We start from the raw sequence: 288,358 nt of genomic DNA, 5'->3' as shown, positions 1-288,358 counted from the left end.
ACATCTGCATTCTTTATATGAAGCATCGTCACAGTTAAAAAAAGAATGAAGATGACCCAGGGAGATCTTCAGCTGGAAGAATAGAGACAGCAACAAAGACAGCTACTGTGTAGTTTTGAAATTAAGTTGATGTAATTTTAGTAAGTGTTTACTGCAACAGTATATTGTCATAGAGTTGAAGGCAGGTTGCTAGCAGTTAAGAGAAAGGGGGATTAACATTGTAAATAGTTGTTGTTTAATGTTCACTTTTAATATTAAAGAATAAATTGATATCATTTTCTTTAAATTGTGAAAGTTGGGAGTTCCCTGTCACTAATACTTCAACAGATTATCAGTTAAGACAATCTTTTCTGGGTGTTTGACTTAATTGATTAACAGAAGGGTTCACCACCGTGTCATAACAGTTTGGGGGCTTGGGTGCATGATTTAGACCGGTTTAGACAGATCCGGTCTGAGACTTGAATAGATTTGTGGGTCAGAAGATCCCAGCAGATTTAAACACTTGCCGATTCGTGTCCTCATATTTAGCTAAAACGTAGTTGAGACAAGTTGTTTAATTTTGGTTACTTGTTGTTCGTTAAATTAAGAGTAAGAAAAATGACTATTAAGATTGCTGAAGAGTTTCTGCGGTTTGAAGATGATTTCCACGTTTTCTTAGAAGGTTTAGAAAGACAGAAAAAGCCATATGTCAAAAATTGAAACAGAGGTTTTAATGGGATCTGACCAAGGACAAAAGTAAACATGAAATTGTATGGGAGTTAGTCAAGTATGTCACGTGTCAGAGAAAGAAAAGAGTGCAGTGGATTTAGAAAAACTTAAATTTCTGTTGAGGATAATGGAGCTAGAAGGTAAATAAATGGAAATAAGAACCATGAGAGAAGAAAACAAGAAAGAGAAAGAGAGAGGGAGAAACAAAAAACGAGAGAAAGAGAGAGTGAAAGAGAAAAAGAAAGGGAAAGAGAGAAAGAGAGAATTTGAACATCAGAATTTGCGAGTTAGTCAGGAAAGTCAAATTAACAGGATGTAGATGAAGAGAGAAGGTAGTAATATATGCAAATATTTTGAAGCACTGCCACATTTTGATGCGAAAGGTGTCAAGCCTTGTGTATGTCATTTGAAAAATTCGTTAGGCAGATGGAGTGGTCAGAGAACTTGCGGGCAATGTGAGTTCAGATTAAACTGAAAAGTAGAGAGAGTGAGGTATTTGGAGCGCTGTCAGATGAGGGGTCAAGAGATCGTCAAACAGACTATTTTGAGTGCTTATAAATTGATACAAGGAGCGGATAGACAGTGGTTCAGAAACGTAAAGAAGAACCAGGTCAGACTTATGTTGAGTTCAAAAGAATTAAACATCGTAATTTTGGTAGATGGGTGTGGGCCTTCAAAGTACATCAGACCTATGAGGCTCTAAGAGAGATTATTCTGCTGGAGGAGTTTAAAAACTCACTTCCAGAAATGAAAAGAATCCACACGGATGAACAGAAAGTTCAAGAAGAGAAGGGTGGCAGAAACGGCAGATGACTATGCAATGGTACATAGGGCAAAATTTAGGTTCTCCAAGAATTTCATCCTGGGAGTGGTGGAAATTGGGTGAAGGGGAAATCCTACGCTGCAAAATAAAAAGTAGAGAACATTTGTAATTGCTTACCTCACGTTAAAAAAGAAGCTCAAGAGGCTGAAAGGAAGTGAAAGGCGTCAGGTGTTTCCACTGTGGTACAGCGGGACATGTAAAGGCACAATGCTGGCCGTTAAAGAAAAGCACTGTGCAAGAAGATGTCAAGAAGAGGCTAAACCAGTGGCATTAGTGAAAGTAGTAAAGGAAACTTGAAGAACAGTTGAGGAATTTCAGGAGAGTGCACAGCCAAGGTAGGGCTGGGTATGGAGTTAGCACCTGATCATTACGAAGACTTTGCCTCTGTGGGTAAAGTTTACTCAGAAAGAAGAGAGGGAGAAGGGAAAGAAATTATAAATTTGAGAGATACGGGATCTGATCAGTGTCTAATGATAAGACATGAACGTATTTGCACTCTTTCTGACTGTTACCCGAGAAAGTGCTAATGTGTCGGCTGGAGACAGAAACTTAGCATTGCCCTCTGTAAGATCAAGTTAGAGTGTCAACTCAAGACTGAGGAAATAACTGTGGGAGTGATTGACAGAGTGGGAGAAATAAGCATTGCAGATGAGGCTTTGAATTTGTTATAGATACTGGTTGTCCTGTTCAGGTCCAAATCGTGATGGTCTGAATGTAGTCTGGACTAATCCTGTGGGATCAGTCGGTTCCAAAGGCAGGTGCTGAGGAAAGAGATGTGGCTGTAGCAGCGAGTCTGCTTCAGGACATAGCTGACGAGGTGACCTGGAGGGTGCAGTGAGAGAGACACTCACTGAGATCCCTGTCGAGAGAGGAGGGGAACATCATCAAGGTATTTATCCTTGGGATTGGCTTTGGATTTGTTGTAGGTACTGGTTGTCCTGTTCAGATTGACAAAGTGTCAGTTTCAGGAATGCAGTTTGTTCTTGGCAACGATTTAGCAGGATCCAAGGTGGAAGTGATACACCTTGTTGTGGAGAAGCCAAAGGAAAACATGGGAACTGAAGAATGAAAAGAAAAATACCCTAGAAATTTTTCAGATTGTGTAGTAACAAGATCCCACTATCATATGTCACAGTACGAATCAAAAACTAAAGCGAAAGATGAAGAAGTTGAGGGTCGATTAGCAGACACCCTGTTTGACATAATGGTGCAGGAAAAACCCAAATAGATAGAGGGTCAGGCCGAAGTGGTTAGTCCTGAAAGGCTAATGGACTTGCAACAGAAAGGTGAGACAATGAAAGATAATATATTTATGCGTACTCAGCTAAGGAGTGATAATGTATTCCTGAGGGTTATTATCTTAAAGATGGAATCCTAAGATGGAAATGAAGACTACGGCAGGTTGATGCAGAGGAGAAATGAATGGAAGTGCACCAGTTTGTGTTGCCAGTAGCATTTTATGGATAGCGCATGAACTATTAGTAGGAGGTCACCTAAGGGTACAGGAAACTCAAGCGAAGTTAAAAAAAAACACTTCTCCTAGTCTGGGCTGCACAAGGATGTGTTTAACTTTTGCCATACATGTCATACATGAGAAATCACAGGTAAGCCGCAGGTAGTAATAAAAATCACACCTTTGTTTCCAATTCCCACATTTGAAGAACCTTTCACACGGGTTATAATTGATTGTGTAGATCCCCTTCCTAAAATTAAATGGATGTGTCTACGAGATTTCCAGAGATGATACCTTTACAGAGTATTAAGGCCAAAAAGGGAGGTAGAGGAATTATTAGCTTTCTTCACACAGTATGGGCTACCCAGAGAGATTAATTCAGAACCAGGGTCTAATTTTTCTACGAGGCTGTTGAAGGATGTTATGGATAGCTTAAGCATACAGCACTTTAAATCAAGTGTGCGCAATCCTGAATCCCAGGGAGCTTTGGAAAGGTGGTATCAGACCTCGAAGACTATGTTGAGAGCATACTGTTAGGATTACACGAATGATCAGAATAAAGGTATCCCATTTGTATTGTTTGTCATTAGTGATGCCCCAAATGAATCTACTCAGTTTACTGCCTTTGAATTCATTTTTGGACACGAAGAGTTCGTTTATCACAATGTGATGGAGGAGGGCACTGTGGAGGACTCAAGCAGCGAGGCAGTGTGGGCAGAGCTCAGAAATAGGAAGATTGTGGTAACAATGTTGGGGCTGTACTATAGGCCTCCCAACAGCGTGTGTGAGGTAGAGGTACAAATGTGCAAACAGGTTATGGAAAGATATAGACAAAGTCTCTTCCCTTGGGGGGAGGAGGGGAGGAGGGGGGGTCGAATCCAGAACTAGGTAGCATGGGTTTAGGGCGAGATGGGAAAGCTATAAAAGAGACCTAAGGGACGACTTTTCCATGCAGAAGGTGATACATGTATGGAATAAGCTGCCAGAAGAAGCGGTGGATCCTCGTACAATTGCAACATTTAAAAGGCATCTGGATGGGTATATGAATAGAAAGAGTTTGGAAGGTTTTGTGCCGGGTGCTGGCAAGTGGGACTAGACTGGGTTGGGACATCTGGTCAGCATGAACGAGTTGAGCTGAAGGGTCTGTTTCCATGCTGCACATCTCTATAACTCTATGGCTCTATAGGAGCAATGAAATGATGGTGATTGGAGATCTTAATTTTCCCAGCATTGACTGGGATTCATTTCGTGTTAGAGGTCTAGATAGAACAGAATTTATAAGGTGTATGCAGGAGGTTTTTCTCGAGCAGAATGTGAATAGTCCAACTCAGGAAGGGGCCATACTAGACCTAGTGCTGGGCAATGAGCCCGGCCATGTGGTTGAAATTTCAATAGGGGATTACTTTGGTAATAGTGATCACAATTTCGTAATTTTAGAATACTCATGGACAAAGATGACAGTGGTCTGAAAGGAAGATTGCGTAACTAGGGAAGGCCAACTATAGCAAAATTCAGTTGGAGCTGGGCAGTGTAGATTGAGAGCAGCTGTTTGAAGTAAATCCACATTTGATATGTTGGGAGGCTTTTAAAGAGGGATTGATTCGACATGTTCCTGTGAAAATGAGGATAGAAATTGCAAGATTAGGGAACCATGAATGGCAGGTGAAATTGTGAAACTAGCTAAGAGGAAAAAAGGAAGGTCTAGGCCGACTGTAAATAAAGCTTTGGAAGAATATTGGGAAAGTAGGACCAATCTGAAATGAGGAGTAAAGAGGGCTAAAAGGGGTCATGAAATATCTTCAGCAAACAGGGTTAAGGAAAATCCCAATGGCTTTAATTTACATATAAGGAGTAAGAAATAACTAGAGAAAGGGTTGGACCATCAAGGACAAAGGATGAATGGTATGCGTTTTTGATTTGGAGATGGCAGTGTTAGACTGGGGTGTACAAAGTTAAAAATCATACAACACCAGATTATAGTTCAACAGGTTGAATTGGAAATGCTAGCTTTAAGAGCACTGCTCCTCAACCACATGATTATGGAGCAGCGCTTTGAAAGCTAATGCTTCCACTAAACCTGCTGGACTATAACCTGGTGTTATGTGATTTTTAATGTTATGCATAGAGTCAGAGAAAATGGATGAGATTCTTAATGAGTACTTTGTATTGGCATTCACCCTGAAGAGGGGCATGATGAATGTTAAGTTTAGGGATAAATGCTTGCTTTCTCTTGGTCAAGTCAGTGTAAGGAGAGAGGAGTTGTTGGGTATTCTAAAAGGCAATAAGGTGGTCAAGTCCCCATGTCCAGATGGGATCTGTCCCAATTTCCTGAGGGAAATGAGAGAGGAAATAGCGGGGGTCTTAGCAATTATCTTTGCAGCAAACTTGAAGACAAATGGGGTCAATAAGGGTTGGGGAATTGCTAATGTTGTCCCCTTGTTTAGGAAAGGCAGCAGGGATGGTTCAGGTAATTATAGACCCCCGGTGAGCCTGATGTTAGTTGTAGGGAAGCTGCTGGAGAAGATATTGAGGGATTGGATCTACTTATATTTGAAAGAAAATAGGCTTATCAGTCATAAGCAATGTGTTTTCGTGCAGGGAAGGTCATGTCTTACAAACCTAATAGAGTTCTTTGACTAAGTGACAAAGTTGATTGATGAGGGGAGGGCTATAGATGCCATGTATATGGACTTTAGTAATGCGTTTGATAAGGTTCCTCATGGTAGGCCGATGGAGAAAGTAAAGTTGCATTGGGTCCAGGGTGTACTAGCTAGCTGGATAGAGAACTGGCTGTGCAGCAGGAGACAGAGAGTAGTAGTGAAAGGGAGTTTCCCAAAATGGGGAACTGCGACCAGTAGTATTCCACAGGGATCCATGTTGGGACCACTATTGTTTGTGACATATCTAAATGATCGAGAGGAATGTTTGGTGGTCTGATTAGCAAGTTTGCAGATGACATTAAGATTAGTGGAGTAACAGATAGTGAAGGAGACTGTCAGAGAATGCAGCAGAATGCAGATAGATTGGAGATTTGGGCAGAGAAATGGTAGATGGAGTTCAATCCAGACAAATGAGAGGTGATGCATTTTGTAAGATCCAATTCAAAAGCGAACTATACAGTAAATAGAAAAGCCCAGGACAAAATTGATGTACGGAGAGATCTGGGTATTCAGGTCCATTGTTCCCCGAAGGCATCAACCCAAGGTCGGTTGAGTGGTCAAAAAGGCATATGGCATGCTTTTCTTCATCCGACGAGTTATTGAGTACAAGAGTTGGCAGGTCATGTTATAGTTGCTTAGGACTTTGATTTTGCCATGTTTGGAAAACTGCGTACAATTCTGGTCACCACATTAGCAACAAGATTTGGATGATTTGGAAAGGGTGCAGAAGGTATTCACCAGGATGTTGCCTGTATGGACGGTGCTAGCAATGAAGAGAGGTTGAGTAAATCCAGATTATTTTCATTAGAAAGACATAGGTTGAGGGAGGACCTGATTGGGATCTGCAAAATCATAAGAGGTCTCGACAGAATGGATAACAAGAAGCTTTTTCCCAGAGTAGGGGACTCAACTACTAGGGGTCACGAGTTCAAGGTGAGAGGGGAAAAGTTTAGAGGAGATATGCGTAGGAAGTTCTTTACGCAGAGGGTTGTTGGTATTTGGAATGTGTTACCATGGAGATGGTTGAGGTGGCAGGTTAGCGTCTTTTAAGATGTATCTAGACAGATACAAGAATGGGCAGAGGGATACAGATCCTTAGAAAATAGGCGACTTGTTCAGATTTCGGATCTGGGTCAGCGCAGGCTTGGTGGGCCGAAGGGCCTGTTCCTGTGCTGCAATTTTCTTTGCTGCATGTTCTTTGATATTATTAAACAAAAGAGGGTTCCCAAAAGATTTATCAGGATATTATTGTGATATAAACGTAGGTTGGACAGGCTGGGGCATCTTTTGGTCGACAGGTTGAGGGATGACCATATAGAGCTTTGTAAGATCATGAGGGGTATAGATAAGGTGAATAGCAACGGTCTTTTCCCTTAAGTAGAGGAGTCCAAATTTGTATTTTTCAGGTGAGGGAGAAAAAGATTTAAAAGGGACATGAGAGGCAATCTAGTAAGTGAAAGTACAATGGCGAGTATGAGTCGGAATGTGAAATGGAAAACCTACCTACTCCACACTCTTCGTGAGTGTGGAAATTACTGGAAGCGGTACTAAAGTGGAAATAATAAAGCGAAATGTGTTTGTATTTTCAAAAGATTTACAAGGTCATGTCGAGTTGAGAAGAACTCACAGGTTCAGGGATTTGGGTGACACACAAAGTAATGGATAGAAATGTAAAAATAAGACATGGTGAAAGTCACATTATTGTGGTCCAGCCTTGCTGATAGACTCAGGACAAATCTGTGCTTTGGCCCCCTTTATGTATAATTAGTTGAACTTGGATTTGGTATTTAATATTATTTCTGAAGTCACTGAAACTGAGCTGTAAAAACACAGATCATAGTCGTAAAATTATAAAAGTGTAGAATCTGGCTGGTCCTTTGAGACTTCTGTCGAAGCATTATACCAAGTGGAATCTCTCACCTCCTCTGCATTGACCTACAGCTCTCCCGTTTCAGATTGCAGCTTTCAAAATTGAGTCAATATAATATCGATGTGCAATGATATGAAATGATTCTGCACTGAACTCTCCAACGAAAAGGCAAGGGAGGACCAGGGGTTAACAGGGTCAGAAAGAGGTGTGAACCAGACATACAACAGACATCTCAATGGGTTCTCAGTGAAAAGCAGAAAAGTTTCGAGCAAGTCAAGTTCAGTTTGGTTAATAAGGAGAGCAGGTGCTGGCCGAGTGGTATCATTAAAAAAGTATGAGACCAGAGACCCAAGTCATGTTCTGGGTTTAAACACAATAAAAGTAGATAGTTGGATGAAGTGTCTAGTGTTGACCATGAAGCAGTTTTCAGGTCCTGTAATTTAGGGATGGAAACTGCTCTCTTTACCTGGTCTGACCTACAGGTGGTCCTAGACCCTCTGTGCAGCTAGGGATGGGCAGTAAATACTGGCCTGATCAGTGACAAGCATCCCTCTCATGTCCTGTGAGTGAGTCAAGCTTTACATGTCCGAGTACTGACCATTAATTGTGAGGCACACCCTCCGTTCTGACTCCTTTGCAGCGAGGCATTCAATAAGGACAGACCCTCGAACATTGAGGCTCTCCCTCAGAACTGACTCTCAAAGAACAGAGTCCTGCCTCAGGACAGAGCCTCTGGCTATCAGCTCCTGCCTCGGAATTGACCCTATGCTAGTGCCGCACTTCCTCAGTACTACTCTTTTAATTGTGGAGCACTCCTTCATTTTTGACCCCACTGCAGTGAGGCACTGCCTCAGAACAGATTCTCTGACAATAAGGCACACTCTTCGGAATGAATGTCTGTTAATAAGGTGCTCCCACAGTATTGAGCATAAGGGCTCCTGCAGTAGTGACTCTCTCACTGTGCTCCACTGTCAGTACTGACTCTATAAATGTGTTACCCACCCTCAATTCTGATCTCCTTGCAATGAGGCACCACCTCAGACTGGACCTTCTGACAATAAGACAATCCCTCAGGACTGACTCCTTGCAATGAGGCACTACCTCAGTATTGTCCCTCAGGCAAATGGGCACTGCCTCAGAACTGACTGTCTGAAATGAATCTCTCCCTCAGGCAGAAACTTCTGAAAATGCAGCACCTGCTCAGCACTGGCCCCCTCACAGGGCTGCACTACCTCAGGAAAATGAGGCACTGTCTCAGTATTGCCTATCTGGCAATGGGGCACTCTCTCAGTTTAACACTCTCACACTACTGCTATACCTGATTTCTGAAATTGTAATCATGTGTCACTCCCTCAATTCTAGTCAATTCTAATCCCTTTATAATGAGTCACTTCATGAGTATTGCCACTCCTAATAATGATATCCCACAGTTCTGACCATCTAACAATGTTGCAAAACCTCAGTTCTGACCTTATCCTGACCACACTGAACAAACCCCCACCCCCACTCCTAATGCGGCACTGGCTCTGTATTGACCCTCTCTGAGGAGGAGAAAGTGAGGACTGCAGATGCTGGAGATCAGAGTTGAAAATGTGCTGCTGGAAAAGCACAGCAGATCAGGCAGCATCCAAGGAGCAGGAGAATCAAACTTTCGGGCATCAGCCCTTCTTCAGGAATGAGGAAAGTGTGTCCAGCAGGCTAAGATAAAAGGTAGGGAGGAGGGACTTGGGGGAGGGGCGTTGAAAATGCGATAGGTGGAAGGTGGTTAAGGTTGAGGGTGATAGGCTGGAGTGGGGTGGGGGCGGAGAGGTCAGGAAGAAGATTGCAGGTTAGGAAGGCGGTGCTGAGTAAAAGGGATTTGACTGAGACAAGGTGGGGTGAGGGGAAATGAGGAAACTGGAGAAATCTGGGTTCATCCCTTGTGGTTGGAGGGTTCCCAGGCAGAAGATGAGGATCTGTTCCTCCAACCGTCGTGTTGCCATGGTCTGGCGATGGAGGAGTCCTAGGACCTGCATGTCCTTGGTGGAGTGGGAGGGGGAGTTGAAGTGTTGAGCCACGGGGTGGTTGGGTTGGTTGGTCTGGGTGTCCCAGAGGTGCTCTCTGAAACGTTCCGCAAGTAGGCGGCCTGTCTCCCCAATATAGAGGAGGCCACATCGGGTGCAGCGGATGCAACAGATGATGTGTGTGGAGGTGCAGGTGAATTTGTGGTGGATATGGAAGTGTACCTTGGGGCCTTGGAGGGAAGTAAGGGGGGAGGTGTGGGCTCAAGTTTTGGGCGCAGGTTGCAGGGGTATTTAAATAAACTGCAGAATTGGGCGGAGATGTGGAAAATGGAGTTCAATGCAGCTAAATGTGAGGTGATGCACTTTGGGAAGAATAACAGCATGGCAGAGTACTTGGTCAATGGAAAGATTCTTGGCAGTGCAGATGTGCAGAGGTATTTTGGAGTCCGTGTCCATAGATCCCTGAAAGTTGCCACTCAGATAGATATTGCTGTTAAGAAGGCAAACAGTGTGTTAGGTTTCATTGGTAAAGGGATTGATTTGCGGAACTGCAATGTCATGCTGCAACTATACAAAACGCTGGTATGGCCACACTTGGAATATTGTGTACAGTTCTGGTCGCCACATTTCGGGAAGGATGTGGAAGCATTGGAAAAGGTGCAGAGGACATTTATCAGGATGTTGCCTGGTCTGGAGGGAAGGTCTTATGAGGAAAGGCTGAGAGACTAGGATCTTTTCTCATTGGAATGAAGGCGGCTAAGGGGTAATTTGATACAGACATACAAGATGATCAGAGGATTAGATAGGGTAGACAGAGAAAGACCTTTTCCAAGGATGATGACGTCAGCTTGTATGAGAGGGCATAAGTACAAATTGAGGGGTGATAGATTTAAGACTCCTTTCAGAGGCAAACTCTTTATGCAGAGAGTTGTAAGGGCGTGGAATGCCCTCCCTGCTAAGGCAGTCAACTTGGCCACATTAGGGAGATTTAAACAATCTTTAGATTAGCACATGGATGATTTTGGGATAGTGGAGGGGGACGAGCTGAGAATAGTTCACAGGTTGGCGCAACATCGAGCGCCGAAGGGCCTGTTCTGTGCTGTGTCTGTCTGTCTGTCTGTCTGTCATGAGGCACATTCTCAGGACTGCCATTTCAGCAATGACTACTGCCTCAGAACTAAACCTCTTGCAATGTGGCACTTCCTCAGTTCTGATCCTCTGACAGCACTGCAATACCCTCAATTCTGACTCCATTACACTGGAGGCAGTGCCTCACAATGGACCCTCTGATAATCAGGCCCTCCCTCAGAATTCATTCCCTCACAATGAATGACTCCCTCAAGACTGACTATCCAGAAATAAGGTACTCCCTCAGTACATGCGGTCTGATAGATCTGCAGTACCTCAGTACTGATCCCATAATTGTGTAATACCCTCTCAGTAATGACTCAGCTACAAGAGGCACTGCCTCAGTATTGGTGCTCTGTCACTAATACACTCTGAACTTACAATGATGGGCTGCCTCAGGACTGCCCATTGACAATGTGGCACTTGCTCAACCCTAACTGGATTAAGATGTGCATTGTCTCTGTATTGACCAGCTGACAATGCTGCAGTGACTCAGTACTGACCCTCCAACAAAGAGGCACTACCTCAGGACTGACCCTCTGACAATATGGTATTGGCTCTGAAATGACTCATTGACAGTGGTTCACAATCTGAGGACTGAATGTCCAGATGTGTGGCACACACTCAATTCTGACTGCCTTACAATGAGACACTCCCACAGTTCTGACCCTCTGACAATGTGGCACTCCCTCAGTATGTACCGTCTGATAGAGATGCAATACCTCAGGACACTGTTAGAGGGACACTCTTAGAAATGATTCTCTGACAATAAGGCACAGTCTTGATCCTCTGATTATGAGGCTCTTCTTCAGGAGTGACAGTGCTACTCTCCCTCAGTACTGATGCTCTGAACATGTGACACACGCTTAGTTCTGATCCCCTTACAATGAGGCATTGCCTCAGTATTGACTCTCTGACAAAGAAGCACTGCCTCATTACTGACTCTCTGACTATATGGTAGTGCCCCATAATTGACCTGCGGACAGTGCTGTGACATCCCAGTACTGACCCTGTCGTAGCATGGCACTTAGCCAATGCTGACTCCCTCAAAATAAGGCATTGCCTCAGTGTTTACCCTCTGACGGTGCTGCAATGTCTGAGGACTGGTGCTCTGACAGTGCTTCAAGAACTCTATGCTCACCCGCTTACAATGAGGCACTCCTTCAGTACTGACCCTCTGATACAACTGCAATGCAGCAGCATCTCAGTACTGACTCTCCAATTGTGTGGCACACCCTCAAATAACACTATTACAGGATTGCCATCAGACAACGAGGCATTTCCTTTGTGCTTACCTTGATAATTTTTTTCAGCATTCTTCCATTCTGACCCTATTAGAATGAGGCACTGTCTCAATATTGACCATCTCTGACGAATACATTCCCTCAAAATTGACACTCTGACAAAGAGTTACTACCTCAGAACTGACCCTTTTACAATGAGGCATTTCTTCAGTACTGATCATGTTTAAATAATGCTCTACTATATTTCTATTAGTCTGCCAGTGGCAAACTGTCTGGTGTCAGCACTGAGGGACGCTGCATTTTCAGGGACTCAGTACTGAGGGAATGCTACACTCTTGGAGAGTCAGGGCTAACGGAGGGCACACTGTCAGAGAGTTAGTTCTGAGGGAGTGCTGCCCTGTCGGAGGGTCAGTAATGAGAGAGCACTGCACTGTCGGAGGGTCACAACAGAGGAGGGAGTGCTGCACTGTCGGAGATACAGTAATGAAGGCGTGCTGCACTGTTGGAGGGTCAGTACTGAGGGAGCACCGCACTGTCGGAGGGTCAGTAATGAGAGAGCACTGCACTGTCGGAGGGTCACAACAGAGGAGGGAGTGCTGCACTGTCGGAGATACAGTAATGAAGGCGTGCTGCACTGTTGGAGGGTCAGTACTGAGGGAGCACCGCACTGTCGGAGAGTCAGTACTGAGGAGGGAGTGCTGCATTGTCGGAGAGTCAGTACTGAGAGAGTGCTGCACTCACACAGGGTCAGTACTGAGGGAAGGCTATACTGTCGGAGGATCAGTACTGAGGGAGTGCTAAGTGTCAGAAGGTCAGTACAGAGGTAATGCTACACTGTCAGAGAGTCAGTACTGAGGACCTGCTGCAATGTCGGAAGGTCAGTAGTGCGAGAGTGCATTACTGTTAGAGAGTCAGTATTGAGGGAGTGCCACATTATCATAGAGTTAGTATTGCGGATAAGCTGCCCTGTCAGAGAGTCAGTCGTGAGGTAGTGCCACACTGTTGGAGGTTTATTACTGACGGAGTGCCACACAGTTGGAAGGTCAGTACTGAGAGAGAGCTACACTGTTGGAGGGTCAGTACTGAGAGAGAGTTGCACTCTCAGAGGATCAATATTAAGACAGAGCATACAGACGGTCAATGATGAAAGGATTCGGAAGTGTCACAGAGTAAGTACTGAGCAAATATTGCATTTTCACAGAGTCATCACTGAAGGAACTCCGCACTATAGAAGGGTCAATATTAAGGGAGTGCTGCACCATCTGTGGGTCAACATTAAGGGTGCTCTACCAAAGAGGCACTGCCTATAAGACCATAAGACATAGGAGTGGAAGTAAGGCCATTCGGCCCATCGAGTCCACTCCACCATTCAATCATGGCTGATGCGCATTTCAGCTCCACTTACCAGCATTCTCCCCGTAGCCCTTAATTCCTCTAGACAACAAGAACCTATCAATCTCGGCCTTGAAGACATTTAGCGTCCCGGCTTCCACTGCACTCCGTGGCAATGAATTCCACAGGCCCACCACTCTCTGGCTGAAGAAATGTCTCCGCATTTCTGTTCTGAAATGACCCCCTCTAATTCTAAGGCTGTGTCCACGGGTCCTAGTCTCCTCGCCTAACAGAAACAATTTCCTAGCATCCACCTTTTCAGAACCATGTATTATTTTGTACGTCTATAATAGATCTCCTCTTAATCTTCTAAACTCCAACGAATACAATCCCAGTATCCTCAGCCGTTCCTCATATGCTAGACCTGTCATTCCAGGGATCATCCGTGTGAATCTCCGCTGGACACGTTCCAGTGCCAGTATGCCCTTCCTGAGGTGTGGGGACCAAAACTGGACACAGTACTCCAAATGGGGCCTAACCAGAGCTTTATAAAGTCTTAGTAGTACATCTCTGCTTTTATATTCCAACCCTCTTGAGATAAGAGACAACATTGCATTCGCTTTCTTAATCACAGACTCAACCTGCATGTTTACCTTTAGAGAATCCTCGACTAGCACTCCCAGATCCCTTTGTGCTTTGGCTTTATTAATTTTCTCAACATTTAGAAAGTATCCATGCTTTTATTCTTTTTGCCAAAGTGCAAGACCTCGCACTTGCTCATGTTAAATTCCATCAGCCATTTCCTGGACCACTCTCCCAACCTGTCTAGATCCTTCTGTAGCCTCCCCACTTCCTCAGTACTAACTGCCTGTCCCCCTAACTTCGTATCATCGGCAAGCTTCGCTAGAATGCCCCCGGTTCCCTCATCCAAATCATTAATATATAATGCGAACAGCTGTGGCCCCAGCACCGAACCCTGCGGGACACCGCTCGTCACCGGCTGCCATTCTGAAAAAGAACCTTTTATCCCAACTCTCTGCCTTCTGTTAGACAGCCAATCCTCAATCCATCCCAGCAGCTCACCTCGAACACCATGGGCCCTCACCTTGCTCAGCAGCCTCCCGTGTGGCACCTTATCAAAGGCCTTTTGAAAGTCTAGATAGACCACATTCACTGGGTTTCCCTGGTCTAACCTACTTGTTACCTCTTCAAAAAATTCCAACAGGTTTGTCAGGCATGACCTCCCTTTACTAAATCCATGTTGACTTGTTCTAATCAGACTCTGCTCTTCCAAGAATTTAGAAACCTCATCCTTAATGATGGATTCTAGAATTTTACCAACAACTGAGTTTAAGCTGATTGGCCTATAATTTTCCATCTTTTGCCTTGATCCTTTCTTGAACAAGGGGGTTACTACAGCCATCTTCCAATCATCTGGGACCTTTCCTGACTCCAGTGACTCTTGAAAGATCTCAACCAATGCCTCTGCTATTTCCTCAGCAACCTCTCTCAGAACTCTAGGGTGTATCCCATCGGGGCCAGGAGATTTATCAATTTTAAGACTTTTTAACTTTTCTAGCACTATCTGTTTCGTAATGGCAAAATACTCAACTCAGCCCCGTGACACCCTTTAATTTTTGGGATATTACTCATGTCTTCCACTGTGAAAACTGACACAAAGTACTTGTTAAGTTCTCCTGCTATTTCCTTATCTCCCATCACTAGGCTCCCTGCATCAGTTTGAAGTGGCTCAATGTCTACTTTTGCCTGTCGTTTGTTTCTTATGTACTGAAAGAAACGTTTACTATTATTTCTAATATTACTGGCTAGCCTACCTTCATATTTGATCCTCTCATTTCTTATTACACTCTTTGTTATCCTCTGTTTGCTTTTGTATCCTTCCCAATCTTCTGATTTCCCACTGTTCTTAGCCACTTTATCGGATCTCTCTTTTTCTTTAATACATTTCCTGACTTCCTTTGTCAGCCAAGGTTGTCTAATCCCTCCCCGGTTAATCTTTCTTTTCTTGGGAATGAACCTCTGTACAGTGTCCTCAATTATACCTACAAACTCCTGCCATTTTTGCTCTAGTGTCTTCCTGGTTAGCCTCTGCTTCCAGTCTATTTTAGTCAGTTCCTCTCTCATGCCTTCATAATTACCTTTAGTCAACTGTAACACCATTACATCAGATTTTGCCTTCTCCCTTTCAAACTCCAGACTGAACTCTACCATATTATGGTCGCTACTTCCTAAGGGTTCCCTTACTTTAAGATCTTTTATAGAGTCTGGTTCATTGCAAAGCACTAGGTCCAGAATAGCCTGCTCTCTTGTGGGCTCCATGACAAGCTGTTCAAAAAGCCATCCTGTAAGCATTCCGTGAATTCCCTTTCTTTAGATCCACTAGCAACATTATTTACCCAGTCCACCTGCATATTGAAGTCACCCATGATCAATGTAACCTTGCCTTTCTGACATGCCTTCTCTATTTCCCAGTACATGTTGCGTCCCTGGTCCTGACCACTGTTAGGAGGTCTGTACACAAATCCAATTATGGTTTTTTGCCTTTGTGGTTCCTCAATTCCACCCACACAGACTCCACATCATCCGACGCTATGTCATTCAATACCATAGATTTAATTTTGTTCTTAACTAACAAGGCAACCCCACCCCCTCTGCCCACCTCTCTGTCTTTTCGATAAGTTGAAAAACCATGGAGGTTTAACTGCCAGTCCTGACCCCCCTGTAACCAAGTCTCTGTGATGCCTACTACATCATAATCATTCACTATTATCTGTGCCATTAGTTCATCGGCTTTGTTATGAATGCTACAAGCATTCAGGTAAAGTGCCTTAATGCTAACTTCCTTATCATTGGAGATGTTGGAAGTCATATGTCCTAAGTTATCCTTGCTTTTTTCTGCATTCTCAGTCTGCCTCAATTTTAAATCCGCCTGGAAACATGCTATCCTGCTGCTTATCTTTCCATTTACCTCCATACTCCCTGTCGCTTTCACTTTCCCTTCCCCCCAACTCAGAAGTTTAAAGTCCTACTGACCACCCTATTTATCCTCTTCGCTAGAACATTGGTACCTGATCGGTTCAGGTGGAGACCGTCCCAACGGTACAGATCCCCCCTGTTCCAAAACTGATGCCAATGCCCCATGAAGTGGAATCCCTCTTTCCCACACCAATCCCTTAGCCACGTGTTTACTTGCCTAATTTTCTTGTCCCTATGTCAATTGGCACGTGGCTTGGGCAGTAATCCGGAGATTATGACCCTTGAGGACCTGTGCTTCAATTTTCTGCCTAGTGCTTCGTAATGCCCAAACAGGTCCTCCACCCTAGTCTTGCCTATGTTGTTGGTACCAACGTGGACCACAACAACTGGATCCTCCCCCTCCCGCTCCAATATCCTTTCAAGCCGGTCAGAGATGTCTCACACCCTGGCACCGGGCAGGCAACACACCATGCGAGACTCCCGATCCGGCTTGCAAAGGATACTATCTGTCCCCCTAATTATAGAATCCCCTATAACCACTACTTGTCTATTAGCTCTCCCCTCTTGAATGGCCTTCTGCACCATGGTGCCTTGGTCAGTTGGCTCATCCTGTCCAGAGCCCTTTTCCTCATCCGAACAGGGAGCAAGAATCTCGTACCTGTTGGACAAGGTTAAGGGCTGAGGCTCCTTCACTCCTGAGCTCTGGTTCCCCCTACCTGCCTCACTTACAGTCACACTCTTTTGTGCCTGATCACTAGCTGAGTGTGAATTAATTAATCTCCCAGGTGTGACTGCCTCCTGAAACAAAGCATCCAGGTAACTCTCCCCCTCCCGGATATGCCGCAGTGTTTGAAGCTCAGATTCCAGATCATCAACTCTGATCCGGAGTTCTTCCAGCAACCAACACTTGCTGCAGATGTGGTCACTGCCGTTCACAATGGGATCAGCCAGCTCCCACATCATACAGCAACAGCACATCACCTGCCCTGCCATCTCTGCTTAGTTAGTTAATTACTTACTTCGGACAAGTATGAGTTAGAATACCTTCTGATACCTCTCTGCTATAGTTTTTTTTTACCCTAAGGACTTGATGTATACACACACAAAAAAAACACGAAGTAATTTTTTAACTAGTCCCCAGTAAAGAAATAAAAATTCTTACCTTAAAAGAAAAAACAGAGTAGTTAAGAAGGTTAGAGGAGGAGGGTGGGTGGGAGCCGCCTTCCTGACTTATATACTCACTTTTCCTTCCCGGCTGCCCCTCTGCTCGTCGTCACTTCATCTGCAGCTCCCGCTCTTTCTGTGGAGAGAGAGAGAAAAAAAACACACCGCTACCCGCTACAGGTAAGCAATTTTAAAACAAACTGTCTTACCTTTGCTGTAGTCTCCCGGGTTCTCTTTTACTTCGACGCTGCTCCCACTCAAACCGACCTTCTGACAATGAGCTATTGCCTCAGGACTGACTGTCTGTCAGTGCTGCACTACCTCAGTACAGGTGCTAGAAATATGTGGCACTCTCTCAATTCTGACCCAATTCAAATGAGGCACTTGCTTAACTTGATCCTCTGACAATGAGGCATTCCTTCAGTACTGACTCTCTGACAGAGCTACAATACTTCAGTACTGACTCTAATCATAAGGCACAACATCAATTCTAACCCCATTGCAACATGGCATTGCTCCAGTATTGATCATCTGACTCCCTCCCCCAACACTGTCATGTTGAAACTGAGGCCCGACCTGAAAACTGACATTCTACTGAAGAGTCAGTCTTTCAGCACTGACCCCCTGATACAACTGCAGTTACCAAGTACTGACCATAAAATCATGAGGCAACGGTCATTTCTGACTTCTTGATAATGATGCACTTCCTCAGGACTGACATTCTGATAATAAGTTCCTCCCTCAGAGCTGATCCTTCGACAGTGCTGCAATACATCAAAGTTCAACCCTCTCATCATATAACACTCCCTCCATTCTGATCCCATTACATTGAGGCACTGCCTCAGAGCAGACCCTCTGACAATGAGGAACTCCCTCAAGACCAACCTTTTGATGAAGCTGAGGATATCCGTCAGTACTGACACTATAAGCATGTGTTAGTTCTTTACCACTGACCCTCTAAGAATGAGGTGCTCCCTTAGTACTGACACGCTGACAATGAGGCCCTCCCTCATACCCTGGCTGATTATTGACTCTCTGTTATTAACGCAATCCCTTTGTTCTGACCCCCTATGACATTGAAAAACTGCATAAGTACTGACCCTCTGACAATGAGGCACTCCTTCAGTACTGACCCTCTAACAAATAGCCTCGGGCAACTGTCTGTGTGAGGTTTGCATGTTCTCCCCGTGTCTGCGCGTGTTTCCCTCAAGTATGAACTCATTACACTGAGGCACTGAACCAATGTATTAGTGATGGAGGGACAATACTTAAACAGTGCTTTTTTGTGAAGGGATCAAAACTGAGAGAGTGCTACAAAATTAGTGGGTCAGCACTGAGGTACTGAAGCACTTGTCAGAAGCTTAGTACTGACGGAGTGCTTCTTTGTTAGAGAGTCAGAAGTGGGTAATCAGAGGATTAGACAGGGTGGATAAGGAGAGCCTTATTCCAAGTATGCTGACGGTGATCACCTAGGGGCATAGCTTTTAATTGGTCGATATAGGACAGATGTCAGAGGTAATTTCTTTACTCAGAGAGTAGTAAGGGTATGGAATGCTTTGCCTGCAACGGTAGTAAATTCGCCAACTTAAATGCATTTAAGTCGTCATTGGACAAGCATATGGAATAGTGTAGGTTAGATGCGCTTCAGATTGGTATGACTGGTCGGCGCAACATCGAGGGCTGAAGGGCCTGTTCTGCTCTGTAATGTTCTATGTTCTATGTCTTATTGTTGGAGGTTCTGTCCTGAGGCAGTAACTTGTCATAGAGTTAGTGTTGCAAAGTTGTCTAAGGATTGACAGTGCCTGAGCCCAAATCTGCCATTTAAGGGTGCCCTGCTCAAATATGCACATGAAGTTTGAGGTGAGGACCGCCACTAGTGTCCCATCCAAGTACATCTGCAGGAAGTGCACCCAACTCTCGCTCCTCCAAGACTGTGTTAGGGAACTGGAGCGGGAGCTGGATGAACTTCGGATCATTTGGGAGGCAGAGGCTGTGATAGATAGGAGTTACAGGGAAGTAGTTACTCCTAGGCAAAAGGAAAGCTGGGTGACTGTTCGAAGGGGGAAAATCAGTCATTGGAGGGATCCCATGTGGTCGTTCTCCTGAAAAAAACATATACCATTTTGGATACTGTTGAGGGGGATGACTTACCAGGGGTATGCAGTGGGGCCCAGGTCTCTGGCACAGAGCCTGTCCCTGTTGCACAGAAGGGAAGGAGGGAAAGGAGGAGAGTGTTAGTCATTGGGGACTCAATAGTTAGAGGCTGAAATAGAATGTTTGTTGGGAAAGAATGAGACTCGCGGTTGATGTGTTGCCTCCCAGGTGCCAAGGTCCATGATGTCTCAGATCGTATCTTTGGGGTCCTGAAGGGAGAGACGGTGACCAGCCTCAGTCGTTGTCTGTGTAGGTACCAACGACAGGTAGGCAGGATTTCAGGGAGCTAGGGTGGAAGCTGAGAGCTAGGGAAAACAGAGTTATTATCTCTGGTTTGTTGCCCGTGCCACGTTATAGCGAGACAAGGAACAGGGAGAGATATCACCTGAAGACGTGGCTGCAAGGATGGTGCAGGAGGGAGCTTTCAGTTTCTTGGATAATTGGGGCTCATTCTGGGGAAGGTGGGACTTGTACAAACAGGACGATCTTCACTTGAATCAGAGGGTTACTAATATCCTGGGTGGGAAATTTGCTGGTGCTATTCGTGATGGGTTGAAACGAGTTCAGAAGGGGCATAGGAACCGGAGGTGTAGTTGCAGTGCACAGGAGGATGAGAATAGGAAGGACAGGGACAGGATTTCAGGGTCTCAGGAATGTGCTGGCAGCCAGTGAACTGGTTTGAAGTGTGTCTACTTCAACACCAGAAGTATCCGAAATAAGGTAGGTGAGCTTGCAGCATGGATAGGTACCTGGGACTTCGATGTTATGGCCATTTCGGAGACATGGTTAGAGCAGGGTGAGGAATGGATGTTGCAGGTTCCAGGGTTTAGATCGTTCATTAAGAACAGGCAAGGCGCTAAAAGAGGGGGAGACATGGCCTTGTTAGTTAAGGATAGTATAACGGTGGTTGAGAGAACGTTTGATGAGGACTCGTCTACTGAGGTAGTGTGGGCTGAGGTTAGAAACATGAGAGAAGAGATCACACTGTCCAAAGTTTTTTATAGGCCTCCGCAGAGTTCCAAGGAGGTGGAAGAGAGGATTAGCAAACGAATTCTGGGTAGGAGTGAAAGGAACAGGGTGGTCATTATGGGGGACTTTAACTTCCCCAACATTGACTGGAAATGCTATAATTCTATGGAATGGGGCTATTTGGCGCCGCCCTTTTGGCGCCGATCATTTGGCCCCGCCGTCTTGGCTATAAACTGTTTTCACCCGATGTAATTTCCTCAAATAGCAAGTGTTGATAGTCAAAGCTGTAATGATCCGTTGTAGATTCAAATCTCGTTTTGTAACCCTTCTTAAGCCCTTCTGTCTTCACATTGGAAAGCTGTAATGCAATTTTCTTTCTATTCTCTTGTAGAGCCCATACCAGGAATGGCTGAAAACATTCTAAGCAAGAGAGACAAACCAAAATTTTCACACGATGGTTATCTATATGTGTTTGATAAATGTAGCAAAAGGGACCCACCTCTAATTTGGAGATGTGAATTAAAGAACGAGTGCAAAGGTGGCATTCACACTAAAAACCATAGAGTAATAAAAGAAGTGAACGAGCATTCTCATTGTGCTTCAGCAGTAAGTGTGGAAGTTGCTACCATCAAAACAAGTGTAAAACGTAAAGCTGAGGAAACTTTTGAAGTGCCGTCATCAGTTAGAAATGTTTGCACTGAAAATTGTTCTCAAGCTGCTCAGGCAGTAAGTATCATCAAGACAGTAGATGACTATTAACAATTGTTAAATAAAAAAAATGATTACAAAACGAAATTTGAATCTACAGCGGGTCATTACAGCTTTGACTATCAACTCTTGCTAGTTGAGAAAATTAAATCGGGTCGTTAGTCATCCTCTCTTCTTTAACCACACAAGACTTTTTTTAAAAATTCTGGATTGGCGCCAAAACAGCGCAGCGCCAAAGTAATGAGCGCCAAAATGGTGGGTTCAAATGATCGGCTCCCAAAGGGCGGTGCCAAAACGTACCCGACCCATAACTCTAGTAAGTTGGATGGATCCGTTTTTGTGCAATGTGTGCAGGAGGGTTTCCTGACACAGTATGTTGAAGGGCGGACAAGAGGGGAGGCCACATTGGATCTGGTGCTTGGTAATGAACCAGGCCAGGTGTTTGGTTTAGTTGTAGGTGAGCACTTTGGAGAGAGTGACCATAATTCAGTTCCGTTTAGTTTAGCGATGGAAAGGGATCGATACATGCCACAGGTCAAGAGTTATCGATGTGGAAAGGGCAATTACAATGCGGTTAGGCAGGAATTAGGATGGGATAGAAAAATGGGATAGAAAAATGCAGAGGGGGCGCAGACAATCGAAATGTGGAGCTGGTTTAAGGAACAGATATTGTGTGTCCTTGATAGGTATGTCCCTGTCAGGCAGGGAGGAAGTGATAAGGTAAGGGAACCATGGTTTACTACAGAAATTGAATATCTTGTTACGAAGAAGAAGGAGACTTACGTGTTGGCAAGGCAAAATGGTTCAGGTGAGGCGATGGAGAGTTACAGATCAGCAAGGAATTATTTAAAGAGTTAAGAAGCGCAAAGAGAGGACACGAGCAGTCTTTAGCAAATAGAATAAAGGAGAACTCTAAAGATTTCTATTGGTATGTGAGGAATAAAAGGATGATTAGGGTAGGAATCGGGCCAATCTAAGACAGAAGTAGGAAGTTGAGTGTCGACCCTGTGGAAATCGGAGAGGTGCTATACAAACACCTCTCAGACTGCAGTTAGATCACACTTGCAGAGTGTGTTCAGTTCTGAGCTGCAATGCTGTGCATGATTTAATCTGATTATTACTGTCATATACCAACATAAAATGAAAAGTAATGGCCCGGTGCTAAGCAGACAAATCACGCATTACATAATTACTTCAGGCTCACAGAGGTGATGCAGACTATACTGTTACAGCTACAGAGAGGGAGCAGCGAAAGATCAACTCTAAAATATGAGAAGTTCGTTAATACGTCTGATTACAGCGGAAAAGAAGGTGTTCTTAAATATGTGGTATGGGTTTTCAAAGTTTTGTATCTTCTGTCTGATCGAAGAGGGTGGGAGAGACTATAAATGGGGTGGGAGGGGTCTCTGATTAAGTTGGCTGCTTTACCGAGGCAGCCGCATTGTCGACAGTATCAAAGTCCGTTTTCAAAATGGACTGGGCTGATTTGACAGTTCTCTGTAATTTCTTGCGACCTTGGGCAGAGCAGTTATCAAACCAGACTCTGATGCACCTGATAGGATACTTCCTATGGTGCAACCATTAAAATAGTTGTTAAGCGCCATTGTGTTCATGCAGTATTTCCTGAGCCTTCTGAGGAAGTAGAGTCATTGGTGTACTTTCTTGATTGTAGTGTTGACGTGGATGGATCAGGATAGATTTTTTGCCAATATTTACCGCAAGAAAATTGAACGTCTTGAAAATCCTTGCATCAGCATCATTGATACAGACAGAGGAGCAGAAGGTACACATGAATCATTGATTATTTCATCTTTCAAAAACTTGAGGATAGCTTGAGTAAAACTAGGTTTTTTGCAGGTTAGGTTACAAATTGCAGCAAACTAGTTGTCAAAATATTACATCCTATATCATCCATAGGTAAAATATGCTTCAACTCTCCAAACGAAGTTACGTAGCAATTTCTGATCCCACGGGTTACTCAGCAGGTTGAATGATAAACTAAATGTCTGATGACCTCTCTCCAGCATGAAGCTGTTTCTGCGATTCCTGGGAGTGATGGTTTTCCCATGTACCAGTCGCAATTGCCTTCCTCATTCCTGTGTTTCGAGAAACCTGTTAGTTTTCTGGTCACATTACAGAACACTAAAGCCTGTTTCCTTTCCTCCTCTCCTGTCTTTCTCTGCTCTCCCATCGAGGTTAGAGTTTTGTGTCGATCCAGATTGGGCGACAGGTTCTGTCGACTTCCTGAACCAATTGCGTGCTGCTGGCAATTCAGCAGCTTTCATGATCATGTTTATGGTCATTTAAGCGGGCATTGGACAAGCATATGGAGGTTATTGGGCTAGTGTAGGTTAGGTAGGCCTCGGTCGGCGCAACATCGAGGGGCGAAGGACCTGTACTGCGCTGTAGTTTTCTATGTTCTATGTTCTATGATCACCTTTTCCTCTTGTAGGCTCCATAAATGATCAAAATAATTATTCATGCTCACCTTCTGCCTTTGGTTTTCTGAGTTCTCAGCCACAGTTTCTTCGTTCTGTTTTAAAATCATTTTGCAGGGATAACATTTACAGACTGGAAGTTCAAGCTAAATATTACAACATATCGTGACAGAGATATGCAATGCATCAGAACATGAGCGTCAGGCATTGATCATGGAACAAAATTTAGCATTTGCACTGCAGAACCTGGAAAACTAAGGAATGTGGGAAGGGACTCACATGTCCATTACATCTGACAGAAGATGGGAATGGGGTGAAGAATATATTAATTTCCACCAAATATTAGTTAACATGAACAAAAACAGAAATTGCTGGAAATCATCTGTGGATAGAAATCAGAGGTAATGTTTTGGTGAAAAGTTTTTGGTGACCTGACAGAGTTAACTTTGATACTTCTCCACAGATGGTGCCAGAGGTGCCGAGCTCTTCCAGCAATTTCTATTTTTTTTGATTTAGAGCATCTGCATTCTTTCAGCTTTTAAGTAGTTAACATTAACTTTGGGAGATACTAACGCCGTAAGTGTTGAAAGCCATTTGCTGAGGCAAACGTTTTGGTCCAGATAAGTAACCTGTTGAACAAAGGACTGTCCAATTCCGCTCTTTGCACTGCAAACGGCGAGGTCTCTATGCCCATGACTGACAGGAACTATGATGGGGAGGAGCCTTACATGGGAAACCAATGTTGCTGTCCACCGCTCCCACTCCTGACCCAGTTGAAGATAGCCTGGAGAAAAGCGAGTTAGCAATGGAGACCGTGTGACTGGAAAGGGCCCTTTATGGCAGTGACAACACAAAATCTCAAGTCAATATCTTATAATGCCTGACACTGTAACCGGACATCCCCGGGGTGTGGGGTGGGGGGTGGGGTTGGGTGGATGGATGCGATGGCAGAGATAATGGAGCCAGTCTTTTTCTCCACTATGAATTTTTCAATGAGAGCGTCCCTTACAGTCGCCTGAAATCAATACTAAGACAGAGAGTGATCCGAAAGCATCATTAGATCAAGACTTGCAGACTTTTCTGTCATATAAAACTGTTAAAGCTATTTTATTAACTACTGTATAGATAATGTTGTGAGAAAATTGTGTGACTTCTCAACGCATTGATGAACTCCATTTCGGAAGAAATCCAATTCGAACTGATCATTTAAAATGAGAAAAGCTTTGCCTGTATTCCAGTATTGCTTTTTGTTTTAAAGATGGTGTTCAGCGATGATTAGATAGTTTCAGTGGTGACTTAATTGATAATATCTTAAGACCATAGTCGTTTTTGTAAAGGAAGATTCAAATTATCAGATGGTTTGAACAGAATGTAAGCAGTTTAATGAAATCTGTCAGCCTGACAATATAAATAAACCATCAAGTCAACTCCTCCTCTGTTTTTTGCTGGCACTTCAGCCCCACGCTCCTGATCTTGGTACCCGGTGTGCAGAGGGGAGGGTAGGTCAGAGGATCTCGTCGTGGGTCTTTTCCTGCATCTGCCCAAACTGGCTATCACCAGGTCCAGGCAGCGGGCCACGGAGGGGTTCATTAGGCCAATTGTCTGCCCCTCTTCCACGGTTATGTCAGAGCCAGGGCGTCCCTGCAGAAGAAACATGCACCAACAACCTCGAGATTTCCACGGAGAGGTGGGCACCGCCGGGAGTCGAGTGTTTTATTCCCCCGTCCAACTCTATTTTTGAGTTAATCCCCGCCCTTCCCATCATTTTCTTGATCCTGCAGCATTGCCCTTTGTCGAGAAGGGCGGTGCTTGTCACTGGCTACTCGGGTGTTTCCTTTCTTCCTGGTGTTTGAATATAAAAAAAAGGTTTACGAAGAAAGACACCAAGTCTATCCAGCCTCTTTTGATCGAAGAATAATTTTAAAATAGGAAGTCGGATACAATCTAAGAAATTACTGATGTGACAATTGCATGTCTTTCTTGCAACAAGGAACAAACACGCATAAGCTGGCCATAGTTGAAACAGCATAGTAATATTTGGTTGCAATAAAGATCAAGATGGAATCAATATGCATTTTTCTTTTTACACGGGCAGTAAAGTGCGTCCAGAGCTTTCCATCAGCCAAAATGGTAACTAATGGGATACCCACATTGAATTGGATAAAACGAGAAGGAAGTGGCAAAATGCGAATGGAATTGATTCATGCAAAGTATATTTAAAAGGGAATACATAAAGTAAAAGGGAATCATAAATGAATTTTTTTTTAAAATGACCAAAGCTTTGTCTTGTGGAAATTCTGTGTCCTTACGTGTGAACTATTTTCAGGGAGTTGAACTGGATCATTGAGGGAGCACCCAACCCTGTGGAACCAATCAGAGAGGATTCAAATGTCGCTCCCCGCCTTTGGAAATGCCGCAACAAATAACATTCATCATTATAATGTGTTAGAATACTTGAATAATACTGTTTTATATTGTCAATCCGTATGTTTTATCCTGATGAAGGCAAGAGAAAAGGTTGCAACCAAATAGACCTTATTCCGCAAAACTATAATGAAGCTATTGTGAATTACAGCAGTTTGAATTGAATTTACAGGTAGTGTTCAGGACAACTTGTGTGCAAAATGTATATGTGTTAAACAAATATATCCACAGTGAATACACTGGTTGCATGTTGCACCTGTGCGCAGTTAACTGGATCAACACCCCCAATAAATAAATGGGAAAGGGGTGGCACGTAGACACATTGGTTATCACTGCCTCCTCAGAGTGCTGGAGTGCTTGATTGACAGTCTGCGTGGAGTTTACACTGGTATAAACCCGCCCAGACTAGACACCATCAACTAACACCACGAAAATGGTTGTAATTAAACAAAATGCAATCTTCTGACACAGTTAAAATCAAAAAAAGGGCCGAACTTTAAGTCTATTGAAGCACTTAATGCATTATTTAACCACTAACCATCGACTGTTCCATTGTAGGCATTACCCATAAACACTCCCAACGAGGACATTTAGGAAAACAGTTTATTCTCATGTGATGTCTTCTCAAAACCCCAGAAGAAATAAAAAAAATCCTCTTGAATTTTATGAAGAAACCTTACTATCTAAGACTTAACTCCAGCAGTGAACTCAAACTTCTAGCTCAGCGACAATCTCAGAGACTGAAAACAAAACTAAAGATCAACTGATTCTGTGTGAGTTCTGACACCGACCACTCATTCTTCTTTTTTCTAAAAAAAAACAGACCCCCAGGGGTAACTCCAAGCTGCTTGCTACTGTCTGCAGCAAACATACACTCACCATTGGGACAACGCAATTTAGCGACAGAAACATGACAGAACAGGTCTTTCTAAAGGCACAGTTGCAGTCACAGCACGTGCTCTCCATGTCTCCGTCTGTTTCCAACAGGTACTCTGGTTCCCACCTACATCAAAAATGTACAGATTAGGTGAATTAGCAATGCTACAATTACTCTCCGTGGCAATAGCCTTCTCTTTTTATCGAGTGACTGTTAATCCCAAAACTCAGCTAATGATCAGGAATCCAGGAGAAAACCCCACATTGACAGATGGTGAAATGTGAATTCAGTAATGCCTCTGCACTTGCGCATCTACTGACAATCATGAAACCATGGTCAACTGTTGGGGTGGGAAAAAAAAATCTAGGTCACGACGAGCCTTTAGAGAAAGAAACAGCCATTTTCTTTTGACCTTGTGTGGCTTATATGTCACTCCAGACCCAAGCAACGTGGTTGACTGTTAACACCCCCCCCCCTCCCCCGCAGCAATTAGGCATGGGCAATAAACGCTGGCCTATCTGGCGATGCTTGAATGAAGTTTTTTTTTAAAAAAAGGATGTCCAGGCTTTTGCTCGATTAGTCATGTTGTAAGCGGGATTCAAATATCAGAGAAGGACGCTGTTCAAAGTTTGGTGCATCATTGACGTGCTGAAAGCCCTCCATCTGCGCGAACGGAAGTCGAGGATTCTTGTCAAGAATAGGCCAAGGTAGTGCTGAGTGGGATAATGATGAGCTGGCCTTCTGCACCAAGTCATTGTTCTCGAATCCGCTTGTGAAGAATGTGATATTGTCACGATAAACGTCGTGTCCAGCTTGGGAGTGATTTAAAATAGCAATGAATTAATGACTGGAAAGATAAGCAAGTGAGGCAAAAACAAATCATTGGCGAATGCTGGAAACCTGAAAGAAAACTCAACAGATCTGGCAGGAGTTTGGAACAGAGAAACGATATTAATTGTTTTGGATTAAATGTGATTCTTCTTCTTCCTCCTCCCCTTGGGGAAAAAAAATCTAGGTTTTCTTTTCTTTAATATATGGTGGAATAAATAATTCTGTTGTCTCTAAGTATTTTATGCTTGAATTGTGCAAAATAGTCCCTTTTCATGAATGCATTCTATGCAAGCAGCACCTGCACTAACCCCTTTGTGAAAATATACGTGGGAAATGTAAAGTTCCAGTCGAATAGTTGTCTCCCTGAAGCCTGCGATCTCTTACCAATATGCTCCACTCTCAGTGTTCAGCGCGCTCATAGCTTCATTTAAAAATACACGAAATTTAAACCGGTCTGCTGCTTTCCATTTACCATCCAATAATTCCACCGATTGATGTTCCACGCAAGACATTTTCATAATTTGATAGGAGCCTGATTCAGTGGTTAGATGTATAAATTCGCCCAGTTTACACTTTTCCACGTTGAATAAAAATCGGTTACCATCTTAAAGGGATATAGTGACACCTGTCTGCCATTGTGCAGTGTGTTAAACTGGAAGACTTCCTTTTTTTCCATTTTAACTGCTTTTTTTTTTACAACATATTGCTTTTTCATGTGTTAGCAACACAGCTGATCCCTTTAAGTTTTATCAATTCATTCCTTCACTCGTACAATTTATTCACAACATGTGTAAAATTTATCGCTTCAGCCACATCCTGTGACCTTTCATGGCTTTAATTACCGATTTTGTCATATGTGCTACTGCCATCTCACAATGTGAATCTCGTCATAGTAAGCTCTGAGGAATGTCAATTTTTTGTACGTTTTCAACAAAGACGTAAAATTCATTTCGTTCAGTGTGAGCATTCAAATCATTAACTTGACATAACCCAATTATGTCTTGTTGGAGCACTGTATCTGTGGGGAACTTGTCAAATTGTAATAATGGTTTAAATATCCTTCTAATGTGCCATGATTTTGGCAGGTATGCAAAGATTTCGACATTTATTTCATTGATTGCGTGTGGATATTGCAACACTAATGACTAATTGTGATTAATACAATCATTGGCACATTAAATTTAGGACTGAGATTTTGAAACCATATAAGAAAGTTTAAGATGTCTGGGAATGCATGTTTACTTTTGACTTTAAGGTGGAGCGCAGTGTTTACATTCCTCAATCTATACCACTCACTGTTTCAGCCGGACTCTACCATTTCCTATTCCTGTGGATAGTTCTGAAGTGACGTCTGCTGAGAATAGATTTTGTTCGTGATCGTAAGACTGCAAATACCCCTCGCAGTTTCCATCTCCATCACCCGTCATGCTGGAAGAAGGCTCCACACATATTTGCCTAGCTCATATGCAAGAGACAAGGTTTTTATCTGAAGTCGTCATAGCAAGTACAAGTTGATGATTTATCAAGGCATCACAGCAAGGCTCAGAGGAAGTATTATTTCCTTTCAACTTCTTCCACCGTGTGACTTGGAAGATCCTGTAATCGTCACTCAATTCTACGCACAGGACGTTCTCAAGTAGCAGAAAGGTCTGCTGTCCAGTCATTCCAGTCTGTACACAGATTTTGTTAAGAAGTTGATTGCAATTTTAAGTTAATGACATGCTTTAATGAGAAGAAGTCATCTTTAATCTACAATAAGATATACTTCATTATCTCATTCGATATCACACTTTGTGACGAGTTAGTTGCTTAATTTCCCCATTTTAATGTTTACCCTATGTTCCGGCTGATTTTCTTTCTCCACCATCAATGTGTTATCATCTCACAATACTTTCAATAGATTAGTTAACATTTCATGCCTAACTTGCAATTCAGTCGACTATTTTAGAGATGGATGTGATCTTGCCAAGTCAAGTGTATGCTTACAAACTTATAACGAAAACGAAACTTGACGTCTTGTATTTCACATAGAATGGGCGGGTCTATTTCTGTCCCATGGACCGAGGTGTTTCCTTTCAGCTTGATACTGTGCAATCAACTTTGTTTGCCTTTGGCCCTTTGACACTGTTTCTGTAAAGTCCCACATCAGCCTGACGAAATTGTTCCTATGATCCAATCCTCGACTTGTGGTGAATCTGTAAGGGAGACCCATTGTGGGAACTTTTGGATTACTGTCTTCTGATGAGGCTGGTTGCATCTGACTCCCATCTGAATTGGCCGGTGATTTTTCTCCAGCATCAATCACTTTCGCTCCATCACCATATGCCCCCACTGCTCCTGGTGTCCCCTCTCACTTCTCTGTGGGCACTCCATAAAAATCATGTGCTTTCTCCTCTGTGTTGCTGTCCGCCCTGGTGTGGTCATCCCTAGCATCACCGAGTTTTGAGAAGAATTGCGGTTCAGGTTGAGGTTTTGGATGTAGAATTGCTCGCTGAGCAGGAAGGTTCACTTTCAGACGTTTCGTCACCAGCCTAGGTAACATCATCTGATAATATTACCCTGTATGGTGACAAAATCTCTGAAAACAAATGTTCCAGCACCGAGAGCAAACCTACATCCATAGACTGTCACCTGATGTGGAAATAGGCATTCAGCCTGTTATTGGCGCTCTGCTCATGGAGATGGGTGTTGTGTCTGACTCGAATTCCCTGTAATACTCCCATTTTACCTGTTCCTAACCCAGACAGGAACAATGAGTGGCGATTTGTACGGGATTTTCATGCTGCAAGTCAGATTGTTATCCCTATGGTGCTAATCATCCCTGATACCCACACCATCAAAATGAACGCTCCCTGCCTAGATTTATCTTCCACACCTGTTGACAATTTGACCTTTTCCTATCAACGGATGGCACATCCATGCACCCCTCTGATGATCATTGACTTTCAAGTTACACTGTCTTTACTCCCTTCAAAACACTGGAGTCACATGCTCTATTGTCCGGGACTTCAGCACAGTTGCTGAACCCTTTGCCCTTCCCTGTGCATGTATCCTTGCCATGGGAAAATCCGTTAACATTTATACGATTCCCAGTATGACTTTGGGGTGGACCATGACGCCGATACACCCTAGAAAAATCGTGGGTTTAGTCAATCATCTGGTTAACCCATGCAGCACGCGACTCGTATCAACAACCTATTGGAGGCATTGCTTTACCCTGCATGTGTAGTGGTTACCAAGTTGGAGGCTGATATAACCCAAAAGATAAGGTGTCCCATGGCAATGCTGCAGCAGGTGCTGCCACACGTGAGGCCCCTTGGATGTGATTGGCCATGGTCCCCTCCTTGGTTAGGATACAAGTCCCTTCCACCATTCTACTTACAGCAGCTCTCCAGGCGCCGGAAGTGGCTGCAGAGGCGGAGCATGATTTCTGGGCTCGTGCTGGAAAGTACCCTGATGTTTCTCATCTTTGGCGGCATCCTGATTGTCGGATGGTCTGTCCGCGCACTCTTCTCCATGTGCTTGCCCGACAAGGACATGTAGGAAAAGGAGGATACTACATCAAGCTGCCCAACAATGGTTTGCACCTGCATATCTACTATGTTAAATTAAATAGCCAAAACCTACGTAATTTGCCAACAGTAAAATAGAGAGATACCAACTGCACATTTTCAACATCTATTTCGACCTGAGACGCCATTTGGGAACTTGAGGATTGATTTTGTCCATATGACTCCTTCGGGATGGTTTAATTATATAGTGGTCATAGTAGACTAGGTCTCCAGATGGATAGAGGCATTTTCCACCAGAAGGGATGATGCCCAAACAAGTAGTAAACTGTGTTATTAAAGATATAATACCCTGATTTGGAATGCCAGGGTAAATCAATAATGACAGGAGTACTCAATTTACTGGGAAATTCGTAACAACACTGTGCAGTATTGGGATTTGTGTGGAAGGTTCATATCCCCTATCAATCCCAGATCTCAGGAATAGTGGAATGAAATAATGGGATGCAAAAAAAATACTTTTGCAAAGACTTGTCAGGAAAGGGGACTGAAGTGGCCTGATCCTTGCCACTCTCCGAAACCAGGTTAATAGAACCACTGGTCTCACCCCATTTGAAACTCTGATGGGAAGACCTAAGACTCCTGGTACATGGCCTGTCGACATGGGAACATAAGCCATAGAATAATGCAGTGTATAACTGGCCCTTCAGTCCTTGCGGTTGCACCGACCTGTGGAGCAATCTAAGCCGATCCCCCTACAATATCCCATCATCATTCATATGCTTATCAAAGGACTGTTTAAATGCCCCTAATGTGGCTGAGTTAACTGCACTGGCAGGTGGGGCATTCCACGCTCTTACCACTTTCTGAGAAAAGAACCTGCCTCTGACAGCTGTTTTAAATCTATCACCCCTCAATTTGCAGCTATGCCCCCTCGTACAAACGATGTCATCATCCGAGGAAAAAGACTCTCACTGTCCACCCTATCTAATGGTCTGATTATCGTGTATGTCTCTGTTAAATCCCGTCTTCGCCTTCTTCTCTCCAATGAGTACAAAACCAATCCCTCAGCCTTTCCTCATAAGACTTCAGCCTATCCTCCAGACCAGGCAACATCTAGGTAAACCTCCTCTGCACATTTTCAATTTTTCCACATCCTTCCTGTAATGGGGCGACCAGAATTGTACGCAATTAGTAGAAATAGCCCTGATTGAGGATAGATGGGAAAACCCTCCAGTGTGCCCAGGCGCTCTGTATCTGAGATGGAAAGGACTGTATCAAGTGTTACTGAGAAACTAAACGGCAGTTAATTTGGAAGGACATAGGAGTGGGTGCACGCGACCAGCTATAAAACACATACACTCACCAACTCGCTAACTACTAAAGCGAAGCAAGAGAACCCTGTGGATGCAATTCCTTGGCCTCCTCAGCTTGCAAACGACTGAAACTACATATGCATGGCCTTTTTATGGGCATGCCAAAAGTGGCCCTTGGTTGTGTAATGATAACATAATACAATGTGGATCATATTGTATGCTGTTTTTAGTCAGATATGCAAAGAATGGGTCAGGTTCTGGGGAGAGGGAGCCATCATTCCTCTACTGCAGTGAGAGGTCAAAAAGGGTATCATATACTTGGCAATGTTGTTTCTTGTAAGGTAAGCCTCTGCTGTCTGGAGGACTTTCCAGATCCCCTTGTGGCACTTCTTGGTGACGTGAGGGTGGCTCACATCCCGTAAGTAATCTGTAGCAGAGGAAGATATGGAAACTAAAAGGATTTTCTAGCAAGTGCATAAAGGGAGGAGGCAGGTCATGGGCATATGTCAGATGGAGATGCGATTTGAATTGATCCCAATTCCATACCAAGATCAGCTCCAACCCTCGTGTGACACACCAGGTTTGTCAAAGCAAGTATTGTGAGGCGGAGTGTATTTTTTCCTGTGTGGAATCCCTGGACAGAACCTTTGCAGTGGTGCCTGGAGTCTGGGTTTTGGCATTTAGAAAGCCCTTTTCTGCCTGACAGTATAGCTCAGAAAAATTGTTTCCCCTCTGTTATGGGAATATAGTGACTAAAATGATCAATACACCACAAAATGTTTCTGCATCTGGCCTAACAAAGCACACGTAAGGCGGGAAAATGAACTGCCTATTGGATGTATGCACATATGCCGACCTATTTACAGTGGGATATCCCCATGTGGCCAGTATCCTTTTGCTGGCCTGTATTTGCCAAACAGCTAATATACCAAACCTCTTCAGGCAGATCTGATAACTCTGAGAATGTGCAGGAGTGGAAGTCAGCACGGTATAATCTGGCCCATTCTGAGATTGGCACCAACCCGACTATAACAAATTCCATATGCCCCCTTTCCTTGTTTTCCTCAACAACACTGTCAGTGCTATCATTTTATTCACGCGAGACGAAACTGACTTACCTGGGATGTAGTGAATGTTCATTCATTGGTCTAGCGTACTTCATAAGGCTCCCTGTGGGCAGATCCTGGGACCAGGTTGTGGAGGGGCAGACATTCAACCTTGGATGCGCTACATTCATACTGAAGCTCAAGTGATTCCTCACCAGTTTCCTCACCTAGGTAGGGACGCCTTCTTCTCCCATTGAAATCTATCTGCATTCTAAACAATTGGGCAAATTAAAACTGTATTGGACACTATCCCCAATGATACTGCTGAGACCCTGACTGAGATCAAAGCTGAGTTAGTCACAGTTAGAACAGAGGCCCTTCAGGACTGCCTTGTCTTGCATCTTCTATTATCCACAGAAGGTCGTACTTGTGTTGTTATTGGGCGGGAATACTTTACCGAAATACCTGACATTTTGAAAAATATCTGATTTGGTGACGCACATTCTCAAGAAAGTCAAGAAATTAAACTCCCCTTCTGTTTCCAGGTGCTCTTTGAACTCGCCTGACTGGGTAGTGGGGATCCTCCTTAGTCATTAGCTCATCATCTTTACTATCACACTCCCGATACTTTGTATCATATGGTGAACAACATGCTGTTGCTGTGCACAGTTTGTTCTTATTACATTTTCTGCTCCAAAGCCGGTAAGCAACTATCACATCATTCCCAATAGCGACCCCTCCAATGAGTGAGCATGTGTGTGTATACGTTCTTTTCCAAAAGGGTATGCACCTGTTTTGGATGACCCGATATCCTAGACGTAGGTGATGAACTGGAAGACCAACAAGGAGGGAATTGTGGAAGGTAGTAATAAGTTGACATACTGATGCATGATGGGATGCTTGATCAAGGTAAAAGGTGACTTTGCTGTCAGGCTTTCAGCTGCAGTGGATAAATACTGCTGCAGATCAAGACTGCGGTTATATAATTAGTTAAAAATCACACACCAGGTTATAGTCCAACAGGTTTAATTGGAATTATTAGAGTTTGATGAAATACAGAGAGTGTATCTTAAGTGTATCGTTGGTGTCTGTTCCTGAGCAACATCAGGACTAAAGGGAATGGCTGCACGTTGCTTTTCCTGATTTATTGTTTTCAACATTGCGTTAGTGCTGCATGAAATGTAAGTAAAACAAGCGACTTATTTGTATTATTGTGTAGACATGCTCTGACTGTTCAGCTTGGGAGACAGAGAAGACTTGAAGCCTCTCCGTGAATTCACAAAAAAATAAAGCGGTTCAAACAAGTCTTGACGTCTCAGACGAAGTAATTTCTTCGATGCTACCGCTCACTAATGAAGAAATTTTAACTTTCCTTCTAGTGTTTTCTTTTCTCTTTGTTCGTGAGTAGAATGAGACATTCGATAGTTTCACATTCCAGAACCAGCAGTTATATAATACATAGTCACAATCAGAGAGTTTACTTCCATAAATCTCAGTTGTGACATATGGCTGTTATCCAAATCCACTCTATTTAAATTCTACATGAGTTCGATGTGCTAATAAAAAGCGTCTCTATCTTATTTGTTTCTAGGTTCCTTTTCCCACTCTCTTTGCAAACTACGTGGCTTTATAGGATTGCAGTTAGCTTTAAGCATTTGGTCCATTTGTTCAATAAAACTTGACTCTGCTAGGGTAAAGGGTTCTAGGCTAATTTTCTTCCTGTCCTGTCAATTCTACTGTCTATCTCTTTAATATTTTAATTATAGCCCACGGACGAGCTATAGACATGGCTCATTTTGATTTATAGAGTGGTAGGTCATCTACACATGAATGTCCCATTCTCGATATAGAACAAAGAATAACGAACATTTACAGCCCAGGAACAGGCCCTTTGGCCTTTCAAGCCTGAGCTGATCTAAATCCACTGTCTAAACCTATCACCCAATTCCTAAGGATCTGTATCCCTCTGCACCCCACCTACTCATGCATCTGTCCTGACGCACCTTAAATGAATCTACCATGTCTGCCTCTACTTCCTCTGCTGACAATGCGTTCCAGGCACCTCACACTCTCCGTGTCCTTGCTGGGTGTATCCGCCTTACACTTTTCACGTCTCACCTTGAAAGCATGACCTCTCGTTATTGAATCCCTCACCCTGGGAAAAAGTTTATCTCTATCCACCCTGTCTATACCCTTCACGATTTTGTAGACCTCAATCAGGTCCCCTATCAATCTCCTTTTTTCTAATGAAAACAATCCTAACCTACTCAACCTCTCTTCATAGCTAGCATCTGCCATACCAGGCAACATCCTCGTAAGGAGAAAGTGAGGACTGCAGATGCTGGAGGTCCGAGCTGAAAAATGTGTTGCTGGAAAAGCGCAGCAGGTCAGGAGCATTCAAGGAGCAGGTGAATTGACGTTTCAGGAAGAAGGGCTTACGCCCGAAACGTCGAATTGCCGGCTCCTTGGATGCTGCGTGACCTGCTGCGTTTTTCCAGCAACACATTTTTCAGCAACATCCTCGTAAACCTTCTCTGCACCCTCTCCAAAGCGTCCACATCCTTTTGGTAACGTGGTGACCAGAGCTGTACGCAGTATTCTAAACATGTTAGGCTTTGTCCTGTAATCCAGTCCTGTATATATCATTATTCTCGCCATCCCCTGGGAAGAGCAGGGCACTGTGCACCTCCTGTATTGTGACCACTGTCCGGTCTTTTAGCTATAAACTCTCGTGTCTGAGAGCTGCCACCCTTCATGTTTCCATCTCTTCCTGGCCATATTTCTGACGAAGGCCTGTCAGAACTACAACCACTTTCTTGCATTTATCTTCCTTTTGTCCCTTCCATCAACCTCTTTGCTCTGTCATCAGAGCATATTGGTCATAGCCATTCTTGCTCATGTTCATGACCAGCTTCTGATTGCATTCCAGTACACACTATACTAATGACCTTGCTGAACCTTGTAGTATTTTGCCGTTAGACACAATCCCTTCTAGACATTTTCCAGTTGCCACGGTCTTACGCCTCCCTTCGAGTAGTTCACCACCTGGGGCGTCCAGCTATGGGGTTCAAAACTCCTTGAGTACACTTCTTGTACCCAAGCATCCCACTGTGGGGCACAAGTCTCCACTGTGAAGACTAAGTCTTCTTCATCCAAAGATTCCAACAATGAGTTTCAAAACTTCCGTTGAGATCTCTCATCAGATCCATCCATCCCACTGTGGGGTACAAAACTCCTCATTAAGCATTCGTCATTCTGTTTATCCTAAATAAATCTGCCTTCTCCATCTTCTTTTTTTGTATTCCTTCAGACTTTTCCCAGACTTAGTTACCTCTAAGGAATGCCAAATTCTGTTAAGCATTTTAATCAATGCTATCTCTGGCACGTTCTGTTACTCGTCCTATAATTCTCACTGCCCTTATCACAGGAGATACAAAATAATGTTAATTCTTATTATAAATTTAGTGAAAAGTAAAGCTTTATGTGTACACCAACTGTTAGAATTCTTTTGCTAATGAATTTTGAGCAGTTTCTGTCCGACCTGACCTTGAAGGCTCCATTCAATACTTCCCCTCTATCTTGCAGTAGCATTTTCATTCATTCTTGTTATACTCGCTCTTCTGGTCTGAAATTTACTGCCGCTATTCTGACTAACTCTTTCACTGAATAAGACAACACCTTTGTTGTTGATAAGCTTAAAACTCAAACTCTTTCATTCACAGCTCCATGAACTTGTCTGATAATGGGTTTTATGAGCCAGATTCCCACTGTTGTCATCATTCTGTCTTTTTGTAGGATCCTCCTTTAATGCTTGCTACAAACTTCAGTCTGTCTGTGCTCAGACATTTCTTATCAAATTGATTCCTACATTCAGCTGCAGCTGCTGTTTGTGCAGAACTCACGATGTACTAATTTTTAAGGTTCTTTCTTCCAAGTAGACACCATTACCTTGAGAAACTCCTTCTCAAAGCTACCAATGTGGATACTTATGGCCTCACTTTAATGCTGGAGCAGCCAACCTAATTCTGTTGCTACAGCAACATCTGTGCGAACGGCAGGCAATACTGCTGATCATGGACTACATCAACACGTACACTTTAAGAGCAAAAGCTTGAATGTTGTCCAGCTCTTGCTGCACGTGGATGCAGACTGATACAGCAGCTCAAATTTGACAAATTGTTCTGAACATTGCGTCATCTTCATTGAACATCCCCACTTCTGATCATTGTGGACCCAATGGCATGAATGGCCTACTTCCACGCTGTTGGGATTGTGTGATCGAGATACTGGAGATGTCTGGCCCAAGGAAGCTCTCCTGGTGATCTCCTGCAGTAACGTCTCATGGCTAATATAATTGACGTCTATCGATGATAAACAGCATCTTTTGAATGATGAAAGACTCCACCCATTAGGAAGATTGCAACTGATTCCCATTAAGCGCAATTTTCTTCAGTTCTGATAACATATTTAGTCAAACACTGCCTAGACCTCGGAGTTAATCCATCTTACCAGCGCTTTGTTTTCACCTATTTTCTTCATACGAACATGTCTTAATGTGTTTTATACTCGCAGAGATGAGCAAATGTCAGGAATTCTTTATTCCAGATGTTTGGGGAGTTATTACAATGAAAGTATTTAAAGGGGAGGTAGAAGCATGTTGAACTGTCCGAGAGTTGAGGGCTATGAAGAATTGAATATTAAAGAGAATTTGAGACGTCGAGCAGTTCAGCCATAATGTTATTGAAGGGCAAGGCAGTTTTGATGTACAAACAATCTGCTCTACTTAAGAATGTTCTCATATTCCGTTGTTGGAAATTTAATGATAGTTATTTTGAAGGAAGTTATGTTATTGAATGTTGGAATTGAGGTGACCAGAGGTGTGGAGTAAGGTGTGGAGGCTGTCTTCACTCTGAACCTGGGTCTACAACATGACACGACAAACAAAGCACAAATTGCAAAGAGGGGAAGCCCGCTAAACAGAGATGAGGGTCCTCTTCCATATCCAGCTTAGGTTTTCCAATTACATTTTCGAAATCACCCCAAACAGTGTGCAACACTCTTGAGGGCCAGATGATCTCCTCATTTTCTGTGCTGCAAGTTATAGGAAGAAGTGTCCTCCAACTGCTCCTCTGTTGCAGATTTGAGGGGCTGAATGGAATGAAAGGGCATTGGACTGAGAAACAGGGGTTGGTCCTTAGACACTTTGAACCTGCCTTACCAGGCATCAAGATCAGAGCTGATCTGGTTCTAAACCGTATAGTCCTAACTGAAGTTCATTATCCGTGACTCTTCAATATCTATTTAATTCAGCTTTGAGTAAACACAACCACGCAGGTACCACAAACTTCTGGACAAAATAATTTCAATTCAAACGCCCCCTTTGAGAATTTCTCCTGATGACTTTTTTGACTGAGGTCGGAGGATCACTGCTTCTGTTTCGAGACCCATTGCTCCACGGATCACAACACAATTTAAACAAAACCGGTTTGGGGGATACGGTATGGTATGCAGGTCTCAGGATATGCCAAATTCAGTGCTGGGAACAAGTGGTGTAGGTGTCTTTAATTTGCAAAAAATAGCATGTTTATTTCCAAACCAAATTTATTCAAACTATTATGGATAAATGAACGACAAGCAGTTTGCATATTCTAAACACCTACAAATAGGTTTACTTTTCCAAAAGTACTGAGATACGCGTAAACACTTGCTCACAGAGATACATTTGGAACACACATGCATCTGAAGAGAGATAGGTGCGCACAACAAGGAAGTTTTTACAATTGGGGGAAGGGAAATTACGATGCTGTAAGACAGGATTTGAGGAGCATACGTTGGGAGCATAGGCTGTCAGGGAAGGATGTGGTGGAAATGTGGAACTTTTTCAAGGAGCAGATACGACGTGTCCTTGATATGTATGTACCTGTCAGGCAGGAAAGAAATGGTCGTGTGAGGGAGCCTTGGTTGACGAGGGAGGTTGAATGTCTAGTAAAGAGGAAGAAGGAGGCTTACATAAGGTTGAGGAAACAAGGTTCAGACAGAGCAGTGGAGGGATACAGGATAGCCAGAAGGGACCTGAAGAAAGGGATTAGGAGAGCTAAGAGAGGGCATGAAAACTTCTTGGCGGATAGGATCAAGGATAACCCCAAGGCATTCTATGCGTATGTGAGAAACCTGAGAATGACGAGAACGAGGGTAGGTCCGATCAAGGACAGTGGTGGGAGACTGTGTATTGAGTCGGAAGAGATAGGAGAGGTCTTGAACACGTACTTCTCTTCAGTATTTACGAACGAGAGGGACCGTATTGTTGAAGAGGAGAGTGTGAAACGGACTGATAAGCTAGAAGAGATACCTGTTAGGAAGGAAGATGTGTTGGACATTTTGAACAACTTGAGGATAGACAAGTCCCCCGGGCCTGACGGGATATATCCTAGGATTATGTGGGAAGCAAGAGAGGAAATTGCAGTACCGTTGGCAATGATCTTCTCGTCTTCACTGGCAACGGGGGTGGTACCAGGGGACTGGAGAGTAGCAAATGTTGTGCCCCTGTTCAAAAAAGGGAATAGGGATAACCCCGGGAATTACAGGCCAGTTAGTCTTACTTCTGTGGTAGGCAAAGTAATGGAAAGGGTACTGAGGGATAGGATTTACGAGTATCTGGAAAGACACTGCTTGATTAGGAACAGCCAGCACGGATTTGTGAAGGGTAGGTCTTGCCTTACAAGTCTTATTGAATTCTTCGAGGAGGTGACCAAGCATGTGGATGAGGGTAGAGCAGTGGATGTAGTGTACATGGATTTTAGTAAGGCATTTGATAAGGTTCCCCATGGTAGGCTTATGCGGAAAGTCAGGAGGCATGGGATAGAGGGAAATTTGGCCAATTGGATAGAAAACTGGCTAACCTGTCGAAGGCAGAGAGTGGTGGTAGATGGTAAATATTCAGCATGGAGTCCAGTTACAAGTGGAGTTCCGCAGGGATCAGTTCTGGGTCCTCTGCTGTTTGTAATTTTTATTAATGACTTAGATGAGGGAGTCGAAGGGTGGGTCAGTAAATTTGCAGATGATACAAAGATAGGTGGAGTTGTGGACAGTGAGGAGGGCTGTTGTCGGCTGCAGAGGGACTTAGATATGATGCAGAGCTGGGCTGAGGAGTGGCAGATGGAGTTCAACCCTGCCAAGTGTGAGGTTGTCCATTTTGGAAGAACAAATAAGAATGCGGAATACAGGGTTAATGGTAGGGTTCTTGGTCAGTTGGAGGAACAGAGGGATCTTGGGGTCTATGTACATAGATCTTTGAAGGTTGCCACTCAGGTGGATAGAGTTTGTAAGAAGGCCTATGGAGTATTATCGTTCATTAGCAGAGGGATTGAATTCAAGAGTCGTGAAGTGATGTTGCAGCTGTACAGGACATTGGTTAGGCCACAGTTGGAGTACTGTGTGCAGTTCTGGTCGCCTCACTTTAGGAAAGATGTGGAAGCTTTGGAGAGGGTGCAGAGAAGATTTACCAGGATGTTGCCTGGAATGGAGAATAGGTCGTACGAGGATAGGTTGAGAGTTCTCGGCCTTTTCTCGTTGGAACGGCGAAGGATGAGGGGTGACTTGATAGAGGTTTATAAGATGATCAGAGGAATAGATAGAGTAGACAGTCAGAAACTTTTTCCCCGGGTACAACAGAGTGTTACACGGGGACATAAATTTAAGGTGAAGGGTGGAAGGTATAGGGGAGATGTCAGGGGTGGGTTCTTTACCCAGAGAGTGGTGGGGGCAGGGAATGCGCTGCCCGTGGGAGTGGTAGAGTCAGAATCATTGGCAACCTTTAAGCGGCATTTGGATAGGTACATGGATGGGTGCTTAATCTAGGATAGAAGTTCGGCACAACATCGTGGGCCGAAGGGCCTGTTCTGTGCTGTATTGTTCTATGTTCTATGTTCTATGTTCTATGAAGACAAACAAAATAGCATGAAGTTTCTGCAGATTGTCAATTAAAAAGCAGTTAACTAAGTAACAGTTAAGTGCATGACATAATTGTAATTGATGGATTGTCCCAAACCTTATTCTGCCTCTGATGTTATTCTGCTCACACATGCTTGGGACTTCTTCCTGGGACAGTTCCGGTTTGGCTGACTTCACTTTGCTTTCGGCAGTGGGGAACTTCGAAAGAATCCCCAATTGGGATCCTCCACGAGTGATTGGGATCCTCCAGAAGGGTTTTCAGCTCATGTGCATTGCTGTGATGAGAAAAAAATGGGGTGGAGACAATAAGTCGTTGCTTCTCGGGAATGTTATAATTTTATCCCTCTGAGTTACATCATACAGTAATATTACCCGAGCCCCAAATCTGATCCCGTGAATCTCCTTGAGCATTCTCCGGAGTGGATGACTCCAATCTAGCTCCCTAATGCATCGAGGTGCTTCATTATTGCTGTTGTACCAGTGTTGTACCAGTTAAACAAAAAAACCCACTTTATAATTTGGAGATGGTCAGTTCTGCTAAAACACACGTTAATTCGTCGCAGCTTGGCTGTGATGTGGTTGGGAAACTTGAACCGTTATTTGCAGAACGCAAACTCCTTTAGTTTCTATATGGCGATTCCCGTCCCATTAGCAAGAATGGCGTGGCTATTGCGCAATTTTTGTACAATGCTGGATGGCAGAAGAAGACAAACATCGTATATTTTAGAGCCGACTTGATGCTTAGATGTGTCGGCGCAATTTTTAAGCATAGAATCCCTACATTATGGAAACAGACCATTTGGTCCAACAAATCCAACGAATTCTTGTTCTTTCTTTATTCAAATTGTTTTCTGTTGTTCTATCCTTGAGCAAAAACAGAAAATTCCCTTAATCCACATTATACTGTTTCTGCGGTAGGTTTGCTCACGAACCTCCCTTGTCTATGTCCCAATGTAGATGCTCTACCTCCACTTAATAACTTATTAAATTACTATCTTGATTTCTTAGCTAACTGAGCTCAAAGAAATTCAGTCCCCTGAACCAAATCATTGGTATAAATTTTAAATTATTGATGACTCCTCACGGATCCCTGAGGCACTTCATAATTTACATTTGCTCAATTTGAAAAGAAGCATTGATCACTCCTACCCACTTCCGACGGTTAATTAGGGCTCAACTGTTCTATGGACCTGCATTGAAATGTTGAATGGCACGCGCTGCCCTGTGCAATGTTCTCAAAAAGCTGAATACTTCATTCTATTCATGTCTTACATCATATCTTGCTTTGCTTCAGTATTCAAAAGTGAGAGCGACTTTGTCGTTTGTGAGGACAGTGTGAAACAAGCTGGTATTCTCCAACAGGTTGAAGTTACGTAAAAGGGTGTTCTGGAAACTTTGAAAACATGAGGGTAGTTAAATCCCCTAGGCCAGACAGGGTGCACCCAAGCTTATTACACGAAGTGTGGGAAGAGATTGCTGAGCCTTTGGCAACGATCTTTACTTCCTCATTCTTCACTATAACACCAGATGATTGGAAGGTGGCAAGTGTTATTCCCTTGCTAAAGAAAGGGAATAAGGATAACCCTGAGAATGACAGACCAGTCAGTCGTCAGTGTTAGGAAAATTATTGGAGAGGATTTTGAGAGAGAGGAGTTATGATTATTTGGAAAAGCATAATTTGGTTAAAGACAGTCAGCATAGCTTTGTGAGGGGTAGGTCATGCCTCACAAGCCTGATTGAATTCTTTGAGGTTGAGACAAAGCCAATTGATGAAGGTAGAGCAGTAGATGGATTTTAACAAGGCGTTTGATAAGGTTCCCTATCGTAGGCTAATTCAAAAAGCAAGAAGGCATGGGATAAAGGGAAACATGGCTGCCCAGATACAGAATTATCAGGCCCCTGGAAAACAGAGGATGGTATTAGGTGGAAAGTATTCACCTGGTGCTCGATGACCAGTGGTGTTTAGAAGGGAACTGTTCAGCAACCTCTGCCCTTGGTGATTTTTATAAATGACTTGGATGAGGAAGTGGAAGGGTGGGTTGTTAAGTGTGTCGAGGACACAAAGTTTGATGGCGTTGTGGATAATAACGAGGGCTTGTTGTTTATTGTAATATGCTATTGACAGGATGCAGACCTGAGCTGAGAAATGGCTAATGGAGTTTAACCTGGAAGAATGTGAAGTGATTCATTTTGAAAGATCGAATTTGAATGCAGAATGCAGGGTCAAATGACAAAAAGAACAAAAAAATTTACAGCATGGAAACAGGCCCTTTGGCCCTCGAAGCCTTCTCTGAGTCAGATCCTCTATCTAAACCTGTCGCCAATTTTTGAAGAATCTGCATCCCTATTCTCCCTGCCCGCACTGTATCTGTCCAAATATATCTGAAATGATGCTCTCATGCCCGCCTCTACCACCTCCCCTAGCGAACCATTCCAGGTACCCACCACCTTCTGCACGAAGAGCCTTCTATGTATTTATCCCATAAGAGTTTCCTCTCATTTTGAACACATGACCCCGTCGAACTGAGTCGCCCAATCTGGCAAAAAAAAAGCTTCTTGCTATCCACCCTGTCTCTACCTCTCATGATTTTGAAGACCTTAATCAGGTCCCCTCTCAACCTCCATCTTTCTAATGAAAACAATCCTGATCCATTCAACCTCTCTTCATAATTAGCACCCTCCGTCCCAGGCACAATCGTGTTGAACCTCCTCTGCACCCTCTTCAAAGGATCCACATTCTTTTGTTAATGCCGACCAGAACTGTACTCAGTATTCCAAATGTGGCTGAACCAAAGTCCTATATAATTGTATCACGACCTGCTAACTCTTGAACTCAATAACCCATCGGATGAAAGAATGCATACCATGTGCCTCCTTGACCACTGTATCGACCTTTGTTGCCACTTTTAGGTTACAGTGGACTTGAACACCCAGATCTCTCTGCCCGTCAATTTCCCCCCAGAATTTTCCATTTACTGTACTTTTCACTTTTGAATTGAATCTTTCAAAATACATCACCTCGCATTGGCTCGGATTGAGCTCCATCTGCCATTTTTGTGCTCAACTCTCCTGTTTATCGATATTCTGCTGAATTCACTGATAGTCCCCTTTACCATCCTGCGGACTACGTCTGTAGATCCTTTAAAGTTGCCACCCAAGTTGATAAGGTTGTTCAAAAAGGCGTATGGGGATTGAGTTTATTAACAGTGAGGTTATTCTGAGGCTTTGTAGAGCCCTGGTTAGACCACACTTAGAATACTGTGTTCAGCTCTGGGTGACTCATTACAAGAACGGTATGAAAACTTTAGAGGGGTGCTGAGGAGATTTACGAGGATGCTGCCCGGACTGGAGTGCATCTCCTATGAAGAAAGGTTAAGGGAGATAGGGCTTTTCTTATTGGAGAGAAGTAGAATGAGAGGTGACTTGATGGAGATGTGCAAGATTATGAGAGGCGTAGATCAAGTGACCTTTTTCCCAGGGTGGAAATGGCTATCAAGGGGGGAATGATTTTACGATGGTTAGAGGAAGGTTTAGGGGAGATGACAAAATTAGGTTCTTTACACAGAGAGTGGTGAGTTCGTGTAATGCACTTCCAGCAATGTTAGTAGAATCAGAAACATTAGGGGCATTTAAGCGACTCTTGATAGGCACATGGATGGTAGTAAAATGAAGGGCATTCTGGTTAGTTTGACATTAGTATCAGATGAAAGAGTGGCACAACATCGAGCGTCAAAAGGTCTATACTGTTCTATGTTCTCTCACTCTAAGGAACTTAATGTTCTCAACTATCTCCATCTTAACTCCAGTAATGTAGATATAGGCATGACCGTCACCCCACCTTCATTCATTAAATAATGATTAGATCTTTCTTTTTGTTGAAGTTCAGGGAGGGATTGGTATATTGACATCACACCGACAAGCATTTCATCTCCTGTGAATACTGAAAGTAAGCATGCTTAGTTAAACAGCTTCACTCATATTCTAATCATATTTCCATAGGCAACTATGTATTAATAAATAAACTCAATGTTAATGGGTTTAACAGGAACAGTCTGCATTGAAACTAACAATAAGCATTTGTTCAGGAATCTTCTGAAAAAATGAATGAACTGGGTAGCTCGTGTTCACAGTGAGCATTACCGTACTGATCAGTGCGAGTTGACTCCAATATTAAAGAGCTCCATGAAATTCCTTCTAACAGTGTAACCTCAACAATAGTTAACAAGCCCAACTCGGGTCTGTCTATGAACATTCAATATGTCTGTTCTTAAATGGGCCTGTGTTGCTTAATTCGATTGTAAGCAGTCATCTGCAAATCATGTCGTCTAAGTACAGCTGCGATCATGGGCATGTTGTCACATTTTGTATTCTTCTATAGTTGACCATAAAATATTTAACGGAACAATATGCAATTACATTTGTCAACATTAAATCTTTTTGATCTGGGAGAAAGTGAGGACTGCAGAGGTGGGAGACCAGATTTGAAAAGTGTGGTGCTGGAAAAACACAGCAGGCCAGGCAGCATCCAAGGAGCAGGAGAATCAATGTTTCGGGCATAAGCCCTTCTTCAGGAATGAGACTGGTGTGCAAATCGGGCTGAAATAAAGTAGCGGGGGGGGGGGGAGGGAATTTGGGGGAGGGGCGTTGGGAATACGATAAGTGGAAGGAGGTGACTGTGAGGATGATAAGCCGGAGAGGGGGTGGGGGCGGAGAGGTTGGAAAGAAGGTTGCAGGTCAAGAGGGCGGTGCTGAATCTGGTAGTTGGGACTGAGATAAGGTGGGGGAGGGGAAATGAGGAGAAATCTTCCTTCATCCCGTGTGGGTGGAGGGTTCCGAAGCAGAAGATGAGGCACCCCTCCTCCAGGCGTCATGTGGCCAATGTCTGGTGATGGAGGAGGCCAAGGACCTGCATGTCCTTGGCGGAGTGGTAGGGGAGTTAAAGTGTTAAGCCATGGGGCGGTTGGGTTGGTTGATGCGGGTGTCCAAGAGGTGTTCCCTGAAACATTCACAAGTAGGCAGCCTGTCTCCCCAATGTAGAGGAGACCACATCGGGTGCAGTGGATACAGTAAATGATGTGTGTGGAGGTGCAGGTGAAGTTGCGATGGATTTGGAAGGATTTGGAAGGATCCATTGGGGCCTTGGAGGAGGTGGGAGGGGAGGTGTGGGCGTATGTTTTGCATATCTTGCAGTTGTACCTGATGAGGGAGTCGCGGAGGGACTGGTCTCTCTGGAATTCTGATGGGGTGGGGAGGGAAATATATCCCTGGTGGTGGGGTCTGTTTGGAGGTGGCAGAAATGACAATGTATCTGGAGGTTGGTGGGGTGGAAGGTGAGGACCAGTGGATTTCTGTCCTGGTGGCGATTGGAGGGGTGGGGTTCAAGGGCGGAGGTGCGGGAAGTGAAGGATATATGGTGGAGGGCATCGTCGAACACATCGGAGGGGAAATTATGGTCTTTGAAGAAGGAGGCCATTTAGGCTGTTCAGTCGTGGAATTGGTCCTCCTGGGAGCAGATGCAGTGGAAGCAAAGAAATTGGGAATATGGAATGGCGATTTTACAGGGGGCATAGTGGGAGGATGTGTAGTCTAGGTAGCTGTGGGAGTCGGTCAGTTTGTAGTAAATCTTGGTGTTGAGTCAGTCGCCCGAGATAGAAATGGAGAGGTCTAGGAAGAGGAGTGAGGAGTCTGAGATGGTCCAAGTAAATTTGAGATTTGGGTGGAAGGTGTTAGTGAAGTGGATGAACTGTTCAACCTCCTCGTGGGAGCACGAGGTAGCGCTAATACAGTCATTGATGTAGTGGAGGAAAAGGTGATGGGTGGTGCCAGAGCAACGAAGAGTCAGGCATAGCTGTGGCCCATGCGAGTGCCCATGGCTACGCCTTTGGTTTGAAGGAAGAGGGAGGATTGGAAGGAGAAGTTGTTAAGAGTGAGGAAGAGTTCAGTGAGTCGAAGGAGAGTGTCAGTGGAAGGGTATTGGTTGGGTCGGCAGGAGATGAAGAAATGGAGGGCTTGGAGGCCTTCGTGATGGCGGATGGTAGTGTATAGGGACTGGATGTCCATCATGAAGATAAGGCATTGGGGCCCAGGGAAGCGGAAATCATGGAGGAGGTGAAGGGCGTGGGTGGTGTCTCGAATGTAGGTGGGAAGTTCTTGGACTAAGGGGGACAGGAATGTGTCGAGGTTTGCAGAGATAAGTACGGGTGGGGCAGGAGCAGGCGGAGACAATGGGTCGGCCGGGGCAGTCGGTTTTGTGGATTTTGGGCAGGAGGTAGAAACGGGCGGTGCAGGGTTGTGGGATTATGAGGTTGGAGGCGGTTGATGGGAGGTCTTCTGAAGTTCTGAGGTTATGGATAGTCTGGGAGATGATGGTGCAAATTGGGGTCATGGTCAAGTGGGCCGTAAAGAGGAGGTGTCTGCTGGTTGGCATCCAGCTTCTGTGGTGTATATATTGGTGCACCAAACTACCACTGCACCTCCCTTGTTTGCTGGTTTGTTGGTGAGGTTGGGGTTGGAGTGGGTGAGAGGGGTTGAAAGGTTGAGGTGGTCAACTTCGTGGCAGCAGTTGGATATGAAGAGAGCGAGGGTGGGTAAGAGGCCAGCACACGGTGTCCAGGTGGATGGGGTGTGTTGGAGCCAGGAGAAGGGATCGTCAGAGGGTGGGCGGGAGTCCTGGTTGAAGAAGTAGATGCGGAGGCGAAGGCGGTGGAAGAAGTGCACGATATGGAGCCGCATTCAAACTCATTAATCCCGGAGCGTAGGGGGGATGACCTGTACAACTATGCACTGCATAGAAGCACATCAACCAAATCAGATTCAATGAATATCATGGTGTTAAACTGGACGTGTCAAAATTACATTAAGCTGTACTGAACTTTAACAGTCCATACTAAATGGGACAATGTAGCAGAGGTTAAAGTGAACAACTTTGTGTTCTGTGTTTAACAAATGGTAAGTCTTAACACAGACAAGCAGAAAACAGCCCTGCTCAATTGCGCCATGCCATTCTGAAGGTAAATTTGCTTTTCTGATGTTTAACAAAATAATTTGAATGATTCTGGAAGGAACGGGTCTCCGCAGAACATAGCAGTATATCGTTGGTTCTGTGCAAATGAACTATAACCCCTTGGAACATCGCATCTAGAAGCTAGTTTAGTGAACTTATCATAGAATCATGGATTCATCGAGATGAACAGCACAGAAAGAGACCTTTCTGTCCAACTGGTCCATGCCACCCAGATATCATAACCGAGTCTAATCCCATTTGCCTGCACTTGGCCCATATGCCTCCAAACCTTTCCTAATCATCCATCCATCCAGATGCCTTTCAAATGCCATAACTGCACCAGTCTCCACCACTTTCTCTGGCAGCTCATCCCATACATGCAGCACCGTCTATGTGAAAAATGTTGCCCCTGAGGCACCTTTTGTATCTTTCCTCTCTCACCATAAACCTAAGCCCTCTACTTCTAGATTCCCCCACACTTGGAAAAGACTGTCTTTTTATCATAAAAAAACCCTTCAAGATTTTATAAACCTCAGTAAGGTCACCCTTCAGCCGCTGAAGCTCCAGGGAAAACAGCCCCAGCCTATTCCACCTCGCCCTATAGCCATGTTCACACAACATTATGTGGACCATTGCATACTGACAGCAACCATGGTGATTGTATACTGACTGCACACTCATTGTAAACGTGATCCATTTGACCATATCAATTTCTATTCTAAGCTCGATGAAGTGGGTTTCCCGACTTTTGAATGGAATTGCACATAAACCAGCATGCTCTTGCTTTTTGTGACGAAGAAAGAAAACATCTAACACACAAATTTGCATTAACGCAGAACTTGACTGAATGGAATCTCTGGATACAGATACTTATTTGCGTGACTGATCCCGTCTACACCAAAAATATAAAAACTGATGTAGACCCATGGCATTGACTACTTTAAAACTGAACTGAAGCTTCCTTGAGCAAATGCAGTTCTGAAAAGCTGGCCCAGTGAACGATACTGATTGCCCAACTACCTGCAGACTCAGACTGTGACTGTAATAGACTGCAGCAACCAACTGTTCTGAATTAAACCTCTCTATAGAGTCCTGAAACTACATGCTGACTCTAACTGGTTTAAAACTGGATGGAATTGTGATAACCAACAACAATCCAAATTGAAAATACTCAAATTGAATCACACCTTTCTACAATAAATTAAGACAAGTGATCGATTTTTATTTAGGTGGCATCACTTCAGATACCTGAGAGCATTCTTTAACGAAAACACTCATATTCATTAAAGCACGAATAGTGTAACAGTAGAACTAATGCCTATATGTTTGTTTCTTTTCCTGTTAATTAATATAATCACCTGATTCTGGCCCTGGGGCCTGACACCATATAAAGCTGACGATGACTGTGTAAAGGACGTGTTCGGTGTTTGTTACAAAATGCATGGATTACCAAAAGGTCTGGTGTTTGCCATTTATTACCCCGTTATTGCAGCAATTGGGGTTCCAGGTAAAGCATTATAATGACAAGGGACATTTATTTATATATTGGAATAAATGTGTAGCGTTGATGTACAGCGGGTAATACACCCAAAGTTTATTCTCACAGATGTGACTGATATAAATATCTTCCTACGTCCATCTACATAGGTAAGAGTAAAGACATGAATAGTCTGGTGTATTGATTGATGCTGCAAGTAAAAATGAAGTCTCGGGCATATCATTGTTATTGCACAACTGTCAGCAGCAAAAAGAATTGAAGAAAGAAATCCTATTGAACCAACGACGGAGATCATATTTGAGCATATTTATTAAAAGTGTTTCACGATGCCCTTTCGCCCAGAACTGACCAGAATTTTTTTTCGGAATTAATGGAATGATTTGATCCTTACTATTGCTTTGGTGTCCTCATGATACGTTCTCAATATGATTTGCACTTTGCTGTTCGCTTAACAATATTATTTTGGGTGAAATTTCGCAATATTGTCAATAAAAAACCTTTTTCCGAGCTCATTGTCATCCAACTTCATCCTTTCTAGTGGATGGATATGACAGTGTTACCAAATCAATTGTAATCGTGTCAGTGTTGCTCTACAACTGTACGATGATGTAGTTTAATTGTTTTATTAATACCGTCACTGCAGCTGGATTCTCAAACATTAAATAAAGTTCTATTGCACTATTCATTCTGTCATTGCAGGTAAATATTGCACTGTTAGCATGTTATAAGTATATTTGGTTATGAAGTTGTTATGCTAAAGTAGATCAATGATCACACTTTAATCACAGGACATAAGTAACTGGTGTTATTAACGTTGCTTGCTATGGATAGATCTTCTGTCTAGAATCAATGTTTTGGTTGCTGTAGCTCTCTTATGTTGGTAATACTGCAACTTCAGATGAGTCATTAGGTTGGCACGAAGGATTAGATGCTGTTTTCTGATACTTTAACCTTTATTACAGTGGTGAATTAGAAAACTGACTGTGTACATGTATCTGTTATGTCTTGTTGAGTATGAATAATTTCACAGACGATTCACAGATTTTGATAATTTGATAAATCAACTGTTAGCTGCAACGAGAGAATTTTAAAAAGGGCCAATATGAGGTAATTAGGAATTCGTTTCCTGTACTTAATGCTCATTCTGTGAATGGATTGGTGTTCAGTTTGGACGCTCAGAATCTCAGGTCTAACTCAATTCAGTAAGATAACTGTCTTCCACCTTTGTTGCTGATGCTGGTTTTGAATGATGATGACATTATCTATGATTTTCTTTCCACTTCTAGCAAAATAAATATCAATGGTTGGTACATTCTTTACCCTCAATTCTCTTCTAAGCTGAGCTCGGAAAACAATCTGTAAATCTCTTATGCGAGAAATAACTTTTAGATTTAATGCAAACTTTGTCATGGAGCACACATATCGCCCAACATCACAAAGCAGACCCAAGTGAATTGTTGTGAATTGCAATAACTGCAGAACCTGTGCCTTGTAGCTGGAAGATGGTAGAAGAAATTTATCGAAGTAACAACAATCATTTGGTCAATTGAGCAAAACAATAGATCGCAGGCAATTAACAGGTAAATTTGAAACGTCTATTGTATGGTCATCAAAGCTTCTCCACAAATTCACAAAGGACAAAATTTCATTTGAATCTAACTGTTCTGAGAGAAGAATTTCAACATTTTGTAAAAGATTATATTCACAGCAATTCAATATATGGTTGTTTCTAATTGTTCTCAGTAGCATTTTGTTGGTTGGAAATGGAAGTTTAGATCCCAATTTCTTTGAGTTTCCATTCTTATTTTTCTTTCTTAAATATCATTTGCAGTTTCTGCACAGGTGCTCCTAAATTGCTTCCAAGGTGCTTCTGATTTACTACATAATCAATTTCAACATTTTTATGATAATCCACATTCAAAGCTCAGTATTATTCCCTATTGATAATCAGTGTAATTATTAGAAACATCGAACCGTTTACCCATGAGTCCATTGATACTCTCCAACTCAACTTTAGAATCAATAAATGACTCACTCATTCAACCAAACTACACTGCACTGCTTTCGTTAGATTGAAGCTGATCAAACAGGTCTCTGACGCAATGACATTTTCTTTTTCATATTCTATCAATTTCTCATACATGCTTCTCATAGTATCTGTCTCTCTCTGTGTTTGTATGTTGCAGCTAACATTTCAGTGATTTTAATCCTTTCACGAGGAAAATGCGGTCTCTCAAGATGCATCACTAAATACCTGGTGTCCATGGCAGTGGCGGATTTTTTGGTTATTCTCCTAGCTGTGATACTAAACAGGATTGCTGGTATTTATTTCATAAACAGTTTTCTGTCCATCACACCAGTATGTAGTCTCCGTTCCACTTTGATTTATGCCTCCATCGACATTTCTGTCTGGTTAACAGTTGCATTCACATTCGATCGATTTGTTGCCATTTGCTGCCAGAAGCTAAAAATAAAATACTGCACTGTGAAAAGGGCAAGGCTGATAATAGGAATGATTTCAACATTGAGTTGCTTAAAAATTTCTCTGTTGTATTTTGTATATGAACCTTTGTACATAATTGACAATGTACCATGGTTCTGTAAAGCGAAATCAATATTTTATACATCATGGGCCTGGGTCACATATGATTGGTTTCATCGCATTTTAACCCCTTGCCTCCCATTTATTCTAATTTTGTTACTAAATGTTTTGACTGTCAGGTGTATTCTTGTATCCAGTAGAGCCCGGAGGAGACTCCGGCTCCAGAACAATGAAAATACTCATATTGACCCAGAAATGGACAGTCGAAAAAGGTCCATAGTATTGCTCTTTGCCATCTCGGGAAGTTTCATTTTGTTCTATTCTCTGTATTTTGTCACATTTCTTTATGTTAGAATTGCCAGACTAACTTATTTCTCAGGTTCAAATTATACTGATTCAAACTTTATTCTGGAGGAAACAGGGTTCATGCTTCAGCTTTTGAGTTCCTGTATTAATCCATTTATTTATGCAGGAACCCAGAGTAAATTCAGAGCAGAGTTAAAAAACGGAATAAAATTCCCTGCAATTATTATTGTTAAGTTATACAAACGAAAACATTACAAAATTTAACGTGATGTTTCCTCAATGTACCATTCACCATTCTTCTCGAGCTGACACGTTTTCTCTCATGTACATCGCTGGTCCCTTTGGGATTCATACCTTTTTATAAATGCAAAGTTTATAAAGAACACTACATCAACTCAAAATACAATGAATAAATATTTCCGTATAACATGTCCATTTGTGTTGACTCATGACTGGCTACATTCTCATCATCTTCCAGAAAAAAAGAGTGAACTAATCTTCGAATCATAGAGAGACACTAACTGTCTTGTATTTACATTTCACAGTTTAATGAAGAAACCTGAATAATTATTATACATATGATTTGAATGCGAATAGTACTATCGACTCTTTGGTGGAAATGTGTAAATTTATACATTCTTCTCCTCTAATTATCCATCTAATTCTGCCACATTCCTTTGTTCATATTCAAACAAACAGAACGACTGCTGGAATTAAATATAAACTACCATCTAGTATCTTCTCCAAATTGCAAATTGATCAATTATAAAAATCGCCAACCCTTGTGTAAACGAAGTAAGAGATACAACCAATAAGCATCCAGTAAAAGCACAAATTACAGGAGAATATTATCTTCATTATGCATTATGAGCCATTGCATCATCTTTTTACCTGGGTGGCTTTAAACTGTGAGATATGTAATTGCTTTTGTTTTGACGAATCACTGCAATTATCTTCTACTAGTTAAGTCATAAATATCCAGCGATGAAAGAAGAAAGTTATCACAAAAGTAGTGTTCTTAAAGTCATGAACTGAATTCACTTGTTTCTCTGATGCAGTGTTGCAAATATCCATTGCATGCATAATACGTTTTAAACTGCTGCTCCATGGATTCGTCTAGCATGCATTGTTGAATAGTCATTACTGAGATAAGACAGCGACATGGTTAACTGTGAAGGCAGTCAGCGTCACAGAGGGGACCGGGCAAATTGATGAAACTGTGGCAAGCAGATACCAATATTGAGAGGGGCGTGTTAAGTGATAACTTCAGTCAGTATCACTGAGTCAACCGGGTATACAAAATGATATACAGATAGCAAACTAACTGAAGACCTGCGTGGTATTAATTGTATAAACCTGAAAAGAAAACATTTCCTACTTATGCTTAGGTAAGAATAAATTAAAAACAAAGATTAATGTCTCTTTAATTGATGCATTTCTGGCGAAACTCGTGCAAGTTATTTGCACATCTTGCACAATGTTGGAAATTCTAGGTGCTCCTGTAACCAGGGTAACCATGCGTGTAGGAGATGCTTTTATGTTGAGTGCTCGGGTATTTAGCTTGAGAGGTAGCTGGGGCACAGATCCAAGAAATCAGTAAAAACTACGTATCAAATGTACCTTTCCATATGAAACGCATTCACAGTAAAAAGAAGGAAGACGTCCCAGGGTGATCTTTAGCCAGCAGAAGACAGACAACAAAGATGACAGCTACTGTGTGGTTTTGAAATGAAGTCGATGTAACTTTAGGAAGTGTCTTATTTGAACAGTATATTGTTACCGAGTTGGAGGTAGGCCATAAGCAGAAAAGAGAAAGGGTGGCTTGGAGTTCTGAACAGTTGTTGTATAATCCTCATTTTTACAATTTAAGAATAAATTGAAATTTTTTGGGAGTTCTCAGTGACTTAAATTTTAACAGATTACAAGGCGAGTTGAGGTTTTCTGGGTGTTTGGTATAATTAGCAGAACAGTTCACTGCTGCGTTGTAACAACAGTTGGAAAAAGAGAATGGAAGAACAGGAAACTCAAAAAATCTTGGGTATAATTGTGTTAGAATCAGATTAAAAAATGCTGACGCACAGATGCAGCATGTAATCAGGAAGGCTAGCAAAATGTTGATGCTCATTTCGACGTTTCGTGCCTCAGAATCAAGATTTACTGCAACTATGCAGGCTTCTGGAGAACTGAACGATTATGATCTCCTTATTTAAAAAAAAATAATTTCATTGTGGACAGTTCTGTGAAGCTTCATGAGGATGAGCGCCAGTGTTGGACAGCAAATCTGCTCTGCCATTCGATCATGACCTGTATGTTTCTTACTGTCATTGATCTGCCTTCTCCTGTAAACCTTGATTACTCTCTTATCAAGCTTTGTCTTCAAAAAAACTGAAAGACCTGATCCACAACCACTTGCAGCAATAACTTCCACAAATTCACCATCCTCTGACTGAAGAGATTCCTAAATTATCGTTCATTTGGAGTAACCCTTCAGTCTGACGCTATGCCCTTAGTTCCATTCTCTCCTATGATTGGGAACATCTTCTCATTCCTAATTTATCCAGACATGTCAGTAATCTCTAAGGGTCAATGAGAACCTACTTCATTCTCCTCAACTCCAGCAAATACAGACCCAGAATTTTCTCTGCACCTTATTTGACAAGCACTTCATTATAAGGATTGTACTTGTGAAACTACTCTGGAACACAATTAAGGCAAAAGCATGCTTCCTTTGATGCGGGCTTGGGGGGGCGGGTGGGGTGGCAAAACTCTCAAAACATTCTAAAAACAGTCTGCCCGAAGCTTTTGACAGCCCCAATAGTACATTCCTGCTCTTGTCAAGGAATCATAGAATCATACAGCACTGCAACAGACCATTTGGTCAAACCCCTTCCATGGCGAATGTGAACATTCCATTTACCTTCTGACTGCCTACTAAACCTGCACTTTGACCTGCACTTTAACCGGAAGAGAATTCTAAACTATGCACATTTATTCTTCAGATTTCCGAAGCCTTTCTCCATTCAGAAAAGAGTCTACACCTCTAGTCTTCCTACCAAAGAGCATAACCTCACACTTTCTCACGTTTTGTTCCATCTGCCACTTTTTCCCCACGCTATTGGCTTGTCCATTTCCTTCTGCAGCCTTCACACAGACTCAATATTACGTGTCCTTCTTCAAATCGTTGTGTCCTCTACAAACCTAATAATAGGTTCTGCATTTCAGTTGTTCAGATTGTTAACGGGTAACACGAATAGAATATTTGTTGTGTCAACACTCACCCCTGTGAAACTCCACTAGTCGCTGCTACCATGCAGAAAATATGCATTTTTTTCCACTCTGTGTCTTTTGCTACTCAGCTAACCCTCCACCCATGTCAGCACCTTGCCCAAGTGCCATGGGCTCTTCCATGATTTAACAATATGCGATAACTCATTAAAGGCTTTCTGGAAGTATAAGTAAATCACAATCATTGGCTCTCCTTTGTTACCTTTGCTCGTTACCTACTCGAATTGTTCTAACATGTTTGTCAGGCAAGACCTTGCTTGAAGAAGCGATGCTGACTCAGCCTATTTTAACATGTACTGCAAGGACCCCAGAAGCTCATCATTAATAATGCATTCTAAAATCTTTCCAACGCCCGACGTCAGGCTGATCAGTCTATAATTTTCCGTTTTCTACCCCTCTCTCTTCTCAAACACTGACATTATATGAGTCATTTCCAGCACGACTCCAGCCATTTCTCTTAAATCAACATTTTATGTATTATGGCATGTGGCTGTAATAGGGAACTGTTTAATGAGAATAAAAATAGTTTGGTACTCTACTCATTGGCGTTGAGAAGCACGAGAGATCATCTCTTTGACATAAAGGAGATTTTTAAGCAGCTTGACAGTGTCAATGCTGAGAGGTGATGAGAGAGTCTAAGCCCAGATGGCGTGATCTCATTGACAAAGGACATCAATTTTAGACTGAGATGCAGAGGAATTTTCTCTCTGTAACAATTGTGAGTCTTTGAAACTCTTAGCTCCACATCAGTGAATTGGCTGAGTCCTTGTGTATATTTAAGGCTGAGATCGATATTTCAGTGACAAGTAGGGCAATCAAAGGTTGTGGAGAAAGGATACCAAAGTCGAAGTGAGCATTGTCAAGGAAACTACAACAACAGTGGAATGGTGGAGCCCACCTGGGAGGCCAACCGTTCGACAGCTGCTTCTACTTCTTACGATCTTATACTCTTAATGGTGCACAGGGGTTTTACCATGATGTGGCCTGGATTGGAGAATTTGTTCATGAAGAGAGACTGGGTAGCCAGGAGTTGTTTTCCTTCATCGAAGTAGACTTGATCGATATATATAAAATTATCAGGGTCGAGGACAAAGTAGACAGGAAGAAACTATTCCCTTTGATAGAGGATCAATGACAAGAAGACAGATTTAAGGAAAGCCGCATGAGCTTTAGATGGAATGTAGGGAAATTATTTTCCACCAAGAGCGGTGAAAATCCGGATATCATTGCCAATGAAGGTGTTCAGGGCATAAACCCTGGGAATATTCAAGATGCACCGAGACCTGATATGCAATAAGGCATGCAAACTGCTGGGCAAGTGTTGTAAAAGGGGATGAGAATATTTAAATGATTGATTTGGACTGGAACAGCCTCGAGAGTTCACTTTCTCTGCGGTAGAACCCTATGAGTGTGAATACAAGAAGAAATTGACATAAAAAGAGAGCGGGCACTGAAGGGCTTTGAAGACTTAAAATGAACAACTGTATGATGGCCCTCTGTGCCGTAAATGTCCATGGGTCCATGAAAATACTGTCATCGAATATTTTGCTGTTGTGGCCACAGCATATCTGTAATGTGTTCAGGAGGCGAGAGAGAGGCGGGGAAAACTGTCGCAACTCCAGGAAAGTAGGCAGAACCATCTCCCGCTGCAGACGATGGGGTCGATATCATGGAGGACCTCCAGGGGGTGAAGGGCCAGCAAGCCTCGCTCTTTGCCTCAGAGGCCTCCAAGATAATCTTCCGGTCCTGGACGAGACGTGCTCACGTTTCTTCTTCCAGAAGGTGCACAAACAGAGCTCCGTGCTCAGCAGCCTGAAGGAAGAAGATGGCTCGATAATGTCATCTCAGGCTGACATCATGAGGATCAGCAAATCCTTCTATGCCAGTCTGTACAACTCGAAGCCAACCAATAGTACGGTCTCCCAGTTGTTCCTGTCGTCTATCACAGAGATCTTAGAGGACAGAACATGGGAGAGGCTGGACCAGCCGCTATCTAGGGATGACCTGACCGAGGCTCTCGAGTCCTTCAAAAAGAATAAAATTCCCAGAAGCAATTTCTTACTGGTCGAGCTCTATTCTGCTCTGTGGGACTTGATTGGCCAGGAGTGCATCCATGAGGAAAGGCATCATTACCCTTACCTACAAGCAAAAGGGGGAGAGGGAGGAAATCAAAAATTGGAGACCAATCTCACGATTTAAACTTGTCAAAGGTTACCGCCAACTGGGTCAGGTCTGCTCTGGGGTCGGTGATTCACACTGATTAAACCTGTGCTGTACCGTTCAGGAAGATTGCTGACAGTCTCACACTCCTCAGGGATACGATCGCCTTCGTGCAGGACAGAGGGAGGGACACCTGCCTCATCAGCCTGGACCAGGAGAAAGCCTTTGACAGGATATTGCATACGCATATGAGAGATGTTCTCTCCAAAATGGGCTTTGGGGAGGGAATCTGCAATTCGATCAGACTGCTCTACACCAACATTGTCAGTGCAGTCTCAATCAATGGGTGGGAATCAGATAGCTTCCCAGTCAGATCTGGAGTCAGGCAGGGCTGCCCTCTCTCTCCTGCCTTGCTTGAGTGCTGCAGAAAGCCAACTTGCTGAGTCCATCAGGAAGGATGCGAGCCTGAGAGGGGTGACTATTCCTGGCAGTGGGGGCCTGCAGGTTAAGGTCTCCCTGTACATGGATGGCGTTACTGTTTTCTGCTTGGATCCGCTGTCTGTACACAGACCCATGTGCATATGTGGCCACTAAACCGAGGCAAGAGTGAGGCCATGCTCTTCAGGAACTGGGAAAACCAATCCTTCACCGTCAGAACTGACCACCTGGTTCGGCGGGGCTGGAGCTTGTGCCAAGTTTTGGGAGGAGCATGTCAGGAATGTGAGGCAGAAACTTGGCAGATGGAAGCGACGGTCGCTCTCCATCACGGGTAAAAACCTGCTCATCAGGTGTGACACACTGTCAGTACTGTTATACGTGGCACAGGTCTGGCCTAGTCCCAGAACCTGTGCCGCTGCAGTCACCCTGGCCAGCTTCCAGTTTATATGCAGGTCAAAGATGGACCGGGTCCGAAGGGACTCGCTGTACTAAGATCTGGGCAATGGGGGAAAAACACACCCAATGCCAGCCTCACCTGATGGCCACCTTTGTTTGTGGCTGCATCAAGCTGTGCGTGGATCCCTGGTACACAAACACCAAGTGTCACTACGTACTGAGGTTCTACCTGTCCCCGGTGTTGCCAAGGATGGGCCTGGCCTCGCTGCCGTGGAACACTTCAAGTAGTTGGACTGTTCCGTACCACCTGACCTGCGTGGAGACATTTATGAAGAAAAACATCTTTGATCACAAGTCCATCAGGAAGTGTTCAGCACGTAGTGTCGTTGATTCCCTTCAGGAAAAGGACAGGGCGGATCTTGTCAAGTGGTTTCCTGAGCAGACTGTCAAAGTCATTTGGCAGAATGCCTCATCGCCAGAACTTTCCAACAAGCATCAAGTCATGGATTGGCTGGTGATGACGAGGTCTCTGCCTGTGAGATCCTTTATGCATGCCCGGACTCTCTGCCGCACTGCATGCTGCCCTTGAAGTGGCTGAGAAGGGGAGGAGACTGTCACACACCTCCTTCTGGAATGTGCCTATGCAACGGAAGTCTCGAGAGGAATGCAGTGGTGTTTGTCGAGGTTCATCCCGAGCAGCTCCATTACATGGGAGTACGTTATCTGGGATGCACACCGAGATGAACGTCAACTGTGCCTGGAGGACCATCAACTCGGTCAAAGATGCTCTTTGGTCTGTCCAGAACCAGTTAATTTTCCAGCTGAAGGAGCTGTCCCCAACTGAGTGTTGCAGACTGGCACATTTCAAGGTCCAGAACTATGTGTTAAGGGACGCACTGAAGCTTGGGACAGCTGCCGCCAAGTCACAGTTGGGAAAGACCACTGTGTAATGTCTTTCTGTCAACGAAGAACAGGGGGCCCACTCAGTAAGTGGGCTGCACTGAAGCCTCAGCTCAATATATGGGTGGTAAACGTACAGACCTGTATATATGAATGATTCATTCTGGTCTCTGTATGTAAAGAAGTGCAAGGTGCGCCTATGAATGGCACCACCAATTGTACAGATCATCAAAATATTTTATGAATAAAGTATATTTTTGAAATTAAAAAAAGTTATGCAGCATTCAAATATCATAGCTGAAATCTTGTCCTATGGCATTACAGCAGTCCATCCATTGTATTGCAGTGGATTCTCTAACCCACTTTCCACCTGAAAACCTGGAGAATAAAGTCATCTCTAAGTTTACTGGTGAGAATTAAAGAGATGTTTATTTGCGACAGAGTGTGATATGTTCCAACGTCTTTCAAGTTCCAGAACATTGACAGGTCGCGTCAGTGATAATTGGATCACTGCAACACATATTTATATTTTCTTTAAACTCAACATCATTGACATTTTCAGAGAAAATTAAATTGTGACACTCAGTTATTAAATCAAGTACCTTTCTCCCAAGAAACGGTATCTTTTTTTTAACAGTAGACTTATTTTTGTATTCTTGGAGTTACATGAAATCAGCTCATATGCTAGTTTGCTTACAATAAAAGACATCTTAACATTTTTTTTCCAAATTTGATTAATTCCAAGCTATGATCTACGAACATTATTGTTATGTTGTCCTTTTGCTGTGATGGCAGATAAAATACTGTTTCTGGCCTCATATTTCTATATCCACAATTTTGTTCTGTAAACAATCAATATTTGCTTTCGAATGTTCCCTTTCATTTTAGTATGCTTATGTATGTTTTTATACCGAGCTGTCCCCTTTCTAGTACAATGTTCGCATCATTTAGTTTGTTCTCCATCAATTGGTTGCTATTTTGCTGGGATGAGTTCCACACCTACCCCATTTTCTGGTTCAGCACGCCTTTTTCATACAATACACTTTCACCGAAACTACTCCATTCACAGTCGGCTGGCAGTGTATTTTTAACGGAATGACCAATCAATTTATTTCAGAACATAAATAAACAAATGATGTTACAACAGGCAAGAAAGTCAGAAAAGTGGTTTATTTCTGACCCAGTCGTACCTTTACAGTACAGCTTGAGAAAAAAAAATCCCTAACTTTACACAAAAAAGCTTGCTTGCTTGTTGTGTCAGCATAAGGTTCCTTTCAGAAAATTTCTGCGCATTCTCTTAGTGTTGTTTCCACCCCGTTACGGAGTCTCTTTCTTGCCAAGTCTCTGATTCACGCCAGTTTCAATTTTATTTCGATTCTTGACACCACAATTGGTAAATGACACCTTGGTAGCAACGGTGACAACTTTTCTTTTTGACTGCATCGTCAGATTTAGTTTCATTTTATGACAACGAACCATTTCCTGAATATCCTGAGGAGACTCGTTTCACTGATAAAGGTTTGAATTAGAATTAGCTGCACGTTATTTTGGGCTAAGATGACGGTACTTCCCAACAATTTCCTCATGACTGATGTCATAAATACTGCGTGTGAATTGGGCTGAATTGGAAAGTCGCATTTCTTCTGGGGAACTAACCTCGGCATTTTTTTTCCATTGAAAAATGATGTTGTACAGGGCGTTCTGGCATAACGGGACAACTACATTCTGCTGCAACCTCGTGCTATTGAAAATCACCCTCTGAAAATCATTATCGCTGAGCGAAAGGTTTGTGTTATCCGAACAACACCCACAATTCGTCAGTCCTGTTCAAGCCAATTCGTGTTGAAGAGAAGTGCCTCATAACAGAACGACCTATATTAGTACTATCAGGGTTTGAATTTGTTCCTGGCACACAAGCTTTCATTACTGCTAAACAAACATAAGAGTCGATCTTTTTAAAAAATTATTATATTTGCTGTTTTTTTAAATAAGTGGATTGATTGGACTTGGTTAATGATTGTAATCTGTGATGTCATAGCCCTCAAAAGCAAGCAGACGAATATAATATGATAGTTTGACATGAGCACAGCTAATCTATTATTTCACCTCGAATGGTTGTAAAAGAGTATTGGATGGTGATAAGCGAGAACAGAAGCGGATAGTTAATGCATTTCTTCCATTTTCAATCGAATGCATTCTTCGACTTGCCCAAAGTGATTGTCAGACAGTGAATTAGCAGGAACAGAAAATCCCTGCTTAATTCTGAATTGACAGGAGACAAAAGTATTGATTGTGGAAATCTGTTCGTATAATATACATTTACATGTACGACTGTCAGTAATATTACAGCTTTTTATAAATTCTGATGGGTGGTGGGCAGAGACAATGAGAAATATATTTTGTTTCAGGAAAAGTAAAAGACCAAAGCAGGACAGCAAGAATACAAAGTCACATGACTGACCAGTTTCATTCCAGAGGAGGTAGACATTCTTGACTGAGGTATTCAAATACTTTTGAAAGTTCTACAATGAGACGTTCGAAGTTCTTAAGAAGATTGGTAGAGCAGGTTGTGGATGACGTTGTTGCCTCTGTCACTAAGCTGATAATTTTGTTTGCAGACGTTTCATCACCATACTAGGTAGCATCATCAGTGCACCTATCGTGAAGAATTGGTATGCTGCACTGCTTGCTATTTATATGTCCTGGTTTGCTGAGGTGGGTGGTATCATTTGCGGTTTTCATTCTTAGTGATTGGTATATGAGTCTAGCTCTACATGTTTATTAGTGGAGTCTTCCTGTTGTGGTCTGTTGTTTAGATACTGGCAGAGTATGCATTTTGGATAATGTTGTTTTAGAAGAAGTCATATGCTGTTCTTCAACTTTGCACATCTCTGGGGTGCTGCATTATGTCACAGCTTGCGTAAGCAATGTATCTGGTACAGCTCAGTGTGTTGGTGTTGAGATGGTTGCTGATGTAGTTGGGCATATAAGCTGTATAGGTGGCCTTCCCGTATACTCTAGTCTGGAGCTTACCGTTGATCTTGGATTTGACCATTACGTCCAGGAAGGGAAGTCCATCCATGTTCTTTCTTCCTTAGTGAATCGTACGTTGGTCAGGTTTTGTTTATGAGTTGATGGTATCTCTTTCCCAGTTGAGCACGTTTAGTATTGATGAAAGAGTCATCCACATAGTGATCCAAAGTTTAGGCTGGATAGTGAGAAGGGCTGTCCTTTCTGGACTTCACATTACAGTTTCCACTATTAATCCTGATTTCCATAATTCCATGCATATTAATTTGATTTGTCTGTGAATCTGGCCATTGAAGATGAAATGGGTTGTGAAGGACAGATTCAAGCAGTTTCAGGGTGCTGTTCTGACTGATGGTTTTATTATGTCGGTTGAGGAAAGCCCACACTCCCCACCTCATCTTCGCCACATTCTACAGAGTGTTCATTGAGAGTGCACTGAGCTGCTGCATCACTGAATGGTTCAGAAATTGCACTAGAACACATAGTGAGGATGGCTGAGAAAATTATTCAAACCTCTCTTCCCTCCATTACAGATAATTACACCACACGCTGCATCTGCAAATTTACAAGCATTGTGGAAGACCCTACACTTTCCTCACTCAAACCCTTCTCCTTCCTGCCATCTGGCATAAGATACCAGCGCATTCGGTCTCTCATGGCCAAACTGTGCAACTGTTTCTTCCGCCAAGCCATCAGGCTCCTTAACGTTGTATGATCACATTCTATTCCATCTGAAATTCTTTGCACGACTTTGAATCCTGCTAGAAAAGTATTTTATAAATAATAATTCTTTTATTACGCTGTAATTTGTGCACCACTGTGCCTATTGTCTTGACATGTGAGGAATTACTCTGCTACCTTTCATATTTTGCACTTGTTGTGCTCTTTCTGCCGCACTGTATGTGATTGTGCAGTTTGTGCTGTCCATGTAACACCGTGGTCCTGGAAGAATGCTATTTTACTATATCAGTTATATATTGTAGAAACGACAAATAAAGCTAGTCTTGACTCTTGACTCTTCGTCTTGTGTTGCAAGGTGTCTGTATCACTAATCCATCCAGCAGCGACGCTAACATTGCCTTGGTTACGGAGATGTCTTTGGATGTAATTATAGTACAGTCACATCAAAGGAGGTCATAATTCTCATTTATTCTGGTGTTCTTAATGATGTTGATGAATTCTTGAATGGAGTGGATAGAATGATTAAGCTGCTTGCCACGTGTTTCCGTCTCCATTGCAGTTCTTTTTCTCGTCTTCTGTGTCGTTGAACTCAGAAGTGAAACTCTGGGTCTGAGGGAGACCTCTGGTTTCTGTGCCTTGTGGAATCAATAGAAGTAGGGTATTCTGGATCCCTCTCCATTCATGATTTGGTAATCAAACCTGCTAATTTCACCTGTCTTGTGTAGATATTTCATAACTGAGACACACACAGAAAACACAACACGTCTGGGTACACTGGTTACTCTGCATCAACAACATATCAGAAATGACCAACAGACTCCTCCAACCCCTTGGTATCATGATAGCTCACAAACCAATATCTACGTTACGACAGCTACTGACGAGCATAAAGGATCTAATTCCCCCTACTAACAGAACCAATATATACAAAATCCATAGGACCATAAGACATAGGAGTAGAAGTAAGGCCATTCGGCCCATCGAGTCCACTCCACCATTCAATCATGGCTGATGCACATTTCAGCTGCACTTACCAGCGTTCTCCCCATAGCCCTTAATTCCTCTAGACAACAAGAATCTATCAATCTCGGCCTTGAAGACGTTTAGCGTCCCGGCTTCCACTGCACTCCGTGGCAATGAATTCCACAGGCCCACCACTCTCTGGCTGAAGAAATGTCTCCGCATTTCTGTTCTGAAATGACCCCCTCTAATTCTAAGGCTGTGTCCACGGGTCCTAGTCTCCTCGTCTAACGGAAACAATTTCCTAGCATCCACCTTTTCCAAGTCATGTATTATTTTGTACATCTCTATTAAGTCTCCCCTTAATCTTTTAAACTCCAACGAATACAATCCCAGTATCCTCAGCCGTTCCTCATATGCTAGACCTGTCATTCCAGGGATCATCCGTGTGAATCTCCGCTGGACACATTCCAGTGCCAGTATGTCCTTCCTGTGGTGTGGGGACCAAAACTGGACACAGTACTCCAAATGGGGCCTAACCAGAGCTTTATAAAGTCTTAGTAGTACATCTCTGCTTTTATATTTCCAACCCTCTTGAGATAAGAGACGACATTGCATTCGCTTTCTTAATCACGGACTCAACCTGCATGTTTACCTTTAGAGAATCCTCGACGAGCACTCCCAGATCCCTTTGTGCTTTGGCTTTATTAATTTTCTCAACATTTAGAAAGTAGTCCATTCCTATATTCTTTTTGCCAAAGTGCAAGACCTCGCACTTGCTCACGTTAAATTCCATCAGCCATTTCCTGGACCACTCTCCCAACCTGTCTAGATCCTTCTGTAGCCTCCCCACTTCCTCAGAACTACCTGCCTGTCCACCTAACTTCGTATCATCGGCAAACTTCGCTAGAATGCCCCCGGTTCCCTCATCCAAATCATTAATATATAATGCGAACAGCTGTGGCCCCAGCACCGAACCCTGCGGGACACCACTCATCACCGGCTGCCATTCTGAAAAAGAACCTTTTATCCCAACTCTCCGCCTTCTGTTAGACAGCCAATCCTCAATCCATCCCAGCAGCTCACCTCGAACACCATGGGCCCTCACCTTGCTCAGCAGCCTCCCGTGTGGCACCTTATCAAAGGCCTTTTGAAAGTCTAGATAGACCACATCCACTGGGTTTCCCTGGTCTAACCTACATGTTACCTCTTCAAAAAATTCCAACAGGTTTGTCAGGCATGACCTCCCTTTACTAAATCCATGTTGACTTGTTCTAATCAGACTCTGCTCTTCCAAGAATTTAGAAACCTCATCCTTAATGATGGATTCTAGAATTTTACCAACAACTGAGGTTAAGCTGATTGGCCTATAATTTTCCATCTTTTGCCTTGATCCTTTCTTGAACAAGAGGGTTACAACAGCCATCTTACAATCATCCGGGACCTTTCCTGACTCCAGTGACTCTTGAAAGATCTCAACCAATGCCTCTGCTATTTCCTCAGCCACCTCTCTCAGAACTCGAGGGTGTATCCCATCGGGACCAGGAGATTTATCAATTTTAAGACTTTTTAACTTTTCTAGCATTATCTCTTTCGTAATGGCAACCATACTCAACTCAGCCCCGTGACACCCTTTAATTTTTGGGATATTACTCATGTATTCCACTGTGAAAACTGACGCAAAGTACTTGTTAAGTTCTCCTGCTATTACCTTATCTCCCATCACGAGGCTTCCTGCATCAGTTTGAAGTGGCTCAATGTCTACTTTTGCCTGTCGTTTGTTTCTTATGTACTGAAACAAACTTTTACTATTATTTCTAATATTACTGGCTAGCCTACCTTCATATTTGATCCTCTCATTTCTTATTACACTCTTTGTGTAGACTGCCATGTGAAGACTGTACCATGTGAAGACTGCCAGAAATATTACACAGGGCAAACCAGAAGAAAACTAGCCATCAGGGTATATGAAGAACTAGCCAAAAAAAGCCATGATCAACTATCACTTGTGTCCATACACACAGCCAAAGAAGGGCACTAATTCGACTGGGTCAATGTATCCATCCTTTGGACAAGTGAAATAAAGCCATACACGGGAATTCCAGGAGGCCCCGCAATCAACCCCGAACTCAGTTAACAATGTGTAGAGGTAGGACCCACATGCCAACGAGGAAGAAACAATGTCGAAAATGCTGGCCAATCAGCAAACTGGAACACATAAATAGCAAGCAGCACAGAACACCAGTGCTTCACCGGACGTGCACTGATGTTATCCAGTATGGTGATAAAATATCTGCAAACAAACCTACCAGCTCAACAAACAAGTCAGCGGCCTCAGTACGAAAGTTGTTTATGAAGAGCAATGTTGTGATAAGTGGAGACAAACTGCAAAATATTCATCCAGATTATGTTTGCTTTTGGCAATGTAAAGCATCCTTATCAATATCGCACATTTATTCTCAAACTTACATTCCTGTCCTGGGCCTGCTGCAATACTTCAATAAAGCACACTGGAAGTTTAAAGAACAACATCTGACATTCCATTTAAGCCTTTCACATACTTGAAATATTAACAGTGAATTAAAAAAAACGTCAAAAAAGTCGCATCATGTCTGTTCTCCATTTTTAATAAATTTTATGTCCTCTTCCACCCCAAGGAACTTTGAGACATTTGCAACATTAAAAAAAACTGATGTTGATGAAAAAAGCTCAGCAGGTGTGGCAGCATCTATTGAGAGAAATAACAGTTGGCGTTTTGGGTCCATTGCCCCTTCTTCAAAACAGATGTTAGCCGAGAAAATGATCGCTTGAATGCAAAGTTAGCGAGGTGGAAGAGTAAACAGTCGGTGGAAATTATTTCCAAAGACAGTGAAGAAAAACAAAATGGACCAACAAAGAAGAAGATAAGGGGCCACTTAAGAGAATGAATGGCTGCTAAGCGAGGCTATTGCTTGCTTACAAAGAATTGTGTGTGGTCACATCCCATGTGATGATAAGACCTCGTGTATCAGGGTGGGAAAAAGACTTGGGGGAACTATACTCAAGTCTTAAAATTATTGAACTCGATAAGAAGTCCAGAAGACTGCAGAGTTCCTTCGTGGGAAATGAAGTGCTGCATTCCAGCTTGCACTGAACTTCGCTGGAACACTGCATTCATCCTCAGACAGAGATGTTGGCGAGGGGACAGGGTGATATGTTCAAGTGTCAGGCGGGTGGACAGAACGTAAGTGTTCTGCAAAGTGGTCACAGTATGTTTCCCAATGTAGAGGAAACAATATTGAGCAGTGAACACAGTAGCGTGGAATTTCAGAAAAAATGTTTTTTTTTCATCTCGAATATGTGTTTTGGGGATTGGATATTGAGGAGGGAGGATGTAAAAGGGCAGTCATTACAACTTCTGTAGTTGCAATGGAAGGTGCCGTATGGTTGTTGGGACTTGTCGGAAGTGAAGGAGTAGTGGATCTAAATATCCCAGAGGAACAGTGTTTGGTAGTGGAATACCGCTGGACGTAGTCGCAGCTAAAGATCTCATTGATATGAATGCTTGGGGGGAGATGTTTGTAAGATTTGTTTCTTGCTTATCTTGCTTGAGAACCCATCCTCCCTTTTCACATTTTAATTTACACTCATTTTACATTTTTTTTCTTTTGCCAATTGTGAAGTTGAAAGCATGTACTGTACCTTGAAGAGACAGCAAATGCTATTTTACACAGAGAACTTACACGAACCTGTCATATGATGAGCTAGCAGTCTCAGAGTATACTGGAAAATCGAAAGTATAACTTTTCGCTGTGCAACAGATCCCTGCGTTTTGGTTGCAATTTTGACAGGTGAAATTGTGAGATATACTAAGAGGAAAAACGAAGGATACATCAGTTGTAGGTGACTGAAGGCAGACGAAGTTTTAGAATAATATCGGGAATGTTTGGATCAATATGAAACGTGGAATTAAGAGGGCTAAAAGGGCTAATTAAATACCTTTAGCAAAAATGGTTAGGGAAAATCCCAAAGCCTGTTATTCATACATAAGAAGCAAGTGGGTAACTAGAGAAAAGAATAGCCCTCTCAAGAACAAAGGAGGAAAGTTCTGCATGGTGTCAAATAAAATGAGTGAGATCCTTAATGAACACTTTGCATTGGTATTCACCAAGAAGAGGGACATGAGAGATGTTGAAGCTAGTGATAGATATTTGATTACTTTGGGACAAATCAGCATAAGGAGGGAGGAAGTGTAGGGTATTTTAAAGGGCAGTAAGGGAAACACGTCCTCAGGTCTGGAAGTGATGTATCTCAGGTTAACGAGAGAAGAAAGAAAGGAAATAGCTGGAGACTTAACAGGTATCTTTGCAGCATCCAAAAACATGGTTGAAGTCCCGGAGGACTGGACAATCGCTAATGTTGTTCCCTTGTTTAAGAAGGGAAGCAGGAATAATCCAGGTAATTATAGACCGGTGAGCCTGCAATCAGTCGTAGAGGAGCTGGAGAAGATACTAAGGGAAATGGTCTATTCCCATTTGGAAGAAATTGGGCTAATCAGTGATAGGAAACTTGGTTTTGTGCAAGGAAGGTCATATCTTGCCAACTAAATAGAATTTTTTGAGGCAGTGACAAAGATGAGGGAAGGGTGATAGATGTCATATACATGGACATCAATAAGGCATTTGATAAGTTTCCTCATAGTAGGTTGACGGAGAAAGTGAATTTGCATGGGGTCCATATAGCCCTTCAGCCCTCAATGTTGAGCCGACATGTGGAACCAATCTGAAGCCCATCTATCCAACACTATTCCATTTTCACACATACGGTTATCCAATGACCATTGAAGTGCCCTTAAATTTGACGAAACAGTTCATGTTGCAGGTAGTGCGTTCCAAGCCCCTACGACTCTCTGAGTAAAGAAACTACTTCTAACATCTGCCCTGTATCGATCCCCTTCAATGCAATCATCCGAAATATTACTTTACTTACTCAGCAGTCCCGTGGCCGCTCCTGCTCAGCATGCACTCTGTCTATTCATGAGGTATGTTTTAAAATCAGTGACTCACCTTCCCGTCAATCCCCTCCAGCTCTTACTGCTGTTAAGACACAAAATGGAGAGCCCTAATATCCCCGGGGAGGCGGGGAGGCGGGGGTGGGAGTTGGAGAGCCAGGAGGATTTCACTTTTTGTATTATAGAATAAGTTGATACTTTTTCTTTAAGTAGTGGAACGTCTGAGTTCACTGCCATTCAGATATGAACAGATTGCGAGTCAAGGTGAACTTCTCAGGATGTTTGGTTTAATTAGTAGAAGGTTTCACTGCTGTGTTGTAGCACGCCACATTGAGGGACAGATTTATCTTTTTAACTGGCTCTATGCAGTGATACCATCTGCCCTCATGCTGTTCACTCTGCCTCTCAAAAAAACCCCAGCATTTTCCATGAACTCCCATTAACTTTGAATTCCGAAAAACAGTCAAATCAAAGTCCATTTCTTTTTCTACAGGTGCAGTCAGACCGGTTAATGTTCTCCTGCTGCCTCTGATGGTGTTCGATCATTATTCTGGAGTAATGGATTTGGATCCACATGTGTCAGAACTCTAAATTCAAGAAAATATGTGGAAAGAAAATCTGGACAAATTGCGACCATTTAATCATTGCCAATTGTCACGAAAGAAGCGGATCTGCTCCAATAAAATTATTTTAGGAGGCAACACTGTTGTCGTTATTGCAGAGATCAGGCAGCATGTGTAGAGAGAAAGCAGAGTTAATTGACTTATGCAGAGGGATCATTGGACGAGAAAAAAAAACTCCTGTTTCTCTCTACAGTTGCTGGCTGACCTGTTGAGATTTTCCACCAATTTCTGATTTTTGGTATACACAGCTAAGTTTGCTTTGTTTTGCCTTCCGTACAGTTGTCTGGTCTACGTGTGACTCCAAATTCTGAGTGATTTGCTGATTTATAAATCCGAGATGAAGGTGCTCTTTTCTCTGCAGTTGACAAAAATATGCACAACCTAATGAAAGGTAGTTACTTGTAGTTATGATGTTGTGCCGTTACAGATTCTTGCATATCACAGGGACTGGAACTCTCCAGTGTTTAGATGTTTCAAAAGGAATGGTGGAGGGGGAGAGGTAAAAGAGATGGGGAGTGGTGTTGCTATTCAGGGATAGTGTCACAGCTACAGAAAGGGAGGTCATCGAGGAGTGTTTGTCTACAGAGTCAATATGGATGGAATTCAGAAATGAGAAAGGAGCAGTCACTGATATAGAAGTTCTCTACAGACGCCCCCCTCCATAGCAACAGAGACACGGAGGTGCAGATTGGGACGAAGATTTTGGAAAGGTGCTGAAGTAATAGGTTTGTTATCATGGGCGACTTCAACTTTCCTCATATTGATTGAAAGCTACTCAGTTCAAATAGGTGAGATGAAGCAGGTTTTTGTCAGAGTTGTGTCCAGGAAAGATTCCTGATGCAATATGTAGGTAGGCCGACTCAAAGAGAGCCCATGTTGATTTTGGTGCTTGACAGCAAAGAATGGCAGGTCTTCGATCTCTCAGTTGGAGAACATTTCGGTGATAGTGAACTCAACTCCCTGACATTTACTATACTCATGGAGAGTGATAGGAGCAGGAGGTATGGGAAAGTATTTCATTGGGAGGGGAGGAATTGCAATGCTATTAGGCAGGAAGTGGGCAGCTGAAGTTGGGAAGAGTTGCAATCAAAGAAATGCACAACAGAAATGTGGTGGTTGTTTCGGAAGTACTTGCTGAGAGTGCTGGATAGGTTTGTCCCAATGAGGCAAGGAAAGGATGGCAGGTTGAAGAACATTGAGTGACAAGGGATGTGGAGCATTTAATCAAGAGAGAGAAGGAAGCTTATTTAAGGTTGTGGGGTCTGGGGTCAGACAGGGTTTGAGAGGGTTACAAGGCTGCCAGGAAGGACCTGAAGAATGAACTTCAGAGATCTGGAAGGGGGCATGACAAGGACTTTAGTGGTCAGACTAAGGAAAACCCTAAGGCACTCTACACTTACGTGAGGAACAATAGAATGACCAGACCGAGCATCGGGCTGATCAAGAATTGTGGAGGGGACTTGCGTCTGGAGTCTGGGGAAGTAGGGGTGGTTCTCAATGAATACTTTGTTTCAGTATTCACTACTGAGAGGGATCTTGATGTTTCTAAGGACATCGTGAAATAGAATGACATGCTAGAATAAGTTAATATTTGGAAGAAGGACATGTGGAAAATTGTGAAAAACATAAGGACAGATAAATCCCCTGTGCCAGATGGGTTATACACTATGACACTACAGGATCTGAGGGAAGAGATTCCTGCAACTTTGGCGATGATCTTTCAATCGTCACTGTCCACTGGAGTAGTGCCAGATGATTAGAGGGTGGCAAATGTTATTCCCTTGTTCAAAAAAGGGAATAGGGATATTCTTGAGAATTACAGAATAGGCAGTCGTACATCAGTGGTGGGCAAAGTATTAGAGAGGATCCTGAGGGTCAGTATTTATGATTATTTGGAAGACCATAGATTGATTAGAGGTAGACAGCATAGCTTTGTGTGGGGCAGGTCATGCCTCACAAATCGTAGTGATTTATTTGAAGTTGTGATGAAGGTAGAGCAGTGGATGTGGTTTACATGGTTTTTAGCAAGCTGTTTGATGTGGTTCCCCATGCTAGGCTAGTTCAGAAAGTAAGGAGACATGGGATACAGTGAAATCTGGCTGTCTGGAAAAAGAATTGACGAGCCTCTGGGATACAGAGGGTGGTATTAAATAGAAATGAATCGGCCTGGTGATCAGTGATTAGTAGTATTCCACTGGGATCGGTTCTGGGACATCTGCCCCTTGAGACTTGGATAAGGAAGTGGATAGTTCCGTTTGTATGATTGCCGATGACCCGAAGTTTGGTGGAGCTGTGGATAGTGTGCAGGGCTATTGTAGGTTGCAACAGGACATTGACAGCATGCAGAACTGGGCTGCTAAGTGGGAGATGAATTTTAAACTGTAAAAATGTGAAGTCGGTCACTTTAGAAAGTCAAAGTTGAATGTCGAATACAGGCTTAAAAGCAAGATTCTTGGTAGTGTCAAGGTACATAGGAGTCTTGAGGTTCACGTTCATAGATCCCTCAAAGTTGACAACAAAGTTGGTAGGATTGATAAGAAGGCATGTTAGTGTTGGCTTTGATCAGCAGGTGGATTAAGTTTGAGAGCCACAGGATATGCTACAGTTCTGTAGAGTCCTTTTTAAGACCATACGTGGAATATTGTGTACAGTTCTGGTCACATCATTACAGGAAAGATATGGAAACATTGGGCAGAGTGCAGAGGAGATTTACTAGGAAGCTGCCTGGACTGAAGAGCATGTTTTATGAAGAAAGTTTGAGGAAGCAAGAAATTATCTCACTGTAGTGAAGAAGGAAGAGAGGTGACTTGATAGAGGTGTAAAAGGTGTTGACAGGCATAAATAGAATGGATAGACCCGAGCCCAATGTAGAAATTTCTATCACGAGAGGGCATACGTTTAAGGTAATGGAAGGAATGATTGGGGAGATGTCAAAAGCAGGTTCTTTGCACAGAAAATAGAGGGTGTTTGGAATGCAGTGCCAGCATTGGTAGCAGGGTCAGTTACATTAGGGACATTTAAGTGACTCCTGGATCGGCACATGGAAAATAGTACAATTAAGTGTATGGAGGTTAGTCTGATCTTAGAGGAGGATAAAAGGCCAGCACAACATCAAGGGCTGAAGGGCCTGTACTCTTCCATACTGTTCTATGTTCTATGAAAATCTTTTATTTACACTCAATTGCTCTTACATGCTCTCATTTTAGAGACTTTATCAGAGTTAATTCTTGTTTTGCTGTGTCTCCCACCTCCAAGTTACACACCAACCTCATTTGAAATGAGAACACAGTCTCCTCACTTCGATTTAACTATGTCAAAACAGAATTCCATATCGCTTGAGCACCCCACGAACCGCAGTCATTCAAGATGACAGCTCACCAAAACCTTCCCCAGGAAAATTAAGGTTGGGTGATAAATGCTGAACCAGCCAGCGACGCCGATATCCCATGATATGATTCCAGGAACGTCCCGAGTTCATGTTAACTCGCTCTGCATTTGTGACCTCATAATTGTCCTTACATAAGTTTAAAATTCTGGTCTTGGACCCATTCTTCGCTCCCTCTCAATTTGAGTTCAAAGTTCAATCATATTATGATCACTGTTAGGGACACTATCACTATAACTGTATTCATTAATCATATCTCTTTGCACGATATCATGTCCAGTGCAGCATTTTCTCTTGCTGTTCCAGAAGATGCTGTTGTGAGAGTAAAATTCCATGAATTTTAACTTTGGCCACTTTTACTCATCTTCAATTCGAACACATTAAAGTATCCTATGATTAATAATCGCTGCATCTTTGTGACAAGTTCCTGTTATTGCTTACTTTGTACAATATCATCTCCTATTGTACTGATGAATGAATCTGTGCACCATTCCCAGAAGCAACAATTTGCCTTCATTATTTCTCAACTTTGTTCAAATTGCTTCCAAATTCTTGACTTGTGAACTCATATGGTGCTCATATTTCCATTTAATAACAGAAGCACTCATTGACATTCCCTGGGCTTACTGATGGCCCTGATAACTCAAATTCAGGTCATTTATCAGCCAGAATCTGTCATCATGAATCATGTTTTATCCTATTATTGAACAAAATCTATTTTCCTGAGCAAATCCATGGTTACCCTGAATCTGTCCAGATAATAGTTAAAGATAATTGAGTACTTGTATTTTTAACAAGAGTGTAACTTGTGAGATTAACCAGTTCACTTAAACAGCCCACGTTTCTCAGAAGGATGAGGGAAGAATGGCAGGGGCATTTCCAATCGAGGCCCTTACTCCTCCTGAATCTAAAGATACATCTCCTCTATTGCTATCCATTCTATATGGGAAATAGCTTCTCCAGTTGCAGCGTGGTAGCATTCCTCACATTCCCAATATTCCAATTGCCTCATCTTTCACTGTGACAGGTCAGCTTCTAATCCTTGATTAAATATATCTTCAGTAAATAGCAATTAATACTCTCTTCCTGCCCGTTAAAATGCTAATGTTGACTCTTATTCTGCTCAGCACCTCCTTTCTCCACACTTCAATTAATTGCGATCATTTCCAAGGCTTTTGGGTGACCTTTTTATGTCAGTAGTCTCTGCCCTCTATCTCTCTCTCTCTGTCTGTTTCTCTCTTGATCTCCCTCTATTTCTCACTATCCACAATGCTCTGTCTTCTTCTGCATTCCCCAACATTGTGGCATGTTCTTTGTGTTCTCCTTTATGAAGATCCTATGCGGAATGTGACCTGGCCTCAGAACTATCATCCATGGCCCCTGCCACACCCTATATCTCCAATGCACCCTAATCTACTCCACACACTTACTTGACCCTCATTACTTTTATATCAGACATTCATAATCCCCCACAACAGTTGGCAGAGTACCCCACTGGCATCCTGCTCACATGCCAGCTGAAATTCTGATGCCATCCCAACTGGGACCCTACCCACATCTCAGTTAATATTCTAACTCCTCCCCAATTTCCAACCTACATACCTGGCACCTTGCCACCCTAACCACTTTTTACCCTATTAACGAGGTGCCCTACATCACGACCCACCTGGCACCAGACCTTACAGCACTGTCACATCACAGCTACTTTGCGCATTATAGTACTGTTCTCGCCAGGAAAGATCTGCCAGGATAGAAGTATGGTTCCACATTCCAGAGGGTAACCCTGATGGAATCTCTTCTCAGAAATGCAGAGCTGCGTTCTTTCATCAGAAAGACAAGGGCCCCCGTAGCAATTCAGGTGAGATTCTCACTCACTGGAAAACCCGTCCCAGTATTTTGTTGATTTAAAAGGTGACAATGAAGGAAAAGCGACAGCTTAGTCTGGTTCAGAATAGCTTCATTGCAAATGGTAATGCAGTGTTCTGACTTTCGAAAATCTTTCAAAATTAATCTTTTAACTTTAACTTTATTTGATTATCTTTCTTCGTAATGGTAAGAAGGACAGTAATGTATTTAACTATTAACTTTATTTTGCTACTTTGTACATAAGACTTTGTACTTTTGTATCTAAGATATCCCTGGGAATCGCAAATTTGTACAATTTTCACTGTACCCATGTACTTCTGTACTTGAGTGCACATGGCAATAAAATCTAACTTGAATTCTCAAGAAATCACTGAAACTTTGTTTTTCAAAATAGATTTCCACTGTGTAATAACTCTCAGAGGAAAGTGGTTAATTTGCTGCTTGTTCAGATTACTGCAACCAGCGTGATTAGTGATTCAACCAGATTAATTGTCTCACTGAACATTTAGCTTCCAAATAAAATGAGACAATGCTGACAACATTGTCATATTTCAGTGAACAGATTTGTTGACTTCACAGAAACAGACCTGGCTGGACAAAATGAAATACTCAGCAATCTTACTGATAGCACGTATTTACTACCCGATACTCGCAGCCGTTGGCATTATTGGTAAGTTCTTAAATCCAGTTATGTTTTTGTAAGTCCTATTTAACTTGATTGCTTTTTTTTTGATGAAATTTGATATACTTTCCCTGGCTTTGGTTATTTTCAACCTGTGCATTCCTAATGGCTCCACTATTCATTCACTTTTGCTGTTGCTCTCTTCTGTCTGTGGAAGCAGGTTTAATTATACATGTGCTACAGGGAACTTAGTTCCAATACAGGGCAGGCTGAGTCAGTATTTATTCCCCATCCCGCGTTATACTTCAGAAGGTGGGAGTGAGCTGCCTTCTCAAACCACTGCAGACCATTTGGTGAAAGGGCACCCACATATAGTCATAGAGCTCAGACACAGACCATTCAGTCCAACTCATCCATGCTGACCAGGTTTCCTCAACTCAACTAGTTTCATTTACCTGTTTTTGGCCCATATTCCCCTAAACCTTGTCTCTCCATGGAGCTGTCTAAATGTTTTTTTCAAATTGATCCAGCAACACTGAAGGAATGGTGATGTGTTTCCAAACCAGGAAGGTGAGTGGCTTGAAGGGAACTTGCAAGTGGTGTCATTCCCATTCATCTGCTGTTGCTAAACAGTAGCGGCTGTGAGGGTGAGAGGGAAATGTCTAAGGAACCTTGGTGAGCTGCTGCAATATAACTTGCAGACGGTACACCCTGCAGTTACTGAGCACAGACTGAAGGTTTGTGCGTGTGATGGCAATCAATTGGGCTGAGAAATCCTGGAATAAAGCCAAACTACTGTGGATGCTGGATTCTTCAATAACCAAAGACCATGTTGGATAAACGCAGCAGATCTGTCAGTTTCTGGTATGAGTCTTCTTCAGAATTTTCTATGGTCCTTGATGTTGTTGAGCTCCCTGAGCGTTATTGGAGCTGCACCCATCCAGGCAAGTGGGGAGTATTCCCTCACACTCCTGAATTTGGTTTTGTTGATGGTGGGACTTGCTTTAGGGAGTCAGGATGTGAGTTTTTCACAACAGGATTCCTAGACTGTGACCTGCTCTTGTTGCAAGAATACCTCTATGAATAAGTCATTGGTTTGAGTCAATGGTAATCTCCAAAGGGTGGATAGTGGTGGATTGCAAGATGGCAATGTTATTGAATATTAAAGGGCGATGGTTAGCATCTCTACTGTTGAAGATGCTAGTTGCCTGACACTTCTGCGGATCAAATATTGTCCATAACATCATAAGAACATCAGAGATAGAAGCAGAATGAGGCCATTCATCCCATCGAGTCTGTTCTACCATTCAATCGTAGCTGAGATGTTTCTTAACCCCATTATCCTGCTTTCCCCCTGTAACCGTTGATCCACTTACTCATCAAGAAATTATTTCTGTGTTAAATATACTTGGTGACTTGGTCTCCACAGCCTTTCTGCGACAATGAATTTCATAGATTCACCACCCTCTGGCTGAAGAAATTCCCCCCTCACCTCAGTTCTAAAGAGTCATCCCTTCACCCTGAGACTGTGCCCTTGGGGTCGTGATCTGTCCTATTGGTAGAAACATCTCCTCCACGTCCACTCCATCCAGGTCACTGAGCATTGTATAAGTTTCGATCAGACTCCCCTCCATTGAGTACAGACCCCCAGAGTTCGCAAACACTCCTCAAATAACAGCCCCTTCATCCCTGGATGATTCTAGTAAAATTCCTCTAAACCCTGTTCAAGTCCAGACATCCTTCCTGAGACACAAGACCCAAAACTGTCCACAATATGTTGAGTGAGTTGGTAAACATCCACTAATGAGAACATGAAGCTAATTCCCACTTTTATTACTTACATGAGTTAGTGATACTTCCCAAATAGTTCACTTTAACCATTGTTTTCTGATAATTGCAATAATGTTTTTGTAATTGTTTGTATTGAAAGAAATATTTTCTGATTATCTGGTGATCAAGTGATCCTGAGATCAATTTTAGATGTTGATTGAATGCTTATCAAAGGGTAGTGATTAGCAGGAGATGTAAAATACTATGTTGCATTTTCAAACTTCAGTTCTAAACCATCAGATTAGCAGCACACTGTTCTGCCCATATCATGACGCCTGTCACTGGGTCTGTCTGTTATGAGCTTGAATAAATAATTACACAACATTCTGCCTTGGGAAGTTAATAGGTACATCTACAATCTGACTGTTACAATTTTAACCAGGTGATTTGCATTGACTCCCCAGTTGATTGCCAGAAGAAGTACACTCTGCTTTACTGATACTAATAATACTTACGTGTGAACCACAGCGTCTCAGATTCAAGTCCTAGATCTGCTCCAAAGGTATATAATGAAGATGTTCATTCAGAAAGCATGTTGCTGCTTTTAAATATTTGGCACTGTCTATAAAGGGAAGTGAACCAGATCAGTTTGGCAGCATTTGTTCAGATATTTCTTCCAGCATTGTTTGTGTGGCATTGAGGCAGAAACTAGACCATTCAGCCCATCGAGTCTGTTCTGCCATTCAATCATGGCTGAGAAGTTTCTAAATCCCATTCTCCTGCTATTTCCTCATAGCCCTCGATCCCCTTGAAAATCAAGAACCTATCTATCTCTGTCCTAAATATAATCAATGACCCGGTCTCCACAGCCTTTTGTGGTAATGATTTCCATAGATTCACCACTCTCTGGCTTAAGAAGTTTATCTTTATCTCCCCTTTACTCTCAGGCTGTGACCTGAGATCCTAGCCTCTCCTACCAACAGAAACATCTTCCTAACATTGATTCTGTCCAGGCCATTCATTATTCTGTAAGTTTGAATTAGATTCCCCCCCCCCCCCATCCTTCGAAACTCTATCAAGTATAGACCCAGTTCCTCAAATATTCCCCATACGTTAAGCATTTCATTCCTGAGAGCATTCTCATGAACCTCCTCTGAACACACTCCAGGGCCAATACATCCTTCCTGAGATATGGAGCCCAAAACAGCACACAATACTCCAAATGTGGTCTCACTAGAACCTTATACATCCTCAGAAGTGCATCCTTGCTTTTATATTTAAGTCCTCTCAAAATAAATACCATCATTATATTTGCCTTCCTAACTACTGACTCAACCTGCAAGTTTACCTTAAGAGAATCCTGGATGAGAACTCTCAAGTCTCTTTACATTTTACACATGAATTTTCTCCTCATTTAGAAAGTAGTCCATGCCTATATTTTTCCTACAAAAGTACATGACCTCACACTTCCCCGTGTATTCTACCAGCCACTTCTTTGCCCACTCTCCTAACTTGTCCAAAACCTTCAACAGCTTCCCTGCCTCCTCAATGCTACCTGTCCGTCTATCTATCTTTATATTTTCTGCAAACCTAGCCAGAATGCCCACAATTCCTTCATGTAGATCGTTAATGCATAAAGTGAAAAGTTGTGGTTCTAACAATGACCCCTGAAAAACACCTCAGGCTGCTATCCTGAGAAAGACCCTGATATCCCCACTCTCTGCTTTCTGCCAGACAACCAAGCTTCTAACCATGCTAGCACATTGCCCTTAATCCCATGGGCCCTTATTTTCCCTCAGCAGTCTCCTGTGCGTCACCTTGTCAAAGGCCTTGGAGTGCATGCATTCAGATATAACGCCTTCAGTCCTCTATTAAACATCCTTCTCGTCATTGCCATTTGACTATCCAACATGGATTGTTATTTTAGAATCCCTGCAGTATGGAAACAAGCCCTTCGGCCCGACAGGTCCACACCAACCCTGCTTGAAGTTTGATTGCTAACCCTTTCAATACACTCTGTCCTATTTGTGTCTGTGCTGGAGAATTTTATAACTTTTCCTGAGTTCTGCATTCTTACCTCCTCCTTTAATTTGGGTTGAGCAATTTACTTATTAACTGAACTTTCCTCCTCTTATTTAGTGTAAAGCCTTGTTTACAGCTCTAGTTGTAGGATTCACTAGGACTCTCGCCTCAGGGCAGTTCAAGTGAAGACTGGCCCATTAGAATAGGCCCCTTCATCCCTAGTCCTCGTGCCAATGTCGCACTTATTCAAACCCATTTCTTCCACACCAATCTTTAATCAACCCATTAACCTTCTTAAGCTTGTTACTCCTGTGCCAATTAGCCCATGGTTCAGGTAGTTACCCAGAGATTATTACCTTTTTGCTCCTAGCTGTTCACAGTCGGTTAGCAAATCCTCTGCCCAATGTCGTTGGCACCTACGTAGACCACAACCACTGGATCTTTACCCTCCCACTCCACATTCCTCTGCAGCCCAGATGAGATATCCTGAACCCGAGCACCAGGTTGGCAACACACCATTCGGCATACACACCAGGTTGGCATACACAGACTCTCGATCCTGGTCACAGAGAATAATGTCTAAACCTCTAACTATAACTTTCCTATTCATGCATCTATCCAAATATTTTTAAACATTGTAATTGTACCGGTACCCAACACTTCCTCAAGAGGTTCACTTCGTATACAAATCACAGTCTGTGTAAAAATTTGGCTCTCATGTTCTTTACAAATCTCTCTCCTCTCACCTTAAAAGTGCAACCCCCCAGTGGGCGGCACGGTGGCACAATGGTTAGCACTGCTGCGTCACAGCGCCAGAGACCCGGGTTCAATTCCCGCCTCAGGCGACTGACTGTGTGGAGTTTGCACGTTCTCCCCGTGTCTGCGTGGGTTTCCTCCGGGTGCTCCGGTTTCCTCCCACAGTCCAAAGATATGCAGGTCAGGTGAATTGGCCATGCTAAATTGCCCATAGTGTTAGGTAAGGGGTAGATGTAGGTGTAGGGGTATGGGTGAGTTACGCTTCGGCGGGGCGGTGTGGACTTGGGCCGAAGGGCCTGTTTCCACACTGTAAGTAATCTAATCTAGTCTTGAAATTGCCTTTCCGCAGGAACAGACAATTGCCATCAACTCTATCTCTACTTCTCATTATGTGCGGAGATTGCAGGTACTCTTATGGACTAAGCCAGACCACTCAAAAGGTTCTTAAGCAGGCAGTTCAGACCATAACTTTGCAATTTGTTTCGGTAAGTGTACAGTGAAGATTACCCAGAGTGAGATAGCTAGATTGGCCACAAAAGTGTAAAATTAGGTGGCACAGTGGCTCAGTGGTTAGCACTGCTGCCTCACAGCACCAGGGTCCCAGGTTCAATTCCAGCCTCGGGCGACTGTCTGTGTGGAGTTTGCACCTTCTCCTTGTATCTGCGTGGATTTCTTTTGTGTGCTCCGCTTTCCTTCCACAGTCCAAAGATGTGCAGGTCAGGTGAATTGGCCGTGCTAAATTGCCCATAATGTTAGGTGCATTAGTCAGAGGGTAGAGGTCTGGGTGGGTTACTCTTCAGAGGGTCAGTGTGGACGTGTTGGGCCGAAGGGCCTGTTTCCACACTGTAGGGAATCTAATCTAATCTACACAATGAAATATAAAGAACCCCTCCAGAACTCAGCCAATCCAACTAGACTTAATTATGCTGTTCAGAATACACACATCAATCCCAATAAGCAAACTCCCTTTAAAACCCAGTATAAATGGAAAACATGCTTACAGGTTGAAGTTGAAGAGCAGAAAGAGAGGGAGACAAAGTTTCTACACAGCTCTCTGTTGAACTTCCAATCAGTTCAAGACTGACCACTCCACTTTCATTATACAGGTCACTTCTAAAACATGACCACTTTGGCCTGAAGTCTCATCTGTTTACATATAAACAAAAGGCCTCTCAAAATCTTTCTCCTCTTATTGAGCCAGGCCCAGTTTATTACCCCTCTGAAGGAAACCCTTGAGGCAAGCAACAGCTTTCAGAAAACAAAGCAACTGGCTTTATGACAATACAAAGTTCTTGTATAACATGATGGTTGTGTTCTTGTACATTGCCACACCATAGAAAAATCGTGCTTTAGAAACAGCGCTGAGTGTTGGCAATGTAATCACATCACACCCAACACACGTTTCAAAGGTTCACACTTTAGAAACAGTGTCCCCAATTCGTCAGTTGCATTGAATTGAATTTGTGTTAATAGTAGCAGAACAACGTGTATGTGAGCATAAAACGTTTGCAATAATCAAGGATTTTGATTTTCCAAACCATTTCCAATCCCAGAAGCAGCTGCAAGATCTTCGCTGCCTCCCACAACCTCAGAACAGAGGTAAACTTTGTTGGTTCAATTTAACATCATCATTTTAGCAAATGGATATTTTCTTGTCAAAGTGGACAGGAGAGCAGATTCTGTGGCAATGATCTTTACCTTTCATCAGTTCTACCAATTCAGTGCTTTCACACTCACTATAGAGCAGTTCATACAATCATAGAATTCCACCTGAAGGGCATTGTGGGTCAGCCTTCCAGCATGTAGACAAGAAGCAACAAAACCTAAGTCTTTGGGGCTGGTATGAGTCTTCTTCAGAATGCTCCATGGTCCTGAGTGGTGTCACGCTTCTTGAGTGTTTTTGAAGCTGCACCCATCCAGGCAAAGGACAGCATTCCTTCACACTCCTGGCTTGAGCCTTGGAAATGGTGGAACAGGCTTTGGAGAATCAGGGGTGGGTTTTTCGCAGCAGGATTCCTAGCCTCTGACCTGCTCTTGGCGCAACAATACTTGTATGGTTAAGCCAGGGCTGGTTTGGGTTTATGGTAATGACCAGGACATTGACAGCTTTGGGCTCCCTGAAGACAATGTTATTGAATATCAAAGGGAGTTTTCAGAATACCATCTGTAAGTGATGGTAATTGCCTGGCACATGTGTGGATCAAATGTTGTTTACTACTTGTCCATAAAGTCATAAGACTATAAAATATCAGAGCAGAATTGGGCTATTTGACCTAACGGGACTGCTCTGCCAGTCAATCGGGGTTGATATGTTTCTAAACCCCATTCTCTCACTTCCCCCTCCCCCCGTAACCCTTGACACCCTTAATCATCAAGAAACTCTGTCTTAAATACACTCAATGACTTAGTCACCATAGCTTTTCTGCAGCAATGAGTTCCATAGATTCACTATCCACTGGCTGAAGGAATTCCTCCTCATCTCAGTTGTAAAGGTTATCCCTTAACCCTGAGGCTGTGCCTTTAGGTCCAGATCTGTCCTATTAGGGGAAATATCTTCTCTGCGTCCACTCTGTCCAGGTCTCTCAGTGTACTGTAAGTTTCAATCAGATTCCCCTTCATATTACTAAACTCCATTGAGAACAGGCCCAGAGTCCTCAAATGCTCCTCATATGACAAACTCTTCACCTCGTGCATGACTCTTGTGAAATTCCTCTGAACCCCATTCAAGTCCAACATCTTTCCTGAGGCACAAGCCCCAAAACTGTTAACAATATGTTGAGTAAGGTGTTGAGGACATGAAACTAATGAGTACATAAAACGTCCACTTTTATTACATATATGAGTTACTTACACTTTCCACGTAGTTCATTATAAGCTTTTTTGCGATGATTACAATTATTTTCTAGTAATTATTCGTACTAAAAGGCACATTTTCTGATTCCTAGTGATCAAGTGGTCCAGTGTTCATTATTTTCATCGTTTGATTAATTATTTTTTCAAAGGGCAGTGATTAACAGAAGATGTAAAATATTGTCCTACATTGCCAAGCACAGCGATGCAAAATAACTTAAATTTCAAACCATCAGATTAGTAGCACCGTGATCTACGGATATCATGACTGCTGCCACTAGGTCTGTCTGTTGTGAGCTTGAATACATAATTACACAGCATGATGTCTGGAACTGGTTAATACGTACATTTACAATCTGACCGTTACAATGTCAACCGGATAAGCTGCATTGCTCTCACGTAGATTCCCAGTAACTTTCAACTCTGTTGTATTGATGCTATGAATCCCTACCTGTGGACCGGGGGATCTCAAGTTCCAGTCCCACCTGCTCCAGTGTTGTATCATAACATTGCTGAACAGGTTGACTCAGAAAACATGTCAATGCTTTTAAATATCTGACACAGTCAAAAAGGGAAGTCCATCAGATCAGTTTTGCAACTCTTGTTCAGATTTTCCTTTCAAAATTATTTTGCGTGGCATTGATTTAAATAGACTCATCGAGCATGGAAGCAAACGCTTCGGCCCAACCAGTCCATGCCAAAGGTAATCCCAAACTCAACTAGGCCCACCAATCTATTCCTGGACCGTTCTCCTCTGAACCTTTCTGATTCTTGTATCTTTACAAATGTCTGTTAAATATTTTCATTGTACCGGCATCCATCACTTAGAGTCTGAGAGTCATAGAGTCATACAGCATGGAAATAGATCATTCGGTCCAACCAGTCCATGCCAAATATAATCCCAAACAAAACTCGTCCCACCCGCCCATATTCCTCCAAATATTTCCTCTTCATGTCCTTTTCCAAGTGTCTTTGAAACGTCAGAAATTTGACCACATCCACCACTTAGAGTCATAGATTCATAGAGATGTGCTTCCTCAGGAAGTTCATTTCACATGCAAATCATTGTCTGTAAAAACAAAAATACCCCATGTTCGATTACTTAGAGCGTGGAAACAGACCCATTGACGCAACAAGTCCACACCGACCCGCCAAAGAGCAACCCACCCAGACCCATTCCCCACTTCACCTAACACTACGAACAATTTAGCATGGCCAATTCACCCTGGTCTGCACATTTTTGGACTGTGGGAGGAAACCGGAGCACCCGGAGGAAACCTACGCAGACACAGGGAGAATGTGCAAACTCCACACAGTCAGTCGCCTGAGGCGGGAATTGAACCCGGGTCTCTGGCGCTGTGAGGCAGCAGTGCTAACCACTGTGCAACTGTGCCACCCATTTCAGGAACCGGAAGAGGCTGTTCGGCCCATCGAGCCTGCTCCACCGTTCAACATTGTTTACGTCCACTTTCCTTCATTTCCTCTTAACCTTAAGTCCCTGACTGATCAAGAATCGATCTATCTCTGCTTTAAATATACACAGCTCTCTCTGTGGCAAGGAGTTCCAAAGACTCACAACCCTCCGAGAAAGAAATCCTCCCTCATCTCAGTCTTCAATCAGTGACCCTTTACTCTGAGACTGTGCCCTCTTATTCCCAACATAATCGAATTCTTTGAGGAAGTGACAAAGTTGATTGATGAGAGAAGGGCTGTAGATACCATATTCATGGACTTCAGTAAGGCATTTGATAAGGTTCCACATGGTAGGCTGATGGAGAAAATGAAGTTGCATGCGGTCCAGGGTGCACTAGCTAGATGAATGGAGAACTGGCTGAGCAACAAGAGATAGAGAGTAACAGTGGAAGAGAATTTCTTAAAATGGAGAACTGTGAACAATGGTATTCCACAGGGATCCGTGCTGGGACCACTGTAGTTTGTGACATACATAAATAATCTGGAAGAATGTATAGGTGGTCTGGTTAGCAAGTTTGCAGATGACACACAGATTGATGGAGTAACAGATAATGAATGAGACAGTCAGAGAATACAGCAGAATATGGATATATTGGAGAGTTGGGTGGAGAAATGGCAGATGGAGTTCAATCTGGGTAAATGCAAAGGGATGCGTTTTGGAAGATCTAATTCGAGAGTGAAATATAGCTGATGTGAAAAAGTCCTGGGGGCAATTGGTGTACAGAGAGCTCTGGGTGTTCAGGTGCATTGTACCCTGAAGGTGACAATGAAAGTCAATAAAGTTGTCGCAATGGCATACGGCATGCTTTCCTTCACTGGACAGGACATTGAATCCAAGAGTTGGCAGGTCTTGTTACAGTTGTGTAAGATTCTGGTTTGGACATATTTGTAATACTGCGTACAGTTCTGATCGCCACGTTACCAAAAGGATGTGGATGGTTTGGAGAATATGCAAAGGAGTTTCACCAGGATGTTGCCTAGTATGAAGGGCACTAGCTATGAAGAGAGGTTGATTAGATTAGGATTGCTTTCATTAGAAAGACTCAGGTTGATTAGGGGGTGCTGATTGAGTTCTGCAAAATTATGAGAGGTACAGACAGGGTGGATAGCAAAAAGGTTATTATTTTCCTAAAGTGGGGCACTAAATTACTCAGGGTCATGTGTTCAAAGTGAGAGGGGAAAGGTTTAGGGAAGATATGCATGGGAAGTAATTTATGCAGAAGGTGGTGGGGGCCTGGAACATTGCCAGCGAATGTGGCAGAGGCGCACTAGTGCCAATTAAGATGTATCTAGACAGATACGTGAGTGGGCAGGGAGCAGAGGGATACAAATCCTCAGAAAATAGGCGGCAGGTTCAGATAGAGGATCTGGATCAGTGCTGGCTTGGAGGGACGACGGGTCTGTTTTTGTGCAGGAATTCTTTTGTTCTTGTTTCAAGCCTACTGGCTCTCCTCTAAGACCTCGACTCATCTGCCCCAAGTCTCAACACTTCTTTTTGTCATATCCCTCAACTCGTTGATATTTCAGCAATCCATCTTCCTCGTCTTCAAATACTTTCAGTGGTCTAACTTCCTAAGTTTTCTGGGTGGAGAATTCCAGGTATTTATTACCCTCTGTGAGAAGAAATTCATTTGAAGCATGTTTAGTAAATTTCATTATTGGTGTAACAGACTGTGAAGATGGTTATCAAAGATAACAAAGGGATCTTGATCAAATGGGCCAATGGGCTGAGGAATGTAGATTCGAATTTGATTTAGATGAATGTTTGCACTTTCAGAAAATGAACAAGGGCAGACTTATGCAGTTTATGGAACGGCCCTGTGTCGTGCTGTCAAACAGGGAGACATCAGGGTTCAGGTGCATAGTTCTCTGCAAGCTGTGCTACAGGTAAACAGGGTGGTAAGGAAGGCATTTGGCATGCTTGCCTTAATAGCTCAGGCCATTGAGTACAGGAGTTGGAACTTCACATTGTGCTTTTACAGGCCATTGGTGAGTCCAATTTTGGACTGCACTGTCCATGGGTGGCATGGTGGCTCAGTGGTTAGCATTGCTGCCTCACAGCACCAGGGGCGTCAGGCGACTGACTGTGTGGAGCTTCCACATTCTCCCTGTGTCTGCGTGGGTTTTCTCCGGGTGCTCCGGTTTCTTTCCACAGTCCAAAGATGCACAGGTTAGGTGGCTGCTCGTGTATTACATTCCTGATTGGGTCCATTGCTGTAGAACACCTTGCCCTTATTTAAGTTTTGTTTCTCTATTACCAGTTCAAGCAGCATGAAAAATCTACTGAACATTTCGGTGAATCTATCAGCATAATACACTTGTATTAAAATGTTTTATTCATAACAGTTTTCTTTCCTCTTTTATTTGCTTATTTATGTTGATTCTGTTGATTCACAACATGTTTTTCATTGTATTCTGGTTTAACTTTTCACTAGACTTCCTGTCATTTAGTGAATATAGTAAACTGAGGCAATTGGTGAGATATAACAGACATATTAAGCTGACGTTTTTGCTTTGCTCTAGTCATGAATAAGTGAACTTTTTTTCTAATTTTGCTTCCAGTTAACTTGGTGGGAATTGTGATCCTGAATCGAGGCAATTGTGGGCTATCCAAATGCGTCACTCGCTATTTGTTGGCAATGTCTACAGCGGATCTACTTGTCGTCATCCTGAATGTCTTACTGGACCGAATTAACAATCTTTATTTTCCAGTTACTTTCCTATCCATCACTCCTGTGTGTGCCTTGAGAGTTGTTTTATATGTTGCAGCCCTGAGCTGCTCAGTTTGGTTCACAGTCACTTTCACATTTGACCGGTTTGTAGCCGTTTGTTGTCAGAAGCTAAGAACAAGATATTGTAATACGAGAACTGCGTTTGTGCTTCTAGTAAGTGTGAGTGTGGGCAGCTTTTTGCGATCAATCATTTGGTATTTCGTTCTTACTCCTTCAATTGTTATTGACAATGTACCATGGTTTTGTGTCACAAAATCAGACTATCATACATCATTATTTTGGAAAGTGTATGTCTGGATTAATGTTATAATGATATCATTGCTCCCATTTGTATTGATTTTGGCATTCAATGCTCTAACTGTCAGGAACATTATAAGAGCCAACCACATCCGCTGTCGCCTCCGGATCCATGGAAATGAGCAGAATAATACTGATCCAGAGGTGGTACAACGGAGAAAATCCATCATCTTGCTCTTTGCACTGTCTGCTAATTTTATGCTGTTGTGGACACCATTTATCGTACGTGCTTTAATATGGCGAGAAGAAAACTATAATTATAAAGACAAGACTTTGAATGGTCCAATATTTGTCTTTCAAGAAATTGGATTCATGTTACGGCTTCTGAGTTCATGCACTAACACCTGCATATACGCTCTAACGCAAACTAAATTCAGACAGGAGTTAATCAACGGAGCAAAATATCTATTTACTCGAATTGTTAAGCTGTGCAAATAAGCATACAGGTCAGACCTGTACTTGAAGGTGTATTTCCAGTCTTACAATGGGATCTCCAGATTGACAGAGCTTGTGGAATTTCCCTGGCTGCATTAACTGAAAAGAAGTCCGTGTCCTCAGAATTGGAAAGATCGCTTGGCCACAAAAATTGGAAATAATCAATTGTGCGAAAAATTAAGTAATTGAATTGAGAATAATATTCCACTGAGATTGAGAGTCTGTACAGGGTATAGTTAGTCAAAAGGCTGAATTTCGTCTTTCCTGGTATGGCCTATTCCAATTTCTAATGTGTTTATTGCTTTCCTTTGTCCCATTTATAAGTTTATGTTCTTGTGCTGAAAGGACAGTGGCAGGCTCGTGTGAATATGTTTAGTCACTGACTAGCATGACAACCAAATACAATTATTAATCTTAAAATCTTCCAAACTGATGACGTTTTGGAATATGATTTGACCAGTATTATTAGCAGCTGGGACCTTAACATACAACATTTGAAAGTGTCTTCCACAATTCACACTCAGTCTCTGGCACTGCTTCCTAAAACCTACTTGTCCAGTTGTTCCTATAGTTATATATAGATTCATACAGATGTACAGTATGGAATCAGACCCTTTAGCCCTTCCCATTCATGCTGACCTGATATCTGAAATAAACTCAGTCCCATTTGAAAGCAATTGGTCCATATGCCTCTAAACCTTTCCTATTCATAGACACAACCAGTTGCCTTTTAAGTCTTATAATTGTACCAGCTTCCACCACTTCCTCTGGCAGCTCATTCAATACAAACAGCACCACCTGCATGAAACTGTTGTACCCTAGGTCCCTTTTAAATATTTCCCCTCTCACCCTAAACCTATGCCCTTGAGTTGTAGACTCCCTCGCCCCAGGGAAAAGATTCTGTTTGTTTACCTTATCCATGCCCTTCCTGATTATGTAAATCACTATAAAGTCACCCCTCTGCCTCCGACGCTCCAGGAAAATAGTTCCAGCCTGTTCAGCCTCTCCCTGTACCTCAAATCCTCTAACCCTGGCAACGTCCTTGTAAATCTTTTCTAAATCCCAAACCAGGAAAATACACAGTATTCCGAAAGTGGCCTGACCAATGCCCTGCAGAGCAGCACAATGATCTCCCAACTCCTATACTGGAATTATCCTAAGCCTGCAGAGGTTTAGCTGCATATCTCAAACCTGATTTACTGCATCTGTTCCTCCTGAGATGGTCTTCTCTACCTTAGGGCACCTGACATAAATTTGTGGAACGGTTCAAGTTCACATGTTCCAATTAACCTACCTTCTGATTGCCAAGCACTCCAACTTCCCCGCCCCCAATAACATGGGGATCCTGGGCGTCCCCTACCATCAATATGACGCCACAAGCAAACTAGAGTAGGAACACCCTCTTCCACCTTGGGAGCTTACAACCATACATCCTCAACATGGAATTCATCAGCTTCAAACTCTCCTCTACCCCTCAATTCGTCCGAAGTCCAGCCTTCCATCTCCACCCCGTGCCCTAACCTGTCCATCATCCTTCCCACCTATCCACTCAACCCTTCCAACTGACCAGTCACAATCATCTCCTCTGTGCATCCACCAATGCCATACCACCTATCATTTCCCAAGCCTCATCCCCCTTCCTCTATTTATCTCTCGCATGCCTTTCCCCGTCCCCAGGCCTGATGATGACTCCTGCCCCAAACAACGACTCTCCCTTTTCCAGTTCTACATTTGTTGACTATGACTTTCCAGCATCTGCACTCCTTACTGTCTCCAAGCATACCAAATGCCTTCTTTACTCTCCTGTCTACCTGTGACTCCACTTTCAAGGAACAATGAACCTGCCCTTATTTGTCTTTCCAAGTTGCAGCACCTCACATTTTCTAAATCAAACTCAATTGGCCGCTCCACATCCCATTGGCCAATCTAATCAAACCCCATTATACTCTGAGGTAACCTTCTTCACTGTTCACTACCCCTCCAATTTTGGTGCCATCAGAAAACTTACTAACCATACCTCCCATGTTCATCTGCTAATCATTTATATAAATGACAAAAAGGAATACAGCCAGCACCTGTCCTTGCAGCATACTGTTGGTCACAGACCTCTAGTTAAAAAAATAAACCCCTCATCACCACTCGTCTCCTGTTTTCAAGCCAATTTTGCATCCACATAGCCAGCTCTCCATGTAGTTCATGAGTTAGCCTTGCTGTTATGACACGGAGGTGAGCCTTCTGTTAATTAAAGCAAATACCCAGAATAGCTCACCTCACCTTGTAATCTGTTAAAATACGAGTGACAGAGAACTCTCAAATGCCACTATTTCAAGGAAATATTATCAATTTATTCTTTAACTCTCAAAGTGAACATTAAGCAACAACTATTCACAACTCGAAGCCCCCCTTTGTCTGAACTGCTTACTATCTGTCCCCAACTCTATAGCAATATACTGTTCCAATAAATACTTATAAAAATCACATCTACTTAATTTCAAAACCCGACAGCGATTGTTGTTGCCGCTGTCTCTCTTCTTCCAACTGAAGATCTCTCTGGGTCATCTTCTTTCTTTTATTGTGAATATTCTTTATATGAAAAGATAAATATGACAGAGAGTGTTTCGAAGGCAGTTACTCTTTTAATGGCAGTTACTCTGTCTGACTTCAAAACTGCCTGCCTTTTTATACCCCCAACATTGGATCACCTCATTGGTTCAAGGTTAGCAAAATCGATTGGGCTTTACTATCCTGAGGCAAAATTTAAACTGAATGGTTAAATATGCTTTGTCATAAAAACAGCAACCAACTCAGCTAGCTATTTCACAACCGAATGTTCCATATTTTCAATTTTCCAGTACACTCTGAGCCTGCTAGCTAGTCGTATGGCAGGTGCTTACAAGCTCTCAGTGTAAAACAGCATTCACTCTCTCTTAAATGTACAGTACACACCACTCAATTTCATAACACCTCCACCCTTAAGAAGAAATGAACCATCATAATGAAAAGTTGGCTTCATTTTTTTTCTAATTCTTAACCCCCGTTACAATGAAACACATCGGACATTAATCTAAGCTTATATTAATTTTTTACACACACACACATTTAATATTGATATCTGTTCAATCTTATCCATACCTAATCTGTTAAATCTGCAATAACGCATCTGCTATCACATTTTTACAACCCACAAGATGCATAATTTGTAATTTAAAAGTCTGTAACATGAGGCTCCAACAAAATAGTCTCATATTCTTGTCTTCAAAACATTCCAATAATGTAAGAGGATTGTGATCCGTGTATACCATTGTCTCCAACATACTGTTCGTCACATAAACATTAAAAACTTGTAAGGCATTGAAAATAATTCATTTTCAATGGTAGAGTATTTTTTCTGGTGTATATTGAGTTTCTTTGGAAAGTAGCCAATCGGTCTTTCAATTGCATCACCATATTTCTGTATCAGTACAGCTCCAACTCCGATATCACTAGCATCGATTGCAATTTCGAAGGCTTTCAAAAGATTTGATGCAGATAAAACTGGTGCGACGGTTAGCACTGCTTTTAAATTCTCAAAAGCCTCCTGCATTGTTCTATCCACTGAAATGTGGTGTTCTTCTTCAGTAAATCTGTTAGCGGTGCCACCACAAACTTCTGGTAGAATCCACTAAGTCCCAAAAATTGAAGCACCACTTTCTTCAAGGAACTTCCTTGATGGACTTCGTCTTGGTTTTCCTTGGGGTCAACCTTCTATGACCGATATTATGCCCGAAGAACATCATCTCTCCCTTCACACGTTCTGCTTTCTTTAAGTTTATTACCGGTTTTGCTTCTCATTGATTAAACAGCTCTGCCAACTGTACCATGTGATCTTTCTATGACTCGCTAAAGATCACTACTTCATCCAGATAAACTGCACAATTTGTTCATCCAGCCACAACTCTGTTCATGAATCTTTTGAATGTGGCGGGTGCATTCTTCCTTCCAAACGGCATCACTTTGTATTGATATCGCCCATTTGGAGTTACAAATGCAGAAACTTCTTTCGCTTACTCTGATAAACGTACCTGCCAATAACCATGCAGTAAGTCCAACATTGTGATGTAACTGGCTTGTCCATTTTTCTCCATACTGTCCTCCAATCTTGGTATTGGGTATGAGTCTGATATTAATTTGGTGTTCACCTTCTGGTAATCCACACTAGACTGTTCAGTCCCATCAGGTTTGGGAAAGAACACGATCGGCGAACTCTACTCACTCTGACCAGTTCGATGATATCCTCATTGAGCTTCGCATCCACTTCCTCTGGACCTATGTGGCTTACCAGTGTTAAGTCTGTCGGGGTGTTGTTTTATCAGAACAGCATTCCTTACTTTTACCTCATGCACAATAGCATTGGACCTCCCTGTCTTATTCCTGCATATGTCCTCATATTGCTGCAACAAACTCTTTCAACTGTGTTTAGAATTAGAATTAGAATACCTATCATGTGGGAACAGGCCCTTCAGCCCAACAATTCCACAGTGACCCTCCAAGGAGTATCCCATCCAGACCCATTCCTCTGCATTTGCCCCTGAATAATGCACCTAACCTATACATCCCTGAACTCTGGCCAATTCACCTAACCTGCACATCTTTGGATTGTGGCAGGAAACCGGAGCACCCGTTGAAAACCCACGCAGACAAGGGGAGAATGTGCAAACTCAGTTACAGACAGTCACCCGAGGCTGGAATCAAACCTGGGTCCCTGGCACTGTGAGGCAGCAGTGATAAACATTGTACCACCATCCCACCCTGAGACAGGTCGTTTACTAACCTATCCCACTCCTCAAGGACTTCCTTATTGTTTAACATATTTTGAGGCACATCAAACTCCAGGACATCTGGATTTGAATCCTCACTCTTCAGGGCAGTACCTAACACCTGTTTCTCCAGTTCCCTGTCTCTATTATAATAAGATTTCAACACATTCACATGACATACCCGATAAAGTTTGTTTACTATCTACCATCCTTCCCAGATAGTTTACCGGACTTATTTTTTTTCTTAGTTTGATAGGGACCACTAAACCTGCCTTTGAATGGATCTCCTACCACTGGTGACAATACTAATAGGTCTTGCCCATGGGAACACAGTTGAATTTCAGAGTTTTTAAGCTATCACCTGCTTCGTTCTATGTTGTGACCTCTTTGGGCGATGTTTTGCTAACTCATGTAACCGCTTTATTCTCTCCCTCACCTCCAATGCATAATCCAAGTGTGAGATCTCCGACATTGGGTCCTGTTAATTTCTCTTTAACTAATTTCAAATCCCCTCCCCCTTCATGTCCGAGTATTAACTCAAAGATAGTAAATTGAGTAGATTTGTTTGGGCCATCTCAAATGGCAAATAATACGAATAGGATACCTTTATCCCAATCATTTGGGTAATCCTGACAGTGCACTCTTAACATGGTTTTTCAAGGTCTGATACCTCCTTTCCAAAGCTCCTTAAGATTCAAGATGGCGTGCACTTGATTTAAACAGCTGTATGCCTAAGTTATCCATAAGCTCCTTGTACAGCCAAGCAGTACAATTAGACTCTTGGTCTGATTGAATCTCTCTGGGTGGCCTATACCATGTGGAGAAAGCTGCGAACTCACCTACCACACTTTATTGCCTTAATACTCCATAATACAACTGCATCTAGAAATCTGGTAGACACATGGTTAGCAAGTATTGGTTCCCACTTTCAGTTTTAGGAAGGGGACCTACACAATCAATTATAACCGACGTGAAAGGTTCGTTGAATGTGGGATTGGCAACAAAAGGGCTGGTTTTATTACTGCCTGTGGCTTACCTACCATTTGGCATGTATGACATGTATGGCAAAAGTTAAGCACATCCTTGTGCAAGTCAGAAGGAGTGCTATTACATTCATCTCTTACTATGAGACACTGATTAGATCCTGTATCTCTCAAAATTATAAATGCTTTTGCACTTTAGCCTGAGTGTTCCATACATCTAGGTGACCTCCGACTAGTTTTTCATGTGTAAACTGTATCACTTGCTGTCGATATGCTACTGGCAATACAGTCTGGTACACTTTGGCCCCCTTCGTCTCTCCATTAATCTGCCATGCGCTCCATTTCCGCCTTATGATTCTATCTTTAAGATAATAGCCATCAGGAATACATTCTGACTCCTTTACTGAGTATTCATCGATACATATATCTTTTATTGTCTTGTCTTTCTGTTCAAAGTCCATTAGCCTTTTAGAACTACACACTTCAGCCTGACCCTCTGTCTGTTCAGGTATTTCCTGCACCATTACGTCAAACAGTGTGTCAGCTAACTGAACCTCAACATCTTCATCTGTCTGTTTAGTTTTTGTGTCTTGCTATAACTTATGATAATGAGATCTTTTTAATACACAGTCTGGAAACTTTTCAGTGTATTTTCCTTTTTAACTCCGCAGTTTCTTGGTCTTCCTTGGGCTTCTCCACAACAAGGGGTGTCACTCCTACCTTGGATCCTGCTAAATCATTCCCAAACACAAACTACATTCCTGGAACTGACACTCTGTCAATGACTCCCACTGTAACTTGCCCAGTCTTGATTGGCACTCCACCCTGATCTTATAGAGGGGAATGCCAAATTTCTGTCCGTCTATCCCACAAATTACCGCTCTCTCGGGTAACAGGTCAGAAGGAGTGTTATTACATTCATCTCTTACTATGAGACACTGATTAGATCCTGTATCTCTCAAAATTATAACCTATTTCCCTTCTTTCTGATTAAACCTTACCCACAAAGGCAAAGTCTTTGTAGAGATCAGATACTAACTCGATATCCAGCCCCTGCCTGGGCTGTGACCTCTCGTGCAGTTCCTCGACTTTTCTTGGGATTTCCTTTACTATCTTCACGAATGCCACTGGCCGAGCCTCTTTTCCCACATCTTTTCCAACAATGCCTTTCTTTAACAACGAGCCCTGTGACTTTAAGTGTCCCACTTTTCCACAGTGGAAACATCGGAGGCATTTCACCTCCTTTGTACCCACGAAGGCTTATTTTTTTTAACCTGTGATAAACAATTTTCAATGTTCTCTACTCTTTGTTTTGTAGTGTAAGATCTCCCCTTTTCCCAATTTCTATCCCTCACTGGATGAAATTCTTGATGGAAGCTAACTTCATTCCTTAACTCTAAAACATTAAACAAAAAGTATTCACAACTCTAAGTCCCCCTTTCTCTTAACTGCTTCCTGTCCGCCTCCAACTCTATAACAATATGCCGTTCCAATAAGACACTTATTAAAATTACATCAAGTTAATTTCAAAACCACACATCGGCTGTCATTGTCTCTGTCTCTCTTGTTCTGGCTGAAGATCTCCCTGGGTCATTTTCATTATTTTACTGCAAATAGTTTTTATATTAAAAGTACCTTTGACAGGGAGTATTTCAATGGCAGTTACACTGTCGATGGCAGTTACTCTGTCTGACTTTCAAACTGCCAGCCTATTTTATACCTCTAACATCACATCGTCCCATCGGTTCAATGTTGGCAAAAACAATAACTTCAAACTCAATTGTGTTTTAGTTACTGGGGCATAATTTAAATTGATTCACGAACTCAGGTATCCACTTCGCAGCCAAATTTTACGTATTTTTAATTTAGCAGGACATTCTGAAACTGCTAGTTAGTCATATGACAGGTGCTTGCAAGCTCTCAGTGCAGGACAGCATTCGCTCTCTCTGAAAGGTCCAGCACATGCCTTCAACTTCATAACACTGGGAGTTCTCTTCACTGGAGTAAAGGATATTGGGAGGTGACCATAAAGAGGTTTTTAAACTAATGAGGGGTACAGATAGAATTAATGGTAGTTGTCTTTTCCCAAGGATGGGGGATTTCAAGAAAAGGGAGTAAATCTTTAAAGATTTAAAAAAGACGTGTGAAGCAAATATTTTACACAGAGAGTGGTTGATTTGTGGAATGAATGTTCTGAGGAACTGGTGGATGTGTGTACAATTACAATGTTTAAAAGACAAGTACATGAATAAGAAAGGTTTGGAGGGATATGGGCCAGGAGCAGGCAGGTGGGACTAGTCTAGCTTGGGATTATGGTCAGCATGGATTGGGGGGACCGAATAGTCCGTTTCTGTGCTAGATGGCTCTATAACTGTTCCAATTAATTTGGAATGTCAGTGTGATTGTTTGCAACTTCTCTTTTGCTTGAACCTTGAATCAGTAGCACACACAAACTATTCACCCCATCAGTTGCTATTTATAGTCCACATGACCCATGGCTGAACACTTTAACTCCCCCTCCCACTCCGCCAAGGACCTGCAGGTCCTTGGCCTCCTCCATCGCCAGACCCTGGCCACACGACGCCTGGAGGAAGAGCGCCTCATCTTCCGCCTAGGAACCCTCCAACCACAAGGGAGGAATGCAGATTTCTCCAGCTTCCTCATTTCCCCTCCCCCCACCTTATCTCAGTCCCAACCCTCGGATTCAGCACCGCCTTCTTGACCTGCAATCTTCATCCCGACCTCTCCGCCCCCACCACCTCACCTCCTTCCACCTATCATATTCCCAGCGCTCCTCCACCAAATTCCACGCCCCTCCCCCCGACCTTTTATCTCAGCCCTTTTGGCACACCAGCCTCATTCCTGAAGAAGTGTTTATGGGAGTATAGTTAGCCCCTATGAAAGTAATTAGTGTGAGTCTCCGTGGAAAAGCACTCAAAGCGTAAATGTAAATATCGGAAAAGGATCACAGCAAAGAAGCACTATGATCCCTCATGTACATTTAATAGTTTAATAGAACAGTACTATCAGAATATCTTTGTTTGATCAAGTGTCACTGTACAACCATTACCAAAGAACCACATCTAGATATTTGTAGCTGGGCACTAGTACCAGACCAGCATGGTTTTCTCTGGCGTATCTGCAGGGCACCAGCGTTAATGAACTGATATTACTACATCTCATGTCAATGAGATCATCCTCCTCATATCAATGCAGTACAGTCACTTCTACCGATAGCATGGGGCATCGCCAATACTTGGGAATGGTCAACTTCATTATTTGTGTTGCACCAGCAGAATGGGATGAGCATGGTCAGATGTGATTAACCCCAGCAGTGAGACCACAGCAGCCTGGTTAAATACATCATGGGTTCAAGTGTCACTTGTACTGGAGGGATATGCTGACCCCTATTGCAAATGTAAGTTACTGAGAGGCGGACATGGTAAACTCAAGTTTTATTGAAGTATATCATTAATCAGAAGACTTCAGTCATTATTTGTATTGTGGGATCAGATTAGTCACATGTTTGGCAGGATTTGAATCACTGCCCGGTCTGAAACTATCCCCTCACTTGGAATGTGGGGTCTCCTGGTTGTGATGATGTGGCTCCATGTAGCTGTTCGCATCAATCCTTTAGGAACAGGTTTCACAACAGCACAGGGAGATTTAATCTGCTCAGTAAACATTGTTATAATATTGCCTTCTACAGTCTGATGTAACAAACATAACAACCTACCTAAATCCATGTGTTGCACAGTTGTAATTATTGACTGTGTGGAAGATTGAAGCATCTATAAATGCAGGTTTTTCTGCCATCCAGTCATGTATCAACCAGTCTATGCTGAAGGTAATCCCATACTGAACTGGTCCCACCTGCTTGCTCCTGGCCCATATCCCTCCAAACCTTTCCTGTTCATGGATCTATCCAAATGTCTTTTATTGTTCAGATCTTTCTGCAAAGGGGCCATGGACTGCTTCAGATCCTGTGGAGTCTAAAGCAGTGGCATAAGTGTCAAGTTTCAAAAGTTCAAGTTAAACCTAATTAACGTTGAGCAACTTGTTGGGGTGGAACAAGGGTTGTTCAGACTCTTTGCAAGCAATACAGAGAAGAGGCAAGTTTAAATCTTGAAATGGAGATGTACAAATTCCACATGGGACCGAGGTGAATGAGGATTGAGCTGTAATGCTGCTGGAGATAAGTCGGCTCAGTAAATGTTCGATGTTGTTTGTGAATAAACGCAGCTAACCGATGCAGAATTCTCACTGCTGCCTGGATTGGGATTTCTGTGTAGTCCAGGAAATTTGACATTTCAAAGCATTCAATCTGCATTCATATTTGACTTTGTCATTCTCAGATTTTAACTATATTCAGACAGTTGTCAGACTGTGCTGTGCAACTGTATTGTATTAAATTAATGTTGGGGTTGATAACCGTAGTGGGTTTAACATAATTGCCTTTAATTGCAATGAATAATAAATTTCCAGATGCTCTTTTGGGGAAATTTCTGTTCCTATTCATTGAATTGACAGCAAGAATGTGGGAATAGAGCCAGAAAACTCCCAGATTTTCATTTTCCAGATCTGCCTATTTCAAGGTGTCTGCAAAATCCACAATTCATTTCAAACTCCAAATGATATTTTTTTTTTAAAAACTCAACTGTGCTCCAAAATAGAGACAATCTTATTCTTTGCTGCTCTTGAAATAATTGCATGAGATGTGGTAAATCATCTTTCAGATCCTCAGTTTGAAAGGGGTGAGTTGTTCATGTTGTGAAAGGTTGAGCTGTCTGGCTATTTGAGCAGCGGTCACCTCTCTTACTGTTTATGAACTTGGCTCAATCTGCAAAGCTGGCAATAGTCACTTCAATTCCATTCACAAAATTAGATCCAGGAGCTTTCACCCTTGTGTTACTTCGTACGTGTTGGTATGAATGTTCTCCTGGTTACATGTTAAGAATGTTGCCCCGTCTAAGCCATAAGACCATTGGAACAGATATTAGACCTTTCGGCCCATTGAGCCTGCTTCGCCATTCCATCATGGCTGATAGGTGTTTTTCAATCTCGTTCCCACTTTCTCCCTGTAACCCTTGAACCCTTTGACAATCAAGAACTTATATATCTCTGTCTGACTTATACTCAATGACGCGGCCTTCATTTTCGTGGGAAATGAAGTGCTGCATTCCAGCTTGCACTGAACTTCGCTGGAACACTGCATTCATCCTCAGACAGAGATGTTGGCGAGGGGACAGGGTGATATGTTCAAGTGTCAGGCGGGTGGACAGAACGTAAGTGTTCTGCAAAGTGGTCACAGTATGTTTCCCAATGTAGAGGAAACAATATTGAGCAGTGAACACAGTAGCGTGGAATTTCAGAAAAAATGTTTTTTTTTCATCTCGAATATGTGTTTTGGGGATTGGATATTGAGGAGGGAGGATGTAAAAGGGCAGTCATTACAACTTCTGTAGTTGCAATGGAAGGTGCCGTATGGTTGTTGGGACTTGTCGGAAGTGAAGGAGTAGTGGATCTAAATATCCCAGAGGAACAGTGTTTGGTAGTGGAATACCGCTGGACGTAGTCGCAGCTAAAGATCTCATTGATATGAATGCTTGGGGGGAGATGTTTGTAAGATTTGTTTCTTGCTTATCTTGCTTGAGAACCCATCCTCCCTTTTCACATTTTAATTTACACTCATTTTACATTTTTTTTCTTTTGCCAATTGTGAAGTTGAAAGCATGTACTGTACCTTGAAGAGACAGCAAATGCTATTTTACACAGAGAACTTACACGAACCTGTCATATGATGAGCTAGCAGTCTCAGAGTATACTGGAAAATCGAAAGTATAACTTTTCGCTGTGCAACAGATCCCTGCGTTTTGGTTGCAATTTTGACAGGTGAAATTGTGAGATATACTAAGAGGAAAAACGAAGGATACATCAGTTGTAGGTGACTGAAGGCAGACGAAGTTTTAGAATAATATCGGGAATGTTTGGATCAATATGAAACGTGGAATTAAGAGGGCTAAAAGGGCTAATTAAATACCTTTAGCAAAAATGGTTAGGGAAAATCCCAAAGCCTGTTATTCATACATAAGAAGCAAGTGGGTAACTAGAGAAAAGAATAGCCCTCTCAAGAACAAAGGAGGAAAGTTCTGCATGGTGTCAAATAAAATGAGTGAGATCCTTAATGAACACTTTGCATTGGTATTCACCAAGAAGAGGGACATGAGAGATGTTGAAGCTAGTGATAGATATTTGATTACTTTGGGACAAATCAGCATAAGGAGGGAGGAAGTGTAGGGTATTTTAAAGGGCAGTAAGGGAAACACGTCCTCAGGTCTGGAAGTGATGTATCTCAGGTTAACGAGAGAAGAAAGAAAGGAAATAGCTGGAGACTTAACAGGTATCTTTGCAGCATCCAAAAACATGGTTGAAGTCCCGGAGGACTGGACAATCGCTAATGTTGTTCCCTTGTTTAAGAAGGGAAGCAGGAATAATCCAGGTAATTATAGACCGGTGAGCCTGCAATCAGTCGTAGAGGAGCTGGAGAAGATACTAAGGGAAATGGTCTATTCCCATTTGGAAGAAATTGGGCTAATCAGTGATAGGAAACTTGGTTTTGTGCAAGGAAGGTCATATCTTGCCAACTAAATAGAATTTTTTGAGGCAGTGACAAAGATGAGGGAAGGGTGATAGATGTCATATACATGGACATCAATAAGGCATTTGATAAGTTTCCTCATAGTAGGTTGACGGAGAAAGTGAATTTGCATGGGGTCCATATAGCCCTTCAGCCCTCAATGTTGAGCCGACATGTGGAACCAATCTGAAGCCCATCTATCCAACACTATTCCATTTTCACACATACGGTTATCCAATGACCATTGAAGTGCCCTTAAATTTGACGAAACAGTTCATGTTGCAGGTAGTGCGTTCCAAGCCCCTACGACTCTCTGAGTAAAGAAACTACTTCTAACATCTGCCCTGTATCGATCCCCTTCAATGCAATCATCCGAAATATTACTTTACTTACTCAGCAGTCCCGTGGCCGCTCCTGCTCAGCATGCACTCTGTCTATTCATGAGGTATGTTTTAAAATCAGTGACTCACCTTCCCGTCAATCCCCTCCAGCTCTTACTGCTGTTAAGACACAAAATGGAGAGCCCTAATATCCCCGGGGAGGCGGGGAGGCGGGGGTGGGAGTTGGAGAGCCAGGAGGATTTCACTTTTTGTATTATAGAATAAGTTGATACTTTTTCTTTAAGTAGTGGAACGTCTGAGTTCACTGCCATTCAGATATGAACAGATTGCGAGTCAAGGTGAACTTCTCAGGATGTTTGGTTTAATTAGTAGAAGGTTTCACTGCTGTGTTGTAGCACGCCACATTGAGGGACAGATTTATCTTTTTAACTGGCTCTATGCAGTGATACCATCTGCCCTCATGCTGTTCACTCTGCCTCTCAAAAAAACCCCAGCATTTTCCATGAACTCCCATTAACTTTGAATTCCGAAAAACAGTCAAATCAAAGTCCATTTCTTTTTCTACAGGTGCAGTCAGACCGGTTAATGTTCTCCTGCTGCCTCTGATGGTGTTCGATCATTATTCTGGAGTAATGGATTTGGATCCACATGTGTCAGAACTCTAAATTCAAGAAAATATGTGGAAAGAAAATCTGGACAAATTGCGACCATTTAATCATTGCCAATTGTCACGAAAGAAGCGGATCTGCTCCAATAAAATTATTTTAGGAGGCAACACTGTTGTCGTTATTGCAGAGATCAGGCAGCATGTGTAGAGAGAAAGCAGAGTTAATTGACTTATGCAGAGGGATCATTGGACGAGAAAAAAAAACTCCTGTTTCTCTCTACAGTTGCTGGCTGACCTGTTGAGATTTTCCACCAATTTCTGATTTTTGGTATACACAGCTAAGTTTGCTTTGTTTTGCCTTCCGTACAGTTGTCTGGTCTACGTGTGACTCCAAATTCTGAGTGATTTGCTGATTTATAAATCCGAGATGAAGGTGCTCTTTTCTCTGCAGTTGACAAAAATATGCACAACCTAATGAAAGGTAGTTACTTGTAGTTATGATGTTGTGCCGTTACAGATTCTTGCATATCACAGGGACTGGAACTCTCCAGTGTTTAGATGTTTCAAAAGGAATGGTGGAGGGGGAGAGGTAAAAGAGATGGGGAGTGGTGTTGCTATTCAGGGATAGTGTCACAGCTACAGAAAGGGAGGTCATCGAGGAGTGTTTGTCTACAGAGTCAATATGGATGGAATTCAGAAATGAGAAAGGAGCAGTCACTGATATAGAAGTTCTCTACAGACGCCCCCCTCCATAGCAACAGAGACACGGAGGTGCAGATTGGGACGAAGATTTTGGAAAGGTGCTGAAGTAATAGGTTTGTTATCATGGGCGACTTCAACTTTCCTCATATTGATTGAAAGCTACTCAGTTCAAATAGGTGAGATGAAGCAGGTTTTTGTCAGAGTTGTGTCCAGGAAAGATTCCTGATGCAATATGTAGGTAGGCCGACTCAAAGAGAGCCCATGTTGATTTTGGTGCTTGACAGCAAAGAATGGCAGGTCTTCGATCTCTCAGTTGGAGAACATTTCGGTGATAGTGAACTCAACTCCCTGACATTTACTATACTCATGGAGAGTGATAGGAGCAGGAGGTATGGGAAAGTATTTCATTGGGAGGGGAGGAATTGCAATGCTATTAGGCAGGAAGTGGGCAGCTGAAGTTGGGAAGAGTTGCAATCAAAGAAATGCACAACAGAAATGTGGTGGTTGTTTCGGAAGTACTTGCTGAGAGTGCTGGATAGGTTTGTCCCAATGAGGCAAGGAAAGGATGGCAGGTTGAAGAACATTGAGTGACAAGGGATGTGGAGCATTTAATCAAGAGAGAGAAGGAAGCTTATTTAAGGTTGTGGGGTCTGGGGTCAGACAGGGTTTGAGAGGGTTACAAGGCTGCCAGGAAGGACCTGAAGAATGAACTTCAGAGATCTGGAAGGGGGCATGACAAGGACTTTAGTGGTCAGACTAAGGAAAACCCTAAGGCACTCTACACTTACGTGAGGAACAATAGAATGACCAGACCGAGCATCGGGCTGATCAAGAATTGTGGAGGGGACTTGCGTCTGGAGTCTGGGGAAGTAGGGGTGGTTCTCAATGAATACTTTGTTTCAGTATTCACTACTGAGAGGGATCTTGATGTTTCTAAGGACATCGTGAAATAGAATGACATGCTAGAATAAGTTAATATTTGGAAGAAGGACATGTGGAAAATTGTGAAAAACATAAGGACAGATAAATCCCCTGTGCCAGATGGGTTATACACTATGACACTACAGGATCTGAGGGAAGAGATTCCTGCAACTTTGGCGATGATCTTTCAATCGTCACTGTCCACTGGAGTAGTGCCAGATGATTAGAGGGTGGCAAATGTTATTCCCTTGTTCAAAAAAGGGAATAGGGATATTCTTGAGAATTACAGAATAGGCAGTCGTACATCAGTGGTGGGCAAAGTATTAGAGAGGATCCTGAGGGTCAGTATTTATGATTATTTGGAAGACCATAGATTGATTAGAGGTAGACAGCATAGCTTTGTGTGGGGCAGGTCATGCCTCACAAATCGTAGTGATTTATTTGAAGTTGTGATGAAGGTAGAGCAGTGGATGTGGTTTACATGGTTTTTAGCAAGCTGTTTGATGTGGTTCCCCATGCTAGGCTAGTTCAGAAAGTAAGGAGACATGGGATACAGTGAAATCTGGCTGTCTGGAAAAAGAATTGACGAGCCTCTGGGATACAGAGGGTGGTATTAAATAGAAATGAATCGGCCTGGTGATCAGTGATTAGTAGTATTCCACTGGGATCGGTTCTGGGACATCTGCCCCTTGAGACTTGGATAAGGAAGTGGATAGTTCCGTTTGTATGATTGCCGATGACCCGAAGTTTGGTGGAGCTGTGGATAGTGTGCAGGGCTATTGTAGGTTGCAACAGGACATTGACAGCATGCAGAACTGGGCTGCTAAGTGGGAGATGAATTTTAAACTGTAAAAATGTGAAGTCGGTCACTTTAGAAAGTCAAAGTTGAATGTCGAATACAGGCTTAAAAGCAAGATTCTTGGTAGTGTCAAGGTACATAGGAGTCTTGAGGTTCACGTTCATAGATCCCTCAAAGTTGACAACAAAGTTGGTAGGATTGATAAGAAGGCATGTTAGTGTTGGCTTTGATCAGCAGGTGGATTAAGTTTGAGAGCCACAGGATATGCTACAGTTCTGTAGAGTCCTTTTTAAGACCATACGTGGAATATTGTGTACAGTTCTGGTCACATCATTACAGGAAAGATATGGAAACATTGGGCAGAGTGCAGAGGAGATTTACTAGGAAGCTGCCTGGACTGAAGAGCATGTTTTATGAAGAAAGTTTGAGGAAGCAAGAAATTATCTCACTGTAGTGAAGAAGGAAGAGAGGTGACTTGATAGAGGTGTAAAAGGTGTTGACAGGCATAAATAGAATGGATAGACCCGAGCCCAATGTAGAAATTTCTATCACGAGAGGGCATACGTTTAAGGTAATGGAAGGAATGATTGGGGAGATGTCAAAAGCAGGTTCTTTGCACAGAAAATAGAGGGTGTTTGGAATGCAGTGCCAGCATTGGTAGCAGGGTCAGTTACATTAGGGACATTTAAGTGACTCCTGGATCGGCACATGGAAAATAGTACAATTAAGTGTATGGAGGTTAGTCTGATCTTAGAGGAGGATAAAAGGCCAGCACAACATCAAGGGCTGAAGGGCCTGTACTCTTCCATACTGTTCTATGTTCTATGAAAATCTTTTATTTACACTCAATTGCTCTTACATGCTCTCATTTTAGAGACTTTATCAGAGTTAATTCTTGTTTTGCTGTGTCTCCCACCTCCAAGTTACACACCAACCTCATTTGAAATGAGAACACAGTCTCCTCACTTCGATTTAACTATGTCAAAACAGAATTCCATATCGCTTGAGCACCCCACGAACCGCAGTCATTCAAGATGACAGCTCACCAAAACCTTCCCCAGGAAAATTAAGGTTGGGTGATAAATGCTGAACCAGCCAGCGACGCCGATATCCCATGATATGATTCCAGGAACGTCCCGAGTTCATGTTAACTCGCTCTGCATTTGTGACCTCATAATTGTCCTTACATAAGTTTAAAATTCTGGTCTTGGACCCATTCTTCGCTCCCTCTCAATTTGAGTTCAAAGTTCAATCATATTATGATCACTGTTAGGGACACTATCACTATAACTGTATTCATTAATCATATCTCTTTGCACGATATCATGTCCAGTGCAGCATTTTCTCTTGCTGTTCCAGAAGATGCTGTTGTGAGAGTAAAATTCCATGAATTTTAACTTTGGCCACTTTTACTCATCTTCAATTCGAACACATTAAAGTATCCTATGATTAATAATCGCTGCATCTTTGTGACAAGTTCCTGTTATTGCTTACTTTGTACAATATCATCTCCTATTGTACTGATGAATGAATCTGTGCACCATTCCCAGAAGCAACAATTTGCCTTCATTATTTCTCAACTTTGTTCAAATTGCTTCCAAATTCTTGACTTGTGAACTCATATGGTGCTCATATTTCCATTTAATAACAGAAGCACTCATTGACATTCCCTGGGCTTACTGATGGCCCTGATAACTCAAATTCAGGTCATTTATCAGCCAGAATCTGTCATCATGAATCATGTTTTATCCTATTATTGAACAAAATCTATTTTCCTGAGCAAATCCATGGTTACCCTGAATCTGTCCAGATAATAGTTAAAGATAATTGAGTACTTGTATTTTTAACAAGAGTGTAACTTGTGAGATTAACCAGTTCACTTAAACAGCCCACGTTTCTCAGAAGGATGAGGGAAGAATGGCAGGGGCATTTCCAATCGAGGCCCTTACTCCTCCTGAATCTAAAGATACATCTCCTCTATTGCTATCCATTCTATATGGGAAATAGCTTCTCCAGTTGCAGCGTGGTAGCATTCCTCACATTCCCAATATTCCAATTGCCTCATCTTTCACTGTGACAGGTCAGCTTCTAATCCTTGATTAAATATATCTTCAGTAAATAGCAATTAATACTCTCTTCCTGCCCGTTAAAATGCTAATGTTGACTCTTATTCTGCTCAGCACCTCCTTTCTCCACACTTCAATTAATTGCGATCATTTCCAAGGCTTTTGGGTGACCTTTTTATGTCAGTAGTCTCTGCCCTCTATCTCTCTCTCTCTGTCTGTTTCTCTCTTGATCTCCCTCTATTTCTCACTATCCACAATGCTCTGTCTTCTTCTGCATTCCCCAACATTGTGGCATGTTCTTTGTGTTCTCCTTTATGAAGATCCTATGCGGAATGTGACCTGGCCTCAGAACTATCATCCATGGCCCCTGCCACACCCTATATCTCCAATGCACCCTAATCTACTCCACACACTTACTTGACCCTCATTACTTTTATATCAGACATTCATAATCCCCCACAACAGTTGGCAGAGTACCCCACTGGCATCCTGCTCACATGCCAGCTGAAATTCTGATGCCATCCCAACTGGGACCCTACCCACATCTCAGTTAATATTCTAACTCCTCCCCAATTTCCAACCTACATACCTGGCACCTTGCCACCCTAACCACTTTTTACCCTATTAACGAGGTGCCCTACATCACGACCCACCTGGCACCAGACCTTACAGCACTGTCACATCACAGCTACTTTGCGCATTATAGTACTGTTCTCGCCAGGAAAGATCTGCCAGGATAGAAGTATGGTTCCACATTCCAGAGGGTAACCCTGATGGAATCTCTTCTCAGAAATGCAGAGCTGCGTTCTTTCATCAGAAAGACAAGGGCCCCCGTAGCAATTCAGGTGAGATTCTCACTCACTGGAAAACCCGTCCCAGTATTTTGTTGATTTAAAAGGTGACAATGAAGGAAAAGCGACAGCTTAGTCTGGTTCAGAATAGCTTCATTGCAAATGGTAATGCAGTGTTCTGACTTTCGAAAATCTTTCAAAATTAATCTTTTAACTTTAACTTTATTTGATTATCTTTCTTCGTAATGGTAAGAAGGACAGTAATGTATTTAACTATTAACTTTATTTTGCTACTTTGTACATAAGACTTTGTACTTTTGTATCTAAGATATCCCTGGGAATCGCAAATTTGTACAATTTTCACTGTACCCATGTACTTCTGTACTTGAGTGCACATGGCAATAAAATCTAACTTGAATTCTCAAGAAATCACTGAAACTTTGTTTTTCAAAATAGATTTCCACTGTGTAATAACTCTCAGAGGAAAGTGGTTAATTTGCTGCTTGTTCAGATTACTGCAACCAGCGTGATTAGTGATTCAACCAGATTAATTGTCTCACTGAACATTTAGCTTCCAAATAAAATGAGACAATGCTGACAACATTGTCATATTTCAGTGAACAGATTTGTTGACTTCACAGAAACAGACCTGGCTGGACAAAATGAAATACTCAGCAATCTTACTGATAGCACGTATTTACTACCCGATACTCGCAGCCGTTGGCATTATTGGTAAGTTCTTAAATCCAGTTATGTTTTTGTAAGTCCTATTTAACTTGATTGCTTTTTTTTTGATGAAATTTGATATACTTTCCCTGGCTTTGGTTATTTTCAACCTGTGCATTCCTAATGGCTCCACTATTCATTCACTTTTGCTGTTGCTCTCTTCTGTCTGTGGAAGCAGGTTTAATTATACATGTGCTACAGGGAACTTAGTTCCAATACAGGGCAGGCTGAGTCAGTATTTATTCCCCATCCCGCGTTATACTTCAGAAGGTGGGAGTGAGCTGCCTTCTCAAACCACTGCAGACCATTTGGTGAAAGGGCACCCACATATAGTCATAGAGCTCAGACACAGACCATTCAGTCCAACTCATCCATGCTGACCAGGTTTCCTCAACTCAACTAGTTTCATTTACCTGTTTTTGGCCCATATTCCCCTAAACCTTGTCTCTCCATGGAGCTGTCTAAATGTTTTTTTCAAATTGATCCAGCAACACTGAAGGAATGGTGATGTGTTTCCAAACCAGGAAGGTGAGTGGCTTGAAGGGAACTTGCAAGTGGTGTCATTCCCATTCATCTGCTGTTGCTAAACAGTAGCGGCTGTGAGGGTGAGAGGGAAATGTCTAAGGAACCTTGGTGAGCTGCTGCAATATAACTTGCAGACGGTACACCCTGCAGTTACTGAGCACAGACTGAAGGTTTGTGCGTGTGATGGCAATCAATTGGGCTGAGAAATCCTGGAATAAAGCCAAACTACTGTGGATGCTGGATTCTTCAATAACCAAAGACCATGTTGGATAAACGCAGCAGATCTGTCAGTTTCTGGTATGAGTCTTCTTCAGAATTTTCTATGGTCCTTGATGTTGTTGAGCTCCCTGAGCGTTATTGGAGCTGCACCCATCCAGGCAAGTGGGGAGTATTCCCTCACACTCCTGAATTTGGTTTTGTTGATGGTGGGACTTGCTTTAGGGAGTCAGGATGTGAGTTTTTCACAACAGGATTCCTAGACTGTGACCTGCTCTTGTTGCAAGAATACCTCTATGAATAAGTCATTGGTTTGAGTCAATGGTAATCTCCAAAGGGTGGATAGTGGTGGATTGCAAGATGGCAATGTTATTGAATATTAAAGGGCGATGGTTAGCATCTCTACTGTTGAAGATGCTAGTTGCCTGACACTTCTGCGGATCAAATATTGTCCATAACATCATAAGAACATCAGAGATAGAAGCAGAATGAGGCCATTCATCCCATCGAGTCTGTTCTACCATTCAATCGTAGCTGAGATGTTTCTTAACCCCATTATCCTGCTTTCCCCCTGTAACCGTTGATCCACTTACTCATCAAGAAATTATTTCTGTGTTAAATATACTTGGTGACTTGGTCTCCACAGCCTTTCTGCGACAATGAATTTCATAGATTCACCACCCTCTGGCTGAAGAAATTCCCCCCTCACCTCAGTTCTAAAGAGTCATCCCTTCACCCTGAGACTGTGCCCTTGGGGTCGTGATCTGTCCTATTGGTAGAAACATCTCCTCCACGTCCACTCCATCCAGGTCACTGAGCATTGTATAAGTTTCGATCAGACTCCCCTCCATTGAGTACAGACCCCCAGAGTTCGCAAACACTCCTCAAATAACAGCCCCTTCATCCCTGGATGATTCTAGTAAAATTCCTCTAAACCCTGTTCAAGTCCAGACATCCTTCCTGAGACACAAGACCCAAAACTGTCCACAATATGTTGAGTGAGTTGGTAAACATCCACTAATGAGAACATGAAGCTAATTCCCACTTTTATTACTTACATGAGTTAGTGATACTTCCCAAATAGTTCACTTTAACCATTGTTTTCTGATAATTGCAATAATGTTTTTGTAATTGTTTGTATTGAAAGAAATATTTTCTGATTATCTGGTGATCAAGTGATCCTGAGATCAATTTTAGATGTTGATTGAATGCTTATCAAAGGGTAGTGATTAGCAGGAGATGTAAAATACTATGTTGCATTTTCAAACTTCGGTTCCAAACCATCAGATTAGCAGCACACTGTTCTGCCCATATCATGACGCCTGTCACTGGGTCTGTCTGTTATGAGCTTGAATAAATAATTACACAGCATTCTGCCTTGGGAAGTTAATAGGTACATCTACAATCTGACTGTTACAATTTTAACCAGGTGATTTGCATTGACTCCCCAGTTGATTGCCAGAAGAAGTACACTCTGCTTTACTGATACTAATAATACTTACGTGTGAACCACAGCGTCTCAGATTCAAGTCCTAGATCTGCTCCAAAGGTATATAATGAAGATGTTCATTCAGAAAGCATGTTGCTGCTTTTAAACATTTGGCACTGTCTATAAAGGGAAGTGAACCAGATCAGTTTGGCAGCATTTGTTCAGATGTTTCTTCCAGCATTGTTTGTGTGGCATTGAGGCAGAAACTAGACCATTCAGCCCATCGAGTCTGTTCTGCCATTCAATCATGGCTGAGAAGTTTCTAAATCCCATTCTCCTGCTATTTCCTCATAGCCCTCGATCCCCTTGAAAATCAAGAACCTATCTATCTCTGTCCTAAATATAATCAATGACCCGGTCTCCACAGCCTTTTGTGGTAATGATTTCCATAGATTCACCACTCTCTGGCTTAAGAAGTTTATCTTTATCTCCCCTTTACTCTCAGGCTGTGACCTGAGATCCTAGCCTCTCCTACCAACAGAAACATCTTCCTAACATTGATTCTGTCCAGGCCATTCATTATTCTGTAAGTTTGAATTAGATTCCCCCCCCCCCCCCATCCTTCGAAACTCTATCAAGTATAGACCCAGTTCCTCAAATATTCCCCATACGTTAAGCATTTCATTCCTGAGAGCATTCTCATGAACCTCCTCTGAACACACTCCAGGGCCAATACATCCTTCCTGAGATATGGAGCCCAAAACAGCACACAATACTCCAAATGTGGTCTCACTAGAACCTTATACATCCTCAGAAGTGCATCCTTGCTTTTATATTTAAGTCCTCTCAAAATAAATACCATCATTATATTTGCCTTCCTAACTACTGACTCAACCTGCAAGTTTACCTTAAGAGAATCCTGGATGAGAACTCTCAAGTCTCTTTACATTTTACACATGAATTTTCTCCTCATTTAGAAAGTAGTCCATGCCTATATTTTTCCTACAAAAGTACATGACCTCACACTTCCCCGTGTATTCTACCAGCCACTTCTTTGCCCACTCTCCTAACTTGTCCAAAACCTTCAACAGCTTCCCTGCCTCCTCAATGCTACCTGTCCGTCTATCTATCTTTATATTTTCTGCAAACCTAGCCAGAATGCCCACAATTCCTTCATGTAGATCGTTAATGCATAAAGTGAAAAGTTGTGGTTCTAACAATGACCCCTGAAAAACACCTCAGGCTGCTATCCTGAGAAAGACCCTGATATCCCCACTCTCTGCTTTCTGCCAGACAACCAAGCTTCTAACCATGCTAGCACATTGCCCTTAATCCCATGGGCCCTTATTTTCCCTCAGCAGTCTCCTGTGCGTCACCTTGTCAAAGGCCTTGGAGTGCATGCATTCAGATATAACGCCTTCAGTCCTCTATTAAACATCCTTCTCGTCATTGCCATTTGACTATCCAACATGGATTGTTATTTTAGAATCCCTGCAGTATGGAAACAAGCCCTTCGGCCCGACAGGTCCACACCAACCCTGCTTGAAGTTTGATTGCTAACCCTTTCAATACACTCTGTCCTATTTGTGTCTGTGCTGGAGAATTTTATAACTTTTCCTGAGTTCTGCATTCTTACCTCCTCCTTTAATTTGGGTTGAGCAATTTACTTATTAACTGAACTTTCCTCCTCTTATTTAGTGTAAAGCCTTGTTTACAGCTCTAGTTGTAGGATTCACTAGGACTCTCGCCTCAGGGCAGTTCAAGTGAAGACTGGCCCATTAGAATAGGCCCCTTCATCCCTAGTCCTCGTGCCAATGTCGCACTTATTCAAACCCATTTCTTCCACACCAATCTTTAATCAACCCATTAACCTTCTTAAGCTTGTTACTCCTGTGCCAATTAGCCCATGGTTCAGGTAGTTACCCAGAGATTATTACCTTTTTGCTCCTAGCTGTTCACAGTCGGTTAGCAAATCCTCTGCCCAATGTCGTTGGCACCTACGTAGACCACAACCACTGGATCTTTACCCTCCCACTCCACATTCCTCTGCAGCCCAGATGAGATATCCTGAACCCGAGCACCAGGTTGGCAACACACCATTCGGCATACACACCAGGTTGGCATACACAGACTCTCGATCCTGGTCACAGAGAACAATGTCTAAACCTCTAACTATAACTTTCCTATTCATGCATCTATCCAAATATTTTTAAACATTGTAATTGTACCGGTACCCAACACTTCCTCAAGAGGTTCACTTCGTATACAAATCACAGTCTGTGTAAAAATTTGGCTCTCATGTTCTTTACAAATCTCTCTCCTCTCACCTTAAAAGTGCAACCCCCCAGTGGGCGGCACGGTGGCACAATGGTTAGCACTGCTGCGTCACAGCGCCAGAGACCCGGGTTCAATTCCCGCCTCAGGCGACTGACTGTGTGGAGTTTGCACGTTCTCCCCGTGTCTGCGTGGGTTTCCTCCGGGTGCTCCGGTTTCCTCCCACAGTCCAAAGATATGCAGGTCAGGTGAATTGGCCATGCTAAATTGCCCATAGTGTTAGGTAAGGGGTAGATGTAGGTGTAGGGGTATGGGTGAGTTACGCTTCGGCGGGGCGGTGTGGACTTGGGCCGAAGGGCCTGTTTCCACACTGTAAGTAATCTAATCTAGTCTTGAAATTGCCTTTCCGCAGGAACAGACAATTGCCATCAACTCTATCTCTACTTCTCATTATGTGCGGAGATTGCAGGTACTCTTATGGACTAAGCCAGACCACTCAAAAGGTTCTTAAGCAGGCAGTTCAGACCATAACTTTGCAATTTGTTTCGGTAAGTGTACAGTGAAGATTACCCAGAGTGAGATAGCTAGATTGGCCACAAAAGTGTAAAATTAGGTGGCACAGTGGCTCAGTGGTTAGCACTGCTGCCTCACAGCACCAGGGTCCCAGGTTCAATTCCAGCCTCGGGCGACTGTCTGTGTGGAGTTTGCACCTTCTCCTTGTATCTGCGTGGATTTCTTTTGTGTGCTCCGCTTTCCTTCCACAGTCCAAAGATGTGCAGGTCAGGTGAATTGGCCGTGCTAAATTGCCCATAATGTTAGGTGCATTAGTCAGAGGGTAGAGGTCTGGGTGGGTTACTCTTCAGAGGGTCAGTGTGGACGTGTTGGGCCGAAGGGCCTGTTTCCACACTGTAGGGAATCTAATCTAATCTACACAATGAAATATAAAGAACCCCTCCAGAACTCAGCCAATCCAACTAGACTTAATTATGCTGTTCAGAATACACACATCAATCCCAATAAGCAAACTCCCTTTAAAACCCAGTATAAATGGAAAACATGCTTACAGGTTGAAGTTGAAGAGCAGAAAGAGAGGGAGACAAAGTTTCTACACAGCTCTCTGTTGAACTTCCAATCAGTTCAAGACTGACCACTCCACTTTCATTATACAGGTCACTTCTAAAACATGACCACTTTGGCCTGAAGTCTCATCTGTTTACATATAAACAAAAGGCCTCTCAAAATCTTTCTCCTCTTATTGAGCCAGGCCCAGTTTATTACCCCTCTGAAGGAAACCCTTGAGGCAAGCAACAGCTTTCAGAAAACAAAGCAACTGGCTTTATGACAATACAAAGTTCTTGTATAACATGATGGTTGTGTTCTTGTACATTGCCACACCATAGAAAAATCGTGCTTTAGAAACAGCGCTGAGTGTTGGCAATGTAATCACATCACACCCAACACACGTTTCAAAGGTTCACACTTTAGAAACAGTGTCCCCAATTCGTCAGTTGCATTGAATTGAATTTGTGTTAATAGTAGCAGAACAACGTGTATGTGAGCATAAAACGTTTGCAATAATCAAGGATTTTGATTTTCCAAACCATTTCCAATCCCAGAAGCAGCTGCAAGATCTTCGCTGCCTCCCACAACCTCAGAACAGAGGTAAACTTTGTTGGTTCAATTTAACATCATCATTTTAGCAAATGGATATTTTCTTGTCAAAGTGGACAGGAGAGCAGATTCTGTGGCAATGATCTTTACCTTTCATCAGTTCTACCAATTCAGTGCTTTCACACTCACTATAGAGCAGTTCATACAATCATAGAATTCCACCTGAAGGGCATTGTGGGTCAGCCTTCCAGCATGTAGACAAGAAGCAACAAAACCTAAGTCTTTGGGGCTGGTATGAGTCTTCTTCAGAATGCTCCATGGTCCTGAGTGGTGTCACGCTTCTTGAGTGTTTTTGAAGCTGCACCCATCCAGGCAAAGGACAGCATTCCTTCACACTCCTGGCTTGAGCCTTGGAAATGGTGGAACAGGCTTTGGAGAATCAGGGGTGGGTTTTTCGCAGCAGGATTCCTAGCCTCTGACCTGCTCTTGGCGCAACAATACTTGTATGGTTAAGCCAGGGCTGGTTTGGGTTTATGGTAATGACCAGGACATTGACAGCTTTGGGCTCCCTGAAGACAATGTTATTGAATATCAAAGGGAGTTTTCAGAATACCATCTGTAAGTGATGGTAATTGCCTGGCACATGTGTGGATCAAATGTTGTTTACTACTTGTCCATAAAGTCATAAGACTATAAAATATCAGAGCAGAATTGGGCTATTTGACCTAACGGGACTGCTCTGCCAGTCAATCGGGGTTGATATGTTTCTAAACCCCATTCTCTCACTTCCCCCTCCCCCCGTAACCCTTGACACCCTTAATCATCAAGAAACTCTGTCTTAAATACACTCAATGACTTAGTCACCATAGCTTTTCTGCAGCAATGAGTTCCATAGATTCACTATCCACTGGCTGAAGGAATTCCTCCTCATCTCAGTTGTAAAGGTTATCCCTTAACCCTGAGGCTGTGCCTTTAGGTCCAGATCTGTCCTATTAGTGGAAATATCTTCTCTGCATCCACTCTGTCCAGGTCTTTCAGTGTACTGTAAGTTTCAATCAGATTCCCCTTCATATTACTAAACTCCATTGAGAACAGGCCCAGAGTCCTCAAATGCTCCTCATATGACAAACTCTTCACCTCGTGCATGACTCTTGTGAAATTCCTCTGAACCCCATTCAAGTCCAACATCTTTCCTGAGGCACAAGCCCCAAAACTGTTAACAATATGTTGAGTAAGGTGTTGAGGACATGAAACTAATGAGTACATAAAACGTCCACTTTTATTACATATATGAGTTACTTACACTTTCCATGTAGTTCATTATAAGCTTTTTGCGATGATTACAATTATTTTCTAGTAATTATTAGTACTAAAAGGCACATTTTCTGATTCCTAGTGATCAAGTGGTCCAGTGTTCATTATTTTCATCGTTTGATTAATTATTTTTTCAAAGGGCAGTGATTAACAGAAGATGTAAAATATTGTCCTACATTGCCAAGCACAGCGATGCAAAATAACTTAAATTTCAAACCATCAGATTAGTAGCACCGTGATCTACGGATATCATGACTGCTGCCACTAGGTCTGTCTGTTGTGAGCTTGAATACATAATTACACAGCATGATGTCTGGAACTGGTTAATACGTACATTTACAATCTGACCGTTACAATGTCAACCGGATAAGCTGCATTGCTCTCACGTAGATTCCCAGTAACTTTCAACTCTGTTGTATTGATGCTATGAATCCCTACCTGTGGACCGGGGGATCTCAAGTTCCAGTCCCACCTGCTCCAGTGTTGTATCATAACATTGCTGAACAGGTTGACTCAGAAAACATGTCAATGCTTTTAAATATCTGACACAGTCAAAAAGGGAAGTCCATCAGATCAGTTTTGCAACTCTTGTTCAGATTTTCCTTTCAAAATTATTTTGCGTGGCATTGATTTAAATAGACTCATCGAGCATGGAAGCAAACGCTTCGGCCCAACCAGTCCATGCCAAAGGTAATCCCAAACTCAACTAGGCCCACCAATCTATTCCTGGACCGTTCTCCTCTGAACCTTTCTGATTCTTGTATCTTTACAAATGTCTGTTAAATATTTTCATTGTACCGGCATCCATCACTTAGAGTCTGAGAGTCATAGAGTCATACAGCATGGAAATAGATCATTCGGTCCAACCAGTCCATGCCAAATATAATCCCAAACAAAACTCGTCCCACCCGCCCATATTCCTCCAAATATTTCCTCTTCATGTCCTTTTCCAAGTGTCTTTGAAACGTCAGAAATTTGACCACATCCACCACTTAGAGTCATAGATTCATAGAGATGTGCTTCCTCAGGAAGTTCATTTCACATGCAAATCATTGTCTGTAAAAACAAAAATACCCCATGTTCGATTACTTAGAGCGTGGAAACAGACCCATTGACGCAACAAGTCCACACCGACCCGCCAAAGAGCAACCCACCCAGACCCATTCCCCACTTCACCTAACACTACGAACAATTTAGCATGGCCAATTCACCCTGGTCTGCACATTTTTGGACTGTGGGAGGAAACCGGAGCACCTGGAGGAAACCTACGCAGACACAGGGAGAATGTGCAAACTCCACACAGTCAGTCCCCTGAGGTGGGAATTGAACCCGGGTCTCTGGCGCTGTGAGGCAGCAGTGCTAACCACTGTGCAACTGTGCCACCCATTTCAGGAACCGGAAGAGGCTGTTCGGCCCATCGAGCCTGCTCCACCGTTCAACATTGTTTACGTCCACTTTCCTTCATTTCCTCTTAACCTTAAGTCCCTGACTGATCAAGAATCGATCTATCTCTGCTTTAAATATACACAGCTCTCTCTGTGGCAAGGAGTTCCAAAGACTCACAACCCTCCGAGAAAGAAATCCTCCCTCATCTCAGTCTTCAATCAGTGACCCTTTACTCTGAGACTGTGCCCTCTTATTCCCAACATAATCGAATTCTTTGAGGAAGTGACAAAGTTGATTGATGAGAGAAGGGCTGTAGATACCATATTCATGGACTTCAGTAAGGCATTTGATAAGGTTCCACATGGTAGGCTGATGGAGAAAATGAAGTTGCATGCGGTCCAGGGTGCACTAGCTAGATGAATGGAGAACTGGCTGAGCAACAGGAGATAGAGAGTAACAGTGGAAGAGAATTTCTTAAAATGGAGAACTGTGAACAATGGTATTCCACAGGGATCCGTGCTGGGACCACTGTAGTTTGTGACATACATAAATAATCTGGAAGAATGTATAGGTGGTCTGGTTAGCAAGTTTGCAGATGACACACAGATTGATGGAGTAACAGATAATGAATGAGACAGTCAGAGAATACAGCAGAATATGGATATATTGGAGAGTTGTGTGGAGAAATGGCAGATGGAGTTCAATCTGGGTAAATGCAAAGGGATGCGTTTTGGAAGATCTAATTCGAGAGTGAAATATAGCTTATGTGAAAAAGTCCTGGGGGCAATTGGTGTACAGAGAGCTCTGGGTGTTCAGGTGCATTGTACCCTGAAGGTGACAATGAAAGTCAATAAAGTTGTCACAATGGCATACGGCATGCTTTCCTTCACTGGACAGGACATTGAATCCAAGAGTTGGCAGGTCTTGTTACAGTTGTGTAAGATTCTGGTTTGGACATATTTGTAATACTGCGTACAGTTCTGATCGCCACGTTACCAAAAGGATGTGGATGGTTTGGAGAATATGCAAAGAAGTTTCACCAGGATGTTGCCTAGTATGAAGGGCACTAGCTATGAAGAGAGGTTGATTAGATTAGGATTGCTTTCATTAGAAAGACTCAGGTTGATTAGGGGGTGCTGATTGAGTTCTGCAAAATTATGAGAGGTACAGACAGGGTGGATAGCAAAAAGGTTATTATTTTCCTAAAGTGGGGCACTAAATTACTCAGGGTCATGTGTTCAAAGTGAGAGGGGAAAGGTTTAGGGAAGGTATGCATGGGAAGTAATTTATGCAGAAGGTGGTGGGGGCCTGGAAAATTGCCAGCGAATGTGGCAGAGGCGCACTAGTGCCAATTAAGATGTATCTAGACAGATACGTGAGTGGGCAGGGAGCAGAGGGATACAAATCCTCAGAAAATAGGCGGCAGGTTCAGATAGAGGATCTGGATCAGTGCAGGCTTGGAGGGACGACGGGTCTGTTTTTGTGCAGGAATTCTTTTGTTCTTGTTTCAAGCCTACTGGCTCTCCTCTAAGACCTCGACTCATCTGCCCCAAGTCTCAACACTTCTTTTTGTCATATCCCTCAACTCGTTGATATTTCAGCAATCCATCTTCCTCGTCTTCAAATACTTTCAGTGGTCTAACTTCCTAAGTTTTCTGGGTGGAGAATTCCAGGTATTTATTACCCTCTGTGAGAAGAAATTCATTTGAAGCATGTTTAGTAAATTTCATTATTGGTGTAACAGACTGTGAAGATGGTTATCAAAGATAACAAAGGGATCTTGATCAAATGGGCCAATGGGCTGAGGAATGTAGATTCGAATTTGATTTAGATGAATGTTTGCACTTTCAGAAAATGAACAAGGGCAGACTTATGCAGTTTATGGAACGGCCCTGTGTCGTGCTGTCAAACAGGGAGACATCAGGGTTCAGGTGCATAGTTCTCTGCAAGCTGTGCTACAGGTAAACAGGGTGGTAAGGAAGGCATTTGGCATGCTTGCCTTAATAGCTCAGGCCATTGAGTACAGGAGTTGGAACTTCACATTGTGCTTTTACAGGCCATTGGTGAGTCCAATTTTGGACTGCACTGTCCATGGGTGGCATGGTGGCTCAGTGGTTAGCATTGCTGCCTCACAGCACCAGGGGCGTCAGGCGACTGACTGTGTGGAGCTTCCACATTCTCCCTGTGTCTGCGTGGGTTTTCTCCGGGTGCTCCGGTTTCTTTCCACAGTCCAAAGATGCACAGGTTAGGTGGCTGCTCGTGTATTACATTCCTGATTGGGTCCATTGCTGTAGAACACCTTGCCCTTATTTAAGTTTTGTTTCTCTATTACCAGTTCAAGCAGCATGAAAAATCTACTGAACATTTCGGTGAATCTATCAGCATAATACACTTGTATTAAAATGTTTTATTCATAACAGTTTTCTTTCCTCTTTTATTTGCTTATTTATGTTGATTCTGTTGATTCACAACATGTTTTTCATTGTATTCTGGTTTAACTTTTCACTAGACTTCCTGTCATTTAGTGAATATAGTAAACTGAGGCAATTGGTGAGATATAACAGACATATTAAGCTGACGTTTTTGCTTTGCTCTAGTCATGAATAAGTGAACTTTTTTTCTAATTTTGCTTCCAGTTAACTTGGTGGGAATTGTGATCCTGAATCGAGGCAATTGTGGGCTATCCAAATGCGTCACTCGCTATTTGTTGGCAATGTCTACAGCGGATCTACTTGTCGTCATCCTGAATGTCTTACTGGACCGAATTAACAATCTTTATTTTCCAGTTACTTTCCTATCCATCACTCCTGTGTGTGCCTTGAGAGTTGTTTTATATGTTGCAGCCCTGAGCTGCTCAGTTTGGTTCACAGTCACTTTCACATTTGATCGGTTTGTAGCCGTTTGTTGTCAGAAGCTAAGAACAAGATATTGTAATACGAGAACTGCGTTTGTGCTTCTAGTAAGTGTGAGTGTGGGCAGCTTTTTGCGATCAATCATTTGGTATTTCGTTCTTACTCCTTCAATTGTTATTGACAATGTACCATGGTTTTGTGTCACAAAATCAGACTATCATACATCATTATTTTGGAAAGTGTATGTCTGGATTAATGTTATAATGATATCATTGCTCCCATTTGTATTGATTTTGGCATTCAATGCTCTAACTGTCAGGAACATTATAAGAGCCAACCACATCCGCTGTCGCCTCCGGATCCATGGAAATGAGCAGAATAATACTGATCCAGAGGTGGTACAACGGAGAAAATCCATCATCTTGCTCTTTGCACTGTCTGCTAATTTTATGCTGTTGTGGACACCATTTATCGTACGTGCTTTAATATGGCGAGAAGAAAACTATAATTATAAAGACAAGACTTTGAATGGTCCAATATTTGTCTTTCAAGAAATTGGATTCATGTTACGGCTTCTGAGTTCATGCACTAACACCTGCATATACGCTCTAACGCAAACTAAATTCAGACAGGAGTTAATCAACGGAGCAAAATATCTATTTACTCGAATTGTTAAGCTGTGCAAATAAGCATACAGGTCAGACCTGTACTTGAAGGTGTATTTCCAGTCTTACAATGGGATCTCCAGATTGACAGAGCTTGTGGAATTTCCCTGGCTGCATTAACTGAAAAGAAGTCCGTGTCCTCAGAATTGGAAAGATCGCTTGGCCACAAAAATTGGAAATAATCAATTGTGCGAAAAATTAAGTAATTGAATTGAGAATAATATTCCACTGAGATTGAGAGTCTGTACAGGGTATAGTTAGTCAAAAGGCTGAATTTCGTCTTTCCTGGTATGGCCTATTCCAATTTCTAATGTGTTTATTGCTTTCCTTTGTCCCATTTATAAGTTTATGTTCTTGTGCTGAAAGGACAGTGGCAGGCTCGTGTGAATATGTTTAGTCACTGACTAGCATGACAACCAAATACAATTATTAATCTTAAAATCTTCCAAACTGATGACGTTTTGGAATATGATTTGACCAGTATTATTAGCAGCTGGGACCTTAACATACAACATTTGAAAGTGTCTTCCACAATTCACACTCAGTCTCTGGCACTGCTTCCTAAAACCTACTTGTCCAGTTGTTCCTATAGTTATATATAGATTCATACAGATGTACAGTATGGAATCAGACCCTTTAGCCCTTCCCATTCATGCTGACCTGATATCTGAAATAAACTCAGTCCCATTTGAAAGCAATTGGTCCATATGCCTCTAAACCTTTCCTATTCATAGACACAACCAGTTGCCTTTTAAGTCTTACAATTGTACCAGCTTCCACCACTTCCTCTGGCAGCTCATTCAATACAAACAGCACCACCTGCATGAAACTGTTGTACCCTAGGTCCCTTTTAAATATTTCCCCTCTCACCCTAAACCTATGCCCTTGAGTTGTAGACTCCCTCGCCCCAGGGAAAAGATTCTGTTTGTTTACCTTATCCATGCCCTTCCTGATTATGTAAATCACTATAAAGTCACCCCTCAGCCTCCGACGCTCCAGGAAAATAGTTCCAGCCTGTTCAGCCTCTCCCTGTACCTCAAATCCTCTAACCCTGGCAACGTCCTTGTAAATCTTTTCTAAATCCCAAACCAGGAAAATACACAGTATTCCGAAAGTGGCCTGACCAATGCCCTGCAGAGCAGCACAATGATCTCCCAACTCCTATACTGGAATCATCCTAAGTCTGGCAGAGGTTTAGCTGCATATCTCAAACCTGATTTACTGCATCTGTTCCTCCTGAGATGGTCTTCTCTACCTTAGGGCACCTGACATAAATTTGTGGAACGGTTCAAGTTCACATGTTCCAATTAACCTACCTTCTGATTGCCAAGCACTCCAACTTCCCCGCCCCCAATAACATGGGGATCCTGGGCATCCCCTACCATCAATATGACGCCACAAGCAAACTAGAGTAGGAACACCCTCTTCCACCTTGGGAGCTTACAACCATACATCCTCAACATGGAATTCATCAGCTTCAAACTCTCCTCTACCCCTCAATTCGTCCGAAGTCCAGCCTTCCATCTCCACCCCGTGCCCTAACCTGTCCATCATCCTTCCCACCTATCCACTCCACCCTTCCAACTGACCAGTCACAATCATCTCCTCTGTGCATCCACCAATGCCATACCACCTATCATTTCCCAAGCCTCATCCCCCTTCCTCTATTTATCTCTCGCATGCCTTTCCCCGTCCCCAGGCCTGATGATGACTCCTGCCCCAAACAACGACTCTCCCTTTTCCAGTTCTACATTTGTTGACTATGACTTTCCAGCATCTGCACTCCTTACTGTCTCCAAGCATACCAAATGCCTTCTTTACTCTCCTGTCTACCTGTGACTCCACTTTCAAGGAACAATGAACCTGCCCTTATTTGTCTTTCCAAGTTGCAGCACCTCACATTTTCTAAATCAAACTCAATTGGCCGCTCCACATCCCATTGGCCAATCTAATCAAACCCCATTATACTCTGAGGTAACCTTCTTCACTGTTCACTACCCCTCCAATTTTGGTGCCATCAGAAAACTTACTAACCATACCTCCCATGTTCATCTGCTAATCATTTATATAAATGACAAAAAGGAATACAGCCAGCACCTGTCCTTGCAGCATACTGCTGGTCACAGACCTCTAGTTAAAAAAATAAACCCCTCATCACCATTCGTCTCCTGTTTTCAAGCCAATTTTGCATCCACATAGCCAGCTCTCCATGTAGTTCATGAGTTAGCCTTGCTGTTATGACACGGAGGTGATCCTTCTGTTAATTAAAGCAAACACCCAGAATAGCTCACCTCACCTTGTAATCTGGTAAAATACGAGTGACAGAGAACTCTCAAATGCCACTATTTAAAGGAAATATTATCAATTTATTCTTTAACTCTCAAAGTGAACATTAAGCAACAACTGTTCACAACTCGAAGCCCCCCTTTGTCTTAACTGCTTACTATCGGTCCCCAACTCTATAGCAATATACTGTTCCAATAAATACTTATAAAAATCACATCAACTTAATTTCAAAACCCTACAGCGATTGTTGTTGCCGCTGTCTCTCTTCTTCCAACTGAAGATCTCTCTGGGTCATCTTCTTTCTTTTATTGTGAATATTCTTTATATGAAAAGATAAATATGACAGAGAGTGTTTCGAAGGCAGTTACTCTTTTAATGGCAGTTACTCTGTCTGACTTCAAAACTGCCTGCCTTTTTATACCCCCAACATTGGATCACCTCATTGGTTCAAGGTTAGCAAAATCGATTGGGCTTTACTATCCTGAGGCAAAATTTAAACTGAATGGTTAAATATGATTTGTCATAAAAACAGCAACCAACTCATCTAGCTATTTCACAACCGAATGTTCCATATTTTCAATTTTCCAGTACACTCTGAGCCTGCTAGCTAGTCGTATGGCAGGTGCTTACAAGCTCTCAGTGTAAAACAGCATTCACTCTCTCTTAAATGTACAGTACACACCACTCAATTTCATAACACCTCCACCCTTAAGAAGAAATGAACCATCATAATGAAAAGTTGGCTTCATTTTTTTTCTAATTCTTAACCCCCGTTACAATGAAACACATCGGACATTAATCTAAGCTTATATTAATTTTTTACACACACACACATTTAATATTGATATCTGTTCAATCTTATCTATACCTAATCTGTTAAATCTGCAATAACGCATCTGCTATCACATTTTTACAACCCACAAGATGCATAATTTGTAATTTAAAAGTCTGTAACATGAGGCTCCAACAAAATAGTCTCATATTCTTGTCTTCAAAACATTCCAATAATGTAAGAGGATTGTGATCCATGTATACCATTGTCTCCAACATACTGTTCGTCACATAAACATTAAAAACTTGTAAGGCATTGAAAATAATTCATTTTCAATGGTAGAGTATTTTTTCTGGTGTATATTGAGTTTCTTTGGAAAGTAGCCAATCGGTCTTTCAATTGCATCACCATATTTCTGTATCAGTACAGCTCCAACTCCGATATCACTAGCATCGATTGCAATTTCGAAGGCTTTCAAAAGATTTGATGCAGATAAAACTGGTGCGACGGTTAGCACTGCTTTTAAATTCTCAAAAGCCTCCTGCATTGTTCTATCCACTGAAATGTGGTGTTCTTCTTCAGTAAATCTGTTAGCGGTGCCACCACAAACTTCTGGTAGAATCCACTAAGTCCCAAAAATTGAAGCACCACTTTCTTCAAGGAACTTCCTTGATGGACTTCGTCTTGGTTTTCCTTGGGGTCAACCTTCTATGACCGATATTATGCCCGAAGAACATCATCTCTCTCTTCACACGTTCTGCTTTCTTTAAGTTTATTACCGGTTTTGCTTCTCATTGATTAAACAGCTCTGCCAACTGTACCATGTGATCTTTCTATGACTCGCTAAAGATCACTACTTCATCCAGATAAACTGCACAATTTGTTCATCCAGCCACAACTCTGTTCATGAATCTTTTGAATGTGGCGGGTGCATTCTTCCTTCCAAACGGCATCACTTTGTATTGATATCGCCCATTTGGAGTTACAAATGCAGAAACTTCTTTAGCTTACTCTGATAAACGTACCTGCCAATAACCATGCAGTAAGTCCAACATTGTGATGTAACTGGCTTGTCCATTTTTCTCCATACTGTCCTCCAATCTTGGTATTGGGTATGAGTCTGATATTAATTTGGTGTTCACCTTCTGGTAATCCACACTAGACTGTTCAGTCCCATCAGGTTTGGGAAAGAACACGATCGGCGAACTCTACTCACTCTGACCAGTTCGATGATATCCTCATTAAGCTTCGCATCCACTTCCTCTGGACCTATGTGGCTTACCAGTGTTAAGTCTGTCGGGGTGTTGTTTTATCAGAACAGCATTCCTTACTTTTACCTCATGCACAATAGCATTGGACCTCCCTGTCTTATTCCTGCATATGTCCTCATATTGCTGCAACAAACTCTTTCAACTGTGTTTAGAATTAGAATTAGAATACCTATCATGTGGGAACAGGCCCTTCAGCCCAACAATTCCACAGTGACCCTCCAAGGAGTATCCCATCCAGACCCATTCCTCTGCATTTGCCCCTGAATAATGCACCTAACCTATACATCCCTGAACTCTGGGCAATATAGCATGGCCAATTCACCTAACCTGCACAGCTTTGGATTGTGGCAGGAAACCGGAGCACCCGTTGAAAACCCACGCAGACAAGGGGAGAATGTGCAAACTCAGTTACAGACAGTCACCCGAGGCTGGAATCAAACCTGGGTCCCTGGCACTGTGAGGCAGCAGTGATAAACATTGTACCACCATCCCACCCTGAGACAGATCGTTTACTAACCTATCCCACTCCTCAAGGACTTCCTTATTGTTTAACATATTTTGAGGCACATCAAACTCCAGGACATCTGGATTTGAATCCTCACTCTTCAGGGCAGTACCTAACACCTGTTTCTCCAGTTCCCTGTCTCTATTATAATAAGATTTCAACACATTCACATGACATACCCGATAAAGTTTGTTTACTATCTACCATCCTTCCCAGATAGTTTACCGGACTTATTTTTTTTCTTAGTTTGATAGGGACCACTAAACCTGCCTTTGAATGGATCTCCTACCACTGGTGACAATACTAATAGGTCTTGCCCATTGGAACACAGTTGAATTTCAGAGTTTTTAAGCTATCACCTGCTTCATTCTATGTTGTGACCTCTTTGGGCGATGTTTTGCTAACTCATGTAACCGCTTTATTCTCTCCCTCACCTCCAATGCATAATCCAAGTGTGAGATCTCCGACATTGGGTCCTGTTAATTTCTCTTTAACTAATTTCAAATCCCCTCCCCCTTCATGTCCGAGTATTAACTCAAAGATAGTAAATTGAGTAGATTTGTTTGGGCCATCTCAAATGGCAAATAATACGAATAGGATACCTTTATCCCAATCATTTGGGTAATCCTGACAGTGCACTCTTAACATGGTTTTTCAAGGTCTGATACCTCCTTTCCAAAGCTCCTTAAGATTCAAGATGGCGTGCACTTGATTTAAACAGCTGTATGCCTAAGTTATCCATAAGCTCCTTGTACAGCCAAGCAGTACAATTAGACTCTTGGTCTGATTGAATCTCTCTGGGTGGCCTATACCATGTGGAGAAAGCTGCGAACTCACCTACCACACTTTATTGCCTTAATACTCCATAATACAACTGCATCTAGAAATCTGGTAGACACATGGTTAGCAAGTATTGGTTCCCACTTTCAGTTTTAGGAAGGGGACCTACACAATCAATTATAACCGACGTGAAAGGTTCGTTGAATGTGGGATTGGCAACAAAAGGGCTGGTTTTATTACTGCCTGTGGCTTACCTACCATTTGGCATGTATGACATGTATGGCAAAAGTTAAGCACATCCTTGTGCAAGTCAGAAGGAGTGCTATTACATTCATCTCTTACTATGAGACACTGATTAGATCCTGTATCTCTCAAAATTATAAATGCTTTTGCACTTTAGCCTGAGTGTTCCATACATCTAGGTGACCTCCGACTAGTTTTTCATGTGTAAACTGTATCACTTGCTGTCGATATGCTACTGGCAATACAGTCTGGTACACTTTGGCCCCCTTCGTCTCTCCATTAATCTGCCATGCGCTCCATTTCCGCCTTATGATTCTATCTTTAAGATAATAGCCATCAGGAATACATTCTGACTCCTTTACTGAGTATTCATCGATACATATATCTTTTATTGTCTTGTCTTTCTGTTCAAAGTCCATTAGCCTTTTAGAACTACACACTTCAGCCTGACCCTCTGTCTGTTCAGGTATTTCCTGCACCATTACGTCAAACAGTGTGTCAGCTAACTGAACCTCAACATCTTCATCTGTCTGTTTAGTTTTTGTGTCTTGCTATAACTTATGATAATGAGATCTTTTTAATACACAGTCTGGAAACTTTTCAGTGTATTTTCCTTTTTAACTCCGCAGTTTCTTGGTCTTCCTTGGGCTTCTCCACAACAAGGGGTGTCACTCCTACCTTGGATCCTGCTAAATCATTCCCAAACACAAACTACATTCCTGGAACTGACACTCTGTCAATGACTCCCACTGTAACTTGCCCAGTCTTGATTGGCACTCCACCCTGATCTTATAGAGGGGAATGCCAAATTTCTGTCCGTCTATCCCACAAATTACCGCTCTCTCGGGTAACAGGTCAGAAGGAGTGTTATTACATTCATCTCTTACTATGAGACACTGATTAGATCCTGTATCTCTCAAAATTATAACCTATTTCCCTTCTTTCTGATTAAACCTTACCCACAAAGGCAAAGTCTTTGTAGAGATCAGATACTAACTCGATATCCAGCCCCTGCCTGGGCTGTGACCTCTCGTGCAGTTCCTCGACTTTTCTTGGGATTTCCTTTACTATCTTCACGAATGCCACTGGCCGAGCCTCTTTTCCCACATCTTTTCCAACAATGCCTTTCTTTAACAACCAGCCCTGTGACTTTAAGTGTCCCACTTTTCCACAGTGGAAACATCGGAGGCATTTCACCTCCTTTGTACCCACGAAGGCTTATTTTTTTTAACCTGTGATAAACAATTTTCAATGTTCTCTACTCTTTGTTTTGTAGTGTAAGATCTCCCCTTTTCCCAATTTCTATCCCTCACTGGATGAAATTCTTGATGGAAGCTAACTTCATTCCTTAACTCTAAAACATTAAACAAAAAGTATTCACAACTCTAAGTCCCCCTTTCTCTTAACTGCTTCCTGTCCGCCTCCAACTCTATAACAATATGCCGTTCCAATAAGACACTTATTAAAATTACATCAAGTTAATTTCAAAACCACACATCGGCTGTCATTGTCTCTGTCTCTCTTGTTCTGGCTGAAGATCTCCCTGGGTCATTTTCATTATTTTACTGCAAATAGTTTTTATATTAAAAGTACCTTTGACAGGGAGTATTTCAATGGCAGTTACACTGTCGATGGCAGTTACTCTGTCTGACTTTCAAACTGCCAGCCTATTTTATACCTCTAACATCACATCGTCCCATCGGTTCAATGTTGGCAAAAACAATAACTTCAAACTCAATTGTGTTTTAGTTACTGGGGCATAATTTAAATTGATTCACGAACTCAGGTATCCACTTCGCAGCCAAATTTTACGTATTTTTAATTTAGCAGGACATTCTGAAACTGCTAGTTAGTCATATGACAGGTGCTTGCAAGCTCTCAGTGCAGGACAGCATTCGCTCTCTCTGAAAGGTCCAGCACATGCCTTCAACTTCATAACACTGGGAGTTCTCTTCACTGGAGTAAAGGATATTGGGAGGTGACCGTAAAGAGGTTTTTAAACTAATGAGGGGTACAGATAGAATTAATGGTAGTTGTCTTTTCCCAAGGATGGGGGATTTCAAGAAAAGGGAGTAAATCTTTAAAGATTTAAAAAAGATGTGTGAAGCAAATATTTTACACAGAGAGTGGTTGATTTGTGGAATGAATGTTCTGAGGAACTGGTGGATGTGTGTACAATTACAATGTTTAAAAGACAAGTACATGAATAAGAAAGGTTTGGAGGGATATGGGCCAGGAGCAGGCAGGTGGGACTAGTCTAGCTTGGGATTATGGTCAGCATGGATTGGGGGGACCGAATAGTCCGTTTCTGTGCTAGATGGCTCTATAACTGTTCCAATTAATTTGGAATGTCAGTGTGATTGTTTGCAACTTCTCTTTTGCTTGAACCTTGAATCAGGAGCACACACAAACTATTCACCCCATCAGTTGCCATTTATAGTCCACATGACCCATGGCTGAACACTTTAACTCCCCCTCCCACTCCGCCAAGGACCTGCAGGTCCTTGGCCTCCTCCATCGCCAGACCCTGGCCACACGACGCCTGGAGGAAGAGCACCTCATCTTCCGCCTAGGAACCCTCCAACCACAAGGGAGGAATGCAGATTTCTCCAGCTTCCTCATTTCCCCTCCCCCCACCTTATCTCAGGCCCAACCCTCGGATTCAGCACCGCCTTCTTGACCTGCAATCTTCATCCCGACCTCTCCGCCCCCACCACCTCACCTCCTTCCACCTATCATATTCCCAGCGCTCCTCCACCAAATTCCACGCCCCTCCCCCCGACCTTTTATCTCAGCCCTTTTGGCACACCAGCCTCATTCCTGAAGAAGTGTTTATGGGAGTATAGTTAGCCCCTATGAAAGTAATTAGTGTGAGTCTCTGTGGAAAAGCACTCAAAGCGTAAATGTAAATATCGGAAAAGGATCACAGCAAAGAAGCACTATGATCCCTCATGTACATTTAATAGTTTAATAGAACAGTACTATCAGAATATCTTTGTTTGATCAAGTGTCACTGTACAACCATTACCAAAGAACCACATCTAGATATTTGTAGCTGGGCACTAGTACCAGACCAGCATGGTTTTCTCTGGCGTATCTGCAGGGCACCAGCGTTAATGAACTGATATTACTACATCTCATGTCAATGAGATCATCCTCCTCATATCAATGCAGTACAGTCACTTCTACCGATAGCATGGGGCATCGCCAATACTTGGGAATGGTCAACTTCATTATTTGTGTTGCACCAGCAGAATGGGATGAGCATGGTCAGATGTGATTAACACCAGCAGTGAGACCACAGCAGCCTGGTTAAATACATCATGGGTTCAAGTGTCACTTGTACTGGAGGGATATGCTGACCCCTATTGCAAATGTAAGTTACTGAGAGGCGGACATGGTAAACTCAAGTTTTATTGAAGTATATCATTAATCAGAAGACTTCAGTCATTATTTGTATTGTGGGATCAGATTAGTCACATGTTTGGCAGGATTTGAATCACTGCCCGGTCTGAAACTATCCCCTCACTTGGAATGTGGGGTCTCCTGGTTGTGATGATGTGGCTCCATGTAGCTGTTCGCATCAATCCTTTAGGAACAGGTTTCACAACAGCACAGGGAGATTTAATCTGCTCAGTAAACATTGTTATAATATTGCCTTCTACAGTCTGATGTAACAAACATAACAACCTACCTAAATCCATGTGTTGCACAGTTGTAATTATTGACTGTGTGGAAGATTGAAGCATCTATAAATGCAGGTTTTTCTGCCATCCAGTCATGTATCAACCAGTCTATGCTGAAGGTAATCCCATACTGAACTGGTCCCACCTGCTTGCTCCTGGCCCATATCCCTCCAAACCTTTCCTGTTCATGGATCTATCCAAATGTCTTTTATTGTTCAGATCTTTCTGCAAAGGGGCCATGGACTGCTTCAGATCCTGTGGAGTCTAAAGCAGTGGCATAAGTGTCAAGTTTCAAAAGTTCAAGTTAAACCTAATTAACGTTGAGCAACTTGTTGGGGTGGAACAAGGGTTGTTCAGACTCTTTGCAAGCAATACAGAGAAGAGGCAAGTTTAAATCTTGAAATGGAGATGTACAAATTCCACATGGGACCGAGGTGAATGAGGATTGAGCTGTAATGCTGCTGGAGATAAGTCGGCTCAGTAAATGTTCGATGTTGTTTGTGAATAAACGCAGCTAACCGATGCAGAATTCTCACTGCTGCCTGGATTGGGATTTCTGTGTAGTCCAGGAAATTTGACATTTCAAAGCATTCAATCTGCATTCATATTTGACTTTGTCATTCTCAGATTTTAACTATATTCAGACAGTTGTCAGACTGTGCTGTGCAACTGTATTGTATTAAATTAATGTTGGGGTTGATAACCGTAGTGGGTTTAACATAATTGCCTTTAATTGCAATGAATAATAAATTTCCAGATGCTCTTTTGGGGAAATTTCTGTTCCTATTCATTGAATTGACAGCAAGAATGTGGGAATAGAGCCAGAAAACTCCCAGATTTTCATTTTCCAGATCTGCCTATTTCAAGGTGTCTGCAAAATCCACAATTCATTTCAAACTCCAAATGATATTTTTTTTTAAAAAACTCAACTGTGCTCCAAAATAGAGACAATCTTATTCTTTGCTGCTCTTGAAATAATTGCATGAGATGTGGTAAATCATCTTTCAGATCCTCAGTTTGAAAGGGGTGAGTTGTTCATGTTGTGAAAGGTTGAGCTGTCTGGCTATTTGAGCAGCGGTCACCTCTCTTACTGTTTATGAACTTGGCTCAATCTGCAAAGCTGGCAATAGTCACTTCAATTCCATTCACAAAATTAGATCCAGGAGCTTTCACCCTTGTGTTACTTCGTACGTGTTGGTATGAATGTTCTCCTGGTTACATGTTAAGAATGTTGCCCCGTCTAAGCCATAAGACCATTGGAACAGATATTAGACCTTTCGGCCCATTGAGCCTGCTTCGCCATTCCATCATGGCTGATAGGTGTTTTTCAATCTCGTTCCCACTTTCTCCCTGTAACCCTTGAACCCTTTGACAATCAAGAACTTATATATCTCTGTCTGACTTATACTCAATGACGCGGCCTCCACAGTCTGTGGCAATGAATTCCACAGATTCACCACTCTCTGTCTAAAGAAGTTTCTCCTTTCCTACATTCTGAAGGTAACTTTACATTCTGAAGGTTCCCTTTACATTAAGGCTGTGCCCTCACCAGTAACATTTAATTCACCTACCCCTCAAACCAGTCAATGCAGACATTTACAACTATCAGGTTATTATATTGAGCGTCATCCACAATTTGGAAACTCTGGGATCTGCATTTGGCTAATTTGACTAATCACAATGTCGATTGATGCAAAAGGTACACCTCGCTGCTTTCTTGATTTGGATTGTGTCACCCCGTAAATAAATGCATTTGTGCAGCAACTTAAATTCACGAACATAACTCCAACTTGTTCAAATATGAATAAAGAATGATCACCATCTGTGGGATCAGTTGCAGGAATCATGTCATAAATGAAATTTATCACATATACTGACCACAAAATCACAACACTGCTGGAAATGGTAAAGAGTAAAATCACAGACTTCCTCCTGCTGTCCATTTCTGGGTCACTGTGATTCTCTCCCTTGCCCTGTCTCCTCAGTCCCTTCTGGACTCGACTGGCCACTATAATGTGTCTGATTGTCAGAGCATTGAGTAGCAGAATTAGAATAAATGGCAGCAATGGATTAACAACTGTAAAGCACCATGTAAATCCCACTCAGCTGAGCTCACTATAATAGCTCAGCTTTGAAACATGGAACCATGGTAGGTTGTGAAATATTGCATAAGGTTTAAATCTAAAGTAGAAAGGAACATGTGCTAAACAGATCAGGCTGTACGTTATTGATGGAATTGCAACTGCATTTGTCTTTTTGCAATGTTCAGGTTTCAGTCTCCAGCAGCAGATAATGACAAATCACGCAAAGCTGAAAGTGACCATGAATCCAACAGAGCAGCTGTTGATAAGAAAGAGATTATCTTGCACACAGGACTGATATCCAAGAATTGATGTGCCTCAGTATAACCTCAGTGATAAGAACCATCAGATATGATGCTGCCATGACCACCAGATAACAAGTGGTGCAGGAGGACAGACTACAGCTTCCCTGAGACAGGATCATGAGCGCCACTAACTTAACTGCAAGAGAGAGAAGAGAACATGTTTGAATCAAACAAAAGAGGCATTAAATTGTTTAAGCATCACATTTATGATTTTGGTTCATCTCAGAAATGCCTATTCCCAGGTCTAACACACTGAGAGTTTGTGGGATAAGTCTTAGTTCACTTCCTGCTTGATATATTAATAAGTTTGAGTGATATTCCCAATCTTGAATTCAACTAGTTACATGTCACCAGGTTATAGTCCAACAAGTTTATTTTACTGTGGAGCAGCATTCCGAAAGCTTGTGATTTCAAATAAACCTGTTGGACTATAACCTGGTGGCATGTGGCTTCTGATTTTGTGCACCGCAGTCCAAGACCAGCACCTTCACATTAACAAATTTAACTGGCTTTGCATTTTTAACCATAAGCAACCTGCTGTGGGAAAGTAGAAAGCTGAAGGGAGGTGAAGTTCAGCATCAGTGAAAATGGAAGCACACTACTTGTGGGTTTGGACGAATGGCAATGACTTTCTTTGACTTTCACACCGTGCCCATTCCCAGATCCTGTGGAGGATCGAATGCATTTTGTTTGCATCTTCAGATCGCTCTGCGATTTGGTCAATTAATGCGTGGTCAGACACACTTCCGTTTGGATGTTACCTGCACCAGACTTTCTACTCCAGATTCCACCACGTTACCACAGTTTCCAGTGGGTGCACACGTCTGGATGAGGAGCTGAGTAGTCATTTGTGGGCCAGGACAGTCCAATGGCTGTTGGGGCCAGAAAACTAGAATGACCCTTGGTAATGAAGGGATTGTTGTATGCACAGAAGTTAAACAGGTTTGGATTCTATTTACTAATGTTTAAAAGAATGGGAAGTGATCTCATTGAAACATGTCAGATTCTTAAGGGGCTTGACAGTGTAAATGCTGAGAGGATGTTTCCCATCATGGGAGAATAGAGGACCAGAGGGCACAGTCTCAGAATAAAGGAGCACCACTTTAAGACTGAGGTAGGGAGGAATTGCTTCCCTCAGAGGGCTGGATGTCTTTGGAACTCCTTCCTACAGAGAGGTGTAAGGGCAGACTCCTTGTGTATATTTAAGGCTGAGACAGGTGGACTCTTGATCAGTCAGGGTATGGGAAAAGGGCAGGAAAGTGAGGAAGATCCGACCATCCATGATCTGATTGAAAGGCAGAGTGAACTCGTGGAGCCAAACGGTCTACTCCTGTTTCTACTTCTTTTGATCTTAAGACCTTAAATCAGAGATTCCACCTCCCCGATGCATCAGACTCATTTGACACTTCCAGCTATTCAATTGCAATTCCTAGACAATAAAAGGAAATACTCAGAGAGCTGGGAATGTGATTTTACAATTAAACTAGCATATATATATATGGAAACACGCAACTGCTCAGGTAGCACCAGTTGGGAAAGAAGCTGAGTGAACCTATCAGGTTGATAATGTTTGTATCTGAGTGGGGTGCTGGAAAAACAGCACGTCAGGAAGCATCTGAGGAGCAGGGGAATCGATCTTTCAGAATACCTTCCTGATGAAGGGCTTTTGCCCGAAAGGTCGATTCTCCTGCTCCTTGGATGCTGCCTGATCTGCTGTGCTTTTCCAGCCCCACACTCTTGACTCTAATTTCCAGCATCTGCAGTCCTCACTTTTGGCTAATATTTGTGTCTGACCTGGATCACATCAGCAATGAACTGCTAAGAAAAGGTTGGGAGAACAAGAGGGGATATTTAAAGGGGAGACATTCACCATTCTGTGTATGATTCTACTGAAATGTGAATGAGGCGAATGAGTGAGAAGACGGGTTGGCGGAGATGTAAGTGCTACCATGAGAAAACAGAGTTTCTTGTGATGACAATGCGCTGGGTCACTGTCAATTGGAGCAGGAAAGCCACGAGGACCCCAGGAGTATGGGGCAGCCCAATAGTCATGTATCAAAGTGGGATCTCCAGCTCCATTGGGAAATGCCATCTCCTCCATTCCCTGTGGAAGCCAGGTGGTAAAACGTGCCGATACACTGCTGATCCATGGTGAGGTGGTCAAACTGGTTTGGAGGGCAAGAACTGGGAGGCCAGACAGGGAGGGAGTCATGACAACTCTCTTGGGAAGCTAGAGAGAGAGAGAGAGTGAGTGAGTGAGAGAGAGACAAGGAAAGAGAGAGAGAGGCGGGTAGTTTAGGGTCATCTAAACCAATTGGATGAAGCTTTAGCCAAAGTCCTGACTGAGTCGAAATTGGGAGGGTGCAAGGAAGCATATCCTGAGTGGATTTTGGTTTGACCTGGATTTAAACTTTTGGTGTTGGAGGGGAGCATCAGGAGAACAGGATGAGGTGGGACGATGAAGTGAGTGAAAATAATCCAGCATCGCAGCATCCCCTCATCTCCCACTGCCACCCCCTCACCTTACCCCCCCCCCCCCACCCCACCGCCCACTCCCCTCACCACCACCACACCAAATGGAGGAGCAGTCACACACCAGACCAGATAGGATGGGGAGGCAAACATTTGGTTTGAAGTCATAAGGGGGATGTGAACTGAGCAAAGAGAGACAGGCAGACTCAAGGGGTGACTTTCCTGCCTTTCACTAACAGAAAGGGCAGTAGAAACATGGAAACAACCCAGCCTGAGAAAATGAGCTTGTGCTGCTGAGTTTTCTGACTGAATCGCTTCCCAGCTTTAAAGGCTCATCCCTTAGCTCTGAGGCTGTGCGCTCGGGCCCTAGCCTCTCCTACTATTAGAGACATCTTCTCCACATCCACTCTATCCAGGCCTCTCCGTGTTCTGAAAGTTTCAATCAGATTCCCCTCGTCCTTCTAAACTCCATCAGCACCCTCATAACCTCGATCAGTTCCCGCTCAGCCTCCTCTGCTCCAAAGACAACAACCCGAGCCTATCCAGCCTTTCCATCACCTCTGAATGCCTCCAATCCCAGGCAACATCTTGGTGAGTCTCCTCTGCACCCCCTCCAGTGCGATCCTGTCCTTCCTGTAGTGTGGGGACCAGAGCCGCACACTCTACTCCAGCTGTGGCCTCACCAAGGACCTGTAAAGCTCCAACATCACATCCCCGCTTTTGCAATCTCAGGTGGGTCAGACCGATTCAAAAATATCACAAAGAAGTGCTGATGCTGAAGATCTGAAGCAAAACCAGAAATTACTAGAGAGCCTCGGTGGTTCTGGAGATAGAACAGAGTCTACAACAGAGAGAACAGAGAACTTACGAAAACTTATCAAAATTAGTTTCACAGGTTGAACAGATGGATTTCTGAAGGAAGTACTCAAGATATTAATGCTGCTTTCTCTGCATAGATGCTGCCAGACCTGCAGACTTTCTCCACCATTTTTCTTTGTTTCTGATACATAGAAAGGCTATCTGTGCTGTAACTACATTGATTCAGGTTGATGAGACATCACTGGTGCATTATTGCACCCAACACAAATCATGCAAACTACAATCCGAGTCGATAAAGTGTAGAGCTGGATAAAGCACAACAGGTCAGGCAGCATCAGAAAAGCAGGGGAGTTAAGGTCAGGTCCTGCCCAACACATCGACTCTCCTGCTCCTCTAATGCTGCTCTGTGCTGCTGTGCTTTTTCCAGCTCCACACTTCATGGACTCTGACTTTCCAGCATCTGCAGTCCTCACTGCTTCCAAACCACAATCAGAAACTCACAGCCGAGTTAATTCAGCCCAATTGATGCTTTGAAAATGAAATTATAACAGTGATTCGGGTGTCTGCATAAAGGTCTGTATCAGCAAAAAACAGTTTCTCTGTAAACCCACTTACTCGGAACACCAATGATAGCCAGGGTCATGGAATATATTTCATTGGCAATCAGAGCTATTCCACGCATCTACTGAATGCACTACTCTGCCTCGATGAACTATCCGACTGAACTCAACTCAGAGTAAATGAAGCCTATTATCTATACTCTCTGGAAATTTCCACAGGGACATGAGGATTGCAGCATTTTCAAAGTGTTCTTTTATGCAATTTGGGAAAACAAACCTATGACTTGTTTGGGAAAACAAACAGGATATGGTTGTGACAGAATATGTTTTAATGATGATACTGAATTGTTAAATAATAAAATTAGATAATTTACATGAATCGATGGTTTTTTTGTTGCAAAAGTATACTGTACTTTATGAAATAAAATGCAAAATAAACTACATTACTGTCATTTCAATCAGACATGACAAATAAGGCAAAATTACCATAGTCCCGCTCTCTCATTAGAGAGAGGTAACTGATGATAGTTTAACATGAGGGACACCACACCTCAGGCAAGGGGAGAGGGTGGGGAGACTCCTTCATGGTCACTTCAGATCAGTCAGGGGGTTAAAGCTCTACAACTGGCAGTACTCTGCAATACAAGCCAGTTGTCCAGCCAACTGAGCAAAATCATTGGTTATGTATGGAACATAATACAAAAACTTATTAAAGTGTTCACTTGAGGATTTTCACTTTAGTGACAGAAGCAAATGTGCTGAAGCCAAATTTGCAGATGAAACACAAAAAGACCATTAGGCCATAAAACATAGGAGCAGAAATTAGGCCACTCAGCCCATCGAGCCTGTTCTACCATTCAGTGGCTGATTATTTTCTGAACCCTATTCACCCACTTTCTCTCTGTAACCCTTGATCCCCTTGATACTCAAGAACCTATCTATCTCAGTCTTAAATACACTTAATGACCTGGCCTTCACAGCCTTCTGTGGCAGTGAATTCCATAGATTCACCACTCTTTGGCTGAAGAAGTTTCGCTTCATCTCCATTCGAAAAGGTCTTCCCATTTACTCCAAGGCTGTGCCCTTGGTTCCTAGTCTCTCCTCCCAATGGAATCATCTTCCCAATATCCACCCTGTCCAGACCATTCAGTATTCTGTGTGGTTGAGTTAGATGCCCCCACATCCTTTGAAACTCCATTGAGTATAAACCCAGAATTCTCAAATGTTCCTCATATGTTAAGCTTCTCATTCCTGGGACCGTTCTTCTGAACACGCTCCAGGGTCAGTGCATCCTTCCTGAAATATGGGGCCCAAAACAGCACACAATACTCCAAATGTGGTCTGACCAGAGCCTTATTGAGCCTCAGGAGTGCACCTCTGCTTTTATTCTCAAGTCCTCTCAAAAATAAATGCCATCATGGCTTTTGCCTTCCTAACTAGTGACTCAACCAACAAGGTTACCTTGAGCTGAAAATGTGTTGCCGGAAAAGTGCAGCAGGTCAGGCAGCATCCGAGGAGCGGGAGAGTCGACGTTTCGGGCATGAGCCCTTCTTCAGGAAACCTTGAGAGGAAAAAGGTAGGAAGGTAGGTTTTGAGAGGGATACAGGCGATTTCCAGAGAGAAAATGATAGGTTTAATGAGTGCACAGAAAGTAGGTAAACAGAGTGGGAAAGTGTGAAGGTCATTTTGGAAGGAAGATTCAAAGAAAAGTTTTACTTAAGTGGAGAAAAGCAGCAGAAAGACGCAACAGAAAGGGTCTGAGAGCAACTTGTGCATGAACACTGAAAGCTAGTACATTGGGTTAACAGTGAATCAGAAAGGGAGGGCTAATGGAATTTAGATTCGATTACTTACAGTGTGGAAACAGGCCCTTCGGCCCAACAAGTCCACGCCGACCCGCCGAAGCGCAACCCATCCATTCCCCTACGTTTACACCTTTACCGAATACTACGGGCAATTTAGCATGGCCAATTCACCTGACCTGCACATCTTTGGACAGTGGGAGAAAACCGGAGCACCCGGAGGAAACCCACACAGACACGGGGAGAACGTGCAAACTCCACACAGTCAGTCGCCTGAGGCGGGAATTGAACCCGGGTCTCTGGCGCTGTGAGGCAGCAGTGCTAACCACTGTGCCACCGTGCTGCCGCAAATGTTGGTCCTTATTTCAAAGGGTGTTTGGTATATAAAGAATAGGGAAGTCTTAATGCTGCTGTACAAGGCACTGGTGAAACTACATCTGGAGCTCTGTTTTGGCTCCCTTATTTAAGAAAAAGCATGATATAATTTTCGGCAGGTCAGAGAAAGTTCATGAGGATGATCCCTGGTATGGAGGGATTGTCTGATGAGTAAATGCTAAACAAGTTGGGACTTTACTCACTGGAGTTTAGAAGAATGAGAGGTGTCTCATTGAAATATACTGGACTCTTATGGAGCTGGACAGTCAATGCTGAGAGTATGTCTCCCCCCCGACCACCATTAGGAAAGTTTAGGACCGAGGGCACCATCTGGTCACCAATATAAGACTGAGATGAGGAGGAATTTCTTCACTCCGAGGGGTGTGAGTCTTTGGAAGCTTTGCTACAGAGAGAAGGGCCTGAGCAGAGTCCTTGTGTATAATGAAGGCTGAGATCGATCGATTCTTGTTCATTCAGGGAATCAAGGATTATGTGGCATGAGCATGAAGAATGTCGGATTAGCCACGATCCTATTGAGTGGTGGAACAGGCTCAAAGGAGTTGAATGGTGCACTCCTGTTCCTATGTCTTATGTTCTGTTATGTGTTGCCATCCCAATGGAACATTGATTGAGTATGCTAATAATTATATTCTATTCTAGTCGGAGCGATGAGGATTTGATATGTTACCAGCCCTCACTCCATAATGGCGGATCGAGTTGAGGCAGTAGGTTTTCCTGAGTGGGGATTGCTCACTGCCCTGAGCTCTAGTGAGTCCCTCAGCATGTTTTCCTGGATCTTGGCAAAGGCCAGTCTGCAACACTCACCCAAAGGATGAGTCTTTCCACTGGGAGAGCAGTGGAAACTGGTGTATACACACACACACACATCCTTGTACACATACACGCACCCCATGCATACACAAACCCCTGTATATGCACACATATATATACCACTGTGCGCGCACACATCTGTACATACAAACATACCACTGTACACGCACACCCCTGTACACATACACACACTCCTGCACATGCACACACCTCTGTACGCATACACACAACCCTGTACATGCACACACCACTGTACACGCACACCCCTGTGCACAGACACACCCCTGCACATACACACACCCCTGTACACACACCCCTGCACATACACACACCTTTGTACACATGCATACACCCCTGTACATACATGCACCACTGTACATGTACACCCTTGTACATACACACACTCCTATACATACACACATCCTTTACATGCACACAGCACTGTACATATACTCATACATACACTCCTATACACACATGCCTGTACAATCACACACATATAACCCTGTATATACACACACACAACCTATACACACACAAACATACAACCCTGTACACACACCCCATACACCCATACAAACATACACATCAGGGCAGCATTGTGGCTCAGTGGTTAGCACTGCTGCCTCACAACACCATGGTCCCAAGCTCGATTCCAGCCATGGGCGACTGTCTGTTTGGAGCTTGCACATTTTCCCCGTGTCTGCATGGGTTTTCTCCGGGTGCTCCGGTTTCCTCCCACAGTCCAAAGATGTGCAGGTCAAGTGAATTGGCCATGCTAAGTTGCCCATAGTGTTAGGTGCATTAGTCAGAGTGAAATGGGTCTGGGTGGGTTACTCTTTGGAGGGTCGGTGTGGACTTGCTGGGCTGAAGGGCCTGTTTCCACACTGTAGGGAATCTAAATCTAATCCTACACAAACATTTGCTCCTGTACATACACATAGATACACACTTCTGTATACACATATCCCTGTGTATACACATATGTCTGTACACACCCCTGTACACAAACACACACCTGTACACAGGCAGACATACACTCCTGTACACACACACATGGTCATGTGCACACACATACTCCTGTACACACATACCCCCGTACACACCATACACCCCTGTACATGCACAACACTCTTGTACACACACATCCCTGTACACACACAATGCTGTGCACACACACATGCTCTTGTACATACACACCAGTGTACACTCATATACACCTCAGTACATACACACTCCTGTCATGTACACACACACACACACACACATACACCCCTATGCACACACACACCCCTGTACACACAAACACCCCTGCACACACACACACGGCCATGTTCACATACACATACACCCCTATACATGGACACATACACACACAATGTACACACGCACACCTCTGCACATACACACACCTCTGTGCATACACACACCCCTACACATACACACATACGGACACCCCTGTACACACACACCCCTGTGCACATTCCTTTACATGCACACACCGCTGTACATACGCTTATACATACACTCCTGTACACACATCCCTGTACAAACATACAAATATAACCTTGTATACACACACACACACAACCCGCGCACACACACACCGGTTCACACACAAACATACAACCCTGTACACACACCCCATACACCCACACAAACATACACCCTGCAAACACACCTTTGCCCCTGTACATACACACAGGTGCACACTTCTCTACACACACACCTGTACATACATATGTCTGTACCCACACATACACCCCTGTATACACACACACACGCACACACACACACCCCTGTATACACACACACACACACTCACCTGTACACACACACATTCTGGTATACACACACACACGCACACACTCTATACATACACCCCTGTACACACACACACCCTATACACACGCAGACATACACTCCTGTACACACACACACACATACACCCCTACGCACACACATACCCCCGTACACACCATGCACCCCTGTATACACACACATGCATTCCTGCACACAGACACACCTGAACACACACATACTCCTGTACACACAAAACCCTATACACTCACATACACCCCTATACACACACACACCCCTGTACACACAAACAGCCCTGCACACACACACGGCCATATGCACACGCACATACACCCCTGTACACGGACACACACACACGCACACATTGTACACACACGTGCACACATACTGTGTTGTTCTGTGCTCCAAGTCTGAGTGTCTCACTAGTTCATTCCAGAGGACAGTTAAGGGTTAACTGCATTGTTATAAATCAGGATTGAAGTCACAAGGGGTGAAATATCAGTCAGAACATTAGCATCACCTCAGTCACCATCTCTGTTTTGCTTGAAAGTGGGATCCTTTATGTCAACTGGAGAAGTCTGTCCAACCTTCCTGGGGTTAGACATCAACAACAGAAACTGGCCGATTGTGGGAGATGGTCCATTTGGATTCACTCTGTGCCTTGCTCCTACCCCACTGACTGACCGCAGACTCCCAACAATCCACTCCACATCACGCATGAACCCCGACTTGGAAAATATCACCGCTCCTTCACTATGACTGGGTCAAGCTCCTGGAATTCTCTCCCTAAGGGCATTGTGGGTCTACCTACAGCACATGGACTGCAGTGGTTCAAGAAGGCAGCTCACCCCGACCTTCTCAAGGGGGCAACTAAAGACAGGAGTAAGTGCAGGTCCAGCCAATGTCCCAGGAGTGAATAAACAGATGGCAGCCTTCCAGAGTCGGCACTGTGGTCAACAATCCTGCACCGTATACTTTGCGTCCACTCCCCTCGCCATCCTATTTTCATTCCATTACGTTCTCTAATCCTGCTCTCAGAATGACAGAATGCAAGAAAGCACAGTTAACCTCAGTCACAGAAACACCAGCGAGATTTCGATGCAATGTGCTTTAATCAAAAGTTCAAGAATCTGGGTTTTATCAAGGGATAAACAATTAAATCATGTATTTTAATTTCAAAGAGGAACAGCAATGAGTAACACAGGAGTCATGAAGCAATGTGTCTTAAGGCAGTGTCTAGCCGTCGGGTCCTGCTGTGAAATCAATAACCAGGGATGTGCTAATGGTACAGGATGAGGAAACGAGAACAAAGGGTTTGCAGTTCCCTGTTGTGATGCACAGGGTTGCAAGAGCGATAGGTAACAGGTATTAAACAAACAACAACAGGTTTCAATGCAGTAACAGTTATTGATGCTGAACGACTGTCGTAGAGAGCTGTTCACGGTCCGAATCTACAACAGCTGACAGCTACAGTCTCTCTTCTTGATGTCAGTGGCCCAAAGGAGCCAGGTGAGTTTTTGTTCGTTGTAGGGAGGGTAACGGGTAGCGTTGACCTTTTCCATCCCAACATTCTTCAGCAGACATGCTCGCTTGTGGGAGAACGTGTCAAAGCTGAACTTCCCGTGGTAGGCCCCGATCCCACTGTAACCTGCCAATGATCAATAAGAGACCACGTCAATTCTGTCCAACCCCACAGCATAGTGTTCTATGTCAATCTATCGTGATGGAAACAGCACTGCACTGTCAGAGGGTCAGTACTGAGGGAGTGCTGCACTGTCAGAGGGTCAATACTGAGGGAGTGCTGAACTGTCAGAGGGTCAGTACTGAGGGAGTGCTGCACTGTCAGAGGGTCAGTACTGAGGGAGTGCTGCACTGTTAGAGGGTCAATACTGAGGGAGTACCGCACTGTCAGAGGGTCAGTGCTGAGGGAAGGTTGCACCGTCAGAGGGTCAGTACTGAGGGAGTGTCGCATCATCAGAGTGTCTGTACTGAGAGAGTGCAGCACTGGATGTCCTAAGGGAGCACTCATCTGTTCAAAGTACTGTCATTTAGATTGACGTGTTTTGTCTCAGCCCACATATGTCATAGACGCTATCTGGACAATCTGAAGAGTGGTCTGTGTGTGTGACAGAGGGAGTGAGTGTGTGCCTGCATGTGTGTGAGTGGAGTGTGACTGCGAGTGTGTCTGAGTGTGTATGTGAGTGAGAGTGTGAGTAAGTGCGTGTGTGTATGTGTGTGAGTGAGCGTGTCTGAATGTGTTTGCGTGTGTGTATGTATGTATCTGTGAGTGTGTGTATGTGTGAGTGTGTATGTGTGTGTGAGTGCACGTGCATGAATGTGAGTGTGCGTGAGAGTGAGTGCGCCTGTGTGAGAGTGAGTGTGAGCGTGTTTGTTTGATTGAGTGTGTGCGAGTGTGAATAAGTGTATGTTTATGTGAGCGTGAGAGTGTGAGTGTGTGAATGTGTGAGTGTGTGAGAGTGAGTGTGAGAGTGTGAGTGTGAGAGTATATGTGTGTGCACGTGTGTTAGTGTAATTGAGTGTGTGTGTTTGAGTGGTTGAGAGTGAGTGTGTGCATATCTTTCTGTGTATATGTAAGTGTGTGTATGTGTACATATGTGTGTTAGTGCATGTGTGTATGTGTGAGAGTGTGTGTGTGAGTGTGTGCATGCGCGTGTGTGTGTGTTTCAGTGTAATTGGCAGTGAGAGTGAGTGAGTGTGAGCGAGGGACACAGGCCGTGGTTGGAGCCTGGGCCTTTGTCAAGTCCCAAGAAGAAGACTTACCGATCCCTCCGAAGGGTAATGTGTTGAGAGTCATCTGCACTATATTGTCATTGGAACAGAAGCCCCCACTGCTGGTTTTCTCCAACATTTCATTCACCACCTGGAAACATAGCATCGGGTCAGACACACTGCTGGGGTCAGGGTCGGGGGTGTAGGGCAACTCCCTGAAGGCAATACTCATTAAAAATTACAGGCTCTCAAAATCCGCTGGGACAAAAAGAGAATGGGGAGAAGGCAGAGAGAGAGAGAGATGAGTAAGGGAGGGTGAAACAGACAGAGGAAAAAGGCAGAGAGTGGGCGAAAGAGGCAGACAGATTCAGGAGGAGGGAAGAGAGAAAGGGTGAGGCAGAGCCAGACGGTGAGAGTAAAGAATAGGAAGACAGCAGCAACACAGAGAGACATTGAGAGAGAGGCAGAAAGAGAAAGGCAAAGAGAAGAAGTGACAGATGAACTGATTGAGAAACAGTGGCTGAGAGAGTGTGGAAAAAGAAGACAAAGGGTCATAGAGAGAGACAGAGAACATGAGACTGAAAGAAAGAGGCAAACATACAGAGATAAACAGAGACAGAGAGACAGACAGCAAGGGAGACAGAGAGACACACAGACAGAGACACAGAGACAGTCATACAGTCATAGAGATGTACAGCATGGAAACAGACCCTTCGGCCCAACTCGTCCATGCTGACCAGATATCCCAACCCAATCTAGTCCCACCTGCCAGCACCCAGCCCATATCCCTCCAAACTCTTCCTATTCATATACCCATCCAAATACCATTTAAATGTTCCAATTACACTCGCCTCCACCACTTCCACTGGCAGCTCATTCCATACATGCACCACCGTCTGCGTGAAAATGTTGCCCCTTAGGTCTCTTTTATATCTATTGCCTCTCACCCTAAACCTATGTCCACTAGTTCTGGAGTCCTGCACCCCAGGGAAAATACTTGCCTATTTACCCCATCCATGCACCTCATAATTTTGTAAACATCTGTAAGGTCACCCCTCAGCCTCCGAAGCTCCAGGGAAAACAGCCCCAGCCTGTTCAGCCTCTCCCTGTAGCTCAGATCCTCCAACCCTGGCAACATCCTTGTAAATTCTTTTCTGAACCCTTTCAAGTTTCACAACATCTTTCCAATAGATAGGAGAACAGAATTGCACGCAATATTCCAACAATGGCCTAACCAATCTCCTGTACAGCCGCAACATGACCTCCCAACTCCTGTACTCAATACTCTGACCAATAAAGGAAAGCATACCAAATGCCTTCTTCACTATCCTATCTACCTGTGACTCCGCTTTCAAGGAGCTATGAACCTGCACTCCAAGGTCTCTTTGTTCAGCAACACTCCCTAGGGCCTTACCATTAAGTGTATAAGTCTTGCTAAGATTTGCTTTCCCAAAATGCAGCACCTCGCATTTATCTGAATTAAACTCCATCTGCCACTTCTCAGTCCATTGGCCCATCTGGTCCAGATCCTGTTGTAATCTGAGGTAACCCTCTTCGCTGTCCACTACACCTCCAATTTTGGTGTCATCTGCAAACTTACTAACTGTACCTCTTATGCTCGCACCCAAATCATTTATGTAAATGACAAAAAGCAGAGGACCCAGCACCGATCCTTGTGGCACTCCACTGGTCACAGGCCTCCAGTCTGAAAAACAACCCTCCACCACCACCCTCTGTCTTCTACCTTTGAGCCAGTTCTGTATCCAAATGGTTAGTTCTCCCTGTATTCCATGAGATCTAACCTTGCTAATCAGTGTCCCATGGGGAACCTTGTCGAACGCCTTACTGAAGTCCATATAGATCACATCTACTGCTCTGCCCTCATCAATCTTCTTTGTTACTTCTTCAAAAAACTCAATCAAGTTTGTGAGACATGATTTCCCACGCACAAAGCCATGTTGACAATCCCTAATCAGTCCTTGCCTTTCCAAATACATGTACATCCTGTCCCTCAGGATTCCCTCCAACAACTTGCCCACCACAGAGGTCAGGCTCACTGGTCTATAGTTCCCTAGTTTGACTTTACTGCCCTTCTTAAACTGTAGCACCATGTTTGCCAACCTCCAGTCTTCTGGCACCTCACCTGTGACTATTGATGATACAAATATCTCAGCAAGAGGCCCAGAAGTCACTTTTCTGGCTTCCCCCAGAGTTCTCTGGTACACCTAATCAGGTCCTGGGGATTTATCCACCTTTACCCGTTTCAAAACATCCAGCACTTCCTTTTCTGTAATCTGGACATTTTGCAAGATGTCACCATCTATTTCCTTACAGTCTATATCTTCCATATCCTTTTCCACAGTAATTACTGATGCAAAATATTCATTTAGTATCTTCCCCATTTTCTGTGGCTCCACACAAAGGCCGCCTTGTTGATCTTTGAGGGGCCCTATTCTCTCCCTAGTTACCCTTTTGTCCTTAATGTATCTGTAAAAACCCTTTGGATTCGCCTTAATTCTATTTGCCAAAACTATCTCATGTCCCCATTTTACCCTCCTGATTTCCCTCTTAAGTATACTCTTACTTCCTTTATACTCTTCTAAGGATTCACTCGATCTATCCTGTCTATACCTGACATATGCTTCCTTTTTTTTCTGAACCAAACCTTCAATTTCTTTAGTCATCCAGCATTCCCTATACCTACCAGCCTTCCCTTTCACCCTGACAGGAATATACTTTCTCTGGATTCTCGTTATCTCATTTCTGAAGGCTTCCCATTTTCCAGCCGTCCCTTTACCTGCGAACATCTGCCCCCAATCAGCTTTTGAAAGTTCTTGCCTAATACTGGCAAAATTGGCCTTTCTTCAGTTTAGAACTTCGACTTTTAGATCTGGTCTATCCTTTTCCATCACTGTTTTAAATCTAATAGAATTATGGTCGCTGGTCCCAAAGTGCTCCCCCACTGACACCTCAGTCACCTGCCCAGCCTTGTTTCCCAAGAGTAGGTCAAGGTTTGCACCTTCTCTAGTAGGTACATCCACATACTGAATCAGAAAATTGTCTTGTACGCACTTAAGAAATTCCTCTCCATCTAAACCTTTAACACTATGGCAGTCCCAGTCGATGTTTGGAAAGTTAAAATCCCCTACCATAACCACCCTATTATTCTTACAGATAGCTGAGATCTCCTTACAAGTTTTTTTTCTCAATTTCCCTCTGACTATTAGGGGGTCTATAATACAATCCCAATAAGGTGATCATCCCTTTCTTATTTCTCAGTTCCAACCAAATAACTTCCCTGGATGTATTTCCGGGAATATCCTCCCTCAGCACAGCTGTTATACTATCCCATATCAAAAACGCCACTCCCCCTCCTCTCTTGCCTCCCTTTCTATCCTTCCTGTAACATTTGTATCCTGGAACATTAAGCCACCAGTCCTGTCCTTCCCTGAGCCATGTTTCTGTAATTGCTATGATATCCCAGTCCTATGATCCTAACTATGCCCTGAGTTAATCTGCCTTCCCTGTTAGGCCCCTTGCATTGAAATAAATGCAGTTTAATCTATTAATCCTCCCTTGTCCCTGCCTGACCTGACTGTTTGACTCACTTCTGTTCTCAACAAAGATTGATCTCTTTCCTCACTATCTCCCCGCCCCCCCACTCCCCCACCCCCACCCCACCCCCCACCCCACATACACCTTACTAGTTTAAATCCTCCCGAGCAGCTCTAGCAAATGCCCCTGACAGTATATTAGTCCCCTTCCAATTTAGGTGCAATCTGTCCTTGTACAGGTCACTTCTACCCCAAAAGAGATTCCAATGATCCAAAAATGTGAATCCTTCTCCCATACACCAGCTCCTCAGCCATGCATTCATCTGCTCTATCCTCCTATTCCTGCCCTCACTCGCTCATAGCACTGGGAGTAATCCAGATATTACTACCCTTGAGGACCTCCTTTTTAAATTTCTGCCTAACTCTCTGTAATCTCCCTTCAGAATCTCAACCTTTTCCCTTCCTATGTCGTTGGTTCCAATGTGGACAAAGACCTCCTGCTGGCCCCTCTCTCCCGTGAGAACATTCTGCAACCCCTCTGAGACATCCTTGATCCTGGCACAAGGGAAAAAAACACACCATTCTGCCTTTTCTCTGCTGGCCACAGAAACGTCTGTCTGTACCTCTGACTACAGAATCCCCTAACACAATTGATCTCTTGGAAGCCGACGTACCCCTCGTTGCATTAGATACCACACAGTCAAAGACGGAATGTAAGTCAGTGAAGGAGACGCACAGACAAGGATGGAGGGACAGTCAGTGAGGGAAACAGAAACACACAATACCAGAAACTTGACTGTTCGTGCTACATTCCCCTGAGAATCCATCACCCCCTACATTTTCCAAAACAGCATACCTGTTTGAAATGTGTATATCCACAAAAGACTCCTGCCCTAGGTGCCGACCTCTCTCCCCCTTCCTGGAGTTAACCCGTCTATGTGACTGTATCTGAGACTTTCCCCCCTTCCTATAACTGCCATCCACCACATACTGTTGCTGTTGCAAATTCTTCATCGCCTCTTTCTGTCTCTTCAACCGATCCACTCGATCTGATAAGATTCACATCCAACAGCATTTATGGCAGATATAATCTGCAGTAACCCTTAAACTCTCTTTAAACTCCCACATCTGACAAGAAGTACATATCACTGCAAAGGCCATTTTTGCTCCTTCACAATCTACAGACCCAGAAAATAACACCGTCTTATTCCTCTACAAACACTGCCCCAGGCTAAATAGATAGCTATGGCTTATATTTTAAGTTTAATCTCGAGACTTATCTCCAAAAACATACAATTAAGAAAGAACCCACTGTACTCAACACTGCAGCATTTCTATTGGACAGACTTAAAACAACAATTAACTTCTCTGATTCAATGTGAATTGTGCCCAAAACTTCCTCCAAGATTAGTTGTGAACTTCACTGTTTCTTAATGTTCCCAGACACACTCCGATGTCCAGCGACACATGAATTCAAAAACAGCAAAGGCAGTAACTGTGCAGGTTCTCTCTCTCTCTCTCTCTCCCCTGCACTGTCCTCACCAGTCAATGAGGGAGACAGAGACACAGACAGAGACACAGGGACAGTCAGAGAGGGAGACAGAGACACACAGACAGAGACAGGGGGACAGTCAGCGAAGGAGACAGAGACACAGATAGAGACAGAGGAACAGACAGTGAGGCTGTTAGAGAGACACACAGAGACAGAGGGACAGTCAGCGAGGGAGACAGAGAGACATAGACAAAGACGGAATGAAAGTCAGCAAAGGAGACAAGGAAGCACACAGACAAGGACGGAGGGACAGTCAGTAAGGGAAACAGAGAGACACAAACAGAGACAGAGGGACAGTCAGTGAGGGAAACAGAGAGACACAAACAGAGACAGAGGGACAGTCAGTGAGGGAAACAGAGAGACACAAACAGAGACAGAGGGACAGTCAGCGAGGGAGATAGAGAGACACATAGAGACAGAGGGACAGTCAGCGAGGGAGATAGAGAGACACAGACAGAGACAGAGGGACAGTCAGCGAGGGAAACAGAGAGACACACAGACAGAGACAGAGGGACAGTCAGCGAGGGAGATAGAGAGACACAGACAGAGACAGAGGGACAGTCAGTGAGGGAGATAGAGAGACACAGACAGAGACAGAGGGACAGTCAGTGAGGGAAACAAAGAGACACACAGACACAGACAGAGGGACAGTCAGTGAGGGAAACAGAGAGACACAAACAGAGACAGAGGGACAGTCAGTGAGGGAAACAGAGAGACACAAACAGAGACAGAGGGACAGTCAGCGAGGGAAACAGAGAGACACATAGAGACAGAGGGACAGTCAGCGAGGGAGATAGAGAGACACAGACAGAGACAGAGGGACAGTCAGCGAGGGAAACAGAGAGACACATAGAGACAGAGGGACAGTCAGCGAGGGAGATAGAGAGACACAGACAGTGACACGGGGACAGTCAGAGAGGGAGACAGAGACACAGAGACGGGGGACTGTCAGCGAAGGAGACAGAGACACACACCGCGACAGAGGGACAGTCAGTGAGGGAGACAGAGAGACGCACAGAGACAGAGACGGAGTGAAAGTCAGGAAGGAGACAGGGAGACACACAAACAAGGATGGAGGGGTAGTCCGTGAGGGAAACAGAGAGACAGACAGACAGAGACAGAGGGACAGTCAGAGAGGGAAACAGAGAGACACACAGACAGAGGGACAGTCAGTGAGGGAAACAGAGAGACAGACAGAGACAGAGGGACAGTTAGTGAGGGAAACAGAGACACAGACAGAGACAGAGGGACAGTCAGTGAGGGAAACAGAGAGACAGACAGAGACAGAGGGACAGTCAGTGAGGGAAACAGAGAGACACACAGACAGAGACAGAGGGACAGTCAGTGAGGGAAACAGAGAGACACAAAGACAGAGACAGAGGGACAGTCATGAGGGAAACAAGAGACACACAGACAGAGACAGAGGGACAGTCAGTGAGGGAAACAAGAGACACAAAGACAGAGACAGAGGGACAGTCAGCGAGGGAAACAGAGAGACACACAGACAGAGACAGAGGGACAGTCAGTGAGGGAAACAGAGAGACACACAGACAGAGACAGAGGGACAGTCAGTGAGGGTAACAGAGAGACACAGACAGAGACAGAGGGACAGTCAGTGAGGGAAACAGAGAGACACACAGACAGAGTCAGAGGGACAGTTAACGAGGAAGGCAGAGGGACACACAGACAGAGACAGAGGGACAGTCAGCGAGGGAGACGGAGATACACAGAGATGCAAGGACAGACAGCGAGGGAGACAGAGAGACAAAGACAGAAACACAGGGACAGTCAGAGAGGGAGACAGAGACACACAGAGACACAGACCAAAACAGATGAACAGTCAACGAAGGAGACAGAAAGTCACACAGAGACAGAGGGACAGTCAGTGAGAGAGACAGGGAGACACAGACAGAGACAGAGGGACAGTCAGTGAGGGAGACAGAGATTCACACAGACAGAGACAAAAGGACAGTCGGTGAGAGAAACAGAGAGACACAGACAGAAACACAGGGGCAGTCAGCAAGGGAGACAGAGACACACAGATAGAGACAGGGGGACAGTCAGTGAAAGAGGCAGAGACACAGACCGAGCCAGAGGGACAGTTAGTGAAGGAACCAGAGAGACACAGACAAAGACAGAATGAAAGTCAGCGAAGGAGAAAGGAGACACACAGACAAGGACAGAGGGACAGTCAGTGAGGGAAACAGAGAGACACACAGACAGAGGGACAGTCAGTGAGGGAAACAAAGAGACACACAGACACAGACAGAGGGACAGTTAGTGAGGGAAACAGAGAGACACAAACAGAGACAGAGGGACAGTCAGTGAGGGAAACAGAGAGACACAAGCAGAGATAGAGGGACAATCAGTGAGGGAAACAGAGAGACACAAACAGAGACAGAGGGACAGTCAGCGAGGGAGACAGAGAGACACAAACAGAGACAGAGGGACAGTCAGCGAGGGAGACAGAGAGACACACAGACACAGACAGAGGGACAGTTAACGAGGAAGGCAGAAGGACACACAGACAGAGACAGAGTGACAGTCAGTGAGGGAATCAGAGACACACAGACAGAGCCACAGGGACAGTCAGAGAGGGAGACAGAGAGACATAGAGAGAGTCAGAAAGCGAGAGCCAAGCAGAGAAGCAGAATAGACAGACAGGAAAACAAAAACAGACAGCTGAATGTGTAGAGAGACAGACAGCAAGAGATGAGGAACTAAAGGGAGACAAGGTGAGAGAGAGAGAGAGAGAGAGAGGCGGGGGGATGCAGAGAGACGGACACAGACAAAGGAGGGGAACAACAGCAAGACAAAGTGACAGAAGGACAGAGAGAATGAGAGAGTAAGAGATGGTGTGGAAGAGAAAAATAGAGACCACATTGAACACACAAACAGAATGTAAAAGAACAAAACTGAAAAACCTAAAGAGATAATAAAATAAAGGATAGAGGCAGCGAGTGAGAAACACCATAAAGGGATGTGAGACAGAGAAATGGAGAATGACAGACGAGTGTGTGTGTGTGTGTGTGTGTGTGTAAATTAGTGGGGCAGTTGATCGTCTATCTCAACACCAGAAACAAGTCCTATCCCCATTAACCTGCACACAGTGAGTTTCTAGAGATTCATCTGGTTCTTTGACTGTAACCTTTTGTAGAGGAGAACTCCACAGGATTACCAACCTCTGAGAAGCCAATTCTCCACCTCACAGTCTGAAATGGGCCATGTCCTGTGGAATTCCATCCAGTTTTCCAAAGGGAAGCTGGAATAATTTAGCTTCTGTCTGACATCAGCGCATCATCTACAACTGTGAAAATGTTGTTACTGTTTAAGGTTTATGTTCTCATTCGGCTTCTTGGAATCTCAATCTGACAATCTCTTCAAAGCAATCCTGCTGAACAGTCGCACTGTGTTGGCTGGCCGTCTGGTCTCACTGTGTTTACTTAAGCCTCGTTTGTTGCCGTGGGTAATTCCCCACAGATTCCTTCTTCTCTTCATGTTCTGGTCACGGCCCTTTGACTGGCCGAAACATCAAAAATCAGAGCAAGAGGTGGCTATTCGGCCCATCGAGTCTGCTCCACCATTCAATACAATTGTGGCTGATCATCCAACTCAGTTCCCCCACTTCCTGCTTTCTCCCCCAGACCGTTAGGTCCCAGTGACTGTAAGAACCACGTTAAACACCTTATTGAAAACATTCAATATTCTGGCCTCAATCACTTCCTGTGGGCAGACAATTCCACAGGGTCTTCGCTGTCCATGTCTCCTCACCTCAGTCCGAAGTGTCCTACCCTGTGTCGTCAAATTGTGACCCCCCCCCCTTCCCCGGTCACAGAAATCCCCAGTCATCAATAATGTCCTTCCATGAGACACATAAGATAATCCGAGGGTTAGATAGGGTGGACAGTGAGAGCCTTTTTCCTTGGATGGTGATGGTCAGCACGAGGGGACATAGTTTTAAATTGAGGGGCGATAGGTATAGGACAGACGTCAGAGGTAGTTTCTTTACTCAGAGAGTAGTAGGGGAGTGGAATGATCTGCCTGCAACAGTAGTAGACTCGCCAACTTTAAGCGTATTTAAATGGTCATTGGATGGACATATGGGCGAGAATGGAATAGTGTAGGTTAGATGGGCTTCAGATTGGTTCCACAGGTCGGCACTAAATCGAGGGCTGAAGGGCCTGTATTGGGCTGAAGCATTTTATGTTCTACCTATGTTCCTGTGTTTACCCTGACCAGCCCAGTCACGATTTTACCTGTTTCAATGAAGTAACTCCCTCATTACAGAACACAATAGCATACCCTTTGTTGTCATATGTACTCAAACAGAAGTGAAAAGTTCACAATGTCACTTCTAATGTCTACCCGGTCCTGGCCTCATTTAAATATGACAGGTTTCAAGGAAATACCTCCCTCATTCTTCTGAACTCGACTGAATATAATGCGAAACGATCCAGTCCGTCTTTATAGGTGGGTCATGCCATCCCAGGACTCAGTCTGGGAAACATTCACTGCTCTCCCTCCATCAGCAGAACCTCCTTCCTCAGATAAGGAGACCCAAACTGCACCCAGTACTCCAGGGGTGGTATCAGCCAGGCCTCTGTACAATCCCAGCAAGCCAAGCCTGCTCCTTACTCCAATCCACTCACTGTGAAGACCAATAAACCTTTTACCTTCTTCACCTCCTGCTCTCTCGCCATGTTTACTCTCAGCGACGGTGTACAAGGGCATCCCGGCCACATTGCAGCCTCTCCTGCTTGTCAGTCAACAGCAGATTGTTTCTGGATCAGCCGTTCTCTCGGAGTCAGAGAGTCAGAGTCATTCAGCAAGGAAACAGACCCTTTGGTCCAACTCGTCCGTGCTGACCAGGCATCTCAAACTGGATCAGTCCTACCTGCCTGTTCCTGGTCCATACCCCTCCAAACCCATCCTATTTATAAACCCATCCAGATGCCTTTTAAATGCGATAATTGTACCAGCCTCCACCACTTCCTCTGGCAGCTCATTCCATGCATGCACCACCTTCTGTGTGAAAAAGTTTCCCCTCGACTTCCTCCTAAATCTTTCTCCTCTCCACCTTATAACCTACGCCATGCATTGGGAAAAATACTTTCTCTCAGCCTTTTGTGATTTTATAAGTCAGCCCTCAGCCTCCAGGGAAAACAGCCCCAGCCTGTTCAGCCTCTCCCTCTAGCTCAAGCCCTCCAGTTCTTGCAACATCCTTGGAAATCTTTTCTCATTTAACGTTCACCCAGAGAGTGGTGCATGTGTGGAATGAGATGCCAGAGGAAGTGGTGGAGGCTGGTACAGTTACAACATTTAAAAGGCATCTGGATGGGTATATGAATAGGAAAGGGTTTGGAGGGATATTGGACAAGTGCTGGCAAATGGGACTAGATTAGGTTTGGATATCAGCTCGGGTATGGACGAGCTGGACCGAAGGGTCTGTTTCTGTGCTGTACATATCTATGACTCTTTGACAACCTTCTGCCAGCAGGGGAACCTGAACTCTATGCAGCATTCTAAAGGTGGCCTCACAAACGGCTAGTACATCCCCAACAGTCCCAACTCCCATACTCGATGCACTGACTCATAGATGTCAAATGTTCACAATGTCACCTCTTACATTTACCCGGTCTTGGCTCCTTTCGAATATGACAGGTTTCAAGGAAATATATCCGTGCCAAACGCCTCCTTCACCACCCTGTCTACCCACTTTCCAGGAACAATGTACCTGCAGCTATAGGGTCTATCTGTTCAACAACATTCCCCAAGGCCCATCTACCTTGGAAGCGGGGCATGGAGGGGACTCGTCCTGGATTATTAATGAGGGTGAGATCCAATTCGATCCAGTTGGAAAGTGAACAGTCCTGACTGTGAACCATGGACACATTTCCAATTGTCTGGCAGTTCTCCTCTGGCCTTCCCAGTTACTCCAGCTGGGCCCAGGGAGGCTCACCCCTATCAGTCACAGCTTCAGCTCCTTCCTTAACCAACTGGTGGGGATGGCAACCTCTGCTGTCACATCCAAGGATGCCGCTGAACCGTGTGGGAAATGCGGGTCGCGCACACACGCTCAGTTCGATAAACAGAAAGAGATTGTGGGCCGGGGGGTCGGAGCCAAAACAGAGAGAGAGAGAGAGACAGGGGAGAGAAAGATGAAGGGGTTAGAGACAAACAGGGTGTAGAAAGCGAAAGTAAAAGATAGACAGATGTGAGGATAGACTTGCAAAAAAGCAGAGAGAGAGTGACGGAGACGATGGAATGATGAAGCTATAATGAGTGAGAAATGGAGATTGATTTACAGAGACAGAGAGAGAGATGGAGAGGGTTGGTGTTGAGTTAGGTTACATCATGTGTTTTACATGTTTGTGTTTGCTCACTGTATGTGGTGTGGAAGGTGGGAGGCACTTTCAGATTCAGGATGGAAGGTTATTCCACCTCCAGACCTGTAGGAGACTATGGGATCGACTGACCCGTAGCCGATGGAGAGACGTAATCAACAATAGAATGACATCATGCAGAGCACACTGACCAATAGAGAGACAGCATCCAGAGCACATTGACCAATAGAGAGACATCATCACAAGCACACTGACCAATAGAGAGACATCATACAGAGCACACTGACCAACAGTAAGACATCATTGTGAGCACACTGTCCAATACAGAGATACCATTCAGAACACTGACCAATAAAGAGACAGCATCCAGAATAGACTGACCAATAGAGACATCCTCCAGAACACAATGACAAATAGAGAGATATCATGCAGAACACACTAACCAATAGACAGACGTCATTCAGAACACACTGACCAATAGAGAACATGATTCTGAGCATACTGACCAAAAAGGAGACATCATTCCTAGCACACTGATCGATAGGGAGACATCATTCTGAGCATACTGACCAATAGGGAGACATCATTCCAACCGCACTGACCAATAGGGAAGCTTTGCTCAGGCTGTGACCTGCCTGGTTCTGTGGGTGTCACTGAGCTGTGACATTGAGCCAAAGCCTCAGTGAGGCTGTGGATCCCGCTCAGGGATCTCCAGGCAACATCCCGTGGAGCCCAGCATGGCAGTGCAGGGGGTTCTGGGACCGTGTCTGACAGGGATTAGCTCCCAACTTCCTGTACTCCCTCAGACCATTCCCTCAGTTACATACTAGCTCGCCCTACCCACACAGGGAGCCTGCTCACAATACTCCCAACCTTAATGTTTGTGGTGTAAACATAGATGGCCAGAGGCTTCTGGTGCCTGTTGATGAAGGCGATGGCTTCCTCCATGGAGTTGATGTTGATTATGGGCAGAATTGGACCGAAAACCTCCTCCTGCATTACTGCATCTGATTCCTTGACATCCACCAGGACAGTGGGAGCTAGGAGCAGAAGATGCAGTGTCAGTGGGAGGCCAAAGGACTGGGAAAACACGTGTGGCTCACATTATTCAAAGGAGTACAGGAAAGAACATCACAAACACGGGGGGAAATGGCATGGGAATGAGGCAGGACGATGGAGGAAAAATAGGACAGGAGAGGCCATTCAGCCCAGCGAGGCTGTCCCTTCAAGCAATGCAATCATGGTAGATTGAACAATCGAGGGCCATCACTCTAACCATTCCTCATTATACTGCGCACCCACTACGCACCAAATATCATTCAGTCTCTACCTTAACCATGCTTACATACTGATCATCCATTCTCCATTAGAGAGTTCCAACATTCAGAACCTCTGAGTAAAAACAAAATCTCCTCCATCGTACCAAAATTTCAACTGGTGATTCTACACTCCAGAAACAGGGGAAACATTTGACGGTTTTAAGGCCTTTACGGGCCTAGCCAGTCGGAGGGTCAGTACAGAGGGAGTGCTGCATTGTAAAAGGGTCAGTACAGAGGGAGTGCTGCATTGTAAAAGGGTCAGTGCTGAGGGAGTGCTGCACTGTCAGAAGGTCAGTGCTGAGGGAGTGCTGCATTGTCAGAGGGTCAGTGCTGAGGGAGTGCCGAATTGGCAGAGGGTCAGTGCTGAGGGAGTGCCGAATTATCAGAGGGACAGTAATGAGGGAGTGCCACACTGTCGGAAAGTCAGTACAGAGGGAATGCTGAACTGTCATAGGGTCAGCACTGAGGGAGTGCTACATTGTCTGAGGGTTAGAACTGAGGGATTGCTGCACTATCGGAGGGTTATAACTGAGGGAGTGCTGCATTGTCGAAGGGTCAATACTGAGAGGATGCCACACTGTCGGAGAGTCAGTGCTGAGGGAGAGACAACTGTCAGAGGGTCAGTACTGAGGGAGTGCTGCATTAATGGAGAGTCAGCACTGACGGAGAGCTGCACATTGGAGGGTCAGTAATGACGGACTGCCGCATTGTTGGAGAGTCAGTACTGAAGCAGTGTTGCACTGTCGGAGAGTCAGCGCTGAGCGAATGCCACACTGTCAGAGGATCAGCACTGAGGGAGTGCTGCACTGTCGGAAAGTCAGTACTGAGGGAGTGCCGCACTGTCGGGGAGTCTACTGACGGAGTGCTGCATCATTGGAGAGTCAGTACTGAGGGAGAGCTACACTGTCGGAGGATCAGTGCTAAGGGAGTTTTTTCCTCGGTTCTCTGACACTGGAGCTTTCTTGGTGAAGCTGCCAGCACAGTCGTCACTGTTCATGTCATCACAGGCAAAAAAGAGCAACAGTTACAGCCATCACATGGCAAGATGAACGAGGGCTGGGATAGAGGACACCTGTAGCTGTTTAAAAAGGAGGAAGACTGACTGGGACAGGGACACAGTATTTGAATCAGTGACTCTGTAATCCTGACTGGGACATGGACACAGTTTATAACTCACTGACTCAGTAGTACTGACTGGGACAGGGACGCAGTATTTAATACACTAACTCAGTAATACTGAGTGGAACTGGGGCATAGTATTAAATTCACTGCTTCAGTAAAGCCGACTGAGACAGGGACACGGTATTTAATTCACTGACACATTATTACTAACAGGGAAATGGTATTGAATTGATTGACAGAGTAATACTGAATGGGACATGCACACAGTTTATAATTCTCTTGCTCAGTAATATTGACAGGGACAGGAGCACCGTATCTAAAACACTGACTGAGTAATACTGACTGGGACAGGGCACAGTATTTAATTCACTGACTCGGTAATAGTGATTGGGACACAGACACAGTGTTTAGTTCACGGACTCAGTAACAATGACACGGGCAGGGGCACTGTAGTTAATTCACTGACTCAGTACTACAAACTGGGACACGGACACAAATTATACTTCACTGACTTAGTAATACTGACTGGAACAGGGACACAGTATTTAATTCACTAATTCAGTAATACTGACAGGGACAGGACACAGTAGTTAATACACAGACTCAGTAATACTGACTGGGACAGAGACACAGTATTTAACTCACGAACTCAGTAATACTGACTGGGACAGGGACACAGTATTTAATACACTAACTCAGTAATACTGACTGGGACAGGGACACAGTGTTTAATTCATTGACTCAGTAATACCTGACTGGGACATGGACACAGCATTTAATTCACTGACTCAGTAATACTGACTGGGACAGGACACAGTATTTAATTCACTGACTCAGTAATACTGACTGGGACAGGGACACAGTATTTAACTCACTAACTCAGTAATACTGACTGGGACAGGGGCACAGTATTTAACTCACTAACTCATTCATACAGACAGGGACAGGGACATGGTATTTAATACACTGACACAGCAATACTGACTGGGACTGGGACACAGTATTTAATACACTGACTCCATAACACTGACTGGGACTGGGACACAGTATTTAATACACTGACTCCATAATACTGACTGGGACTGGGACACAGTATTTAATACACTGACTCAGTAATACTGACTGGGACAGAGACACAGTATTTAATACACTGACTCCATAATACTGACTGGGACAGGACACGGTATTTAATACACTGACACAGCAATACTGACTGGGACAGGGCACAGTATTTAATTCACTGACTCAGTATTACTGACTGGGACAGGGACACAGTATTTAATACACTAACTCAGTAATACTGACTGGGACAGAGACACAGTATTTAATACACTGACTCCATAATACTGACTGGGACAGAGACACAGTATTTAATACACTGACTCAGTAATACTGACTGAGACAGGACACCATATTTAATATACTGACTTAGTAATACTGACTGGGGCAGAGACACAGTATTTAATGCACTGACTCAGTAATACTGACTGGGACAGGAACATCGTATTCAAATCACTGAATCGGTAACACTGTCTGGAACATGGACAGAGTTTAAAATTCACTGACTGAGTAATACTGACTGGGACAGGGACACAGTATTTAAATCGCTGACTCCGTAATACTAACTAGGACATAGACACAGCAGTTAATTCACTGACTCAGTGATACTAACAGGGGCAGGTACGCAGTATTGAATACACTGACTCTGTCATACTGACTGGGACACAGACACACTATTTAATTCACTAACTCGATAATACTGAGTTGGACAGGTACACAATAATTAATGCACTGACTCAGTAATACTGCCTGGAACATGGACACAGTATTTACTTCACTGACTCAGTAATACTGACTGGGACAGGGATACAGTATTTAATTCACTGATTCAATAATACAGACTGGGACAGGGACACGGAATTTAATTCACTGACACAGTATTACTAACAGGGACAAGGACATGGTATTGAATTGATTGACAGAGTAATACTGACTGGGACAAGGAAACAGTATTTAACACATTGACTCAGTAATACTGACTGGAACTGGGACACAGTATTTAATTCACTGACTCAGTAATACTGACTGGGACATGGACGCAGTATTTAACTCAATAACTCAGTAATATTGACTGGGACAGGAGCACTGTATGTAATAAACTAACACAGTAATACTGACTGGGACAGGGCACAGTATTTAATTCACTGACTCAGTAATACTGACTGGGACACAGACACAGTGTTTAATTCACTGCTTCAGTAATAATGTCACGGGCAGGGGCACTGTAGTTAATTCACTGGGACACGGACACAAATTATCCTTCACTGACTTAGAAATACTGAGTGGAACAGGGACACAGTATTTAATTCACTCACTCAGTAATACTGACTGGGACAGGGACACAGTATTTAATACACTGACTCAGTAATACTGACTGGGACAGGGACACCGTCGTTAGTGCACTGACTCAGTAATACTGATTGGGACAGGGACACAGTATTTAATACACTGACTCCATAATACTGACTGGGACATGGACACAGTATTTGACTCACAAACTCAGTAATACTGACTGGAACATGGACAGAGTTTAAAATTCACTGACTGAGTAATACTGACTGGGACAGGGACACAGTATTTAATTCACTGACTCAGTAATACTGACTGGGACAGGAACATCGTATTCAAATCACTGAATCGGTAACACTGACTGGAACATGGACAGAGTTTAAAATTCACTGACTGAGTAATACTGACTGGGACAGGGACACAGTATTTAATACACGGACACAGTGATACTGACTGGGACAGGGACACAGTATTTAAATCGCTGTCTCTGTAATACTAACTAGGACATAGACACAGCAGTTAATTCACTGACTCAGTGATACCAACAGGGGCAGGTACGCAGTATTGAATACACTGACTCTGTCATACTGACTGGGACACAGACACACTATTTAATTCACTAACTCGATAATACTGAGTGGGACAGGTACACAATAATTAATGCACTGACTCAGTAATACTGACTGGGGCAGAGACACAGTATTTTATACTTCACTGATTCAGTATTACTGACTGGGACAGGGACACAGTATTTAATTCACTGATTCAATAATACAGACTGGGACAGGGACACGGAATTTAATTCACTGACACAGTATTACTAACAGAGACAGGGACATGGTATTGAATTGATTGACAGAGTAATACTGACTTGGACAAGGAAACAGTATTTAATTCACTGACTCAGTAATACTGACTTGGACATGGACGCAGTATTTAACTCAATAACTCAGTAATACTGACTGGGACAGGAGCACTGTATGTAATACACTAACACAGTAATACTGACTGGGACAGAGCACAGTATTTAATTCACTAACTCAGTCATTCTGATTGGGACACAGACACAGTGTTTAATTCACTGACTCAGTAATAATGTCTGGGGCAGAGACACAGTAGCTAATTCACTGCCTCAGTACTACAAACTACGACACGGACACAAATTATACTTCACTGACTCAATAATACTGACGGGGACAGGGACACAGTATTTAATTCACTAACTCAGTCATACTGACTGGGACAGGGACACAGTATTTAACTCACTAACTCAGTCATACTGACTGGGAGAGGGACACAATATTTAAATCACTGATTCAGTACTACAAACTTGGACATGGACACAAATTATACTTCACTGAATCAGTAATACTGACTGCAACAGGGGCACAGTATTTAATTCCCTGACTCATTCATACAAACCTGGACAGAGACACTGTATTTAATTCACTAATTCAGTAATACTGACTGGGACATGGACACACAATTTCATTCACTAACTCAGTAATGCTGAGTGGGACAGGTACACAATAATTAATGCACTGATTCAGTTATACTGCCTAGAACATGGACACAGTATTCAACTCACTGACTCAGTAATACTGACTGGGACTTGGACACAGTATTGAACTCACTAACTCATTCATACAGACAGGGACAGGGACATGGTACTTAATTTACTGACACAATATTACTAACAGGGACAGGGACATGGTATTGAATTGATTGACAGAGTAATACTGACTTGGACATGGACACAGCATTTAATTCACTGACTCAGTAATACTGAATGGGACAGGGAAACAGTATTTAACTCACAAACTCAGTAATACTGACTGGGACAGGGACACAGTATTTAATACACTAACTCAGTAATACTGACTGGGACAGAGACACAGTATTTAATACACTGACTCAGTAATACTGACTGGGAAAACGTCACTGTATTTAATACAATGACACAGTAATACTGACTGGGACAGACACACTGTTTAATTCACTGCTTCAGTAATAATGACACGAGCAGGGGCACTGCAGTTAATTCACTGGGACACGCACACAAATTATCCTTCACTGACTTAGAAATACTGAGTGGAACAGGGACACAGTATTTAATTCAGTCACTCAGTAATACTGACTGGGACAGGGACACAGTCGTTAAAGCACTGACTCATAATACTGACTGGGACAGGGACACAGTATTTAATACACTGACTCAGTAATACTGACTGGGACATGGACACAGTATTTAACTCACAAACTCAGTAATACTGACTGGGACTGGGACACAGTATTTAATACACTGACTTCGTAATACTGACTGGGGCAGAGACACAGTATTTAATTCACTGACTCAGTAATACTGACTGGGACAGGAACATTGTATTCAAATCACTGAATCGGTAACACTGACTGGAACATGGACAAAGTTTAAAATTCACTGACTGAGTAAAACTGACTGGGACAGGGACACAGTATTTAATACACTGACTCAGTAATACTGATTGGGACAGGGACACAGTATTTAATACACTGACTCAGTAATACTGACTGGGACTGGGACACAGTATTTAACTCATTCATTACAGAGATGGACAGGGACATGGTATTTAATTCACTGACACAATATTACGAACAGGGACAGGGACATGGTATTGAATTGATTGACAGAGTAATACTGACTTGGACATGGATACAGCATTAAATTCACTGACTCAGTAATACTGACTGGGACAGGGACACAGTATTTAATACACTGACTCAGTAATGATGACTGGAACAGGGACACAATATTTAAATCACTGACTCTGTAATACTGATGGGGACATGCACACAGTTTATAATTCACTTACTCAGTAATACTGACTGGGACAGGGCACATTATTTAATTTACTGACTCAGTAATACAGACAGGGACAGCGACATAGTATTTAATTCACTGACTCAGTAATACTTACTGGAATAGGGACACAGTATTTAAATCACTGACTCTGTAATACTGACGGGGACATGGACCCAGTTTATAATTCACTGACTCAGCTGGGAAAGGGATACAGTATTTAACTCACTAATTTAGTAATACTGACTGGAACAGGGACACAGTATTTAATATACTGACTCTGTCATACTGGCTGGGACAGGGACACACGATTTAATTCACTAACTCATTCATACTGACTGGGACAGGGACACAGTATTTAATACACTAACTCAGTAATACTGACTGGGAAAACGTCACTGTATTTAATACACTGACACAGTAATACTGACAGGGACAGACACACAGTGTTTAATTCACTGCTTCAGTAATAATGACACGGGCAGGGGCACTGTAGTTAATTCACTGGGACACGGACACAAATTATCCTTCACTGACTTAGAGATACTGAGTGGAACAGGGGCACAGTATTTAATTCACTCACTCAGTAATACTGACTGGGACAGGGACACAGTATTTAATACACTGACTCAGTAATACTGACTGGGACAGGGACACAGTATTTAATACACTGACTCAGTAATACTGACTGGGACATGGACACAGTATTTAACTCACAAACTCAGTAATACTGACTGGGACTGGGACACAGTATTTAATACACTGACGTCGTAATACTGACTGGGGCAGAGACACAGTATTTAATGCACTGACTCAGTAATACTGACTGGGACAGGGACACAGTATTTAATACACTGACTCAGTAATACTGACTGGGACAGGGACACAGTATTTAATACACTGACTCAGTAATACTGACTGGGACATGGACACAGTATTTAACTCACAAACTCAGTAATACTGACTGGGACTGGGACACAGTATTTAATACACAGACTTCGTAATACTGACTGGGGCAGAGACACAGTATTTAATGCACTGACTCAGTAATAAAGACTGGGACAGGGACACAGTGTTTAATTCATTGACTCAGTAATACCTGACTGGGACAGGACGCAGTATTTAATTCACTGACTCAGTAATACTGACTGGGACAGGACACAGTATTTAACTCACTAACTCAGTAATACTGACTGGGACAGGGGCACAGTATTTAACTCACTAACTCATTCATACAGACAGGGACAGGGACATGGTATTTAATTCACTGACACAGGAGTACGAACAGGGACAGGGACATGGTATTGAATTGATTGACAGAGTAATACTGACTCGGACATGGACACAGCATTTAATTCACTGACTCAGTTATACTGACTGGGACAGGACACAGTATTTAATTCACTGACTCAGTAATACTGACTTGGACATGGACACAGCATTTAATTCACTGACTCAGTTATACTGACTGGGACAGGAGCACTGTAATTAATACACTGACTCAGTAATACTGACTGGGACAAGGACACAGCATTTAATTCACTGACTCAGTTATTCTGACTGGGACAGGAGCACTGTATTTAATTCACTGACTCAGTAATACTGACTGGGACAGGACACAGTATTTAATTCACTGACTCAGTAATACTGACTGGGACATGGACACAGCATTTAATTCACTGACTCAGTAATACTGACTGGGACAGGACACAGTATTTAATTCACTGACTCAGTTATACTGACTGGGACATGGACACAATATTTAACTCACTAACTCAGTAATACTGACTGGGACAGGGACACAGTATTTAAATCACTGATTCAGTACTACAAACTTGGACATGGACACAAATTATACTTCACTGAATTAGTAATACAGACTGGAACAGGGGCACAGTATTTAATTCCCTGACTCATTCATACAAACTTGGACAGAGACATTGTATTTAATTCACTAATTCAGTAATACAGACTGGGACAGAAACACAGTCTTTAATTCACTGACTCAGTAATACCTGACTGGGGCAGAGACACAGTATTTAATTCACTGACTCAGTAATACTGACTGGGACAGAGCACAGTATTTAATACACTGACTCAGTAATACTGACATGGACTGGGACACAGCATTTAATTCACTGAGTCAGTAATACTGACCTGGACATGGACACACAATGTAACTCACTGACTCAGTAATGCTGAGTGGGACAGGTACACAATAATTAATGCACTGATTCAGTAATACTGCCGGGAACATGGACACAGTGTTTAATTCACTGACTCAGTAATACTGACCGGGGCAGTGACACAGTATTTATCTCACTAACTCAGTAATACTGACTGGGACAGGACATGGTATTTAATTCACTGTCTCAGTAATACTGATTGGGACAGGACACAGTAGTTAATTCACTGCCTCTGTAATACTGACTGGAACAGGGACCCAGTATTTAATTCACTCACTCAGTAATACTGACTGGGACGGGGGCACAGTATTTAACTCACAAACTCAGTAATACTGGCTGGGACAGGGACACAGTATTGAATACACTGACTCAGTAATACTGACTGGGACAGGAACACCGTATTTAACTCACTAACTCAGTAATACTGACTGGGACAGGGACACAGTATTGAATACACTAACTCAGTAATACTGAAAGGGACAGGGACACAGTATTGAATGCACTAACTCAGTAATACTGACTGGGACAGGAACACCGTATTTAACTCACTAACTCAGTAATACTGACTGGGACAGGGACACAGTATTGAATACACTAACTCAGTAATACTGACCGGGACAGGAACACCGTATTTAATACACTGACTCAGTAATACTGACTGGGACAGGAACACCGTATTTAATACACTGACTCAGTAATACTGGCTGGGACAGGAACACCGTATTTAATACACTGACACAGTTGTACTGACAGGGACTGAGCACAGTATATAATTCACTGACTCAGTAATACTGACTGGGACAGGGACACAGTATTTAACTCACTAACTCAGTAATACTGACTGGGACAGGGACACAGTATTTAATTCACTGACTCAGTAATACTGACTGGGACAGGGACACAGTATTTAACTCACTAACTCAGTAATACTGACTGGGACAGGGACACAGTATTGAATACACTAACTCAGTAATACTGACTGGGACAGGAACACCGTATTTAATACTCTGACTCAGTAATACTGACTGGGACAGGGACACAGTATTTAACTCACTAACTCAGTAATACTGACTGGGACAGAGACACAGTATTTAATTCACTGACTCAGTAATACTGACTGGGACAGGGACACAGTATTTAACTCACTAACTCAGTAATACTGACTGGGACAGGGACACAGTATTGAATACACTAACTCAGTAATACTGACTGGGACAGGAACACCGTATTTAATACACTGACTCAGTAATACAGACTGGGACAGAAACACAGTGTTTAATTCACTGACTCAGTAATACCTGACTGGGGCAGAGACACAGTATTTAATTCACTGACTCAGTAATACTGACTGGGACAGAGCACAGTATTTAATTCACTGACTCAGTAATACTGACCTGGACATGGACACACAATGTAACTCACTGACTCAGTAATGCTGAGTGGGACAGGTACACAATAATTAATGCACTGATTCAGTAATACTGTCGGGAACATGGACACAGTGTTTAATTCACTGACTCTGTAATACTGACTGGGGCAGTGACACAGTATTTATCTCACTAACTCAGTAATACTGACTGGGACAGGACACGGTATTTAATTCACTGACTCAGTAATACTGATTGGGACAGGACACAGTAGTTAATTCACTGCCTCTGTAATACTGACTGGAACAGGGACCCAGTATTTAATTCACTCACTCAGTAATACTGACTGGGACTGGGGCACAGTATTTAACTCACTAACTCAGTAATACTGACTGGGACAGGGACACAGTATTGAATACACTAACTCAGTAATACTGACTGGGACAGGAACACCGTATTTAATACACTGACTCAGTAATACTGACTGGGACAGGAACACCGTATTTAATACACTGACTCAGTAATACTGGCTGGGACAGGAACACCGTATTTAATACACTGACACAGTTGTACTGACAGGGACTGAGCACAGTATATAATTCACTGACTCAGTAATACTGACTGGGACAGGGACACAGTATTTAACTCACTAACTCAGTAATACTGACTGGGACAGGGACACAGTATTTAATTCACTGACTCAGTAATACTGACTGGGACAGGGACACAGTATTTAACTCACTAACTCAGTAATACTGACTGGGACAGGGACACAGTATTGAATACACTAACTCAGTAATACTGACTGGGACAGGAACACCGTATTTAATACACTGACTCAGTAATACTGACTGGGACAGGGACACAGTATTTAACTCACTAACTCAGTAATACTGACTGGGACAGGGACACAGTATTTAATTCACTGACTCAGTAATACTGACTGGGACAGGGACACAGTATTTAACTCACTAACTCAGTAATACTGACTGGGACAGGGACACAGTATTTAAATCACTGATTCAGTACTACAAACTTGGACATGGACACAAATTATACTTCACTGAATCAGTAATACTGACTGGAACAGGGGCGCAGTATTTAATTCCCTGACTCATTCATACAAACTTGGGCAGAGACACTGTATTTAATTCACTAATTCAGGAATACAGACTGGGACAGGGACACGGTGTTTAATTCACTGACTCTGTAATACCTGACTGGGGCAGAGACGCAGTATTTAATTCACTGACTCAGTAATACTGACTTGGACATGGATGCAGTATTTAACTCAATAACGTAGTAATACTGACTGGGACAGGGACACAGTATATAATACACTGAGTCAGTAATACTGACTGGGACAGGGACACAGTATTTCATACACTGACTTAGTAATACTGACTGGGACATGGACACACAATGTAACTCACTGACTCAGTAATGCTGAGTGGGACAGGTACACAATAATTAATGCACTGATTCAGTAATACTGCCTAGAACATGGAGACCGTGTTTAATGCACTAACTCAGTAATACTGACTGGGACAGGAACACCGTATTTAACTCACTAACTCAGTAATACTGACTGGGACAGGGACACAGTATTGAATACACTAACTCAGTAATACTGACCGGGACAGGAACACCGTATTTAATACACTGACTCAGTAATACTGACTGGGACAGGAACACCGTATTTAATACACTGACTCAGTAATACTGGCTGGGACAGGAACACCGTATTTAATACACTGACACAGTTGTACTGACAGGGACTGAGCACAGTATATAATTCACTGACTCAGTAATACTGACTGGGACAGGGACACAGTATTTAACTCACTAACTCAGTAATACTGACTGGGACAGGGACACAGTATTTAATTCACTGACTCAGTAATACTGACTGGGACAGGGACACAGTATTTAACTCACTAACTCAGTAATACTGACTGGGACAGGGACACAGTATTGAATACACTAACTCAGTAATACTGACTGGGACAGGAACACCGTATTTAATACTCTGACTCAGTAATACTGACTGGGACAGGGACACAGTATTTAACTCACTAACTCAGTAATACTGACTGGGACAGAGACACAGTATTTAATTCACTGACTCAGTAATACTGACTGGGACAGGGACACAGTATTTAACTCACTAACTCAGTAATACTGACTGGGACAGGGACACAGTATTGAATACACTAACTCAGTAATACTGACTGGGACAGGAACACCGTATTTAATACACTGACTCAGTAATACAGACTGGGACAGAAACACAGTGTTTAATTCACTGACTCAGTAATACCTGACTGGGGCAGAGACACAGTATTTAATTCACTGACTCAGTAATACTGACTGGGACAGAGCACAGTATTTAATTCACTGACTCAGTAATACTGACCTGGACATGGACACACAATGTAACTCACTGACTCAGTAATGCTGAGTGGGACAGGTACACAATAATTAATGCACTGATTCAGTAATACTGTCGGGAACATGGACACAGTGTTTAATTCACTGACTCTGTAATACTGACTGGGGCAGTGACACAGTATTTATCTCACTAACTCAGTAATACTGACTGGGACAGGACACGGTATTTAATTCACTGACTCAGTAATACTGATTGGGACAGGACACAGTAGTTAATTCACTGCCTCTGTAATACTGACTGGAACAGGGACCCAGTATTTAATTCACTCACTCAGTAATACTGACTGGGACTGGGGCACAGTATTTAACTCACTAACTCAGTAATACTGACTGGGACAGGGACACAGTATTGAATACACTAACTCAGTAATACTGACTGGGACAGGAACACCGTATTTAATACACTGACTCAGTAATACTGACTGGGACAGGAACACCGTATTTAATACACTGACTCAGTAATACTGGCTGGGACAGGAACACCGTATTTAATACACTGACACAGTTGTACTGACAGGGACTGAGCACAGTATATAATTCACTGACTCAGTAATACTGACTGGGACAGGGACACAGTATTTAACTCACTAACTCAGTAATACTGACTGGGACAGGGACACAGTATTTAATTCACTGACTCAGTAATACTGACTGGGACAGGGACACAGTATTTAACTCACTAACTCAGTAATACTGACTGGGACAGGGACACAGTATTGAATACACTAACTCAGTAATACTGACTGGGACAGGAACACCGTATTTAATACACTGACTCAGTAATACTGACTGGGACAGGGACACAGTATTTAACTCACTAACTCAGTAATACTGACTGGGACAGGGACACAGTATTTAATTCACTGACTCAGTAATACTGACTGGGACAGGGACACAGTATTTAACTCACTAACTCAGTAATACTGACTGGGACAGGGACACAGTATTTAAATCACTGATTCAGTACTACAAACTTGGACATGGACACAAATTATACTTCACTGAATCAGTAATACTGACTGGAACAGGGGCGCAGTATTTAATTCCCTGACTCATTCATACAAACTTGGGCAGAGACACTGTATTTAATTCACTAATTCAGGAATACAGACTGGGACAGGGACACGGTGTTTAATTCACTGACTCAGTAATACCTGACTGGGGCAGAGACGCAGTATTTAATTCACTGACTCAGTAATACTGACTTGGACATGGATGCAGTATTTAACTCAATAACGTAGTAATACTGACTGGGACAGGGACACAGTATATAATACACTGAGTCAGTAATACTGACTGGGACAGGGACACAGTATTTCATACACTGACTTAGTAATACTGACTGGGACATGGACACACAATGTAACTCACTGACTCAGTAATGCTGAGTGGGACAGGTACACAATAATTAATGCACTGATTCAGTAATACTGCCTAGAACATGGAGACCGTGTTTAATTCACTGAGTCAGTAATACTGACGGGGACAGGACACAATATTTAATTCACTGACTCAGTTATACTGACTGGGACAGGGCACAGTTTTAATTCACTGACTCAGTAATACAGACTGGAACAGGGACCCAGTATTTAATTCACTCACTCAGTAATACTGACTGGGACAGGGACACAGCATTTAATTCACTCACTCAGTATTACTGACTGGGACAGGACACAGTAGTTAATGCACTGACTCAGTAATACTGATTGGGACTGGGGCGCACTATTTAATTCACAAACACAGTAATACTGACTGGGACAGGAACACAGTATTTAATACACTGACTCAGTAATACTGACTGGGACTCGGACACAGTATTTAACTCACGAACTCAGTAAACCTGACTGGGACAGGGACACAGTATTTAATACACTGACTCAGTAATACTGACTGGGACAGGGACACAGCATTTAATGCACTGACTCAGTAATACTGACTGGGGCAGGGACAGAGTATTTAATACACTGACTCAGTAATACTGACTGGGGCAGACATACAGTATTTAATGCACTGACTCACTAATACTGACTGTGGCAGAGACACAGTATTTAATTCACTGACTCAGTAATACTGACTGGGACTGGGACACAGTATTTAACTCACTGACTCAGTTATAGTGACTGGGGCACAGACACAGTATTTAATACACTTAATCAGAAATACTGATTGGGACAGGACACAGTATTTAATGCACTCACTCAGTAATACTGACTGGGACAGGGACACCGTATTTAATTCACTGACTCAGGAATACGAACAGGGACAGGGACAGGGACATGGTATTGAATTGATTGACAGAGTAATACTGACTTGGACATGGACACAGCATTTAATTCACTGACTCAGTAATACTGACTGGGACAGGGATACGGTATTTAATTCACTGACTCAGTAATACTGATTAGGACTGGGGCGCAGTATTTAATTCACAAACACAGTAATACTGACTGGGACAGGAACACACTATTGAATACACTGACTCAGTAATACTGACTGGGACAGGGACACAGCATTTAATGCACTGACTCAGTAATACTGACTGGGGCAGGGACAGAGTATTTAATACACTGACTCAGTAATACTGACTGGGACAGGAACACAGTATTTAATACACTGACTCAGTAATACTGACTGGGACAGGGACACAGCATTTAATGCACTGACTCAGTAATACTGACTGGGACAGGAACACAGTATTTAATACACTGACTCAGTAATACTAACTGGGACAGGGACACAGTATTTAACTCACTAACTCAGTAAACCTGACTGGGACAGGGACACAGTATTTAATGCACTGACTCAGTAATACTGACTGGGGCAGGGACAGAGTATTTAATACACTGACTCAGTAATACTGACTGGGGCAGACATACAGTATTTAATGCACTGACTCACTAATACTGACTGTGGCAGAGACACAGTATTTAATTCACTGACTCAGTAATACTGACTGGGACTGGGACACAGTATTTAACTCACTGACTCAGTTATAGTGACTGGGGCACAGACACAGTATTTAATACACTTAATCAGAAATACTGATTGGGACAGGACACAGTATTTAATGCACTGACTCAGTAATACTGACTGGGACAGGGACACCGTATTTAATTCACTGACTCAGGAATACGAACAGGGACAGGGACAGGGACATGGTATTGAATTGATTGACAGAGTAATACTGACTTGGACATGGACACAGCATTTAATTCACTGACTCAGTTATACTGACTGGGACAGGACACAGTATTTAATTCACTGACACAGTAATACTGACTGGGATAGAGCACAGTATTTAATGCACTAACTCAGTCATTCTGATTTGGACACAGACACAATGTTAAATTCGCTGACTCAGTAATAATGACTGGTGCACGGACACAGTAGTTAATTCACTGACTCAGAACTACAAACTGTAAAACGGACACAAATTATACTTCACTGACTCAGTAATACTGACTGGGACAGGACACAGTATTTAAATCACTGACTCAGTTATACTGACTGGGGCAGAGACACAGTATTTAATACACTGACTCACTAATACTGACTGGGATTGGGACACAGTATTTAATTCACTGATTCAGTAATACAGACTGGGACAGGAACATCACATTCAAATCACTGACACAGTATTACTGACAGGGACAGGGACATGGTATTGAAATTGATTGACAGAGTAATACTGAACTTGGAAATGGACACAGCATTTAATTCACTGACTCAGTAATACTGACTGGGAAAGGGACACAGTACTTAACACAATAATTCAGTAATACAGACTGGGACAGGGACACAGTATTTAATTCACTGACTCAGTTATACTGATTGGGACAGGAGCACTGTATTTAATTCACTGACTCAGTAATACTGACTGGGATAGGGACACAGTATTTAATTCACTGACTCAGTAATACTGACTGGGACAGGGACACAGTATTTAATTCACTGACTCAGTAATACTGACTGGGACATGGACACAGCATTTAATTCACTGACTCAGTAATACTGACTGGGACAGGACACAGTATTTAAAGCACTGACTCAGTTATACTGACTGTGACAAGGACACAATATTTAACTCACTAACTCAGTAATACTGACTGGGACAGTGACACAGTATTTAAATCACTGATTCAGTACTACAAACTTGGACATGGACACAAATTATACTTCACTGAATCAGTAATACAGACTGGAACAGGGGCGCAGTATTTAATTCCCTGACTCATTCATACAAACTTGGACAGAGACATTGTATTTAATTCACTAATTCAGTAATACAGACTGGGACAGAAACACAGTGTTTAATTCACTGACTCAGTAATACCTGACTGGGGCAGAGACACAGTATTTAATTCACTGACTCAGTAATACTGATTGGGACAGGACATAGTAGTTAATTCACTGACTCTGTAATACTGACTGGAACAGGGACCCAGTATTTAATTCACTCACTCAATAATACTGACGGAGACTGGGGCACAGTATTTAACTCACAAACTCAGTAATTCTGACTTGGACAGGAACACAGTATTTAATACACTGACTCAGTAATACTGGCTGGGACACGGACACAGTATTTAACTCTTGAACTCAGTAATACTGACTGGGACAGGGACACAGTATTGAATACACTGACACAGTAATACTGACTGGGACAGAGCTCAGTATTTAATTCACTGACTCCGGAATACTGACTGGGACAGGAGCACCGTATTTAATACACTGACACAGTTATACTAACTGGGACAGGGACACAGTATTTAACTCACTAACTCAGTAATACTGACTGGGACAGGGACACAGTATTTAACTCACTAACTCAGTAATACTGACTGGGACAGGGACACAGTGTTTAATTCATTGACTCAGTAATACCTGACAGGGACATGGACACAGCATTTAATTCACTGACTCAGTAATACTGACTGGGACAGGACACAGTATTTAATTCACTGACTCGGTAATACTGACTGGGACAGGGACACAATATTTAACTCACTAACTCATTCATACAAACAGGGACAGGGACATGGTATTGAATTGATTGACAGAGTAATACTGACTTGGACATGGACACAGCATTTAATTCACTGACTCAGTTATACTGACTGGGACAGGAGCACTGTAATTAATACACTGACTCAGTAACACTGACTGGGACATGGACACAGCATTTAATTCACTGACTCAGTTATACTGACTGGGACAGGAGCACTGTATTTAATTCACTGACTCAGTAATACTGACTGGGATAGGGACACAGTATTTAATTCACTGACTCAGTAATACTGACTGGGACATGGACACAGCATTAAATTCACTGACTCAGTAATACTGACTGGGACAGGACACAGTATTTAATTCACTGATTCTATAATTAGGGGGACAGATAGTATCCTTTGCAAGCCGGATCGGGAGTCTCGCATGGTGTGTTGCCTGCCCGGTGCCAGGGTGCGAGACATCTCTGACCGGCTTGAAAGGATATTGGAGCGGGAGGGGGAGGATCCAGTTGTTGTGGTCCACGTTGGTACCAACAACATAGGCAAGACTAGGGTGGAGGACCTGTTTGGGCATTACGAAGCACTAGGCAGGAAATTGAAGCACAGGTCCTCAAGGGTCTTAATCTCCGGATTACTGCCCGAGCCACGTGCCAATTGGCATAGGGACAAGAAAATTAGGCAAGTAAACACGTGGCTAAGGGATTGGTGTGGGAAAGAGGGATTCCACTTCATGGGGCATTGGCATCAGTTTTGGAACAGGGGGGATCTGTACCGTTGGGACGGTCTCCACCTGAACCAATCAGGTACCAATGTTCTAGCGAAGAGGATAAATAGGGTGGTCAGTAGGACTTTAAACTTCTGAGTTGGGGGGAAGGGAAAGTGAAAGCGACAGGGAGTATGGAGGTAAATGGAAAGATAAGCAGCAGGATAGCATGTTTCCAGGCGGATTTAAAATTGAGGCAGACTGAGAATGCAGAAAAAAGCAAGGATAACTTAGGACATATGACTTACAACATCTCTAATAAGGAAGTTAGCATTAAGGCACTTTACCTGAATGCTCGTAGCATTCATAACAAAGCCGATGAATTAATGGCACAGATAATAGTGAATGATTATGATGTAGTAGGCATCACAGAGACTTGGTTACAGGGGGGTCAGGACTGGCAGTTAAACCTCCATGGTTTTTCGACTTATCGAAAAGACAGAGGTGGGCAGAGGGGGTGGGGTTGCCTTGTTAGTTAAGAACAAAATTAAATCTATGGTATTGAATGACATAGCGTCGGATGATGTGGAGTCTGTGTGAGTGGAATTGAGGAACCACAAAGGCAAAAAAACCATAATTGGAGTTGTGTACAGACCTCCTAACAGTGGTCAGGACCAGGGACGCAACATGTACCGGGAAATAGAGAAGGCATGTCAGAAAGGCAAGGTTACATTGATCATGGGTGACTTCAATATGCAGGTGGACTGGGTAAATAATGTTGCTAGTGGATCTAAAGAAAGGGAATTCATGGAATGCTTACAGGATGGCTTTTTGGAACAGCTAGTCATGGAGCCCACAAGAGAGCAGGCTATTCTGGACCTAGTGCTTTGCAATGAACCAGACTCTATAAAAGATCTTAAAGTAAGGGAACCCTTAGGAAGTAGCGACCATAATATGGTAGAGTTCAGTCTGGAGTTTGAAAGGGAGAAGGCGAAATCTGATGTAATGGTGTTACAGTTGAATAAAGGTAATTATGAAGGCATGAGAGAGGAACTGACTAAAATAGACTGGAAGCAGAGGCTAACCAGGAAGACACTAGAGCAAAAATGGCAGGAGTTTGTAGGTATAATTGAGGACACTGTACAGAGGTTCATTCCCAAGAAAAGAAAGATTAACCGGGGAGGGATTAGACAACCTTGGCTGACAAAGGAAGTCAGGAAATGTATTAAAGAAAAAGAGAGATCCTATAAAGTGGCTAAGAACAGTGGGAAATCAGAAGATTGGGAAGGATACAAAAGCAAACAGAGGATAACAAAGAGCGTAATAAGAAATGAGAGGATCAAATATGAAGGTAGGCTAGCCAGTAATATTAGAAATAATAGTAAAAGTTTCTTTCAGTACATAAGAAACAAACGACAGGCAAAAGTAGACATTGGGCCACTTCAAACTGATGCAGGGAGCCTAGTGATGGGAGATAAGGAAATAGCAGGAGAACTTAACAAGTACTTTGCGTCAGTTTTCACAGTGGAAGACAGGAGTAATATCCCAAAAATTAAAGGGTGTCACGGGGCTGAGTTGAGTATGGTTGCCATTACGAAAGAGATAGTGCTAGAAAAGTTAAAAAGTCTTAAAATTGATAAATCTCCTGGCCCCGATGGGATACACCCTAGAGTTCTGAGAGAGGTTGCTGAGGAAATAGCAGAGGCATTGGTTGAGATCTTTCAATAGTCACTGGAGTCAGGAAAGGTCCCGGATGATTGGAAGATGGCTGTAGTAACCCCCTTGTTCAAGAAAGGATCAAGGCAAAAGATGGAAAATTATAGGCCAATCAGCTTAACCTCGGTTGTTGGTAAAATTCTAGAATCCATCATTAAGGATGAGGTTTCTAAATTCTTGGAAGAGCAGAGTCTGATTAGAACAAGTCAACATGGATTTAGTAAAGGGAGGTCATGCCTGACAAACCTGTTGGAATTTTTTGAAGAGGTAACAAGTAGGTTAGACCAGGGGAACCCAGTGGATGTGGTCTATCTGGACTTTCAAAAGGCCTTTGATAAGGTGCCACACGGGAGACTGCTGAGCAAGGTGAGGGCCCATGGTGTTCAAGGTGAGCTGCTGGGATGGATTGAGGATTGGCTGTCTAACAGAAGGCAGAGAGTTGGGATAAAAGGTTCTTTTTCAGAATGGCAGCCGGTGACGAGCGGTGTCCCGCAGGGTTCAGTGCTGGGGCCACAGCTGTTCACATTATATATTAATGATTTGGATGAGGGAACCGGGGGCATTCTAGCGAAGTTTGCCGATGATACAAAGTTAGGTGGACAGGCAGGTAGTACTGAGGAAGTGGGGAGGCTACAGAAGGATCTAGACAGGTTGGGAGAGTGGTCCAGGAAATGGCTGATGGAATTTAACGTGAGCAAGTGCGAGGTCTTGCACTTTGGCAAAAAGAATATAGGAATGGACTACTTTCTAAATGGTGAGAAACTTAATAAAGCCAAAGCACAAAGGGATCTGGGAGTGCTAGTCGAGGATTCTCTAAAGGTAAACATGCAGGTTGAGTCTGTGATTAAGAAAGCGAATGCAATGTTGTCTCTTATCTCAAGAGGGTTGGAATATAAAAGCAGAGATGTACTACTAAGACTTTATAAAGCTCTGGTTAGGCCCCATTTGGAGTACTGTGTCCAGTTTTGGTCCCCACACCTCAGGAAGGACATACTGGCACTGGAACGTGTCCAGCGGAGATTCACACGGATGATCCCTGGAATGACAGGTCTAGCATATGAGGAACGGCTGAGGATACTGGGGTTGTATTCGTTGGAGTTTAGAAGATTAAGGGGAGATCTATTAGAGACGTACAAAATAATACATGGCTTTGAAAAGGTGGATGCTAGAAAATTGTTTCTGTTAGGCGAGGAGACTAGGACCCGTGGGCACAGCCTTAGAATTAGAGGGGGTCATTTCAGAACAGAAATGCGGAGACATTTCTTCAGCCAGAGAGTGGTGGGCCTGTGGAATTCATTGCAACGGAGTGCAGTGGAAGCCGGGACGCTAAATGTCTTCAAGGCCGAGATTGATAGGTTCTTGTTGTCTAGAGGAATTAAGGGCTACGGGGAGAACGCTGGCAAGTGGAGCTGAAATGCGCATCAGCCATGATTAAATGGTGGAGTGGACTCGATGGGCCGAATGGCCTTACTTCCACTCCTATGTCTTATGGTCTTATGGTCTTATGGACTCAGTTATACTGACTGGGACATGGACACAATATTTAACTCACTAACTCAGTAATACTGACTGGGACAGGGACACAGTATTTAAATCACTGATTCAGTACTACAAACTTGGACATGGACACAAATTATACTTCACTGAATCAGTAATACAGACTGGAACAGGGGCGCAGTATTTAATTCCCTGACTCATTCATACAAACTTGGACAGAGACATTGTATTTAATTCACTAATTCAGTAATACAGACTGGGACAGAAACACAGTATTTAATTCACTGACTCAGTAATACCTGACTGGGGCAGAGACACAGTATTTAATTCACTGACACAGTAATACTGACTGGGACAGAGCACAGTATTTAATGCAGTAACTCAGTCATTCTGATTTGGACACAGACACAATGTTAAATTCGCTGACTCAGTAATAATGACTGGTGCACGGACACAGTAGTTAATTCACTGACTCAGAACTACAAACTGTAAAACGGACACAAATTATACTTCACTGACTCAGTAATACTGACTGGGACACGACACAGTATTCAAATCACTGACTCAGTTATACTGACTGGGGCAGAGACACAGTATTTAATTCACTGACTCAGTAATACTGACTGGGGCAGAGACACAGTATTTAATACACTGACTCACTAATACTGATTGGGACTGGGACACAGTATTTAATTCACTGATTCAGTAATACAGACTGGGACAGGAACATCACATTCAAATCACTGACACAGTATTACTGACAGGGACATGGTATTGAAATTGATTGACAGAGTAATACTGAACTTGGACATGGACACAGCATTTAATTCACTGACTCAGTAATACTGACTGGGAAAGGGACACTGTACTTAACACAATAATTCAGTAATACAGACTGGGACAGGGACACAGTATTTAATTCACTGACAGAGTATTACTGACAGGGAAAGGGACATGGTACTGAATTGATTTACGGTAATACTGACTTGGACATGGACACAGTATTTAAACCACTGACTCTGTCATTCTGACAGGGACATGCACACAGTTTATAATTCACTTTCTCAGTAATACAGACTGAGACAGGAGCACCGTATCTAATACACTATCACAGTAATACTGACTGGGACAGGGACTGAGTATTTAAATCACTAACTCAGTAGTACTGACTGGGACAGGGACAGGGACGCAATATTTAATTCACTGACTCAGTAATATTGACTGGGACAGAAACACAGTGTTTAATTCACTGACTCAGTACTACTGACTGGTACAGGACACGGTATTTAATTCACTGACTCAGTAATACTGATTGGGACAGGACATAGTAGTTAATTCACTGACTCTGTAATACTGACTGGAACAGGGACCCAGTATTTAATTCACTCACTCAATAATACTGACGGAGACTGGGGCACAGTATTTAACTCACAAACTCAGTAATACTGACTTGGACAGGAACACAGTATTTAATACACTGACTCATTAATACTGGCTGGGACACGGACACAGTATTTAACTCTTGAACTCAGTAATACTGACTGGGACAGGGACACAGTATTGAATACACTGACACAGTAATACTGACTGGGACAGAGCTCAGTATTTAATTCACTGACTCCGGAATACTGACTGGGACAGGAGCACCGTATTTAATACACTGACACAGTTATACTAACTGGGACAGGGACACAGTATTTAACTCACTAACTCATTCATACAGACAGGGACAGGGACACGGTATTTAATTCACTGACACAGCAGTACGAACAGGGACAGGGACATGGTATTGAATTGATTGACAGAGTAATACTGACTCGGACATGGACACAGCATTTAATTCACTGACTCAGTAATACTGACTTGGACATGGACACAGCATTTAATTCACTGACTCAGTAATACTGACTGGGACAGGAGCACTGCATTTAATACACTGACTCAGTAACACTGACTGGGACATGGACACAGCATTTAATTCACTGACTCAGTTATACTGACTGGGACAGGAGCACTGTATTTAATTCACTGACTCAGTAATACTGACTGGGATAGGGACACAGTATTTAATTCACTGACTCAGTAATACTGACTGGGACATGGACACAGTATTTAATTCACTGACTCAGTAATACTGACTGGGACATGGACACAGCATTTAATTCACTGACTCAGTAATACTGACTGGGACAGGACACAGTATTTAAAGCACTGACTCAGTTATACTGACTGTGACAAGGACACAATATTTAACTCACTAACTCAGTAATACTGACTGGGACAGGGACACAGTATTTAAATCACTGATTCAGTACTACAAACTTGGACATGGACACAAATTATACTTCACTGAATCAGTAATACAGACTGGAACAGGGGCGCAGTATTTAATTCCCTGACTCATTCATACAAACTTGGACAGAGACATTGTATTTAATTCACTAATTCAGTAATACAGACTGGGACAGAAACACAGTGTTTAATTCACTGACTCAGTACTACTGACTGGTACAGGACACGGTATTTAATTCACTGACTCAGTAATACTGACTGGTACAGGACACGGTATTTAATTCACTGACTCAGTGATACTGATTGGGACAGGACATAGTAGTTAATTCACTGACTCTGTAATACTGACTGGAACAGGGACCCAGTATTTAATTCACTCACTCAATAATACTGACGGAGACTGGGGCACAGTATTTAACTCACAAACTCAGTAATTCTGACTTCGACAGGAACACAGTATTTAATACACTGACTCAGTAATACTGGCTGGGACACGGACACAGTATTTAACTCTTGAACTCAGTAATACTGACTGGGACAGGGACTCAGTATTGAATACACTGACACAGTAATACTGACTGGGACAGAGCTCAGTATTTAATTCACTGACTCCGGAATACTGACTGGGACAGGAGCACCGTATTTAATACACTGACACAGTAATACTAACTGGGACAGGGACACAGTATTTAACTCACTAACTCAGTAATACTGACTGGGAGAGGGACACAGTATTCAACTCACTAACTCAGGAATACTGACTGGGACAGGGACACAGTGTTTAATTCATTGACTCAGTAATACCTGACTGGGACATGGACACAGCATTTAATTCACTGACTCAGTAATACTGACTGGGACAGGACACACTATTTAATTCACTGACTCAGTAATACTGACTGGGACAGAGCACAGTATTTAATACACTGACTCAGTAATACTGACTGGGACAGGAGCACCGTATTTAATACACTGACACAGTTATACTAACTGGGACAGGGACACAGTATTTAATTCACTGACTCAGTACTACTGACTGGGACAGGACACAGTATTTAATTCACTGACTCAGTAATACTGATTGGGACAGGACATAGTAGTTAATTCACTGACTCTGTAATACTGACTGGAACAGGGACCCAGTATTTAATTCACTCACTCAATAATACTGACGGAGACTGGGGCACAGTATTTAACTCACAAACTCAGTAATACTGACTTGGACAGGAACACGGTATTTAATACACTGACTCAGTAATACTGGCTGGGACACGGACACAGTATTTAATTCACTGACTCAGTTATACTGACTGGGACAGGGACACAGTGTTTAATTCACTGACTCAGTAATACTGACTGGGACAGGAGCACTGTATTTAATTCACTGACTCAGTAATACTGACTGGGATAGGGACACAGTATTTAATTCACTGACTCAGTAATACTGACTGGGACATGGACACAGCATTTAATTACCTGACTCAGTAATACTGACTGGGACAGGACACAGTATTTAATTCACTGACTCAGTTATACTGACTGGGACAGGGACACAGTATTTAACTCACTAACTCAGTAATACTGACTGGGACAGGGGCACAGTATTTAACTCACTAACTCATTCATACAGACAGGGACAGGGACATGGTATTTAATTCACTGACACAGCAATACTGACTGGGATAGGGACACAGTATTTAATTCACTGACTCAGTAATACTGACTGGGACATGGACACAGCATTTAATTACCTGACTCAGTAATACTGACTGGGACAGGACACAGTATTTAATTCACTGACTCAGTTATACTGACTGGGACAGGGACACAGTATTTAACTCACTAACTCAGTAATACTGACTGGGACAGGGGCACAGTATTTAACTCACTAACTCATTCATACAGACAGGGACAGGGACACGGTATTTAATTCACTGACACAGCAGTACGAACAGGGACAGGGACATGGTATTGAATTGATTGACAGAGTAATACTGACTTGGACATGGACACAGCATTTAATTCACTGACTCAGTAATACTGACTGGGACAGGACACAGTATTTAATACACTGACTCAGTAATACTGACTGGGATAGGGACACAGTATTTAATACACTGACTCAGTAATACTGACTTGGACATGGACACAGTATTTAATTCACTGACTCAGTTATACTGACTGGGACAGGAGCACTGTATTTCATACACTGACTCAGTAATACTGACTGGGACATGGACACAGCATTTAATTCACTGACTCAGTTATACTGACTGGGACAGGAGCACTGTATTTAATTCACTGACTCAGTAATACTGACTGGGACAGGGACACAGTGTTTAATTCACTGACTCAGTAATACTGACTTGGACATGTATGCAGTATTTTACTCAATAACTTAGTCAGACTGACTGGGACAGGGACACAGTATTTAATACACTGACTCAGTAATACTGACTGGGACATGGACACAATATTTAACTCACTAACTCAGTAATACTGACTGGGACAGGGACACAGTATTTAAATCACTGATTCAGTACTACAAACTTGGACATGGACACAAATTATACTTCACTGAATCAGTAATACAGACTGGAACAGGGGCGCAGTATTTAATTCCCTGACTCATTCATGCAAACTTGGACAGAGACATTGTATTTAATTCACTAATTCAGTAATACAGACTGGGACAGAAACACAGTGTTTAATTCACTGACTCAGTAATACCTGACTGGGGCAGAGACACAGTATTTAATTCACTGACTCAGTAATACTGACTGGGACAGGGACACAGTATTTAACTCACTAACTCAGTAATACTGACTGGGACAGGGGCACAGTATTTAACTCACTAACTCATTCATACAGACTGGGACAGGGACACGGTATTTAATTCACTGACACAGCAGTACGAACAGGGACAGGGACATGGTATTGAATTGATTGACAGAGTAATACTGACTCGGACATGGACACAGCATTTAATTCACTGACTCAGTAATACTGACTGGGACAGGACACAGTATTTAATACACTGACTCAGTAATACTGACTGGGATAGGGACACAGTATTTAATTCACTGACTCAGTAATACTGACTCGGACATGGACACAGTATTTAATACACTGACTCAGTAATACTGACTCGGACATGGACACAGCATTTAATTCACTGACTCAGTAATACTGACTGGGACAGGACACAGTATTTAATACACTGACTCAGTAATACTGACTGGGATAGGGACACAGTATTTAATACACTGACTCAGTAATACAGACTGGGACAGGGATACACTATTTAATTCACTAACTCATTCATACAGACTGGGACAGGGACATGGTATTTAATTCACTGACACAGGATTACGAACAGGGACAGGGACATAGTATTGAATTGATTGACAGAGTAATACTGACTTGGACATGGACACAGTATTTAATTCACTGACTCAGTAATACTGACTGGGATAGGACACAGTATTTAATTCACTGACTCAGTAATACTGACTGGGACATGGACACAGCATTTAATTCACTGACTCAGTAATACTCACTGCGATAGGACACAGTATTTAATTCACTGAATCAGTAATACTAACTGGGACAGGACATAGTAGTTAATTCACTGAATCAGTAATACTAACTGGGACAGGACATAGAAGTTAATTCACTGACTCTGTTATACTGTCTGGAACAGGGAACCAGTATTTAATTCACTCACTCAGTAATACTGACTGAGACTGGGGCACAGTATTTAACTCACAAACACAGTAATACTGACTGGGGCAGACACACAGTATTTAATGCACTGACTCAGTAATACTGACTGGGGCAGAGATACAGTATTTAATTCACTGACTCAGTAATACAGACTGGGGCAGAGACACAGTATTTAATTCACTGACTCAATAATACAGACTGGGGCAGAGACACAGTATTTAATTCACTGACTCAGTAATACTGACTGAGGCAGAGACACAGTATTTAATTCACTGACTCAGTAATACAGACTGGAGCAGAGACACAGTATTTAATTCACTGACTCAGTAATACCGACTGGGTCAGAGACAAAGTATTTATTTCACTGACTCAGTAATACTGACTGGGACAGGAACATTGTATTCAAATCACTGAATCGGTAACACTGACTGGAACATGGACAAAGTTTAAAATTCACTGACTCAGTAATACTGACAGGGACAGGGACACAGTATTTAATACACTGACTCAGAAATACTGACTGGGGCAGAGGCACAGTATTGAAATCACTGATTCAGTAATAATGACACGGGCAGGGGTACAGGAGTTAATTCACTGACTCAGTACTACAAACTGGGACACAGACACAAATTATACTTCACTGACTTCATAATACTGACTGGGACAGGGACACAGTATTTAATTAACTCACTCAGTAATACTGACTGGGACAGGGACACAGTATTTAATAAACTGACTCAGTAATACTGACTGGCGCAGAGACACACTATGTAACCCACTGACTCGGTAATGCTGAGGGGGACAGGTACACAATAATTAATGCACTGATTCAGTAATACTGCCTAGAACATGGACACAGTGTTTAATTCACTGACTCAGTCATACTGACTAGGACTGGGACACAGTATTTAACTCACTGACTCAGTTATAGTGACTAGGACAGGGACACAGTATTTAATACACTGACTCAGTAATACTGACTGGGACAGGGACACAGTATTTAATACACTGACTCAGTAATACTGACTGGGATAGGGATACACTATTTAATTCACTAACTCATTCATACAGACTGGGACAGGGACATGGTATTTAATTCACTGACACAGGATTACGAACAGGGACAGGGACATAATATTGAATTGATTGACAGAGTAATACTGACTTGGACATGGACACAGCATTTAATTCACTGACTCAGTATTACTGACTGGGACAGGACACAGTATTTAATTCACTGACTCAGTAATACTCACTGGGATAGGGCACAGTATTTAATTCACTGAATCAGTAATACGAACTGGGACAGGACATAGTAGTTAATTCACTGACTCTGTAATACTGTCTGGAACAGGGAACCAGTATTTAATTCACTCACTCAGTCATACTGACTGAGACTGGGGCACAATATTTAACTCACTAACTCAGTAATACTGACTGGGGCAGAAACACAGTACTGAATGCACTGACTCAGTAATACTGACTGGGGCAGAGATACAGTATTTAATTCACTGACTCAGTAATACAGACTGGGGCAGAGACACAGTATTTAATTCACTGACTCAGTAATACTGACTGAGGCAGAAACACAGTATTTAATTCACTGACTCAGTAATACTGACTGAGGCAGAGACACAGTATTTAATTCACTGACTCAGTAATACAGACTGGGGCAGAGACACAGTATTTAATGCACTGACTCAGTAATTCCGACTGGGTCAGAGACAAAGTATTTATTTCACTGACTCAGTAATACTGACTGGGACAGGAACATTGTATTCAAATCACTGAATCGGTAACACTGACTGGAACATGGACAAAGTTTAAAATTCACTGACTCAGTAATACGGACAGGGACAGGGACACAGTATTTAATACACTGACTCAGTAATACTGACTGGGGCAGAGGCACAGTATTGAAATCACTGACTCAGTAATAATGACACGGGCAGGGGTACAGGAGTTAATTCACTGACTCAGTACTACAAACTGGGACACAGACACAAATTATACTTCACTGACTTCATAATACTGACTGGGACAGGGACACAGTATTTAATTCTCTGACTCAGTAATACTGACTGGGGCAGAGACACACTATGTAACTCACTGACTCAGTAATGCTGAGTGGGACAGGTACACAATAATTAATGCACTGATTCAGTAATACTGCCTAGAACATGGACACAGTGTTTAATTCACTGACTCAGTCATACTGACTAGGACTGGGACACAGTATTTAACTCACTGACTCAGTTATAGTGACTAGGACAGGGACACAGTATTTAATACACTGACTCAGTAATACTGACTGGGACAGGGACACAGTATTTAATACACTGACTCAGTAATACTGACTGGGATAGAGATACACTATTTAATTCACTAACTCATTCATACAGACTGGGACAGGGACATGGTATTTAATTCACTGACACAGGATTACGAACAGGGACAGGGACATAATATTGAATTAATTGACAGAGTAATACTGACTTGGACATGGACACAGCGTTTAATTCACTGACTCAGTAATACTGACTGGGACAGGACAGTATTTAATTCACTGACTCAGTAATACTGACTGGGACAGGACACAGTATTTAATTCACTGACTCAGTAATACTCACTGGGATAGGGCACAGTATTTAATTCACTGAATCAGTAATACTAACTGGGACAGGACATAGTAGTTAATTCACTGACTCTGTAATACTGTCTGGAACAGGGAACCAGTATTTAATTCACTCACTCAGTCATACTGACTGAGACTGGGGCACAATATTTAACTCACTAACTCAGTAATACTGACTGGGGCAGACACACAGTATTTAATGCACTGACTCAGTAATACTGACTGGGGCAGAGATACAGTATTTAATTCACTGACTCAGTAATACAGACTGGGGCAGAGACACAGTATTTAATTCACTGACTCAGTAATACTGACTGAGGCAGAAACACAGTATTTAATTCACTGACTCAGTAATTCCGACTGGGTCAGAGACAAAGTATTTATTTCACTGACTCAGTAATACTGACTGGGACAGGAACATTGTATTCAAATCACTGAATCGGTAACACTGACTGGAACATGGACAAAGTTTAAAATTCACTGACTCAGTAATACTGACAGGGACAGGGACACAGTATTTAATTCACTGACTCAGTAATACTGACTGGGGCAGAGGCACAGTATTGAAATCACTGACTCAGTAATAATGACACGGGCAGGGGTACAGGAGTTAATTCACTGACTCAGTACTACAAACTGGGACACAGACACAAATTATACTTCACTGACTTCATAATACTGACTGGGACAGGGACACAGTATTTAATTCTCTGACTCAGTAATACTGACTGGGGCAGAGACACACTATGTAACTCACTGACTCAGTAATGCTGAGTGGGACAGGTACACAATAATTAATGCACTGATTCAGTAATACTGCCTAGAACATGGACACAGTGTTTAATTCACTGACTCAGTCATACTGACTAGGACTGGGACACAGTATTTAACTCACTGACTCAGTTATAGTCACTGGGACAGGGACACACTATTTAACTCACTGACTTAGTTATAGTGACTGGGGCACAGTCACAGTATTTAATACACTGACTCAGTAGTACTGTCTGGGGCAGAGACACAGTATTTAATTCACTGACTCAGTTATACTGACTGGGGCAGAGACACAGTATTGAATTCACTGACTCAGTAATACAGACTTGTACAGGAACATCGTATTCAAATCATTGAACATAGAACATAGAAAATAGGAAAATACAGCGCAGTACAGGCCCTTCGGCCCTCGATGTTGCCCCGACCGAAGCCTACCTAACCTACGCTAGCCCAATAACCTCCATATGCTTGTCTAATGCCCGCTTAAATGACCATAAAGAGGGAGAGTCCACCACTGATACTGGCAGGGCATTCCATGAACTCACAACCCGCTGAGTAAAAAATCTACCCCTAACATCTGTCCTATACCTACCACCCCTTAATTTAAAGCTGTGTCCCCTAGTAACAGCTGACTCCGTACACGGAAAAACGTTCTCACTGTCAACCCTGTCTAAACCCCTAATCATCTTGTACACCTCTATCAAATCTCCCCTAAACCTTCTTTTCTCCAATGAGAAAAGCCCCAAGTGCCTCAGCCTTTCCTCATACGATCTTCCTACCATGCCAGGCAACATCCTGGTAAACCTCCTCTGCACCCGTTCCAGTGCCTCCACATCCTTCCTATAGTATGGCGACCAAAACTGCACACAATACTCCAGATGAGGCTGCACCAGAGTCTTATACAACTGTAACATGACCTCAGGACTCCGGAACTCAATTCCTCTACCAATAAAGCCCAGTACGCCATTTGCCTTCTTCACAGCACTGTTTACCTGGGTGGCAACTTTCAGAGATCTGTGTACATGGACACCAAGATCCCTCTGCTCATCCACACTACCAAGTAGTCTACCATTAGCCCAGTAATCCATCTTCTTGTTACTCCTACCAAAGTGAATGACTTCACACTTAGCTACATTGAATTCCATTTGCCACCTTACTGCCCAGCTCTGCAACTTATCTATATTGCGCTGTAACCTGCCACATTCTTCTTCGCTGTCCACAACTCCACCGACTTTAGTGTCATCCGCAAACTTGCTCACCCACCTTCTAGCCCCTCCTCCAGGTCATTTATAAAAATGACAAACAGCAATGGTCCCAAAACAGATCCTTGTGGAACACCGCTAGTAACGGCGCTCCAAGATGAACCTTTACCATTAACTACTACCCTCTGTCTCCTTCCAGCCAGCCAATTCCTAATCCAAACCTCTAATGCACCCTCAATGCCATACCTCTGTAGTTTTTACATTAGCCTGCCATGGGGTACCTTATCGAACGCCTTGCTAAAATCCATGTACACCACATCTACTGCTTTACCCTCGTCCACTTCCTTGGTCACCTTCTCAAAGGTTTGTGAGGCACGACCTGCCCTTCACAAAACCATGCTGACTATCCTTGATCACATTATTCCTATCCAGATGTTCATAAATCCTATCCCTTACAATTCTCTCTAAGACTTTGCCCACAACAGAAGTGAGACTCACTGGCCTATAGTTACTCGGGCTATCCCTGCTCCCCATCTTGAACAAGGGGACCACATTCGCTATCCTCCAGTCTTCTGGCACTATTCCCATAGACAACGACGACATAAAAATCAAGGCCAATGGCTCCGCTATCTCCTCCCTAGCTTCCCAGAGGATCCTAGGATAAATGCCATCAGGCCCAGGGGACTTATCTATTTTCATCCTTTCCAGTATTCCCCAGACCTCTTTCCTACGTACCTCAAGGCAATCCATTCTAATCACTTGTGACTCAGTATTCACATCAGCAACAGTGTCCTGTTCATGAGTGAATACTGACGAAAAGTATTGATTTAGTGTCTCACCAATCTCCTCCACCTCCACACACAACTTCCCACTACTATCTTGACTGGACCGATACCTACCCTAGTCATCCTTTTATTCCTGACATACCTATAGAAATCACTGAATCGGTAACACTGACTAGAACATGGACAGAGTTTAAAATTCACTGACTCAGTAATACTGACTGGGACAGGGACACAGTATTTAACTCTTGAACTCAGTAAACCTGACTGGGACAGGGACACAGTATTGAATACACTGATACAGTAATACTGACTGGGACCGAGCACAGTATTTAATTCACTGACTCAGAAATACTGACTGGGACAGGAGCACCGTATTTAATACACTGACACAGTAATACTGAGTGGGACAGAGCACAGTATTTAACTCACTAACTCAGTAATACTGACTGGGACTGGGACACAGTATTTAACTCACTAACTCAGTAATACTGACTGGGACAGGGACACAGTATTTAAATCACTGATTCAGTACTACAAACTTGGAGAGAGACACTGTATTTAATTCACTAATTCAGTAATACAGACTGGGACATGGACACAGTGTTTAATTCACTGACTCAGTAATACTGACTTGGACATGTATGCAGTATTTTACTCAATAACTTAGTCAGACTGACTGGGACAGGGACACAGTATTTAATACACTGACTCAGTAATACTGACTGGGACATGGACACAATATTTAACTCACTAACTCAGTAATACTGACTGGGACAGGGACACAGTATTTAAATCACTGTTTCAGTACTACAAACTTGGACATGGACACAAATTATACTTCACTGAATCAGTAATACAGACTGGAACAGGGGCGCAGTATTTAATTCCCTGACTCATTCATGCAAACTTGGACAGAGACATTGTATTTAATTCACTAATTCAGTAATACAGACTGGGACAGAAACACAGTGTTTAATTCACTGACTCAGTAATACCTGACTGGGGCAGAGACACAGTATTTAATTCACTGACTCAGTAATACTGATTTGGACGAGGATGCAATATTTAACTCAATAACTTAGTAATACTGACTGGGACAGGGACGCAGTATATAATACACTGAGTCAGTAATACTGACTGGGACTGGGACACAGTATTTAATACACTGACTCAGTAATACTGACTGGGACATGGACACACAATGTAACTCACTGACTCAGTAATGCTGAGTGGGACAGGTACACAATAATTAATGCACTGATTCAGTAATACTGCCGGGAACATGGACACAGTGTTTAATTCACTGACTCAGTAGTACTGACTGGGGCAGAGGCACAGTATTTAATACACTGACTCAGTAATACTGACTGGGACAGGGACACAGTATTTAACTCACTAACTCAGTAATACTGACTGGGACAGGGGCACAGTATTTAACTCACTAACTCATTCATACAGACAGGGACAGGGACACGGTATTTAATTCACTGACACAGCAGTACGAACAGGGACAGGGACATGGTATTGAATTGATTGACAGAGTAATACTGACTCGGACATGGACACAGCATTTAATTCACTGACTCAGTAATACTGACTGGGACAGGACACAGTATTTAATACACTGACTCAGTAATACTGACTGGGATAGGGACACAGTATTTAATACACTGACTCAGTAATACAGACTGGGATAGAGATACACTATTTAATTCACTAACTCATTCATACAGACTGGGACAGGGACATGGTATTTAATTCACTGACACAGGATTACGAACAGGGACAGGGACATAGTATTGAATTGATTGACAGAGTAATACTGACTTGGACATGGACACAGTATTTAATTCACTGACTCAGTAATACTCACTGGGATAGGACACAGTATTTAATTCACTGACTCAGTAATACTGACTGGGACATGGACACAGCATTTAATTCACTGACTCAGTAATACTCACTGCGATAGGACACAGTATTTAATTCACTGAATCAGTAATACTAACTGGGACAGGACATAGTAGTTAATTCACTGAATCAGTAATACTAACTGGGACAGGACATAGTAGTTAATTCACTGACTCTGTAATACTGTCTGGAACAGGGAACCAGTATTTAATTCACTCACTCAGTAATACTGACTGAGACTGGGGCACAGTATTTAACTCACAAACACAGTAATACTGACTGGGGCAGACACACAGTATTTAATGCACTGATTCAGTAATACTGACTGGGGCAGAGATACAGTATTTAATTCACTGACTCAGTAATACAGACTGGGGCAGAGACACAGTATTTAATTCACTGACTCAGTAATACAGACTGGGGCAGAGACACAGTATTTAATCCACTGACTCAGTAATACTGACTGAGGCAGAGACACAGTATTTAATTCACTGACTCAGTAATACAGACTGGAGCAGAGACACAGTATTTAATTCACTGACTCAGTAATACCGACTGGGTCAGAGACAAAGTATTTATTTCACTGACTCAGTAATACTGACTGGGACAGGAACATTGTATTCAAATCACTGAATCGGTAACACTGACTGGAACATGGACAAAGTTTAAAATTCACTGACTCAGTAATACTGACAAGGACAGGGACACAGTATTTAATACACTGACTCAGAAATACTGACTGGGGCAGAGGCACAGTATTGAAATCACTGACTCAGTAATAATGACACGGGCAGGGGTACAGGAGTTAATTCACTGACTCAGTACTACAAACTGGGACACAGACACAAATTATACTTCACTGACTTCATAATACTGACTGGGACAGGGACACAGTATTTAATTAACTCACTCAGTAATACTGACTGGGGCAGAGACACACTATGTAACTCACTGACTCAGTAATGCTGAGTGGGACAGGTACACAATAATTAATGCACTGATTCAGTAATACTGCCTAGAACATGGACACAGTGTTTAATTCACTGACTCAGTCATACTGACTAGGACTGGGACACAGTATTTAACTCACTGACTCAGTTATAGTGACTAGGACAGGGACACAGTATTTAATACACTGACTCAGTAATACTGACTGGGACAGGGACACAGTATTTAATACACTGACTCAGTAATACTGACTGGGATAGGGATACACTATTTAATTCACTAACTCATTCATACAGACTGGGACAGGGACATGGTATTTAATTCACTGACACAGGATTACGAACAGGGACAGGGACATAATATTGAATTGATTGACAGAGTAATACTGACTTGGACATGGACACAGCATTTAATTCACTGACTCAGTATTACTGACTGGGACAGGACACAGTATTTAATTCACTGACTCAGTAATACTCACTGGGATAGGGCACAGTATTTAATTCACTGAATCAGTAATACTAACTGGGACAGGACATAGTAGTTAATTCACTGACTCTGTAATACTGTCTGGAACAGGGAACCAGTATTTAATTCACTCACTCAGTCATACTGACTGAGACTGGGGCACAATATTTAACTCACTGACTCAGTAAAACTGACTGGGGCAGAGATACAGTATTTAATTCACTGACTCAGTAATACTGACTGAGGCAGAAACACAGTATTTAATCCACTGACTCAGTAATACTGACTGAGGCAGAGACACAGTATTTAATTCACTGACTCAGTAATACAGACTGGGGCAGAGACACAGTATTTAATGCACTGACTCAGTAATTCCGACTGGGTCAGAGACAAAGTATTTATTTCACTGACTCAGTAATACTGACTGGGACAGGAACATTGTATTCAAATCACTGAATCGGTAACACTGACTGGAACATGGACAAAGTTTAAAATTCACTGACTCAGTAATACTGACAGGGACAGGGACACAGTATTTAATACACTGACTCAGTAATACTGACTGGGGCAGAGGCACAGTATTGAAATCACTGACTCAGTAATAATGACACGGGCAGGGGTACAGGAGTTAATTCACTGACTCAGTACTACAAACTGGGACACAGACACAAATTATACTTCACTGACTTCATAATACTGACTGGGACAGGGACACAGTATTTAATTCTCTGACTCAGTAATACTGACTGGGGCAGAGACACACTATGTAACTCACTGACTCAGTAATGCTGAGTGGGACAGGTACACAATAATTAATGCACTGATTCAGTAATACTGCCTAGAACATGGACACAGTGTTTAATTCACTGACTCAGTCATACTGACTAGGACTGGGACACAGTATTTAACTCACTGACTCAGTTATAGTGACTAGGACAGGGACACAGTATTTAATACACTGACTCAGTAATACTGACTGGGACAGGGACACAGTATTTAATACACTGACTCAGTAATACTGACTGGGATAGGGATACACTATTAAATTCACGAACTCATTCATACAGACTGGGACAGGGACATGGTATTTAATTCACTGACACAGGATTACGAACAGGGACAGGGACATAATATTGAATTAATTGACAGAGTAATACTGACTTGGACATGGACACAGCATTTAATTCACTGACTCAGTAATACTGACTGGGACAGGACAGTATTTAATTCACTGACTCAGTAATACTGACTGGGACAGGACACAGTATTTAATTCACTGACTCAGTAATACTCACTGGGATAGGGCACAGTATTTAATTCACTGAATCAGTAATACTAACTGGGACAGGACATAGTAGTTAATTCACTGACTCTGTAATACTGTCTGGAACAGGGAACCAGTATTTAATTCACTCACTCAGTCATACTGACTGAGACTGGGGCACAATATTTAACTCACTAACTCAGTAATACTGACTGGGGCAGACACACAGTATTTAATTCACTGACTCAGTAACACTGACTGAGGCAGAGACACAGTATTTAATTCACTGACTCAGTAATGCAGACTGGGGCAGAGACACAGTATTTAATGCACTGACTCAGTAATTCCGACTGGGTCAGAGACAAAGTATTTATTTCACTGACTCAGTAATACTGACTGGGACAGGAACATTGTATTCAAATCACTGAATCGGTAACACTGACTGGAACATGGACAAAGTTTAAAATTCACTGACTCAGTAATACTGACAGGGACAGGGACACAGTATTTAATACACTGACTCAGTAATACTGACTGGGGCAGAGGCACAGTATTGAAATCACTGACTCAGTAATAATGACACGGGCAGGGGTACAGGAGTTAATTCACTGACTCAGTACTACAAACTGGGACACAGACACAAATTATACTTCACTGACTTCATAATACTGACTGGGACAGGGACACAGTATTTAATTCTCTGACTCAGTAATACTGACTGGGGCAGAGACACACTATGTAACTCACTGACTCAGTAATGCTGAGTGGGACAGGTACACAATAATTAATGCACTGATTCAGTAATACTGCCTAGAACATGGACACAGTGTTTAATTCACTGACTCAGTCATACTGACTAGGACTGGGACACAGTATTTAACTCACTGACTCAGTTATAGTGACTGGGACAGGGACACAGTATTTAACTCACTGACTCAGTTATAGTGACTGGGGCACAGTCACAGTATTTAATACACTGACTCAGTAGTACTGTCTGGGGCAGAGACACAGTATTTAATTCACTGACTCAGTTATACTGACTGGGGCAGAGACACAGTATTGAATTCACTGACTCAGTAATACAGACTGGTACAGGAACATCGTATTCAAATCATTGAACTTAGAACATAGAAAATAGGAAAATACAGCGCAGTACAGGCCCTTCGGCCCTCGATGTTGCACCGACCGAAGCCTACCTAACCTACGCTAGCCCAATAACCTCCATATGCTTGTCCAATGCCCGCTTAAATGACCATAAAGAGGGAGAGTCCACCACTGATACTGGCAGGGCATTCCATGAACTCACAACCCGCTGAGTAAAAAATCTACCCCTAACATCTGTCCTATACCTACCACCCCTTAATTTAAAGCTGTGTCCCCTAGTAACAGCTGACTCCGTACACGGAAAAACGTTCTCACTGTCAACCCTGTCTAAACCCCTAATCATCTTGTACACCTCTATCAAATCTCCCCTAAACCTTCTTTTCTTCAATGAGAAAAGTCCCAAGTGCCTCAGCCTTTCCTCATACGATCTTCCTACCATGCCAGGCAACATCCTGGTAAACCTCCTCTGCACCCGTTCCAGTGCCTCCACATCCTTCCTATAGTATGGCGACCAAAACTGCACACAATACTCCAGATGAGGCTGCACCAGAGTCTTATACAACTGCAACATGACCTCAGGACTCCGGAACTCAATTCCTCTACCAATAAAGCCCAGTACGCCATTTGCCTTCTTCACAGCACTGTTTACCTGGGTGGCAACTTTCAGAGATCTGTGTACATGGACACCAAGATCCCTCTGCTCATCCACACTACCAAGTAGCCTACCATTAGCCCAGTAATCCATCTTCTTGATACTCCTACTAAAGTGAATGACTTCACACTTAGCTACATTGAATTCCATTTGCCACCTTACTGCCCAGCTCTGCAACTTATCTATATTGCGCTGTAACCTGCCACATTCTTCTTCGCTGTCCACAACTCCACCGACTTTAGTGTCATCCGCAAACTTGCTCACCCACCTTCTAGCCCCTCCTCCAGGTCATTTATAAAAATGACAAACAGCAATGGTCCCAAAACAGATCCTTGTGGAACACCGCTAGTAACGGCGCTCCAAGATGAACCTTTACCATTAACTACTACCCTCTGTCTCCTTCCAGCCAGCCAATTCCTAATCCAAACCTCTAATGCACCCTCAATGCCATACCTCTGTAGTTTTTACATTAGCCTGCCATGGGGTACCTTATCGAACGCCTTGCTAAAATCCATGTACACCACATCTACTGCTTTACCCTCGTCCACTTCCTTGGTCACCTTCTCAAAGGTTTGTGAGGCACGACCTGCCCTTCACAAAACCATGCTGACTATCCTTGATCACATTATTCCTATCCAGATGTTCATAAGTCCTATCCCTTACAATTCTCTCTAAGACTTTGCCCACAACAGAAGTGAGACTCACCGGCCTATAGTTACTCGGGCTGTCCCTGCTCCCCATCTTGAACAAGGGGACCACATTCGCTATCCTCCAGTCTTCTGGCACTATTCCCATAGACAACGACGACATAAAAATCAAGGCCAATGGCTCCGCTATCTCCTCCCTAGCTTCCCAGAGGATCCTAGGATAAATGCCATCAGGCCCAGGGGACTTATCTATTTTCATCCTTTCCAGTATTCCCCAGACCTCTTTCCTACGTACCTCAAGGCAATCATTCTAATCACTTGTGACTCAGTATTCACATCAGCAACAGTGTCCTGTTCATGAGTGAATACTGACGAAAAGTATTGATTTAGTGTCTCACCAATCTCCTCCACCTCCACACACAACTTCCCACTACTATCTTGACTGGACCGATACCTACCCTAGTCATCCTTTTATTCCTGACATACCTATAGAAATCACTGAATCGGTAACACTGACTAGAACATGGACAGAGTTTAAAATTCACTGACTCAGTAATACTGACTGGGACAGGGACACAGTATTTAACTCTTGAACTCAGTAAACCTGACTGGGACAGGGACACAGTATTGAATACACTGATACAGTAATACTGACTGGGACCGAGCACAGTATTTAATTCACTGACTCAGAAATACTGACTGGGACAGGAGCACCGTATTTAATACACTGACACAGTAATACTGAGTGGGACAGAGCACAGTATTTAACTCACTAACTCAGTAATACTGACTGGGACTGGGACACAGTATTTAACTCACTAACTCAGTAATACTGACTGGGACAGGGACACAGTATTTAAATCACTGATTCAGTACTACAAACTTGGACAGAGACACTGTATTTAATTCACTAATTCAGTAATACAGACTGGGACAGGGACACAGTGTTTAATTCACTGACTCAGTAATACTGACTTGGACATGGATGCAGTATTTTACTCAATAACTTAGTCAGACTGACTGGGACAGGGACACAGTATTTAATACACTGACTCAGTAATACTGACTGGGACATGGACACAATATTTAACTCACTAACTCAGTAATACTGACTGGGACAGGGACACAGTATTTAAATCACTGATTCAGTACTACAAACTTGGACATGGACACAAAATATACTTCACTGAATCAGTAATACAGACTGGAACAGGGGCGCAGTATTTAATTCCCTGACTCATTCATGCAAACTTGGACAGAGACATTGTATTTAATTCACTAATTCAGTAATACAGACTGGGACAGAAACACAGTGTTTAATTCACTGACTCAGTAATACCTGACTGGGGCAGAGACACAGTATTTAATTCACTGACTCAGTAATACTGATTTGGACGAGGATGCAATATTTAACTCAATAACTTAGTAATACTGAATGGGACAGGGACTCAGTATATAATACACTGAGTCAGTAATACTGACTGGGACTGGGACACAGTATTTAATACACAGACTCAGTAATACTGACTGGGACATGGACACACAATGTAACTCACTGACTCAGTAATGCTGAGTGGGACAGGTACACAATAATTAATGCACTGATTCAGTAATACTGCCGGGAACATGGACACAGTGTTTAATTCACTGACTCAGTAGTACTGACTGGGGCAGAGGCACAGTATTTAATACACTGACTCAGTAATACTGACTGGGACAGGGACACAGTATTTAACTCACTAACTCAGTAATACTGACTGGGACAGGGGCACAGTATTTAACTCACTAACTCATTCATACAGACAGGGACAGGGACACGGTATTTAATTCACTGACACAGCAGTACGAACAGGGACAGGGACATGGTATTGAATTGATTGACAGAGTAATACTGACTCGGACATGGACACAGCATTTAATTCACTGACTCAGTAATACTGACTGGGACAGGACACAGTATTTAATTCACTGACTCAGTAATACTGACTGGGATAGGGACACAGTATTTAATACACTGACTCAGTAATACAGACTGGGACAGGGATACACTATTTAATTCACTAACTCATTCATACAGACTGGGACAGGGACATGGTATTTAATTCACTGACACAGGATTACGAACAGGGACAGGGACATAGTATTGAATTGATTGACAGAGTAATACTGACTTGGACATGGACACAGTATTTAATTCACTGACTCAGTAATACTGACTGGGATAGGACACAGTATTTAATTCACTGACTCAGTAATACTGACTGGGACATGGACACAGCATTTAATTCACTGACTCAGTAATACTCACTGCGATAGGACACAGTATTTAATTCACTGAATCAGTAATACTAACTGGGACAGGACATAGTAGTTAATTCACTGAATCAGTAATACTAACTGGGACAGGACATAGTAGTTAATTCACTGACTCTGTAATACTGTCTGGAACAGGGAACCAGTATTTAATTCACTCACTCAGTAATACTGACTGAGACTGGGGCACAGTATTTAACTCACAAACACAGTAATACTGACTGGGGCAGACACACAGTATTTAATGCACTGACTCAGTAATACTGACTGGGGCAGAGATGCAGTATTTAATTCACTGACTCAGTAATACAGACTGGGGCAGAGACACAGTATTTAATTCACTGACTCAGTAATACAGACTGGGGCAGAGACACAGTATTTAATTCACTGACTCAGTAATACTGACTGAGGCAGAGACACAGTATTTAATTCACTGACTCAGTAATACAGACTGGAGCAGAGACACAGTATTTAATTCACTGACTCAGTAATACCGACTGGGTCAGAGACAAAGTATTTATTTCACTGACTCAGTAATACTGACTGGGACAGGAACATTGTATTCAAATCACTGAATCGGTAACACTGACTGGAACATGGACAAAGTTTAAAATTCACTGACTCAGTAGTACTGACAAGGACAGGGACACAGTATTTAATACACTGACTCAGAAATACTGACTGGGGCAGAGGCACAGTATTGAAATCACTGACTCAGTAATAATGACACGGGCAGGGGTACAGGAGTTAATTCACTGACTCAGTACTACAAACTGGGACACAGACACAAATTATACTTCACTGACTTCATAATACTGACTGGGACAGGGACACAGTATTTAATAAACTGACTCAGTAATACTGACTGGCGCAGAGACACACTATGTAACCCACTGACTCGGTAATATTGAGTGGGACAGGTACACAATAATTAATGCACTGATTCAGTAATACTGCCTAGAACATGGACACAGTGTTTAATTCACTGACTCAGTAATACTGACTGGGACAGGGACACAGTATTTAAATCACTGATTCAGTACTACAAACTTGGACATGGACACAAATTATACTTCACTGAATCAGTAATACAGACTGGAACAGGGGCGCAGTATTTAATTCCCTGACTCATTCATGCAAACTTGGACAGAGACATTGTATTTAATTCACTAATTCAGTAATACAGACTGGGACAGAAACACAGTGTTTAATTCACTGACTCAGTAATACCTGACTGGGGCAGAGACACAGTATTTAATTCACTGACTCAGTAATACTGATTTGGACGAGGATGCAATATTTAACTCAATAACTTAGTAATACTGACTGGGACAGGGACGCAGTATATAATACACTGAGTCAGTAATACTGACTGGGACTGGGACACAGTATTTAATACACTGACTCAGTAATACTGACTGGGACATGGACACACAATGTAACTCACTGACTCAGTAATGCTGAGTGGGACAGGTACACAATAATTAATGCACTGATTCAGTAATACTGCCGGGAACATGGACACAGTGTTTAATTCACTGACTCAGTAGTACTGACTGGGGCAGAGGCACAGTATTTAATACACTGACTCAGTAATACTGACTGGGACAGGGACACAGTATTTAACTCACTAACTCAGTAATACTGACTGGGACAGGGGCACAGTATTTAACTCACTAACTCATTCATACAGACAGGGACAGGGACATGGTATTTAATTCACTGACACAGCAGTACGAACAGGGACAGGGACATAGTATTGAATTGATTGACAGAGTAATACTGACTCGGACATGGACACAGCATTTAATTCACTGACTCAGAAATACTGACTGGGACAGGACACAGTATTTAATACACTGACTCAGTAATACTGACTGGGATAGGGACACAGTATTTAATACACTGACTCAGTAATACAGACTGGGACAGGGATACACTATTTAATTCACTAACTCATTCATACAGACTGGGACAGGGACATGGTATTTAATTCACTGACACAGGATTACGAACAGGGACAGGGACATAGTATTGAATTGATTGACAGAGTAATACTGACTTGGACATGGACACAGTATTTAATTCACTGACTCAGTAATACTCACTGGGATAGGACACAGTATTTAATTCACTGACTCAGTAATACTGACTGGGACATGGACACAGCATTTAATTCACTGACTCAGTAATACTCACTGCGATAGGACACAGTATTTAATTCACTGAATCAGTAATACTAACTGGGACAGGACATAGTAGTTAATTCACTGAATCAGTAATACTAACTGGGACAGGACATAGTAGTTAATTCACTGACTCTGTAATACTGTCTGGAACAGGGAACCAGTATTTAATTCACTCACTCAGTAATACTGACTGAGACTGGGGCACAGTATTTAACTCACAAACACAGTAATACTGACTGGGGCAGACACACAGTATTTAATGCACTGACTCAGTAATACTGACTGGGGCAGAGATACAGTATTTAATTCACTGACTCAGTAATACAGACTGGGGCAGAGACACAGTATTTAATTCACTGACTCAGTAATACAGACTGGGGCAGAGACACAGTATTTAATTCACTGACTCAGTAATACTGACTGAGGCAGAGACACAGTATTTAATTCACTGACTCAGTAATACAGACTGGAGCAGAGACACAGTATTTAATTCACTGACTCAGTAATACCGACTGGGTCAGAGACAAAGTATTTATTTCTCTGACTCAGTAATACTGACTGGGACAGGAACATTGTATTCAAATCACTGATTCGGTAACACTGACTGGAACATGGACAAAGTTTAAAATTCACTGACTCAGTAATACTGACAAGGACAGGGACACAGTATTTAATACACTGACTCAGAAATACTGACTGGGGCAGAGGCACAGTATTGAAATCACTGACTCAGTAATAATGACACGGGCAGGGGTACAGGAGTTAATTCACTGACTCAGTACTACAAACTGGGACACAGACACAAATTATACTTCACTGACTTCATAATACTGACTGGGACAGGGACACAGTATTTAATTAACTCACTCAGTAATACTGACTGGGACAGGGACACAGTATTTAATAAACTGACTCAGTAATACTGACTGGCGCAGAGACACACTATGTAACCCACTGACTCGGTAATGCTGAGTGGGACAGGTACTCAATAATTAATGCACTGATTCAGTAATACTGCCTAGAACATGGACACAGTGTTTAATTCACTGACTCAGTAATACTGACTGGGACAGGGACACACAATGTAACTCACTAACTCAGTAATACTGACTGGGACAGGGACACAGTATTTAAATCACTGATTCAGTACTACAAACTTGGACATGGACACAAATTATACTTCACTGAATCAGTAATACAGACTGGAACAGGGGCGCAGTATTTAATTCCCTGACTCATTCATGCAAACTTGGACAGAGACATTGTATTTAATTCACTAATTCAGTAATACAGACTGGGACAGAAACACAGTGTTTAATTCACTGACTCAGTAATACCTGACTGGGGCAGAGACACAGTATTTAATTCACTGACTCAGTAATACTGATTTGGACGAGGATGCAATATTTAACTCAATAACTTAGTAATACTGACTGGGACAGGGACGCAGTATATAATACACTGAGTCAGTAATACTGACTGGGACTGGGACACAGTATTTAATACACTGACTCAGTAATACTGACTGGGACATGGACACACAATGTAACTCACTGACTCAGTAATGCTGAGTGGGACAGGTACACAATAATTAATGCACTGATTCAGTAATACTGCCGGGAACATGGACACAGTGTTTAATTCACTGACTCAGTAGTACTGACTGGGGCAGAGGCACAGTATTTAATACACTGACTCAGTAATACTGACTGGGACAGGGACACAGTATTTAACTCACTAACTCAGTAATACTGACTGGGACAGGGGCACAGTATTTAACTCACTAACTCATTCATACAGACAGGGACAGGGACATGGTATTTAATTCACTGACACAGCAGTACGAACAGGGACAGGGACATGGTATTGAATTGATTGACAGAGTAATACTAACTCGGACATGGACACAGCATTTAATTCACTGACTCAGTAATACTGACTGGGACAGGACACAGTATTTAATACACTGACTCAGTAATACTGACTGGGATAGGGACACAGTATTTAATACACTGACTCAGTAATACAGACTGGGACAGGGATACATTATTTAATTCACTAACTCATTCATACAGACTGGGACAGGGACATGGTATTTAATTCACTGACACAGGATTACGAACAGGGACAGGGACATAGTATTGAATTGATTGACAGAGTAATACTGACTTGGACATGGACACAGTATTTAATTCACTGACTCAGTAATACTCACTGGGATAGGACACAGTATTTAATTCACTGACTCAGTAATACTGACTGGGACATGGACACAGCATTTAATTCACTGACTCAGTAATACTAACTGGGACAGGACATAGTAGTTAATTCACTGAATCAGTAATACTAACTGGGACAGGACATAGTAGTTAATTCACTGACTCTGTAATACTGTCTGGAACAGGGAACCAGTATTTAATTCACTCACTCAGTAATACTGACTGAGACTGGGGCACAGTATTTAACTCACAAACACAGTAATACTGACTGGGGCAGACACACAGTATTTAATGCACTGACTCAGTAATACTGACTGGGGCAGAGATACAGTATTTAATTCACTGACTCAGTAATACAGACTGGGGCAGAGACACAGTATTTAATTCACTGACTCAGTAATACAGACTGGGGCAGAGACACAGTATTTAATTCACTGACTCAGTAATACTGACTGAGGCAGAGACACAGTATTTAATTCACTGACTCAGTAATACAGACTGGAGCAGAGACACAGTATTTAATTCACTGACTCAGTAATACCGACTGGGTCAGAGACAAAGTATTTATTTCACTGACTCAGTAATACTGACTGGGACAGGAACATTGTATTCAAATCACTGAATCGGTAACACTGACTGGAACATGGACAAAGTTTAAAATTCACTGACTCAGTAATACTGACAGGGACAGGGACACAGTATTTAATACACTGACTCAGAAATACTGACTGGGGCAGAGGCACAGTATTGAAATCACTGACTCAGTAATAATGACACGGGCAGGGGTACAGGAGTTAATTCACTGACTCAGTACTACAAACTGGGACACAGACACAAATTATACTTCACTGACTTCATAATACTGACTGGGACAGGGACACAGTATTTAATTAACTCACTCAGTAATACTGACTGGGACAGGGACACAGTATTTAATAAACTGACTCAGTAATACTGACTGGCGCAGAGACACACTATGTAACCCACTGACTCGGTAATGCTGAGTGGGACAGGTACACAATAATTAATGCACTGATTCAGTAATACTGCCTAGAACATGGACACAGTGTTTAATTCACTGACTCAGTCATACTGACTAGGACTGGGACACAGTATTTAACTCACTGACTCAGTTATAGTGACTAGGACAGGGACACAGTATTTAATACACTGACTCAGTAATACTGACTGGGACAGGGACACAGTATTTAATACACTGACTCAGTAATACTGACTGGGACAGGGATACACTATTTAATTCACTAACTCATTCATACAGACTGGGACAGGGACATGGTATTTAATTCACTGACACAGGATTACGAACAGGGACAGGGACATAATATTGAATTGATTGACAGAGTAATACTGACTTGGACATGGACACAGCATTTAATTCACTGACTCAGTATTACTGACTGGGACAGGACACAGTATTTAATTCACTGACTCAGTAATACTCACTGCGATAGGACACAGTATTTAATTCACTGAATCAGTAATACTAACTGGGACAGGACATAGTAGTTAATTCACTGACTCTGTAATACTGTCTGGAACAGGGAACCAGTATTTAATTCACTCACTCAGTCATACTGACTGAGACTGGGGCACAATATTTAACTCACTAACTCAGTAATACTGACTGGGGCAGAAACACAGTACTGAATGCACTGACTCAGTAATACTGACTGGGGCAGAGATACAGTATTTAATTCACTGACTCAGTAATACAGACTGGGGCAGAGACACAGTATTTAATGCACTGACTCAGTAATACTGACTGAGGCAGAAACACAGTATTTAATTCACTGACTCAGTAATACTGACTGAGGCAGAGACACAGTATTTAATTCACTGACTCAGTAATACAGACTGGGGCAGAGACACAGTATTTAATGCACTGACTCAGTAATTCCGACTGGGTCAGAGACAAAGTATTTATTTCACTGACTCAGTAATACTGACTGGGACAGGAACATTGTATTCAAATCACTGAATCGGTAACACTGACTGGAACATGGACAAAGTTTAAAATTCACTGACTCAGTAATACTGACAGGGACAGGGACACAGTATTTAATACACTGACTCAGTAATACTGACTGGGGCAGAGGCACAGTATTGAAATCACTGACTCAGTAATAATGACACGGGCAGGGGTACAGGAGTTAATTCACTGACTCAGTACTACAAACTGGGACACAGACACAAATTATACTTCACTGACATCATAATACTGACTGGGACAGGGACACAGTATTTAATTCTCTGACTCAGTAATACTGACTGGGGCAGAGACACACTATGTAACTCACTGACTCAGTAATGCTGAGTGGGACAGGTACACAATAATTAATGCACTGATTCAGTAATACTGCCTAGAACATGGACACAGTGTTTAATTCACTGACTCAGTCATACTGACTAGGACTGGGACACAGTATTTAACTCACTGACTCAGTTATAGTGACTAGGACAGGGACACAGTATTTAATACACTGACTCAGTAATACTGACTGGGACAGGGACACAGTATTTAATACACTGACTCAGTAATACTGACTGGGACAGGGACACAGTATTTAATACACTGACTCAGTAATACTGACTGGGATAGGGATACACTATTTAATTCACTAACTCATTCATACAGACTGGGACAGGGACATGGTATTTAATTCACTGACACAGGATTACGAACAGGGACAGGGACATAATATTGAATTAATTGACAGAGTAATACTGACTTGGACATGGACACAGCATTTAATTCACTGACTCAGTAATACTGACTGGGACAGGACAGTATTTAATTCACTGACTCAGTAATACTGACTGGGACAGGACACAGTATTTAATTCACTGACTCAGTAATACTCACTGGGATAGGGCACATTATTTAATTCACTGAATCAGTAATACTAACTGGGACAGGACATAGTAGTTAATTCACTGACTCTGTAATACTGTCTGGAACAGGGAACCAGTATTTAATTCACTCACTCAGTCATACTGACTGAGACTGGGGCACAATATTTAACTCACTAACTCAGTAATACTGACTGGGGCAGAAACACAGTATTTAATGCACTGACTCAGTAATACTGACTGGGGCAGAGATACAGTATTTAATTCACTGACTCAGTAATACTGACTGAGGCAGAAACACAGTATTTAATTCACTGACTCAGTAATACTGACTGAGGCAGAGACACAGTATTTAATTCACTGACTCAGTAATACAGACTGGGGCAGAGACACAGTATTTAATGCACTGACTCAGTAATTCCGACTGGGTCAGAGACAAAGTATTTATTTCACTGACTCAGTAATACTGACTGGGACAGCAACATTGTATTCAAATCACTGAATCGGTAACACTGACTGGAACATGGACAAAGTTTAAAATTCACTGACTCAGTAATACTGACAGGGACAGGGACACAGTATTTAATACACTGACTCAGTAATACTGACTGGGGCAGAGGCACAGTATTGAAATCACTGACTCAGTAATAATGACACGGGCAGGGGTACAGGAGTTAATTCACTGACTCAGTACTACAAACTGGGACACAGACACAAATTATACTTCACTGACTTCATAATACTGACTGGGACAGGGACACAGTATTTAATTCTCTGACTCAGTAATACTGACTGGGGCAGAGACACACTATGTAACTCACTGACTCAGTAATGCTGAGTGGGACAGGTACACAATAATTAATGCACTGATTCAGTAATACTGCCTAGAACATGGACACAGTGTTTAATTCACTGACTCAGTCATACTGACTAGGACTGGGACACAGTATTTAACTCACTGACTCAGTTATAGTGACTGGGACAGGGACACACTATTTAACTCACTGACTCAGTTATAGTGACTGGGGCACAGTCACAGTATTTAATACACTGACTCAGTAGTACTGTCTGGGGCAGAGACACAGTATTTAATTCACTGACTCAGTTATACTGACTGGGGCAGAGACACAGTATTGAATTCACTGACTCAGTAATACAGACTGGTACAGGAACATCGTATTCAAATCATTGAACATAGAACATAGAAAATAGGAAAATACAGCGCAGTACAGGCCCTTCGGCCCTCGATGTTGCACCGACCGAAGCCTACCTAACCTACGCTAGCCCAATAACCTCCATATGCTTGTCCAATGCCCGCTTAAATGACCATAAAGAGGGAGAGTCCACCACTGATACTGGCAGGGCATTCCATGAACTCACAACCCGCTGAGTAAAAAATCTACCCCTAACATCTGTCCTATACCTACCACCCCTTAATTTAAAGCTGTGTCCCCTAGTAACAGCTGACTCCGTACACGGAAAAACGTTCTCACTGTCAACCCTGTCTAAACCCCTAATCATCTTGTACACCTCTATCAAATCTCCCCTAAACCTTCTTTTCTTCAATGAGAAAAGTCCCAAGTGCCTCAGCCTTTCCTCATACGATCTTCCTACCATGCCAGGCAACATCCTGGTAAACCTCCTCTGCACCCGTTCCAGTGCCTCCACATCCTTCCTATAATATGGCGACCAAAACTGCACATAATACTCCAGATGAGGCCGCACCAGAGTCTTATACAACTGCAACATGACCTCAGGACTCCGGAACTCAATTCCTCTACCAATAAAGCCCAGTACGCCATTTGCCTTCTTCACAGCACTGTTTACCTGGGTGGCAACTTTCAGAGATCTGTGTACATGGACACCAAGATCCCTCTGCTCATCCACACTACCAAGTAGCCTACCATTAGCCCAGTAATCCATCTTCTTGTTACTCCTACCAAAGTGAATGACTTCACACTTAGCTACATTGAATTCCATTTGCCACCTTACTGCCCAGCTCTGCAACTTATCTATATTGCGCTGTAACCTGCCACATTCTTCTTCGCTGTCCACAACTCCACCGACTTTAGTGTCATCCGCAAACTTGCTCACCCACCTTCTAGCCCCTCCTCCAGGTCATTTATAAAAATGACAAACAGCAATGGTCCCAAAACAGATCCTTGTGGAACACCGCTAGTAACAGCACTCCAAGATGAACCTTTACCATTAACTACTACCCTCTGTCTCCTTCCAGCCAGCCAATTCCTAATCCAAACCTCTAATGCACCCTCAATGCCATACCTCTGTAGTTTTTACATTAGCCTGCCATGGGGTACCTTATCGAACGCCTTGCTAAAATCCATGTACACCACATCTACTGCTTTACCCTCGTCCACTTCCTTGGTCACCTTCTCAAAGGTTTGTGAGGCACGACCTGCCCTTCACAAAACCATGCTGACTATCCTTGATCACATTATTCCTATCCAGATGTTCATAAATCCTATCCCTTACAATTCTCTCTAAGACTTTGCCCACAACAGAAGTGAGACTCACCGGCCTTTGGTTACTCGGGCTATCCCTGCTCCCCTTCTTGAACAAGGGGACCACATTCGCTATCCTCCAGTCTTCTGGCACTATTCCCATAGACAACGACGACATAAAAATCAAGGCCAATGGCTCCGCTATCTCCTCCCTAGCTTCCCAGAGGATCCTGGGATAAATGCCATCAGGCCCAGGGGACTTATCTATTTTCATCCTTTCCAGTATTCCCCAGATCTCTTCCCTACGTACCTCAAGGCAATCCATTCTAATCACTTGTGACTCAATATTCACATCAGCAACAGTGTCCTGTTCGTGAGTGAATACTGACGAAAAGTATTGATTTAGTGTCTCACCAATCTCCTCCACCTCCACACACAACTTCCCACTACTATCTTGACTGGACCGATACCTACCCTAGTCATCCTTTTATTCCTGACATACCTATAGAAATCACTGAATCGGTAACACTGACTAGAACATTGACAGAGTTTAAAATTCACTGACTCAGTAATACTGACTGGGACAGGGACACAGTATTTAACTCTTGAACTCAGTAAACCTGACTGGGACAGGGACACAGTATTGAATACACTGATACAGTAATACTGACTGGGACCGAGCACAGTATTTAATTCACTGACTCAGAAATACTGACTGGGACAGGAGCACCGTATTTAATACACTGACACAGTAATACTGAGTGGGACAGAGCACAGTATTTAACTCACTAACTCAGTAATACTGACTGGGACTGGGACACAGTATTTAATACACTGACTCAGTAATACTGACTGGGAAATGGACACACAATGTAACACACTGACTCAGTGATGCTGAGTGGGGCAGGTACACAATAATTAATGCTCTGATTCAGTAATACTGCCTAGAACATGGACAGAGTTTTTAATTCACTGACTCAGTAATACTGACTGGGGCAGAGACACAGTATTTAACTCACTGACTCAGTTATACTGACTGGGACAGGGACACGGTATTTAATTCACTGACACAGGATTACGAACAGGGACAGGGACATGGTATTGAATTGATTGACAGAGTAATACTGACTCGGACATGGACACAGCATTTAATTCACTGACTCAGTATTACTGACTGGGACAGGACACAGTATTTAATTCACTGACTCAGTAATACTGACTGGGACAGGGACACAGTATTTAATTCACTGACTCAGTAATACTGACTGGGACAGGACACAGTATTTAATTCACTGACTCAGTAATACTGACTGGGACAGGGACACAGTAGTTAATTCACTGACTCAGTAATACTGACTGGAACAGGGACGCAGTATTTAATTCACTCATTCAGTAATACTGACTGGGACAGGACACAGTAGTTAATGCACTGACTCAGTAATACTGACTGGGACTGGGGGACAGTATTTAACTCACAAACTCAGTAATACTGACTGGAACAGGAACACAGTATTTAATACACTGACTCAGTAATACTGACTGGGACACGGACACAGTATTTAACTCACGAACTCAATAAACCTGACTGGGACAGAGACACAGTATTTAATTCCCCGACTCAGTAATACTGACTGAGGCAGAGACACAGTATTTAATTCACTGACTCAGTAATAATAACTGGGGCAGAGACACAGTATTTAATTCACTGACTCAGTAATACAGACTGGGCCAGAGACACAGTATTTAATACACTGACTCATTAATACAGACTGGGGCAGAGACACAGTATTTAATTCACAAATTCAGTAATACAGACTGGGGCAGAGACACAGTATTTAATTCACTGACTCAGTAATACAGACTGGGGCAGAGACACAGTATTTAATTCACTGACTCAGTAATACTGACTGGGACACAGACACAGTGTTTAATTCACTGACTCAATAATGCTGACTGGGACAGGAACATCGTATTCAAATCACTGAATCGGTAACACTGACTGGAACATGGACAAAGTTTAAAATTCACTGACTCAGTAATACTGACTGGGACAGGGACACAGTATTTAACTCACTGACTTAGTCATACTGACTGGAACAGGGACACAGTATTGAAATCACTGACTCAGTAATAATGACACGGGCAGGGGTACAGTAGTTAATTCACTGACTCAGTACTACAAACTGGGACACAGACACAAATAATACTTCACTGACTTCATAATACTGACTGGGACAGGGACACAGTATTTAATTAACTCACTCAGTAATACTGACTGGGACAGGGACACAGTATTTAATTAACTCACTCAGTAATACTGACTGGGACAGGGACACAGTATTTAATTAACTCACTCAGTAATACTGACTGGGACAGGGACACAGTATTTAATTAACTCACTCAGTAATACTGACTGGGACAGGGACACAGTATTTAATTAACTCACTCAGTAATACTGACTGGTGCAGAGACACAGTATTTAATTCACTGACTCAGTAATACAGACTGGGGCAGAGACACAGTATTTAATTCACTGACTCAGTAATACTGACTTGGACATGGACGCAGTATTTAACTCAATAACTTAGTAATACTGACTGGGACAGGGACACAGTATATAATACACTGACTCAGTAATACTGACTGGGACTGGGACACAGTATTTAATACACTGACTCAGTAATACTGACTGGGACATGGACACACAATGTAACTCACTGACTCAGTGATGCTGAGTGGGACAGGTACACAATAATTAATGCACTGATTCAGTAATACTGCCTAGAACATGGACACAGTGTTTAATTCACTGACTCAGTAATACTGACTGGGGCAGAGACACAGTATTTAATACACTGACTCAGTAATACTGACAGGGACTGGGACACAGTATTTAACTTACCCACTCAGTTATAGTGACTGGGACAGGGACGCAGTATTTAATTCACTCATTCAGTTATACTGATGGGACAGGGACACACTATTTAATTCACTAAGTCATTCATACAGACTGGGACAGGGACACGGTATTTAATTCACTGACACAGGATTACGAACAGGGACAGGGACATGGTATTGAATTGATTGACAGAGTAATACTGACTTGGACATGGACACAGCATTTAATTCACTGACTCAGTAATACTGACTGGGACAGGACACAGTAGTTAATGCACTGACTCAGTAACACTGACTGGGACAGGACACAGTAGTTAATGCACTGACTCAGTAATACTGACTGGGACTGGGGCACAGTATTTAACTCACAAACTCAGTAATACTGACTGGGACAGGGATTGAGTATTTAATACACTGACTCAGTTATACTGACTGGGACACAGACACAGTATTTAATACACTGACTCAGTAATACTGACTGGGGCAGACACACCGTATTTAATTCACTCACTCAGTAATACTGACTGGGCAGAGACACAGTATTTAATGCACTGACTCACTAATACTGACTGAGGCAGAGACACAGTATTTAACTTACTGACTCAGTAATACTGACTGAGGCAGAGACACAGTATTTAATTCACTGACTCAGTAATACTGACTGGGGCAGAGACACAGTATTTACTTCACTGACTCAGTAATACTGACTGGGTCAGAGACATAGTATTTAATGCACTGACTCAGTAATTCTGACTGGGACAGGAACATCGTATTAAAATCACTGAATCGGTAACACTGACTGGAACATGGACAAAGTTTAAAATTCACTGACTCAGTAATACTGACAGGGACAGGGACACAGTATTTAATACACTGACTCAGTAATACTGACTGGGGCAGAGACACAGTGTTGAAATCACTGACTCAGTAATAATGACATGGGCAGGGGTACAGTAGTTAATTCACTGACTCAGTACTACAAACTGGGACACAGACACAAATAATACTTCACTGACTTCATAATACTGACTGGGACAGGGACACAGTATTTAATTCTCTGACTCAGTAATACTGACTGGGGCAGAGACACAATATTTAATTCACTGACTCAGTAATACAGACTGGGACAGGAACATCGTATTCAAATCACTGAATCGGTAACACTGACTGGAACATGGGCAGATTTAAAATTCACTGACTCAATAATACTGACTGGGACAGGGACACAATATTTAATACACTGACTCAGTAATACTGACTGGGACTGGGGCACAGTATTTAACTCACTAACTCAGTAATACTGACTGGGACAGGGACACAGTATTTAAATCACTGATTCAGTACTACAAACTTGGACATGGACACAAATTATACTTCACTGAATCAGTAATACTGACTGGAACAGGGGCGCAGTATTTAATTCCCTGACTCATTCATACAAACCTGAACAAAGACACTGTATTTAATTCACTAATTCGGGAATACAGTCTGGGACAGGGACACAGTGTTTAATTCACTGACTCAGTAATACAGACTGGGGCAGAGACACGGTATTTAATTCACTAACTCATTCATACAGACTGGGACAGGGACATGGTATTTAATTCACTGACACAGCAGTACGAACAGGGACAGGGACATAGTATTGAATTGATTGACAGAGTAATACTGACTTGGACATGGACACAGCATTTAATTCACTGACTCAGTAATACTGACTGGGGCAGGGACACAGTATTTAATACACTGACTCAGTAATACAGACTGGGGCAGGGACACAGTATTTAATACACTGACTCAGTAATACTGACTGGGACAGGGACACAGTATTTAATACACTGACTCAGTAATACAGACTGGGGCAGGGACACAGTATTTAATACACTGACTCAGTAATACAGACTGGGGCAGGGACACAGTATTTAATACACTGACTCAGTAATACTGACTGGGGCAGGGACACAATATTTAACTCACGGACTCAGTAATACAGACTGGGGCAGGGACACAGTATTTAATACACTGACTCAGTAATACTGACTGGGGCAGGGACACAATATTTAACTCACGGACTCAGTAATACTGACTGAGGCAGGGACACAATATTTAACTCACGGACTCAGTAATACTGACTGGGACAGGGACACAGTATTTAATACACTGACTCAGTAATACTGACTGGGACAGGGACACAGTATTTAATACACTGACTCAGTAATACTGACTGGGGCAGGGACACAATATTTAACTCACGGACTCAGTAATACTGACTGGGACATGGACACAGTATTTAATACACTGACTCAGTAATACTGACTGGGGCAGGGACACAATATTTAACTCACGGACTCAGTAATACTGACTGGGACATGGACACAGTATTTAATACACTGACTCAGTAATACTGACTGAGGCAGGGACACAATATTTAACTCACGGACTCAGTAATACAGACTGGGACAGGACACAGTATTTAATACACTGACTCAGTAATACTGACTGGGGCAGGGACACAATATTTAACTCACGGACTCAGTAATACTGACTGGGACAGGGACACAGTATTTAATACACTGACTCAGTAATACTGACTGGGACAGGGACACAGTATTTAATACACTGACTCAGTAATACTGACTGGGGCAGGGACACAATATTTAACTCACGGACTCAGTAATACTGACTGGGACATGGACACAGTATTTAATACACTGACTCAGTAATACAGACTGGGACAGGGACACAGTATTTAATACACTGACTCAGTAATACTGACTGGGGCAGGGACACAATATTTAACTCACGGACTCAGTAATACAGACTGGGACTGGGGCACAGTATTTAACTCACTAACTCAGTAATACTGACTGGGACAGGGACACAGTATTTAAATCACTGATTCAGTACTACAAACTTGGACATGGACACAAATTATACTTCACTGAATCAGTAATACAGACTGGAACAGGGGCGCAGTATTTAATTCCCTGACTCATTCATGCAAACTTGGACAGAGACATTGTATTTAATTCACTAATTCAGTAATACAGACTGGGACAGAAACACAGTGTTTAATTCACTGACTCAGTAATACCTGACTGGGGCAGAGACACAGTATTTAATTCACTGACTCAGTAATACTGATTTGGACGAGGATGCAATATTTAACTCAATAACTTAGTAATACTGACTGGGACAGGGACGCAGTATATAATACACTGAGTCAGTAATACTGACTGGGACTGGGACACAGTATTTAATACACTGACTCAGTAATACTGACTGGGACATGGACACACAATGTAACTCACTGACTCAGTAATGCTGAGTGGGACAGGTACACAATAATTAATGCACTGATTCAGTAATACTGCCGGGAACATGGACACAGTGTTTAATTCACTGACTCAGTAGTACTGACTGGGGCAGAGGCACAGTATTTAATACACTGACTCAGTAATACTGACTGGGACAGGGACACAGTATTTAACTCACTAACTCAGTAATACTGACTGGGACAGGGGCACAGTATTGAACTCACTAACTCATTCATACAGACTGGGACAGGGACACGGTATTTAATTCACTGACACAGCAGTACGAACAGGGACAGGGACATGGTATTGAATTGATTGACAGAGTAATACTAACTCGGACATGGACACAGCATTTAATTCACTGACTCAGTAATACTGACTGGGACAGGACACAGTATTTAATACACTGACTCAGTAATACTGACTGGGATAGGGACACAGTATTTAATACACTGACTCAGTAATACTGACTGGGACAGGGACACAGTATTTAATACACTGACTCAGTAATACTGACTGGGGCAGGGACACAATATTTAACTCACTGACTCAGTAATACCTACCGAAATATCGGTCCTGTTTATCAGTGTCGCCTCCTATCGCCACCTGCCCAGCGTTGAGGAGTTGCTGCAGACGATGAAAGTGCTGATCGCTGACTATTCTCCCATAGTCGGCACTTTCTTTCGGTTCCTCCCCGTAGAATCTCTTCAGACACTGTTTGATGGCGGGGACGAGCTGCTCCTGAACCTCTTTACAGCAGAGCACATAGTCTGGAGAGGCACAGCACTGGCCAGTGTTAAAGAAACGGCCCCAGACCAGGCGATGAACCGTGCTCTCCAGACTAAAGCTCTGGTCGATATAACATGGATTTTTCCCTCCCAGCTCCAATGTGACAGGCGTCAAGTGTTCCGCAGCCGCTTTCATGATCAGCTTCCCGACTGTGCCGTTCCCTGGGTACAGACACAACTGAACAGTGACCTCGTACACCAGCAGTGAGTGACGAGGGCAATTCAGACTCACTCCACTGTGCCCTGTCAGCCAGTACACATCCTCTTCCAGACTTCAACTGGGACACTGACTCCCACGCCAACATCACCCTCATGGGCACAGGACAATAAAGGATGCCACTGTCCACCACATCCCAAATCCCCATTCATACCCCAACACATGACACATCTCTGTTCACTGTCCAGACTCTCTCTCAGTCCCCCTTCACTGTCCACACTCTCCCTCAGTCTCCCTTCACTGTCCACACACTCCCTCAGTCTCCCTTCACTGTCCACACACTCCCTCAGTCTCCCTACACTGTCCACACACTCCCTCACTCCCCCTTCACTGTCCACACACTCCCTCACTCCCCCTTCACTGTCCACACACTCCCTCAGTCTCCCTTCACTGTCCACACACTCCCTCAGTCCCCCTTCACTGTCCACACACTCCCTCAGTCTCCCTTCACTGTCCACACTCTCTCTCAGTCCCCCTTCACTGTCCACACACTCCCTCACTCCCCCTTCACTGTCCCCACACTCCCTCAGTCTCCCTTCACTGTCCCCACACTCCCTCAGTCTCCCTTCACTGTCCACACACTCCCTCAGTCTCCCTTCACTGTCCACACTCTCTCTCAGTCCCCCTTCACTGTCCACACACTCCCTCAGTCCCCCTTCACTGTCCACACACTCCCTCAGTCCCCCTTCACTGTCGACACACTCCCTCAGTCTCCCTTCACTGTCCACACTCTCCCTCAGTCCCCCTTCACTGTCCCCACACTCCCTCAGTCTCCCTTCACTGTCCACACACTCCCTCAGTCTCCCTTCACTGTCCACACACTCCCTCAGTCCCCCTTCACTGTCCCCACACTCCCTCAGTCCCCCTTCACTGTCCCCACACTCCCTCAGTCTCCCTTCACTGTCCACACACTCCCTCAGTCTCCCTTCACTGTCCACACACTCCCTCAGTCCCCCTTCACTGTCCACACACTCCCTCAGTCCCCCTTCACTGTCCCCACACTCTCTCAGTCTCCCTTCACTGTCCACACACTCCCTCAGTCCCCCTTCACTGTCCCCACACTCTCTCAGTCTCCCTTCACTATCCACACACTCTCTCAGTCTCCCTTCACTGTCCACACACTCCCTCAGTCCCCCTTCACTGTCCACACACTCCCTCAGTCCCCCTTCACTTTCGACACACTCCCTCAGCCTCCCTTCACTGTCCACACACTCCCTCAGTCCCCCTTCACTGTCCACACACTCCCTCAGTCCCCCTTCACTGTTCACACACTCCCTCAGCCTCCCTTCACTGTCCACACTATCCCTCAGTCCCCCTTCACTGTCCACACACTCCCTCAGTCCCCCTTCACTGTCCCCACACTCCCTCAGTCCCCCTTCACTGTCCCCACACTCCCTCAGTCCCCCTTCACTGTCCCCACACTCCCTCAGTCTCCCTTCACTGTCCACACACTCCCTCAGTCTCCCTTCACTGTCCACACTCTCCCTCAGTCCCCCTTCACTGTCCCCACACTCCCTCAGTCTCCCTTCACTGTCCACACACTCCCTCAGTCTCCCTTCACTGTCCACACACTCCCTCAGTCCCCCTTCACTGTCCCCACACTCCCTCAGTCCCCCTTCACTGTCCCCACACTCCCTCAGTCTCCCTTCACTGTCCACACACTCCCTCAGTCTCCCTTCACTGTCCACACACTCCCTCAGTCTCCCTTCACTGCCCACACACTCCCTCAGTCCCCCTTCACTGTCCACACTCTCTCTCAGTCTCCCTTCACTGTCCACACACTCCCTCAGCCTCCCTTCACTGTCCACACACTCCCTCAGTCTCCCTTCACTGTCCACACACTCCCTCAGTCTCCCTTCACTGTCCACACACTCCCTCACTCCCCCTTCACTGTCCACACACTCCCTCAGTCTCCCTTCACTGTCCACACACTCCCTCAGTCCCCCTTCACTGTCCCCACACTCTCTCAGTCCCCCTTCACTGTCCACACACTCCCTCAGTCCCCCTTCACTGTCCACACACTCCCTCAGTCTCCCTTCACTGTCCACACACTCCCTCAGTCTCCCTTCACTGTCCACACACTCCCTCAGTCCCCCTTCACTGTCCACACACTCCCTCAGTCTCCCTTCACTGTCCACACACTCCCTCAGTCCCCCTTCACTGTCCACACTCTCTCTCAGTCTCCCTTCACTGTCCACACACTCCCTCAGTCTCCCTTCACTGTCCACACACTCCCTCAGTCCCCCTTCACTGTCGACACACTCCCTCAGTCTCCCTTCACTGTCCACACACTCCCTCAGTCTCCCTTCACTGTCCACACACTCCCTCAGTCCCCCTTCACTGTCCACACACTCCCTCAGTCCCCCTTCACTGTCCACACACTCCCTCAGTCCCCCTTCACTGTCCACACACTCCCTCAGTCCCCCTTCACTGTCCCCACACTCCCTCAGTCCCCCTTCACTGTCCACACACTCCCTCAGTCCCCCTTCACTGTCCACACACTCCCTCAGTCTCCCTCCACTGTCCACACACTCCCTCAGTCTCCCTCCACTGTCCACACACTCCCTCAGTCCCCCTTCACTGTCCACACACTCCCTCAGCCTCCCTACACTGTCCACACACTCCCTCAGTCCCCCTTCACTGTCCACACACTCCCTCAGTCCCCCTTCACTGTCCACACTCTCCCTCAGTCCCCCTGCACTGTCCACACACTCCCTCAGCCTCCCTTCACTGTCCACACACTCCCTCAGTCCCCCTTCACTGTCCACACACTCCCTCAGTCCCCCTTCACTGTCCACACACTCCCTCAGTCCCCTGTCACTGTCCACACACTCCCTCAGTCTCCCTTCACTGTCCACACACTCCCTCAGTCTCCCTTCACTGTCCACACTCTCTCTCAGTCTACCTTCACTGTCCACACACTCCCTCAGTCCCCCTTCACTGTCCACACACTCCCTCAGTCTCCCTTCACTGTCCACACTCTCTCTCAGTCCCCCTACACTGTCCACACACTCCCTCAGTCCCCTGTCACTGTCCACACACTCCCTCAGTCCCCCTTCACTGTCCACACACTCCCTCAGTCTCCCTTCACTGTCCACACACTCCCTCAGTCCCCTGTCATTGTCCACACACTCCCTCAGTCCCCCTTCACTGTCCACACACTCCCTCAGTCTCCCTTCACTGTCCACACACTCCCTCAGCCTCCCTTCACTGTCCACACACTCCCTCAGCCTCCCTACACTGTCCACACACTCCCTCAGTCTCCCCTTCACTGTCCACACACTCCCTCAGTCTCCCTTCACTGTCCACACACTCCCTCAGCCTCCCTTCACTGTCCACACACTCCCTCAGTCTCCCTTCACTGTCCACACACTCCCTCAGCCTCCCTTCACTGTCCACACACTCCCTCAGTCTCCCCTTCACTGTCCACACACTCCCTCAGTCTCCCCTTCACTGTCCCCACACTCTCTCAGTCCCCCTTCACTGTCCACACACTCCCTCAGTCCCCCTTCACTGTCCACACACTCCCTCAGTCCCCCTTCACTGTCCACACACTCCCTCAGTCCCCCTTCACTGTCCACACACTCCCTCAGTCTCCCTTCACTGTCCACACACTCCCTCAGTCTCCCTCCACTGTCCACACACTCCCTCAGTCCCCCTTCACTGTCCACACACTCCCTCAGTCCCCCTTCACTGTCCACACACTCCCTCAGTCTCCCTTCACTGTCCACACACTCCCTCAGTCTCCCTTCACTGTCCACACACTCCCTCAGTCTCCCTCCACTGTCCACACACTCCCTCAGTCCCCCTTCACTGTCCACACACTCCCTCAGTCCCCCTTCACTGTCCACACACTCCCTCAGTCTCCCTTCACTGTCCACACACTCCCTCAGTCCCCCTTCACTGTCCACACACTCCCTCAGTCTCCCTTCACTGTCCACACACTCCCTCAGTCTCCCTTCACTGTCCCCACACTCCCTCAGTCCCCCTCCACTGTCCACACACTCCCTCAGTCCCCCTTCACTGTCCACACTCTCCCTCAGTCCCCCTGCACTGTCCACACACTCCCTCAGTCCCCCTTCACTGTCCACACACTCCCTCAGTCCCCCTTCACTGTCCACACACTCCCTCAGTCCCCCTTCACTATCCACACACTCCCTCAGCCTCCCTTCACTGTCCACACACTCCCTCAGTCTCCCCTTCACTGTCCACACACTCCCTCAGTCCCCCTACACTGTCCACACACTCCCTCAGTCCCCCTTCACTGTCCACACACTCCCTCAGTCTCCCTTCACTGTCCACACACTCCCTCAGTCTCCCTTCACTGTCCACACACTCCCTCAGTCTCCCTCCACTGTCCACACACTCCCTCAGTCCCCCTTCACTGTCCCCACACTCCCTCAGTCCCCCTTCACTGTCCACACACTCCCTCAGTCTCCCTTCACTGTCCACACACTCCCTCAGCCTCCCTTCACTGTCCACACACTCCCTCAGCCTCCCTACACTGTCCACACACTCCCTCAGTCTCCCCTTCACTGCCCACACACTCCCTCAGTCCCCCTTCACTGTCCACACACTCCCTCAGTCCCCCTTCACTGTCCACACACTCCCTCAGTCTCCCTTCACTGTCCACACACTCCCTCAGTCTCCCCTTCACTGCCCACACACTCCCTCAGTCCCCCTACACTGTCCACACACTCCCTCAGTCTCCCTTCACTGTCCACACACTCCCTCAGCCTCCCTTCACTGTCCACACACTCCCTCAGCCTCCCTACACTGTCCACACACTCCCTCAGTCTCCCCTTCACTGCCCACACACTCCCTCAGTCCCCCTTCACTGTCCACACACTCCCTCAGTCCCCCTTCACTGTCCACACACTCCCTCAGTCTCCCTTCACTGTCCACACACTCCCTCAGTCTCCCCTTCACTGCCCACACACTCCCTCAGTCCCCTGTCACTGTCCACACACTCCCTCAGTCTCCCTTCACTGTCCACACACTCCCTCAGTCCCCTGTCACTGTCCACACACTCCCTCAGTCTCCCTTCACTGTCCACACACTCCCTCAGTCCCCCTTCACTGTCCACACACTCCCTCAGTCCCCCTTCACTGTCCACACACTCCCTCAGTCCCCCTTCACTGTCCCCACACTCCCTCAGCCTCCCTTCACTGTCCACACACTCCCTCAGTCTCCCTTCACTGTCCACACACTCCCTCAGTCCCCCTTCACTGTCCACACACTCCCTCAGTCCCCCTTCACTGTCCACACACTCCCTCAGTCCCCCTTCACTGTCCCCACACTCCCTCAGCCTCCCTTCACTGTCCACACACTCCCTCAGTCTCCCTTCACTGTCCACACACTCCCTCAGTCCCCCTTCACTGTCCCCACACTCCCTCAGCCTCCCTTCACTGTCCACACACTCCCTCAGTCTCCCTTCACTGTCCACACACTCCCTCAGCCTCCCTTCACTGTCCACACACTCCCTCAGTCTCCCTTCACTGTCCACACTCTCCCTCAGCCTCCCTTCACTGTCCACACACTCCCTCAGTCCCCCTTCACTGTCCCCACACTCCCTCAGTCTCCCTTCACTGTCCACACTCTCCCTCAGTCCCCCTTCACTGTCCACACTCTCCCTCAGTCTCCCTTCACTGCCCACACACTCCCTCAGTCCCCCTTCACTGTCCACACTCTCTCTCAGTCCCCCTTCACTGTCCCCACACTCCCTCAGTCTCCCTACACTGTCCACACACTCCCTCAGTCCCCCTTCACTGTCCACACTCTCCCTCACTCTCCCTTCACTGTCCACACACTCCCTCAGTCTCCCTACACTGTCCACACACTCCCTCAGTCTCCCTTCACTGCCCACACTCTCCCTCAGTCTCCCTTCACTGTCCACACACTCCCTCAGTCTCCCTACACTGTCCACACACTCCCTCAGTCTCCCTACACTGTCCACACACTCCCTCAGTCTCCCTTCACTGTCCACACTCTCCCTCAGTCTCCCTTCACTGCCCACACACTCCCTCAGTCCCCCTTCACTGTCCACACTCTCTCTCAGTCCCCCTTCACTGTCCCCACACTCCCTCAGTCCCCCTTCACTGTCCACACACTCCCTCAGTCCCCCTTCACTGTCCACACTCTCCCTCACTCTCCCTTCACTGTCCACACACTCCCTCAGCCTCCCTTCACTGTCCACACACTCCCTCAGTCTCCCTTCACTGTCCACACACTCCCTCAGTCTCCCTTCACTGTCCACACACTCCCTCAGTCCCCCTTCACTGTCCACACACTCCCTCAGTCTCCCTTCACTGTCCACACACTCCCTCAGTCTCCCTTCACTGTCCACACACTCCCTCAGTCCCCCTTCACTGTCCACACACTCCCTCAGTCTCCCTTCACTGTCCACACACTCCCTCAGTCCCCCTTCACTGTCCACACACTCCCTCAGTCCCCCTTCACTGTCCACACACTCCCTCAGTCCCCCTTCACTGTCGACACTCTCTCTCAGTCCCCCTTCACTGTCCACACACTCCCTCACTCCCCCTTCACTGTCCACACACTCCCTCAGTCTCCCTTCACTGTCCACACTCTCCCTCAGTCCCCCTGCACTGTCCACACACTCCCTCAGCCTCCCTTCACTGTCCACACTCTCTCTCAGTCCCCCTTCACTGTCCACACACTCCCTCAGTCTCCCTTCACTGTCCACACACTCCCTCAGTCCCCCTTCACTGTCCACACACTCCCTCAGTCCCCCTTCACTGTCCCCACACTCTCTCAGTCTCCCTTCACTGTCCACACTCTCTCTCAGTCTCCCTTCACTGTCCCCACACTCCCTCAGTCTCCCTTCACTATCCACACACTCTCTCAGTCTCCCTTCACTGTCCACACACTCCCTCAGTCCCCCTTCACTGTCGACACACTCCCTCAGCCTCCCTTCACTGTCCACACACTCCCTCAGTCCCCCTTCACTGTCGACACACTCCCTCAGCCTCCCTTCACTGTCCACACTCTCCCTCAGTCCCCCTTCACTGTCCACACACTCCCTCAGTCTCCCTTCACTGTCCACACACTCCCTCAGTCCCCCTTCACTGTCCACACACTCCCTCAGTCTCCCTTCACTGTCCACTCACTCCCTCAGCCTCCCTTCACTGTCCACACACTCCCTCAGTCTCCCTTCACTGTCCACACACTCCCTCAGCCTCCCTTCACTGTCCACACACTCCCTCAGTCCCCCTCCACTGTCCCCACACTCCCTCAGTCCCCCTCCACTGTCCACACACTCCCTCAGTCCCCCTTCACTGTCCACACACTCCCTCAGTCCCCCTTCACTGTCCACACACTCCCTCAGTCTCCCTTCACTGTCCACACACTCCCTCAGCCTCCCTTCACTGTCCACACACTCCCTCAGTCCCCCTTCACTGTCCACACACTCCCTCAGTCTCCCTTCACTGTCCACACACTCCCTCAGTCCCCCTTCACTGTCCACACTCTCCCTCAGTCCCCCTGCACTGTCCACACACTCCCTCAGTCCCCCTTCACTGTCCACACACTCCCTCAGCCTCCCTTCACTGTCCACACACTCCCTCAGTCTCCCTTCAGTCTCGGCTTTCCCCCAGTCTCCATTCCGAACTGAGATTCTCCCACTGTTTGCTCAGCACATCACAGAAACAAAGAGGCACAGATTCGGAGGGACATAGAGTCCCCGAGTCACAGAGACACAGAGACTCAGGGACAGAGAGACAGATTCAGAGAATCACAGAGTCACAAAGTCACAGAGATACAGAGTCACATAGTCACAGAGACACAGAGTAATACAGTCGCAGAGACACATAATCATAGAGACACAGTGTCACAGAGACACAGAGACACAGAGTCACAGCATCACAGAGTCACAGACACGCTGTGTCACAGAGACTCAGAGACACAGAGTCACAGAGCCACAGAGACACAGAGTAACAGAGTCACAGTGACACAGAGACACAGACTCACGGAGACATAGAGTCACAGTGTCAGAGAGTCTCAGAGACGCACAGTCACAGAGTCACAGAGTCCCAGAATCAGAGAATCACAGAGTCACAGGGTCACAGAGTCACAGAGACTCAGTGTCACAGAGAAACAGAATCATAGAGAAACCGAGTCACAGGTTCAGAGAACATAGAGTCACAGATTCAGAGAGTCACAAAGAAACAGAGTCAGAGAGTCAGAGAGACACGGAGTCACAGAGTCAGAGAGACACAGAGACACTTAGTCAGAGAGTCACAGAGTAACAGAGTCAAAGAGACACAGAGACACAGAATCACAGAGTCACAGAGACACAGAATCACAGACTCACAGAATCACAGAGTCAAAGAGTCACAGAGACACAGAGTCACAGAATCGCATCGTCACAGTGTCACAGAGCCACTGAGTCACAGAGTCACATAGTCACAGAGACACAGAGTCACAGAGACACAGGGTCACAGATTCACAGACACACAGTGCCACAGAGTCACAGAGTCGCACAGTCAAAGAGACACAGAGTCACAGAATCACTGTGTCAAAGAGTCACACAGACACTGAGTGACAGAGACACAGAGTCACAGAGACACAGAGTCACTGAGACACAGGGACACTGAGTCACAGGGACACAGACACAGAGTAACAGAAACAGAGTCACAGAGTCACAGAGACACAGAGTAACAGAGACACAGAGACACAGAGTCGCAAAGTCACAGAGACACAGAGTCACAGAACCACAGATTCACGGAGACACAGAGTCAAAGAGTCAGAGAATCACAGAGTCACAGAGTCACATAATCACAGAGTCACAGAGACACAGAGGCACAGAGTCACAGCGTCTCAGAGTCACAGAGACACAGAATCACAGAGCAAAGTCACAGAGTCACAGAGACACAAAGGCACAGAGTCACAGAATGACAGAGTCACAGAATCACAGAGACAGAGTCACAGAGTCACAGAGTCCCAGAGTCAGAGAATCACAGAGTCACAGAGTCACAGAGTCACAGAGACTCAGTGTCACAGAGACACAGAATCATAGAGAAACAGAGTCACAGATTCAGAGAATCACACAGTCACAGAGGCACAGAGTCAAAGAGTCACAGAGTCACAGAACCACAGAGTCACAAGATCACAGAGTCAGAGAATCACAGAGTCACAGAGTCACAAAGACTCAGAGTCAAAGAGTCAGAGAGTCACGGAGTCACAGAGTCAGAGAGACACAGAGACACTTAGTCAGAGAGTCACAGAATCACAGAGTCAAAGAGTCACAGAGCCACAGAGTCACAGAGACACAGAGTCACAGACTCAGAGAGACACATAGTCCCAGAATCATAGAGACAAAGAGACACTTAGACAAAGAGTCACAGACTCACAGAATCACAGAGACACAGAGTCACAGAATCACTGAGTCACAGAGTCACAGAGACATAGTGTCAGAGTCAAAGAGTCACAGAGACACTGAGTCACAGAAACACGGAGTCACAGAGACACAGAGACTCAGTGTCAGAGTACCAGAGTCACAGAGACAGAGTCACAGTGTCGAAGAGACGGAGAGTCAGAGAATCACAGAGATACAGAGTCACAGAGACATAGTGTCAGAGTCAAAGAGTCACAGAGACACTGAGTCACAGAGACACTGAGTCACAGAGACACAGAGACTCAGCGTCAGAGTACCAGAGTAACAGAGACAGAGACACAGAGTCACAGAGTCACATATTCACAGAGTCACAGAGACACTGAGTCAGAGTCACTTTGTCGCAGAGACGGAGAGTCAGAGAATCACAGAGATACAGAGTCACAGAGTCACAGAGACACAGGGACACAGATTCACAGAGACACAGTGCCACAGAGTCACAGAGTCGCACAGTCAAAGAGACAGAGTCACAGAATCACTGAGTCAAAGAGTCACACAGACACTGAGTGACAGAGACGCAGAGTCACAGAGACACAGAGTCACAGAGTCACAGATACACATAGTCACTGAGACACAGGGACACAGAGTCACAGAGACACACAGACACAGAGTAACAGAAACAGAGTCACTGAGTCACATAGACACAGAGTAACAGAGACACAGAGACACAGAGTCACACAGTGACAGAGACACAGAGTCACAGAACCACAGAGTCACGGAGACACAGAGTCAAAAAGTCAGAGAATCACAGAGTCACATAATCACAGAGTCACAGAGACACCGAGGCACAGAGTCACAGCGTCTCAGAGTCACAGAGACACAGAATCACAGAGCAAAGTCACAGAGTCACAGAGACACAAAGGCACAGAGTCACAGAATCACAGAGACAGAGTCACAGTGTCACAGAGTCACAATGTCAGAGAGTCACAGAGACACACAGTCACAGACTCAGAGAGACACAGACTCCCAGAGTCAGAGAGACAAAGAGACACTTAGACAAAGAGTCACAGACTCACAGAGTCACAGAGCCACAGAGACACAGATACACAGAGTCAGAGAGTCAGAGAGACACAGAGACACTTAGTCAGAGAGTCACAGAATCACAGAGACACAGAGTCACAGAGACATAGAGTCAGAGTTACAGTCACAGATTCGCAGAGACACAGAGTCACAGAGACACAGGGTCACAGATTCACAAAGACACAGTGTCACAGAGTCACAGAGTCGCACAATCACAGAGACACAGAGTCACAGAATCACAGAGTCACAGAGTCACAGAGACATAGTGTCGGAGTCAAATAGTCACAGACACACAGAGTCACGGAGACACTGAGTCACAGAGACACAGAGACTCAGCGTCAGAGTACCAGAGTCACAGAGACAGAGTCACAGAATCACAGAGACGCACAGTCACAGACTCAGAGAGACACGGGCTCCCAGAGTCAGAGAGACAAAGAGACACTTAGACAAAGAGTCACAGACTCACAGAGTCACAGAGCCAAAGAGACACAGAGACACAGAGTTTGAGAGTCAGAGAGACACAGAGACAATTAGTCAGAGAGTCACAGAATCACAGAGACACTGGGTCACAGAGTCACAGAGACATAGAGTCAGAGTCACAGAGTCACAGATTCGCAGAGACACAGAGTCACAGAGACACAGATTCACAGAGACACAGTGCCACAGAGTCACAGAGTCGCACAGTCAAAGAGACACAGAGTCACAGAATCACTGAGTCAAAGAGTCACACAGACACTGAGTGACAGAGACACAGAGTCACAGAGACACAGACTCAGAGAATCACAGAGTCAAAGAGTCACAGAGACACAGAGACACAGAATCACAGAGTCACAGAGTCACAGAATCACAGACTCAGAGAATCACAGAGTCAAAGAGTCACAGAGTCACAGAGACACAGAATCACAGAATCACAGAGTCACAGAATCACAGACTCAGAGACTCACAGAGTCAAAGAGTCACAGAGACACAGAGTCACAGAATCGCATCGTCACAGTGTCACAGAGACACGTAGACCCAGAATCATAGAGACAAAGAGACACTTAGACAAAGAGTCACAGAATCAGAGAGTAACAGAGTCACAGAATCGCATTGTCACAGTGTCACAGAGACACGTAGATCCAGAATCATAGAGACAAAGAGACACTTAGACAAAGAGTCACAGAATCAGAGAGTAACAGAGTCACAGAATCACAGAGACAAACAGTCACAGACTCAGAGAGACACGGACTCCCAGGGTCACAGAGACACAGAAACGCAGAGTCACAGAGACAGAGAGTCACAGAGTCACATAGTGGCAGAGTCACAGAGTCACAGAATCACTGAGTCACAGAGACACAGGAGACACAGAGTCACAGTCTCACAGAGTCACAGAGTCACAGAGAGACAGATTCACAGAGACACAGAGTCACGGAGTCACAGAGTCACAGAGTCAGAAAATCACAGAGTCACAGAGTCAGAGTCTCAGAATCTGAGAGTCACAGAGACGCACAGTCACAGAGTCACAGAATCATAGAGTCATTGAGTCAGAGTCACAGAGACACAGAGTCACAGAGTCAAAGAGACACAGTCTCAGAGTCACAGCGTCACAGAGTCACAGAGACACAGTTACACAGAGTCACAGACTTACAGAGACTCAGAGTAATAGAGTCACAGAGACACAGACTCACAGAGTGACAGAGCCACAGAGTCACATGGGCACAGTGTCACAGAGACACAGAGACACAGAGTAAGAGGATCACAGAGTCACTGAGACACAGAGTCACAGAGACACAGAGACACAGAGTCACAGAGACACAGAGACATAGAGTCACAGAGTCACAGAGTCACAGAGACATAGAGTCAGAGTCACCAAGTCACAGACTTGCAGAGTCACTGGGACAAAGAGACACAGAGTCACAGACATACACAAACACAGAGTAACAGAGACAGAGGGACACAGAGTCACAGAGTCACAGAGATGTAATGTCAGAGTCAAAGAGTCACAGAGACACAGCGTCACAGAGTCACTGAGTTACAGAGTCGCAGAGACGCAGAGTCAGTGAATCACAGAGACACAGAGTCAAGGAGATACAGAGTCACCGAGTCAGAGAATCATAGAGTCACGATTCATAGAGTCACAGAGTCAGAGAGTCACAGAGACGCACAGTCACAGAGTCACGGAATCATACAGTCATTGAGTCACAGAGTCGCAGAGACACAGAGTCGCAGAGACACAGAGTCACCGAGCCAGAGTCCTGGAAACACAGAGTCACTGAGACACAGTGTCACAGTTTCACAGATTCACAGAGACACAGAGTCGCAGAGACAGAGAGTCACAGAGTCATAGAGTCAGAGAATCACAGAGACACAGAGACAGAGGGACACAGAGTCACAGACACACAGAATCACAGTGTCGCAGAGTCACAGAATCACAGAGACACTGATTCACAGAAACACCGAGACACAGACTCACAGAGACACAGAGACAGAGGGACACAGTATCACACAGTCACAGAGACACAGAATCACAGAGTCACAGAGACATAGAGTCACAAAGACCCAGAGCCACAGTGTCACAGAGTCACAGAGTCACAGTGTCACAGAGTCACAGAGTCACAGAGTCACAGAGTCACAGAGTCACGGAGACACAGAGTCACAGAGTCACAGAGACACTGATTCACAGAGACACAGAGTCACAGAGACACAGAGTCACAGAGACACAGAACCACAGAGTCCCAAGAGTCACAGAGTCACGGAGACACAGAGTCACAGAGTCAGAGAATCACAGAGTCACAGAGTCGCAGCATCACAGGGTCACAGAGACACAGAAACGCAGAGTCACAGAGACAGAGAGTCACAGAGTCACATAGTGGCAGAGTCACAGAGGCACAGGGTCACAGAGTCACAGAGCCACAGATACACAGAGTCACAGAGACTCAGCATCACAGAGACACCGAGTCAGAGTCACAGAGAAACAGAGACACAGAGTCACAGCATCACAGAGACTCAGAATCACTGAGTCACCGAGTCAGAGTCACAGTGACTCAGAGACACAGTGTCACAGAGTCACAGACTCGCAGAGACACAGAGTCACAGAGTCACAGAAACACAGAGTCACAGAGTCACTGAGTCACAGCATCACAGAGTCACAGAGACACAGAGTCACAGAGTCAGAGAATCACAGAGTCACAGAGTCATAGAGTCACAGACACACAGAAGCACAGAGACACAGAGTCACAGAGTCACAGAGTGACAGAGCCACAGAGTCACATGGGCTCAGTGTCACAGAGACACAGAGACAAAGAGTAAGAGTATCACAGAGACAAAGAATCACAGAGTCACAGAGACACAGTGTCACAGAGACACAGAGACATAGAGTCAGAGTCACCAAGACACAGACTTGCAGAGTCACTGAGACAAAGAGACACAGAGTCACAGACATACACAAACACAGAGTAACAGAGACAGAGGGACACAGAATCACAGAGTCACAGAGACACAGAGTCACAGATACACAGAGTCACAGAGTCACAGAGACATAATGTCAGAGTCAAAGAGTCACAGAGACACAGCGTCACAGAGTCACTGAGTCACAGAGTCGCAGAGACGCAGAGTCAGAGAATCACAGAGACACAGAGTCAAGGAGACACAGAGTCACCGAGTCAGAGAATCAAAGAGTCACGATTCATAGAGTCACAGAGTCAGAGAGTCACAGAGACGCACATTCACAGAGTCACGGAATCATACGGTCATTGATTCACAGAGTCGCAGAGACACAGAGTCACCGAGCCAGAGTCCTGGAAACACAGAGTCACTGAGACACAGGGACATAGTCACAAAGACACAGAGTCACAGAGACGCAAAGTCTGAGAATCACAGAGACACAGAGTCATGGATTCACAGAGTCACATAGTCAGAGAATCACAGAGACAGAGAGTCACAGAGACGCACAGTCACAGACTCACGCAATCATAGAGTCATTGAGTCACAGAGTCACAGAGATGCACAGTCACAGAGTCATAGATACACAGAGTCACAGAGTCACAGAGACACAGTGTCTCAGTTTCAAAGAGTCACAGAGACACAGAGACAGAGGGACACAGAATCACAGAGTCACAGAGACACAGATTCAGTGTCACAGAGACACAGAGTCACAGAGACACAGTGTCACAGTTTCACAGATTCACAGAGACACAGAGTCGCAGAGACAGAGAGTCACAGAGTCATAGAGTCAGAGAATCACAGAGACACAGAGACAGAGGGACACAGAGTCACAGACACACAGAATCACAGTGTCGCAGAGTCACAGAATCACAGAGACACTGATTCACAGAAACACCGAGACACAGACTCACAGAGACACAGAGACAGAGGGACACAGTATCACACAGTCACAGAGACACAGAATCACAGAGTCACAGAGACATAGAGTCACAAAGACCCAGAGCCACAGTGTCACAGAGTCACAGAGACACAGAGTCACAGAGACACAGAACCACAGAGACACAGAACCACAGAGTCCCAAGAGTCACAGAGTCACGGAGACACAGAGTCACAGAGTCAGAGAATCACAGAGTCACAGAGTCGCAGCATCACAGGGTCACAGAGACACAGAAACGCAGAGTCACAGAGACAGAGAGTCACAGAGTCACATAGTGGCAGAGTCACAGAGGCACAGGGTCACAGAGTCACAGAGCCACAGATACACAGAGTCACAGAGACTCAGCATCACAGAGACACCGAGTCAGAGTCACAGAGACACAGAGACACAGAGTCACAGCATCACAGAGACTCAGAATCACTGAGTCACCGAGTCAGAGTCACAGTGACTCAGAGACACAGTGTCACAGAGTCACAGACTCGCAGAGACACAGAGTCACAGAGACACAGAACCACAAAGACACAGAGTCACAGAGACATACAGTCACAGAGTCACAGAAACACAGAGACACAGAGTCACTGAGTCACAGCGTCACAGAGTCACAGCGTCACAGAGTTACAGAGACACAGAGTCACAGAGACACAGTGTCACAGTTTCACAGATTCACAGAGACACAGAGTCGCAGAGACAGAGAGTCACAGAGTCATAGAGTCAGAGAATCACAGAGACACAGAGACAGAGGGACACAGAGTCACAGACACACAGAATCACAGTGTCGCAGAGTCACAGAATCACAGAGACACTGATTCACAGAAACACCGAGACACAGACTCACAGAGACACAGAGACAGAGGGACACAGTATCACACAGTCACAGAGACACAGAATCACAGAGTCACAGAGAGATAGAGTCACAAAGACCCAGAGCCACAATGTCACAGAGTCACAGAGTCACAGTGTCACAGAGTCACAGAGTCACAGTGTCACAGAGTCACAGAGTCACAGAGTCACAGAGTCACAGAGTCACGGAGACACAGAGTCACAGAGTCACAGAGACACTGATTCACAGAGACACAGAGTCACAGAGACACAGAGTCACAGAGACACAGAACCACAGAGTCCCAAGAGTCACAGAGTCACGGAGACACAGAGTCACAGAGTCAGAGTGTCACAGAGTCAGAGTATCACAGAGTCACAGAGTCGCAGCATCACAGGGTCACAGAGACACAGAAACGCAGAGTCACAGAGACAGAGAGTCACAGAGTCACATAGTGGCAGAGTCACAGAGTCACAGAATCACTGAGTCACAGAGACACAGGAGACACAGAGTCACGGAGACACAGAGTCACAGTCTCACAGAGTCACAGAGTCACAGAGAGACAGATTCACAGAGACACAGAGTCACGGAGTCACAGAGTCACAGAGTCAGAAAATCACAGAGTCACAGAGTCAGAGTCTCAGAATCTGAGAGTCACAGAGACGCACAGTCACAGAGTCACAGAATCATAGAGTCATTGAGTCACAGAGTCACAGAGACACAGAGTCACAGAGTCAAAGAGACACAGTCTCAGAGTCACAGCGTCACAGAGTCACAGAGACACAGTTACACAGAGTCACAGACTTACAGAGACTCAGAGTAATAGAGTCACAGAGACACAGACTCACAGAGTGACAGAGCCACAGAGTCACATGGGCACAGTGTCACAGAGACACAGAGACACAGAGTAAGAGGATCACAGAGTCACTGAGACACAGAGTCACAGAGACACAGAGACACAGAGTCACAGAGACACAGAGACATAGAGTCACAGAGTCACAGAGTCACAGAGACATAGAGTCAGAGTCACCAAGTCACAGACTTGCAGAGTCACTGGGACAAAGAGACACAGAGTCACAGACATACACAAACACAGAGTAACAGAGACAGAGGGACACAGAGTCACAGAGTCACAGAGACGTAATGTCAGAGTCAAAGAGTCACAGAGACACAGCGTCACAGAGTCACTGAGTTACAGAGTCGCAGAGACGCAGAGTCAGTGAATCACAGAGACACAGAGTCAAGGAGATACAGAGTCACCGAGTCAGAGAATCATAGAGTCACGATTCATAGAGTCACAGAGTCAGAGAGTCACAGAGACGCACAGTCACAGAGTCACGGAATCATACAGTCATTGAGTCACAGAGTCGCAGAGACACAGAGTCGCAGAGACACAGAGTCACCGAGCCAGAGTCCTGGAAACACAGAGTCACTGAGACACAGTGTCACAGTTTCACAGATTCACAGAGACACAGAGTCGCAGAGACAGAGAGTCACAGAGTCATAGAGTCAGAGAATCACAGAGACACAGAGACAGAGGGACACAGAGTCACAGACACACAGAATCACAGTGTCGCAGAGTCACAGAATCACAGAGACACTGATTCACAGAAACACCGAGACACAGACTCACAGAGACACAGAGACAGAGGGACAGAGTATCACACAGTCACAGAGACACAGAATCACAGAGTCACAGAGACATAGAGTCACAAAGACCCAGAGCCACAGTGTCACAGAGTCACAGAGTCACAGTGTCACAGAGTCACAGAGTCACAGAGTCACAGAGTCACAGAGTCACGGAGACACAGAGTCACAGAGTCACAGAGACACTGATTCACAGAGACACAGAGTCACAGAGACACAGAGTCACAGAGACACAGAACCACAGAGTCCCAAGAGTCACAGAGTCACGGAGACACAGAGTCACAGAGTCAGAGAATCACAGAGTCACAGAGTCGCAGCATCACAGGGTCACAGAAACACAGAAACGCAGAGTCACAGAGACAGAGAGTCACAGAGTCACATAGTGGCAGAGTCACAGAGGCACAGGGTCACAGAGTCACAGAGCCACAGATACACAGAGTCACAGAGACTCAGCATCACAGAGACACCGAGTCAGAGTCACAGAGAAACAGAGACACAGAGTCACAGCATCACAGAGACTCAGAATCACTGAATCACCGAGTCAGAGTCACAGTGACTCAGAGACACAGTGTCACAGAGTCACAGACTCGCAGAGACACAGAGTCACAGAGTCACAGAAACACAGAGTCACAGAGTCACTGAGTCACAGCATCACAGAGTCACAGAGACACAGAGTCACAGAGTCAGAGAATCACAGAGTCACAGAGTCATAGAGTCACAGACACACAGAAGCACAGAGACACAGAGTCACAGAGTCACAGAGTGACAGAGCCACAGAGTCACATGGGCTCAGTGTCACAGAGACACAGAGACAAAGAGTAAGAGTATCACAGAGACAAAGAATCACAGAGTCACAGAGACACAGTGTCACAGAGACACAGAGACATAGAGTCAGAGTCACCAAGACACAGACTTGCAGAGTCACTGAGACAAAGAGACACAGAGTCACAGACATACACAAACACAGAGTAACAGAGACAGAGGGACACAGAATCACAGAGTCACAGAGACACAGAGTCACAGATACACAGAGTCACAGAGTCACAGAGACATAATGTCAGAGTCAAAGAGTCACAGAGACACAGCGTCACAGAGTCACTGAGTCACAGAGTCGCAGAGACGCAGAGTCAGAGAATCACAGAGACACAGAGTCAAGGAGACACAGAGTCACCGAGTCAGAGAATCAAAGAGTCACGATTCATAGAGTCACAGAGTCAGAGAGTCACAGAGACGCACATTCACAGAGTCACGGAATCATACGGTCATTGATTCACAGAGTCGCAGAGACACAGAGTCACCGAGCCAGAGTCCTGGAAACACAGAGTCACTGAGACACAGGGACATAGTCACAAAGACACAGAGTCACAGAGACGCAAAGTCTGAGAATCACAGAGACACAGAGTCATGGATTCACAGAGTCACATAGTCAGAGAATCACAGAGACAGAGAGTCACAGAGACGCACAGTCACAGACTCACGCAATCATAGAGTCATTGAGTCACAGAGTCACAGAGATGCACAGTCACAGAGTCATAGATACACAGAGTCACAGAGTCACAGAGACACAGTGTCTCAGTTTCAAAGAGTCACAGAGACACAGAGACAGAGGGACACAGAATCACAGAGTCACAGAGACACAGATTCAGTGTCACAGAGACACAGAGTCACAGAGACACAGTGTCACAGTTTCACAGATTCACAGAGACACAGAGTCGCAGAGACAGAGAGTCACAGAGTCATAGAGTCAGAGAATCACAGAGACACAGAGACAGAGGGACACAGAGTCACAGACACACAGAATCACAGTGTCGCAGAGTCACAGAATCACAGAGACACTGATTCACAGAAACACCGAGACACAGACTCACAGAGACACAGAGACAGAGGGACAGAGTATCACACAGTCACAGAGACACAGAATCACAGAGTCACAGAGAGATAGAGTCACAAAGACCCAGAGCCACAGTGTCACAGAGTCACAGAGACACAGAGTCACAGAGACACAGAACCACAGAGACACAGAACCACAGAGTCCCAAGAGTCACAGAGTCACGGAGACACAGAGTCACAGAGTCAGAGAATCACAGAGTCACAGAGTCGCAGCATCACAGGGTCACAGAGACACAGAAACGCAGAGTCACAGAGACAGAGAGTCACAGAGTCACATAGTGGCAGAGTCACAGAGGCACAGGGTCACAGAGTCACAGAGCCACAGATACACAGAGTCACAGAGACTCAGCATCACAGAGACACCGAGTCAGAGTCACAGAGACACAGAGACACAGAGTCACAGCATCACAGAGACTCAGAATCACTGAGTCACCGAGTCAGAGTCACAGTGACTCAGAGACACAGTGTCACAGAGTCACAGACTCGCAGAGACACAGAGTCACAGAGACACAGAACCACAAAGACACAGAGTCACAGAGACATACAGTCACAGAGTCACAGACTCGCAGAGACACAGAGTCACTGAGTCACAGCGTCACAGAGTCACAGCGTCACAGAGTTACAGAGACACAGAGTCACAGAGACACAGTGTCACAGTTTCACAGATTCACAGAGACACAGAGTCGCAGAGACAGAGAGTCACAGAGTCATAGAGTCAGAGAATCACAGAGACACAGAGACAGAGGGACACAGAGTCACAGACACACAGAATCACAGTGTCGCAGAGTCACAGAATCACAGAGACACTGATTCACAGAAACACCGAGACACAGACTCACAGAGACACAGAGACAGAGGGACACAGTATCACACAGTCACAGAGACACAGAATCACAGAGTCACAGAGAGATAGAGTCACAAAGACCCAGAGCCACAATGTCACAGAGTCACAGAGTCACAGTGTCACAGAGTCACAGAGTCACAGTGTCACAGAGTCACAGAGTCACAGAGTCACAGAGTCACAGAGTCACGGAGACACAGAGTCACAGAGTCACAGAGACACTGATTCACAGAGACACAGAGTCACAGAGACACAGAGTCACAGAGACACAGAACCACAGAGTCCCAAGAGTCACAGAGTCACGGAGACACAGAGTCACAGAGTCAGAGTGTCACAGAGTCAGAGTATCACAGAGTCACAGAGTCGCAGCATCACAGGGTCACAGAGACACAGAAACGCAGAGTCACAGAGACAGAGAGTCACAGAGTCACATAGTGGCAGAGTCACAGAGTCACAGAATCACTGAGTCACAGAGACACAGGAGACACAGAGTCACAGTCTCACAGAGTCACAGAGTCACAGAGAGACAGATTCACAGAGACACAGAGTCACGGAGTCACAGAGTCACAGAGTCAGAAAATCACAGAGTCACAGAGTCAGAGTCTCAGAATCTGAGAGTCACAGAGACGCACAGTCACAGAGTCACAGAATCATAGAGTCATTGAGTCACAGAGTCACAGAGACACAGAGTCACAGAGTCAAAGAGACACAGTCTCAGAGTCACAGCGTCACAGAGTCACAGAGACACAGTTACACAGAGTCACAGACTTACAGAGACTCAGAGTAATAGAGTCACAGAGACACAGACTCACAGAGTGACAGAGCCACAGAGTCACATGGGCACAGTGTCACAGAGACACAGAGACACAGAGTAAGAGGATCACAGAGTCACTGAGACACAGAGTCACAGAGACACAGAGACACAGAGACATAGAGTCAGAGTCACCAAGTCACAGACTTGCAGAGTCTCTGGGACAAAGAGACACAGAGTCACAGACATACACAAACACAGAGTAACAGAGACAGAGGGACACAGAGTCACAGAGTCACAGAGACGTAATGTCAGAGTCAAAGAGTCACAGAGACACAGCGTCACAGAGTCACTGAGTTACAGAGTCGCAGAGACGCAGAGTCAGTGAATCACAGAGACACAGAGTCAAGGAGATACAGAGTCACCGAGTCAGAGAATCATAGAGTCACGATTCATAGAGTCACAGAGTCAGAGAGTCACAGAGACGCACAGTCACAGAGTCACGGAATCATACAGTCATTGAGTCACAGAGTCGCAGAGACACAGAGTCGCAGAGACACAGAGTCACCGAGCCAGAGTCCTGGAAACACAGAGTCACTGAGACACAGTGTCACAGTTTCACAGATTCACAGAGACACAGAGTCGCAGAGACAGAGAGTCACAGAGTCATAGAGTCAGAGAATCACAGAGACACAGAGACAGAGGGACACAGAGTCACAGACACACAGAATCACAGTGTCGCAGAGTCACAGAATCACAGAGACACTGATTCACAGAAACACCGAGACACAGACTCACAGAGACACAGAGACAGAGGGACACAGTATCACACAGTCACAGAGACACAGAATCACAGAGTCACAGAGACATAGAGTCACAAAGACCCAGAGCCACAGTGTCACAGAGTCACAGAGTCACAGTGTCACAGAGTCACAGAGTCACAGAGTCACAGAGTCACAGAGTCACGGAGACACAGAGTCACAGAGTCACAGAGACACTGATTCACAGAGACACAGAGTCACAGAGACACAGAGTCACAGAGACACAGAACCACAGAGTCCCAAGAGTCACAGAGTCACGGAGACACAGAGTCACAGAGTCAGAGAATCACAGAGTCACAGAGTCGCAGCATCACAGGGTCACAGAAACACAGAAACGCAGAGTCACAGAGACAGAGAGTCACAGAGTCACATAGTGGCAGAGTCACAGAGGCACAGGGTCACAGAGTCACAGAGCCACAGATACACAGAGTCACAGAGACTCAGCATCACAGAGACACCGAGTCAGAGTCACAGAGAAACAGAGACACAGAGTCACAGCATCACAGAGACTCAGAATCACTGAGTCACCGAGTCAGAGTCACAGTGACTCAGAGACACAGTGTCACAGAGTCACAGACTCGCAGAGACACAGAGTCACAGAGTCACAGAAACACAGAGTCACAGAGTCACTGAGTCACAGCATCACAGAGTCACAGAGACACAGAGTCACAGAGTCAGAGAATCACAGAGTCACAGAGTCATAGAGTCACAGACACACAGAAGCACAGAGACACAGAGTCACAGAGTCACAGAGTGACAGAGCCACAGAGTCACATGGGCTCAGTGTCACAGAGACACAGAGACAAAGAGTAAGAGTATCACAGAGACAAAGAATCACAGAGTCACAGAGACACAGTGTCACAGAGACACAGAGACATAGAGTCAGAGTCACCAAGACACAGACTTGCAGAGTCACTGAGACAAAGAGACACAGAGTCACAGACATACACAAACACAGAGTAACAGAGACAGAGGGACACAGAATCACAGAGTCACAGAGACACAGAGTCACAGATACACAGAGTCACAGAGTCACAGAGACATAATGTCAGAGTCAAAGAGTCACAGAGACACAGCGTCACAGAGTCACTGAGTCACAGAGTCGCAGAGACGCAGAGTCAGAGAATCACAGAGACACAGAGTCAAGGAGACACAGAGTCACCGAGTCAGAGAATCAAAGAGTCACGATTCATAGAGTCACAGAGTCAGAGAGTCACAGAGACGCACATTCACAGAGTCACGGAATCATACGGTCATTGATTCACAGAGTCGCAGAGACACAGAGTCACCGAGCCAGAGTCCTGGAAACACAGAGTCACTGAGACACAGGGACATAGTCACAAAGACACAGAGTCACAGAGACGCAAAGTCTGAGAATCACAGAGACACAGAGTCATGGATTCACAGAGTCACATAGTCAGAGAATCACAGAGACAGAGAGTCACAGAGACGCACAGTCACAGACTCACGCAATCATAGAGTCATTGAGTCACAGAGTCACAGAGATGCACAGTCACAGAGTCATAGATACACAGAGTCACAGAGTCACAGAGACACAGTGTCTCAGTTTCAAAGAGTCACAGAGACACAGAGACAGAGGGACACAGAATCACAGAGTCACAGAGACACAGATTCAGTGTCACAGAGACACAGAGTCACAGAGACACAGTGTCACAGTTTCACAGATTCACAGAGACACAGAGTCGCAGAGACAGAGAGTCACAGAGTCATAGAGTCAGAGAATCACAGAGACACAGAGACAGAGGGACACAGAGTCACAGACACACAGAATCACAGTGTCGCAGAGTCACAGAATCACAGAGACACTGATTCACAGAAACACCGAGACACAGACTCACAGAGACACAGAGACAGAGGGACACAGTATCACACAGTCACAGAGACACAGAATCACAGAGTCACAGAGACATAGAGTCACAAAGACCCAGAGCCACAGTGTCACAGAGTCACAGAGACACAGAGTCACAGAGACACAGAACCACAGAGACACAGAACCACAGAGTCCCAAGAGTCACAGAGTCACGGAGACACAGAGTCACAGAGTCAGAGAATCACAGAGTCACAGAGTCGCAGCATCACAGGGTCACAGAGACACAGAAACGCAGAGTCACAGAGACAGAGAGTCACAGAGTCACATAGTGGCAGAGTCACAGAGGCACAGGGTCACAGAGTCACAGAGCCACAGATACACAGAGTCACAGAGACTCAGCATCACAGAGACACCGAGTCAGAGTCACAGAGACACAGAGACACAGAGTCACAGCATCACAGAGACTCAGAATCACTGAGTCACCGAGTCAGAGTCACAGTGACTCAGAGACACAGTGTCACAGAGTCACAGACTCGCAGAGACAGAGTCACAGAGACACAGAACCACAAAGACACAGAGTCACAGAGACATACAGTCACAGAGTCACAGAAACACAGAGACACAGAGTCACTGAGTCACAGCGTCACAGAGTCACAGCGTCACAGAGTCACAGAGACACAGAGTCACAGAGTCAGAGAATCACAGAGTCACAGAGTCATAGAGTCACAGACACACAGAATCACAGACACACAGAGTCACAGGCAACAGAGTCACAGAGTCACAGAGAGACAGGGTCACAGAGTCACAGAGCCACAGACACACAGAGTCACAGAGACACAAAGTCACAGAGTCACAGAGACACAGAGTCACAGAGTCACCGAGTCACAGAGTCACAGAGACACAGTGTCTCAGTTTCACAGTGTCACAGAGACACAGAGACACAGAGACAGAGGGACACAAAATCACACAGTCACAGAGACACAGATTCAGTGTCACAGAGACACAGAGTCACAGAGACACAGTGTCACAGTTTCACAGATTCACAGAGACACAGAGTCGCAGAGACAGAGAGTCACAGAGTCATAGAGTCAGAGAATCACAGAGACACAGAGACAGAGGGACACAGAGTCACAGACACACAGAATCACAGTGTCGCAGAGTCACAGAATCACAGAGACACTGATTCACAGAAACACCGAGACACAGACTCACAGAGACACAGAGACAGAGGGACACAGTATCACACAGTCACAGAGACACAGAATCACAGAGTCACAGAGACATAGAGTCACAAAGACCCAGAGCCACAGTGTCACAGAGTCACAGAGTCACAGTGTCACAGAGTCACAGAGTCACAGAGTCACAGAGTCACAGAGTCACGGAGACACAGAGTTACAGAGTCACAGAGACACTGATTCACAGAGACACAGAGTCACAGAGACACAGAGTCACAGAGACACAGAACCACAGAGTCCCAAGAGTCACAGAGTCACGGAGACACAGAGTCACAGAGTCAGAGAATCACAGAGTCACAGAGTCGCAGCATCACAGGGTCACAGAGACACAGAAACGCAGAGTCACAGAGACAGAGAGTCACAGAGTCACATAGTGGCAGAGTCACAGAGGCACAGGGTCACAGAGTCACAGAGCCACAGATACACAGAGTCACAGAGACTCAGCATCACAGAGACACCGAGTCAGAGTCACAGAGACACAGAGACACAGAGTCACAGCATCACAGAGACTCAGAATCACTGAGTCACCGAGTCAGAGTCACAGTGACTCAGAGACACAGTGTCACAGAGTCACAGACTCGCAGAGACACAGAGTCACAGAGACACAGAACCACAAAGACACAGAGTCACAGAGACATACAGTCACAGAGTCACAGAAACACAGAGACACAGAGTCACTGAGTCACAGCGTCACAGAGTCACAGCGTCACAGAGTCACAGAGACACAGAGTCACAGAGTCAGAGAATCACAGAGTCACAGAGTCATAGAGTCACAGACACACAGAATCACAGACACACAGAGTCACAGGCAACAGAGTCACAGAGTCACAGAGAGACAGGGTCACAGAGTCACAGAGCCACAGACACACAGAGTCACAGAGACACAAAGTCACAGAGTCACAGAGACACAGAGTCACAGAGTCACCGAGTCACAGAGTCACAGAGACACAGTGTCTCAGTTTCACAGTGTCACAGAGACACAGAGACACAGAGACAGAGGGACACAAAATCACACAGTCACAAAGACACAGATTCAGTGTCACAGAGACACAGAGTCACAGAGACACAGTGTCACAGTTTCACAGATTCACAGAGACACAGAGTCGCAGAGACAGAGAGTCACAGAGTCATAGAGTCAGAGAATCACAGAGACACAGAGACAGAGGGACACAGAGTCACAGACACACAGAATCACAGTGTCGCAGAGTCACAGAATCACAGAGACACTGATTCACAGAAACACCGAGACACAGACTCACAGAGACACAGAGACAGAGGGACACAGTATCACACAGTCACAGAGACACAGAATCACAGAGTCACAGAGACATAGAGTCACAAAGACCCAGAGCCACAGTGTCACAGAGTCACAGAGTCACAGTGTCACAGAGTCACAGAGTCACAGAGTCACAGAGTCACAGAGTCACGGAGACACAGAGTCACAGAGTCACAGAGACACTGATTCACAGAGACACAGAGTCACAGAGACACAGAGTCACAGAGACACAGAACCACAGAGTCCCAAGAGTCACAGAGTCACGGAGACACAGAGTCACAGAGTCAGAGAATCACAGAGTCACAGAGTCGCAGCATCACAGGGTCACAGAAACACAGAAACGCAGAGTCACAGAGACAGAGAGTCACAGAGTCACATAGTGGCAGAGTCACAGAGGCACAGGGTCACAGAGTCACAGAGCCACAGATACACAGAGTCACAGAGACTCAGCATCATAGAGACACCGAGTCAGAGTCACAGAGAAACAGAGACACAGAGTCACAGCATCACAGAGACTCAGAATCACTGAGTCACCGAGTCAGAGTCACAGTGACTCAGAGACACAGTGTCACAGAGTCACAGACTCGCAGAGACACAGAGTCACAGAGTCACAGAAACACAGAGTCACAGAGTCACTGAGTCACAGCATCACAGAGTCACAGAGACACAGAGTCACAGAGTCACAGAGTGACAGAGCCACAGAGTCACATGGGCTCAGTGTCACAGAGACACAGAGACAAAGAGTAAGAGTATCACAGAGACAAAGAATCACAGAGTCACAGAGACACAGTGTCACAGAGACACAGAGACATAGAGTCAGAGTCACCAAGACACAGACTTGCAGAGTCACTGAGACAAAGAGACACAGAGTCACAGACATACACAAACACAGAGTAACAGAGACAGAGGGACACAGAATCACAGAGTCACAGAGACACAGAGTCACAGATACACAGAGTCACAGAGTCACAGAGACATAATGTCAGAGTCAAAGAGTCACAGAGACACAGCGTCACAGAGTCACTGAGTCACAGAGTCGCAGAGACGCAGAGTCAGAGAATCACAGAGACACAGAGTCAAGGAGACACAGAGTCACCGAGTCAGAGAATCAAAGAGTCACGATTCATAGAGTCACAGAGTCAGAGAGTCACAGAGACGCACATTCACAGAGTCACGGAATCATACGGTCATTGATTCACAGAGTCGCAGAGACACAGAGTCACCGAGCCAGAGTCCTGGAAACACAGAGTCACTGAGACACAGGGACATAGTCACAAAGACACAGAGTCACAGAGACGCAAAGTCTGAGAATCACAGAGACACAGAGTCATGGATTCACAGAGTCACATAGTCAGAGAATCACAGAGACAGAGAGTCACAGAGACGCACAGTCACAGACTCACGCAATCATAGAGTCATTGAGTCACAGAGTCACAGAGATGCACAGTCACAGAGTCATAGATACACAGAGTCACAGAGTCACAGAGACACAGCGTCTCAGTTTCAAAGAGTCACAGAGACACAGAGACAGAGGGACACAGAATCACAGAGTCACAGAGACACAGATTCAGTGTCACAGAGACACAGAGTCACAGAGACACAGTGTCACAGTTTCACAGATTTACAGAGACACAGAGTCGCAGAGACAGAGAGTCACAGAGTCATAGAGTCAGAGAATCACAGAGACATAGAGACAGAGGGACACAGAGTCACAGACACACAGAATCACAGTGTCGCAGAGTCACAGAATCACAGAGACACTGATTCACAGAAACACCGAGACACAGACTCACAGAGACACAGAGACAGAGGGACAGAGTATCACACAGTCACAGAGACACAGAATCACAGAGTCACAGAGACATAGAGTCACAAAGACCCAGAGCCACAGTGTCACAGAGTCACAGAGTCACAGTGTCACAGAGTCACAGAGTCACAGAGTCACAGAGTCACAGAGTCACGGAGACACAGAGTCACAGAGTCACAGAGACACTGATTCACAGAGACACAGAGTCACAGAGACACAGAGTCACAGAGACACAGAACCACAGAGTCCCAAGAGTCACAGAGTCACGGAGACACAGAGTCACAGAGTCAGAGAATCACAGAGTCACAGAGTCGCAGCATCACAGGGTCACAGAAACACAGAAACGCAGAGTCACAGAGACAGAGAGTCACAGAGTCACATAGTGGCAGAGTCACAGAGGCACAGGGTCACAGAGTCACAGAGCCACAGATACACAGAGTCACAGAGACTCAGCATCATAGAGACACCGAGTCAGAGTCACAGAGAAACAGAGACACAGAGTCACAGCATCACAGAGACTCAGAATCACTGAGTCACCGAGTCAGAGTCACAGTGACTCAGAGACACAGTGTCACAGAGTCACAGACTCGCAGAGACACAGAGTCACAGAGTCACAGAAACACAGAGTCACAGAGTCACTGAGTCACAGCATCACAGAGTCACAGAGACACAGAGTCACAGAGTCAGAGAATCACAGAGTCACAGAGTCATAGAGTCACAGACACACAGAAGCACAGAGACACAGAGTCACAGAGTCACAGAGTGACAGAGCCACAGAGTCACATGGGCTCAGTGTCACAGAGACACAGAGACAAAGAGTAAGAGTATCACAGAGACAAAGAATCACAGAGTCACAGAGACACAGTGTCACAGAGACACAGAGACATAGAGTCAGAGTCACCAAGACACAGACTTGCAGAGTCACTGAGACAAAGAGACACAGAGTCACAGACATACACAAACACAGAGTAACAGAGACAGAGGGACACAGAATCACAGAGTCACAGAGACACAGAGTCACAGATACACAGAGTCACAGAGTCACAGAGACATAATGTCAGAGTCAAAGAGTCACAGAGACACAGCGTCACAGAGTCACTGAGTCACAGAGTCGCAGAGACGCAGAGTCAGAGAATCACAGAGACACAGAGTCAAGGAGACACAGAGTCACCGAGTCAGAGAATCAAAGAGTCACGATTCATAGAGTCACAGAGTCAGAGAGTCACAGAGACGCACATTCACAGAGTCACGGAATCATACGGTCATTGATTCACAGAGTCGCAGAGACACAGAGTCACCGAGCCAGAGTCCTGGAAACACAGAGTCACTGAGACACAGGGACATAGTCACAAAGACACAGAGTCACAGAGACGCAAAGTCTGAGAATCACAGAGACACAGAGTCATGGATTCACAGAGTCACATAGTCAGAGAATCACAGAGACAGAGAGTCACAGAGACGCACAGTCACAGACTCACGCAATCATAGAGTCATTGAGTCACAGAGTCACAGAGATGCACAGTCACAGAGTCATAGATACACAGAGTCACAGAGTCACAGAGACACAGCGTCTCAGTTTCAAAGAGTCACAGAGACACAGAGACAGAGGGACACAGAATCACAGAGTCACAGAGACACAGATTCAGTGTCACAGAGACACAGAGTCACAGAGACACAGTGTCACAGTTTCACAGATTTACAGAGACACAGAGTCGCAGAGACAGAGAGTCACAGAGTCATAGAGTCAGAGAATCACAGAGACATAGAGACAGAGGGACACAGAGTCACAGACACACAGAATCACAGTGTCGCAGAGTCACAGAATCACAGAGACACTGATTCACAGAAACACCGAGACACAGACTCACAGAGACACAGAGACAGAGGGACAGAGTATCACACAGTCACAGAGACACAGAATCACAGAGTCACAGAGACATAGAGTCACAAAGACCCAGAGCCACAGTGTCACAGAGTCACAGAGACACAGAGTCACAGAGACACAGAACCACAGAGACACAGAACCACAGAGTCCCAAGAGTCACAGAGTCACGGAGACACAGAGTCACAGAGTCAGAGAATCACAGAGTCACAGAGTCGCAGCATCACAGGGTCACAGAGACACAGAAACGCAGAGTCACAGAGACAGAGAGTCACAGAGTCACATAGTGGCAGAGTCACAGAGGCACAGGGTCACAGAGTCACAGAGCCACAGATACACAGAGTCACAGAGACTCAGCATCACAGAGACACCGAGTCAGAGTCACAGAGACACAGAGACACAGAGTCACAGCATCACAGAGACTCAGAATCACTGAGTCACCGAGTCAGAGTCACAGTGACTCAGAGACACAGTGTCACAGAGTCACAGACTCGCAGAGACACAGAGTCACAGAGACACAGAACCACAAAGACACAGAGTCACAGAGATATACAGTCACAGAGTCACAGAAACACAGAGACACAGAGTCACTGAGTCACAGTGTCACAGAGTCACAGAGACACAGAGTCACAGAGTCAGAGAATCACAGAGTCACAGAGTCATAGAGTCACAGACACACAGAATCACAGACACACAGAGTCACAGGCAACAGAGTCACAGAGTCACAGAGAGACAGGGTCACAGAGTCACAGAGCCACAGACACACAGAGTCACAGAGACACAAAGTCACAGAGTCACAGAGACACAGAGTCACAGAGTCACCGAGTCACAGAGTCACAGAGACACAGTGTCTCAGTTTCACAGTGTCACAGAGACACAGAGACACAGAGACAGAGGGACACAGAATCACACAGTCACAGAGACACAGATTCAGTGTCACAGAGACACAGAGTCACAGAGACACAGTGTCACAGTTTCACAGATTCACAGAGACACAGAGTCGCAGAGACAGAGAGTCACAGAGTCATAGAGTCAGAGAATCACAGAGACACAGAGACAGAGGGACACAGAGTCACAGACACACAGAATCACTGTGTCACAGAGTCACAGAATCACAGAGACACTGATTCACAGAAACACCGAGACACAGACTCACAGAGACACAGAGACAGAGGGACACAGTATCACACAGTCACAGAGACACAGAATCACAGAGTCACAGAGATGTAGATTCACAAAGACCCAGAGCCACAGTGTCACAGAGTCACAGAGTCACAGAGTCACAGTGTCACAGAGTCACAGAGTCACAGAGTCACAGAGACACTGATTCACAGAGACACAGTCACAGAGTCGCAGCATCACAGGGTCACAGAGACACAGAAACGCAGAGTCACAGAGACAGAGAGTCACAGAGTCACATAGTGGCAGAGTCACAGAGGCACAGGATCACAGAGTCACAGAGCCACAGATACACAGAGTCACAGAGACTCAGCATCACAGAGACACCGAGTCAGAGTCACAGAGACACAGAGTCACAGCATCACAGCATCACAGAGACTCAGAATCACTGAGTCACCGAGTCAGAGTCACAATGACTCAGAGACACAGTGTCACAGAGTCACAGACTCGCAGAGACACAGAGTCACAGAGACACAGAACCACAGAGTCACTGAGACATAGAGTCACAGTGTCACAGAACCACAGAGTCACAGAGTCACTGAGTCACAGCGTCACAGAGTCACAGAGACACAGAGTCACAGAGAAACAGGGTCACAGAGTCACAGAGTCACTGAGTCACAGCGTCAGAGTCACAGAGACACAGAGTCACGGAGAAACAGGGTCACAGAGTCACAGAGTCACAGCGTCACAGAGTCACTGAGTCACAGTGACATAGATTCACAGAGTCACAGTGTCAGAGTCTCAGAGTCACAGAGTCACAGAGACACAGAGTCACAGAGTCACAGTGACAGAGTCTCAGAGTCACAGAGTCACAGAGTCACAGAGACACCGAGTCACAGAGACGCAGAGACTCAGCATCTCAGAGTACCAGAGTCACAGAGACAGAGTGTCACAAAGACACAGAGACACAGACTCACAGAGTCTCAGAGACACACAGTCACAGAGTCAGAGTCACAGAGACACATAGCCACAGAGACCCAGAGTCACTGAGACACAGGGACATAGTCACAAAAACACAGAGTCACAGAGACACAGAGACACGGAGACCCAGAGTCACTGAGACACAGGGACATAGTCACCAAGACACAGAGTCACAGAAACACAGAGTCACAGAATCATAGAGACACAGGGTCACAGAGTCAGAATCACAGATACACAGAGTCACAGAGACACACTCACAGAGTCACAGAGTCACAGTGTCACAGAGTCACAGACTCGCAGTCACAGAGACACACAGGCACAGAGTAACAGAAACAGAGTCACAAAGTCACAGAGTCACAGAGACAGAGTCACAGAGTCACAGACTTGCAGAGTCACTGAGACACTGAGACACAGAGTCACAGTGACACAGAGTCACACAGTCACAGTGTCAGAATCTCAGAGTCACAGAGTCACAGAGTCACAGAGACACAGAGTCCCACAGAGACACAGAGACTCAGCGTCACAGAGTCCCAGAGTCCCAGAGTCCCAGAGTCACAGTGACACAGAGTCACAGAGTCAGAGTCACAAAGTCACAGAGACACAGAGTCACAGAGTCGCATAGTCACAGAGTCACAGAGACATAGTTTCATAGACTCACAGAGTCATAGAGTCACAGAGTCACAGTCACAGAGACGCAGAGTCACAGATTCACAGAGACACCGAGTAAGAGAGTCACAGAGTCGCATAGTCACAGAGTCACAGAGACATAGTTTCATAGAGTCATAGAGTCATAGAGACACAGAGTCACAGATTCACAGGGACACAGAGACATAGAGTCACAGCGACACAGAGTCACAACATCACAGAGTCACAGAGTCATAGAGTCACAGAGATTCAGTTTCACAGAGGCATGGAGACACAGAGACACAGAGTCACAGAGTCACAGAGACACAGAGTTATAGAATTATATAGTTACAGTGCCACAGTGTTGCAGAGTTATAAATTTATATAGTCATATAGTCACAGAGTCACAGATAGATTCACAATTCATAGAGTCACAGACTCATAGCAATTCACAACATAGAAACAGACCCTTCAGTCCACCCCATCCATGCCCACCAGATAGCATAACTCAGCCCTGTCCCATTTGCCAGCACTTGGCCCATGTCCCTCCAAACCCTTCCTATTCATATACCCATCCAGATGCCTCTTAAATGTTGCAATCGTACCAGCCTCCACCACTTCCTCTGGCAGCTCATTCCATACATGTACCTCCCTCTGGGTGAAAAAGTTGCCCCTTAGTTCTCATTTATACCTTTCCCCTCTCACCCTAAATCTATTCCCTCTATTTCTGGACTCCCCCATCCTGGGAAATGAAACTTGTCTATTTATCCTCTCCATGTCCTTCATGACTTTTCAAACCTCTATAAGGTCACCCCTCATCCTCCGACGCTCCAGATAAAACAGCCCCAGCCTGTTCAGCCTCTCCCTGTAGCTCAAACCCTCCAAAACCGGCAACATCCTTGTAAATCTTTTCTGAACCCTTTCAAGTTTCACAACGTCCTTCAGATAGGAGGGAGACCAGAGTTGTATGCAATATTCAAATTCTCACTCAATCACCGTCTCCAAAATACAACAATCTGCACGCTGATTTTGTGTCTTCAGTTTAATGTCTGGCCAGCTCCTGTGTCCCTTGAGGCTGCCTGGCCTTAGCGTTCTGCTGTCCCGGCACTGTATTCTGACTGCCCCCCACCACCTCCCCCCCCCCCCCCCCCCCCCCCCACCCCATGTGTCCCAGTTTGATGCCCCCTCTCACCTGTATAAAAGATATAATCAAACTTATACTGCAGGAGTTTCCTCGTCTCGGCTGGTCCTCCAGTGAACACAGCGAAACAATCCTGAAGAGGCAGAAATAGAGTTCAGGGCATGGTGTGTGAGTGAGGATCCCTCGATACTGCCTATAACACTCCCAGGGTCAGCGCAACACTTTTAATCTGAAGTAAAGATCCATCTGCACTGTCCCCCCATCAAACACTCCCAGGACAGGGACAGCATAGGGTTAGATACCAAGTAAAGCTTCCTCTACACTGTCCCCCATCAAACACTCTCAGGACAGGGACAGCACAAGGATAGATACAAAGTAAAGCTCCCTCTACACTGTCCCCCCATCAAACACTCCCAGGACAGGGAAAGCACAGGGTTAGATACAGAGTGAAGCTTCCTCTACACTGCCTCCATCAAACACTCCCAGGACAGGGACAGCACAGGGTTAGTTACAGTGTAAAGCTACCTCTACATCAGTCCCATCAAACACTCCCAGGACAGGGACAGCACAGGGATAGATACAGAGTAAAGCTCCCTCTATACTGTCCCCATCAAACACTCCCAGGACAGGGACAGCACGGGGTTAGATACAGAGTAAAGCTCCCTCTACACTGTCCCCCATCAAACACTCCCCGGACAGAGACAGCACAGGGATAGATACAGAGTAAAGCTCCCTCTATACTGTCCCCATCAAACACTCCCAGGACAGGGACAGCATGGGGTTAGACACAGAGTAAAGCGTCCTCTACACTGTCTCCATCAAACACTCCAATGACAGGGACAGCACGGGGTTAGATACAGAGTAAAGCTCCCTCTACACTGTCTCCATCAAACACTCCAATGACAGGGACAGCACAGGGAGAGATAGAGAGTAAAGCTCCCTCTACACTGTCCCCCATCAAACACTCCCAGGACAGGAACAGCACAAGGATAGATACAAAGTAAAGCTCCCTCTACACTGTCCCCCATCAAACACTCCAATGACAGGAACAACACGGGGTTAGATACAGAGTAAACTTCCCCCACACTGTCCCCATCAACCACACTCAGCACAGGGACAGCACAGGGTGATTTACAGAATAAAGCTCCCTCCACACTGTCCCCACCAAACACTCCCAGGACAGGGACAGCACAGGATTAGTTACAGTGTAAAGCTTCTTCTATATCAGTCCCATCAAACACTCCCAGGACAGGGAAAGCACAGGGTTAGATACAGAGTAAAGCTCCCTCGACACTGTCTGCATCAAACACTCCCAGGACAGGGACACGGGGTTAGATACAGAGGAAAGCTCCCTCGACACTGTCCCCATCAAACACTCCCAGGACAGGGACACGGGGTTAGATACAGAGGAAAGCTCCCTCTACACTGTCCCCCATCAAACACTCCCAGGACAGGGACAGCACAGGGATAGATACAGAGTAAAGCTCCCTCTACACTGTCCCCATCAAACACTCCCAGGACAGGGACAGCATGGGGTTAGATACAGAGTAAAGCTCCCTCTACACTGTCTCCATCAAACATTCCAATGACAGGGACAGCACGGGGTTAGATACAGAGTAAATCTCCCTCTACACTGTCTCTATCAAACACTCCCAGGACAGGGACAGCACAGGGAGAGATAGAGAGTAAAGCTCCCTCTACACTGTCCCCCATCAAACACTCCAATGACAGGAACAGCACAAGAATAGATACAAAGTAAAGCTCCCTCTACACTGTCGCTATCATCCCCTCCCAGGACAGGGACAGCACAGGGTTAGGTAAAGAGGAAAGCTGTTCCCATCAAACAGCACTAATATTGGGTCAACGTTTTCTGGACAAGGATTAGGAATTCATTAAAGATTATTCCCAACTTCAAACAGAATTAAACAGGATAATGGAAGGTTGGCCTTTCCCTCAGCTTTTCGTTATTCATTCTCAGACCTGGGCGTGATTGGTTTTCTGTCCTTTATTGCCTGTGCCGAGTTGCCCCCTTGAGAAGGTGAGGGTGACCCTGCCTTCTTGAACCGCTGCATGCCATGTGCTGCAGGCCGAACCCACAATGCCTTGTGGGATGGAGCGCCGAGATTCTGACCCAGTCATAGTGAAGGAACGATGATACATTTCCGAGTCAGGATGACGAGCGGCTTGGAGGGGAAGTTGCAGGGGGTGGGGGGTTCCCATGTACCTGCTGCCCTTGGCCTTTGCAACGGAAATGGTCTTGAGTTTGGAAGATGTTGTCTGAGGATCTTTGGTGAATTACTGCGGTGTGACCTGGTAGATAGTACACACTGCTGCTCCCGAGTGTTGGTGGTGCAGGGATTGAATGCTTGTGGATGTGGTGCCAATCAAGGAGGTTGCTTTGTCCTGGAATGTGTCAATCTTCTTGAGCGTTGTTGGAGCTGCACCCATCCAGGCAAGTGGGGAACGTTCCAATGCCCTCCTGATTTGGGGCTTGCAGAAAGGGCGTAGATTTTGGAGGGTCAGGAGGTGAGTTACTCTCCCCAGTCTCTGACCCACTCTTGCAGCCACTGTGGGGAGTCCAGTTGAGTTGCTGGATTAGTGGTGCTGGAAGAGCACAGCAGGTCAGGCAGCATCCGAGGAGCAGCGAAATTGACGTTTCGGGCAAAAGCCCTTCATCAGGAATAAAGGCAGTGAGCCTGAAGGGTGGAGAGATAAGCTAGAGGAGGGTGGGGGTGGGGAGAGAGTAGCATCGAGTACAATGGGTGAGTGGGGGAGGGGATGAAGGTGATAGGTCAGGGAGGAGAGGGTGGAGTGGATAGGTGGAAAAGAAGATAGGCAGGTCGGACAAGTTCGGACAAGTCATGGGGACAGTGCTGAGCTGGAAGTTTGGAACTAGGGTGATGTGGGGTAAGGGGAAATGAGGAAACTGTTGAAGTCCACATTGATGCCCTGGGGTTGAAGTGTTCCGAGGCGGAAGATGAGGCATTCTTCCTCCAGGCGTCTGGTGGTGAGGGAGTGGCGGTGAAGGAGGCCCAGGACCTCCAGGTGGTCAATGGTAACCCCCAAGGACGTTGATAGTGGGGGATTCCATGATGGTAAGAGCATTGAGAATTGTCAAGGGTCAGCGATTAGATTCTGTCTAATTGGAGTCGGTCATTGGCTAACATTTGCCTGTTGCGAATGTTCCTTGTTGGAATTTGCACAGGCAGGAAGAGTCGATGAGAGATGCTGACGGTGATGATGCATCTATACAGAGAGCTTGACATAATCCCAGCTGAGTTGATGGGGGGAGGAGGACGGAGGGGGCAGAACAGGGCAATAGATCATTAACGTTCGGGGGAGTCAGCACTGGGCTCAGTGAGAGCCAGGTAGAGCAGTTCCAAACTCTCTGCTGACATCAGTCTGACCCAACTAGGGGCCCATAGGAAACTTCAAAACTGACACTGAGCATTTTGTGCGGAAGGGGATTAAACGTTGCAGAACACATGCAGCAAAATTGGTCAGAAATATATAATCAGCCTCAGCCTGACTAACCCACAAACTTCAGATGGAGGGGCTGAATGGCCTCCTGTTCCTGTGGGACAGGCTAAGAGAAAGGGGCTGAATGGCCTGTAGTTCCTGTGGGACAGGATGGAGAAAGGGGGCTGAATGGCCTTTTGTTCCTGTGGGACAGGATGGAGAAAGGGGCTGAATGGCCTGTAGTTCCTGTGGGACAGGATGAAGAAAGGGGCTGAATGGCCTCTTGTTCATGTGGGATAGAATGGAGAAGGGGGCTGGAAGTCCTCTTGTTCCTGTGGGACAGGCTGGAGAAGGGGGCTGAATGGCCTGTTCCTGTGGGACAGACTGGAAAATAGGGATAAATGGCTCGTTCCTGTGGGACAGGCCGAATAAGGGGGGTGAATGGCCTCCTGTTCCTTTGGGACAGGCTGGAGAAGGGGCTGAATGGCCTCCTGTTCCTGTGGGACAGGCTGGAGAAGGGGGGCTGAATGGCCTCCTGTTCCTGTGGGACAGGCTGGAGAAGGGGGCTGAATGGACTGTTCCTGTGGGACAGGCTAGAGAAACGGCTGAATGGCCTCCCGTTCCTGTGGGACAGGCTGGAGAAGGGGCTGAATGGACTGTTCCTGTGGGACAGGATGAAGAAAGGGGCTGAATGGCCTCTTGTTCCTGTGGGATAGAATGGAGAAGGGGGCTGAAAGTCCTCTTGTTCCTGTGGGACAGGCTGGAGAAGGGGCTGAATGGACTGTTCCTGTGGGACAGGCTGGAGAAGGGGCTGAATGGCCTCCCATTCCTGTGGGACAGGCTGGAGAAGGGGCTGAATGGACTGTTCCTGTGGGACAGGCTGGAGAAGGGGCTGAATGGCCTCCCATTCCTGTGGCATAGGCTCGAGGAGGGGGGCTGAATGGCCTCCTGTTCTTGTGGGACAGGCTTTAGTAGGGGGTGAATGGCCTGTTTCTGTAGGACGGGCTGGAGTAGGGGCTGAATGGCCTCCTTTTCCTGTGGGACAGGCTGGAGAAGGGGCTGAATGGCCTCCTGTTCCTGTGGGACAGGCTGGAGAAGGGGCTGAATGGCCTCCTGTTCCTGTGGGACAGGCTGGAGAAGGGGGCTGAATGGTCTCCTGTTCCTGTGGGACAGGCTGGAGAAGGGGGGCTGAATGGTCTCCTGTTCCTGTGGGACGGGCTGGAGAAGGGGGCTGAATGGCCTCCTGTTCCTATGGGACAGGCTGGAGAAGGGGGGCTGAATGGCCTCCTGTTCCTGTGGAACAGGCTGGAGAAGGGGGCTGAATGGCCTCCTGTTCCTGTGGAACAGGCTGGAGAAGGTAATGAACTGTGGATGTGTGCACATTTAAGAGGCATTTGGATGGGTATATGAATAGGAAGGGTTTGGAGGGATATGGGCTGGGTGCTGGCAGGTGGGACTAGGTTGGGCTGGGATATCTGGTCGGCATGGACGGGTTGGACCGAAGGGTCTGTTTCTATGCTGTAGACCTCTCTGACTCTATGACTCACCTTGTCCAGGTACTGGGGGATGAGTTTGCTCAGGAGAGCCGCTGTATTGACACTCACTTCCGAAGGCTTGAGGACAACGCAGTTCCCTGTGGGATCGACAGGAACAGACAGAGTGAGGGGGGGGGCAGGAGGGTTAAACCGAGACTCTCAGTGTTTACTGAGCAGAGCCTTCCCCACGGTCACAGACACCAGCAACCCTTCCTGTTTCTAGAGGGGAGCAGACCATCCCGAAACCTCACCTCCCCCACCACCGCCAACTCCGTCACCATCAGCGGGGAAGGAACCCAGGCCGTCTTTTACCCCCCAAACCCAAAATAAGGGCAAGCAGGTGGCCCTTCGGCCCCTTCCATGCCTGTGTGATCAGCTCTGATCCTGCCATTCCCACACTCCCGTCCGGCCCTGAGCAGCCTTGGGTTCCCTCAGCCTGGGATCCTGTTGTGCCCATGTGCGGCTCGGGGTGGGGGAGGGGGAGGAAAGAGCCAGAACCTGGGATCTTGCTGTGCACATCTGAGATTAAGGGTGGAGCCCCAGCGCTGCCACCAGCTCAGGTTGGTTGGGGTGGGGAGTTGGATTCTGGGATCTTCCTGTGCCTCACCGTCCCTACTGTTACTACCTAAATGGAATCAATTTAGGTAAAGGGGCAGTACAGAGAGATCTGGGTGTTCTTGTACACCAGTCAATGAAGGTAAGCATGTAGGTACAGCAGGTAGTGAAGAAGGCTAATAGCATGCTGGCCTTCATAACAAGAGGGATTGAGTATAGAAGCAAAGAGGTTCTTCTGCAGCTGTGCAGGGCCCTGGTGAGACCACACCTGGAGTATTGTGTGCAGTTCTGGTCTCCAAATTTGAGGAAAGACATTCTGGCTATTGAGGGAGTGCAGCGTAGGTTCACGAGGTCGATTCCTCGAATGGCGGGATTACCTTACACTGAAAGACTGGAACGACTGGGCTTGTATACCCTTGAGTTTAGAAGACTGAGAGGGGATCTGATTGAAACATATAAGATTATGAAAGGATTGGACACTCTGGAGACAGGAAACATGTTTCCGCTGATGGGTGAGTGCCGAACCAGAGGACACAGCTTAAAAATACGGGGTAGACCATTTAGGACAGAGATGAGGAGAAACCTCTTCACCCAGAGAGTGGTGGCTGTGTGGAATGCTCTGCCCCAGAGGGCAGTGGAGGCCCAGTCTCTGGATTCATTTAAGAAAGAGTTGGATAGAGCTCTCAACGATAGTGGAATCAAGGGGTATGGAGATAAGGCAGGAACAGGATACTGATTAGGAATGATCAGCCATGATCGTATTGAATGGCGGTGCAGGCTCGAAGGGCAGAATGGCCTACTCCTGCACCTATTGTCTGTTATCTATTGTCTACTGACCTGCAGCGATGGCTCCAACCAAGGGGGTCAGCAGCAGCTGAATGGGCTGACTCCAGGCTGCGATGATCAGGGCCACTCCAAACGGCTCCTTCCGGATAAAACATTGGTCCAGCTTGGTTACCTGGGAATGGCAGGAGGCAAACATCATTGCCAATCCGTGCCCGATCCGAATCCCGCCAGCCCTGGGGGAGGAAGACTGGGAAAGGCTCCAACTGGGAAAGCCATGGAATGGGCAGAACGTGAACTCCCCATGCAGAGAGGCAGTGTGACAAACGATGGCCTCACTTTGTGCCATTGGGAGTTCAGTCTCCCACAGAGACACTGCCGGTGGCTGGGAGCTCACTGGGCTGCATGACTGGAAGAGAGTTGGAAAGAGATATGGACAACAGAGAGAGGGAGAGAGAGACACACATAGACAGACAGAGAGAGAGAGAGTCACAAACATTGAAAGAGAGAGTGAGAGGGAGTGCGAGAGAGAGAAACACAGAGAGAGAGAGAGGGTGTGAGAGAGGGAGAGACAGACAGTGAGAGCGAGAGAGAGATACATAAGATACAGAGAGAGAGAGACAGAGACAGAGAAAGAGAAAGATTGACAGAGGTAGAGAGAAACAGAGAGAGTGAGAGAGACAGAGAGCGCGAGTTAGAAAGAGAGACACACAAACTGAGAGACACACAGAGTGGGAGTGAGAGAGGGAGATAGACAGAGAGACAGAGAGAGAGTCAGAGGGAGAGTGAGAGAGAGGGAGTGAGAGGTAGAGAGACACCGATAGACAGAGTGAGAGAGACAGAGAGAGGGAGTGAGAGAGACACACACAGAGACAGATACAGAGTGAGAGAGGGAGAGACAGACAGAGGGAGAGATGGAGAGATAGAGGGAGAGTCAGAAAGAAAGAGAGGGAGTGAGAAAAGTAGAGAGTGAGAGAGAGAGACAGAGACAGCGAGGGAGTGAGAGAGGTGGAGAGACAGAGAGTGAGAGAGAGGGGGAGTGAGAGAGGTAGAGAGAGACAGAGAAAGTGAGAGTGACAGAGTGAGATGGAATGAGAGACAGAGAGTGAGAAACAGAGAGAGAGAGGGAGTAAGAGAGACAGAGAGAGAGAGAGAGACAGAGAAAGAGAATGTGAGAGAGGGAGATACAGACAGAGAGACAGAGAGAGCGAGTGAGAGAGGGAGAAAGACAGAGTGAGAGAGACAGACAGAGAGAGTGAGATAGACAGAAAGAGACACACAGAGAAAGAGAGAGAGATAGAGAGAGTGGAGAGGCAGAGGTAAAGACTCAGGCCAAGCAGGGGAAATCGATGAGGGTTTGATGAATCACACCTCAACCTGCTGCAGGCTATTCACTTGGAAAATGTCAAAGCTGAATACCCACCACCCATCTGGGACAAAAATAAAAACCTCACTGCCTCAGCTAGAAACAAGGGTAAATCTCCCAGCCTCCAGCAAGGAGCACACCACTCAGCCTACACCTAGGCACAGGGCTCTCAGTATGGTCCAAGGATCACTCTGGTCCGTCTGTGTGAGGTGAGGCTGGAGGACCAGGTTTGGAGGGATATGGGCTGGGTGCTGGCAGGTGGCACTAGATTGGGTTGGGATATCAGGTCGGTGTGGACGGGTGGACCAAAGGGCTGTTTCTGTGCTGTACACCTCTATGACTCTGTGACCCCCGGCCCCCCTACAAGGAAACACACTGATCAGGCTGCCCTTCACCACCAATCTCTACTACCTACAAGATGCACTGCAGAAATTCACCAAAGATCCTCACACAGCACCTTCCAGACCCCAAAACTGCTTGTATATCGAAGGACAAAGACAGCAGGTACATGGGAACACCAGCCCCTCCAATTCCAGCTGTGAAAATAATCTCCCTTTGAAACATTTGCACATCATTTTAGACTCTATGGCAGCATTACAGACAATAAAAGATACGGGAGCACTTGAGCAATGGAGAGAGACAGAGGGAGTGAGACGGACTGAGAGTTGCAGGGATAGCGGGAGAGAGAGAGCGAGAGGTATTGAAAGAGGGCAATTGAGAGATGGAGAGACAGGAACAGAGTGATGGAGGAACGACAAGGAGAGGGAAGTGGATGATGATGGGTTAGTGTAGGGGGAGGAGCTGAGAATAGTGCACGGGTCGGCACAACATCGAGGGCCAAAGGGCCTGTCTGCGCTGTATTGTTCAATGTTCGATTTATTATGAACCAGAGAGATGCAGATGAAGAGACATGGACAGAGGGGGATTGAGAGGTGGAAGGAGATAATGCGAGAGAGAGAGAGAGAGAAAGAGAGGGGGGCAGGACAGAGAGAGAGTGAGAAAGGGGGGGGGGTGCGGGAGAGACAGAGAGGGGGGGGAGAGAGAAGATGTCTCCACCCCCAATACCTACAAACGTTTTCTCCACAAACTCGGCAGCGACCCAGCTTTTGATGTTGTTAATTGCAGAAATCGCCTCGTTTTTCACAAACGCAATCTCAGCAATCATTGCCTCAAACTTCGGCTGGAAAACACAACAGGCATTAGACAGACCCTCCCACACACCCTCCCACACACCCTCCCACACACCCTCCCACACACCCTCCCACACACCCTCCAAAAGACTCTCCCAGAGACCCTCCCACACACCCTCCCACACACCCTCCCACACACCATCCCACACACCCTCCCACACACCCTCCCACACACCCTCCCACACACCCTCCAAAAGACCCTCCCACACACCCTCCCACACACCCTCCCACACACCCTCCAAAAGACTCTCCCAGAGACCCTCCCACACACCCTCCCACACACCCTCCCACACACCCTCCCACATACCCTCTCACAGACCCTCCCACAGACACTCCCACAGACACTCCCACACACCTTCACACAGACCCTCCCACACACCATCCCACTGGGTGACACACCCTCCCACTGGCTGGCACACCCATCCACTGGGTGGTACACCCTCCCACAAGGTGACTCATCCTGCCACTGGGTGACAGACTCTCCCACTGGGTGACACACCCACCCACTGGATCACACACTCTCCCACTGGATGACACACCCTCTCACTGGGTGCCAGACTCTCTCACTGGGTGACACATCCTCCCACTGGGTGACACACCCTGCCACTGGGTGACACATCCACCCACTGGGTGACACACCCATCCACTGGATGGCACACCCTCCCACTGGGTGACACACCCTCCCACTGGATGACACACCCATCCACTGGATGGCACACCTTCCCACTGGGTGACACACCCTCCCACTGGATGACACACCCATCCACTGGGTGACACACCCTCCCACTGGGTGACACATCCTCCCACTGGGTGCCAGACTCTCTCACTGGGTGACACACCCTCCCACTGGGTGCCAGACTCTCCCACTGGATGACACACCCTCCCACTGGGTGCCAGACTCTCCCACTGGGTGACACACCCTCCCACTGGATGACACACCCTCCCACTGGGTGACACACCCTCCCAGTGGATGACACACCCTCCCACTGGGTGACACACCCTCCCAGTGGATGACACCCCCCCCCCCCACTGGATGCCAGACTCTCCCACTGGGTGCCAGACTCTCCCACTGAGTGACACACCCTCCCACTGGGTGACACACCCTCCCACTGGCTGGCACACCCATCCACTGGGTGACACACCCTCCCACTGGGTGACACACCCTCCCACTGGGTGAGGGACCCTCCCTCTGGGTGACACACCCTCCCACTTGGTGGCAAACCCTCCCACTGGGTGAGGGACCCTCCCACTGGGTGATGCACCCTCCCCTGGGTGACGCACCCTCCCACTGGGTGACACACCCATCCACTGGGTGACAGACTCTCCCACTGGGTGACAGACTCTCCCACTGGGTGACACACCCTCTCACTGGATGACACACCCTCCCACTGGGTGACACACCCTCCCACTGGGTGAGGGACCCTCCCACTGGGTGACACACCCTCCCACTGGGTGAGGGACCCTCCCACTGGGTGACACACCCTCCCAGTGGGTGACACACCCTCCTCATGGGTGAGGGACCCTCCCACTGGGTGACACATCCTCCCACTGGGCGACACATCCTCCCACTGGGTGACACACCATCCCACTGGGTGACACACCCTCCCACTGGGTGAGGGACCCTCCCACTGGGTGACACACCCTCCCACTGGGTGAGGGACCCTCCCACTGGGTGACACACCCTCCCACTGGGTGACACACCCTCCTCATGGGTGAGGGACCCTCCCACTGGGTGACACATCCTCCCACTGGGCGACACATCCTCCCACTGGGTGACACACCATCCCACTGGGTGACACACCCTCCCACTGGGTGAGGGACCCTCCCACTGGGTGACACACCCTCCCACTGGGTGACACACCCTCCCACTGGGTGACACATCCTCCCACTGGGTGACACACCCTCCCACTGGGTGACACACCCTCCCGTTGTGTGACACACCATCCCACTGGGTGACACACCCTCCCACTGGGTGACACATCCTCCCACTGGGTGACACACCCTCCTACTGGGTGACACACCCTCCCGTTGTGTGACACATCCTCCCACTGGGTGACACACCCTCCCACTGGGTGAGGGACCCTCCCACTGGGTGACACACCCTCCCGTTGGGTGACACACTCTCCCACTGGATGACACACCCATCCATTGGGTGACACACCCTCCCATTGGGTGACACACCCTCCCGTTGGGTGACACACTCTCCCACTGGGTGACACACCCATCCATTGGGTGACACACCCTCCCATTGGGTGACACACTCTCCCACTGGGTGACACACCCTCCCACTGGGTGACACACCCTCCCACTGGGTGACAGACTCTCCCACTGGGTGACACACCCTCCCACTGGGTGACACACCCTCCCACTGGGTGAGGGACCCTCCCACTGGGTGAGGGACCCTCCCACTGGATGACACACCCTCCCGTTGGGTGACACACTCTCCCACTGGGTGACACACCCTCCCACTGGGTGACACACTCTCCCACTGGGTGACACACCCTCCCACTGGGTGACAGACTCTCCCACTGGGTGACACACCCTCCCACTGGGTGACACACCCTCCCACTGGGTGAGGGACCCTCCCACTGGGTGACACACCCTCCCGTTGGGTGACACACTCTCCCACTGGGTGACACACCCTCCCACTGGGTGACACACCCTCCCACCGAGTGAGGGACCCTGCTGGTGAACCTTGCGCAGATCCTGGTCGAGAACATCGAGTAGTGCCGTTTCATTATCCTGAAGGAGAGTGAGCAGTGAGCGGAGCTGGGTGATGCGGAACTCCACTGACTTGGTCTTCCCGCTCAGATAGGCACGGCGTAAACTCAACAGGGACTCGGCGAATGGCGTCATCGCCCAGAGAGAGAGAGACTGCTGGACAATAACAGAATAACCCATCAGACAGACAGCCTGCCCCAAAGGAATGGCCTTCACCTGGGGAATGTTCCAGCAGGACAACCCAGGAGGTGTTTGAACAGCCCATTGAGACTGCACCAACCTGTCCATGGATTGGTCACCCTTACAACTGCTACTGAGACCTGCTGTTCATTGTGTCTCAGTGTCAGCTCCTGTACAGACTCTGTGTGTCTGTGTGTATCTCTGTGTCTGTGTGTCTATGTGCGACAGTGAGTGTGTGCATCTGTGTGTATCTATGTGTGTGTGTGTGACTATGTGTCAATGTGTGTCTGTGAGTGTGTGTCTGTGTGTCAATGTGTGTGCCTGTGAGTGTGTGTGAGTGTGTGTCTGTGTGACTATGAGTCAATGTGTGTGTCTGTGAGTGTCTGTGAGTGTGTGTCTGTGTGTCAATGTGTGTGCCTGTGTGTGTCTGTGTGACTGTGTGTCAATGTGTGTGTCTGTGAGTGTGTGTCTGTGTGACTATGTGTCAATGTGTGTGTCTGTGAGTGTCTGTGAGTGTGTGTCTGTGTGTCAATGTGTGTGTCTGTGAGTATGTGTCTGTGTGACTATGTGTCAATATGTGTGTCTGTGAGTGTCTGTGAGTGTGTGTCTGTGTGTCAATGTGTGTGTCTGTGAGTGTGTGTCTGTGTGACTGTGTGTCAATGTGTGTGTCTGTGTGACTGTGTGTCAATGTGTGTGTCTGTGAGTGTGTGTGAGTGTGTGTCTGTATGTCAATGTGTGTGTCTGTGAGTGTCTGTGAGTGTGTGTCTGTGTGTCAATGTGTGTGCCTGTGTGTGTCTGTGTGACTGTGTGTCAATGTGTGTGTCTGTGAGTGTGTGTCTGTGTGACTATGTGTCAATGTGTGTGTCTGTGAGTGTGTGCCTGTGTGTCAATATGTGTGTCTGTGAGTGTGTGTCTGTGTGACTGTGTCAATGTGAGTGTCTGTGAGTGTCTGTGTGACTGTGTCAATGTGAGTGTCTGTGAGTGTGTGTCTGTGTGACTGTGTCAATGTGAGTGTCTGTGAGTGTGTGTCTGTGTGACTGTGTCAATGTGGGTGTCTGTGAGTGTGTTTGTGTGATTGTGTGTCAATGTGTAAAAAAGCAAATTACTGCGGATGCTGGAATCTGAAACCAAAAGAGAAAATGCTGGAAAATCTCAGCAGGTCTGGCAGCATCTGTAAGGAGAGAAAAGAGCTGACGTTTCGAGTTTAACTGATCCGTTGTCAAAGTTTTGACTCGAAACGGAATGGGACTATTTGGTGCCACCATTTTGCCTCTAAACTGTTTTGGCACTTGTTACTTTGGCGCTGAGCTGTTTTGGCGCCAATTCAGAATTTTAAAAAGTCTTCTAGAGCCCGTAAGAAATTTGTTTTTATTGCATTGTAAGAAATAAATTGAATTCTTTTTTATTCATTATTTTTAACCTATTCATTATAAAAACGAATTTCTACATTTTGCTACATTTATCAAACACATATAGATAGCCATCGTGTGACAATTTGGGTTTGTCTCTCTCGCTTAGAATATTTTCAGCCATTCCTGGTATGGGCTGTACAAGAAAATAGAAAGGAAATTATATTACAGCTTTCCAATGTGAAGACAGAAGGGCTTAAGTATCATCAAGTTAGCAGGTGACTATGGACAATTGTTAAATGAGAAAATGTTTACAAAACGAGATTTGAATCTACAGCGGGTCATTACAGCTTTGACTATCAACTCTTGCAAGTTGAGAAAATTACATCGGGTCGTTAGTCATCCTCTCTTCTTTAACCAAACAAGACTTTTTTAAAATTCTGAATTGGCGCCAAAACAGCTCAGCGCCAAAGTAATGAGCGCCAAAACAGTTTAGAGCCAGAACGGTGGGGCCAAATGATCAGTGCCCAAAGGGCAGTGCCAAAACTCGAAATGTCAGCTCTTTTCTCTCCTTACAAATGCTGCCAGACCTGCTGAGATTTTCCAGCATTTTCTCTTTTGGTGTGTGTCAATATTTATGCCTGTGCGTCTGTGAGTGTGTGTCTGTGTGTCTGTGTGTGTCTGTGAGTGTGTGTCTGTGTGTCTGCATGTGTCTGTGAGTGTGTGTCTGTGTGTCTGCGTGTGTCTGTGAGTGTGTGTCTGCGTGTGTGAGTGTGTGCGTGTCAATGTGTGGATCTGTGCATTTGTTCGTGTGTGTGTGTGTGTGTGTGTGTGTACATCTGGAGTGTATGTGTCTCTGTGTCTGCATTTCGATATGTGTGTCTGTGTGTCTGTCCATGTGTGTAAGTATATATGTGTGAGTCTACATCAGTGAGCGTATGTGTGTGAGTATATCTGTGTCTGTGTGTGTGTGAGAGAGAGACTGTGTATATGTGTATGTTTGAGTGTGTGTGTGTGTGTGTGTGTGTGTATGAGCATGTGTGTGTGACTGTGTGAGTGTCTGCATGTGTGTGTGTGACTGTGTCTGTGTATGTGAGTGAGCGTGTGTGTGTGAGCATGTGTGAGTGACTGCGTGTGTGTGTGTGACACTCTGTGTGAGCGTATGTAAGTGACAGTGTGTACATGTGTGTACATGTGAGTGTGACTGTGTGTATGTCCATGTGTGTGACAGTGACTGTGTCTATGTGCTTGTGAGTGAGCGTATGTGTGTCAGTGACTCTGTGTGTGCGCGTGTGTGTGTGTGTGTGTGTGTGTGTGTGTGTGTGTGTACGTGTGTGTGTTTGTATGTTTGTGTGCGTGCGTATGCATGTGTGTGTGTGTGTATGCGTGCGTTTTAGGATGGGGTTCAGGGTAAGATTGTTGCTCACTTTGTGCTGTCCTGATCAACCCCAGAGTGTGGACTTTGAGGTAACTGTTCCTCCCCCTCTTGTCCCCCCCCATCTTACTCACCAGCTGTCTGGATCCAGAAACTCCCCTCACACTCTATCCAGTGTCTCTGATTCCCCCAGTAACCCGGCCCAGGGGGGGTAATACTGTCACTGAGGAAGGGTATGTTCCTAACTGGATATTATTACATTGCAACATGAAGGTACTGAGTGTAACAGAGTTTGCTACATTGCAGTATATCATCTCCTCTGCTGCCTGGGTCATGTGAATGAGGTTTCAAGTCCGGACTGGTGGAATATAATCTGGTTAAATGTGATTCACGCTCAGACGAAGAAGAGAAAACATGACACTGTTTGTTTTGAAATGATTAAACATTATTTTCCAGGGGCACAGTTGTCCTTGTAAACACACCTCGATCGCCTGATGCTGCAGTCAGCAAGTTGGACAACAAATGATATGAATGGGTTTTCCCATTCCCTAAAGATGTTAATATCCATTGGAGTTTCTCCTTCACACACAGTGATATTGTCACAGAGAATCACTCACTCAGTCCCCCTCTCTCTCTCACACACACACACACACAATTACTCAATCTCTCACACACACTCGCTCAAAGTCACACACACACTCATTCAATCTCTCACACACACTCACTCAACCTCACACACACACTCACTCAATCTCTCATACTCACTCAATCTCTGCCACACACACACTCACGCAATCTCTCACACACACTAACACACACTCGCTCAATCACACACACACTCACTCAATCTCACACACACTCATTCAATCTCTCACACACACTAACACACACACACTCAGTCAATCTCTCACACACACTAACACACACACTCACTCAATCTCTCACACACTCACTCAATCTCTCACACACACGAACACACACACTCGTTCAATCCCTCACACGCACTCAGTCAATCTCTCACGCACACTCACTCAATCTCTCATACTCACTCAATCTCTGCCACACACGCACTCACTCAATATCTCACATGCACTAACACACACACATGCTCAATCTCTCACACACACTTACACACACACTCGCTCAATCTCTAACACACACTCATTCCATCTCTCACGGACTAACACACACACTCGCTCAATCTCTCACACACACTCACTCAATCTCTCCCACACACTCGCTCAAATTCTCACGCTCTCTCAATCTATGCCACACACGCACTCACTCAATCTCTCACACACACTAACTCAATCTCTTACACACACTTGCTCAGTCTCTCACACACACTCACTCAACCAGTCACACACTAACACACACTGTCTCTCAATCGCTCACACACATTTATTCAAGCTCTCACACACATTCACTCAATCTCTCTCACACACACACTCAATCTCTCACACACACACTCATTCAATCTCTCACACACACTCACTCAATCTCTCACAACACTAACACACACACTCGCTCAATCTCTCACACTCACTCAATCTCTCAAACTCAATCTATGCCACACACACACTCACTCAATCTCTTACACACTCTAACACACACTTGCTCAGTCTCTTACACACACTCACTCAACCTATCTTACACTAAAACACACACTCACTCAATCTCTCACACACACTCACTCAATCTCTCACGCACACTAACACACACACTCGCTCAATCTCTCACACACTCACTCAATCTCTCACACACACTCGCTCAATCTCTCACACACTCACTCAATCTCTCACACACTCACTCAATCTCTCACGCACACTCACTCAATCTCTCACACAATCTCGCTCAATCTCTCACACACACTCACTCAATTTCTCACAAACATTCACTCAATCTCTCACGCACACTCACTCAATTTCTCACACACACTCACTCAATCTCTCTCACTCACTTAATCTCTGCCACACACACACTTACTCAATCTCTCACACACACTCACTCAATCTCTCACGCACACTCACTCAATTTCTCACACACACTCACTCAATCTCTCACACACACTCGCTCAATCTCTCACACACACTCACTCAATCTCTCACACACATTCTCTCAATCTCTCACACACACTCGCTCAAATTCTGACGCTCACTCAATCTCTGCCACACACACACTCACTCAATCTCTCACACACACTCACTCAATCTCTCACACACACTAACACACACACAATTACTCAATCTCTCACACACACTCACTCAATCTCTCACACACACTCACTCAATCTCTCACACACACTCGCTCAAATTCTCACACTCAATCAATCTCTGCCATACACGCACTCACTCAATCTCTGACACACACTAACACACACTCGCTCAGTCTCTCACACACACTCACTCAATCTCTCACACACACTAACACACACACACTCGCTCAATCTCTCACGCACACTCACTCAATCTCTCACACATACTAACACACACACTCGCTCAATCTCTCACACACACTCTCTCGATCTCTCTCACACACAAACACACACACTCGCTCAATCTCTCACACACACTCACTCAATCTCTCACACACATTCACTCAATCTCTCACACAAACTTGCTCAAGCTCTCACACACACTCACTCAGTCTCTCACACACACTAACGCACACACAATTACTCAAGCTCTCACAGACACTCACTCAATCTCTCACACACACTAACACACACACTCGCTCAATCTCTCACACACACCCACTCAATCTCACACACACATTCACTCGATCTCTCACACACACTCGCTCAAATTCTCACACTCACACAATCTCAGCCACACACACTCACTCAATCTCCCACACACACTAACACACACACACACACACACTCAATCTCTCACACACTCGCTCAATCTCTTACACACACTCACTTAATCTCTCACACACACTAACACACACACAATTACTCAATCTCTCACACTCACTCAATCTCTCACACACACTCACTCAATCTCTCACACACACTCGCTCAAATTCTCACACTCAATCAATCTCTGCCATACACGCACGCACTCAATCTCTGACACACACTAACACACACTCGCTCAGTCTCTCACACACACTCACTCAATCTCTCACACACACTAACACACACACTCGCTCAATCTCTCACACACACTCACTCAATCTCTCACACATACTAACACACACACTCGCTCAATATCTCACACACACTCTCTCGATCTCTCACACACACAAACACACACACTCGCTCAATCCCTCACATGCACTCATTCAATCTCTCACACACACTCACTCAATCTCTCACACATACTAACACACACACTCGCTCAATCTCTCACACACACTCTCTCGATCTCTCACACACACAAACACACACACTCGCTCAATCCCTCACACGCACTCATTCAATCTCTCACACACACTCACTCAATCTCTCACACACATTCACTCAATCTCTCACACAAACTTGCTCAAGCTCTCACACACACTCACTCAGTCTCTCACACACACTAACACACACACAATTACTCAAGCTCTCACAGACACTCACTCAATCTCTCTCACACACTAACACACACACTCGCTCAATCTCTCACACACACCACTCAATCTCACACACACATTCACTCGATCTCTCACACACACTCGCTCAAATTCTCACACTCACACAATCTCAGCCACACACACTCACTCAATCTCTCACACACTCGCTCAATCTCTTACACACACTCACTTAATCTCTCACACACACTAACACACACACACACATAATCTCTCACACACACTCACTCAATCTCTCACACACACTCACTCAATCTCTCACACACACTCACTCAATCTCTCCCACACACTCGCTCAAATTCTCACGCTCTCTCAATCTATGCCACACACGCACTCACTCAATCTCTCACACACACTAACTCAATCTCTTACACACACTTGCTCAGTCTCTCACACACACTCACTCAACCAGTCACACACTAACACACACTGTCTCTCAATCGCTCACACACATTTATTCAAGCTCTCACACACATTCACTCAATCTCTCTCACACACACACTCAATCTCTCACACACACTAACACACACACTCATACAATCTCTCACACACACTCACTCAATCTCTCACAACACTAACACACAAACTCGCTCAATCTCTCACACTCACTCAATCTCTCAAACTCAATCTATGCCACACACACACTCACTCAATCTCTTACACACTCTAACACACACTTGCTCAGTCTCTTACACACACTCACTCAACCTATCTTACACTAAAACACACACTCACTCAATCTCTCACACACACTCACTCAATCTCTCACGCACACTAACACACACACTCGCTCAATCTCTCACACACTCACTCAATCTCTCACACACACTCGCTCAATCTCTCACACACTCACTCAATCTCTCACACACTCACTCAATCTCTCACGCACACTCACTCAATCTCTCACACAATCTCGCTCAATCTCTCACACACACTCACTCAATTTCTCACAAACATTCACTCAATCTCTCACGCACACTCACTCAATTTCTCACACACACTCACTCAATCTCTCTCACTCACTTAATCTCTGCCACACACACACTTACTCAATCTCTCACACACACTCACTCAATCTCTCACGCACACTCACTCAATTTCTCACACACACTCACTCAATCTCTCACACACACTCGCTCAATCTCTCACACATACTCACTCAATCTCTCACACACATTCTCTCAATCTCTCACACACACTCGCTCAAATTCTGACGCTCACTCAATCTCTGCCACACACACACTCACTCAATCTCTCACACACACTCACTCAATCTCTCACACACACTAACACACACACAATTACTCAATCTCTCACACACACTCACTCAATCTCTCACACACACTCACTCAATCTCTCACACACACTCGCTCAAATTCTCACACTCAATCAATCTCTGCCATACACGCACTCACTCAATCTCTGACACACACTAACACACACTCGCTCAGTCTCTCACACACACTCACTCAATCTCTCACATACACTAACACACACACACTCGCTCAATCTCTCACGCACACTCACTCAATCTCTCACACATACTAACACACACACTCGCTCAATCTCTCACACACACTCTCTCGATCTCTCTCACACACAAACACACACACTCGCTCAATCTCTCACACACACTCACTCAATCTCTCACACACATTCACTCAATCTCTCACACAAACTTGCTCAATCTCTCACACACTCGCTCAGTCTCTCACACACACTAACACACACAATTACTCAAGCTCTCACACACACTCACTCAGTCTCTCACACACTAACACACACACAATTACTCAAGCTCTCACACACACTCACTCAATCTCTCACACACACTAACACACACACTCGCTCAATCTCTCACACACACACACTTAATCTCACACACACATTCACTCGATCTCTCACACACACTCGCTCAAATTCTCACACTCACACAATCTCTGCCACACACACACTCACTCAACCTCTCACACACACTAACACATACACACACTCAATCTCTCACACACTCGCTCAATCTCTTACACACACTCACTTAATCTCTCACACACACTAACACACACACTCACGCAATCTCTCACACACACTCACTCAATCTCTCACACACACTCACTCAATCTTTCTCACACACTCACTCAATCTCTCACACACACTAAAACACACTCGCTCAATCTCTCATACACACTCACTCAGTCTCTCACACAAACAAACACACATACAGTTACTCAATCTCTCACACACACTCAATCACTCACACACATTAACACACACAATTACGCAATCTCTCTCACACACTCACTCAATCTCTAACACACACTAACACACACACTCACTCAATCTCTCACACACACTCACCCAGTCTCTCATACTCACTCAATCTCTCGCACACACACACTCACTCAAATTCTCACACTCACTCAATCTGTCACACACACTAACACACACACACACTCAATCTCTCACACACACTCACTCATTCTCTCACACGCACTAACACACACTCGCTCAATCTCTTACACACACTTTTTCAATTTCTCACACACATTCACTGAATTTGTCTCACACACTTGCTCAAATTCTCACACTCACTCAATCACTGCCTCACACACACTCACTCAATCTCTCAAACAAACGCACTAAATCTCCCACACACACTAACACACACACTCACTCAATCTCTCACAAGCTCATTCAATCTCTCACACACACTCACTCAATCTCTCACACACACTCACTAAATCTCCCACACTCACTAACACACACACTCACTCAATCTCTCACACAAACGCACTAAATCTCCCACACACACTAACACACACACTCACTCAATCTCTCACAAACTCATTCAATCTCTCACACACACTCACTCAATCTCTCACACACACTCAATCTCTGCCACACACGCACTCACTCAATCTCTCACACACACTAACACACACACTCGCCCAATCTCTCACACCAACACACACACTCGCTCATTCTCTCACACACTCTCAGTCAATCTCTCACACACCCACTCACTCAATCTCTCACACATGCTCTCTCAATCTCTCACAACACACACACTCAATCTCTCACACATCCACACTCAATCTCTCACACTCACTCAATCTCTCATACACACACACACTCAATCTCTCACACACACTCACTCAATCTCTCACACGCACTCGCTCAATCTCTCACAAACACTAACACACACACTCACTCAAACGCACTCACTCAATCTCTCACACCCGCACTCACTCAATCTCTCTCACACACTAACACACACACTCACTCAATCTCTCACACACACTCACTCTATCTCTCACACACACTCGTTCGACCTCTCACACTCACTCAATCTGTCCCACACACGCACTGACTCAATCTCTGCCACACACACACTAACACACACACTCGCTGAATCTCTCACACACACTCCCTCATTCTCTCACACGCACTAACACGCCCTCTCTCAATCTCTTACACACACTTATTCCATCTCTCACACACAGTCACTCAATCTCTCACACACACTTGCTCAAATTCTCACACTCACTCAATCTGTGCCATACACGCACTCACTCAATCTCTCACACACACTCGCTCAATCTCTCATACACACTCACTCAATCTCTCAAACACTCTCACACAATCTCTCACACACACTTGTTCAAATTCTCACACTCACTCAATCGCTGCCACACACACACTCACTCAATCTCTCACACACACTCACTCAATCTCTCACACACACTCACTCAATCTTCACACACACTCACTCAATCTCTCTCACACACTAACACACACACTCACTCAATCTCTCACACACTCACTCAATCTCGCACACACACTCGCTCAATCTCTCACACACTCACTCAATCTCTCACACACTCACTCAATCTCTCACAAGCTCATTCAATCTCTCACACACACTCACTCAATCTCTCACACACACTCACTAAATCTCCCACACACACTAACACACACACTCACTCAATCTCTCACACAAACGCACTAAATCTCCCACACACACTAACACACACACTCACTCAATCTCTCACAAACTCATTCAATCTCTCACACACACTCACTCAATCTCTCACACACACTCAATCTCTGCCACACACGCACTCACTCAATCTCTCACACACACTAACACACACACTCGCCCAATCTCTCACACACTCACTCAATCTCTCACACCAACACACACACTCGCTCATTCTCTCACACACTCTCAGTCAATCTCTCACACACACACTCACTCAATCTCTCACACATGCTCTCTCAATCTCTCACAACACACTCACTCAATCTCTCACACATCCACACTCAATCTCTCACACTCATTCAATCTCTCATACACACACACACTCACTCAAACGCACTCACTCAATCTCTCACACCCGCACTCACTCAATCTCTCTCACACACTAACACACACACTCACTCAATCTCTCACACACACTCACTCTATCTCTCACACACACTCGTCCAACCTCTCACACTCACTCAATCTGTCCCACACACGCACTGACTCAATCTCTGCCACACACACACTAACACACACACTCGCTGAATCTCTCACACACACTCACTCATTCTCTCACACGCACTAACACGCCCTCTCTCAATCTCTTACACACACTTATTCAATCTCTCACACACAGTCACTCAATCTCTCACACACACTTGCTCAAATTCTCACACTCACTCAATCTGTGCCACACACGCACTCACTCAATCTCTGCCACACACACACACTCACTCAATCTCTCACACACTCACTCAATCTTCACACACACTCACTCAATCTCTCACGCACACTAACACACACACTCACTCAATCTCTCACACACTCACTCAATCTCTCACACACACTAACACACACACAATTACTCAAGCTCTCACACACACTTACTCAATCTCTCACACACACTAACACACACACTCACTCAATCTCTCACACACACCCACTCAATCTCACACACACATTCACTCGATCTCTCACACACACTCGCTCAAATTCTCACACTCACACAATCTCAGCCACACACACACTAACTCAATCTCTCACACACACTAACACACACACACACTCAATCTCTCAAACACTCGCTCAATCTCTTACACACACTCACTTAATCTCTCACACACACACTCACGCAATCTCTCACACACACTCACTCAATCTCTCACACACACTCATTCAATCTCTCACACACACTCGCTCAAATTCTCACACTCTCTCAATCTATGCCACACACGCACTCACTCAATCTCTCACACACACTCACTCAATCTCTTGCACACTCTAACACACACTTGCTCAGTCTCTCACACACACTCACTCAACCAGTCACACACTAACACACACTGTCTCTCAATCGCTCACACACATTCATTCAAGCTCTCACACACATTCACTCAATCTCTCTCTCACACACACACAATCTCTCACACACACTAACACACACACTCATTCAATCTCTCACACACACTCACTCAATCTCTCACGCACACTAACACACACACTCGCTCAATCTCTCACACACTCACTCAATCTCTCACACACACTTGCTCAATTTCTCACACACTCACTCAATCTCTCACACACTCACTCAATTTCTCACACACACTCACTCAATCTCTCACACATACTCACTCAATCTCTCACGCACACTCACTCAATTTCTCACACACACTCACTCAATCTCTCACACTCACTTAATCTCTGCCACACACACACTTACTCAATCTCTCACACTCACTCACTCAATCTGTCACACACACTCACTCAATCTCTCACACAATTTCACTCCATCTTTCACACACACTCACTCAATCTCACACACACACTCGCTCAATCTCTCACACACACTAACACACACACTCACTCACAAATACACTCAGTCAATCTCTCACACACATTCTCAGTCAATCTCTCTCACACACTAACACACACACTCACTCAATCTCTCTCACACACCCACTCAACCTCTCACACACACTCACTCAATCTCTCACACACACTCACTCAATCTCTCACACTCACTTAATCTCTGCCACACACACACTTACTCAATCTTTCACACACACTGGCTCAATCTCTCACACACACTCACTCAATCTCTCACACTCACTTAATCTCTGCCACACACACACTTACTCAATCTCTCACACACACTCACTCAATCTCTCACACACACTAACACACACAATCGCACAATCTCTCACACACACTCACTCAATTTCTCATACTCACTCAATCTCTCCCACAAACGCACTCGCGCAAATTCTCACACTCACTCAATCTCTCACACACACTCACTCAACCTCTCACACACTAACACACACGCTCACTCAATCTCTCACACGCACTCACTCAACCTCTCACACACTAACACACACACTCGCTCAATCTCTCACACACTCTCACTCAATCTCTCAAACACAATCACTCGATCTCTCACACACGCTCACTCAAACTCTCAAACGCACTCACTCGATCTCACAAACACACTCACTCAAATTCTCACACTCACTCAATCTCTGAAACACACACACTCACTCAATCTCTCACACACACTAACACACACAATCGCACAATCTCTCACACACACTCACTCAATTTCTCATACTCACTCAATCTCTCCCACAAACGCACTCGCGCAAATTCTCACACTCACTCAATCTCTCACACACACTCACTCAACCTCTCACACACTAACACACACACTCACTCAATCTCTCACACGCACTCACTCAACCTCTCACACACTAACACACACACTCGCTCAATCTCTCACACACTCTCACTCAATCTCTCAAACACAATCACTCGATCTCTCACACACGCTCACTCAAACTCTCAAACGCACTCACTCGATCTCACAAACACACTCACTCAAATTCTCACACTCACTCAATCTCTGAAACACAAACACTCACGCAATCTCTCACACACAATCACTCAATCTCTCACACACTAACACACACACTCACTCAATCCCTCACGCACTCACTCAATCTCTCGCACACACTAACACACACACTCACTCAATCTCTCACACAAACACACACACTTGCTCAATCTCTCACACACACTCACTCAATCTCTCAAACACACTCACTCGATCTCTCACACACACTCACTCAAATTCTCATTCTCACTCAATCCCTGCCACTCACACACTCGCTCAATCTCTCACACACACTCACTCAAGCTCTTACACACGCTCGCTCAATCTCTCACACACACTCACTCAATCTCTCACACACACTCAATCTCTGCCACACACACACTCACTCATTCTCTCACACACACTCACTCAATCTCTCACACACACTCGCTCAATCTCTCATACACACTCACTCAACCTCTCACTCACACTAACACAACACTCACTCAAACACACTCACTCAATCTCTCACACACACACTCACTCAATCTCTCTCACACACTAATACACACACTCACTCAATCTCTCCCACACAATCACTCAATCTCTCATATACACTCGCTCGACCTCTCACACTCACTCAATCTGTGCCACACATGCACTGACTCAATCTCTGCCACACACACGTTAACAAACACACTCGCTCAATCTCTTAAACACACTCACTCATTCTCTCACACGCACTAACACACACTCGCTCAATCTCTTACACACACTTATTCAATCTCTCACACACATTCACTCAATCTCTCTCACACACTTGCTCAAATTCTCACACTCACTCAATCACTGCCACACACACACACTCACTCAATCTCTCACACAAACTCACTAAATCTCCCACACACACTAACACACACATTAACTCAATCTCTCACAAACTCATTCAATCTCTCACACACACTCACTCAATCTCTCACACACACTCACTCAATCTCTCAAACACATTCGTCGATCTCTCACACACACTCACTCAAATTCTCACACTCACTCAATCTCTGCCACACAAACACTCACGCAATCTCTCACACACAATCACTCAATCTCTCACACACTAACACACACACTCACTCAATCTCTCACACACTCACTCAATCTCTCCCACACACTAACACACACACTCGCTCAATCTCTCACACACTCTCCCTCAATCTCTCACACACACTCACTCAATCTCTCACACACACTCAATCTCTGCCACACACACACTCACTCATTCTCTCACACACATTCATTCAATCTCTCACACACACTCGCTCAATCTCTCATACACACTCACTCAACCTCTCACACACACTAACACAACACTCACTCAAACACACTCACTCAATCTCTCACACACACACTCACTCAATCTCTCTCACACACTAACACACACACTCACTCAATCTCTCACACACACTCACTCAATCTCTCACATACACTCGCTCGACCTCTCACACTCACCCAATCTGTGCAAAAACATGCACTGACTCAATCTCTGCCACACACACGCTAACACACACACTCGCTCAATCTCTTACACACACTCACTCATTCTCTCACACGCACTAACACACACTCGCTCAATCTCTTACACACACTTATTCAATCTCTCACACACATTCACTCAATCTCTCTCACACACTTGCTCAAATTCTCACACTCACTCAATCACTGCCACACACACACTCACTCAATCTCTCACACAAACTCACTAAATCTCCCACACACACTAACACACACACTCACTCAATCTCTCACAAACTCATTCAATCTCTCACACACACTCACTCAATCTCTCACACACACTCAATCTCTACCACACACACACTCACCCAATCTCTCACACACTCACTCAATCTCTCACACAAACACTCACTCAATCTCTCACACACACTCGCTCAGTCTCTCACTCACACTCACTCAATCTCTCACACATACTCACTCAATCTCTCACACACACTCACTCAATCTCTCACACTCACTCAATCTCTCTCACACACACACACACTCAATCTTTCACACACACTCACTCAATCTCACACCCGCACTCACTCAATCTCTCTCACACACTAACACACACACTCACTCAATCTCTCACACACACTCACTCTATCTCTCACACACACTCGTTCGACCTCTCACACTTACTCAATCTGTCCCACACACGCCCTGACTCAATCTCTGCCACACACACACTAACACACACACTCGCTGAATCTCTCTCACACACTCATTCATTCTCTCACATGCACTAACACACACTCTCTCAATCTCTTACACACACACTTATTCAATCTCTCACACGCATTCACTCAATCTCTCACACATACTTGCTCAAATTCTCACACTCACTCAATCTGTGCCACACACGCACTCACTCAATCTCTGCCACACTCACTCAATCTCTCACACACACTCACTCAATCTGTCACACACACTAACACACACACACACTCAATCTCTCACACACACTCACTCATTCTCTCACACGCACTAACACACACTCGCTCAATCTTTTACACACATTTATTCAATCTCTCACACACATTCACTGAATCTCTCTCACACACTTGCTCAAATTCTCACACTCACTCAATCACTGCATCACACACTCACTCAATCTCTCACACAAACGCACTAAATCTCCCACACACACTAACACACACACTCACTCAATCTCTCACAAACTCATTCAATCTCTCACACACACTCACTCAAACTCTCACACCCACTCACTAAATCTCCCACACACACTAACACACACACTCACTCAATCTCTCACACAAACGCACTAAATCTCCCACACACACTAACACACACACTCACTCAATCTCTCACAAGCTCATTCAATCTCTCACACACACTCACTCAATCTCTCACACACACTCACTAAATCTCCCACACACACTAACACACACACTCACTCAATCTCTCACAAACTCATTCAATCTCTCACACACACTCACTCAATCTCTCACACACACTCAATCTCTGCCACACACGCACTCACTCAATCTCTCACACACACTAACACACACACTCGCACAATCTCTCACACACTCACTCAATCTCTAACACCAACACACACACTCGCTCATTCTCTCACACACTCTCAGTCAATCTCTCACACACACACTCACTCAATCTCTCACACATGCTCTCTCAATCTCTCACAACACACTCACTCAATCTCTCACACACCCACACTCAATCTCTCACACTCACTCAATCTCTCACACACTCACTCAATCTTCACACAGACTCACTCAATCTCTCACACACACTACCACACACACTCACTCAATCTCTCACACACACTCACTCTATCTCTCACACACACTCGCTCAATCCCTCACACGCACTCAGTCAATCTCTCACACACACTCACTCAATCTCTCACACACACTAACACACACACTCGCTCAATCCCTCACAAGCACTCAGTCAATCTCTCACACACGCGCTCACTCAATCTCCCACACACACGAACACATACACTCGCTCAATCTCTCACATACACTCACTCAATCTCTCTCACACACTCACTCAATCTCTCACACACACTAACACACACTCGCTCAATCTCTCACACACACTAACACACACACTCACTCAAAGGCTCTCACTCATTCTCTCACACCCGCACTCACTCAATCTCTCTCACACACTAACACACACACTCACTCAATCTCTCACACACACTCACTCTATCTCTCACACACACTCGTTCGAACTCTCACACTCACACAATCTGTCCCACACACGCACTGACTCAATCTCTGCCACACACACACTAACACGCACTCGCTGAATCTCTCACACACACTCACTCATTCTCTCACACGCACTAACACGCCCTCTCTCAGTCTCTTACACACACTTATTCAATCTCTCACACACATTCACTCAATCTCTCACACACACTTGCTCAAATTCTCACACTCACTCAATCTGTGCCACACACGCACTCACTCAATCTCTGCCACACACACACTCACTCAATCTCTCACACACTCACTCAATCTTCACACACACTCACTCAATCTCTCACACACACTAACACACACACTCGCTCAATCCCTCACACGCACTCAGTCAATCTCTCACACACGCGCTCACTCAATCTCCCACACACACTAACACATACACTCGCTCAATCTCTCACATACACTCACTCAATCTCTCTCACACACTCACTCAATCTCTCACACACACTAACACACACTCGCTCAGTCTCTCACACACACTCACTCAGTCTCTCACACAAACAAACACACATACAGTTACTCAATCTCTCACACACACTCCATCACTCACACACAGTAACACACACAATTACGCCATCTCTCACACACACTCGCTCAATCTCTAACACACACTAACACACACACACCCTCAATCTCTCACACACACTCACTCAATCTCTCATACTCACTCAATGTCTCGCACACACACGCTCGCTCAATTTCTCACTCTCACTCAATCTCTCACACACACTCCATCACTCACACACAGTAACACACACAATTACGCCATCTCTCACACACACTCGCTCAATCTCTAACACACACTAACACACACACACCCTCAATCTCTCACACACACACACTCAATCTCTCATACCCGCACTCACTCAATCTCTCTCACACACTAACACACACACACACACTCAATCTCTCACACACACTCACTCAATCTCTAACACACACTCACTCAATCTCTCACACACACTCGCTCAAATTCTCACACTCACTCAATCTCTGACCACATACGCACGCACTCAATCTCTAACACACACGAACACACAGTCGCTCAGTGTCTCACACACACTCACTCAACCTCTCACACACTAACACACACGCTCTCACTCAATCTCTCACACACACTCACTCGATCTCTCACACACACTCACTCAAATTCTCACACTCACTCAATCTCTGCCAAACAAACACTCACTCAATCTCTCACATACTAACACACACACTCACTCAATCTCTCCCACAAACACACACACTCGCTCAATCTCTCACACATTCTCACTCAATCTCTCACACACACACTCAATCTCTCACACACACTCGCTCAAATTCTCACATTCACGCAATCTTTGCCACACACTCACTCACTCAATCTCTCACACACACTCACTCAATCTCTCACACACCCACACTCAATCTCTCACACTCACTCAATCTCTCATACACGCACTCGCTCAATCTCTCACACACACTAACACACACATTCACTCAAACGCACTCACTCAATCTCTCACACCCGCTCTCACTCAATCTCTCTCACACACTCACTCAATCTCTCACACACACTCACTCAATCTCTCAAATACACTCGCTTGACATCTCATACTCACTCAATCTGTGCCACACACACGCTAACACACACACTCGCTCAATCTCTTACACACACTCACTCATTCTCTCACACGCACTAACACACACTCGCTCAATCTCTTACACACACTTATTCAATCTCTCACACACATTCATTCAATCTCTCACACACACTTGATCAAATTCTCACACTCACTCAATCTCTGCCACACACACACTCACTCAATCTCTCACACACACTCACTAAATCTCCCACACACATTAACACACACACTCACTCAATCTCTCACAAACTCATTCAATCTCTCACACACAGTCACTCAATCTCTCACACACAATAATGCAAACACTCACTCAATCTCTCACACACACTAACACACACACTCGCTCAATCTCTCACAAACTCATTCAATCTCTCACACACACTCACTCAATCTCTCACACACACTCAATCTCTGCCACACACGCACTCACTCAATCTCTCACACACACTAACACACACATTCGCCCATTCTCTCACACACTCACTCAATCTCTCAAACCAACACACACACTCGCTCATTCTCTCACACACTCTCACTCAATTTCTCACACATACACTCACTCAATCTCTCACAAATGCTCTCTCAATCTCTCACACACATTCACTCAATCTCTCACACACACTCGCTCAGTCTCTCACACACACTCACTCAGTCTCTCACACATACTACTCAATCTCTCACACACACACTCAATCTCTCACACTCACTCAATCTCTCACACACACACACTCAATCTCTCACACACTCACTCAATCTCTCACACACACTCGCTCAATCTCTCTCACACACTAACACACACACTCACTCATCTCTCACACACACTCGTTCGACCTCTCACACTCACTCAATCTGTCCCACACAAACACTGACTCAATCTCTGCCACACACACACTAACACACACACTCGCTGAATCTCTCACACACACACACTCATTCTCTCACACGCACTAACACGCACTCTCTCAATCTCTTACACACACTTATTCAATCTCTCACACACTTTCAGTCAATCTCTCACACACACTTGCTCAAATTCTCACACTCACTCAATCTGTGCCACACACGCACTCACTCAATCTCTCACACACACTCACTCAATCTCTCACACACACTCACTCAATCTCTCACACACTCACTCAATCTCTCACACACACTAACACACACACTCGCTCAATCCCTCACACGCACTCAGTCAATCTCTCACACACACTCACTCAATCTCTCACACTCACTCACTCAATCTCTCACACTCACTCAATCTCTGCCACACTCACTCCCACTCAATCTCTCACACACACTCACTCAATCTCTCACCCACTCACTCAATCTCTCAGTCACACTCGCTCAATCTCTCACCCACTCACTCAATCTCTCACACACACTCACTCAATCTCTCACACACACTAACACACACACTCACTCAATCTCTCACACACTCACTCAATCTCTCACACGCACTCACTCAATCTCTCACACACGCTAACACACACACTCGCTCAATCTCTCACACACTCACTCAATCTCTCACTCACACTAACACACAGACTCACTCAATCTCTCACACAAACACATACACTCGTTCAATCTCTCACACACTCTCACTCAATCTCTCTCACACACACACACTAAATCTCTCACAGACACTCGCTCAGATTCTCACATTCACTCAATCTTTGCCACACACATACTCACTCAATCTTTCACACACGCTCTCAATCTCTCACACACATTCACTCAATCTCTCACACACACTCACTCAATCTGTGCCACACATGCACTCACTCAATCTCTCACACAAACTCGATTAAATTCTCACAGTCACTCAATCTCTGACCACACACGCACTCACTCAATCTCTAACACACACTAACACACAGTCGCTCAGTCTCTCAAACACACTCACTCGATCTCTCAAACACACTCACTCAAATTCTCACACTCACTCAATCTCTGCCACACAAACACTCACGCAATCACTTACACACAATCACTCAATCTCTCACACACTAACACATACACTCATTCAATCTCTCACACACTCTCACTCAAACTCTCACACACACACAATCAATCTCTCACACACAATCACTCAAATTCTCACACTCACTCAATCTCTGCCACACAAACACTCACGCAATCTCTCACACACAATCACTCAATCTCTCACACACTGACACACACACTCACTCAATCTCTCACACAATCTCACACACTCGCTCAATCTCTCACACACTCTCACTCAATCTCTCTCACACACTCTCACTCAATCTCTCGCACACGCTCTCTCAATCTCTCACACACACTCACTCAAGCTCTTACACACACTCGCTCAATCTCTCACACACACTCACTCAATCTCTCACACACACTCACTCAATCTCTCACATACACTCGCTCGACATCTCACACTCACTCAATCTGTGCCACACACACACTGACTCAATCTCTGCCACACACACGCTAACACACACACTCGCTCAATCTCTTACACACACTCACTCATTCTCTCACACGCACAAACACACACTCGCTCAATCTCTTACACACACTTATTCCATCTCTCACTCACATTCACTCAATCTCTCACACACACTTGCTCAAATTCTAACACTCACTCAATCTCTGCCACACACACACTCACTCAATCTCTCGCACACGCTCACTAAATCTCCCACACACACTAACACACACACTTGCTCAATCTCTCACAAACTCATTCAATCTCTCACACACAGTCACTCAATCTCTCACACACACTCAATCTCTGCCACACATGCACTCACTCAATCTCTCACACACACTAACACACACACTCGCCCAATCTCTCACACACTCACTCAATCTCTCAAACCAACACACACACTCGCTCAGTCTCTCACGCACACTCACTCAATCTCTCACACATACTACTCAATCTCTCACACACACACTCAATCTCTCACACTCACTCAATCTCTCACACACACACACTCAATCTCTCACACACACTCGCTCAATCTCTCTCACACACTAACACACACACTCGCTGAATCTCTCACACACACACACTCATTCTCTCACACGCACTAACACGCACTCTCTCAATCTCTTACACACACTTATTCAATGTCTCACACACATTCACTCAATCTCTCACACACACTTGCTCAAATTCTCACTCTCACTCAATCTGTGCCACACACGCACTCACTCAATCTCTCACACACTCACTCAATCTCTCACACACACTCACTCAATCTCTCACACACTCACTCAATCTCACACACACACTAAAACACACACTCGCTCAATCCCTCACACGCTCTCAGTCAATCTCTCACACACACTTACTCAATCTCTCACACTCACTCACTCAATCTCTCACACTCACTCAATCTCTGCCACACTCACACTCACTCAATCTCTCTCACACACACTCACTCAATCTCTCACAAACGCTCTCTCAATCTCTCACACACATTCACTCAATCTCTCACACACTCTCACTCAATCTCTCACACACACTCACTCAATCTCTCACACACGCTCTCTCAATCTCTCACACACACTCACTCAATCTCTCACACATACTAACACACACACTCAATCTCTCACACCCGCACTCACTCAATCTCTCTCACACACTAACACACACACTCACTCAATCTCTCACACACACTCACTCAATCTCTCACACACACTCATTCGACCCCTCACACTCACTCAATCTGTCCCACCCACGCGCTGACTCAATCTCTAACACACACACACTAACACACACACTCGCTGAATCTCTCTCACACACTCACTCATTCTCTCACACGCACTAACACGCACTCTCTCAATCTCTTACACACATTTATTCAATCTCTCAAACACATTCACTCAATCTCTCACACACACTCGCTCAAATTCTCACACTCACTCAATCTGTGCCACACACGCACTCACTCAATCTCTGCCACACCCACACACTCACTCAATCTCTCACACACTCACTCAATCTCTCACACACACTCACTCAATCTCTCACACACACTCACTCAATCTCTCACACACTCACTCAATTTCTCACACACACTAACACACACACTCGCTCAATCCCTCACATGCACTCAGTCAATCTCTCACACACACTCACTCAATCTCTCACACTCACTCAATCTCTGCCACACACGGGCTCACTCAATCTCCCAAACACACTAACACACACACTCGCTCAATCTCTCACATACACTCACTCAATCTCTCTCACACACTCACTCAATCTCTCACACACACTAACACACACTCATTCAATCTCTCACACACACTCACTCAATCTCTCACTCAAACAAACACACATACAGTTACTCAATCTCTCACACACACTCAGTCACTCACACACATTAACACACACAATTACGCAATCTCTCACACACCCTCACTCAATCTCTAACACACACTAGCACACACACTCCCTCAATCTCTCACACACACTCACTCATTCTCTCATACTCACTCAATCTCTCGCACACACACTCGCTCAAATTCTCACACTTACTCAATCTCTCACACACACTAACACACACACTCACTCAATCTCTCACACACACTCACTCAATCTCTCACACACACTAAAACACACACTCGCTCAATCTCTCACACACACTCACTCAATCTCTCACACACACTCACTCAATCATTCACACACACTCGCTCAAATTCTCACACTCACTCAATCTCTGACCAGACACACACTCACTCAATCTCTAACACACACTAACACACAGTCACTCAGTCTCTCAAACACACTCACTCGATCTCTCATACACACTCACTCATTCTCTCACACGCACTAACACGCACTCTCTCAATCTCTTACACACACTTATTCAATCTCTCAAACACATTCACTCAATCTCTCACACACACTCGCTCAAATTCTCACACTCACTCAATCTGTGCCACACACGCACTCACTCAATCTCTGCCACACCCACACACTCACTCAATCTCTCACACACTCACTCAATCTCTCACACACACTCACTCAATCTCTCACACACACTCACTCAATCTCTCACACACTCACTCAATTTCTCACACACACTAACACACACACTCGCTCAATCCCTCACATGCACTCAGTCAATCTCTCACACACACTCACTCAATCTCTCACACTCACTCAATCTCTGCCACACACGGGCTCACTCAATCTCCCAAACACACTAACACACACACTCGCTCAATCTCTCACATACACTCACTCAATCTCTCTCACACACTCACTCAATCTCTCACACACACTAACACACACTCATTCAATCTCTCACACACACTCACTCAATCTCTCACACAAACAAACACACATACAGTTACTCAATCTCTCACACACACTCAATCACTCACACACATTAACACACACAATTACGCAATCTCTCACACACCCTCACTCAATCTCTAACACACACTAGCACACACACTCCCTCAATCTCTCACACACACTCACTCATTCTCTCATACTCACTCAATCTCTCGCACACACACTCGCTCAAATTCTCACACTTACTCAATCTCTCACACACACTAACACACACACTCACTCAATCTCTCACACACACTCACTCAATCTCTCACACACACTAAAACACACACTCGCTCAATCTCTCACACACACTCACTCAATCTCTCACACACACTCACTCAATCATTCACACACACTCGCTCAAATTCTCACACTCACTCAATCTCTGACCAGACACACACTCACTCAATCTCTAACACACACTAACACACAGTCACTCAGTCTCTCAAACACACTCACTCGATCTCTCAAACACACTCACTCAATCTCTCACACACACTAACACACACACTCACTCAATCTCTCACACACTCACTCAATCTCTCACACACACTAACACACACACTCACTCAATCCCTCACACGCACTCAGTCAATCTCTCACACACACTCACTCAATCTCTCATACTCACTCAATCTCTGCCACACACGCGCTCACTCAATCTCCCACACACACTCACTCAATCTCTGCCACACACACACACTCACTCAATCTCTCACACACACTAATACACACACTCGCTCAAACTCTCACACACACTCACTCAATCTCTCTCACACACACACTCAATCTCTCACACACACTAATACACACTCGCTCAATCTCTCACACAAACAAACACACATATAGTTACTCAATCTCCCACACACACTCAATCATTCACACACATTAACACACACAATTATACAATCTCTCACACACACTCACTCAATCTCTAACACACACTAACACACACACTCACTCAATCTCTCACACACACTCACTCAATCTCTCTCACACATTGACACGCACACTTGTTCAATCTCTCACACACACTCACTCAATCTCTCACACACACTCACTCAATCTCTCACACACACTCGCTCAAATTCTCACACTCACTCAATCTCTGACCACACACGCACTCACTCAATCTCTAACACACACAAACACACAGTCGCTCAGTCTCTCACACACACTCACTCAACCTCTCACACACTAACACACGCTCTCACTCAATCTCTCACACACACTCACTCAATCTCTCACACACACTCACTCAAATTCTCACACTCACTCAATCTCTGCCAAACAAACACTCACTCAATCTCTCACACACACTCACTCAATCACTCACACACTAACACACACACTCACTCAATCTCTCTCACAAACACACACACTCGCTCAATCTCTCACACATTCTCACTCAATCTCTCACACACACTCAATCTCTCACACACACTCACTCCATCTCTCAAACACACTCACTCCATCTCTCAAACACACTCACTCAATCCCTCACACACACTCACTCAAACTCTCACACACACTAGCTCAAATTCTCACACTCACTCAATCTCTGCCACACACACACTCACTCAATCTCTCACACACACTCACTCAACCTCTCACACACTGACACACACTCTCACTCAATCTCTCACACACACTCGCTCTATCACTCACACACACTAACACACACACTCACTCACAAACACACTCACTCAATCTCTCACACATGCACGCACTCAATCACTCGCACACACTGACACACACCCTCACTCAAACTCTCACACACACTCACTCAATCTCTCACACACACTCGCTCAACCTCTCACACTCACTCAATCGGTGCCATACATGCACTGACTCAATCTCTGCCACACACACACTAACACACACACTCTCTCAATCTCTCACACACACTCGCTCAATCTCTCAAATACACTAACACACACACACACTCAATCTCTCACACACACTCACTCAATCTCTCACACACACTAACACACACACTCGCTCAATCTCTCACACACTCTCACTCAATTTCTCACACACAATCACTCAATCTCTCACACCCACTCGCTCAAATTCTCACACTCACTCAATCTCTGCCACACACACACTCACTCAATCTCTCACACACACACTAACACACACACCCACTCACTTAATCTCTCACATACACTAACACACACTCATTCAATCTCTAACACACACTCACTCTATCTCTCACACACACTAACACACATACTCAGTCAATCTCTCACACACACACATTTATTCTCTCACACATACTCATTCAATCTCTCACACACACTCACTCAATCTCTCACACTCACTCAATCTCTGCTACACACACACTCAATCTCTCACACACACTAACACACACACTCGCTCAATCTGTCACACACTCACTCAATCTCTCACACACACAAACACACACACTCACTCAATCTCTCACACAAACACACACTCTCGCTCAATCTCTCACACACACACACTCAATCTCTCACACACACTCGCTCAATCTCTCACACACACTCACTCAATCTCTAAGCCACACTAACACACACACTCACTCAATCTCTCACACACACTCACTCAATCTCTCTCACACATTGACACACACACTCGTTCAATCTCTCTCACACATTCACTCAATCTCTCACACACACTCACTCAATCTCTCACACACACTCGCTCAAATTCTCACACTCACTCAATCTCTGACCACACACGCACTCACTCAATCTCTAACACACACAAACACACAGTCGCTCAGTCTCTCACACACACTCACTCAACCTCTCACACACTAACACATGCTCTCACTCAATCTCTCACACACACTCACTCAATCTCTCACACACACTCACTCAAATTCTCACACTCACTCAATCTCTGCCAAACAAACACTCACTCAATCTCTCACACACACTCACTCAATCACTCACACACTAACACACACACTCACTCAATCTCTCTCACAAACACACACACTCGCTCAATCTCTCAAACATTCTCACTCAATCTCTCACACACACTCAATCTCTCACACACACTCAATCCATCTCTCAAACACACTCACTCCATCTCTCAAACACACTCACTCGATCCCTCACACACACTCACTCAAACTCTCACACACACTAGCTCAAATTCTCACACTCACTCAATCTCTGCCACACACACACTCACTCAATCTCTCACACACACTCGCTCTATCACTCACACACACTAACACACACACTCACTCACAAACACACTCACTCAATCTCTCACACATTCACTCACTCAATCACTCGCACACACTGACACACACCCTCACTCAAACTCTCACACTCACTCACTCAATCTCTCACACACACTCGCTAAACCTCTCACACTCACTCAATTGGTGCCATACATGCACTGACTCAATCTCTGCCACACACACACTAACACACACACTCTCTCAATATCTCACACACACTCGCTCAATCTCTCAAATACACTAATACACACACACACTCAATCTCTCACACACACTCACTCAATCTCTCACACACACTAACACACACACTCGCTCAATCTCTCACACACTCTCACTCAATTTCTCACACACAATCACTCAATCTCTCACACCCACTCGCTCAAATTCTCACACTCACTCAATCTCTGCCACACACACACTCACTCAATCTCTCACACACACACTAACACACACACCCACTCACTCAATCTCTCACATACACTAACACACACTCATTCAATCTCTAACACACACTCACTCTATCTCTCACACACACTAATACACACACTCGCTCAATCCGTCACACACTCACTCAATCTCTCACACACACAAACACACACACTCACTCAATCTCTCACACAAACAGA

At 44.5% G+C, this 288,358-nt stretch overlaps 2 protein-coding genes across 3 annotated transcripts; one reads left to right on the top strand and one right to left on the bottom strand.

The window, feature by feature from the left end:
• Positions 1–85,950: 85,950 nt before the first annotated feature.
• LOC140476015 (probable G-protein coupled receptor 139) lies at positions 85,951–88,627 on the top strand. The gene is made up of 2 exons (XM_072567919.1): positions 85,951–86,023; positions 87,723–88,627. Exons 1-2 carry the CDS (start codon positions 85,951–85,953, stop codon positions 88,625–88,627), a joined length of 978 nt encoding a protein of 325 aa, XP_072424020.1.
• A 53,460-nt stretch (positions 88,628–142,087) lies between these two features.
• On the bottom strand, positions 142,088–260,490 carry LOC140475969 (aldehyde dehydrogenase family 3 member B1-like). Of its 2 annotated transcripts, XM_072567879.1 has the most exons (9): positions 260,329–260,490; positions 257,514–257,624; positions 255,133–255,253; positions 253,753–253,838; positions 248,798–248,879; positions 214,850–215,236; positions 155,928–156,094; positions 143,656–143,755; positions 142,088–142,522 (listed from the first exon to the last, which is right to left on the bottom strand). In XM_072567879.1, the coding sequence occupies exons 1-9, from the start codon at positions 260,488–260,490 to the stop codon at positions 142,326–142,328; spliced, it is 1,413 nt and encodes a 470-aa protein (XP_072423980.1). In that variant the 3' UTR covers positions 142,088–142,325. The 2 variants fall into 2 exon arrangements, with proteins under 2 accessions (XP_072423980.1, XP_072423981.1); XM_072567880.1 differs by lacking the exon at positions 257,514–257,624.
• Positions 260,491–288,358: the final 27,868 nt, after the last annotated feature.

This window comes from Chiloscyllium punctatum, chromosome 4 (assembly GCF_047496795.1).
Source record: "Chiloscyllium punctatum isolate Juve2018m chromosome 4, sChiPun1.3, whole genome shotgun sequence".
Taxonomy (NCBI): Eukaryota; Metazoa; Chordata; class Chondrichthyes; order Orectolobiformes; family Hemiscylliidae; genus Chiloscyllium; species Chiloscyllium punctatum.
Note: the sequence above shows the minus strand (reverse complement) of the source record. Positions and strands in the feature narration are given on the sequence as shown.

What these genes read in the sequence shown, in the direction of transcription:
- LOC140476015 (XM_072567919.1), top strand. Translation starts at nt 85,951, where the DNA reads ATGGCATACGGCATGCTTTCCTTCACTGGACAGGACATTGAATCCAAG. An exon ending in GCAGGTCTTGTTACAGTTGT is followed by an intron (nt 86,024 to 87,722) that starts GTAAGATTCTGG and finishes TTTTGCTTCCAG; the next exon opens with TTAACTTGGTGGGAATTGTG.
- LOC140475969 (XM_072567879.1), bottom strand. Translation starts at nt 260,490, where the DNA reads ATGACGCCATTCGCCGAGTCCCTGTTGAGTTTACGCCGTGCCTATCTG. An exon ending in AGTTTGTGGAGAAAACGTTT is followed by an intron (nt 255,254 to 257,513) that starts GTAGGTATTGGG and finishes TGCCATTCCCAG; the next exon opens with GTAACCAAGCTGGACCAATG. An exon ending in ATTACCCTTCGGAGGGATCG is followed by an intron (nt 142,523 to 143,655) that starts GTAAGTCTTCTT and finishes GATCATTGGCAG; the next exon opens with GTTACAGTGGGATCGGGGCC.